Below are 245,095 nucleotides of genomic sequence, written 5' to 3' on the forward strand. Positions count from 1 at the left end.
TGGAGGAAAAAAATAAGAAAATTGCAGAAGCAAACCGTGACAATGTGATGCAGCTGGAAATTCAATTTACTATTACAAGCACTGGCTTGTCAATCCAGAGTTAAATTATGGAAAAAATACAACATATCTGATATGTCCTGATCCTAGTAAGAGAGTGCTAGCTTTCTTTAATACAGTTACAGACATGGCCTAGAATAGGAGATGAGTTCCAAAGCCCAATAGTAGCCTTATCAATTTTGACAGGGGGAACAAGATATATTAATTAGAGCATTTTGACATGGAATAATCTATTATTGCATAGATACCTTACCTTTCCTAGCAAATAAAGATAGATATTAACTTACCTCTCTCAAAGGAAAAAAAAATCTGTGTTGTATAGTCAGATCTTCAGAAGATACCCATTGTAGTAAAACTTAAAGCAAAAAAAAAAATATATAAGATATAAAATGGATACATTTGTGATACTTTAATTTTGCAGTAGTAGATTTCTATTTTTTAAGTTGATTTTTAAGTATTTAAACTTTTGTACTTCATTATGTAGTATAGGGGGCTCATAAACACTTTTCACAATTACTAAAGAAATAGCAGTGTGGTATTGGTAAAAAGGATTCAAGTGATAGGATGGGTGGGAAAGCAACAATTTAATGAAACAGAATAAATAGCTTGTTCCTACAATATGATTAGAAAACCAATTTTCACAGCAGCAGCCGAAGAGATGTAAAACATTCCCAATAGGGAAGGAAAAAAACCACATTTTCAGAGTGAAGTCAAAATGAGACCATATTTATTCATGATCATAGGACATCGATAGAAAAAAATATATTCAAAACTATTCTTTCTTTGCTGGTTCATTTTCTTAAAATTTCTAAACAAATTATCAATAGGAAACTCTAGGCAACCTGAAGGGTTTGTATAACTCCAGGCAGGTAATTACTTGCAATGATTGGATGTAGAATTGATTCACAAGGGACAGTGGTGCTTCAGTATTCTCACAGTGCCCTTTTATACCCTTTTAGCTGCATCCATTTTTCGGTAACTAAATAGTTGAATGTTTACACATGGAAAAAAGAAATTCTACTAAAGCTTGCCTTTCACAGGCAGAATGTCACGGCAGATTTTTAGCATATTTCATATTTATCATAGTTGGTATGGAACAGGCCTGCTTTCCTAGAATGCTTCCTGGTGAATTGTACAACTACTGTATTAATATCAATATCCAGAAGCATAAGTTGTGTAGTCTCTATGTGTGATGAATTATACATAAATCTCATTGCCTTTCTTCATCCACTCAAATTTAGTATACAAGAAGAAAATCTCGTTCAATTCTAAATGTAGAATATTCCAACACATCTGCTCCTATGGAGATTAATCATCCTTAGATCTGTCATTTATAACTCAACTGACAATCAGGAATAAGACATTTAAGTATATTTTGTCTGCACTTTGTATATAAAAATATCAGGTTTAAAAAGTTACAGCTAAATCGTAACGAATACTTTCAGCTTGAGACAGACATGAAAGGTCTACCATGTTTAGGGAGAAAAAATCATTATTTTAAATTTTCTATATCAATTAAAAAGTGTTGCATTCTATTCTTTGTAAAATTATAAAAGTGTGCAAAAGTGTAATTTTAAAGGCAGAATAGTGGTGGAATGAGGCATAATAAACTGCTATATCTCAATAGCAATAGTTGTTTAAACAATGAAAACAGTCATGGACAATTGATTGCAACATTCTGTTGATTAGATCCTTTCTAAAATATAAAGAATTATATCATTAGGAATGCATTATAATTAATTGAGCAAGTACAGATTTGGGCAGAGAATTAGAAACATAGGCAAAATATACTTTTGAGCAATTTGGAAGAAGAAAATGATTTTTTAAAAGTTTAAAATTTCCCAGGAGAGATTTGCTATATTTCTATGTTAAAAAGCGAAAAGATTAATATCTAAAATGATGATGGCAATAGATGATAAGGCTGGTGGAATTGGGGGTAAAATGAATAGGCTTGCTGGAAGAAGAAAAGACTGATAAATTTTATTTCTGTTTGAAAACCATTTTTGGTTTTACAAGACACTGAAAAAAATGAGTAACTGATTTGAGAATTTGATATTAGAATCAGATGGGATTATAGAAATAATGTAGATAAATTTTAATCACAGAATAAATGTTTTGTTTTTACTTATATCTGTATTAAATAAAGTTAGAAGTCATTCTTTTTTATTTCTCTTTCTTTTCCATTTCTTTCACTTTCACTTTTTTCTTTTCTGAGTTTTTTCTTCTTTCAAATACTTTTTTATATTTATATATATTAAGTGTGCAATGCATTGGTATTGTACTATGTACAAGGCATTCATGCCTTTTGAATAATTATTGCAGTGCTATGCTATTATGTTTCTGACCTGCTACCCTTTATGTTTTATAACAAAGACTACATTGCCTTCAATAGTGATTATACATGCTGCTGCTTTATTTTACACATGCAATACTAGTTGCTGGCATGAAAAAATTTGTTTAGCTTCCATAAGCCCAAAGCCCATCTAATAACTTTTTTCTCTCAGTAACACACTTTGCCTTTTTGAAATGTGTGCTGCCTATAATTGATCCGTATGCTTGATGATGCCTCTTAATAATTTTCTTGTTCAATCACTTTTTGTGTGATACAGTAGTTAGCCTCAAGTAGAAATTAAGGTACAATTGCATTTGAAAGATTTTACTTTTTTCCGTCTTACATTGAAGATTCAATGCTGAACTGAAAGTTTTCAGGTGAAAAATATTGGCTTAATTTTGTGGAATGGAGATACAGGAGCAAAGGTTGACACAATCAGACCTTCTGCCAGAGGCTGATGTTACAATTTTCCTTTGCAAAAAACTCCACCTCCATGTTATATTACCACAACATAATATTGCAGAAATCTCATAGAAACTTCTAGGGAGTTCAGCTAAAATAGAAATACAATAATGAAAAATCATGTTCACATTATATATATTTGCATTATATATATGTTTATATCAAATACATGTTTTCTATCTGCATGATCAATTACAATTTTGGAATCTCTAGGGCGGTGTAGGTTGTGTGGACTTCAGCTTTCAGAAAGCCTCAGCCAAATATGCCAAGGTATCTGCGAGATGAAGTCCACCCATCTTAAAGTTGTTGAGGCTGAAAACACTGCTCTAGAGAACAGAGCCAGCTTAGCTTGTGTGGTGTAGGTGGGGTGTAGATCAAAGAACCTGAAAACAAACAGCTACTGTATGCTGTCAGTACTTGCCTGGAATAAAGAACACAGGCCAGCTATACAATGTGGGGGGGGGGATGAATAAAAAGTCTTTGTCCTGAATAACAACAACAACAACAATTTTGTGCAAAACCTCCAAGTTTATCCATGATTTATGCATACGATTTATTGGTTTAATGTAAATTCAAAATAATTATTACTGAAATACAAAAAAATATTTTCATAATAGGGAAGACCAATGGTTATTTAAGCTGTTTCAGACATGATAAGATATCATTTGCTGAAAGGTGTCATCAACAACCCTATTTCTTTCATCTTTCAATGGAGTTAGCAGCCTTTAAATAGATATTTTTCAACAGAGAACCACCATTGTAAAACAGAAAAAAAAATATTTATTAGACAAAAGCTTTTTATGTTCTCTTGAAGTCTTCGTATTCCCAAGACTTCAGTTCTAAAAATTCCTCAGGCAGATGCATTACTGAAAAATCTAAAGGTTGAAGTTCACACTTCTAAGAACAAATGTCTGAGACAGCTTCCCACCTTAGACACACTTTCAATCATGGAGAGATTATTTAGTGAACAAGTCTACTTTTTAATGTAGCTTTTTAATGCATTTGCAATGAATATTATTTAAACTTCTGTTTACATATATAATAAACGCCATTAAATAATAGTCTAAATTGATGCAAGGGTTTAAAATGGAAAATTTTGCCTCCACCTGTATACTTCTTTTTGGATTAAGAAGATCATAATGCTAATGCATTAGTCCGACAAACCTCTATAGATTCAAATATTCTGTGCTATCAGGAGTTAGCTTAACTAATCATTCCCCATTATTAACTAAACTTCCCCATTATGATAAGAATTTTTTTGTATTTCAGTAATAACAATTATTTTGAATTTACATTAAACTAATAAACTGTATGCATAAATTGCATTGCATTGATTACTTTATCTTTCTAAAACAAACTCTGTATGAAAAAAAGAAATAAAGTAGGTTATTATGATTTTGAAAGCGCGGGTTCACATTAATGGTCCAGTGAAAACCTACTGCCATCCATAGCTCCATCCTAAGGATATACTGACTACTGGAGAGATAGCATACCTTTTCCCAAAGTTCCAGTAGGGACCTTTTATGAGAAAAACACTTCTGAGCTTATAAAAAAAGATGGCAATGGAGAGAACATAAATTATATAATAATAATTTAATAATAATTCTGGGAAGAAGTAGTCTGGGAAATCAACATGTAGCTAGAGAGGGTTATTTATTGCTTCTAGGGGAGCTCAGATGCAATGGATTTTGTGGGAAGCTGAGGAGAGATCACATCCTGAGAATGAGATTGAGAAAGAATGCAAACCAACACAATTATCCCTTACTTTTCTCTAAAATAGAATAGAATACAGGAATAACAGTATTCATATTTAGCCAATATCTAGGCTATCTTTCACAAGAATACTGTTCCATGAGCAGGAAGTTTTTTTCTTGCTGGTAAGAAAAAAAAATCACTTAAAATGCCTATGAAGTTGCTTCTGCCCCAAGCAGCTTCTGATTGCTTTATTGATGCTGTTATATGTGCCCAGAAGGAGAAAGAATGGGAAGCTGTAAAACGCCAAATTAAAGGCATGTGTAATTTTCTTTACTGTATAAAAAAGAGCAAAAAATAAAAATCACAAGTAGTATCAGATGTGTAGTATTTTAGATCAATGTCCCAGGAATTCACAAAAGTCTGTGTTATCTCTTGAGAAAAAAATTATAGTTCGCTGGTTTATTTTTTCCTGTGTTTTTCCATCAGGTGTCTTTTATATGTATTGCCACAGACATAGCTGTGAGCTATGGGATTTATATTCTCAACCCATCTGAAATTGGGAAAAATTCTTTTATATATTCTTTAAATCATGCAAAAACAGCATGTCATAATGTTACAATAGTCCTATTTGCAGTTATCATCAAGAACAAAGAAGAGAGCGGATTAATGTCCACCTGAAATTAACTGCCTGTCAGTTCAGCTCTTAACCTCCATTGCACAAATGAAACACAGAAAGAATTGATGAAATAATGGATCCTAAAACTGGGTTAAATAAATTCTTAAGTTCATTGTTCTAATATCTTTCTGAATTCAGCACAAGTAATTGTAGCTAACTGCAATTACAGATGTTGGTTTTATAATTTCTACATAATCTTTTCCAAATCTTGAAAAGAATTGTTGGAAGATGCACACTGTTGGACAGGCAGTCACAAAGATCTGAAAAGGGCTAAAGTCAACAAGATATTCTAATATTCTAAAATTATTTGAAGATATAAAAAGGGAATTCTCCCAAGAATTGAGTTTTAAGGATTGGGCAAATTCGCATTCAAATATGAACCTTACCTTTATTAACAATATTATTAATCCTCTTTTCCAGTTTGTAGTTTAATGTCAAATTTAATGGTGAATATATGCAGAATAATATTTATAATAATATAAGAAATTTTATACAGAATATTAATGACCCCACTTGATATAATCTGTTACTGGTAAGAAAAGAAAGGGACAGGTAGAGAACAATTCTCCTAAAGGAAGCATTATAAAATTATTAAGATACTATGAACAAATTGTTCAGTACAAGTTAGGAGCACTGAGGCAGACATGTGCTGGGAAAACAGGCAAAAGGTATTAGGCAATCATAATCTGTTCTCAACTCTTAATCACAAGAACACAATGAGATAGTCCATTATGTTTCCTAGAGCTCATAGAAAGTATAAATATTATAATTTATATGAAAGGGACAGGTGTGACCTAGAAGTGGTGAATTTTAAGTAACACAAATAGAAGGAACATAGAAAAATATAGCCAACAATATAAAGTATGTAACTGCTTTATTCATCAGGAGGAAAAGAATGTGATTTCTCAAAGCAAAAAAATTTCAGAATTCTACACCTTGAGATAGGAAAATGCTGAGAGGTAGAATCTGTAATAACTGCTGTATTGATAAATATAAACATGGAACCAAGCTGATTCCAAAGAACAGATAACTAATTGTTAATTCAGAAATTGCTTCAGGGTAAAAGTCACAAAAGTATATAAGACATTTTTTTCAGGGTTCTATTTACACAAATATCAAAATATGCTCTTTTACAGTTCCATTACAATTCTAAATTGCGATTGAAGAAAATATATATCTCAGGATTGAACTATGGAGTACTTGGTGTTCTCTGAGTTTGGTTACTTACTTGTAGATGTTTTGTTGTTTTGTGTGATGACAAAAGGTTGTAAACTATTGGTTGTTTCTAAGATATTTTTGATAGATGACAGTGTTAGTCTTTTCATAGCTTGGGTTGATTGTGCTATAGAAGGTTGAGCTGTCTGGCACTTTTTAATAAACTTGTATAAGTATTCATTTTGTTGGAAGATAAATGGTCCTTTTTCTGTTGTTCTGGGTTGCTGTGGTGCATTTGTGCTCATCTGAATATTGTTCTTATACAGAACCTGTTATGAGTTCGAGTTGTTACTTTGGTAATGGAGCATTTAGTGTGAGTGAGTTGTTTTTTGGCTTGTCTTCTAATTGTTTTCTCTGTTAAAGAAGGTATCTAGGAAGGAGGGTGTATTCTTGTTTTCTTCTTCCCTTGTGAATTCTTTTCCTTTGAAGATGTTGTAAATAATTTCCTGTGTCTTCCCTGGTTCTTCCATTTTGCTCTAGACAAAGTATCATCTAGATATTGGATTCATACTTTTGGTTGTATGTGAAGGTGTGTTATACTTTTTACATGCTACATTTAAGTCTCTGGTATGAGTTAAATGGTCATCCCATGGGTGTTTATCTGATTTGTTGGTATATTTGTCCATCAAACAGAATGTAGATAGTGAGGCAAAAGTTGATATTATCCATGTTTCTAGGTATTTGAATCTTAGTTTGTTTGGTTAGGTTAAGTGTATTTCAGCCATGGATTATTTTGCTTGTTCTGGATCTACAGGCAGAACGAATTCTGAGACATTGAATGAAACCATAATTTTGCATCTATGTTTAGATCTTTAATTTCTATACAAACAATTCTAAATTATTTAGAGAGAAACAAGACCAAGGTTGTGCTTATTCTGCTAGTGACAATCCTATGAGCATTACAGTGTTTCTCTGGAGCTGCCGTAGAGGGGATCTGCACAAGATTAAACCTTGTGTAAAATGGCAGGTTTTGTTAAAAAAGAAAAGACTGCAAGAAATCCTTTCAGTGATTAAAAAGGCTTCTTCTTCTACTTCGCTTTTGCAAATGGTTGCTGTGTGGGAGCAATAGGAAATTGTTGCTTGGAGGAGGGCGGTCAGCACTAGCTCATGCTTACAAGTTTGTTTATTCTCACAGTACCTCAGCAATTAGCATTTAGCAGCTGTTGTTTTCCTTTCACTGGAAAGCTAGATCTGTCATTTCTGCCTCTGAGAGAATGCATCCAAAACAGGAACCAGCAGTGGGCAAGGAATAGCTATTGAACAAATAAGACCATACATAATAGTCCGCCTGTTGGCTGCTGTTTGACTTTTTGTGTGTTACCTAACTGTTCTGCATAATTGAAGCACGGGATTATTATTAAACTGGAAAGTCTCAGTAGAGAGTGGAATGGATTTTATGCCATTTATATCAGGCACCGTTAAGTAAAATGAACTATCAGTGTTAGAGATATCAACTGAACAGGGGCTCCCTACAGAAACAGAGCCACAAGTTTAAAAGCCATTGTGAGTGGGACTATGTTCAATTCTACAAGTATTGTCAATATTATAACTTTTATGGATATTCTAAATTCTGAAGTTTCTAAAGTCTGAATTAGCCTTAGAAGCGTTGCAGGCTCCATCCATTAGACTATGACAAATTGTGCATCTTTCTGAGTAATTTTTTCACTGATGCATCAAGTGCATCAATTCCTGTAGCTATTTCTTCTTCTTCTTTGTTGGTTGGACAGTTGAGTCACCTTGCTCCTTTACTTTGCTGGCAGGCAAGATGGCCAAATAATCAGGTTGCTTTTCTCCTGTCAAGTGTTTTTCTTCAGATGAATAGATTCCTCATCTTCTAGATGGAGACATTTGGGAAATTAGCTAAAAGGGATTTGAACATTTTAGAACGTTTTCAAATCAAAGAGCAGGATTAAATAAGTTTAGGAAGCAGTTATATCTTTATATTTCTAACAGCATCTCTATAACACATGTTAACAACAACCCAGAAGAATTTGTTAATAGAATGACAATAGAAAAATATAAACATACTTCTCTTCTAAATAAATTACCTGACATACAAAATGACTTTAATTGAGGTAATAAAAGCTACAATTACCTAAGCAACATGCTGGGCAACTATCAAACAGTTTTTAATTGGTGCTTTATAGTTTGATGTGATTTTCTTTATGTGGTTTTATTTCATAATTGATTTGCTGGACACATTTGCTAGATTATATGGAACCTGGTCTTAGGTTTTTAAAGTGTCTTATTTTAGCAAAATCTGAACTAAATTATATTCTATGCTTTTCAACAGATTTAGGCTTGAAATGTATCAATTCCCATCCTGAATAATGGGAACAGTTCCCATCCTTGAAATAATGGCTTTTATGAACAAGAAAATATTCACAAGATGAATGAGTTTTGCAAACATTTTTTTCCAAAGAAGGCAATCCATACTTTCAGCCTCTACAATACAGAATATAATATGAAATAACTTTCAAGATTGTTGGAAAGATTACAACTAGATAATGCATGTAAAATGCTTTGAACATTTGAAATATCTCTGCAAGTGATATAATTGCTGCTGCCACTGTAATATTTTTTTAAAATGAAGGATGCATCCTCATAAAATAGGCTTCTGTAAAATACAGCTTGAATTTGATAAAGAAATATCTTTTTCATTTCCCCAATGAAAAATTAAATTTCCACCTTCAATATTACAATCAAAATGAATAATAGTTTAACAAATCAGTCTAATGTTACTTTTATCAAATGTAAGTGTCATAATGTTTGTGTACTGTGCGCTAAATTTAGAAAATTTAGATAATTTGTAAATCTAACTTTTTTCTTTTCCTGCTCCGCAAAAAATATCATTTTGCCCTGTAATTTTTATTTATTTATTTTATTTATTTATTTTTTCAAGCCTATATAAGATAACAGATAAAAGTATAAACATGATTTTGAAAACATGAAAAGTATATGAATAAAAAGGGACATTAGGACAGGGATGGTAGGCACGTTGGTGTGCTTATTAATTAATTAATTAATTAATAATTGCCAGAAATGGTATAAAATATGGTGACAAGAATACAGCTGATGGACATGCAGGTTTTTTTTTTAACTATTTTATTTTATTGAAAAGACAGTGCCATGTTAGGATAACAATGCAAATACAGCAAAGCCAGAGAGAGATCAATGGTAAATCTTAACATACATGCTAATAACTATAACTGTACTATGTTAACAGTAATTGCAACAATACAACCAAAAAAAAGGAAATAAAGGAAACTTCAACTAAGTTTCTACTTACATTAGTTTATTTACAAATTTTTCCATATTATATTCATAGTTTTATACATGTTTGTTATACTGACATTCATAAACTTTTCTCTCATTTCTATCTCTTGTCTCTATCTATTCATAAAATTTAATCCATGTCCTGACTTCCGGTTTGCTGTTTGTCGCTGCCAGACGTTCCTTTGGGATCGTCAGCTTCCATCGCCTGTCAGAGCCGCCTTCACAACGGAATGGCAGCTCGAAAAAACTCCGTTTCCATGAGGAAATGGAGATAGAGCCGGCAGGGGTGGGTAGAACTCTCTGCGGAGTCCCAAAAGTTTTTCCTTTACTTTTGGGACGGAGCGGATGAGATGCCCCGTATCCCCAGCCGCTGCTCCGGGCTTTGGGAGACCTCTGCTGATGCAGAGCCAGGCGTCAAAAGCAAGCCTGCAAATTTAACAGACTACTCAAAGAAAATGTGAGCTGGACCTGTAATACTGAACCGCAAGTATTTTACTGATTTTTTTAAAAATTACTTAAGAGAGAGGAGGAAAAGAAAGAGGAAAAAAAGCCTTTTAAAATGGCGTCGGCTGGAGGAGAGGCTGAAAGGGAAAGTCCTTCCGTTTTCTATTACTACAATGTAGCGGAATAAATACCACTGGCTACATTTGTAGACAAAACTTCGCTCCTGTGTCTTTTTCTCTTTTTTTTCCCTTGGAGACCTGATATTGTTGTTGATTGGAAAGAAGTCTTTTTTTTTTCTTGCTTGCTTTTTTTTAACAAAGCCTGCCTGGGCGGAAACATGGCACTGAGACTCATAAAGTCAGATAAACAAGAAGGGGGGGGATTCCCCCACCAACAACTTAAAGGAACAAGTCTTAACTGTTCAGTCTCAGAAACCTTATTTTAATATAATAGAATTTTTTATAGAGGAGATTGAAAGAAGGGAGGAGATTGTGAATCAGCAACTTTAAAAATTTAAGCAGGAAATTAAAGAATTGGTGAAATCTAAATTTGATTTTTTGGAGAAAAAACTCTCAAAAGTGGCTAATGGTTTTACAGGATTTATGATACAGTTGGACACAAATACTAATGTACTAGAGTCTAAAATGGAAGAAATTCAAGATAAATTGGACAATAGAATTCAAAAAATTGAAAATGATTTGACAAACACTCAGGATAATAGCTTAGAAGAAAAACCTAAAATGGATGCTGATCAAAAGTATGGTAATGCAGAAAATCTGCAACAGAAGATTGAAAAAGAGATTTTAATGGTACAATATAATTTCACAGAATATGCGATAAGATTAAGAGGTTTGCAGGAAAATAATAGAGATGATTTAAGGAAAATATCTTCTGAATTTCTAGCTGGGATTCTAAAGGTTCAACCTGACGAAGTGTTTTGTAGGATTGACAGAGTTTATCGAATCAACTCCTGGATTGCCAAGCAAAGGCAATTGCCTAGAGATGTGGTGATTTATTTTACAGATAAAGAAATTAGGAATAATATCGTGCAAAATTCCTTCAATTCTAATTTGCAATTGTATGGAAGAAAGATTTGGATTTACAAGGAACTCCCACCTAAGATATTGATGGAAAGGAAGAAATTTGGTTTTCTGGTGAATGAATTAAAAAAGAGAAAAATCCCATTCAGGTGGGACGCCCCAGTTGGTATTATATTTAGATACCAAGGAGAAAGATATCAGCTAAATACTGTTGAAAGAGCGGAAGAATTTTATCAAAATAGGTTGAAAATGAACTTAACATCTTCAGGTATAATACAGGATAAGCAGAAGGAACCGGAAATAAAGGTAAAATATCGAATTACAGAGACTGTACTAGATGAATTGCCTTTGGATTTATTGGATACCCCAGCTGGACTATCTACAAATTTGAGAGAAGTGGCATCTAACCTTAATGTGATGACTTATCAAGGCAAGGATAAGCATGGAAACCAATTATGTGTAAACACAGAAGAGGCGACGTATTGGTTAATATCATCCTGAGGATTGTGGCAGATCTCTGCATGGCCGTAATTTGGGGACGTGAAACGAGCCTTAAACTGATGGATTTGAATTATCCATTTTGGAATTTCTTTTTGTTTTGATAAACATATTATATTATCTTGAATCACAAGGCAAGAGAATTATGCTGGGGCATGCAGAAGATCGGATTGTTACCCACTACGATGATGGGAATTAATAATCCTGATGAAACCCACAATTATTACTAAATGGAATATAATTATAATGTCACTCGGGTGGTTGTTTTCACTTTTATACATATAAGAAGATATTTACTACTGATGGGGGCAGATATGATTGAAGATCCTGAATAAACTGTTGCACCAGCAAGCTATGTTACCCGATTATGGATGTTGGTTCTACCAATCCAGTGGAAAGACCTCAAAGAAGATACTATATGGATTATAAATTTAAAGTCATTGTCTTTTCTTTTTTTTTATTTAGATATAATGGAAAATATAGACATATATTTTTAAGTAGTGTGGGCAGTGAATCAAAGATATTAAGAAATGTTGTGTATGGTAATTTTGCATGATAGTGGGTGAATAAGCTAGTTAGTAGATTGATTAGTCTAAGAAAAGGGATTTTTAAGTGTTATATTTAGGGGAGTGGAGGAAATGGATAGAGTGGAATAAATGTTAAACTAGATTTTATGGGGAAGGCCGCTTTGAAATGTTATAGTAATATATATAGAAGATTAAATGTTAAAGTAGGACTTATTGTATAGTTTTAAAGTGGAGAAGTTATTCTATAATGTCATAGTATAATGTCTTTTTTTTCCCCCTTTCTTTTCTCTTTTCTGAAATGTATGGATAAAGGGGGATGTTATAATATTAATAATATTTTTAGTAAGTAAAGGTCAATATCTAGAGGAGGGAGTAAGTAATCTGTTATGAATTAGGTTTTTTTTTTGTTATGAAGAAGTCACGGGGGGGGATGGGTGGGGAGGGGGGGTTAGGGAGGGGGAGGGAGAGGGGGAAAAAAAGGGGGGGGGGAAATTTGTATTTGAAAACTTTTTCAATAAAAAAAAAAAATTAATCCATGTCCTGTAATATTTCGAGTCTTCTTTATCTTTAATTTTTAAAGTTAATCTGTCCATTTCAGCACAATCCCAATTTTTCCTAATTAGGTCATTATCCAATATTTTCCCAATATTTAGCATATATAATTCTAGCTGCCATCAATATATGTAACACTAAGTAAATGGTTGCTTTATCATAACTTTCCGACAATATACCTAAGAGGCATTGTTCCGGTTTGAACTCAGTATGTTGCTCAGTTATCAGGAAATGCAGTTTTATATAACTTTTAGCTCTATCCTAAAATATCAGAGAAGAACAAAGCTTCAAATAATGTATAGCAGATCAATTGTAGAAATCATGGTATGCAAGACCAAAAAATGTGACCTCTGAAATAAGCCTTTAGATCTCATAACCTAATTCTAATTCAATATCCTAAATCAAGAATTATCTATCAGGACCCAGTGTTTGCCACAGAAGACTCTCCATCTTTATTTTAGGAGATGAATTAAGATGATATCAGAATTCTTAGTCAGAACAGAATCTGTCTTGTGGTCAATGACCACAAGTCCATAAAATACTTGGATACATAACATTAATATTGATTAGTCATATTTCTTAATCAGCTGAGGTGAGCTATGTGATTATCCATCTATCTTTCTTTTCTGTAATGCCATACCATCCTGGAATACATTGCTCTTCTAGAAAAAAAGGTGTGTATATAATGCATGTTAAATCTCTGTTTAAATTAATTTCTTTTTCAGGAATTTGTTCTTGTTGATTTGTATCAATAATAAAGCACAGTCCCTTTTTCCTATGGATACTAAGCAAGTTGCCATTCTTTATTGCTTTGGAATTTGTTTCCAATACATGTTTTACAAGAAATAATCTGTGCAGGAGAGAAGAGAAAGAAAATAGCAAGGGAAAGGAAGAACAAAGTTAATACAAAGGCTGAGATGTAAGTACCTATAGAAGCTAGTACACAATATATAAACTTAATGATAGCATATGAATCTTTTGAAGTCTGAGTCACCAGGCCAAAATAAATAAATAAATAAAAGCACTGCATTTGTTTTATAGGATTATTATTGCTGCTATAGCTAATGCCTTTAAAGCTTTTATAGTTTTTTCAAGAAGAAATCATTACTTGTTCTGTTCCTTTGGAATTGTACATAGATGGCGCACTGGAAATATTAAAACCCTTTTTTTTTCAATATAAGGAAGAAACAAACTACAACTCTTGACTAGTTTATGTTTAGCCACAATAATTTTAATATCTTTGGGTTTCTGGTCTGAGTACAGACAGGACTTAGATAGACACTGTATTTGAAGATGATCATAGTAAAATAATTCATCATTTGGAATATTTAAAGACAAACCCATATTTCTACTGACCCATGACCAGTCAATTCTGATTTTTTGTTGTTGTTCTTAGAGAAAGGTTGATACAACTTCAAAATAAGGAATCAGCCTATGTGTTTTACTGTAGAAATTTTAAAAGAAGCTTGTAAGCTTAATATGCATAATACAAATGAAAACTGTAATCCTTTTTATAACTAGTTTTGTAAGTGATAAGTCCAGTCCATACAAATCTATGATAGCTATCCTACTTGCCAAGCCAAGGGAATTTGTGAGACTACATAAATTGTGTATGTTCAGAAACCCAAAGTTATTAAATTATTGTGGTCAAACATAAACTGGTTAAGAGTTATAGCTTGTTTCTCCACTATATTGAAAAAGAATTACAAATATTTCCAGCGTGTCATGTAAGTACAATTACTTCAAGTGGGATGGGTTTGCTTTTAATCAAGATCTACTCCAGGCTTTGCCAAGATATGTTAGCATTTTTAATGGTCCTGGATGAATAGTTGGTAATGAGAGCTGATAGTTACAGAGGCCTCAGCTGAATGATTGAAATGTGAAAATTACCAGACTTTGGGAGAAAGAATACTCATTAATTTTTGAAAAGAGAAAAACATGCTGAAAAGAAGATCCAGATTTTGATTTTTAATATTACCAAACATTCTGGAACTTAAAGTTAAATGAGTCCTGTAAAATACTAGTAACAACAAAAACTATTGATAAAATATTACCTAAAATGTTTAAAATCCTGCAAAATGATGCAGTTAAAGTGCTATTTATGGATTGTAGGTATGTATGGAAATGACAGTGATGGTCAAGGAACTGGAAAATACCAAGTAATATTCCAACATTTTAAAAATATTTCAACATTGAAATAAAGAATGCTCAAAATTCTGAATAATTGTACCTATTTTCATATGTTAGTAGGATAATGCAATATATGACAAGAAAACTGCCAGATGTGCATGCTATGGGGCCCCTGAAATCTCACTGCTGCTTACTTTTTCAAAGGTAGTTTCTCTAGTTCTCTGAATGTAGAATGGCTGAATGGTTCAAATTTGAGAAAGCATTGTGCAAAAGTTGTCCACTATCATCTTCTTTAATTTATCTGAAGATATATGATTATAAATGCTGAACTAGAAGAAGGAAGGAAGGAAAGAAGGAAGGAAGGAAGGAAGGAAGGAAGGAAGGAAGGAAGGAAGGAAGGAAGGAAGGAAAGAAAGAAAGAAAGAAGAAAGAAAGAGGGAAGGAAAGAAAGAGGGGAAAAAGAAAGAAAGAGAGAAAAAAGAAAGAAAGAAAGAAAGAAAGAAAGAAAGAAAGAAAGAAAGAAAGGGAAACTGAAATGAAAATTCATGGGATAAAAATCAACTCCTTTAAACATGATAATGATATGTGTGTGATGGATGGAAGTAAGAGTCCTTTGTTGAAAGTGAACTATAATAGTGACAAGCTTGCATCTTCCTGCTAGTCATGGTTCTCGTCTTTTATGAAGAAACCAAACAAACTCTGTGTTGATTTGCTTTAGGTTTCCTGACAAAGAGAGTAGAAATAATTTGGTTCTTATTTTTTTAAAAAAGCATTCTATTTATAGGAAATAGAATGAAAGGTTACAGATGTTGAGTTGACAACAGAAATAGTTTTAAAATTCATCAGAAAGAAATCTGGAAAAAATAAAAGGGGAGAAATGGAATATAGATGATGCATATAACTAAGGCTAATATAGCTCTGACTCTTGAAATTATTTGGTATTAATAAAGAATAACATAGGTTAATAAAACTGAATTAAATTTTAATCTGCAGAATTTTATCAAATTCTGTGAATCTAGAGGTCACTTCAATCACAAAATGGTAGGATCAATCAAACAGAATTTGATTGCTATGATAGTACAATTATTCTCTTAGTTTACAAAGACTCTGAAGCCTGAAGTAAAAAAGAAAGACCCTGTACTTATACTGTACAAGTACTTAATAGAAGTGCTACTTTACAGAAGTTAATAAAAGTGCTGATTTCAGTGAAGGGTAGAGATGGTGTCTCTTCTGTGTCTTGCCAGATTAATATTCAATTCTCTACAGGAGAAAAATGATATAAAAAACATTTTTGTGAAATGTGAAAGAGTTGCCATATAAGAACAGTAAATACTTCAATAGTAGATGAGGTAAAATTGTACCCTGAACTCAACTGTTTTATCAGTTCTCTTTGAGAAGATGATTGTTGACATGGGGGAGGATCAGTTGCAGGGAAAGGAATTTGGTAGGAATGCCAAATTATCTGGAGACCTTTCACTCAGTTAATATTGTGTTACATTTCTCAGCAATCTTCAATATCTACTGTTTGTGAGATTGTGGGAAGACAGAAAAACATGAACAAGAAGTAGGAAGGCGGTACATTGGTAGCTTATCTCATAAATAACAACTTAGTGTACGTAGCAAGAACCTGGAGAAGAAATTATCCACTATATCCTTGCCTTAATGAACATAAATTAGAAAATCATCATAACCCAAGATTCTGTATTTAATCCTAATATTCACATTTTATATTTAACAAGGACTATTCAATAGAAGTGCATTACACATGTTAAAGGCTGTGTAATTGTTTACCAGTAAGCTTCTAAGGGCAATTCAACATGTAATTCTTCGGAAACTACTAATAGTAAAAAATAATAGGGTTGAAAATCTGAGATGTTGCATCTTGGTAGTTTTTGGATTGTCTAATAGTTCATTTTGATTGGTCTTGGTTTGAATATACTACAGCATACACTTGATTTTGAATACACTATTAGATCCTGACCTTTTTGATCCTATGTGAGTTTTATATGTATTGCAACAATGTTTGCCAAGAAGTTTTTATTTTTATTATTTACCATCACTATTTGATATGGATAGTGCATTTACCACTGCTAGGAGTCCTGTAGGGATCAGCAGTATAAAAGATTAATGAATAAATAAATAAATAAAATTTCTTTTTAAAAACCATACTTATGATACCTAGGGTGATAGGTGAAGAGCTGACAGTTGAATCTATAATTTATTTATTTTGTGTCAGTTCAATGTGTGTAAGTTGAATATATAAATAAACATGACAAGATTACTGTTTTTCCTGAAGGTACAATAACTGGAGATTTGGGACATACTTCCATTCAGATGAATTGTATTGCTATTTATGAAGCACATAAAGCATCCAAAGTCAGGCCTGCCTTTGCATGGCAAAACCAGAACATAATGTTTAATGGATTATTTAAAATTATACTTTGCAACCTATTAAAATGTTCATTTCTTTAAAAAACAACACACTGGATTTAATTTAATGGCAAACTTATGTTTACTTTAATAAGGTTATTAGGAGCTGGCCCAGGAGGGGTTATTTGGGAATTAATTCACAATATTTTTTAGCTTTTTAAAGAGTATATTATGGTTCCATGACATTTATTTGTTGGTTTACTTAGTTGTGATTGCAGAAATTCTTCCATCATTTTGTAGATGGCTTCTTTTTCTTCTAGTATATAGCTGGGTCTGACTGCTGGGCATAAAGAAAAAGGGTTTATAAGAAATACCCAGATACAGTTGAATTATGACAAATGCAAAGTTTTGGTGCTTTTTGTGTTAAGTATGTATTTATCATGTCAGCACGAACCCTCATACTGAGGGAGCATGTTTGGTTTTTTTCAAGAGTAGATGGCATTGAATTTTAAATTGGAGAATTACACACACGATAATTTTTTACTGTTTACATTCACTTTTTGAATATGTTTTTTTAAAAAATCTTTATCTAAATACCCTTTATCAAGGTGTTGCTTTCACAAACAAAAGCACTTTTATAACATTTGCAGAAACAGTATTTCCATCAATTCATTTTAAAAATGTGGAAAATAATTCAGGATCAGTTCTACCATTAAGGTGAAGATGATGGTTATGTAAGACAGTTCCAGGAATTCTCATACAAAGGCAACAAATTGTTAATTGTTTACTATTAATACTATTGGTACTATTTAGCCTTATGTGGAAGATAAACCAAAACCAAAATCTTGCTCTAAGGAAGAAAAAGAGACACTTTGTTCTTGTGTAATTTAGATGAAAGGCATCTTTAGTAAACAGGAGACATAATTATCTTTTGTTCAAAATGTTCTCTGCCTCAATTAACAACACTATACTAGTGTAGATAAGGCAGGCCCGAAAAGTATTCACCCTCTTAACCATACCCATAGGCTCCGAGTTTATTGGCGTTGTCCACTTTTCTCTCCAAATTCAGACCTAACCCTAACCCTAATCCTAAATGGATTTTCCGCAAATGGGATTTTCCCATGTATTTTGCCAGACCCTCGTTTATAAAAAGCAAATGAAAATAATTACTGTCTTAATATAAGACAGTATAGATGGTGTGTTTATGACTAAATCAAAAGTCTGACTATTCAAAATATCAAAACTAACCAAAGCAGACAGGTTCAAAGTGGAACCAAGAAAAAAGTGTTATCAAACTTCTTGAACGGGACACTGTGTGTGAGAGGGGGAGGGATAAGAACCCTAAGAAACTATTAGGAATACTTAAGGAAAATCAACCCCAAGATCTAAAAGGGGCAACTGCTTGCCAAAAATAGAGAGAAGACTGAGGGACATAGAGCGAGAAAAGAACTAAAAGAACGAAAATGAGGCATTAAGAAACTTGTGGGCTCATGTGGTCTCCTCCTCTATAATAATAAAACACAATTCATTTGGAAAATACAGTATTAGCACTGGTGGGATTCAGCTGGTTCCTTCTGGTTCAGTAGAACCAGTAGCATCCATTTCAATCCCTCTGACCCTTGGTGCCTTGGCCTGGCCTGCAGGGCCTGTGCATAAGGTGGCAGCCCAGGGCCAAAGTGCCAGTGGAGTGCCAGAGGGTGAGGGAGGGTGCTGAAGCAAGTGAGCATCCTGCCTACAGCACTCATGCCAGCTGCCCCTTCCTGGCCAGAGCTAGAATGCCACCATGTTTAAGTGCCAGTAGATGCCGGCCTTTGCTTGAAAAAAGTTCAATCAATCAATTCCAACTTCTTGCAGAAAAAAAATCTCACGAAGATGGAATTTATTGATTGAACTTTTTTTTTTTTAGTTCCACAGTCTTTTGTTTTCCTGCACACGATGGCTAGAAATGTGACGGAGAAATACGACGGAGCTGGAAATCAGGTAGGCAAAGAAATGCTTGGGGGAAGCAAGGGCATTTGGGCGCTCGACGCTGAAATAGGCCCATCTCTCTCCTTCAGCTGCCCAGATCCTCAGGAGGAAAGGCTGGCATCTATTGGCACTTAAACGTGGTGGCATTCCATCTCTGGCCAGGAAGGGGCAGCCAACATGGGCAGCTCCAAGCAGTATGTGGTGAGAAACACAATGGAGAAATGCAATGGAGCTGGAAATCAGATAAGCAATGAAATGCTTGGGGGAAGTGAGGGCAGTGGTGGGTGGGACAAGCTCTACAGTGCAGCACTGCACTGCGCTGCAATGGAGCAGCCGGTGCGAGGGAAGGAAGCAGCCGCTTTCCCTCTTACTTTTCCCAGTTCCTCCTCCTTCCCTCATGCCAGCCGCTGCATTTCCCATTTCTCCATTGCAGTGCAGCACCCAAGATCCACTTTGATAATGGGGGGGAGGGGAGAATTTAACAACCAGTTCACCCAGGGTCAGGTTGGCCGTCGTGGGAGGTTCATCCTGCATGTGCAGCAGAACTGGAGGATGGGGATGGTCCATGTCTCCCACGATGGCCAACCTGACCCAGTTGTTAAATTATTTGAATCCCACCACTGAGTATTAGCAAATATTAGGCTGCAAGAATCTCTAGGATATTGTAGGTTTTCTTCTACCAAAAGCAAAGGAAAGTATCTGCTTTAAGGAAAACTATTCAGCAGCCTCTTGGAAAACCTCTTCTCCATTTTTATATATAGCAAATCTTTCAGGACTCAAGATGGCATATATAGCACTTCTTCCTTCAGGAAACTATCTATGAGATAGGTTGGGCTGAGAGAGAGAGTGAGTGATCAGCCAAAGTCACTCAGTGAGCTTCTCTGACTGAATACAGATTATAAACTGGATATCACCTACTCCATAACTTGACCATTATTCCAGGCTGAGTTAATCCTGGTATAAAAAGGTACCAAAAAAAATAGACTAGCAATTTTCCAGTTGATAGAACATCATATGATGGAACAGAATCAGCAGAATTTTTTGTTTCATTTTCCACAGTTTGAAATCTAATTATTATCTCCTACCATTAGCATTGGCATACATCAATAACAACAACATGCTATCTATGATTCATTCATTGTTCTATCTTATTTTTTTATAATATTTATTATATATATAATATTTATAAAATGGTATATTTTATAATCTTGAAATAATAAATACAGAATTTAATGGCAAAATTTAACAGAAAGAAATGAAATGTCTGTTTTCACACAGAAAACTCTACATCATGAAAATTTTGATGCAATATTAACTACCACAAAAAAAAAAATGTAGCTTATTGAATGCATCCTTGAAAGTTGTTTTTAAAAACCTAGAATCTTCTTAGGCTTGCAGGATATTCACTCTCCAGGCACTTCTAGCCAAAATTTAAACAAAGTTATTATCATACATTGTAAAATGAAAGGCATGCATAATAATATCTGCTCAAGGAAATATAACACACCATAAGTCAATTACTAACACATTTATGCAAGCCTTTATTGTTTATTATACATAGCCAGTATTCAAGTGTAAGTTGTACCCATGGGCAGGAAATAAATGTCAATAAGCAAGACTGCAACAGTATTACTGAGGCAGGTTGCTAGACAGCATTTATGTTCCCTGGCTAAATCAACTCCATGCTTTCAACTTGTATAACTCAAATCTAGAGCTTTAGTCATGTCTTTCATTTATTTTGGTTTAATCAGAGCTCTTTGACTTTCTTCTGCTTTGTTGCTAAGATACCAGCAGACAAGACTAAGAAGAACAGAGAATAAGTTATAAAGCTAATAACTGTCAAGGGGGGTTGTTTTTGTTTTTGAAGTTTTATTATATAACCCATAGAGTAACTTCAAAAATGACTTTGCTGAGGTTAATAGACCCATATTAGTAGGACTTAATTGAGATTTCCAGAGACAGCCCCCCCCCCGTCCCGTTCTCTCTCTCTCTCTCTCCTGCTTTTCCTATCCAAACTCAGCATGTAATAACATGGCCACCGTCCTTGGAATTTTTAAGTATTTTGATTATATACATTTCAAATAGCCTATTTACTTTGCATTTGGGGATGATTCAGCACACTTTTTAGTGTCTTGTATGAGATTTTTAGACTCTTGTATGAGAAAGGGTTATAATGCATGAATAAACTTATTCAGAACTTTAAAAAACATAAATTTCACATATACAGCTTCAGTCACTAGAGAGCCATGAATGGTAGCATTCATATGAATGAAAGTTGATCAGAGTTAATGGGAGGCTGAATTTTATTAGGGAACTGTCTACAAAATACATTCATTTGAAGCAGCTTTATTTTTTTACTTGGGAAGAAGTTCTGGGTACTTTGATGATGGGCACTTTGAATTCAGAAAATGTTTGCCAACAATCCCAGCATTATCTTTTCCTAAGATTCTGCCGTCAATCCTACTCTAGTTAGATTTATTTGATACTTGGAACAGATAATGCATTTTGTAATACAAACAGATCTCAAGCAAAAAAGTTCTCCAACTCCGAAACAGGATTAAATTGACATTAAAATTAAATCTCGTCTGAATTAAAGCAAAACTATCCCAAAATACAACAGGAATGCTTTCTTCAACTGCAACCATCTGCCAAGTTTCATGAAGTATGTATAAACAAAAATCATTCTTAGCTGTTCAAGAATCCTCAAGGCTATTTCTCAACAGTTTAGTTTAGTTTAGTTTAGTTTATTATATTTATATACCGCCCTTCTCCCAAAGGACTCAGGGCGGTGAACAGCCATGGTAAAAACAATATACAACAAAAATTTAAAAACTTAATTAAAATAATTCAATCATTGACCGAATTTAAAACACCCAACTAAAATCATTTTAAAACCCCTATCAAAACCCAATTTAAAATCCTTTATCCCGTCAGACCAGCTTACTGGAATAATAGGGTCTTCAGAGCATGACGGAAGGCGCGGAGGTCGGGGATCCTTCGTATGTCTGGGGGCAGTTCGTTCCATAGGGCTGGGGCCCCCACCAAAAAGGCTCTCCCCCTGGGGGTCGCCAGCCTACATTGTTTGGCCGATGGCATCCTGAGGAGGCCCTCTCTGTGGGAGTGTATTGGTCGGTGGGAGGCAATCAGTGGCAGAATGCGGTCCTGTAGATAACCAGGTCGTAAGCCATGGAGCACTTTAAAGGTGGTAACCAACACCTTGAAGTGCACCCAGAAGACCACCAGGAGCCAGTGCAGCTCATGCAAGAAGGGTGTTACATGGGAGCGACGAGATGCCCCCATTATTACTCGCACGGCTGCATTCTGGACCAGCTGGAGCCTCCGGGTGCTCCTCTAGGGGAGCCCCATGTAGAGAGCATTACAATAGTCCAGCCAGGAAGTGACAAGGGCGTGAGTGACTGTGCGCAGGGTGTCCCGACCCAGAAAGGGACGCAACTGGGAGATCAGGCGAACCTGATAAAAAGCCCCCCTGGCCACAGCCGTCATATGATCTTCCAAAGACAGCCGTGAGTCCAGGAGGACATCCAAGTTGCGAGCCCTCTCTGAGGGGGGTAAGATCTCATCCCCAATAGCCAGCAATGGTGTTAGCTGGCTATATCGGGCCGTCGGGAGCCACAGCCACTCAGTCTTGGAAGGGTTGAGTCTGAGCCTGTTCCTCCCCATCCATAAATAAATAAGTTACTATTTATTTGTACTTAAAATGATTGTCTGTAAATAAAAAAGAAAAGACAATAAGGAAAAGAAAAGAGCAAGAGGAGCAAACAGAGATGAAACAAATGAAAGAAGAAAAAATAAAAAGTGAGAGAAAATATAGAGCCAGTTTGGTTTGGTGGTTAAAGCACCAGGCTAAAAAGCAGGAGATCATATGTTCTAGTCTCGCCTTAGCCATGAAAGTCAGTTGGGTGACCTTGCTCAGTCATTCTCTCTCAGCCCAAATCAGATAATGGGGTTCTTGTTGTGGGGGAAAATATTAGGACGATGTGTTGGGTATGTGTTGAATTATTTGTAAAAATAATAAAGCTGGGATACAAATAAATAAACAGAGGAGAAGAAAAAAGGGGAACAGATAAAGAAAGAGAAAGTTCAGTAATACTGAGAGAAAAGAAAGGAAGAAAAGTTAGATGATTGTGATCTAAAGAAAATTGTAAGAACCACAGTCAGTTCTCTATAAATGGCAGCAGATAGATCAGTTAAGAGAGGTGTATAAACTGTTTTGGGATAAGAACAGCATTTAGTTGTTACATGAAGTACCAGGATACATTTTGAAAAGTTACCGTAGCCTCACTTCTCAGGAACCTCGAACTACTGAAGGAGAAACACATTGAAAACTGCTATAGCTCATATACTGTATGTATTACATTTAGGTTTTGGCCTGTGTGAGGTAGCTATGTTTGTTTCAGTGAAATACTATGTGCTCAGAAATGACATTCTTCTCTTCAAGATACTTCATATTACTCCATTTTCACTGGACATTCTGAAATCTTATCCAACTGTTGGGTATCTTTGAAACTTTGTACATACCAAGTAAATTTTGGACATTTCCTTTTCTTTTATATAGTTTGTCATTTTAATCCTAATATAATGGATATCATTAGATATTTTAAGAAGAATTGGAAAGATCCGCCAGGTGATCAACAGTTGCTACAAATAAAAGCAGTGATTTTCCTCTTGTTGTCAGATTCCAGTGCTTGTTTTTGGTTTTTGTTTAGCAGAGTCACAAATACTATATGCATAAGTGTCTCTACTGTGTGTGTGTTTTTTTAACCCACTTCTCTTAGAATGATTTCCCAGGACTGTTTATAATTCAGTAGGCATGGTCTTATTCATTTTTCTTTATATTGTTGGAAAAAGCTGCAAATGAAAAAAATATTTTACTGGCTTTTTTTTTTTAAAGGAGCTATAGTTGATACAAGTTGTACTATAGGGAGCCATAGAAATATTGTAAACAATCTGTCTTCCTCTTCTCTGAAATATCATTATGCACAGCATAAGCTTCCATATTGCACACTAATATGACAAGTGCTATGGACTCTCATTTTGATTCTAGCAGGAAAGTTTTCAATCATCAGAGACAAACTACAATGATTTATAGCCAGAAAGCATAATCAGTTCTGCCTAAAAATGAAATTATTGAATGCATCTCTCAGATAGTTGATGCTTTGTATTGTTGCCCAGAAGTAGCATCAGGGGAACAAAGACCATACTATACAAGCTACTACTCAAAGTTGATTAAAATATAGTCTGGTTTAGAAATGAGCAAATTCCCTTCAGGGTAAGTTTGGCATATATTATAATTTTCCTTTGCCAGCAAGCAGAAACGACTCATCTGTTTCAGAGACTGTTACTCACAATCTTTGTGAACATTGAAAACATGCCCCACCCAACCTAGAATTTTTCAGTTATATTGAGGTTGCTCTCCCAGAATTTCAAGCCAATATGATCTTTGAAAGATATTTGTCCAATATACCTGAAGAATGGAAGTTTAGAAAAAAAATGCTTTGTTTATGCTTCTGAACTGCTCCCCAAAAGAGAAAACAAAGGGGGTTGATCTGGGTGGAAGAAGCATTAACCATCAAGAAACTGAGACAAGAATGTCTTCTTGGTTTTATTTTATTCACTTGAATTGTCATCAAAAAGCCCCTGCATTTTCATTAAGTTTTAAATTGCCCTACAAAATGTCAACAGGTTTTCATCTCAGTTCTGCACATAAATCACAGTATTCAAAGTCAGCTATGTAAAAATCCTCAAGGGCTCATTTTTAAAATGCCAGAAAACTACAACTCTTGTGCTGGTGATAGAACAAATGGCTATAATATTTTTCCTTATTTCTACTAATTCCTGGAACACTTTGTCAGAACCCTTGTACAATATTGACAATATATTCACTCCAAATCTTTCCTCCAAATCCAGTTTTTCCATGAATCTTTTGTCTATCATATAATTTAGCCTCACTATGCCCTGATCAAAGTTGTATGTTCTTAAATTTCATTTAATTTAACAGGAATTACTCTTATGGGTATGGATCTATCATGGGTAGAAAGCCAACAATTCATAAAAGCTTTTCTGTAGCATGGTTATACCCTCTACCAGTTTCTCTTCTTGCTTTGCTACTTCTCATTATGCTTAATAGGATGCTGCAAATGACATATGAATCAACTATTTTGTGGAGTGTTAGGAGCCCAATTATATTGGGAAGAAGGACATGCTATTATGTTATTCCTCATGCAAGGTTAGGCTCCTGATAATACTAAGAGATGGGTTATGCTGAGAAGGATAATACATGCAGAAAATTATCCTTCCATATCTACTTCCTAAGATTAGCAGAGATTAGGGGTGGGTAGTGAAGCTTTCTGCTCTTGTTAATATTCAAGTGACTCTTTTGTGAATCCTGGTGGATTTGAGGGATATAGAGACTATTCTATAGAAACTTAGTACAGGTTGCAGAATGTGAGTGGAAAAAATGGATGTACATACCTCACTAATTTACTAATAGCAGAAAAAAAGGAACAGAACATAATGGTTGAATGTTGTGGTATAGTATTCACCAAGAAAAAGTCTCCCTTAGCAAATTGACAAGTATATAGAAAGTAAGTAAGTACAACATAGCAGTGATGAGCACTTTCCAAATTATAGTTCACCATTCATTGTTATTGGTCATCCTATCCAGGATTGCTGCCCTGTCCTTTTCTTAGTGTCAACCTGAGAATACAGGTAATGTTGCTTTAAAGTTCTCAGAAATTAATGTTTCCTTTTTTTTTTTGCAGCAGTTAAACAAATCAAAGCATTTTATGTTTTCTTAACTGCAAGTTGCACAACTTTGACATTAACTTGGGTTTATCTCCTACTGTCTATATTAACCACACCTATAAGAACATTACAAGTGAGGAAAAAGACCAGAGAAAATGAGAGTTGCTTAGCTATATGGAAAAAAAGCCACCAGAGTGATCCATTAACAGAAAGACAGCAAGAGGAGATTCAATGCAGCTTTTAAACTATATTATTCAATCAATGTGTCTGCTAAACCCATAACATTATAGACGAAAATTCAGGAAAGCTAAAAGCTAACTAGAAAAAATAAAAATACAATAATTTTTTTTTTTGCTATATACAAAGTATGACTGTTTACAAATTTATATTCTGAGCATTTATAATTGCTTATATTTTTAGATTGTAATGTCAAGCTAATTATAAGTCTTAGTTTTCGAAAGGCACCAAATCCATTTTTAAAATAACGAAAAATTACTGTTCCCTCCCATTGTATTGTTTCCATTCATTTGATAACTAGAGCCAGATAATGTGGATGTGCCACAGTTTTAATTCAAAGGTAAAAAAACATTTGTATGTGGAATGCTCACAGCACCCCATCTGCACTTTCCTAGATCACGCAGCTGCCCTCCAAAAATGCCAAGCAATCTCCTGGGGCTAATTTTTGTTTCAAAAATTGTTCCAGGCAATTCTACATTCCTGCACCACACAACCCACTCATCCACCCACCGGAGTACTCAGAAGCATCGTTTTGCCTCTGATTCTGAAGCACTAAAAGTCCTATCAAAAATCCTTTACTGAGCATCATAAAAACTTAAATTGTAAATCAAATTGTTCTTGGGCTATTGTAATCTGTCTGTGTAGTGCGATTATAGAAGTAACTCTGGTCCCAACTTATTGTTGTTGAGCCATTAAAAAAGTGGGGGGGAGAGAAGCTTGTGTTTTAAAACTCTGAGTTCTATGCTCCAGATCAATATTTTGTTCTCTCACTATCATCTATAAAATAAAACGCAGCAGCATTTTAGGGTCACATTTAGCTGAGATGTGACTTCCTTAACGTCAGAATAAAATATTCAATTCTTGATACTGTCTATTTGGTAAATAAATATATTTCCCTCATACTATTCCTTTTTTCAGGGAGGTAGTGGTAGAAAAAGAGTAATGAACAATGCAAGAAAAGGAGAATGAAATAGCCAGTCAAAGAAATTAGAGACATAAGGTAAGAAATATTGTCTAAATGAAAACTTAGCTCAAACTTGTTTATCCCACTACAGTTCAATATACATTGACTTCATTTTGCATTCTTGCAAATGGTTCTTGTTTTTATCACAGCCAGACATCATTTCAAATGTTACCCTTTGTTCATCTCTTCAGGGATTCCTTTTAAGATGAAGAGAAATCTCTAACAGGATAAAATTATCAAAATTATCATTAGTGGAAGGAATATGATTCACTTTGCAAAGACAAATCATTGCTGGCAAAATGTCCACAATGCCATTTCCTTAATGCAATACGACAGGGACTAAACAGACCAGCAAGCTCTAACAGCAAGGTAGTGGGGGGTGGGGAATGAAAGAGAATTGGTGGAGTTAAATGAAATGTTATTGGGACCAGAGTCCTACAGCACTCATGTATATTCCATACTTCAATCATAACGATTTTTCACTAGCATAAGGAATCCTACATTGCCCACAAATGTGGACAACAAACCTCTAAAATCAGGCAGGCTTCTTCTCTACATGGAAATGTATGTACAATGTATGGGAATTAACAGAATAGAAATCTGTGGCAAAGAACTGTGGCCTTTTCTTACTTCTACCTTTTCTTTGGTATTGCTTTTTTATGCCTTACTCTGTTCTACTGCTGAATATTAACTTTTAATATATACTTTAAATTTGGTAGATACTTTTTAAATTTACAAATTTATTGTAAACCTATTTTTTTTAAAAAAAGATATATGTTATTGTACCATCGAATGTAATAGAGTGTGTGGCTACACTACAAAAATACTATATCGAATATATACACATACAGTATGAAGTAGAAGAAATAGTTAAATGCACTGTAGAGGCAAATAAGTAGTTTAAGGAAATAGAAATAAAATTAATACAAACCTACCCATCTCATAGCTGCCTTTCCAAGGAAATCATTGTGCAAATGAAGAAAAGGAATGACATAAGCATATATTATTATTGTGATTAGGGTTATGGTTTTTTCTTTCTTTCTTTCTTTCTTTCTTTTCTTTTCTTTCTGTTTTTAATTGTTGTGAGCTGGCCAGAATCATATATGGGAAATGAGAAGCTATAAATATTTAATAAAACAAATACATAAATAAATGTAATTAAAGTCACAAAATAATAGAAAAGAAAAGGAAATCTAGCTAAATCTAAATATCTTGCTTTTAACACAACCAAAGCTATTTTATCCATTGTCTTTTGTTTTGAAACTTGTCCTCTTACTCTTTTCAAGAATTTCAATTTTATATACCGGTAAATATACCGGTAAATACAATATTGTAGGTTCTCTTTCTTCTTGATCCATTCATTCACATATCTTATTGTTTTAATTTTAAATATATTAATGCTAATTTTTACCAGAATATTATTAAATTAATGCTGTTTTAAGTCTTTTTTGTATCTGTCTATTTTTGCAATCCATCTTTTTTTTTTATTGAAAAAGTTTTCAAATACAAATTTTTCCCCCTTTTTTTCCCCTCTCCCTCCCCCTCCCTAACCCCCCCTCCCCACCCACCCCCCCCTGTGACTTCTTCATAACAAAAAAAACCTAATTCATAACAGATTACTTACTCCCTCCTCTAGATATTGACCTTTACTTACTAAAAATATTATTAATATTATAACATCTCCCTTTATCCATACATATCAGAAAAGAGAAAAGAAAGGAAAAAAAAAGACATTATACTATGACATTATAGAATAACTTCTCCACTTTAAAACTATACGATAAGTCCTACTTTAACATTTAATCTTCTATATATATTACTATAACATTTCAAAGCGGCCTTCCCCATAAAATCTAGTTTAACATTTATTCCACTCTATCCATTTCCTCCACTCCCCTAAATATAACACTTAAAAATCCCTTTTCTTAGACTAATCAATCTACTAACTAGCTTATTCACCCACTATCATGCAAAATTGCCATACACAACATTTCTCAACATCTTTGATTCACTGCCCACACTACTTAAAAATATATGTCTATATTTTCCATTATATCTAAATAAAAAAAAAGAAAAGACAATGACTTTAAATTTATAATCCATATAGTATCTTCTTTGAGGTCTTTCCACTGGATTGGTAGAACCAACATCCATAATCGGGTAACATAGCTTACTGGTGCAACAGTTTATTCAGGATCTTCAATCATATCTGCCCCCATCAGTAGTAAATATCTTCTTATATGTATAAAAGTAAAAACAACCACCCGAGTGACATTATAATTATATTCCATATAGTAATAATTGTGGGTTTCATCAGGATTATTAATTCCCATCATCGTAGTGGGTAACAACCCGATCTTCTGCATGCCCCAGCATAATTCTCTTGCCTTGTGATTCAAGATAATATAATATGTTTATCAACACAAAAAGAAATTCCAAAATGGATAAGTCAAATCCATCAGTTTAAGGCTCGTTTCACGTCCCCAGATTACGGCCATGCAGAGATCTGCCACAAACCTCAGGATGATATTAACCAATACGTCGCCTCTTCTGTGTTTACACATGATCGTTCATATTTTAAAATCACTGGCTTCACTGTTGCCTGATTTAGAAATTTCTGTTTTTATGCCACCTATTTCTTTTTTTCTTTTCTTTTTGTGGGTTTGGTTTCCATCCTGGTTCCCTTTCTACAAAATGTGTATCATCTGGTCGGTTTTTATTCTGCTTTGTAGATTGGTCTTGTTGGTTTTGCTTTTGTATCTCATGTTTCTTTTTTATCCCATGTATATCCCCTAATTGGTTTCCATGTTTATCCTTGCCTTGATAAGTCATCACATTAATATTAGATGCCTCTTCTCTCAAATTTGTAGATAGTCCAGCTGGGGTATCCAATAAATCCAAAGACAATTCATCTGGTACAGTCTCTGTAATTCGATATTTTACCTTTATTTCCGGCTCCTTCTGCTTATCCTGTATTATACCTGAAGATGTTAAGTTCATTTTCAACCTATTTTGATAAAATTCTTCCGCTCTTTCAACAGTATTTAGCTGATATCTTTCTCCTTGGTATCTAAATATAATACCAACTGGGGCGTCCCACCTGTATGAGATATTTCTCTTTTTTAATTCATTCACCAGAAAACCAAATTTCTTCCTTTCCATCAATATCTTAGGTGGGAGTTCCTTGTAAATCCAAATCTTTCTTCCATACAATTGCAAATTAGAATTGAAGGAATTTTGTACGATATTATTCCTAATTTCTTTATCTGTAAAATAAATCACCACATCTCTAGGCAATTGCCTTTGCTTGGCAATCCAGGAGTTGATTCGATAAACTCTGTCGATCCTACAAAACACTTCGTCAGGTTGAACCTTTAGAATCCCAGCTAGAAATTCAGAAGATATTTTCCTTAAATCATCTCTATTATTTTCCTGCAAACCTCTTAATCTTATCGCATATTCTGTGAAATTATATTGTACCATTAAAATCTCTTTTTCAATCTTCTGTTGCAGATTTTCTGCATTACCATACTTTTGATCAGCATCCATTTTAGGTTTTTCTTCTAAGCTATTATCCTGAGTGTTTGTCAAATCATTTTCAATTTTTTGAATTCTATTGTCCAATTTATCTTGAATTTCTTCCATTTTAGACTCTAGTACATTAGTATTTGTGTCCAACTGTATCATAAATCCTGTAAAACCATTAACCACTTTTGAGAATTTTTTCTCCAAAAAATCAAACTTAGATTTCACCAATTCTTTAATTTCCTGCTTAAATTTTTCAAGTTGCTGATTCACAATCTCCTCCCTTCTTTCAATCTCCTCTATAAAAAATTCTATTATATTAAAATCAGGTTTCTGAGACTGAAGAATTAAGACTTGTTCCTTTAAGTTGTTGGTGGGGGGATCCCCCCCCTTCTTGTTTATCTGACTTTATGAGTCTCAGTGCCATGTTTCCGCCCAGGCAGGCTTTGTTAAAAAAAAAGCAAGAAAGAAAAAAAAAAGGACTTCTTTCCAATCAACAACAATATCAGGTCTCCAAGGGAAAAAAAAGAGAAAAAGACACAGGAGCGAAGTTTTGTCTACAAATGTAGCCAGTGGTATTTATTCCGCTACATTGTAGTAATAGAAAACGGAAGGACTTTCCCTTTCAGCCTCTCCTCCAGCCGACGCCATTTTAAAAGGCTTTTTTTCCCCCTCTTTCTTTTCCTCCTCTCTCTTAAGTAATTTTTTTTAAAAAATCAGTAAAATACTTGCGGTTCAGTATTACAGGTCCAGCTCACATTTTCTTTGAGTAGTCTGTTAAATTTGCAGGCTTGCTTTTGACGCCTGGCTCTGCATCAGCAGAGGTCTCCCAAAGCCCGGAGCGGTGGCTGGGGATACGGGGCATCTCATCCGCTCCGTCCCAAAAGTAAAGGAAAAACTTTTGGGACTCCGCAGAGAGTTCTACCCACCCCTGCCGGCTCTATCTCCGTTTCCTCATGGAAACGGAGTTTTTTCGAGCCGCCATTCCGTTGTGAAGGCGGCTCTAACAGGCGATGGAAGCTGACGATCCCAAAGGAACGTCTGGCAGCAACAAACAGCAACCCGGAAGTCACTCTATTTTTTGCAATCCATCTTGATTGTCAGGTGGATTGAAAGGTGGGGTATAAATCTCATAACATAAATCATCTAAACCAGGGGTGTCAAACTCAAGCCCCGCAGGATGTTTAGATCTGGCCTGAGGGGCCGCCCTGGAAACAGCAAAGGACCGGTCCGCTGCCCTGCTATGTTTTCACTGGCAAAGGGTTGCAGGAGGCCATTGCTGCCAAAAATCAAGCTCAGAATTTTTGATATTTAACCCACATTTATTTAGCAATCATTCTTCCTATTTTACCACACGTACACTTCTTAAGTATTCAATTTCCACATAAGAACTTTTATGTTCTTATGCAATTTCCACATAAAAGAACTTTTATGTTCTTTTGTCATATAAGTTAGTGAGTAGAAGAACACTGTTAACATATCCATTCTTCCTTATTTGGACAAATATTAATTTCTCCCAAGAATCATATATATCTATTGTTCTATTTGCATTGTTACTGATTTTCCCATATGTAGTAAAACTTTCTACAAAAATACACAAATACATGTGTTTGCCTACTTTTTTGCCATTTATGTGTAACTTTTTTATTTATTTATTTTTCTCATGTCTTTATTATAATTCAAGGCATCAAACATACATGAAACCCCCATCTTCCTCCTATTTTCCCCAAAAATAATAACTCTGTGAGGTAGGTTGGACTAAAAGAGGGTGACTAGCCCAAGGTCATTCATGCCAGTTTTCATGCCTAAAATGGGACTAAAACTTCTGGGTTCCTAGTTTCTAGCCTTAATCACTACAATTCCCTTGGTTACTGATATATTAGTGTTGATATCCATACTAGTTATTATATCACATAGTATGTTTAGCATTTTCACTGCAAATCATTATGTTTTCAACCAACAATTCAATATTATATATGTACAAAATATATGCACATTGATACCTGTAACTAACATATTTCCCAAATCCACTCAAGCATTATCCATACACATGTCATAAACATGTGGTATTTTCATTTATAAAATGTGCTATTCATCAAGACTATTCTATAATAACCTTACCACAATGAGCAATCAGTTTCAGTTATTTATTTATTTATTTATTTATTTATTTATTTATTTATTTATTTATTTATTTATTTATTTATTTATTGGTTCGATTTATATGCCACCCTTTTCCGGAGACTCGGAGCAGCTTACAATGCGTTAAGCAATAGCCTTCATACTTTTGATTATACCTGCTTAGTAAGGCTTTCACTCCCCCCCCCCCAGCGGTGTTCTTTTTTTATACAAAGTCCTCTTATTGCCCCCACAAACCAGGTCCTCATTTTACCTACCTCGAAAGGATGGAAGGCTGAGTCAACCTTGAGCCCGGTGAGATTTGAACTTGCAGTAATTGCAGGCAGCTGGTGTTACTTAACGGTGCTTTAGTCTGCTGCGCCACCAAGGCAAAACATTCATTCAGAATCATTTCTAGGCTAAGACAAACTAGATACCAGCCTAGGGCTGTCAAATTTTATGAGCCACTAAAATTAAAAAGATTTAAAAAACACAATTAAAAAAGTGAAAAGCAGTAATGCCAGGGGTGAAATCCAGCAGGTTCTGACAGTTTTGGAGAAGTGGTAGCGGAAATTTTGAGCAGTTCGGAGAACTGGTAGCGGAAATTTTGAGTAGTTCGGAAAACCAGCAAATACCACCTCTGCCTGGCCCCAGGAGTGGGGAGGGAATGGATATTTTGCAGTATCCTTCCCCTGGTGTGGGGTGGGAATGGAGATTTTGCAGTATCCTTCCCCTGCCACGACCACCAAGCCATGCTCACCAAGCCACACCATGCCCACCAAGCCATGCCCACAGAACCAGTAGTAAAAAAAAATTGGATTTCACCACTGAGTAATGCCATTGTGCCTGCTACAGGATTAAATTTTCCTTTTTTTCCAATGTAAATAGGGAGAAAATATCCAAGAAAATAAAAAAAATTGCCTGGAACTGAAAATCATATATGTAAATTTCAAGGAAAAAAGAATAAAATGCACATCTTTGAAAATCCTTTCCAAAGATGAATCAAACCATAGGGGAGACCAGAATATGACTTTGCACAGGGCACCCAAATTTCTAGAGCTGGGCCTGCATTCATTAATTCATGCCTATTTACTTTTATCACATGTATTCTCTTCTGTACAATAAATCATGTCCTTACAATCAAAAATTTAATTGCTGCCTGATGTGAAGCTACAGTGCACTTTTTCATTCACCTATTTGCCCCTTTTCAACTGGAATTGTTCCATGCTATTCCCCCTGTACTGTTTCGTTCACACTTGGTACCTTTTCCTTTGCAGAAAGGAACAACAATAGCAGACTCCAATATCACATCTACATTAAACAAGGCAGGTAAGCTGCCTAGGAAGCAATATTTCTATTTTAACATTTTCCTAGCTTCATAATTTACACTTGCAATCAATGATTTTCAAAATTGTCACCATATTTGTTACTTCTTTAATCATTTTATAGACACAAACATTTCTTTAAAATTCAATCTTTGATATATCACCATCACTCTCATATATTTTTCTGAAATATTCCCTACAGCATCCTCACTTCAATTTTATCTCAAATTATTATCTTAGATTCATATTTTATTCCATTTATTCTTCTCAAGGCTCCAATTATAGCCCTTTCCACCCATTACCAAAATAATTTTTTATTTCTATCAAAATCCGTCACTCATCATTTTATCTGCTTCTCTTATCTTACTTTGGAAATATCTTTTCCTCTTGTTATTTATACAGTGTCTTTCTCTATTCTTTTTCCCCCTGTCGTCATTCTCATTTTGGTTCTCTAAAAAGAATCATAGTGCAGGTTAAAGTTCAGTTTTAAGAAAAATTCAGAATAGTTGTAGAGAAAAGTAATATGATGGTCAGGATGCTAGAAACTAGAGATGGATTTGACAGCCTTCTTCAAATGTCTGAGAGGATGTCATAGAGAAGATCAAAACCTCTTATCATTCCAAAATGCAGGACATGGAATAATGGATTTAATTTACAAGAAGACAGATTCCAATTTAACATTAGGAAAACTTCATAACAGTTAAAGGAGTTTAACAATGGAACCAACTGCCAGTTCTGAACTTCCATTTGCTGAATATATTTTAGACAGCAATTTGTTGGGGATGCTTGAATTTGGATTTGTACATTTAGAAGCAGGTTAGACTTAATGATCTAAGTATAACCTTCCATTTCTATTATTCTAAGTAGACATTCTTTCCTAGACTAGATTTGAAAGGTAAAATGAAATAGAATCCTATTATAGTCCATATTTGTGATAATTCAGTCACCATCTCTCCCCCTTTCTCGCCTCATGCACTCATCTTATTTTAGTTACTAAATGATCAATGGGTAAGTATGAAAACATACATCTATCAAGATTAAAAGTAACACTCAACAGTGAATATAAGATTGAATTCATTATTGGTAATCCCTTTTTAGTAGAATATCTAAATAACATTCATATACTGTTAAGTGGCTGAAACTATGGAACGGCTCGGCATACATAGATAATTCTTTTTTATGGCATCGTAGTTATGGATATATTACCAATAATGCATCATTCAGTAAAATATAAGGGTAACAATTATAATGAATAAAGCCCTGTTATATTCTAAATAATATTTTCAAGGTTAATCTTTATGTGGGACTCTCCTGAAATAAAATTAATGGAAAATCTGATCTCATATTTCCATAGTTATGAAACAAGCCTAGTCCATTTCAATTTGTTGCTGACATCTCTATGCATTATTTTTACCAGTGAAACCTTGGGTGTCAAGACCACTTCCACAATTTCCTCTAATTTTTAAAAATGCAAAACATGTACACACTCATGAAAATGAAGCATATTTTTTACAAAGGCCCACTTTTGTTAAACAATGTAATAATTTACATAAAGGTCACACATTTGCATAACTGGTTCAAATGAACATTTGCATGTATATGCTAGAAAATAAACACAGACATAAAAAAGCGTATATTTTTATTATGATAATCTGGTTCTTAGGAAGCAGCTTGTGATCAATTATTAAACTCTGCTGTTTTCCTTACCAAGCAGAAGTATTTGATAAAAGTTTTGAAATCAAAAGTTAAATATTATTTATTCAATACTTGCCTCAAAGATGCATTAATTTAAAACTGATGTTAAAACTGAGACATATAAATTATGGTATGCATTCTCCTCTTCAACCTATAACCTGCTTAAGATTTTATAATCACTGTTTGATCAATTTATTCATTCATTGATTTATTGAATTTCTGTTCCTTGTATTCACTAAAGACTAGCACTCAAAATAGTTAAAAACAGGACTTCTATCAAATCCTACTGACATGAATCTGCAAACCTTCACTTCTACACAGGCATTACCCTACTTACAAACAGGTTACATTTTAGAGGTGTTCATAAGAATTCTTAATTTACATAAAGAGCAGTATTGCAGTAAAATTGGTGGTGATGGCATTGATTCATCCTTCAGGGTTGATATAGCAAATTTCTCTACCTCCCTGAAGACGTAGCCCAATGAATTTTGGGTGGTGGTCTTTCTCTTTTCTTCAAAAATGACACCATAGTAGTGGATTGTAACAATGACAGCTACAGATACCTTTGTGAAGTACTCAACATTAGGGTCCTGTGTCTCATCAGGAGTGACAGTACTTTCTCAATCAAGCTGAATCCAGTGGTGGGATTCAATTTTTTTAACAACCGGTTCTGTGGGCGTGACTTAGTTGGGGGTGTGGCTTGGTGGTCATGTGACTGGGCGGGTGTGGCTAGCTGGTCATGTGACCATGTGGGTGTGCCTATGTGCATAGGGACTACTCAGAGGGCTGAAAAAAGTGATTTCTGACTGATCCTCGCACTTTTGACCTGTCCTCGCACTTATGACCATCCTCACATTTATACTCATTGCGGCATTCTTAACAACCGTATCAATCATTTCACCACTACTTCTCTTCACCACGGTGACAAGATAGGGCGCAAAACGTAAAATGTGAGGACAGTCGTAAGTTCAAGGACTGGTCAAAAGTGCGAGGACCGGTCAAAAATAACTTTTTCAGCCCTCTGAGTAGTCCATATGCACATAGGGACTATTCAGAGGGCTGAAAAAAGTGATTTCTGACAGGTCCTCGCACTTTTGACCGGTCATCATTTATCTTCTAGTCCAGAGATCTCCAACCTTGGCAACTTTAAGCCTGGCAGACTTCAACTCCCAGAATTCCCCAGCCAGCTATGCTGGCTAGAGAATTCTGGGAGTTGAAGTCCACAAGTCTTAAAGCTGTCAAGTTTGAAGACCTCTGAGCTAGGGCTTTGGGGCCAGCCTTTTGGAGAGGGGTTCCATTCAGAGAGACCCCCTGCCTCTCAGGAAGCATCAGGCACAGGCAGAGAAAATTGCCAAGGTTGGAGATCTCTGGACTAGAAGACCTCCAAAGGTCCCTTCCAACTCTGTAATTCTGGTATTGGCAAGCAAGCACAATTAAGCTACTTAAATTCTTCAGAGCAGGGGTCCCCAACGTTTTGGACCTCAGGGACCACCAAGTTCATAATTTTAAATTTCGCGGACCACTAATACAAATCCAGCGCGTCGCTTGCTGAAGCACCTGGCCTCCCAGTGACAGGATAGGATCCTTCAGGCACTCTCTCCCCCCTCTTTTTCTCTCTCTCCCCCCCTCTCATTCTCTCTTTCTCTCCCCCTCTTTCTCTCTCCCCCCTTTCTCTCTCTCTCCCCCTTTCTCTCCCACTCTTTCCCTCTCATTCTCTTTCTCTCTCCCCCTCTTTCTCTCTCTCTCTCCCTCTCTCTCCCACTCTTTCCCTCTCATTCTCTTTCTCTCCCCCTTTCTTTCCCTCTCTCCCCCACTCTCTCTCTCATTCTCTCTCCCCCTTTCTCTCCCTCTCTCCCCCCACTCTCTCTCTCATTCTCTTTCTCTCCCCCTTCTCTGTCTCCCCCACTCTTTCTCTCTCCCCCTTTCTCTTTCTCTCCCCCTTTCTCTCATTCTCTTTCTCTCTCCCCCCCGCTTTCTCTTTCTCTCTCTCTCCCTCACTCTCTCTCTCTCATTCTCTTGCAGGGGGCCGATCTGGTGTCTGCAATGGAGAACAAAAAAAACACCTCGGTATATTTGCGGCGCAAGGCAGCCCTCGTTTCCTGCCGACTCGGAGCGGTAAACAGCGTCTGGTTTGGGGAGCAGCCGGATTTTGCTCTCCATTACTCTCTCGGCCCCCTGCAAGCTCTCATCTCTCGAGAAATCCAACCAAAGTTTCCCCCGCCACTTCAGGGAGCGCTCCTCGAGAGACGAGAGCTTGCAGGGGGCTGAGAGAGCAATGGAGAGCAAAATCCGGCTGCTCCCCGAACCAAACGCTGTTTACCGCTCCGAGTCCCAAGCGACAGGAGATGAGGGCTGCCTTGTCCTGCAAATATGCCGGATTTTGCTCTCCATTGCACACACCAGATCGTAATGCACCACCTGCAAAAATGCGAAAATTTCCAAATGTAGCCCTGCTCTCCTGATGTTCAACTGTTGTCTTTCAAGGAGGATACTTGGCCAGCTTCATGCTTGATGTCTCCCACCTTGGCAGCTTTAAGACTTGTGGACTTCAACTCCCAGAATTCTCCACAATTCCCCAGAATGGGCTAGGCAGGAGTTGAAGTCCAAACATTGTAAAAGAGCCACAATTGCCCAGCCCTGGGTTAGGGTAGGCTGACGCCGCGTGGATGGGAGGTGGGGCAGGGTGAGGGGCGGGCAAGCCAGCAATTTAACAAATGGTTCGGTGTGCTGCGGAGCCAATAAATTACAATAAAACACCGAACCGTTTGTTAAATTGCTGGCTCGCCCACCCCATTTATTGGCAATAAATAGTAGTGCGGAGGGGTGGGGCAAGGGGCGGGGCGAGCCAGCAATTTAACAAAGGGTTCAGCCGAACCCCCTAGAACGCCCAGAATCCCACCACTGGCTGAATCCCTCTGCAATCAACTTGGTCTGGAACTGATATGGTGGTTCAATGTCCTCCTCTTGTTTCTGCTATCTTTACAACTCCAACAAAGTATTGCTTGGAGAGATCCTCCATGTGTGTAACTAACAGCTCATTAAAATCCTCCTCCTCTAATGACCTGAGCTCCTTGATAAGAGCAACCAATTGCTGACCTTAACCTGTGACTTCTTTTCCACCAGCTCAAATCATCAGAGGTCATGAACAAATTGAGGTCACAGATATTTCTATGCTCTATTCAAATTTGCAGACATAACCTTAAACCAGACTGCACTGATGTTCTTGACAATGTTGTAGATATCATAGATTTTGACCCAGGTCACCTAGGCAGATGAAGGCTTCAATAAAGTGCATTATTGCTCAAATGGCCCTACAATGGACGGTAAAGCTCCACCCCAAACTTTCCTGAAGGCAGCCATCCACAGTCAGTGAAATACAGTCCCACAAACTAAGACCCAATTCACAAGGAAGGGAGGAAGTTCATAGTCCAGAAACAAGATTCAAGGTCAACAAGGCAAGGTCAAAAGTCCACAAGCAAGGTTCAGAGTCCATAGGCAAAAACATGTTCCAAAGCAGGGTTTTTCCAAGCCCATGAAAGTGTGTGCCAAAGCAAATAATTGTCCCTGACAAAGACAGCCTTCCTGGGCCTCTGATTAAATGAGGTCAAGCCAGGTATTCCTTGTGAGGAGAGACAGGGTGGTCTCCTCACCGGCAGTTTCACAGACCTCCTTTGAATTTGCCTCCACTCCACTCCCTTTGCCCTTAGATTAAGTGGGGTAGGCAGCTATTTCTCATTAGAAGAAATCTGCTGCTTCTCATCACCACTGTCTGTCTGCGGCAGATCCTCCCCTATGTTTATGAGGGCAGGCAGCTCTCATATGTTTACAAAATCATTGAAACTTCACTGCATGAAAACTTAAAGGAAAAACCACTGGGAGAGATTATGACAACATACAATATATAGTCCATTATAGTTGTATATTCTACATATGCGGTCAATGATTCTGAAATTTCATTCTTTTTTTTTTTGATTCAATGAGTTTATTTATTTATTTATACATACTTTTACATAATGGTCAAGATTGACTGGTAATTCTTGAGTTTGATGGCACATTCCAGAAAGTATCTGGTCCTCCTTTTACTAAAATTTTTATTTTATTTTAAGAAATATGATTTGGCACTCTAGTTTTGCTAATTATTTACTGGAAATAATACTGTTCAATACTATTTTGAAAAAATAATAGAGTGGAAGAGTACAAATCTTTTTAAATACAGGTATCATTCATTGATTTTTTAAAAAAAATCTTCAGGGTCTTGTACCATTAAAAGTATAAATCAGACAAAATATTCATTTGCCTTTCATGTTTGGACTGCATTCATTTTTTAATTCATCTTTTATTCTGAGTCAGCATAGCACAAAAACTGTAGCAAAGTACGTAATATGTCCTTCCTAAAGTTGCACATTCAGAAATCACCAAGACCAAATTTCTGTTAATTAATAATTCATTATAATATTAACTTTCAGAAGATGTCAATTTGAAAAATAGTTTCTTCTCAATATTAAGCCTATGTCAAAAATTAGACCTTAAAGTATAAGCATGAATATAGACATATCACTTTTTTGGTTAATGTCAAATACGAATCAGTATCAGAAAGACCTCATTTATCAGCATGTTCAATAAATGCATAACCGGCAATAGAGCTAAATAGATAATATTATATAAGTTATGAATCTTGAACACATAATTATCTCAAAGAAATGCTACCTCAGATATGTTTCATTTTATGGATTTTATTTTAGAGGTACATGGATGTACAACTCTATAAATAGATTGAACAGAGCAGAAATTATTGATGACAGTTAATAATAACTTTGTTGTAAGACAGCTTTGTTCAAGTTTGAATCTGGATAACTATAGATGGTGGTAATTATGGCAATACTTGGTTAATATATGTCCTGCTTCTAAACAGATTTTGGATGAAGAAGAAGGGACCAGCTGTATATGGTATTTCACTAATTTGCTGTGAGTTATGATGGCACAGTAGTTAGAATTGCAGGCTAACTCTGCCCACTGCCAGGAGTTTAATCTTTAATCTCAAAGTTGATTCAGCCTTCCAGCTTTCTGAGATCGGTAAAATGAGGACCCAGAGTATTTTTTAACTATTACCATGCCGTAATCTAATATCCTGCCTTGGCACAACATTAGCATCAATATTGTTTAACCAAGTCAATATCTTATTTGTCTATAAAAGTATTTTATTGGAGTGGAATAGTTTTTCCTGACATGTTCATATAGTGCCCAGAACTTGAACAGACTTTCAAGAAAATTCTTTCTCAACTAGTAAAACAAAAATATTGTGTTCTAACAGCTGTTGACAGATGCATTATGTACTCCCTCGGGTAATTTTCCTTAAGATAGAAGGCTTTCTGAAGGCCTATTGACATGGAAGTATTATTCAATCCCAGCTAATTTTTGTAAATTGGTAGGAATATTTTTAGACATAGAATGTTTTTTATTATATGTTGTATAAGAGAATAATAAGATTAAACACAACTTGCTACCCCAGCAACAATTTTCATTCAAACCCAACACAAATCAAGGATTTATGATGGAAGTACAACTTATGTTATATAATAGAATCTGAAATCACATGGTGTACTTCTTTGTTACAAGAACTTTTGTACCAATCTGCCTTGGTTTTTAAAGAATATATAAGAAACAAAACCCCAAACAGATACAGTATATCGATCCTCACTAATTTTATCTCTAAAGTTTTAAACGAACTATTTGTGTAATTTGGTATCACAAGTAATGACATTATCTTAAATTAAAACACATAGCTGGCTTCTTAAAAAAACAATTAACGATTCTTCACAATCTAAACTATTTAATTGCACAGTATTGTGGTTTTTTTAAATAAAAGAGTCTGGTGGCGCAGCAGACTAATAGCCTGTTATTATCATTCAGCTGCCTGCAATTACTGCTAGTTCGAATCTCCTGAGGCTCAAGGTTGACTCAGCCTTCCATCCTGTCTAAGGTGGGTAAATTGAGGACCCAGTTTGTGGGGGCAATAAGCTGACTTTGTATAAATATACAAAAGTATGAAGGCTATTGCTTAATGCATTGTAAGCCGCCCTGAGTCTCCGGAGAAGGGCGGCATATAAATCAAACTTAAAAAAAAAAAACAATTTTTGCTTATAAAATGGAAGAAAATATTCAGGTCCAGGCAAATAAAAAAAAGGGTGGTAATACTAATGTTCAGTATTTTCATCATCAGTTGTAATGTAAATGGTGGTCAAAGAAAGCTTCTTTGATTCTCTCCATGAGGTCTTGCCCATTCATTTGTCTTGCAGCTATAACTGTACAAAGTGACTGGCCCTTTGTGGGCAGGCAGTTTCAGTTCTCCATTGCTTAATTTTGTCTTTTTTGTTATCACTTACAAGAAAGTTATTATATACTGTCTGAGCATTATTATGAGATCCTTGAAGTTCTTCCCAGGCATTTGACAAGCAACTAATACTTACAAATATTATCCAGTACTTCTAGAATAATAACTTCTGGGGATATGATGGCTCAGTGGTTAAAGACTCTGAGCTTGTCAGCTGGAAAACTGACAGACTGGGTTCTAGACCCAAGTATTGTGCAATGGATTGAGCTCCAGTTACTTGCCCCAGTTCTCACCTAGAGGTTTGAAAGCATGCAAATGTGAGTAAATAAATAGGTACCACTTTGGTGGGAAGGTATTAGCATTCTGTAAGCCTTATTGTAGAGTTTTGCTGGCCACACAATCACAAACATGTTTTCGGACAATGCTGGCTTCCTCAGCTAAGAAACAGAGATAAGCATTGCCCCCTAGAGTCAAACACAACTGGATAGGAAAAATTTTTACTTTTACCTTTAATCAGCAATAGTTAGATGTAACATCAATAATATTTCTCACACTGGGTATAGAGAAAAGGAGGCCTTTGCTGCATTAGAGTATCTTCTACCAGAAGGATTATGCCAACTGCATTAACTGCATTCTCTTCCAAACCATAGGTTGTCCGACCTCTACAACCATACATGCAATCTGCTTAAGGTGTCTTTGTAATAAAATATTAACAAGCTGCATGAAGTGGTTACAGGGGAAAGAATCTGACCGAAAGCAGTAGCCCAAGAAACCATATTGTTTATATTCATTGACAATATCTCAAAGATAGCATATCTATCATGCTAATCTAGTACGAAAGGATAAATAATAATATCATTCTGATGGGTTTATCAAAAGCATTCCAGTGTCACGGTTGTAATTTCCATTGTGCCTGCCTTCTTGTTCTTCTTTTTTGTCTTGTTTTTGAAATATAGTAGGCCAAAGATACATGAGCTATGGTTCTGTTTTTGCTCAGGGCTGCTCAGCAAGCTGTCAATACTTTGCTGGTAGCTCTGTGTACACTGTAGTTGTTTGCATGCTTAATAGATTTATGTTGTATCTTCAAAGTGATTTGGTTGCTTCAGGGTTTTGGCCCAGACAGGATGTGAAGACAAAAAAGGAAAGATGTCATAAAAGCTGCAGGAGTTACCAAGTAAGGGGCCTGAGTGAGACCCCAGGTATGTAGTTGTAATTGAATATTAAACACTTAGTACAGCAAAGAAGTTATTTTCCTTCAATGATAGCCACTTATATTACACTTATTTGTAATTCCAACCACATTTAATGTCAGCCAATAAAAGTTTACTCATTTCTGTCATTATACTCTTACTGACTGACACTTAGCAGGATCTTAGAGAATACATGGATTTTTTGTAAAAATCCTTACTATAAACCTTGGTGTGACCTATCTGAACACATTCAAATGTATTATTTGACATTGTCATAAGTAAATGTTAGATCAAACAGTATGTAGTCAGAAGGCAATTCAAATAGCTGAAGTCAGTTGAATAGGCAGTACGGTATCTAGAGGTTATTTTAGCTGAACAAAAATATCCAACTTACAATTCTTCTTCTGTCAAAATATTTGCCTTGGGCAAGTCACTGTCTCAGAACTTAATAAAAGGTGAGGAAAAAGTGAAGCTGAAGCAGTGAATAGGGGATAAAATTGAAATACATCAAAAACCCAGACAATGAATTTAAAACAACATTCTTGATGGCTATGTGAGAAAGATATAAGAGACAAGTATTTTGTAATCTTTCTGTTAGCTCAACAGATTTAGGAAGCCTAAGAGACCCTGATGATTACTGGATTTGTTATCTTGTGAAAAAGTTCAAATATTTTTCTAAGAAGTGGACCGTGAAGGATTGTCAGTCATGGAAATTAAGTCATAATTTACTAAAGACAGGCACTACAATCTCCACCTCTATTATCTGCAGGAATATTTAACTAACTTTTATTTTCTGTTAAATTTTAGAGATTATTATTTTTTAGAATGAAGATTACTGGAATATGACAAACTGACTTCTTTTAGCTTTTTGCTATTAAGCAATATATTATTAAATCTAAAGCATTATTCATTTGTCCATTAAAATTTGAACTTTGAAAATCTGACAAATGTATTTTGTATATTTTGGATCATGACATTTTATTCTAGACCTTTTCTTTTGTTTTCTATGGACATTCTCAATCATCCAGGTCATGGTTGTCCCAAAGGTGGTTTTTCAAGACTTTCTTGGAGTCTTGGAGCCATTAAGAAATGGACTTCCTTTGTTTTAAACTTGATGACGTTACGCTTCTCATCCAAGAAGCTTCTTCAGTTCTGACTGTCTTCTTTGGAAGACAGCAAAGTCTACATTCTGGACAAAAAGGATCGCTGGTTTGAAAGAGGTGTCAAAGAGGCCATCTACATTAAAATTGAACAATGTTCTCTCAATAGAGGGTGAGGGATACCATGCCACCTATCTCCTGCTTACAATACAGTCCTTTCAGCAGTTCCAAAAAGGTTACACACCCATTTTCACTATTCAGGTAACCCTGAGCGTAGAGATATCCCTCCAAGTAGCTTCAATGACTCTCAGAAAGAGTGCTAACAACCAGATGATTGCAAGGAATATAAATTCTTCCATTCCCCAGCATTCAGTCAGAACTGAAGAAACTTCTTAGATGAGAAACAAAATATCTTCAAGGAAAAACAAAAACATTGTTATATTTGTTTAGTGCTTAATATTAATAACTTACAATCCTAGTCATAAAAGCATGTTATGATGAAATCATGTAAACATTTCTTGGGAATAAATCCACTGATGTTAGTTATAATACAAACATCCATAATCTTTTGGATTTACTATGATTTCATAGAAGATAAATTATTAACAAATATATAAACTACCTTTCCATATTCAGATAATAGTTTCTTATGAAATGAAAATGACTGAGAGTAATTTAGCCCAAGTATAAGAAGCTTTATTTTCTTTTTGGCAATTTCTATGGTTTGTTCTGACAGACACTTATTTTTTTCTGTTTCTTCATCTTTGGCAGTGTCTTTTCAGCTTTATCCTTTACACCTTACAAAATTCATTCGACAGTTCTGCTTCATTATCAATGAGATTCAGGACTTCAAAGTGATTCCTGTTTGAAAATGGCAGGTATATGCTCAATATCATATTGTAGAAACTGATTGGCTTTCTCCTTCTTTAGCTTGACCTGGAATTTGCACAAGAGCCATTCATTACCTGTTCTGTACTCAGCAGTTGCTTATGTTTTTGATGCTATAACTGATCTCATCCATTTCCTGTAGGGTGACATCGGCAACTAGACTTCATGAAAACTTTAATCTACCCACATAATAAATGCCATTTATTACCATTAAATAACTTTTACCATTACCATTACCATTAAATATCCATTACCATTAAATATCCATTCCAAATACCATTAAATATCTTTAGCTTTTTCTCAGTAGCATATTGAGTGCTATCAAAACTGATGGGCCCATCATCCAACACAACATACGCAATCATTTTATATTTTCTATATTTTCATGTGGTTTTGTTAGTCAAAGTACAGGTGTAGTTTACTATTAATTTATCCCACATGATACAAACTTATGTTTTTTGCCATTGTCACACAAGAAGTCATCTGTCTCCCACATCTTCCTATATCACTTCCCGAAAAAGATGCCTGCTTGTTTAAGATATGAACTCTCTGGGAATGTATACCTTTGGCTCACACTCCCACTTATATTGGCATTCTTTATTCATTCCTCCCAGGAACTCCCTCTCTCTCCCCTTATGATGAGGCAGCATTGTACTAAACCAATTTTACAATTTAATAGGATGCTTTAATTCCTATTAATTCCTGTGTTTAAATTTGTATTTTGGTAGCTCAGAAGTTAAATACTTAACTTCCAACTCTATGATTCCATGATTTTGCTGATTCCCAGCATCAAATTTGGATCTTGCTACTGCTATAGGATAGCAATCAACTTCCCCAGATATTAAACTTTTTTATCTCATAACACTAAACTCTAGCTCCTTCCAAAAATCTGTTTTAATACAGTGATTTAACTATCCAGTTGAGATTTTTGCTTATTAGCTTATTAGCTATGAGGAAATGCTCATAGCATTTAATCCTATATATTATAGGATTATATATTATAATCCTATAATATTATAGGATTAATCCTATATATTATGGTACTAAATGTGAATTTTAGTTATTTTGTTCCAAAAAACTATTTTTTTAAAAGCTACTTCAAGAGCTATTTAAAAAGAAAGTGAAATAATCATACTCAACATTTTTTCTAAGTTCAGAATGTCACCCAAGCACTAAGTCATTAACTCTTCTCCTTTCTTCTCATGTTCAGCATGTTGTTTGAATGCTGAATTCATATCCACAACTGCTATTTTTACATAAAAGGGATTCCAATTAAGTCTATGAGCTACATACATAAAAATTCAATTTGTAAAATTGGTATTTGGCTTAATTGAAAAAAGTTCTAGTGAAAAAATGATTTTGCAGATCTCAAACATGAAAACGTAATAACACTGCAGTAAAATAAGCATTTTTTAATAACAAATGGGAAGGACGAAAGTCATGGGATAATTTGCAGTTTGTCGGGAGTTATTAAATATGGAAAAATTATGCATACTTGTAAAAATATATTAAATACAAATCCATCCTTGATGTTCTTTTAGATATATACTAATATAACAAAGCACAAAACTCGTTAATGCCTGACTTCAAAAAGGTGATGCCATCTTTATCCATTTCCCATTCCATTTAAACAAGCAATTGGAATGAATTGTCAATCTTGATTCAGCACTATCAATAGGACAGCACTCTCAACTACAGTCTAGGATGGAAGTGCTTAGAAGAATGTTTCTTAGTGATTACAGTATGTTAGCAATGGCAGTCATAGAAGTAATCTTCTGGAAGAATGTGATCTTATAAAATCAGAAAAGAGCTAGACAGAGAAGAGAAGCAGAAGGCTATTTCTCTCCTTTTCAATATTTGTGGAGAAATAAATTGGGTTCCTGTCCTGAACGCCAGCATTTCCTGGAGTTCAGGACAGGAATTACCTTTTAAAGTTTTGGGGTTTGGAGCTAATTAGTTTGTTCTCTTCAGTAGATTCAGGACTAAAGTAGTGTTTTCTGCTGTGGGAATATTCTCACAGTACTCTTGAACTAAAGCTCATTTATATTAATTTAGATGTATTGTATGGCTTGCTCATATAACTATTTTATAGTTACAACAATAACCATTAGTGTCAGAAGCATTATCGAATTTTTATATCCCTAACAATATTGATAAATATAAACTATAAAATATTTCAAGCTTACCTCTCTATCTTCTGGAAAACTGGTGTTTCTGTTTTTATTTTGGCATAATCCATTATTGAGAGAATAAGTGATGAGATGTGAGTGATGAAAGAAGCATTGTCTAAGGCAGGCCACATGGCACACAGAGTTCTATTTCCAGCACCTCATTGCTGTTTCTGCTCTTCCCTTCCTTCATATTCATCACCTGAGAGACTTATTTCAGTGAGAACCAGGTAAAGTAGAAACTGCTTCCACTGAACAGAAAGGTTTAGAAAGCTAAGAAAGCTAATTCAACTAAGTAGCTTTTACTATCAGGATGATTCATACAAGATTATATTTCTCAGTTAATTAAGTTAAGGCCCTAAATATAAATAATGATAAAGTATGTATTTTATTTTAGAATTTGGCCAGCAGGAGTCTTTAGGGTGGGATGACCGCTCATAGAAGTAATTGAGCAGAATGGCTTACTTAAACAAAATGAAAAGTGAAAAATATAGCAGGCTATGACATATGAAAAATAAAGATGCTGTCAATTTTGTTTTTACTTTTCAAAAATCAGAGCTCTTACTCTTTCACACCTTTGAAGTTGCTGCTCTGACACTTAAGCTTGCTACTCAAAGTAACTTTTCTCCCAGCTGATTTGCAGCAGAGAGAATCAGAATTCTCCATGAGAAGTATGAGTGCTGCAATAATAACCTTTTCAAATGACCCAATTCATTTTCAGAAAGAGTGCATGGTTTGTATCATTAAGAGTGAATTTCAGAAACTGTTGCTTTTCCCACTTCTGCATGATAATCTCTCCATTTTGAAATGATAATTTGGGCAGCGTGCAAAAATAGATTCTCTCTAGAGCAAAAAGACGCAATGTCAGTCAATATGCATTTTTTAGTGGCAAAGAGTAAAAGCAGAGCAGGTGACACTTGGTGACCCTGGATTCCCTCTTGCCCTCACAGGGTCCTAATAAGAACTTCACAAAATCTCACACCTCATATGTGGCCCATAGGAATCACAGCAGAAAGGAATGGGGAAAGAAAGAACAAGTGAAGGAAGAGCTGTTGTACTACTATATGTTGTCATTTCCTTTCTATCGTTGTTCTCCCAAGTTAGACACTACCTCAACAACCCATGACCATCAGTCATATCACCTAGAAGCAGAATAAGTAGCATGTTCTGTTCCTGTTTGGCTTTTTCTCTCTATCACAGACACTGTTTTTTAATATTCTGCAGAGAATAGAATAGAATAGAATAGAATAGAATAGAATAGAATAGAGTAGAGTAGAGTAGAGTAGAGTAGAGTAGAGTAGAGTAGAATAGAATAGAATAGAATAGAATAGAATAGAATAGAATAGAATAGAATAGAATAGAATAGAATAGAAATATTCTTTATTGGACAAGTGTGTGTGGTCGGATACACAAGGAATTTGTCTCTGACACATAAGTTCACAGTGTACATATAAATAGCAAGTAATAGGTCAAAGGTCATAATCATAGTTACAATCATTAATCATAAGTTACAAACAACAATTGATAAATCATAAGAAATCAATAGGAAAAGACAGTAGGAAAGATGAGAAAAGAGACTGTGCTATGGGAATTAAGTGTTCAGCATAGTTATGGCACGGGGAAGAAACCTGGTGTTTATCATGCAATGCTCTATAGCGGTGTCCTGAGGTGAAAAGTTGAAGTAGATTATGTCCAGGATGTGAGGGTTTATAGATATTTTCTCTGTCCTCTTTCTGGTTTGTGCAGTATATAGGTCTTCAATGGAAGGCAGGCTTGTTCCTATTGTTTTTTCTGCAATCCTAATTATCTGTTGAAGTCTGAATAATCTGATCTTAGTATTTCTCCAGACCACTGATAATTCTCTCTTGTGTGAAGACGATACCACTTTGGATCCATAAGAATCCACTTCTACCACATAAACTTGCTATAGGTTTATCATGATGAAGAAAATGTGGTTAAAGTGCTGAGCTAGAAAACGGGAGAATGTTTAGTTCTCCCTTAGGCATGAAAGCCAGCTGAATGTCTGGCTAGTGACCTTCTCTTGGCTCAACCTACCTTGCATGATGGTTGTTGTGGGGAAAATAGAATGTAGGAGCATTGTGTAATCCATCGTGAATTATACAAAATAAAGATAAGATATAAATTGATAAATAAAGTCTCCAAAGTTTATAGCCCCCCCCCCAAAGGGAAAGCATGTGGCTTCAATCAAGATCTACTGGGCAGGAAAAAATAACAACAAAGTGAAAGAAAGATTTTAAAATATATCATACTATGAAAATAGTTTTTATACATGGCTTAAGCACATTTACTGAATAATGACCTACCTTTTCAAAAAATGTATTAAATTCCCAGATAAGTTACAGTGAAGATATGGAAATTCATTACCATTCAAATACTGTGGTATTTCATTTCAATTTCTTAGCCTAAATAATTAAGTAAGAATGAAGCTAGGGAAGGAAGGGAGGGAGGGAGGGAGGATGATAAAATCAACCGTGATTATTATCAAATAAATAATAACTATCATCCATTTTAAAAAATGCATGGATACACACACAAACACACATACATATACTCATAAATGGTTGATATTTAAATCTTCACATAATATTGGCAACACAGTTGAGAAATAAATCAATACAACTCACCTGGTCATTCTAAAGTTAAAGCATAAGTAAAGTGAGACAAGTTGTTTCATAACATTTCTGCAGAGCTTTTCTTGTGGGCATTTCACATGGGACTGCAGAAAGAATTTGTTTAAAGATGAACTGTTCTTTTTAGAAATGTACAGCACCTTTTATGACTAATATATACATCATCCCAGTTTAAATCTTACATCAGTTTAGCCACTCCATGGATCTGATGAAGTGAGCTTATAGGTCACAAAAACTTATGAAGTCTTAGTCAGAAAATATGATATCTGCCTTCTAATGCAGAAAACAAAGACTCATTGATTTTCATTGCATCTATGTGATACATATTTCTATGGCTATTGGTTTCTACAATCAGAAGAAAAGTTAAACTGCTATCTGTTCAAACCTAGAGTCTTAATATTTTTCTTATTAGAATGGGGTTTGGTGTGTGTGTGTGGAGAGAACAATTCCTTAGAGATTGCTGTTGCTTGGGGAAATTTGGCAGCCAACGTTAAGTCAAACGCATTAGAGCTGGAGAGTGCCTACTTCTCCATTTCAGAACAGATTTCATATAAATCTAAATCTAAAATGGGATCTAACTTTGGAATAGAAAATTTTAAACTTCGTATGCCCTGATTTTCTTACATATTTTTTTTTGTTGTTGTTGTTATATTCATTGTATGAAAAGTTCTAATTCTTCCATTTGCTACTGGCCATTTTTGCTTCTTACTTAAGCTATACATAATATGAAATGGGTTTTTGGTTTAATTTTTAATATTTTATAACTAAGGTTTCTTTAAGAGAAGAACAGAATAGCAATGCCTTTAAGTACCGCAATGCTAACATAGTTATTACAACTGGGGGGAAAAAGAATGGAGAAAGAAAAAAGTCAAGTTGCCTGAAGAATTTACCAAGCAAAGTTTTCTGGGAAAGCTGATTTATTAATATAGCAAAAGAGTAGGTGATAATTAGATGCTCTGAATGTCAGCAGGTTAGCTAAGGTTACCAGCTCTGATTTGTGTTAATTACCCCATTCAGTCCGCGGGAGAAATGGCCCCTAAAATAATTCCCTCCGAAGTGCTTCAGGTGTTAAATTGGATTATAATTTTAAATATGATGCACAGGGAGAAAATGATTCAGAGGAAATTCAGAGTGTGCTTTCCAGAGAAGGCTTACGTTTCCAACATAGATGAGCAACTTGAGGTATTGATTATACCTATAAATGATTATAAAATCATTTTAAATGCCTAGTGACCACATAGAAATATTTTCTACAAGAAGACCTTGACTTACAAGCAGTCATTTAATGATCATTCAAAGTTATGACACATTTTGGGTGCTTGACAGTCGATTAGCATTTTCAACCAGTCACATGATGTTAATTTGTGACTTTTTAATGCTTTCTGGCAGAAAATGCCAAAAGAACCCAAACTATTGGAAATGCTGGATTCAGTAATAACAACCATATGATTCACTTAAAAATCACATGACTTGCTTTATGACCATTTCAAAAATGGTCATAAAATCAAAACTGGTCACGTAGTGCTTTCATTTACAATTGCAACAATTTACAGTCACAATTCTAGGCTCCATTGTTGTCATAGGTCAAAGACTAGCTGTATTCCTAAACAGTTTGTTCCAGTCTGCCAACAATGCCTCAAAACCACCATAACAGAGTCCATCCACTGTTGCTGGTCATCCCTTTTTTTCCTTTTTTTTCTCTTTTCCCAGCATTAAAGCCTTTCCACAGAACTAGTCTTTGTCCAAAGTAGAATAGTTTGAACCAGGTCATTTGTGCCTCAAATGAAAACATTGGATTTATTCATTCAGTGATCAATCGGTTTGTTTTCTTGGCTGTCCAAGTATCCTAAGGAATCTTCTTCAATGCAAAAGCATATTGTTGGTACCCAGCCCCAAAATAATATTTTAAGTTTTTTTTAAAAAGGACACTTTTTAGCCGTAGCCTCTTTAGCACAAATGTATTAGAGGAATATTGGATTCAGAGTGCCCAGAAATATTTTTAAAATATTTCATAGTTTCAATTATTAAACTATTTCATAGTTTTTTAAAAAATAGATCTTGCAACCTCTCCTTTTTGAAATAGTCCTGAACAGAATTGAGATACACTGAGCTTAATAAAATAAAACAATTTTTACTTGGATCCAGTATAGATTAAGTATCCTATTTTGATGCTTCTTACTTCTGAAATACTGCAGTTTATATTTATATTGGTTTTAAATACTGGAACTGAATTTGGTATAGGATAGATGGCTATATAAATGTTTTAATTAAATAAGTAGATATGAAGTATAACATTTTGGTGCTTTGTTTATCAAAAGCTTTGATTGGGAAAATTATAGTCCCTCAAATATTACCAAACATCAATTCTTAGGCCATGTGACAGTGGATGTTGCAAACTATATAGTTCAACAACATGGAGAGGTAATCCTTTCTCCCATTCATGATGCAAATTCCAGTTGTATGTGGCCACTAGGGATCTCTGAAATCTTATGACTTACTATCAGGCATTAAGTAAATAAGTATAGCATACTGTGCAGCTTCTTTTCTAGCATCCTTTTATGGATTTTATGATATTTTAACGGAAACTGAACAGGTCAAATATTTCCCCAAACTACACCTCCATATTATTTGCATAAACATAAAAAACATGGGAACCTTTCCAGGAAAAAAAAGTGGTGATTTTATATAGTTGTTTATATGAAAAGAATGGTTCAACTGTGATCATGCCTGATCTGGATATATCTATCATTTCTTCATTTGGGAGATAAATCGTCACTCTGCCTCCATGAGTCCCTCACTAATTAAAGCTACATCTGTTAAAGCCTGCAGTGAAGGGGTTTGGTAATTGTGTGCACAAGGAACTGTGTAAGTCTCATTATGTTTAATAGATTGTAATAAACAACTTAGTGCCTATATAGGGCTTGAATTGACATACACTAGTTAGCAAAAAAAAAGAAAGATTGAACAAGAGAAGCCAAACAAAGCCATGTACTAAAGAATACCACAGTGTTGAGTTTTGTTCAATTAGGCTTGTTCTCTTTGAACACTTCTATCACTTAAACATTTCTGGGCATGTACAGAGGGCCTCTTAGCTCAGTAAAATGGCTATATTAATATGAGGTCTGAAACCAGAAAGCTGGGTAGGAGACCAGATTCTAAAGAAAACACTGTGTCTATCCTTAATATCAAGAAATGGTTAAGAAAAAGCCCATTAGGAGGAAGCAATTTATCTGAGCCTTGTCTTTTAACCTACTGCTACTAAAGAATATAAGTATGTATTTTGTTCCTAAGCTTGACAGTGAGATGGAAGGCATATACATTATAAATAAATAGCCAATGCCAAGGCTGTGACACTTCAGGACGAAGAGCAACTAGTCCTGACTCTCAACTCCATAGGACGGAACTCTAGGATTAAATCAAAAGCTACTGACCCTCATGAAAAGCTATTAGCTATGCATCATGTCTCCACTGTTTTATCTTAGTACCAGAAATATGTACGAACTCAGATAGACTAGGTGTTGCAGAACAATAAATCAGCCAGCCCAGCAAGTGGAACAGAATTTGCTAGCAGCTCCTGAATACTCCCACCTATCCCAATACAGCAGTCATAGAAGCAGCAGCTGCAGCAGCTTCCCAGTGCCAAACACCTGCGTCTCTCCCTGACAAATAAGATGGAAATTCTATCTGATATACTACCATCCCATATATTTGTTTTACAACCTTTTAACAGAAAAGGCTGAAAAGCTGATAACCTCCTTCTGCCCAGAACGCTCTGTACGTCAACAAATTTTCTTACTTCGTGACCCTCTTGAAGTAGTAATTTTAATGCTCAATCGAACAGTGCTGGCTGGCTGTAAAATCTGTATGCGTGCTGGGTGAGAGAGCATGTTGCTGACTTTCAGTTGTTAGTCTGAGATGGGAGCTAAAATCAAAGGTCTAAATCAGTGTTTCTCAAATTTGGCAACTTTAAGATGTGTGGGTTCCCAGAATTCACCAGGTTCTACTTGGCATTGAATGGAAGACCTGGAGAACTGGGGCAGCATAATGGCAAAAGCATTTTTTTTCTTTCCCATTGGACCCACCTTCTTATTGGAGGGCGGGTCAAGATAGGAGTGGATACAAATGCAGATTACCAAATTTGAGAAGCACGTAAATAAAAGATCTTATTTGAGACACTATTAGAATCACCTCCTCTTGCTAAATGATGAACAATCTAAATTCTAACTATAACATTACATTATAGTTTAATGGTATAATGTATAGGAGACCAATATTTTGTGTTTCCAATTTACATAGAGTTCACACTGAATTTAAGTCTGTTACAGCAAAAGCAATAGGCTCTTTCTTGATACCCTCTTAAAGTCTAATATACATATTATGCCATAAACATTTGAGATTATAATCTACTTTACTAGATGTACATCACCTGAACTATGATTCCAAAACAATCAGTCCAAAGAAGAACACAGAATAATCTTTATATCATTTAATATATTCTGATGCTACATTTATACCTGGAAAGGACAAAAATTGAGAGAAATAATGAATTTTGGGGGCTAAAAGTATTTCCATCATGTATTTTAATACAATCATTTATAAATTCTGTACATTCTTTTTAATAGTTTGCATGAATCATTAACTAATGTGGTGCAGCCTAGTACTATGTTGGCTTGGAATAAATTACATATATAAATTACATTTAAATATCTTTTCTATTTATACACACACATGATTGTAATTAAAATTTATAAATTACATTTATATCTTGCATTTCCCCCCCATAAGAATTAAATGAAGTCGACACAGTGTACATACATTCAATTTTATACCCACTGCGATCATTCTATGAAATAAGTTGGGCTGAAAAATAATGACCAGTCACCCACTGACCTTCTGCAAATCACATAGAAAGTGGCCTTGAAGGAGAATGGGAAGTCCATTATTGGACTGACAATTGTTCAAACAAGCTCATTTTAAACTCATTCCAAGGAGCAAACAAGAAAACGCCCCCTTCATTCACATGAAGGTAAAGTGAAGGGAGAGAGAAGCACATTAGGACTTGCAAGATTCTGTTACTAGAGTTGTTTTAGTTTTAGAATACAAACATTTGTATGTATTTCATAAGACTAACAGTTTTCAAGGTTGAGAGAAGGTTGATATTCCTCACCCTAATTCAAGACCTTAAATTCTACATATCTATGTGAATCAGTGTAATGCTGACAATTGATTATGAAACATAATCAACCATCTTGATTATGTTTCGAACGTCATGTCTTTATAGAACATGAATGGCTTATTCTGCTCTTAATGGTGTGCTCTATCAGTATTGGATAGCTAAATGCATTTAATTTGGTATTTCAGAAACTGACTGTATATAAATTCAGTGAGAGAATCCATAAATATGGAAAGAATTCATTTAAATAAAGCACCTGCCCTGATAGATGATACATGAAGTAGATTAATACTGAACACTGTAATCTACTTTCTATTGTTTATAATATAGTGGATTTAAATAGAAGTATATATTTCATTTCCCAAACATTTTTATGACACATAAATTCTTTTTATTAAAAGCCTTGACTAAACATAAGAATTGGACATTACTTTGCTACTCTAAAGTATCCTCTCAAGTATTTCACCCATTTTCATTAATTTATTTTCATCTGTTCTTGGCAGAATTTGTTATTTTAATACAAAGAACAATTAAGAAATTCAATTTTCTTTTTAAAAGCATGGGATGAAAAATTATGATAAGTAATGGAAATTTGCAAATTAAAACAGGGATTGAATGCTTCTTATGGTGAATATGATCATTATAGAAATTATCTGTGTTCTCAAATATATAATGCAGAAGTATTACACAGAAAAACAATAACTTTTACTAGTGATAGAATTTGGAGTCCATTTCTAAGCTAAATGGCTCCCTAATTGGCTTCAGTTTGTAACTTGCTTTAGCTTTCCTTCAGTTTCATAACCATTCATACTATTAGGGTAGACTAAGATCACCAACTAATGCTGGGAAGAAATTGCAAAATAATGGAGAATTAAGTTTTGTGCAGACCCTGTGTTATTTTGATACTTTCAGTTGTTACAAAAGAAACTTAAAGAAAGTTTAGACCAGGGGTGTCAAACTCAAGGCCCGCGGGCCGCATCCAGCTTGCAACTTGGTCAGATCCAGCCTGCGTGGCCATCCTGGAAACAGTTAGGGTCTGGCCTGCATCACTTCAGCCCAGCCTAACCCATGCCTGTGGGTGCGTATGTGCACAGGAGGTGGTGGACACATGCACCCACACACAGGCTGGCCCATGCCACCCTGGCAGGTCCGTGTGACCACAGGAGGCAAGCACCGCACACTTGCCAGGATGGGGTGGGCCGGGTCTGTGTATGTATGCGCTCTCCTCCTTTGCACACGCATGTCTGCCGGGATGGCATGGGCTGGGCCAAACCAACACACATGCCCACCGGGATGGGACATGCAGGACTGAAGCGACACTGGCTGGCCCCTTACCAGTTCCAGGACGGCTGCCCTTACCAGCCTTTCAGGTGTGTGCATGCGCATGGGGTGTGTGTGTCCAGCAGCAGGCACTATGCTGCTAGCCCTCCAAGAAACAGGCATGGCAGCGGCACCACTGGTAGCAGAGTGGGGGGAGGCATGTGATGCAGACCACTGGATGCGCCTGCTCTATCCCAGGTGACTGGGACAAGACAGGTGGCTGCCCAGCACATACAGCAGGCCAGACTGCGTGTCTCTCCCCTGTGCCTCTGCCTTCAGCTACTGCTGCTGCTGCAGGCAAAGACAAGGTGAGGAGGATGTGGGGCGGCTGCTGCCTACTCCGTCCCATCTCTTTTGGCTTGCAGTTGGAGAGCAGGTTGCTGCTGGTAATCTCCTTGGCCCCCTCGCAGGTCTTGTCATTGGCCATGGGTGGAGCGCTTTCCCCTCATTCGTCCAACACACTTTGGCACCACTGAGGCTGCCAGCAGATCATGCAGGTCCATTAGGCCACTGCTGTCACCGCCCAGAACACCAGGTCCACCCAGCCTGAAGGAGGCAAAGTGGCCAGCTAGAAAGAACAAGTAGAAGTGGTAAAAGTATGCCCATTCCCAGCAGGCAAAATGTGGCCACTGTGAGTGGGGAAAGCTCAATCCGCATTGGTGCTATGGCCGCCCAAGCCCAGCCAGGATCATGTGTCTCCCCCCCATCTCTGCTGGGCCTAGGCAGTGAAGGCTCTGATGGGGATCTGGCTTTCCCCACTCGCGCTGGTCCTTTTTTGCCTGCTGGTCCTGGATTTGCTTTACCACCTCTACTCAGCTTTTCTAGCTGGCCGCTTTGCCTCCTTCAGGCTGGGTAGACCTGGTGCTCCGGGGCGGCAATGGCAGCAGCCTAATGAACCTGCGTGAGCTGCTGGCGGCCACAGTGGTGCCAAAGTGCAATGGTTGTGCAAGAGGAATGCACCTTTCTAGCTGGCCACTTTACCTCCTTCGGGCTGGGTGGGTCCGCTGAGCAAAGGGGTAGAGATCCTCAATGACATGCCTCCTTCACCGGGGCTGCTCAACAAGGAAAGCTGAGCTCCGCCCTGCCCTGTGAGGCAGCAGCTCCTTCAGATGGAGCCCTTGAGGCTGTGGTCCCTTCCCTGGACTGAGGGCAACCTTCTGTCTTGCAGCCCCCCTGCTGCATCTCCATTTTGAGCTGAAGATTGCAACCAAATTCTCTGGAAAGTGCAGCTCATGGGTAGCAGGGCTTCCCTCTGCATGAGCAGGCGAGTCAGCAGGACACTACTCGAACCAGTGATTGGGACTCAAAGGCCCCCTTAAACCACTCTTGGGATGGGCGCCACTTCCTATCCCACCCCAGGTCCCACTTCGGGGCAGCCTGGCTGGGCGCCTCATGTTGTGTCTGGTAGTGGACAGGGAAATGCCTCACCTCCCCCACTTCCTGCAGTGACTGATGGCAAAGCGCTCCTCTCGTGCACCCACCGCTGCAATCAGGTACATGAGGGGAACATGCTCCACATGCAGGCCAAGGGCAAGACCCATGATCAGGCTGAGGACAAGATGACCAGCAGTTACCTGCTTTCTAATGGCAAGACAAAACAGACAGTGGGGCAGAGTAAGCACATCCAGCGATCACCATCATGTTCCTTACCATCACCTCCACTTGCTGCTTGGATGGCCAACTTGGTGCTGTGCTGGCAGTGGGCTCTGGAGCCATAGCATGCATCAGCTGAGGGGCCGGCAGACTGCATCTACATCTGGAAATCATCCCATCCCCCCGCACACGAGGGTGGCGAGCGCACAATGGCTGATAGGTTTGTGCCTGTAGATGTCCTGCCCCCTGACTCACTTCATCTTATCCTGTGGGACAAGCCTCCTGCCAGCGCTCCACCTATTGGAGACCCCTGGATTCCGTCCCCAACCCCATCCAACCCCACAGGCACCACCCACACGAGCGATGTCAAGCGGGCCATGCCCCTGGCCACACCCAGTCTGTTGTGACCATTCTGGCCACACCCTTTTCTTGGCCAAATGCTGATCTGGCCCTCAATAAAATTAAGATTGACACTCCTGGCTTAGACTGTTAATCTAAACAGCTCTTGCAAATGGAATAAAAGGAGATATTTAACTTATCACCATTGGCCAAAAAATATTTCTGGTCATTAAGAAGTAGTGTCTAGGTTCACACAGTGAGGTAAATAAAAATGTAGTTTGCTTGTTGGAAGTTAAATGTTGATAACACAACACAGTTAATGATTAACATGTTCTAACTTCATGGTTAACTAAAACATGTTTATGAACTAAGCTTCATTTACAGAGACTCAGAAAAGAAATTGTCCTGAATAATTAATTATATCATTTAGGCTTGCCAAACATTAAACTAAAATTAATTAATTAGTTTATCACTCAGTATTTTGTATGTATACAGCCAATGGGCCGTATGAACACAGATATTGGGGTTTAGTCAGTAAACTTTGGTGAAGTAAATCATAGCTGAAAATATTATGATAATATAACTAGTAAATCCAAGGTAATATCAGATTGTAAAATATATTTCTTTCATGTCTCTCTCTCTCCCAAAATCACCAACCACATTTCTGGTATCCATTTAATTACAAACAAAATCATCTAGATGATGAATTAATGGGAACTCCTGCTGAAAACTTGGACAGTTGAGTAAAATCCATCATAATCTGCACAGTGGGCACTTCCACAAACAAGTCCACAACTTGTTGTTTGAACATGTTTTTCCAGGCAGAACTTGTATTTGAGGTGTAAATTTATACACCACAGACTACTTTAATCTCTTTTTCATGCACAGGAGTGCTAATAGATTTAGAAAAAAAACTATTTCACACTTTTCTGCAGATGATGGATGAGTTAGCTTAAGAAGTATAAATGTTGAATGTTGACTGGAGAAATTAAAACAAGGAAAGAATAATTTATTACAAAGATGAGTCCTAACTACTCTTTGAGTAAACAGAATTAACTAGATCTGATTCTACTGGCATTAAATATACTGCAATTAAATTTGAAATTAATTGGTCTAAACTACTTGTTTGAAGATTTCTAAGATTCACTAACTACATTATTTTATTGTAAATATATATTGCTATTTTTCAATAAATATGTTTATATTTATATATGATATTTTTTCTTATTTAACTAGTATACATGCACTATTTTACCCCCAAATTCCAATTTTAGATCATTGATTTTTTTTTCCAATGTGAAAGACAAATGAGAATCTCCATACACTTTGGAATGACATTGTATATGTGTGGTAAAAATCCAATTTTGCCATGTGCACCTGGCATTTATTTTTTGTGTGTACAAAAATGTAGCTGTCCATTTTTTGTATCTAATCCTTGTGGACTGTTGGTGTAGCTATAAGAACATGTGAATATTGTATAAGGCACAAAGCAATCCTCTGCAAATGATTGCAGAAATTCAAAAATTGCTTTCATTAAATCTGCTGCTGATTGCCCATTGTAGGGATTGGATAATTATTTCCTGCTGAGTAAGCACAGACTGGAATATAAAGCAGTCAATTTCCTCAGAACAAGCTCACTGCACAAGTAAATAGGATACTTAGGATGAGTGCCATTGAAGTTCAAGGCATAATCCTAACATTTTTCCCCCCACAGTACTTGGATAAGTGGGTAATTGTTGAAGATGGGCTCTTAGACCAGTGGCTAAGAATATGTTACAGTTGGCTCATGGACAAATAGAAGTGGGTAGAGAGCTAGGAGAGATTTTTTTTAAAGAAGGATTTGGTTGTTTAATTGGTAAGTATGGTCTTTGATATTGCCGAAAGGAGCTTTTGGAGCAGTGTACTAAGCAGTAAGAAAGGGTATGTGGTTCCTTGTTTAGGGACCTGTTGATGGGATTACTAGTAGTACTGGAATTATTGTAGTCACCATAGTAATTGGCAATAAGCAGTAAATGTCCTTGTGGTAGATCCAATCAAGCAGCTGTTTGGTAGCAGCTGTTTGGTACAGACTGGAAGTGCTACCACTTAGTTGCTATGAGTTGTGGTGATGCAGTGGTTAGAGTGTAGTACTGCAGGCTACTTCTGCTCCCTGCCAGCTGCCTGCAATTTTGCAGTTCAAATGTCACCAGGCTCAACGTTGACTCAGCCTTCCATCCTTCCGAAGTGGGTAAAATGAGAACCCAAATTGTTGGGGGCAATATGCTGACTCTGTAAACCACTTAGAGAGGGCTGTAAAGCACTGTGAAGCAGTATATATGTCCAAGTGCTATTGCTAAGTGGCTGATCTTTGAAGATCTTCCTCCTGACAGTTATAATGGCAGTAAGCTTGTGATCACTAGTTCTCTGGCTGTGCAGAGATGAGGCTGATAGCCAGATATGTGCTCTGCACAGGACTGCCATTGAAGAACATCCAGAATCTTCAGCTGCTTCGTAATGTGACAGCAGAAACATTTATGATGCACCTTGTTGAAACCATTGTTACGTCTCTGCTCTGCAAGCTACACTGACTTTTAATAGGCTTCTGGATAGAAGTCAAGCTTTCATGTTATGGGACAAGGTTATTTGCAGGACCATGTTTCTCTGACTGTTTCTATCGAGTCTATTTGTTCCAACAGAAGTGGCAGGCTGAGTTCCATCTATGAAGTGGGCCTTTTATGTTGTGACTTGTTTATTTTATTTATTTATATCCTGCTTTTATTATTTTTATAAATAACTCAAGGCAGAGAACATACGTACGGTAATATTCCTTCCTCCTATTTTCCCCACAACAACAGTTCGGTGAGGTGAGGTGAGTTAAGAAAGTTGACTGACCCAGTTAACCAGTCAATTTTTATGTCCAAGGCAGGACTAGAACTTGGTCTCCTGGCTTCTAGCCTGGTGCCTTGACTACTAGACCAAAGTGGCTTGCTTTCTAACATCACAATACTCTCCAAAATCCAGTTGACCCCAAACCTGCTCTCATTTCATAATGACCTGGGAAAATGTAGCTGTTTTTCCAGTCATGGAAAGGTGGGGGATTAGTTGGGTTTATGAGATGAATTTTTATGATGGATATAGTTGTCCTCACTGCAAATATAATAATAATTTTTAATATTGACTTTTAATCCAAAATTAGCTATCCAACTATCTGCATAATGGATAACATTTAAATTAATTCAAACAAATAATTGAAGAAATACAGTATGTCTTTCTTTTGTGTTTTAAACAGTTGGGGCACAAAGCAACAATAAAGACAACACTTATAAAATTTCCCTAGGATATAGAATTGGGTGGATGTCTAATCCTACAAAACAGTAATTAAATTTAAAACAATCTTGATAGGTTAGATGAAATTTAACAGACCCAAATGTGATGATTTTCACTTAGGAAACAAAGTTCAAATGCACGGGTAAAAGATAAATAACTGTATTTTTGAAAAAAAATTGGAATAGTTTGAATAATGAGTATGTACCAGCAATGTGGTATGATTGCAGATAGAGTCAAATGTAAAAGAGCAAGTGAAATTATTATAGAAGTATAATTTCTAAATCATAGAAAAGTAATTGTTCTATCTTATTCTGTTTTAATCAGATAACATACATTGGACTCCCTACTTTAAGAGAACTTCAGAAAAACTGAAAAAGATGCAGTAAAGATAATCAAGGACTAGAAATTAAATTCTGTGAAGAAGATTGAAGAGATATGATTAGCCTTGAGAAGAGTGAAGAGGGATAAGGTAACCTTCTTCAAAAAACTGAAGTATTACACAGAAAAAGTTAAGTCTTCTCTGTCATTTCAGAATAGGGGACCAACTAGCAGTTATGGTTTACAATGAAATATATTTCAATTAAATATTAGAAAAATGAATCCAAAAAGTAAGAGCATGTCAACGTTAGAACCAATTCCTCAAAGTGATGATAGGCTGTCCTTCACTGGATATGCTCAAATAGATGTGGTTTAATTTGCCTTAATTTGGATGCTGATATCACTTAGCTGTAACCCTGATCCATTTTAAGGACAGGGTGATATTTTTAGGGATAAATCTAAATCACTAGCTTGTTACCAATCTGCGAGAGGTGAGCACATGCATAGGGGTGGGACCTGTGGGGGAGGCAAGTGCGTGTGCGGGGGTGCATGCGCAGGTGTATGCATGTCCAGGAGGACACACACATTGCATTTTGGAGATTTGTGCATGTTTTGGGCACTCGGTCCGTAAAAGGTTAGCCATCACTGTTCTAGGGTGTAGCTATCCTGAACTTTCTCCTTTCCCCATCTAGTGTGGGGTTGCACAGTCTCTTAATCTGGCCTCTCTCTGGGATAGCTCTATGTTACCAAAAGCCTCCCCCCACTCACACACACACCTTCTGCTCTTGCAAGTCACATTCCATCACAAATAGGTTTTTTTTTTTTATTTTACAGTGCTGATGAAGAATAAGCTTTTTAAAGACTATATCCCTATATGATTGTAATGGAGAAACTACTTGTTATTGGTTTTTCATTGAATCTTCATAAAACAAGGAACTGAGATGTTCATGAGATAATCCATCTAATGGCTTATGTAAATAGGGAGCCTTTATTGTTCACAGCAAGGAGGCAATTAGTTTTTGATTTGACTGCATTATTGTTCACAAAGGCATTTTAATAGATTGGATCTTACAGTGTAATTGTTAAATGTTTGAAAATAATTTGCATTAATGATTAGATCTTCATCTTCAACTTTCAGACAGGTTATGTAGCTGGACCTGGTTTAAAATAATACATGTCTTTAATTGCCTGAGCATTTATACCACAGTGTTAGCATTATATATACAAATGTCTTATTTTGTCACAAAACCAATTCTCCCCAACCAGAATCATAAAATGCTAGAGATAAAAAAAAAATAGAACATATTAACCATCCCATCATAGTAATTAGCTTTACTCATCCCAATTGGCTAAATTAACTGAATTGTAATTTGTTTGGATTTTGCCTTATTGTATGTGAATCTATCCATTGTTATTTGCAAACAATAGCCTATAATTTACAATGTTGTCTAAACTCAGCCAACTGCAATTTATTCAATCAGCATAAGCCAACCTTAATTTCACATCATGTGAGAAATGAAGAACATATGCTCTCTCTAGCCACTATCTTGTAGTTTATCAAATAGCAGAACAGATCTAAGAAAATAAATGTAAAAATAACCATTGCTATTAAAATATGACAAATAAATCCACCATGTAAAGCAAGTAAACCATATCAAAGGAGAATAATGACATTTCACAGGAAGTTTGTCATCATACTTTCTTATCTCACTTTAGGAATTGCAATGGTACATGAGGATGACCTTGGATATAGGGGAGAACCACAGCTGGGCTGAATAGGAGGCAGCTTAGCCCAAAGAAGGAATATGGGCATGGCAAATGTCTCAGAAATGTCTCTCCTAGTTTCTTGGATTGTAAAGTGATGGGGGAATAATCAGGTACGGGTTTCAAAATCCGTCGCTACCGGTTTGCTTGCATGTGCAGAAGCACCTGAGTAGGTGGGCAGAGCTTCCCGCCGCCACTCCGGTTCACCCAATCCAGGGTGAACCAGTAGCAATCCACCACTGGGAATAATAACTTAGAGATATGCAAGACTCTGTAAATTTAACTACTGATCTCCAAGCAGATGACTTTTAGAGCAGTCATACTACTATCAATTACTCTTAATCTTCATGCCTTCCACGAATTGGTACAACCATTTTTGAAGCCAGCCAAGTTTCATGGTGTTTTTCTTCCCTCCCATTCTCATAGGTAAGATGAGGTAAGGCAATAAATGTGATGTCTTCTCTTCTCTTCTCTTCTCTTCTCTTCTCTTCTCTTCTCTTCTCTTCTCTTCTCTTCTCTTCTCTTCTCCTCTCCTCTCCTCTCCTCTCCTCTCCTCTCCTCTCCTCTTCTCCTGCCATTTCACCCAAATCACTTTAAGTTCGTCTACATATTAATGGCTTACTTCCCTAATTCTTTGCATTTTATAGATCAATATTTTCATTTACATTTCTAGCACAGATAAAACCCCTGAATAATTATGATTCAAAACAGACATTTAAAATCAGTAGGTCTAATAGTTCTTTGTATGCTAGAATCTACCAATGTAATTTGTTTTAGACAAAATGTTTTGTACTGACTCAGTATATTCAGGTTGTTTTGGACCTTTGCTTGAAAGATGTAAATTGTATAAGATAAATATCACAGTTTTGCTTTATGTTTCATCACCTGCCTTGAGCAAATTAAAGTGCCAAAACCAAATGTACATTATATATTGTGTGGAGTGGCAGAACATCTGTCTCATTTGCTGAGAACCTGCACAGAAGTCTATTGAGGGACTGAATAAATCAGCTGTGAAACGAAGAAAAATGTCCCTGGTCCCTGGTCTTACTTTTAGATATACAACAGTAGACTTTATTTATTCCATGCTAGTAAAAGATTATTCTCTGCTGCCAGAACAATGTTCTTCATCTTTATGTTTATTTTGAGAGGCTGTCTTAACTTATCAACATTACTTCCCAATTGTTGCCCTGAAATCATGATTGTAAATCTCTAAGCAGAATTGGTCAAGTGGCAGTAATTATGATAGCAGCCTTTATTATATGGTCATTCCATTTCAAAGAACAATTGGACCAAGATAGATTTCTGACACTTTCATAACAGAACAAAACAATTCATAACTGACAACAATGTGCACACAATCTATTAACCCCCTCTGGCTTTTACTTCCCTCTGTTACTCATAGGATTGCTGCTGATTGTCCATAAAATTGAGGGAACATATGTGATGTAGAAACACCTGATCCAACTGGCAACTCTCACAAAAATGAAATTGAAAACTTCAAAATCTCATTCTTCAAACAGGTACAGCAGCCACACTCCCTGGCAATTTATTATAATGAACTGTTTTCAGCATCCAGTTTATAGCATAATCTGAATTAGATATTAGGTATAAGATTCAGCTGAGCCCAAAAATAGTAATTTGAACTGATTTTTTAATTACTACGGGCAAAATGAAATTACTCTGTTTCGTTCTGATCCTCAACAAAGCCCCCAACCCAATGTATTTCTCTAGAAACCAATTGAAAAAGTGACGCCACAGAAAAAACAAATATTTACTATGACAGGTAAAAATGGCATTCAACCAAAAGCAAACTAAATTCTGATTAAACGAAAGTTGAATGGAGTTTGAGCCACTTCAATGACCTACTATTCATTCAGTGGCTATCTGAGTTTTTGCAGATTGTATTTTAATTAGATTTTACTTAGGTGATACAAGACAAAATTAGAGACTGGCAGAAATAAGTATCTTGGCTTGAGAAAGAAATGAAATTTATTTCCATCTATTTCAAGCATAAGATTGTCAGAATGACTCTTATCAAGTCAAAATGCAACAATGCCAGAAGCAGTAGAACAAAATTCACATTGTGTAAATGTATTCTCCCCAGAGGCATTCCAACAAATCAAACATTTTAAGAATTCAAGTTCAGCCCTCCCATGAAGGGTCCTTGAAATAGCCAGGTCTTTACAAACTTCCTAAATGTTATCAGCTAGCTTGCTCCAAGGGCCAATTATTCTATTGATTGAGACTCCAACAAAGGAAATTAAGTTGAACCTCACTTCCTAGATTTCCAGGCATGTGGTTTCTTTCATCATGCATTCCCTGCTTGAACATATTGAATACAGGATCTGGCTTAAACAATCAATATGGTAGCCATGATGATGTAATAAAAACTCCTCCCCTCTTTTTTTTTTCTTTTAATGTATGTCACATTGGGAATTTAGAATTGAAACAGAAGTATTCTGAATACCACTGTTCTGATTCTTATGAAAGAATCAGTTATGCCCTGATAAAGATTTACCATGCCTGAAAAATTTATTCTTCTGTTCTACCTGCATTTGTCACACGATACTCAATAAGAAAATGAAACTCCCATTTTCCAGATCTTGTCCTGGATCAGCACAAAAAACTATGTGAACATTGTCTTTTTGCTCATCATCAGTTCTGGCTTTATACCCTAGTCTGTACATGCTGTTTTTAAACTTGGGACAACAGTATAACACTTCCATACCATTTGCTGAAAGTGAATTGCCACAATGCCTAGGATCATCTATCCATTTTAACAGAACGTTATAAACAGAACTGCACTTAATTCTATACACATTTTCACATAATGATTGGATAAGTTTAAATTTTCATTGCCTATGAATGGGATGCTAAATGATATGCCACTCTTGACTGAACTATACAAAATTCTTCTTCCAGTATAAAATGCAATTGTGTTTCAGTCCTTTGTGAACCACAAAATCAATTAAAGCATTTTTTTTCCTATGAATTATTGTGATTTATTCAATATGCAATCCCCTATTCCTCCGGTGACTATACTTGTTATTCCTGGAGTCATTCCACTTTATTCTTCACGGTGTGTGTTCTTTCTGGCTTTTGTCAATCCTTGAATGCTTAACAATATGAAGAAGGCAAGAGAAGAGGAAAAACGCTGATGTGTCAATGGAAAAAGCTGGCCCTCCTTCTCATATAGATAGTTGAATTCAAATGGTTGAAATGAACAATATCTCATCACAAAAGAGTCAACAGATAATCTATCTTCAAATTTATATGAAGGGCATTTCTTTATAAGTAGAGTTCTAAAGCAATCCTTGGTGTTATTGACATTGTCAGTTATTGTTTAACTGACTTCATTTAAAAATCATTCAGTAAACACATTAAATTCCTTCTCCTTTTTGTGTGATTCCTTTCTGCCTTTCAATATCATTAACTCAGGCAGTTGAACCCCTTCTAGGAATTTCCTGTCAAGACAGGGACTAAACTTTACTATACTCTTACTGAATGTTCCAATCCCAATATGAGAAATTGTGGGTTTAAATGGACTATCTCTATCCAATGCATTGGAGTTAACTAGAAGCTAAACATTCTGTAGTTCGTAACAGTCTCTAGTAAGATTATTGTCTGTAGAGTAGCAAAATATTGAGTGGTGGTAGTCATTCTAATGCAGTATGCCATCCTCTGTGTGGAAGACTATGATGGAAGGTTGTCCAGAGTTGCAGGGGAGGGGCTCTCTCCCAAGTAGTAAAAAGACAACATAGCTTGGAATCTTCACAGAGTCTATGGTTATGTAGATAAGTGCTTTAGTCAGGCAAGATTTCTTATAATAGAATTTTAAAAAACTACTCTGAAATAACTCCTTGTGTCGTTCTTAGTTCCTTGAGCCTGCCAGTTATCTTCACATGAACAACTGCCTTCAGTTTGTTACTGCTTCATTTCTACCCCTGCAAGGCATTCACAAAGAGAAATGACTTGGGCTATTCTAGCATGACTTTTCCATGAACATCACCAACCTTCAAAATACTTCCAGTATGCATTGGGAAACCCAAATGTAGACCCATAAAACTATTCCTTTTCCCAGACATTTCTTGCCTTATTTCTTCAAATATTCTATCCCCTACTTGCTATACGTATTGTGTTTATGCTTCTTATGTAATGAAACAAATCAACAGAATTATTATTCAGAATTTGTGCTGCAAAATCTGCCTTCTGAACCCATAACTAGAATTATATGGGTAGATATGAAAATAAGAATACATAAACTGTATATGGGGTCTTCAGAAATAAAAATGGCATATTGTTAGCAGCAAAATGTAAACCAAATTTCATTAACTAATCTATAAATTATGTAATCTAAATAATTTAGTACACTTTGAAACATTTTGACAGATAATGTCTTGTGTCTTGAAAAGTCAATAAAGTTCAATCCAAATTAAAATTTATGGAAAATTTTGTACAAAATGTTATACAAATGGTAATAACCCAGTCAATTGCAAGTACCTAATGTATAATATCAAAACTGTACATGACTATATGCTGATAGCATTATTTATTTATTGTAATGTACTATAATGTGGAATGAAGACTAAGCTCCAAGGAGATTTGAGTGAGACACTTATCTACTACAATTATTACAGGTATTTCAGACCTGGTTATGAGTAGAGATTGTTATTATTGCCTTGGTAGATTATCTACAGTGGAAACTCAGTGGGTGGAGTGTGTTCATGTGGATTCTACCTTAAACCAAAAACCCAGTAGCCCAAGAAGAAAAAACAGGAATCATCTACAATATATAGTACAGTATACGGACTGTAACAATCACCATATAAAATAGGCAGAAGACTAGTAGAACATATCTATGAACACCAATTAAAAATCAGAAGGCATGCTGAAAACTTTTCAAATTCACAACACATGGTTTAGATATTGTTAGTGGCTCCAAACCATAATTAATTTAACATTAACTAAATGTTACATTTGGTTTGAGGCTTCCCCGGAGCTCTATGTTCCATGCTTGATTATCACAATCACCTCAAAGCAAGCAGCTCCCACTTAAAATGTTGTTCTCATCAAGTACATAATTGGATTTACAGGACAGGACATGATATATAGATCCATCCTTTGGCCTCAGCAAGTTTTCTTCTAAATGATGTTTTGCCTTTTTTATGTAAAAGGCAATCATATGTCGCCTGGTACATGAAATTTGAATTACATATTACTTTAGCTACAAGAATACTTCCTCCTACCAAAACCTGCACATTAACATTTTGCAGAGAGATATTCAAATATTAGGCTGTTTACTTCTGTCCTATAAAGGAAACCAAGTAAAAAAAAATTCGTGTTGAGGGAGGGGGTAGTGGGGAAATGTGGAGTGTGGCTCTGACTAATGCAGATGATTTAAAAGCATATAGTACAATTCAAACATCAGCCTAAGGTGTCCTCCTAGCACAGAAGGAATGATAATGCCACTGTGTCACATTTCTCTAACATTATTCAAAGCAGGTTTGTCAAGTGTGAGGTCAAGCTTCTTACAGTAGCCAAATTCCTGCTGTGCAGCTGTAATAAGTAGCACAGTCAATGTGAAGCAGTGGTTTGCAGAGAAGAGCTTGTCAGTTTGCCTTTTCTCTTTTCGCTCAAGAAAATATGCCTCATGAAAAAAAAACATCCTTTGATAGGGAGGGTAAAGTCTTATTTCACAATTCACAAGAGGCTGGTTCTTTGACAACCCTCATACTGAATGCTTAAGGTCAACCTTTAACCAGAGTGATTGTCTAGGAGACAAACTTTTATGATTCCAGCCTTGTTGCACATTACGGATTGTCACATAAATCTTCCAAAATAAGAACAAAGTTCCACACCAAGAACAATCAGAATAAAGCCAACTGTTTGGCAGAGTGAAATGGCTACTTCATCAGTAGAACCAGGAGCACAGCAATAAAGTGTTGAAGGAAACGGCTGAATCTCTGCTAGTCCGCTGCAGTTGCAGTGTTGAGGCAAGACACAACTGGATCCATTTCCATGGAATGGGGGAAGGCATTACTTTCTTCATTGCAAAAGACAGCAAAATGTTCAGCATCAGCTGTGATGAAAACTCTCTTGTAGTGTCATAAACTTACCATGTCGTTGGAAGATGTAGATGTCAGTCTTGTTTAATTTAGGCAAGGTATTGGGAGCGACTATGTCCTTGTGCAGGAAGGAAAAATATGTTATTGGGGTGGATGAGCTGAACAGTAATAGTACAACACATTTTGCTGTTAAAGCAAAATAGTGTCTCCATTTACCCAAATGAATATTCCTCATATCCAGGGCTTCAAGAATAAAAAAAAGTCACAAGTATATTAATAGAATTAAAATATAGCATAAAATAAAACAACAAAAAATGTGATAGCCCTTTATGGTATCTCATTTTACATATGAGAAGATCTGTCTTTGGAGTTGAAGCTGAATACAGGTAGTCCTCAACTTACAACCACAACTGAGTCCAAAATTTATGTTGCTAAGTGTGAAATTTGTTAAGTGTGTTTTGCTAAATTAATAATACAGTTGTTAAGCGAATCTGATTTCCCCATTGACTTTGCTTGTCATAAGGTGATCACATGACCCTTGGACACTGCAACCATCATAAATGTGAATCAGTTGTCAAGCATCTGAATGTAAATCACATAACCATGTGGGTGCTGCAATGGTCGTAAGTGTGAAAAATGGTCCTAACTCAATTTTTTCAGTGATGTAACTTTGAATGGTCACTAAGTGAACTGTTGTAAATTGAGGACTACCTGTAGACTCCATTCAATCCATCCTTGTGTTTTTTCACATTTATATGGTCCTGTCTTCCAAAATGATCTTTTTAAGGGAATTGCTGTCTATGAGGATCAGCACAAACCTAAATAATATTTATAAGCAGACTTAGATCCAAGTAGCAAATATAAGTAGCATGAGTACCACTGCTTTTTTGTTTCTTCAGATTTATTATCTAGTCCAGACCACTAGTTATTTGATCTGTCCGTAAGATCCTATAGATATATTGTACAAAGGAAGGAAACATAAAGGCAAAGAGAGAATTTTTGAAGGCTGTTTCTGAAGTATCGGTCTCACAGGAGACAATATCAATCAACCAGTATGTCCTATGACCATATAGGTCATATACTAGAATGCAAGGGAGTATTTCTAGTGGCCTCTACCAATTGATTAAAATAGATAAATAAACTCAAATTAAATTGGGAACCAAATATATTTTTCTGCATATTGGGATGAAAAACATAGCCTGACTTAAAGTTACATTGGAAGCCAGTTTGGTGTAATGGTTAAGGCACCAGGCTAGAAACTGGGCGATTGTGAGTTGTAGTCCCACCTTAGGCACAAAGTGAGCTATGTAACCTTGGGCCAGTCTCAGCCCTAGGAAGGACATAATGCCAAACCACTTCTGAAAAAAGCCTTCCAAGTAAACTCCAGAAACTTGTCCAGGCTTGCTCACTCGATATGATTGAACAGAAGGAAGGGGGAGTTACAAAAGTTTTATCCATAGAAATCATTTCCCCGCAAAAAAAACCCAATCTTAAATCCTTGCCAATCTTAAATCCTTATTCTAAATCTGTTTTCAGATTATGAATAATTGCAGATGTTCTATCATTAAAATGTTAAAAATATATATATTTTTGCATTGCTAAAATGATATCCTTCCAAAATAACATCGCGCTTCAGCAGAATTTATAAAGTATGCATATAGTCTTTTCTAGAAATATATTACATGGCACCCCACATGGTCTTACTTTGTAGCTGCTGAGAGACATCTGTGAATGAGCTATGCTTGCCAGCCAAGCAACTGGAGGAAAATACCGGGAGCTCAATGTAGATGTAGAGAGGTGATGGCAAAAAAAAAAAAAAAGTCAGTTATATTGGTGTGTAGGAGGGAAAGTCATAAACAGCCTCTATTCCTATAACATCACTTCAGTCCTATCTGAAGCAGTGGGCACAGGAACTTTCATGGGAAAGTAAGTCCAAATCCAATTATTTCATTCGTCAAACTTTGCTTCAGATTTGAAACAAACAGCCTCCTATCCCACAACTCCCACAATATATAAAATATAGTTTTGTATATAGCTGTGTCTTTGGGCTTTAAAGGAAGTACACAAAGTCTTGCCTGCTCATGCCAAATCTAATTTCATATTTGCCATTTTCCCCACAGATATTATCAGAATTGCTGTTCATTTGCTGCCAGAATTCTTCTCAAATATGCAACATGTAGACCGCTAAATTTTGCTCTAATGTGCTTTATCCTTAGAGTCTAATCTTGCTAAATTATAAAAATAATTTAAGTTGCACCAAAAATAATTTGCATGACTTTTTATAAAGGAAAAATCAGACAAAGAAAGTTCGATTCTTGCCTATGTAGGAAAGAACATTTAAGCAATAATTTATTTTTATTTTTTTTAACACAGCTGTTAACCAAACTTATTGTCTCAAACTTACTTTCATTACAGGAATTGGGAATGAACTCTACAGTGAAATTCCAGATCGATGATTATACTTTTTTGAAAAAAGGTGAACTAGGAAAAAATCTAACTACATTCAGGCAAAAAATTGCTAACTATCACAATCACAGTTAGTGAGCGAAAAGAAATCCTTTTCTAAAAGAAACAGTGAGGCCCAAATTTGAGAAAACTAGTTCAATGGAGAGGAAAAGATTAATTAAAGATTTCTTCACTTAGACCCCCAACCAAAATCCAGGAAACAGCCAATTTACTTTGCTTGAATATATAAAGTGCCTGAACACATGATACGTTATTATATAATCATTCCAGAAAATCCCAACGATATGAAGTCCATCTGGCCAGTAGCTCAGGAACTAGCAAGCACACCAGACTTTTTAAAAAGTTAGTTAAAGTTGAAAGGAACACTTGAGTATGGCATACATTTTTTTTTAAAGTACTGTAAGTGCAAGGTCCTAGTTTTCATCAGTTTTTGAAGCAGGATGAAAGGGAGATGGGAATAGAAAATAGATTCAACCATTCAGTCATGTCTGACTCTTGGCAACTATATAGGCAAGTGCTTTCCATCAGTAGTGGGTTACACTTACCTTCGCTACCGGTTCAGAACTGTGAGCGTGCTCGCGCGCAGCGCTTCTGCTGTTTTTTTTATCAGGTCTGATGATATCAAGTCGGTGAGATCTTTGCTTGTCCCTTCTTTCTTGATCCACTAAGCATTCCTAACATCATTGACTTCTCCAATGAATTTGCATGCATGATATGACCAAAGTAAATCAGATGTAGTCTTGTAATTTTGGCTTCTAGTGATGTTTCTGGATTTATACATTTCAACACCTATCTGTTAGTTGTTCTGGCATTGCCTTTCTTTACCAATGGGATGAAAACAGATCTTTTCCAGTTCTGAGGCTATTAATATATAGATCATATTTCCTAAATAGGGCAGTGATGATGTTAACTAGCTCTGGTCTTAATAATTCCACAGGTGTTCCATCAATACTTGGGACTTTCTGGTTTGGCAATTTCTCCACGGTCCATTCTACTTCTTTCAAGATGTTTGGTTCTTTATTAATTGTGCTGTCATCATTGTCATCTTGATGATAAGTCAAACTGCTATAGATTGCTTATTTTAGCCAACAATGCTGAAAAGGTTCAGTTATATCTGTTAAGACATTTCCTGATTGTAGCTCAGACCATCAGCTATTACTGGCTAAACTGAACTAAATTGTGGAATGTGAAAAAAGGTACTATCCCCTAAAAATTCAATGCGAACAACATCTCACCTATATACACCATAGAAATTAAGAATAGGTTTGAACCACTGAATCTAGAAGGAAAATATCGAAATAAACAGTAGCAAGAGATCCAAGGTAAATTGGAAATTGCTGGAAGGTATGTGTCATGTCAAAAACTAAAGAGAACAAGTGAGTATCTAGTGACATCATCAAAATAGCTGATCAGCATAGGGTAGCCAAAGCCAAAGGTAATAAGGACAAAGTTAAAAGGTTGAATGCAATTTTCCAAAGAGAAGCCAGGAAAGAAAAAAATAGACAATGGGAGAAGCAGTTGTCAACATCTGGAAAAAGCTAATAGGAAGGGACATGCTAAAGTCATGCTTGCCATAGTGAAAATGATATAATCCAGCTTTTCAGCATGGCAAGGAACTGTTAAAAATTACAACAGGAATGTACTAAGTAACCAGCAGAATATCAAGAACAGGTGAAAATAAAGTCTATCTGATTTCAGTGTTGTCCATTTGGTGTTGTCTATGTGCATAAACATCACTTGTGTTGAATAAACCACATAATCATTATGCTGTGATGATTTTTCTGGCAAAATTGCAGTAGGCCATCACCACCTTCATTCCATTCACCTAGCCCAAATTTACCTACTATTCTTGCAACTTTTCCTTGGCCTACTTTTAAATTGAAATCACCCATAATGTACAAAAGATCACTTTGGGGTATTTGCTTGAGGGCAAAAAAAGTTTAATTTCATCATCATTTGAGTCTACAGTTGGAATGTAGATTTGAAGCATGTTGAGTGGCTCTGTGATTCTCAACACATTTAGCCATTTGTCTGCTACACAGAATGCAAATCCCTTTCACCTGATGATATCATTTCCAGAAAAATAAATCATAAACCTGTCTGATTTGAATTGACCACCGCCTGCCCAATGTAACTAACTGAGGGTGTTCATAGAATAGAAAATACTTACTGTATTTATTTATCATTGTCTTAAAATAGATTTCTTCACAAGTAAATATTATACTCTGGTGAGCATTTTCCGTAAAACTGGTGAGGAATTTCCAAATATTGCAGGATTCATAACTCTCATAATTACTAACCAGTAACCAAACTAGAATATTGTCACATGCCAAGAAAGGATTGTTCTGAAACCGCCCTGAAGAAGAGACAAGGTTGCAAATAAATATACATATAAATTCTGTTTGCTTTTTCAGGATCTTTCACATTTTCTAAAAATGAGACTACAGCAAAAGCAATATTTATACAGAATGAGAAAAGCAAAATAAAAACAAAAACAATGGAGCCCAAGACATGCTCATCTGTGCTTTCAGTATAATGCATGTTTATACTTGATAATACTTCTCTATGGTGTTGTAATCCGATCATTAGTTAAGCAACACCAGTTTTTCTCTCTGAACTTGATACTGGTAGATTAGAGCATGCAGTCTGCTATCTGTGACTCATCATTTCCTCATCTTACACAACCTGTTCCTTTGACTGCTTCCCAGAGATGAGAAAAATTAGTTTCTGTGTGCCACCTCCTTGTCCATTCATAGCTGACCTAACTTATTGACGTCACTGGGTCTGTGGAGGCTCCAGAGCAGATTTTTCAATTCATGAGAGTCAATAGTAACCAGCAACTGATCTTTGTTCTTCAATTTGCTGCTGTTCAGTTAAGGTGAACAGCTGATATATTTAAAAAAAAACAGCTACTCTGGAGTATCTTAACTGTTTGCAAATATATATATATATATATATATATATATATATATATATATATATATATATATATATCCAAATTTTACCCAAGTAAAGATTTAAAGTATATAAAAAAATATTAATTAGAATTTCAAATACATATTTACAATAATATCTGATATTTATAGAAACAAACTCATACCTGTAATTTATAGAACTTCTGAAATATAAGACAATACAAAGGGATCTCCTTGTCTACGAAACAGTGTGTATGAGAGAGACAGAGAGAGAGAGAGGGAGGGAGAGATGGAGGGAGAGGATACAAATGCTTATATGTCATATACAATTCAAGATTAAAAGTGATTTTTAACAATTCAAAAAAGGAAGGTAAGCATGCACATTATATTAAAATCCTTTAAGGTATACTTGAATTGTTTGTTCTGTTTAGTTCTGTGGAAGGAAGGGAAAGGAGTCCCTGTGGATTTAACTCTACTAGTCATTGCCGACTATAGGGAGTGGCATTCATCTCCATTTTGATGCCATGAGCCAGTGCTGTCTGAAGATGTTACTGCAGTCATGTGCCAGCATGAAATTGTGGAGCACTGTTTCCTTCCCACCAAATTGGCACCTATTTATCTACTCACACTTACATCAGGGGTGGGTTCTACTTACCTTTACTACTGGTTTGCAATGGGCCATGCATGCTCAGAAGCGTTTTGGTGATGTCAGGGTCGGGACATCCCACCGGTTTTACTACCGGTTCTATAGAATCGGTGCGAACCGGGGGCAACCCACCACTGACTTACATGCTTTTGAACAGCCAGATGGGCAGGAGTTAGACAAAGATGGTTCTCCCCCATCACATGATGCTGAGGTCTCTAAACCAGGCTGTCTGCTTTCCAGCCAACAAACCCAGTGTCTTAATTGCTGAGCCATTGTGCTGTCCTTTAGTTCTATGGAGTACTTGCAAAATAGTGTCCATTGCTCCAAGATACAAGTTCTGTTTGGTTTTGAAATTGCTAGTAATATTCAAAAAGGGGATTACTAAAAAAAGAAAAAGAACATTATTAGAAATATAGTCTCTTTTTTCAAGTCATAACATTTTAATTAAATACTTTAATAAAACACTAGTGTACTATTTGTTTAAGATATAAATTAATCCCAACTGCAAAAATATATCTTGAAAGGTAAACATATACTTTTCTTTTGAAGTAATCAGTCTCATTTCTTCAAAGCCTTTCTATATTTTTTTGTGTTATATTTTGAGATATTTAAAATTATTTATATACAAGTAATCCATGAGGTACTATCAATCATTTAGTGACTGTTCAAAGTTACAACAGATCTTCAAAGAGCCATATACTACCCAGTTTCAAAGTTATGAATTCTACAGAAGCCACCCTATCATTTGCCTTATCTCTTCCCCCCCCCCATCCTTGCCCCGCTGGGTCCCCAAAGGCACTGGGCCTGCTTTGTCCCCCTCTTCCACCCCTTCACAATCCCTCACTTTCCTTCTGAAGACTTCCAGAACTCAGAATATGGGGGAGGGGAAAGGAAAGTACTGTCTTTGTTGCTGAGCCATGTGGTGGGCCATGTGGTACTGTCTTTCTTGCTGGGCCATGTGGTGTGTCCGTTTGAAATCTGACCTGCTGGACTGGCCAAAGCAGCTCTTCCCCGTCCCTCTGCATCACCTCTTTAACTCTTAACTCTTCATTGTCTGTTCTCCATGTCAACAGAGTCCGGTTTTTCCAAGTCCGGTTTCAAAACATGCTTTTGCCTCCAGGTAATATAGAAACTCCACAATGCACAAACTTTGCCTTATCATGCTCTAATGAATTAAAGAGAAAATGTAGATGGAATAGGAAGAGCTACTTTTCTCAGTCCAGCAGACCCAGGAAGATTAATTGTGCTGCAAACACCTATCTATACCAATGACGGCATCTCTGAGGATTCCTCTGTTAAAGTACTGAAGTTTGCAGATTATACAACAGTCATTGGTCTCATTTGAGACAGTGATGAGTCTGCATATGATTGGAAGTTGAGCAACTGGCCCTGTGGTGCAGCTGGAACCATCTGGAGCTGAACATGTTTAAAACATGTAGAGACGAGAGTGGATTTTAGGAAAGATCCTTCTATTCTGCCACCTCTTACTATATTTGACAGCACAGTATCAATCTTCCAAGTATGGGGGTTCTATAATCTCCCAGGATTTGAAATTGACATTAACATTAGAACCATCATTAAAAAGGCACAACAAAGAGTGTTCACATGCTCTAGGAGCTGTCAATACAGCTCTACAGAGAAATTATTGAGTCTGTCATTTGTACTTCTATAACTTGGTACAGCAACCAAACAGGACAGATACGAACTCCAACAGATAGTTAGGACTGCAGAAAAAACAATTGCACCAGTCTGCTCCCTATAGAAGATTTGTATATTGTGTGAGTCAGAAGGAGGGCTGAGAAAATATCTACAGACCCATCACAACCTGGACATAAACTGTTTCAACTCCGCCCTTCAGAACGCTGATATAGGGCATTGCATGCCAAGACAACCGGCATGCAACAGGAATTATTTTTTCCCTAATGCCATCACTCTGCTGATTACCTAATTCTCACAGTACTGTCTTATGTCTAAGTATATTTACCCATGCTGTATGGCTGTAGTATTATTATTATCTTCCCCATCTTCTTTACTAAGCCCTCATATTGATATCATTATTATGATTACTATTACTCTGTTGCTTTTCATGTACATTGAGAGCTTTTGCATCAAAGACAAATTCCTTGTGTATCTAATCATATTTGGCCAATAAACTCAACTCAACTCTTCTCTTCTCTTCTCTTCTCTTCTCTTCTCTTCTCTTCTCTTCTCTTCTCTTCTCTTCTCTTCTCTTCTCATCTGATAGTACAGGTCATTAGTAAAGACAAATAAGTCCATCTCTATTCCAAATCTAGGTCTAAATCCAGACTAGAAGATTATAGAAAAGCCAATTCCTCTATTTATTTCTATGTGGCTACATTGGACTCTTGAACCAGAAGAAAAAGAATCATTCTGAAATTAAAATTGTTCATACCTAGTTACAGGTTTGGGAAGAATTTGCATTGGTTTGCAATTGCATTTTATTTTTGTCTCTTATAAATGTAATAGCAAAAATAGTTACATCAGTGAATTAATGAATACAATTATACTAGGTTTTTTTTTTTTACTTTTCTTGAACCTAAGCCCAGCAATTCAGTTAATTGCTGGGCTTTCTATAATTTGTCAGATAAAGGATGCCAAACTACTTGGAAATAATCAATATCATTTAATGCATACCTGTAACTGTCTAACATCTATTTTATCCATGATCAGATAAAAGAGAAAGCGATAGACTTAACAGAGATCACAGGGTGTGAAAATATATATTTTAATATATTAATTCAGTGGTTAGTCTCAAGGTGTTTCATTATCTGGTCTTTTGTAATCTTTGCACAAAAATTTCAGCTTTCAGTTCTGGCAAAAGTGTATTCCAGAAATGTTTTCTCTGTGTCCAGGCCATATTTCAAACCTAGCATATTCACAACTACAATAAAAGCAAACACAACCCTTCTTTATAGATGACATTTTATTTATACTTAAGCAATATTTTCCCGTAAAAAATGTAAAAATACATTTTATAACCATGACAATAGCTTTAGGAAACATAATGTTGTTAATCTTGATTTAATCAAATGTGAACAGGGTTGCTTATCATTCAGTCTTTCCCAGTAACACATCAGTTCATTCCTTAGAGGTAACATATTTCTCATTTTGGTGTTCCAGCTTTATAAGAACAGGGATAGAGCAGCTTTACAAGAGCACATAGCACAGCATTAGTTATGACTGGACTGTTGGCAGCAATCTCAGTTGAGCTAGCAACCAGGAGCCGTAGGATAAGCCAGTAAACCAGCTCAAAGAGTAATTCATTGCAATCAATCAATAAGCAGGGTCAAGGAATAAATTAAAAACCAAAAATGAAACCACTGAAGGCAAAGAGCGAAGAAAAAGAGAAAAATAATTGGCATGATAGTGGAATAGTACAAACAATTCAAAAGAAATATATCACTAGTTACAAAAGCACATACTGTACAAAGCAACTAGTCATTTGTTATGAAGCACAGGTATGAACCTGGAAAAAGATGTAGCTGTTTCAATTATTTGAATTGAGGCACTTCATATGTATTCTTGCATAATGTGAAGCATCATCTCTTTCAAAGTCCTACTGTGTACTTACCATGCATTATCAAGTTCTCAGTATCTATGGTATCTATAGCATCATTATGATATTGTCATTCATGAGAAATTGTCCTTTGTTTCCATTCAACATAAGAACTCCAACCACAATCAAACCAGTTTACCACAAAGACCAACCCAATTAGTATGCAGCAGTATCCCAATTTTATCACCAGCATTAGATGTCTGGGTGAGCAGTGCATCTGAATATAAATATTTTTCATTAACTTGGTTTGCCACTTAAATAAAATAGTGACCAACATCACATGTTAAGTTAATGACTTCCAGAAATTTTGTTTTTTCTTTTTTGATATAAGTGTCTGTATCTGTTTAGCAACTTACTCAGGAGACAAGTCTTACTTGTTTGTTTATTATTCATTTTTATAGACTTTACAGGCAACATGACTCCAAGGACTTTGAGCAGCTTACATATTAAAAGTCATGAATCATTTTAAAAAACCCAAATAAAAATATCATGAACATCTGGAATTTCACAGCACAATACCCCCAAACAGAACTGTACAAAACTCAAACACTGTCAACAACCTACTGTTGTTACGATTCTTCCTGGTGTGACTTGCTTAAATAGTAGCCCAGGTATCATTGTTTCTTACTACCATGGGTAGCCCCAAATACCAAAGTCAAGAGACTCGATCAGAACAGAATTCTTTCTTCTTCTTCTTTTTTTGCAATTTTTTTTATTTTTTTTAAAACACACAAATAAATATACAATACATCTTTTCAGAACAGAACATTGATCTGGTCTTAAATTTATACAACTTTTTGTTCATCTTTGTCAGAATTTAACATATTCGATTTTTGCCATAACACTTATCACATATCTCAACTAGTATGATCTTATAGAAAGCTAACTCATATTAACTTGATCAAAGCAATTACCCTTCTATTAATCCACCTTCAATCTTGATTCAATTAATACTTCATAATATATTTCACAATTCTTACCCAAATACTCACTATTAAAAATACAATTCAAGCACATATTTCTAAATCTTATTTCCATTTCTAGAACTTCCTTACATTTTATTATTACTTCATATAATATTCATTAAGTCTTTATTTAATTATTACTTCATCAAATTTAAATCTTATCTCTAATCTTGAAAATATATCAATTAAACATTTAAACAAAGTTCTTAATTCAAATAACACAACATAATACAATTAATCATTATTTCTCTAAATTCTGTCTATTTAACAATACCATTTATGTAAAAGCCAATTTAATTAAGTCTTATTTAGTAAATCATAATCCTATATCATTTCACTTTTCTTTTCTTTTTGCTTAAATAAATGTATTATTAAAGATATTTAAATTATTACAATTGTTATAGGTATTTAAACAATATCCCAATTATTATAGCCATCAATTTTCTCAGATAGTACCATCGAACAGCTCAATAAAAATTAATTCATTATATCCATTGATATATTTTCTTTTTACATAATCTAATTTTCATATATTTTAGCTTCAATCCTTATTTCAAATCTAGGTATCTATAGCATATTCTTCTCTCATTTCTATCTTCCTTTTTCTATCCCCTATTTTGCCCACTGTTAATCCCAGTGTAATCATCTTTTTCACTGTTAATTCCAGTGTAATCATCTTTATCATCATATATATTAAAAAAAGAACAGCATTCTTTCTTAAAATTCCAAATCAAAGGTGAAGATTCCAAATCATGGAATCTCATTTAATGGGAACTAGAAAGTATTCCTTTGCTGCCACAATGTCTGTCTTCAGGAACCAGACTTTCTGAGATGACCAGAGTCAGAGATGAAAGAAGCTGCTTAGAATGTCCTGGACAAATAGTAGCCACAAGGTGAGACTAGCAGTCAGGCACTTATGGCTGAAATGATCAAGAAACATTTAAATCAACTAGAGTCATGAGTGACAAACAATTGAACTTTTCAACTTTATTGCTGATTACCCAATAGGCCATATCAAAATACAAAATATAAACACAGAACATTAATAAAACCTATGTAAAAATGGTATAAAGGAAACAGATTAAATAAAAAGAAAAAGAATATTTCCATGTCAGCTGTACAATTTATTCCATCGGGCCCATGTATACAATATCAACTAAACTGTTTTATTCAAACAAAGGTATGGGTTATATGTGATTTTTGAATCCCAATCATAAATTAAATATGTTGTTTTAATATAAGTGTTCCAATAGGTAGTTTGTCTAATATATGGACCAAGATACTTCTCTCTTCCTTGACATTAAAATAATATATTTCTGTGTTTGGACATGTGGCAATTTGAAAAGTATGTTTCTAGTAGCTCATCCATTACAATGTGCCAATCTTATTTTGTGCTCATTTTTTGTGCTCCTATATCCATGGTTCTTTATGCAGCAATCTTTTTAGCTTGTTCTCCAGTTGTATAAGAGACAGGAAGACCACAGCTCCTAATGTAATTTGTCAATTGTAAATCCAAGAGGTCTTTAATTGAGATTTTGTTTCTAAGAGACATAATTTTTGGAATTTGTTTGTTTCTACAGCATTAATTTTAGATCAATAATTATATGCTCTGATTTTAGACAAAGAACAAATTCTATAAATTCCCAATTCAGTTATAGCTGTGGCAGCTGAAGTCCTTTTATCCATATCCAAGATATATCTTGAATGGTATAATTGTCTTTGTTCTAGCATTGGTGTTTGTTTTAAGCTGCAAACGTCAGCTCCGTATAAAAGCTGATCTTGGTCGAGGAACTAGATCAGCCTTCCTGCCAGGGGTGGGTTCTACTTACCTTTACTACCGATTTGCAATGGGACTACGTGCACGCACTTCTGCGCATGCACAGATCACCCATAATGATGTCGTGGTGGGTGGGCGGAGCCTCCCACCGGTTTTACTACCGGTTCTATAGAACTGGACTGAACTGGGAGCAACCCATCACTGATTCCTGCTAGCCCTAGACCATGTGGACTGAAGGTACAGAAGAACAGAGGATATGCAAGGCCTCTTGCATGACAACAATGTTCTTCTTAGTGATTGACATACTTGGTGCAAATTCCATTTAAAAAACATCACTAGTTCAATAGTTCTCCATTGAGAACAACCACTCAAATTCCTGGAAATCTATATGTTTGTCTCCTGATGCTGCTTGTATTTACTAAATCCTAAATAAAGCTGCTTGCATCTAGTCCTCAGTGTCTTTGATCTTGAGATATAGCCCCGACTTGCTGACATTCTGGGAAGCCTTGAAAACCTTGTTGTTTTCCTGGATATTGGGATTGGAAAGTTAATGGAGTCCATTGGACAAGGAAAGGAAAGGAAAGGAAAGGAAAGGAAAGGAAAGGAAAGGAAAGGAAAGGAAAGGAAAGGAAAGGAAAGGAAAGGAAAGGAAAGGAAAGGAAAGGAAATTGAAAGGCAAGTTACTTGCGTAGGCATAGTTGAGTTTGAATTTCATGACTGCTCCTTCTTATATTGTTTATGGGTTTTTTTCTCCAAATACTTTCCTTATCTTCACAAAGCAAGAAATTCTCTATGTTCTTGTGGTCAGCATATAGTCTTACCTCCTTCTCAAGCTTAATACAGATAAATTCTAGGAAAAATATTATGAAAAACAGATGACCTTTGGTCCTCAACCATCCAAATGTGCCTGACTATTATTCACTATTACATTCAATTTTCTTTTTGGTTAGTTCACCTCCATTTGCCACTGTACAATAATTATTCAAATGAAAATTTGTGTGTGTGTGCCTGTGTTGTGTGTGTGCATGTGTGTGTACATGTACATTTATTTGTTTATCTTGGTGATGTATCCTGAAACATGGAGTTGGTGATGTATCCTGAAACAGTGGAGTTGGTACATTTTGCAACCTTATATATTGTAGTATAGCATAAGCTCTAGATTTAATCAATCAAAAACAAAAATCCATAGAAAATCTTTTTAATCCCTTTCCTCAAAACTGGAAAAATTCCAGCCGTAACTGGTACAGCAGTGGCTCTGAGCAAATATTAAATTTCAGTTCTTCTCTTCCCATAAGCACAAAGCTGCCTATTGACTTTGGGTCAGTCACTCACTTAGTGATTAAGTAAGAGTGATGGTTGTGGTTGTTATGGGCAAGGTTTGAAGAGACAGTACTGTGTAGGCTGCCTTGAATTTTACAAATAAAAGTGAAATATAGTTTAAAAACCAAAGAAAGAAATGTAGTCTCTGGCCTCCGAAACATTCTCAGGGCTCATCATGAACATGGAACTATTTCCTTTCTTTCTAGCTTAAGTTGCTTGTTCACATAGCTTTGAAACAGCTTTCCACTTTTATTGTCTATTTTCTGGCAAGGAGCAAAATAAGCAGCAGATAGAGAGCTCTGAGAATAAACTCTGTAGGGCAGCATATTTATTAAAATTGGAATGATAGAAATGTAACTATTATGTCTTTCAGAAATTAGAATAAACTCAATAGAGGCAATACTACAAGTCTGAATGCAGAAAACAGAGATTAAAATGTTCAGTGAAGAGCCTTGAACTTAAACATCTCATTAAAAACAAGGAAAAGAATCAAAATTTAGCTTTACCATGACATTTTCATTAACCGACTTGCCCAGTAAACCTAGTGCAATCTGACAGTTACATGCTTGTTACTGATAGTCTGTTTATTCCACAAATGTTAATGTTTCAAGAAGGTGGTTTGTTTTCTCTTGTCTTCCTCTTAATGACATATCTGCCAGAATTAATAAAAGCAAGAAAGGCAAGAAAAAAAGGGACACAATTTTTTAAAAAAGGAATTTTGCCAAAAGGATAATAATAAGTGGGACTTTTTTGTCCATGGCTGCTCCTGTTTTATGGAAGCTAGAATCATGGCTGAGCATGTACTTGCAGTGCCATCTTGTGGTGAAAATAAAACTGAGCTAAAAGTATCAGCAATGCGTTTCCAGAAACTTTCTTGGTTATAGGATCCAATCTAGATTGGTTATCAAAACCAGAGGTTCTTGATTGTCTTTATAACATTAAGGTGGTTTATTAAGTCATCAACCCCCCCCAATCCTAGGGATATTTTAATTTCTATGTGTAGATGATATCACTTATGTAATATTGAAAAGTCTTCTTACTCTTTCTAGTTTATGTCTGTTTATTCTTTAGTATAGGGCAGTGGTGGCTAACCTTTTTGCCATCATGTGCCAGGAAAGGGAAGGCGGGGGGTCGTGCACACATGTGCCCACACTCATAATGCCCCCGCGCATGCGCGCACAACTCTCCCCCCCACTCCCCGCTCTCGGCATGCAATGGACCGGTAGGCCCGTTTTTTTTCTCACCTGGGTCCAGGACCTTTCTAGGAGTCTGGGAAGGATGAAAATGGCCTTCCCACCACCCTGGAGGTTCTCCGGAGGCTGAAAATAGCCCATTTAACAACTTCCAGAAGGCCCGTTTTTTGCTGTCCCCAGTGCCTTTCTAGGAGTCTTGGAAGGGCAAAAACAGCCTTCCACACACACACACCTGGAGGTCCTGAAGTCAAAACAGCCCGTTTGACAACTTCCAGTCTATTCCCACTTTAAATTTCTCAATTCTAGTGAACAAACAACAGGATAAATTGTCACACAGAAAGTAAATGCAAATTAACAGAAATATTGACCTCCTGAAGCATTAGATAAAAACAATGAATTAAGTTACTTCAAGTGATATTAAGTGGAGATAGAAAAAGATTTAAAAGCTTCACAAAATTCTAGCTGATTATCTGATTAATTTTTGTAATCTACAAATATATTTGATTCCTGATGGAGTACAGAGAAATCCGAAATACAGTTCATTAAATTTAAGAACTAAATAATACAGTACTCTAGGTAGAAGGACATTTTGTTTATTAATTTAAAATGCTATAATTATTCAGTAAATGGTTTTATGCTGCCTGCACATTCTTCATTAAGAAACTTTGGGGACTATATTTCATTGCCAGCACTAAAGAGAACAACTTTTCAAAATGTCTCTTAAAGAATCTGGAATATTCTATAAGGTATAAGAAAATCATGTGCAGCATAAAACTGTATATGCTAAAATTTCAGGCAAGCAATGTGATTCGGTAAAGGTACAGCAACTCAATAAAAGTATGCATAGAAAAGTCATCCAGAGCATTCAGCATTGAACAGTTCCTTATTATTATTTTATTTATTAATAAATCTAATTATTATTTAAAAGTTCTCATAAATCAATAATTCAGCCATGTGCAATGTTTCCCAATTTTGAAACTTGGGATATTTCATAGAATCCCCCTCAATGAAGCCTTTCGGATCCATTAGATTTCAACTTCCATAATTCTTTAGCCCCTCCAGATTGGAGAAGGCTGCTTGAAATGCATGTATTGTGGTCAAAGCTGCTCATAGCTCCTCTGAGACTGTTTTTCTCCAGCAAGTCTGCTGTGGACTCACTCTTTTGGACTGTTCTAAATAAATAATTTAAAATAAATAAATAAAGAGCTATTGCTGCCTCAATAACAGCCTAGAGGACTTTTGTCCGGCATATAAGAAATTAATGTGATGGTATTCTAACAAAAATCTTGTATCTTCTCTACACCAGTGTTGTCAATCCAACTCCTTGTCTGCTTTCATCTAATAATAGAGTGCATGTTCCAGGAGGAAAGGATAATAGTTCCAATTTTTAAATCAGCCACTAAGCTTAATGAGAGATATTGAGTTATAATCTTCTCCTGTGACTTTGAAAAATGTCAGACATTGTCTTTCTACATGTTTTACAAAAGGTTGATGGTGATTCATAGAGTAAATGGCATATCTCCTGTTATAGAAAGATAACCCTATACATAGGTTATAGAGATGGGATACACCTTTAAACACTTCCATTTGTTTAAATCACTTGTATTTCAAGTTCCTTTCACCCACGTTGGCTTTAACTGCCTAAAGCTTATATTACAAGATTCTAACCTACTCCCTTCTAACCTTTGTATCTCTCCCCACTGATGTTTTCAAGAAAAATGGATGTTGGCCATTATAATACCAATTTTTTTTTTTTTTAAAAAAAGGATGATTGTACTATAATACCCTCTTTATTGCATCCCTTCAAAAAGCAATTTCTAGTATTTTCTGTATTCCAAAATATAAGTTCTTCCAAAAGTGGTAGGGAATACATTTGGAAAATAGGTGACAAATGTTAATCATTGATTTCCATCTGTGTGACGGAGAAAACAAAGCTCGGCAAGATGGGAAACTTGAAAGCTTTCTAGTTTCTTATGTAGTCCAACAGCAATGGAAGGAAGTTCTACCTCAATCCTTAAATAGGCAGTGTGGGAACTCTATTGGAAGTCGAAGCATTTCCTTACCAAGTAGTTTGGGACTACTTCCAATTAGGCAATGATATTCTCATACTTGCCTTTCATAGCTGGCAACTGGCTAGCAATGTCACTTACAGTGTTTAGTTGCTGGATCAACAATGAATGTTGATTTATTGGTTTTATATCCCATTTTAATTCTTGCCAGGATTATAACTACTTATTATATGTCCCTTAAAAGTTTGTCTTCAATGCTAGAGTAAGTTTCTGCTTACTGTTTTTGTTTACCTGTTTCTAACGTATCAATATAAAGAGCAAAAAAATGTAAGAGCTTTCAGGGAAATGTGCTTTCATAATTTCTCTGCAATTTTGGAATTTTAATAAAGCATGGTTCAGAATACTAGGAAAAATATTGGTATGAACATCTGGCCAAATTTTTACCTAATGAAATGTATTTACTTATTTACTTATTAAATTTATATTGCTGCATAATAATAATAATAATAATAATAATAATAATAATAATAATAATAACAACAACAACAACAACAACAACAATAATAATAATAATAATAATAATAATAATAATAATAATAATTTTATTTCTATACCCCTCTTCTCCCGAAGGACTCAGGGCGGTGTACAGCCTATTTAAAAACACAAGACAAAACAACGATTAAAAATTTAAAATGATTAAATAAATTTGGCTCAATTTAAAACCGCAGAAATTTAAAAAACCCCAATTTAAAATTATTATGTTGATAGCCCGGCCTGGCGGAACATTCGCCCATGACGACTCAAGGCAGCTTACAGAATATAAAAAACCACATTTAAAAAACAGTAAAACTCATAAAAATCAAATTAATGTAATAAAATTAAAGTAAAAAGAAACACCTCCTCATCCCACCTCCCATCCCAGTGACAGCCGATCCCACGAGCCGTTTAATGGGCTCCATCCCTCCATCCCACTCTGGGTTCCCCAGGCCCACTGGCAGAACCAGGACTTCAGCGCCTTCCAGAAGAGAATTAGTGTGGGGGCCATTCTAATCTCTGGGGCAATGATGTTCCAGAGAGAGGGAGCCACCACGGAAAAGGCCCTTCTTTTGGGTCCAGCCAGGTATATCTCCCTCGGGGATGGGACCTGCAGCATTCCCTGCCTCCCCGCTGTAATGGGTCAGATAGATGTGACTGGCAAGAGACGGTCCCTCAGATAACCTGCAGGCCACTGCATTTTGCACCAACTGGAGCTTCCGGATGCTCTTCAAGGGCAGCACCATGTACAGCGCATTGCAATAGTCAAGACGGGAAGTGACTAAGGCATGAATGACTGTGAGCAGGGATTGCTGATCCAGGAAAGGGCGTAACTGGCGCACAACTTGCAGTTGCACGAAGGCCCTCCTGGCTGCAATTGTCACCTGCTCTTCGACCAGAATTCATGAGTCCAGGAGAACCCCCAGATTACACACAAGGTCTGTTTGGGGTAGTGCCACCCCATCCAAGATCAAAGATAGCAATTCTCCCTGAGTCAATGAGCCCCAAATCCATAAATTGTAGGTTTATAATTTCCTGTTCTATCAAAATGGAAATAAGTGATAATTTTGTAAAGGCCAATTCCATAACTTGGGAGGCACATGTAGCTTTGGATCTGTAATTCAAAACTGAAATAGGCATTGAAGACTGTATATGTTCGCATCACATTCTTTCAAAGGGCCTCAGTGTTTCCATTAAGGAGCATGGTGGCTTGCGTGGTTAGGACACTGGATTGACAAGCAGCAAACCAGTGTTCGAGACCCAAATGTTGCCATGGGATGGGGTGAGCTGCTGTCATTCACTCCAGCTCCTGTTTGGAATATAAAAGGAGCCTCCAACTGGACATCACCTGGGCAAGTGATGTCACCAACTAATCCTTTCAACTCAGAAGTGCTTTGGCATTTCCGAAACGAGTGTGATGTGAATGTTTCCATTGGAAAAGCCTCCTTACACTTTGAGACCACTTACAACCTGAAAGTCTAATCGATGAACATGATTTCCACTCTGGCTCATACTTCAAGAGAAAGCATGAGAAGGTAAGAAATGCTCAGCTTAACCTTTGTTTAAATTAGAGTGAATAAAGTTGCATGTTTGCAGGCATGACCATATATTCAGCATTTTGCATATATCCCTCATGTGTTCTCAGTGGTTTAAATAACTTTAAAGGACAAATATAACCTTCCATGGATATAGACAGTCTAATAGCATTTATAGAGTATCTCTGAAGGCAATCTAAGCAGTCTATTTAGAATAATGAGCAATGATTTTTTTCATTGGAAATAGCATCTTTGAATCTTCAACTCCAGGCTGGCAACCATTTTTTAGACTGATTTGAAGGCAGACAATTCCCATGTGTTCCAATGATTATCATCTTGAGAGCTTTTCTCTGAAGCTACCACTCTATGGTGGTCCTTTATATGTCCAGCTTGACAACATATATTCAGATAAGAAAGACCTTTACATTTGGCAGGCCAGTAATGAGTCTATCAATTTCTACCACAACTTAAAAAAAAATGTTATCAGCTCTATTTATTTTTTTTATTATTTTGTAGTACTTTTGTGTTACTTTTACAAACTCTTCATGGAACTTTACTGGATGGTCAGTATAAAACATACCTCACCCAGCCTAATGTAGCCTGCATATAATCATATATTCAACATTTTCAATGTTGTGCAATTTTTGAGGCTTCCCAGAATAAAAGTTCCAGTATGATAATGCTATTACTACCATATTTCGTTCAATGAGAAACTGAACATAATCCTGGTTAATAGAATGGTGTTGTGAGACAAATTGCATTTCACAATGAAGAATTTTTTAAACTTGACTTCCAATGACTTTGCAAAATGCTACACATTTACATAGAAAGGAACCTAGTGGTACATCTACTATCAATAAAAATTAAGCTTGACACACACAGTCAGTAACAGTGTTTCATTACTGCTTAAGTCTCTCTTTTCCAATTAATTATAATATAACTTGACGGATGTAGCCAACTCCGTTATTGATGAACAATCACTTTTCCTGTTGGAACAGAAAGAAGAAAATTATGGTTTATGCTTAATCACAGGGCATTTCAGGACAGAAGATTTAACTAAGCAGTCTTTCTGTCAAATATTTTCTCATGGCTTATATGTGAACATGATACACACAAATGTAATATAAGAATCATCTAAAAATAGCCTGGTGAAAAGACACAAGGAATTTTTCCACAGCAAGCTACTTACAATTTTTGTACGGCATTCCAAATCTTGGATGCATCTTCAAACATTTTGCAAAAGCAATTACATAATATAAAGCTCAATCTGGGCATTAATTTCACTCTAAATAAGAACTTACCTTTAAAATAGGAGTATTATTATTTTTTTGCTTTTCCATGTTAGAATCACTGGACTGACAGTATCAATCTCCTTAATATAAGTCAGAGGAAACCTTGTAATCATCTCATTCGTCTTGCTCAAAATTCAGATTCCATTAAATACCCCATAGAAGTGACTATCTACCTTGTTTGAAAACCTCCAGGAAGAATGGTGGGCCAACGTTTCTTTCCCAGAAATACATAGCCATTAAGTCTATTTTCAACATGCTGACCAAACTGAAGGCCAAAGTTCTTTTCTAACTGGCCTTCTTTCTATACCTACACTGAAAAGGTGTGTCATGTTTCACTAAACTTTAAGTTTCTTATACTTTTGGTGTGACTTAGACTAATTCATTATTATTCGATTACCAGACAGACTAATTCATGAACTACCATCTAAACTAATTCATTGGCTTAAGATAGACAATTTAGTGCTAATTGGTCAGTGAAGCTCTACTCCTAGACAGATGGAAAACAATTCAAACAGGATCTGCTATTAAGTCATATTGTCAGCAATGACCTTAATCTGCCCTAAATTCTTAGTTATTTAGGGCTTATATACAAGTAATCCTCGATTTACAACCACAATTAAGCCCCAAATTTCTGTTGCCGAGACATTTGTTAAGTGAGTTTTGCCCCATTTTACAACCTTTCTTGCCACAGTTGTTAAGTTAGTAACACAATTGTTAAATGAATCTGAATTCATTGACTTTGCTTGTCAGAAGGACCGAAAAGTGGATCATCCGACCTCTGGACACTGCAACCATCATAAGTGTGAAAAACGGTCATAGGTCACTTTTTTTAGTGCTGTTGTAACTTTGGTCACTAAGTGAACTGTTGTAAGTAGAGAACTACCTGAACTTGAATATCAACTATCACTGAGCAGTGTTGTAGAAAGCATAGTGTCTTTAGGTAGACCAATGCTTTCCTACTGTAAAAGAGTGAATTGTGATTAACTATTTAGTGAATGGTATTTTTTTGTGCCTGCAGAACAATTTCTCCAACAGATTATCATCAGCTGTCTCAAATTTAGACAAGACACAGAAAACATCAGGAACTGGTAGGAAGCACTCACATTTTTTCTGCTCTCTAAAGACTTAGTCACATTACACCAAAACAGTTTCAATTATTTATTAAAATACAATAACTGTGCAGCTGTGCTTCTTACATAAGAGACAAAAGGAATGTTAAAGGGAAAAAGTAATATTAAAAATTTTTTTGAGACTTTATCAGGTTTCACAAGTAGAAATAAAGACCACCTACAGTTGTTGTTTTGCAATTCTACCCCAACCCTTTATTTATGAAAATATTATGTCAACGTTATTTTTTTTAAATATATATATATGTGTGTATATACAGGGAGACAATTGGGTAAATTATGTTTACTTAAGAATATATTAGTGTTGTTAACAATTGTGTAATCTTAGAACTTCATTGGAGACCTGAAAAGTAACTTTATTCATTCTACACAACAAACAAATATTCATAGAATGTTGTCCTTCAGATTACCATATTATTTTCAGTAAGTTGTCAACATAATGCATTTCAGATCTATTTTGGATGTTTTGGAACCAGAATTAGGAGCCATACATTTTTTTTAGGATTGAAAAATGCAGATTCTGTCTTAGAAGAAGAACATGAGGTTTGAAAATAATAACCTACAAAAAGCAGCATTCTATTTAGCAGCTTTCCAGCAAAGAGCCATATACTTTACCTTCATGGAAAAGCCAAGCTAGATGCATTGCTAAGTGCATGCTACATCCATGCCACAGATCTCTGCCCATGAACAACATTCCCAGTTTGACTTTTCTGCACATGCAAAATCTCTTTTTAATGACACTTAAACAGTATTTTCATATTCAGTAGTTACAATACATTGCATATCTCTTCAATTCAAATGAACACTACCCGCTAAAGAACATTTTAATAATGTTAATAAGTTACTCTGATGAAATGACAACTAGCAATTATTTTCTGTTGTCCAAACTAATTCCTAACCTCTCATTTCTTTAAATTAGACACATTTTAATTAAAATGAGCAAAATATCATTTATATTGCTTGGCTCTATTTTATTAATACACAACCTTAATTCTATTAATACAATGGATGTTTACTGAACTACAGTGAAACTACAGGAAGTTATTTATTTACAAGCACCTATTATCCGACCTTAATTGGAAGCCATCATCAGTACTTAGAAATTACTATTCAGAATACATTCTGGTTTAATGAACAGTTCAAACAAGCAACAATGGAAAATAATTGCCCCATACAGCTATAGAACATGTGAATTTCATTTCAGCTGCTATCCTGCCATAAAAACAACAAATTAAGTCAGGTTTCCTGACTATTGCGGTTTATTGATCAGATGCAACTTTGGTTCAAATATTTATCTTAATATGTTTTAAAGCACCTGTTTTATGGTGACAAATGTGCATAGTTGTTCCCGTCATTCAGAACTGCAGGATAATACTGAAAAACATTACGTATAATGTTTTAATTCATATATACATTTGTAGAAAATCCAAGCTTCACAAATGTCGAAAAAACTGAGCATTGAGTGGAAGCCCTAAATTAAAACTGTCCAGAAGCTCTGTATCCAAATGACAGTGGAATGCTAGTAATATTCAGGCATGTATTTTTTTTATAAAAAAAGAAGCAAACATGGATTTTCATAATCAAACTATTTCTCAAGTCCAGATAATAAATGAAAAAAAATGAAGTTGAGAAATACTATTAACACTGCAGTAGCAAAGTTTCTTCAAGGGATAAGGCAACAAGTTCTCTCTCTTAAAAACAAATGCCTTATTATTGCTTTTCCTGATATACCGTGTATGAGCCCGTAGAGCTCATTTTGTAATCCAGTTTGGAAGTTATTGCCTTCTATAAGATTACCAAGAATAAGTTGCTTGCAATTTATGTTCTCATCATAACCTCAGAGTTCAAATCACTTGTTTCAGCAGTATGGCTTGTAAAACTTTATGATAGCAAAGCATTTTCCATCCAAAATCAATCAAGACTAGAATGAGATAATGTATTTATTAGGTTATTTCATCAATTTACAGAGCTTAAGCCAGATGTCTATGGAGATTCTCAATCATCCAGGTCATGGTTGCCCCAAAGGCTCTTTTCCAAAAGGCAACTGGACTTTCTTGGTTTTTCCTTGAAAACATTTGCTCCTCATTCAAGAAACTTCTTCAGTTCTTCAGAAGTCAGCTGCCTTTTGGAAAAGCACCACAGGGATAGCTTAAGCCAGAGTCACTTCTGAGTTCCAAGTGCTTTGCAAGGAAAACATGAGTACTAAAATTTAAATGCTCATCAGGAAAAGCTTTTAGAACTTTGGGGGACAAATTTGTGTCATCTATTTCTTTAGTGCACCAATTTAATGAATTTTGAATTCTTATATGTTAAAGAGATTGATACATTTTTATACTCATATTTTGCTGCTTGGATCATACTTTGTGCAGGCTGTTTGCTGTTCAACTAATTTTAATGAGATCCTGGTGACTACTTTGCTATTTTTGTTTACTATGTTACCATACTATTAGTAGAATAAAATATTATATGCCCTTTCCGAACCCCTCCCATTCAATTTTTTTTCTAAAAACCATTCATTTACAGTATTGAATACAATGAAGTAGTTATGCTGACAGAGCTTTTGCAAAGTTCACACAGTAATCCAAATTATTTTATGCAGTTCAAATCTGGCAGATAGGTGCATTTGTCAGTCGTTAGTTTTGAAGTATGTGTAGAACTTGCAATATAGAAACCGTAATACTTGATACAGATTTATGGAAAAACTCAGGAGTTTGTGCAAACATTTACTGAATATGTTGGATGATAGCAATATAGTTGAATTCTAAATATTGTAGTTCCATATGTGCATATGTAAGAAGGCACTTGTCTTTTTATGGCTTGGGTCAGATAAGGCCTTGCCAAAAATGGCACTACTGATACTATGGAAGCAGAACCAAACCCTGAAGCTTTGCATCGCATTGTCCAAGTCTACTAGAAGTTGAGAGAGAGTCTAAAGTACAACAAAACTCAGAATAAATTCCAATAGTTTTTGCCGATTACAATGAGGTAGAAAAGTACTGCTTAGTTCCAAAATGTTCTCTCTCTTCTGTTTTGTCTCCTTAAATACCTGCAAGAAAAGCAGATTGTCCATAATAACTTCTAGGCACATTGCATATTTGTTAACAATCATAATATGCATTGATTCTATATAGGTAACATAGACAAACCATGATTTTGGAAAACTTTGTTCAGTTTTAGTGCCAAAATATCAGTTCTTGTCAAAGTAAATCAGATAAGTGTGATCTGCTCTTGGCCTTGCAAATGAGGGGAAAGATATATGTACCAGGATAATGTTGCGGGATCCAATCTGAGTCTGTCACTGGGACCAAAGGTTTATCCTTCCAAGCTTTTGAGTCATGCTGGAGCCCATCACCGGGGAACTTCTGTCTCTCCAGAATAGGTCATATGAGTATAACATTCTGGAGAGAGAGAAGTTCCCTGATGCTGAGCTCCAGCACAAGCCCAAAAGCTTGGAAGAATAAACCTTTGGTCCCAGTGACAGACTCAGATTGGATCCTGTTCTTCATGATTGAAATAGCAAAAGAAGTTGTAATCTGAGACAATACTGGATAAACAAATCCTTATTTTAACACAGTTATCAATGTATGTTACATTTGGCTATACATTTTATCATTTAAAAAAACATTTTTTTATCCTGTTAATTGCTGAATATTTTCCAAATACATGGCCACTTAATCTAACAAACATATTCAGAGACACAGTAATAATTTGACATAGTCTAATTTAGATGATTTGGGTTAATTTCTTGAATTGCCAGAGTCCAGAGGTTGGAACATGATGCTCAGTAACATATGTCTACATGGCTTCAAAATTAATTTTAAAAAATAAAATGGACAAAGTGTTACAAGATCATCACATTTAATGAGATGTTAAGTTTCCTGCATGAGCTCTCTAGACAGTAGGCGCTCCTATGCAAGATCATGCAAGAGCTCACGAAAATTTCCAATTTCTCATAAAATGCCAAAATTAGGGGTGGTTTATTTTAGGGGAATTCATACTACCTGAAAAGATTGCTACCCTTTGATATTTTGATCATTTTATACCAGGGGTGTCAAACTCACAGCGTAACCTTGTTATCACATGACATATCGCGACTTTTTCCCCTTGACTAACCCGGGGTGGGAGTGGCCAGCATGTGATGCATCCGGCCCACGGGCTGTGAGTTTGACACCCCTGTTTTATACTGTAATCTCAGATTAAAAATGAAGACATTAGAAAACTAAGCAACAAATATTGGACGTGTGTTTTTTTGTTTTTGCATTTTGCATTTTATTCTTGATAAAACTATATAAACTATATATACACACACACACACAAAATAACAAATATGTAAAGTTGATCACATATATTATATTACATGCTAAGGACTAATATTTAGGTTTGCTATAATTATCATGAAGCAATAAGTATCTAGACTTACCCCCATGTCTTTAAACACTTTAATTGCATTTTTTGCAAGACAATAGGTGGCACTCTCAGCTGTGAATATAACAGTAATATTATATTGTTAATTTATAGATTTAAAAAGCCAATCTAAAACAATATAATTAAATCATAAATCCAATACTTCTCTAGAAATAACTATTTGACATACCGTATACTGCAACATTCTTTTCTGTTCTTGATATTAAGTATTTGTGTAATTTTTGAAGACATTCTGTTTCCCTGACAGGTCCACTGAAATTATGGATGAAGATGGCGGCTGAACTATATGCCTCCAGTAATGGCCCTAGCAGCTTCTGCAGGAAGGAGATATATTGCTGGTGTTCCTGTGACTGGCTCATCTAGTAAGACAAGCAGTATAATAAAAACAACAATCACTAAGAGGATATTGCAACAATAATGCTAAATCCACACACTAAAATCCAGACATTATCAGATTGCAGGAGGACAGGACAGGGAATAAATTATGGCTGGTCTTAGGTGGTAAACTATTGTTTAAAATTAGAATTTGCTGTTGGCTTATTGATGTAACTGATTTAGCACAAGATATAAATAGAAAATATAGTTTGCTCTGTGACATCCTTGTTTATTTTTATGTCTTAGTTTTTGCTTGTGCTGTGCTAGCATCTAATCAAGCAATTTTTTTAAAGAAAGGAGAAAATCAATTAAAACTCCAATACTGCTTACTGTGTGTGGGGTTGTTGTTGTTTTTTAATTGTTCACCCAGCTATGGTTAGAATAATTGTAGCATTGCTAAAAGTTGTAATTCAGCAACACATGGCAATCACAATATCTCAAAATCTGCTGAAAAGAAATATGGGCTTATTTCTTAGAAATAATCTCAGTTGTTTTAAACAAGAACCAAAATTATTTGTTCCAGAAATATTCTTTGTTTTCCAATAAAAAAACTCAAAGTCAGTCTGATAGCTATGTTTTCAAATTGAAAACTTCTGAACAGCTGTGAGTGTGAAACCCTTAAGAGTTGCTCCTATAAGTTGAAATAAACACAATAACAGAATGTGATAACTAGTATTATTTATAGTGTGTCATAATTTAAGAGAAAAATTGTATAAAATTATGTATGACACGATGAAAATATAAATTTGTATATTTGTATTTTTTTATTTGTATTTTTCATTTCTTGCACTTTTTTATTCCTTTTTTTCTTTTAATCCATTTTATGTTATGTAAAAATTACACACACACACACACACACACACACACACAGAGGAATTGGTCTTACAAATCTACTTAGTACCTTCAAGAAGCAATCCCGTTGTTCTTCACCAAAGTCACTGTCTTCATCCTCCTCATCACTTCTCCAAGACAATGGCTCTGGAATACTCTTTTCCCACTTTTGCTCTGTAAGGCTAGAACTAATATCTTCCTGTTCTTCCTGCTTAGAATAGAAAAATAGAATTGTAAGAATCATGGTTTTTTTTTTCATTGTGAATACTGCTTTTGATTCTAGGGCAACCACCAAAGTTTTTCTGTAGTCATTTCAGGTGTTAGCATAGGAAGATCCAACTATTCATTTCCAAAGAAATGTGTCTCAAATCAAAGATGCTAGATTAACATTACACAATTAAAGACAAAGATTGTCTTGCATTATTGTCACTATTATGGTTTACACTGAAAATAAAGCTGGTTGCTAAGGACACTTCCCTTAAAATTAAAATCTAAGTGTTACCTATCATTGGAAACATCAAGTTTGCAGAAAGTCCCTGCCACTGAATTTAATAGAAATGGAACCAATTCAACTTTATTACTGTAGAAACATTCTCCTAGTTAGTATATTTCATGTGTTAGGATATAAAAATGCCTGAAGCGTTTTCAGACTTTTCAAAATTCCAGAGTTTTAAATAATTTCCTCTACAGCAATTTGCACAAATATAAACATTAGTGTTTGAGTTTCTTAGTTTGTTAGTTTCATCTTCTGAAGCATTCTGCACTGCACTCACAGGAATGATTTAAATTTGAGCCTATATAATTAATACTTGGAATAAGGAACACGGAGTTCATATAAGCTGTTCTTTTAACTTGTTATGGATTTACCCAGGTTAATTGTTTTTTGGCTAAGCTTTTTATCCTTTCCCAAAATTAGTTTAGTTGCTTCCAGTGTGCTGACGTGCTGACTAACTACTACATTTTTATTATTGTACTGTTAGTTGACTTATTAGGTCATAGATTAATCTATCTGTACACAGAAAGAAACATATATGCATGCATACACATACTTAATCTAATATATAATATTTCTTCATTTTGAAAATATAATTAAATACAGCTTGAAAAAAAAAGAAAATGGTACCTATGTGGAAGTTACTGAGATCTCTTTAAGAATAGGTTTTTAAAAAATCAGCAAGATACAAAACAAATTTCAGTTCCAAATTTCATCTAAACTAGGAATATTGGTAGATAATGTTCTGGGCTGAATAAAAGTATGAACCTTAGAAGATGCTGAGAAGGTTCATCAGGCAATCATCAGGATATACGCTGTGAAAACAAAAATAATCTTCCTCCTGTTTCAACGCTTGCTTACTGACCAAGCATTTGTAGAGGAAGAGGTCTTTCAACAGAATCTAACACTGCCACCAAAAATTATGTCATTCATAAAGTTGTCTTGCTAAGTAACTGTAGTTGATGCCACAGGAAGGGAAAGAAAATCTTTAAAGTTTAACTTTTATGTTTAACAAATTCTCCTTCATGCAAAAGTAATTTATGTCTAGTTTTTCTTCTATTAGAATAAGGAGTGTCCTTAAACTAATTTCTAGAAAATTTGACTGCTTTAATCTAAATGATTAATACCGGTAGTAATAATGAAGTTAATTAACTTTTTTCATTATGCATGATGAAGTTAATGAACAAATAAAAATATGCAATGCAACAATTCAACCAATAATCAATGAAAAAGCAAACATCTGATTTCAACTCCTGAGTTTAAAAGAACTGAGTCACAGAAGCATGTTGGAAAAAAAGTGACAGATTTAATAGCTAACTAAATTTTTAATTCATTGCAGATATATGATATTTATGTATCTATTAATAAATATTAATTAATGAGCAGTACATCTACTAAAATAGTAGAATGCTGAACATTCTATCTACTAAAAATTCTTTTTATTTTAGGTGCAGAGAAGGCCTTGACAATTTGAACTGTATTTTTTGTTTTGTTTTTTTGTTTAGACTTCTAGAACATATGGGACATTCAAGATTATTTTATTAAATGGCTTATGTCAATTTAAACTTCTCAGAAAGCACAAATAATTGTGAATGGACAAAACTTTGTAAGATTCAAAAAGGGAAATATAATTGTGCATTGAATATATACACATATATATATATATATGCCGCCTTTCTCCGGAAACTCAGGACGGCTTACAATGCGTTAAGCAATAGCCTTCATACTTTTTGTATATTTATACAAAGTCATCTTATTGCCCCCACAATCTGGGTCCTCATTTCACCTACCTTAGAAAGGATGGAAGGCTGAGTCAACCTTGAGCCTGGTGAGATTCGAACATATAGTAATTGCAGATAGCTCATATTAATCACAATGCTATCAGTCGGCTGAGCCACCAGGCCCCTTTTGAACCCGTATTGCCATGCGCTCAAAAGCCCGATTGGGCTTATTATCAGGGAATGTCTTATTTTGGGGAAAACAGGGTAATTGCTAAAATATACAATCTTTTTTGAAATTTGAAACTGAGGAAGAACGGGTTAAAGAATGTATAATAAAGTGGCCTAAGAAATTAGGTTAGAGATTTGATTATGGATCATTGGGGAAATATGCGGTTAGCATTGTGTTATGATTGCAAAGAGAATTTTTATAAAATAATGTATTATTGCTATATAATGGTAGAAAAAATATCTAGAATGTATAAAGGCACTTCACATGTATGTTAGAAATGTGAATAACATGAAGGGATATTTTATCATGTTTAGTAGACATGTAAAAAAGCTTTAAAAGTTTGGATCTGAATACATACTTTGATACAGAAGAATATTGATTAAAAATCAATATTCAATTGAAACCAGAACTTCTTTTCTTTTTTCTTTTCTTTTTTCTCTTCTCTTCTCTTCTTTCTTTTCTTCTTTTTTCTTTTCTTTTCTTTTCTTTTCTTATCCCATCCCATCCCATCCCATCTATTTTTTTATATTTATAACCAATCTGAAGAATATCAGAAGCCCTTTATATTTTCTTTTTCATTTTTCTTCAACTTTATTCCCTTGCATTTTTTGGTCTTTTTAGTTCTTCTTTTTATTCCTTTATATTACTTTGTTAGCACTGATTTTATTGATTACAATAAAATTATATATACAAAACTAAATATCAAAACTTATTTTGGTCTAAAGAAGAATTCTCAAAAGAGTTTCTGCAGTGAAATGAGTATAAAGAGTTATCAAATATTTATATAATTATCTAGACACATAAAAAAAATCATCAAAATCTTACCTCTGCTACTAAAAGAACTCCATATTGTATAAACTGTTCAATTGCTTCATGGCACACTTGACATAACAGCTGACAGGGCTGAATAGGAAAACAAATAAGATCAGTCATGACTATTCTCTTTCAATGTGCTATTTCTCTCTATTAGTTGCTGCTTTTGAATACTCTTGCATAAAATGAATAACAATTCCTTATTTTAAAAAAGGTTATTTCAAGAAAAGGAATTGTTAATTTTCTCTGCAGCTACTTCAAGTCAATAGTTGTTATTTGTCTGAAACAGGTAGTAAAGTAAATGTGTAGATCATATCTGCAGATGTATGTGAAAGAGTGCTTGTAAATTTTTCTGTATTTTCTTATTTCAGAGAAAACACAGGTAATACATTTATTTTAATTCCACCATAACTGAAAACTAAAAGCAGGAAAATAAACAATTACAGATCTAGAAACAACCTCCCTTTCTCCCATATTTGAGAATTCCTTTCTCAAAGTTTCATCCAAAAAGCTATTCTAGAAGTTTGAAAAATTATTAGTCATACATATTTCAATATGTGTCATTATATATTATATCAATTAGTGCTGTATATTGTTTTACACAGCTTGTTCCAGTCTGCCTTGTCTTATACTATCAGCTTTAATGCTTGACACTTCTAATTCCAACGTGGCTAAAAATTCTAATGCAGAATGGATTACTTTTTAACTTAGTAGACCATTGGCAGTGGTGGGATTCAGCCAGTTTGCACCACTTTGGGAGAACCGGTTGTTAACTTTCTGAGCAGTTTGGCAAACTGATTGTTGGAAGAAATCATTAGGGCAGAGAACCGGTTATTAAATTACTTGAATCACACCACTGACCATTGTCTAAATTGCCCAGGGTCTGCTGGAAGATCACTCATTAAACACTTCCTCTCTTAGGAATTAATAATCATAGTTTGCTGAACAGGTAAGGCATTACTTTTAAAAAAAAAATAAAATCCATTTGGTGCTTTTCCATATAATACAGGAAGCAATAATACTGGATTCAGAATATAAGAGAATCATTATCAAATCTAAAGATTATTATTTATTATTTTGAGCATTTTATTTTAAAGGATGTACATTTCATATATAATAACTGTATGTAAAAATGAGGAAAAATGCTTTGAAATATTTTCTAACTTCATTTTAAGTGCCATTTAAATGGCATTTAAAATGGTTTAAGCTGTAAAATAAATTGTTCTATATTTATCGCCTTTGTCAACAATGTTCCTTTTTCTGGTTACATTTTGGAGTGTGTGTGTGTGTGTGTGTGTGTGTGTGTGTGAGAGAGAGAGAGAGAGAGAGAGAGAGAGAGAGAGAGAGAGAGAGAGAGAGAGAGAGAGAGAGAGAGAGAGAGAGAGAGAGAGAGAGAGAACTTGTCTGCCACTTCTGTATGTAAAGGGAAACTGCTACTGCTTGCAGCTATTGTTTCTCTTCCCTTCTTCATTTCCTCTTTTTAAGAACTTCAGTACATCTCCATTTCACCCACAGTACTGTAGCATAATACAAATGATATGGTGGTAGCAACAGAATATGTGTCAAACAAATCTGCAGCCAAACACTTACCAATGAAACAGTTCCTTCATAACACAGCAAATAACAGAGACTGGCAGCTTTTCGGACCAGTTGTTCTTGACTAACCACACTGGGGAGAATCCCACTGATACCATTTCTGTGCCTTTTGTTCAATAAAGCATGAAGACTACACGCTGAAGCAAAAGGGAAGATATATTCAAATTTATTCCTAAATTACTGCATGATCCGTCAAACTCAACCTCTTAAATAGTAACAGCAACATTAGGCAGAAAGTATGCCAGGCATCACAGCAAGGACAGTTTTAGAACATACCGATGACAGCCTCTTTGAAGAAGACATGCAGTATCCCATTGCTATAAAAGCTGAGTTCAAAGACAGCAGGAACAGTTGTGCTGGGAGTGATGAAGAACTCATTATTTCGACTGGTGTTTGTGATGGTTATACAGTTTCCTAACAAATGGATAGCGTGCATGACAACATCTTCAGAATTTCCTGAAAATCCCAAGTCGTAGTCCCGAGCCAAGACCTCCTCCTTCATGGAAAAAAAATCTTCCACAAGCTTAGAAAGATCAATTCCCTAGACAAAGTTTTGAAGTAAATAAGTGACAGCTCTCCAATTATACAAGCCTTTCCAAAAAAAACTCTTGTTTGCCCACATTCTTCTTTCAGAAACCACTGAAGATGTTCCTATTTGCTAAGGCCAAAAGGGCAGGAAATATTCCTTGGTCAGACTGCCTTTAAAATTGCTTATTTGTTTTAATTTTGTTTTCCTAAAACAATCACAGTTTTTAGAATATTTATTTATTGTTTTTAACTGAGTGGCATGGTGGCCTAGAGATGGAGCTCTTGGCTCAACGTCAGGAAGCTGTGAGTTCGACCCCAGGTAGTGGCAGATATTTCTCTCTCTCTGGGCACAGAGAAAATATCTGTTGCAAGCTACTTGTAGGGGTTGGGAAGGGCATCCAGTCTGTAAATGCTCAGCTCCATTCAGTCTCCCCAACTATCCCAATGCAAGGAATTACAGGGTCATTAAACAAAAAAGTATTGTTTTAGCCATTGATTTTTTATGAGAGTTTTATTTAAGATCTCTCACTCCCACCCTATAACTTATTTTGTAAATCATTTGAGAAGAAAGAGTAATATACAGTAGACATTAAACAAACAAACAAACAAACATAGTTTTAGTATAATGGAAAAGCCTTAGTAAACACAAAGAAAGACTCAATAGTATGTATATATTGATTACATTGATATATTGATTACAACTTCGAATCACAGGTTAAGAAATGCTAAGTAGGGTTGGTTAGAGTAATTTCCAAGGAATGAGATTTATAATCCTAGGGAATACTGAAATCATGTTTCTCCCAAAATAAGACATTCCCTGATAATAAGCCCAATCGGGGTTTTGGGCACGTGGCAATAAGGCCAAGTTCTTATTTCAGGGTTCAATAAAATATAAGACAGGGTCTTATTTTCAGGGAAACATGGTATTTAAGAATCCTGTCCTGAAACAACATATTGGGACAACAGGATGTTATATTTTCTTGATTTTGTGTGAGAGATGGTGCCCACAGAGGGACGCTGGTGTGATGAACTACAATGAAACAGCAGTTTTCCCAGGAAAGTGATGGTACATTCTGGGGGGCGGGGGGGAAGGGGGGAATCAGACAAGATGCAGTACAGCTTGAGCTGGATAAAGGATGTCTTTAAATATGTGTACAGTAGATTCCTTTCTTATTTCTATGAATAAGAATAAACAGTAAGCAAAGTCAGTTTACACATAGCTTATGAATGCACCCTATCACTCAACAAAATAAATAAGATAAAGTAGGGGAAACGAAAGCATAGAATATGTTTTAAGTATTGCTGGCACTTTGCAAGTCTATTCAGTGAATGCAGAAGCATAGCATCCTTACCTGTCTGTGTCGATAGAGCAGCAAACAGGCAACAATGTGTGTTGACATCACAGCACATGATTTGTTAGCAGCTATAAGCAAAAGAAATAGAATAAAGCTATACTGGCACTTTGGATTGCAGTTGAAGGGCTCAGAAAGCAACAGTTATACAATTTCAGTCACGGTTGAATTAAGTATTATGGTTATATACAGAAAGATTTTCCATTTTCAATAAGGCAGCACAAAAAACCATCTATTGATCAAAAATAAACATTAAGTTTTAGTACACCAAAAATAATATTTTAATTCATTGTAATATTAAAATACGTGGCATTCTGAAAGAATGAAGAGTGGAAATGAAGAGTGGAGGTAAAAACAGACAGCAAAGTTTGGTTGTCAACTGTTTTAGGATGAAGACTGGAGAATTAAAGAGACGGAAGAGTGACGGAAGAGTGTTATGGAAAGCCCAATTCTAGAGTAAGACATATCTAAGTATATCTAAGTGTGACTGTTGAAGTGTTTTAACAGATATCTGCTTACTCAAGGGATATACAATGGTTGTTTTAGGTTAATAAGGTTATGATAGAATAGGGGAAGGGAGGAGTCAGAGGGAAAAGGGTGCATTATCTCAAACAGACATAGACCTAAAGATAGTATTTCTCCATAATAGCTTCCATGCTGCATCCCAGGAACTACACTTAGATATTTCTTATTTATGTTTTACTACGTGTTAAAAATTGTGCTATTTAACTAGGACACTTGTGATGATTTTAAAGATTTTCTAATAAATTTATAAGCGACCAGCAATTATCACTTGAATAGCAAATGATTTACTGTACTGTAGTTCCGTTGCTGATATGATTGTTTATGTCTGGACTTTGTAAACTGCCTGGAGTTGTTTGAGTTGGACAATGTATCAATTCCTATAAACAAATAACCAGAGTTTTTTAACCCGACAAAGTTGTCATTGCTAGAAGCTTCTTAACAACACTGAAGTACGAGCATTCGATCAAATCAACCACAAGACAGATTTTGGCTTCATTTTGATTTCGTTCTCAAAGATATACAATAGGTCTTGTCACATAAAAAGACACATTTATGAATTGTGGCATAATGGGGTGGGGGGGGGCGGATGGAAGCAAGCTGACAATACAGTCTTTGGTTTTCCTCAACCTTTGCCTAACAGTAGTCGGTTTATCCAGCTGGTTATCATGCAAATTATCACTTTAAGAACTGAGGCCTAGTTTTGTTTTTCTCCTTGTTTTTCCTCCTATACCTTTTATGAATAATATCTGACACCTAAGGAGAAGAATTGGATCCTGTCCTATTTTAAAAATCAACTTTAATTAAATTATTTAATCTTCGGTAAAATACTCAAAGACGGGAAGAGCCAAAATATTCTCAGCTAAATGGTTTGGGTTTGGCTCCATGAAAACAACAGAACTAAAGTATTACAATTTTAAGAATATATTAAATAAATAAATAAATAAATAAATAAATAATAAATAAATAAATAAATAAATAAATAAATAAATAAATAAATAAGTAAATAAATAAATAAATTTATTTCTATACCGCCCTTCTCCTGAAGGACTCAGGGCGGTGTACAGCCTATTAAAAAACACAAACACAAACATCAGTTAAAAATAATTAAAATTATTACATAATTTGGCTGAAATTTAAACCCCAAAAATTTAAAACCCAATTTAAAAATCATTAAATGGATAGCCCGGCTTGGCGGAACAGCAGGGTCTTGAGGGCACAGCGAAATACACGGAGGTCGGAGATCTTGCGCATTTCCGGGGGCAGTTCATTCCACAAGGCAGGGGCTCCCACAGAAAAGGCCCTCCCCCTGGGTGTTGCCAGCCGACATAACTTGGAAGATGACACCCTTTCCATATTAAATATGGAAAGTTAGTTAGCCAAAAGATTTAACTATTCAATGTGCTCCTTTTATATCATTCAAATCCTAGATAGTGTAGACTTTGAGTGAGTTGAACTCTGAAATATTAGATTAAATAGTTGAAGAAAAGTAAGATTACGCTATTCACACATTAACCTTTTATAGGTAGCTATGGCTTGCTACCTATATTGGTGCAATCCAGAAGGTATTACACCACTCTAGGAAAGGAAATTTTTAATTTTATATAAAATTCTAAAATACAATAAATACAATGAGTAATGAAGAGACTTATTCAAAATAACATCTCTCTGATTAAAAACTATGCAATTTTAAGACAAAAAAACAAGAAAAGATACAGAAAGAGGAAATTCCTGCTATTTAGTAAGTTGAATGTGAGAGAGAAAATGCAAAATGAACTCCACATTGAATACTTACTGAACATTATGTGTTCTGCCAAGTTAGCTATTAATTGTCTTCTCAGTGGCTCACAAGATAAATCCCTGGAATCAGGAAGGGCAGTTTCTGAACTTTCTCCCACTATGTAGTTAGGTCTGAAGATAAGTAAGAGAATGGATATAGTGTACTTACAAATTATGTTATCATAAGATCCCAAAATATTTAAGTGCTGCAGTTCTCTGTGCTAAAAACTATATTTGCGAGGGAGACACCACTGAACTTGTAGATAAACTGCTCTTTTGTCTTATAAGAACAGATTATGAAAATTACTGTAGGGCAAGTCTATTACTGTCCTTGTTGTGGCCCGTCAGCGGCCTGTGCAGATTGTAGCTGATTCCAACAATGAGGAGGCTGATGTGGTGCTGCGCCAGCAGCCTGTGTAGCTGACTCTCGAATCGGACAGTGAGGAGGCTGGAGAAGATGTGATGCCAGAGGAAAGAATTCACCAGGGCCTTCAGAACCTCCAGAAGCTCCTTTAAGTGAAGAGGACGAAGAGGAGGAGCCTCTTCTCAATGCACGGGCGCGCAGAGCTGCCAAAAGGCAGGAGTGGCTCCTCAGGAGGAAGTCTCCTCGAGAGTAAGGCTTGGGGCTAATTGGCTCCCTTAGCCTATTTAAGGAGCAACGCCACTTGCACCAAGCTGTAGGGAACAAGTTTAGTTCAATCTCCTTCGTGTCTGGATTCTCTGCAAAATTGTTTCTGGGCTTTCTGCCAACTCTAGTAAGACTTTGATTATCTTATCTTAGAATTCTGGTAGACTATTAAAACAGTTTATTAACAGCTTTTGGTTGATAAAGACTAAGTTATTTGAGTAAAATAAGCTTTGTATAGAGTTTGTGTGTGCTGCATTCTTTGGGGTCTGTAGCTGGGGCAGAAGAGTCCTTTGCCAAAACATGAAACCCACTTCCCTGATTAAATTATAGATCTAAGTCTGACAGATTTTTCCTACAACTGCTTGCTTCATGGAATCACACTGTATTAACAAAGAGACTGCCCGAATCCCCATAGTAGCATCCAGGTTGTATTGCAAAATAGTAAATCATGCTTTAAGATTTTCATATCCTAAACAAATAATTAATCTGAAGAAGAATAATGATATATTTTACATCTTTTCTATCATATAACAATTCTTCAAAATCTTTTTTTTTATCATATGCAAAAAAAAAAAAAAAAACCAACATAAAACCCCTCAAGTTTTAAGCTAATGAATAATTCCAGAAAAATCAATTACTTGTTTCCCCCAAAAAAATTTCAATAGGCTAGCTCAAACTTAGTCAAATCACAGATAAAACATCAAAAATTCAAAATATATTTACGCTATAATTGCTAAATAAATGTACAGCTAGAATTCTAAGCATTAATTAATTTGACTGCATGTTTTTGAAATGTACTACTTAATTATATGCATAATTAAGTATGATAATATTCAAAAAACTCTGATGGATTTGTTATCTTAGCAGAATTCTAATTTATTCAAATGACATTCAGAGAATGTCTGGGGATATGATTCAGTTTATCATATCCTTAAATATGATAAACTGAAATTTGGAAAAGAACTCCTTCAACATTTATAATTTAATCTGTAGATTTAACAGTATATTTGATTATTGTTTCTATCATTGATAGAAAATCATCAGTTCCATCTTACCTTGAAGGCAGTACAGCTGGTAATAGAGTATGCTCCAAAGAAAGAGGAACAGGCAAAGGTTTTTGATTTTGACAATCTAAATATTCCTGTAAAAACATAACATTTGTAACAACTACCTTACTGATTAGCAAAAGGATTTTCAGAGACCAGCATAGTAGTAAATACTGACAATTAGCCAATAATATAATATACTGAAAACATGTAATTTTGAAGTGCATTAATTACCTCTGGAATCTAAAGCAAGAGGTGTCAAACTCGTGGTGTTATGATGACGTCATGTGATGTATCACAACTTTTTTCCTTTTACTAAACTGGGCATGGGCCTGGCCCGCGCACAGCAAATTTGACAGCTCTGATTTAAAGTAAATAACAGCCAAACTGAAAAGGTAATGATGAATTTCTTAAATATTTCTAGGTGGGATTTCTTGCATCACTGCTTCAAAAGAAAAAGCTCTATTAGCTTTTTCCAACCTTGATATCTCAGTCTTTGATGGTGGTGGTTGAAGTCAGCCAGTTGTTTGCACTGAATTAGGCAATTTCGTTCACTTATTGAGACCTTCCCAAGGATCTGGGAATAGGCAGATATTGTTTGATGATATCGTGAAGGATGTAAAGTGATTCAAATAAAGCTGCCTTTTGCAATTGACTAACGGTAAGTTTGTCAATGCCAAAGGTGTTCATGGCGTTCAAGTGATGCTTCATTTGCTCCAGTTATTTTTAGTACTACTATTGTTTTATTTTTATTAATACCTTGAAGCCACGGCATCTCATATTCAGCACTCCATTTTCTAGCACGAGTTTTCACCTACAAAACTCTTTTGTTGAGCAATACCATTGTGCATGAAGTAAAAACTTTGAAATTTGTTTCTACTGAAATACGAATCGTTTAAAATATCTTTTTCACAGTTTCTCAATGGAATTTTGGTCATAAAATATAAACTTACTTTTAAAGAAAATGGTTGAGCGAAATCTACTCTAACACAGCCATAATTTTTTCGTAACATTCGAAAAACTCCTCGGGCTACACTCCATAGGCTTTCATTCTTCTTGGGCTTTCCCTGAAAGACATTGAAAAGACAAAGAAAGGGGTGAAATTCATATTACATTAATGCATACATCAAATAATGTTTGTTCTGTTCTTATTAAAAAATAAAACTAAATCAAATTCATTGATCTTTCAAATCGTGTGAAGTTGTTACAGAGTTGCTTTCACTAAATGGACTTAAACATTTTTTCCCTGAATGATTTTCTTTTCTGTATGATTTTATTTTGTAACACATTAAGTATAGAGGAAAGTTAACCTGTCTTAAAACTATAGTTTATTAGCAGAACTGCCAATAATAACTAAACTTTATAAATACGTTAAGCATACAATAGCACCTCTTACCAGCTGCTCAGCAGTATAGTGACCTTCAATTATTCTGTCATAGGAGATTCCCACAGGTATGATTAGTACGTCAGGAGCAGCATTTGAATATAGAGCATCGACCACCACTGATAAAAGACCTGCCCTTGCACAGGCTACTTTTCCACTCCTGGACCGTGTCCCCTCCAGAAATATCTCTAAGAATTGCTGTTGTCGAAGCAACTCTTCAACATGCTGAAAAGAGAATGGCAACAAGATTAGACACAAGTTCTTTGCATTGTTTCAAATCAGTAATTTAGGCGGGCAACCACAATGAGCACTGTTCAAATTTGTGTGGGGACAAGATTTATAATCATTTAACAACATGCCCACATCTGTAAAACATAACTCTGCTTTTCTTGGAACAACATGTAGTTGCATAGGATAATTATTACTGAAAGATCACAAGTAACTTTGGTATCTACTAACAATAGTGCCAACAATTAAGAGCATATAGTTGCATAGATATGAGAGATGCAGCTTCAACATTTAATTAAAGTATACAAATTTCTTCAAGGCACATGTATAGTCCATACCACCACTGACACACATACAACATTACAATGATCCATGAAGTCATCACTTGACATAAAAGTACAATACAGGTTTTCCACTTTTCTTGGCAGAAGCCTTTCTATCATAATGAATCTTTTATATTATCTGGGCTTAGCCCTGAAAGGAACTATACTTCATTTACCGTATAAAGTGAAATAAAACTTGATTTAAATTTTGAACTTTGCTACAAATTTAAATATGCATTGTGCGCTGAAATGGTACACAGGTTTTATTAGTAAATTTGCAGAAATAAACTGTTTTTTGGGTTTTTTAAAAATGTACTTACCACATGCAGTAATGTTCTGTACAAAATATCTTTTCGGCCATCAGGTCTCTCATCTAATTTTCTTCTAATAAAAAACCCTCCAAGTTTGTGAATTAAGGTGCTAAAGATAGGAAATAAAATATGCATACCTCTTTAATTAAAAGGGAAAGAATGCAAATTTAACAAAGGTTATATCAGATAAAAAAAATAAAAATGTGTATTATTTTCATAACATTAAAGGAAAAAACTAATAAATATTAGTTGAGCATGTGATTATAAACTCTTTAGATACATTCAAATCAATCGTTCCTAGCATTATACATCAAAAAACATTACGTTTTCACTTTGTTCTTGATATGCTTTTTCTTGTTTTTATTGAGGAAAATGTGGTTATATTATAAAAATATCATGTTAAAACATTTTTAAATACAGAAACATTCATATTTTATAAATATTAATATAATTTTTCATTAATGACATCAAGACATATAAATCATATAAAAAGTTGTTTCATAACTATAATTTTATAAATCAATATTGTTTTCCCCTAGAAATCTGTATCAATGTCTACCCTTACCAATGTTTTTTAAAACCATACATATATACACACATATATACACATATATACACACACACACATATATTTGTATTTTGAACTCTTTTACAGATTTTAAAAAAATCACTATAGTTCTACTTTTGTGTGCTGCAAAATTTCACACACTTAATGCATTTTTTTCATTCTATTTGGCACAATTTGTAAAAATAAACTCTTATTCCTTTCTGACACTGGTATTACATGTGCAGTAACACCTTGTCATGTGAATATGGACAATGTTAAAGTTCTGAATTTTTGGTATGTTAAAATGATATCAGAATTTTAGACAAGGCAATAAACTTTATTACGGTCACAGACCAGCAATATATCAAAACTTCAGAATAAGATCATTACAATTGAAATCTTAGTTCTGTTTATTTACCAAATTAATGTAAAAGTTGTTGACTATGTATAATATGTCACACACTTAATCCAGTCAACACATACTACACATTTAGGTAGCTTCTTTATGTTAGTTTACCTAGGTCAGGTAAGGGAACAAAATGTCTGACATTTACATAGTAAAAGAACTAATACTGTTTTACCTGAAAATAGGAATATTCAGATTATTTCCGGCTGCAATGTAGGGTGTTTTGATATTGTTGCAGAAAAGAATGAAGGTGAGAATTAGGTAGTCAATGTGAGATTTGTGAACTGGTAAGAATACAAGAGGTAAATTTAGCTGCATGAAGAAGAAAAAAAAGAGTTCAATATCAAAACATAATTTGAAAATATCAAACTACTACACTGTCACTATGTTTCTCTTTTTCTCTTGGTAACATTTGCATTGCCAATTGAAGAGGAAGGAGAAGGGAATGAATGAAATAGAAAGGATATATATTTCGCAGGCAATAGATTTTCAGCAACATTTTCAGCAATTAAATATAACTGCTTTATTTGTATGATACTATAGGTAATCTAAGGTGGACTTGAAACATATACTGTAATTTGTATTTAGATTATATAGCAACGTAAGCTTTGAACTTTGAGTATTGAATATCTGTTCAATATTTTTAAAACTGAATCATCTGGAAATTAATGGCAAAAATATATTGAACAAACCATAGATAACTACTTGATAGTAAACTATCATTTAAATAGTCCCCAATTACCGAAATTTCAAGTAAATGTTATTCCAAGCATACATCATTCATCATTGACAATTTACTACAATATATCTTCACCAGTAATGATTCTATTCAGATTCAACCCCAATAATAACTTCAAGAGCCTTCAGAAACCAAAATGATACTGGAAATTGGGGAAAAAAAGATTACAAAATCTAATTTTTGCATTTTTCCTTATAAACATTGCGCTTGCTATTGTGGCCTGGGTGAGGAAGACACAGAATGCACTAACACAATTTACTACACAAAAAAACTTTTGGCATTGTTTGTATTTATTAAACAAGCCATTCAACTGAAGTGATTATTTGCTGGAGTTTAATATCAACACTGTAAAACAGATTCTGTTAGATGAACTTTATTTTTTATAACCTTTTATCAAAGGTGTCTTTTCAGGAAAAAAAAATAAAGGTAATTTTTTCCTGAATAGTTCACAGATTGAAGCTGGAAATAACTAGATATTTAGTATGGTACAAAAATAAAAATGCTACCATTGCATATATTGCTTCTATTATTTTTATTACCTCAGTTGCTGCTTTCACCATCTCTAGTTGGCCTTTATGAATCTGGATATTCCAAAAAAAGCTGTTAAATAATTTCAATAAAACCCAACCTGTTAACCTGAAAGAAAAATATAAGATAAACCACCATATAATCAGTTTTGTACAAACAATAGATACAAATATACTAGTTGCTGTTCACGTTCAAAACAGAAACAATCACATCATTCATGATGGACCAAAAGTGTATTAATTGACTGTGAAAATTTTAAGATACAGTTTAAACAATAGTTGATAGACTACTATCAGCCACAGAAAATATAACAAAGAAATTTTAATTCCACATAATTCTGAACAGAGTGTAATGTTGGGCTGATAAAATGACACTTATTGAGAACATGTTGTCTTGTCCTACTGAAAAAATATTTTTGATACATTAATATATAAAGGAATTCTTCAAGCGTAGAGAATGAGTTTTATTTATTATGCAACGATGACAATAGAAAAACAATATGACGTAAGAAATAACAAATATTTCTGTGGCTATACACAGTATTGAGTATACGCAGACCTCACAAACAAAACTTAGTATCATTACCTAATCAGAGAAGGAGAGACATTTGCTACCATTTCTTGAAGGATCCTTCTAGCTTTCTTCTTGATTCTGTTAATATTTCTAGATTCCAGCTGATCAGGACCATTTACAGCTGATGATTCTGAAGCCTCCTGTATAATAGCATTCTGCACTCTAAATATTACAAATATAAAGTGAATTGAAGATTTATTGTAGCTTTCAACTGCTTCAGATCATTTATCTTCAATTTAAAAATAACCAAAACTCAGATAAAGTTTTGTATAAATCCCCCTTATTCTAAATATTCTAAATAACTATATACTGTAGTACTTTGTTATTGAAATATTCATTTTTTCATTCAAAAATACAAGTAGTCCTCGACTTACAACAGTTCATTTAATGACTGTTCAAAGTTGCAACAGCACCAAAAAAAGTGACTTATGACCTTTTTTCACAGTTACGTTTGCAGCATCTCCATGATCATGTGATCAAAATTCAGATGCTTGGCAATTGTTTCATATTTATGACTATTGCCCATGGTTGCATGATCACCTTTTGCAATCTTCGGACAAGCAAAATCAATGGGGAAGCCAGATTCATTTAACTGGGCTACTAACTTATCAGCTGCAGTGATTCACTTAATAACGGTGGCAAGAAAGGTCATAAAATGGGGCAAAACTCACTTAACAAATATGCCATTTAACAACAGAAATTTTGGGCTCAATTGTGGTCATAAGTTGAAGACTTCATCTATTATATAGCTGACATTTCAAGGTTATAAGGCATATATATTCACATACGCTGATACATGAACCCAGATAATCATACAGTCTTTACAGAACATTTGTAGAGCAGAATTATACAACCCATCTTCCCTTAGAGCCTTAGGTGCAGAAACCAGAAATGATTGTGTGTTATTACACAATTGCAATTTTTAATATTACTTAAGGGAAAATCAAACCATAATTTTGTGACTAAAGAGGAATACTAACTATACTTCATTTTAATTAAATGTATGTGTAAATAAAATGAATTTTAGCCTTTATTCTTGTTCCATTGAATCCTACCCATTTCTATACTTTTTGAAGTATAACCTGCAGAATACACACAAAAATATGGCTGCATCCTCCCAAAGTTGCATGCTACTGAAGATGCCTCTATATAATTGATGTCCCACAACCAGACACAAGGATATAATGAATATTATAATGATATAATGAAAATTCTTTGGAATCAGGATTTCAAGATGTTATAACTTGTACACATACACAGGAAGAAATTCAAAATAATTGCTTTTAAAATCCAGAGTTTCTGCAGTATAAGGAAAAACAATTTTGAGGACTTCCCATAAATTGAACATTTATTATTTATAAATAAGAACTTTTCAAGTTATTTTACAATAAACTCAAACAACAGATAGTGACAGATTTGCCAAATTGGGAAAATTTACAATTATCATTAATAGGGAGAATATCAACGATTAAGATGAATATATTACCTAGAATTCTATATTTCTTCAAGACAATTCCAATTAGGTTGGGGAAAGAACTTTTCAATTATAATAATCACTATTATCTACATCTTACCTGCTATTATTCAGTACATTTTCCATCACATTATTTGCAAACATGCTCTTACAAACATCCCGCTCTTGCACAAAAAGAGTATAACAAAACCGCCGAGCAAGCCAACCTCTGTACCTATAACATTATGGAGGAATTTAAAAAGACCCATTATTAGAAAGTTATCCTTCAAATGGCTGCCAAAATTTCATATCATATTATATAATATCATAATTCCCACTAATAAAATTAGTAGAAGTCACTGAGCTGATTTGGTTCTGGTTTAACAGTATCATGGCAGAAGTGATTAAAAAGAAACCAGAAATATAGTACATGAGGCTTGGCTGAAATATGTTCATCTTAAATCAAAAGAAGATATGAATTCCTTGTTAATACAGGTAGAACATACTAAACGAAGAGTTTTGTTTATTTTAGTTCTTCTCTTTCTCAACTGTGCCATCTTGCCTAGGACAAATCTGCAAGCAAAATGAAATTTAACCAAAGACTTTCACAATGTAAGAAACCAAAATAAATGTAAACAGAGAATAATACTTATTTATTATTTATTTATTACATGTATTTATATGCCGCCATTCTCCCGAAGGACTCAGGGCGGCGAACACAAGTTAAGAAACAAGTACAATAAAATCATAATTTAATCCAAATAATTAATTAGTAGTAAATAATAAAGCCCAGAATCAGTCTCAGCCTATTTGTTTGAAAAGCCAAGTCTTCAAGTCCCAACGGAAGGAGCGGAGATCAGGAGCCATCCGGAGCTCAGTAGGTAATTCATTCCAGAGGGTGGGAGCACCCACAGAGAACGCCCTACCTCTGGGCACAGCAAGGTGACATTGGCTCACCGTCGGAACCCTGAGGAGAGTGCCCTATGTGAGCGAACAGGACGGTGAGAGGCAGGCAGGAGAAGGTCATGCAAATATCCCGGACCTAAGACATGAAGGGCCTTATAGGTGAGAACTAGCACCTTGAAGCGGACCCGGAGAACCACTGGTAACCAGTGCAGCTCACGCAGGAGGGGTGTTATATGGGAGTAACGAGGGGCTCCCATAACAACCTGTGCAGCTGCATTCTGGATCAGCTGGAGTCTCCGGGTCCATCTCAGGGGCAGGCCCATGTAGAGGGAATTGCAGTAATCCAAGCAGGAAGTAACCAGGGCATGAGTGACTGTACGAAGGTCATCTCGATCCAGGAAAGGGCGCAACTGGCGCACCAGGCGAACCTGTGCGAAGGCCCCCCTGGTCACGGCCATTAGATGGTCTTCTAGGGATAGCCGAGCATCCAGGATGACACCCAAGTTGCGAGCCCTATCACGGGTGCAAGTTTTTCCCCATCTATCAAAAGTGATGGAGCCTCTGAAACCCGAGATGCCGGCATCCACAGCCACTCAGTCTTAGAGGAATTGAGTTTGAGTCTGTTTCTGCCCATTCAGGCTTGTACCTCCTCCAGGCAATGGGACATCATGGAAAGGGCATCTCTGGGGTGGTCTGGGGTGGAGATGTATAATTGGGTATCATTAGCATATTGACGATATCTCACCCCAAAGCCGCGAATGATTTCACCCAGTGGCTTCATATAGATGTTAAAGAGCAGGGGGGAGAGAACTGACCCCTGAGGCACCCCACAATTAAGGGGCCTCGGGATGGATCTCTGCCCTCCCGCCCATACAAACTGAAAGCAACCCAAGAGTTAGGAGGAAAACCACCGCAAGACAGTGCCTCCCACCCCAACCCCACAAGTCGCTGCAGTAGGATACCATGGTCAATGGTATCAAAAGCCGCTGAGAGGCAAGTAGGACCAGGATGGAGGAACAACCCCCATCCCGAGCCCGCCAGAGATCATTCACGAGAGCGACCAATGCCGTTTCCGTGCTGTGACCGTGTTGGAAGCCTGATTGGTACGGGTCAAGGTATTCCGTTTTCTCCAGGAATTGTGGGAACTGTTGAGCCACTACAGTCTCAACAACCTTCGCGAGTTTCTTTGCAACTCTAAATTCAAAACTATTTGGTACTGGGGCAGATAATAATAGAAACTGCTTAAGAGGTCTACAGAACCAAATAAAATTGATTCATCCCTTCATCTTGATCTAACATGGTTTGGTTGATTAATTCAAATGCACATGATGTAAATTTAATAAAGCTAGCAAATAATTTTCGATGAGCATTTGAAGGTGGAAGACACCAATGATGTAAACAATGAATTTATAGAGGAAATAGTAATTCTGAGATTAAATGAGAAGAGAATGACAATTTGCACCTTTATTTATCAGGGCAACTTTAACTGGCATATAAAGAATAAAGAAAAACAGTATACAATGCAATAGTATACAGTAGCAGATAAGTCAAGCTATGTCAGGAAAGAACAATACTAGAAAAATAAAGATCTCTTCTTTAGGTACACATGGTTTTCTATATCCATGTTTATGTCTGCTTCTAAGTTAAAAACATTGTTTAAAAGTATTCTACTAAACTGTGAGGTATTAAAGCACCAAAAGAAGTAACGAGAATAAACCAGTTGTTCTTTGGAGTTCCAACATTGCTGTTAGTATTTTAAAATGACAAATGTATTTTGTAATATAATTTAACAGAAATGAAAAGGTCGCATTGTGGCATTAAACTGTTAAAACTGTTGTGCAATCCATCACATGCCTGGTCAGAATTAAGCTGCATGAACAAATTAGATTATAGTCTTTGAAAGTTATAATCAGGAGTCAAAGCAGAATTGGAAGTTCTAGATATGGAATGCAGCATGAATCTTACTTTCTTTGGATAAGAAATAAAGAAGCTTTGATGGAAAGTTATTAAACTAGGTAAGATAAAACATATGAATGATTTGTTCTTTTTTGTCTTAATTTACTATGTGCATACATTTACATAAGACAATTAATGCAAAATAGTATCTTTTCTTTTATGTGCTGCCAAAGGAATACAGGTAGTCCTAGATGTACAGCAGCCACTTAGCAACTATTCAAAATTAAAAAATCTCCCTGGGGGTACTTACGACATGGTTCCGAAGTTCCGACAACCGCACCCCTTTGAGGTCATGTGACCACATATGGGGTACTGGACATCCGGCTAATTCACAACAATGTTACATCTCACTGTCACCTGATCATGTTTTATTACAGTTTTTACTTCTGGTTTTGGCAAAACCAGCCTCTACACTTCAATGACTATCCAATGTTCAATGTTCAATGAGTCTTGCAAAAAAAGGTTGTAAAATTGGTTGGGACATGTAGGTGATCGATTTTATGACCATCATGCTTTACAATCATAATTACAATCAAAAGGCTCCATTATAGTCATAAATTGAGGAGTATCTGTACACTAACCATCCTTTATCAATCTGAAGTTTATAAGTATCTGCTATTTAATATCTGCTTCCAACATGAATTATGTTCAAAAATAAACTTGAAATTAGCTTTACAAATGTGCATCTGACAAGTAAATTCTTGTTTATTCAAATTCATGCCCAATGTAATAGACTTAAAGGTGCCAAAGGACTTTCTATCCCTGACAAACTTGAAATTCTCCTTGAACTTTTGCATTTTTTATATCTAAAAATTAAGGTAGACAGCTGACAACACAAAATTCTGGCTTGTGCCAGAAAATGTTAGATAATATGTACATTTCTTTCGATCCTCATGCATATGTTTTATTAGGTGCAAGCAACTAGAACAACTCATTGAATAGGCCAAGGCAATTCTTTTATTGTCAAATATCTATTTACAAGAATCTCGCAAGATCAAATGTCTTCCCTTGGGAAATGACAGATATAGTCTTAAAGATTTTTCCTCCTCCAAATCAGTATTTCATTAATACTGTAAATTAATACAGAGGCATCAATTCCGTCCTTGGAATGTCTTTTTACTCCCCATCTCCTTTACCACTGATTCCCACAGTTTTACGGGAAAATATTCTGTAGCTTCATTCTGCCCAATGAAACTAGTACCTATTTTCATGAGCACTTATACAAATTGTTGCAACTACCACGTTGCAGAATTAGTTTTCAAAAAAAATAATACATTTTTTAAAAGGTGGCCTCCAAGCTCAGTCAGCTAGCCTCATTTAATTATTAATATTAATACTACTAGTAGCACTAGTTTTCTAAGAACAGAGTTGATGAATAATGAAGCCTTGAATCAAGTCCTTTTATATTTCTACATCATTTAGATATTTACTTCTTCTGTATGCACTGAAAGCCAAAATGTGATTACTCTGCAGGTTCAGTTCAGCAAAACAAACATTAATATTTAACCTTTTTTACTCAATTTTCCGGATAAGTACAACATCCTTTTTAATAAATCACAGTATTAACTATACTGAAAAAAGTATTTACCGTGTATGAGTCTCATTAATATAGATAACATTACGCAGACCCAAAGAAGGGATACTAGTATTAAAAAGCTTGTCCTAAAAGGGAAAGATATACACATACATTAATTTATTACTAATAGCCGTTCACAATAAATATTGAATTTTCCTATATATTACTTCTAAAGGAGAGGAATCTGTCCACCCCCATATAAATAATATATAGCTTGAAGTTTGCCAAAGTTTAGACTTGTCAAAAGTCTCACGTAAAATCTCTGTTATATGCAAAACCTATATATATTTGTTAAATTTATACACCAGCAATTCTGAAAAGTCCACAAAGAAAAATAACAGTAAAACTATAAAGAAAAATCTATGCATCCTAATATTACCTGAACAAATCACTGGGCCCTACTTTACAGTATTTCATTAATACTGTAAATTAATACAGAGGCATCAAATACTATTCTACTTCCACCAGGCAAAAGTAAGCTATACGAGATAAGTACATAGCTACTGACTTAATTTAATTGCCTTCTGACTATTTAATTACGATTACATGAAAATTACATTTAATTTTGTTACTAATATAATTCCATTCACCCAGCTTTGAGGTGTGCATACGTAACAACAGCGTCCCACAAACGGCCTATTCCTGCCCAGAAGAGTCTCTTTCCATTTTAAAGTGGCTGATCGGAAGACAGTAGGCCTAGAATTGCATTCTCCCTGGAAAATAGTGACAGTAAAGAAAATATAAAATATAGCACATAAAAACTGACAGCTCTGAATTTCTTTCAGGTTACTTCCTATATGTGAACTAGCTAAAGTTAAGAACAATTGATTTATTTGTTCTGCTTAAACAAATAACCAAATTCAGTTATTGCAGTAATTAAACACATTCATAGAGTCACATATATACAAATGTTTGCCTAAAGGAATCTAGATCAATATTTTGCCAAAACATTGTCAAAATACTGTCAAAATATTTTCCTCCTTTAAATTATATGAAATCTGTATATTTGATACTGAATCATTTCAAAATGATACCCCCCCTCCAAAAAAAATACTTATGACCCAATTCTGGACTTCTACAAACTGTACCCACCTGCAGTTACATGACTCTATTTTGGCTCTTTGGCAACCAGTTCGCATTTATGGCCATTTGCAGCATATTGTGATTATGTGACTGTAATTTTTGGTGTTTCTTTTTTCTGGTAAAAATACCCATTGGGTAAAATGGATGGTAAAATGGTAAAATAGATTCATTTAACAACCACTTTGGCTTAATGACAACATTCATTTAATTACTGCAGCATTCACTTAATGGCCACTGCAAAAAGGGTTATCTACTTTATTTATTTATTTATTTATTTATTTATTTATTTATTTATTTTATTTAAATTTGTATACCGCCCTTCTCCTAGTGGACTCAGGGCGGTGCACAGCCAAGTAAAAAACATCCAATACAAAATTTAAAAATTTAAAAGAATTTTGGCCAAACATTAAGAACCTTACCACTAAAACCCATTGAACAAATTAAAAATCTAATATCTCAAAAACCGGGGGGGGGGGGGTGTTTCACGCCAGCCCTGCTTGATGGAAGAAAAAAGTTTTTAGGGCATGACGAAAAGCCCGGAGATCTGATATCCTCCGTATTTCCGGGGGCAAATCGTTCCAGAGGGCAGATGCTGCCACAGAGAAGGCCCTCCCCCTGGGGGTCGCCAGCCGACACTGCCTAGCTGACGGCACCCTGAGGAGTCCCTCTCTGTGGGAGTGTACTGGCCGGTGGGAGGCTATTGGCAGGCAGAAGGCGGTCCCGCAAATACCCAGGTCCGATGCCATGGACCGCTTTAAAGGTGGTAACCAGTACCTTGAAGCGCACCCGGAAGTCCACCGGGAGCCAATGCAGCTCGCGCAGGAGAGGTGTCACATGGGAGCGCCCTCTCGCTCCCATAATCCCCTGCGCAGCTGCATTCTGCACCAGCTGGAGCCTCCGGGTGCACCTCAAGGGGAGCCTCATGTAGACAGCATTGCAGTAGTCCAGGCAGGAAATGACGAGTGCCTGAGTGACTGTGCGTAAGGAGTCCCAATCCAGAAAGGGGCGCAACTGGCGAACCTGATGAAAAGCCCCCCTGGCGACAGCCGTCATATGCTCTTCTAAAGACAGCCGTGCATCCAGGAGGACACCAAAGTTGCGAGCCCTCTCCGTGGGGGCCAATAACTCGCCCACAATAGCCAGCGATGGCGCCAGCTGGCTATATCAGGACGCCGGAAGCCACAGCCACTCGGTCTTGGAAGGGTTGAGTAGAAGCCTGTTACTCCCCATCCAGATCCGCATGGCCTCCAAGCACCGGGACATCACTTCAAGGGCATCGTTGGGATGGCCTGGGGTGGAGATGTACAGCTGAGTATCGTCAGCGTACTGATGGAATTCCACCGCAAAGCCACAGATGATCTCGCCCAGCGGCTTCACATAAATGTTGAACAGAAGGGGTGAGAGGACGATCCCTGCAGCACCCCACACACAAGGCGCCTCGGGGTCGACCTCTGCCCCCCTGCCAACACTGACTGTGTCCGGTCGGAGAGATAGGAGGAGAACCACCGTAGAACAGTGCCCCCCACTCCCAGCCCCTCCAACCGGCGCAGCATGATACCATGGTCGATGGTATCAAAAGCCGCTGAGAGATCTAATAGGACCAGGATAGAAGAGCAACCCCTATCCCGAGCCCTCCAGAGATCATCCACCAACGCGACCAATGCCGTTTCCGTGCTGTGCCCAGGCCTGAAGCCGGACTGGCGTGGATCCAGATAGACAGCTTCATCCAGGTACCCAGGCAGCTGTACTTAAGGCCTGCCATGACTTGTGACCATAAATCTGGGCATAATTACAGTAATAAATTGAGGATTACCTGTGCAATTCTGGAACTGCTGTAGGAATAAATCTGAAATAATATAATCCTGTACTGTATATTACAATATGAACTTTTTCTATAGATATATTTTGAATGAAAGTTACAGGTTACAGTACTGTATTATTTTTTTATCAATTGTATCTTGCTCTAAGAACTGTGTACAGAACTATCTAAATGTACTACAGATAGTCTTTACAAAGGCAATTGGGACCAGGATTGCTGCTGCTAAGAAGTACGGTCATAAAACACAATATCATGTGGCTGCATTGCTTAGCAATTGCAGTTCCAGCTGTCCTGATTGCCATTGTTACCTCAAGATATAGGGGTCATTCAGGCGGAAGTGGCAGAAATCCCAGGTAAGAAGCCTAGGGGTGCTCCGGGGCATCCCACAGGAGTGAGGGAAGCCTAGAAGGATTGGCGAGGCTGTAAATTGGGGAAGAACAAGGGATAATTTGTGAGACCTAGCACACGTCATACACAATCACAGGAAGTTGCAGGGCTGGATAGTGAAGTGAAGTGCAAGTGTAGGAAGGCTGCAAGATAGATGATACAAAAGGGTGAAAGCGCAGGGAGCCTTAAGGAATTTACTAGACTACTAGAGAAACTTGTGACCTTTTCTGCTGGTTTCCCCATTGACTTTGCTTAAGTGAAGCCAATTGGGAAAATCAGAAATACCAGTCAAGTGACTGCAGGATGCTGCAACTATCATGTTGCACAGTTGCAGCATTCTGCAGTCTGTTTGCCAAGCACTTGGAATAAAAATCATGTGAGTATTGGTGTGCTGAAGGGGTTAGAACTTTGAGGACCAGTCACAAATATCACTTGTTCAGCACTGCAGCAACTTTGAATAATCACTGAACAAGTGGACAGCAAGCAAAGACTATCTGTACTGAACATTCTTAATTTTTTAAAGCATAATCCTCTGTTACTTTTTCATCTTTCAATAAGTGTTTTATCTTAAGAAACTCAGGAGCACTGAACAAGCATGCATTTTGCTTACCCATTCTTCACTGGAATGTTTACATCTTGTGACAGTGCATTCTGCTGAAGATGACAAATAGGAAACATCTATTGTTCCAAGTGACAAAGCGGTATCATCCATGATCTGCAACATAAATTCAGGCTCATGAGCTAAAAGAAGAAAATAATTTCAGCATTAAAGAATTAAGTGTATTAATAAATAACCTAATTCACTTATCCTAAATGTTTTTCTAAAGCTGAAATCCTTGGCACATCAATAGATTTTATTTCCAAATTAAGAACGTGTATGTCACAACTACAATTGGCAATTAAAAAGATGCATCTATATAACTATATAGTACAGTATATAGTATTATTACTGGATCTCTTTCAGTTGTCCATTCAGGATACTATAACTCATTAAAGAACAGTTTGTCATTATATTTCAAGCTTATTTACAGGTTGCTATAATTACCAGAATTGATTATAATCAGAGGAAATTAAATTTGTGCTTCATTCATACACAGAAAGTAAATGCATACTTAAAATATTATAAGATAAGACTGAGAGGAATTTAAACCAGTTTTTTTCTAATATATACTTCTCTGTTGCATAAGCTTCTAGGCAAATACAGTGAAGTCAATCAGGCTTCCGAAAGCTAGAACACTTTCTCACACTACGTTCTCAAACCAAGCAAGGATAAAATGTCCGGTTAGCCATTCAGTGTGTTTTGCACATCTAAATTATTTCAGCACATTGTGTGAATCTATAATCAGAAGGAATATGGTAGCACCTTTTTTGATTACTAAACTTTTTGAAAGGCAAAAGCTTTCATGAGCAGTTCTCTTTATAAGAGGCATTGAGTAGGTAAACTGATGTAAGACTTAAATTGGAATAAACCGTAGGAAGAGTGGGAAAGAAGAGAAGGCAGATTAATTATACAGATGCAGATGACATGTGAGAGACTACAAGTCCTTAAATCAATTAACAACTGCAGTATGTTTAAAAATCATTGTAATGATTGAAATTTTTTGAGATTGTATGGATCTAGGCAAGTAAATTAGTTAAACATGGATTAGTACCTATACAAACAGTCAGCAAATCAAGTACAGAAAAACATACAGGTTTCTTTCACCCTGCTAACATAAGCATTTCTATTGTTAAAAACTAAGGAGCCTCTCCTCTACATTATTCATACGTAAAAAATACAAAGACATAAACAAATATATTTGTTCAGACTGGGAAAGCTCAATAACATGTATTTTCCCAAGATACAGTCAGAAGTTTCTTTAGGGACCCAGGAAATTATAGGGAACAGTTTTCAGCAGAGAATGATTTTGTTCCTTGCTGTTCTAATTACACTGAATATACTATTATAGCTGAAAGCAACTGTAAAATACAAAAATACAAACCCAAGGATTTTAAAGCTTCACAAATCAGAGGTATTTTAAAAGATGTGATGAATCCCGGTTGCTTTTCAAAGAGCTTTAAGCATAATTTCCTAAGAAAGCTAATGTGGCTAAGAATGAAGAGACGCAGTCTTGTTATTCCATAGCTCGGGACTGGTGAGAAATAAAGTCCTCTCCTCTTTGTTTAATATAAAAACCTGTAATTCCCAAACTGTGATATTGTCTTTTTTAACAAACTTACAGGGTACTATGAAATACTTAATATTTGGAAGTAAAACATTATGCAAAAACTCAAAAACTTTGAGAATTTTTGATACAGACTACAGAAAACAGTATATCATATTTATTGTAAATAAAAGCATTCTAACAGGTTTTTAGCAGAAGACATAGTCTCTCTGATAATCATGTTGTACAGTATGTAGAGTTTTGAAGACTAATATCATTACCACCTTAAATTTTGCTGAGAAAACAACTGACAACTAATGAAGATATTTCAACAGTCACATTTACATCAATTGGTGCTTCAAGATGTTTTCAAAAGTAGTCCCAAATAGAATAAATTTAAATTGTCAAGAAAGGGTGTGACCAAAGTACGGACAAATGCTGCCAAATCTGATTGGCTAAGGAGATTCATAGCTGTTACTTAAACATGTTCTTTCTTACCTGGGAATACAGCAACAACTGAGAATCAAAGAACCATCCCAGGCTGTATATCTGTACTTTTATGAGAAATTTCATCCAGAATAGGATGAACTCATGGTAATTTCCTACTGAACAACACCATCTTTACTTTCTCTACAGCAAGTATTACCTTGTCACCTTTGGGACAAATCATAACTAACACCTACCAAATCTCTGATGGTGAATTGACCAAGTCTAACTGCCATAGAATGTAAACTTGAGTCTTAAATAAAATCTTATTTGGAACTTGATATAGGAAAAAGAAGAAGAAACAAATATAGAAACGAATGTGTGAAAAGTCTACGGTAAGTACTTCAGTACTTACACTGGAAGCCCTAAACATTTTTGTGTATGTAATTGCCAGATTTTGTAACTGAATGCTTCAATTATTTGGGGCATCCAAGTATTCTGGCAATGAAATATTATCATGCATGTGAAGTTCTACCAATTTAAGCATATTCAATCCCATGCTCTTTAGATATCATGGATTAAAATTTCCAAACCATTCAGCCAGCATATTCATTGCTTATCTGATAACATACATTCATACCTCAACACTCTAAGTACTGAAAGATAAACTAGAACAAAGAGTCCATAGAAGCAATAGGCTAGTCTTATAAGATTGGATCTTTGGATAAACTTACCTGGGAGTAAATGTCACTGAATTAATTAGATTTACTTCCAATTATATGAACATGAGACTGGGCTGCAAATTGCTAAAACTTCAATTTTTACAAAATACTGGAAGCAAAAAAGGCATCTCCTTCAGAATTTGCTTGATAATTTATATGCAATAGCATGAACAAGCAGTGCTAAGAAAGTATAGTCACTTTAAACTTTCTTCTATAAATAACAGATCAAGTACTGAATTAAACACCAGTATCAAATGTTGGGCGTCCCTATACAGCAGAAGGCTACTGCCAAAGAAATTCTGCTCAAACTAATCACCAAGGGAACATTAGCAATCTAAGCCAAATTGGCTGAATGACAGAAAGGACTTTCACACAGTTAGTTAAGTACACCAATGGAATGCAAGTGAAAGACTGAAAGAAAAAGAGGAAAATAAGCAGCCTATGTAAAAAAGGAAAATGGGTATTTATTCAGGACCTACTTTGAATTTAATCCAGACTCATCAGCCAGATTGCCATAGTTGAGAGAATGATAAAATATTTCCATATACTAGCTTGCTTCACACAAAACAACAGATACAAATAACTGCACAATCCCTTTCCACCATGTAGGAACTTTCCTCCATGCAATGACTTCTAATTGTCCATGGGCTCAGGGATAAATCTGAAAAATACTTTTTGTAGTTCCATGTTGTTTCTCTACATTCTCTTCACAACATTTTGCAAAAGAAAGGAGGGGGGTGAGGCACAGAGGTTGTCAATCAGATTATTCTGCATTTATTTCATGCTGTGTTCATTTCACTTGCTAGCTCATTCAAGCATGGGCCTAGAGCCAAGTTCGGTATGCTATGTGCTCCTTTTTTCAAAAACTAAATACTTTAGTTTTAGGAAAATACTTTAGGAAAGTAATTGGTGCGCACACAGTTTTGTCTCACATTAATCTTTCGGTTTATTTATGTATAGGCCAGCCAAGAGTGCAGCAGTAAAAATACTGCTAGTTACGGACGATGACCCTCTGCAACATCTTTTTTTTTTTTTAACCTCAAAATAATTTCCCAGGAAACCATTTCATAGGCAAACATTTCATAGTTTTTCTACAGTAGACCCGCCATCAACACAGTGGTCCCAATTCCCCACTCCCCCCCATTACCTTCTTTTTTTTCCAGCGACGATACCAGCGAAGGATCACCCTCGGGAAAGGCTTTTAAGTTCTGCTCCCGAACTATCCAGCAGAAATCTCTCCAAAAACTCCCGATGCGCCTGATCCTCTGTCCCTTGACCTTCCGATCTGCGACCCTTTGGGGGGAGGAAATAGGCGGACGCGGCGCGGGCAAACGCACACCCTACATCAACGCGCCTCCGATTCGACCTGCAGCCCAGCAAGACCTTGCCGGCAGGCTAGCGGGCAGGCTGACTCTTTCACGCCGCCCCAACAAGGAGGGCAGATGCTGACGCGATTTCCTGAGCGCCAGGCGCCGGCGAGCTGGGAAGAGGCCGGGCTGCGCTCTCGTCAGCAGCCGCTGGAGCACCTCAGCACGCTGCGAAAAGGTGCTCCGTGGCCACTGACCTGATGTCTTCCAGGTGTTTTGGGTTGCCATCAGCCCTGCCCTGGCCGGTGAAATAAGGCGGGTTGGGCAGATTGGGAGATGAGCCCTACTTCAGGGGAAACTCGGGGATCATCCGATTATTCTAGGTGTAAAAGGAATTGGAGACCTTGCTTTATTCCAGGACAAAGGCAGTTTCCGAATATTCTGCAAAGTTGTCTTAGAAGAGCACCATAGTGAGTGCTGAAGCAAAAAAAAAAAAAGTGTGTACGTGTATGCACATTTTTTAGGATGGTTTTATTTTTTTTACTGTGCCTAATGTGTCTAATGTCCTTAATGATAATACTAACATAGCTGTGTCAAATGATAATATTAAGGTAGCTGTCATTTGGCAGCTCTTGGTTTGAAGAAAGAAAGTCGGGTAATAATCCAATCTTTCTCTGTCCTGCAACAAAATCTGAAAGGCTCAGGTTGAAAAAGGTCATCAAACCAGGATGCTCTGGACAATCCCAGGCACCTCCAATAACAACTAATATCAACCAAAGTGTGGGAAAAGAGAGAGACAAGCAAAAGAAGACAAAGGCTGCTTTGATCTCTCTTTACCTGGACTCATCCTACTACTTATACTGTTAACTTCTCTCATTTGTGTACCCAAGTTGTTTAGGAAAGGACAAAAACTTTGCCCTATTATTTGCTTGGGTGGAAGTTTGGTGCTCTTTTGCTGAGAATGCAATAAATGCACAAAAGTGATCATGATTCATTATATTAATTTTCATTTTCAGCTGTTATTGAATACACCACTAAGCCACGAACTGCTTATCAACAGTTATAGTTGGGCACCATATCATGCTAAGCTATAAGCAGACAAATCACACTTCGCTTTTCACCTTCGTTTGTAAATTCTATCAAATAGCTCTTGTTGCTGGATTCGGAGATACTAGTTCTGGATTATTTTAACTTCCCCTACTTGAGAATCAGCCTCATAATCACCATTTCAATTTTTGGTTCCCTTCAGATCATGTTGGACTTGGCATTTATGTAAGAGCAGTTTATATATAATCTGATATTAGGGAATATTTCCATGTGTTCCTTGTCATGGGCTGATCAGCTCCTCATTGTGATGGTGTTGACCATCATCCAGACTTCATAAGAATGATAGGCCCATTCAGAGGTCCATCCTAGGCACCTAGTATGTCATGATACTTGAGGAATTTCTGAAAAGCCAGGCAGCATTTTTGTTGAAAATCAAGTTGGCCTGAAATATAAGCAAGCCAGGCATTACAGACTCCATACCCACCCGGTCCAAGTTTAAGTGTGGATAAATTCATTATTTCACCCAATTACACATTTTACTGTTTCCTCTTGTAATCTTATAAAGCAGAGATTTGTCTTCTTTCATTTCCAGTTTCAGTGAATCCTGGTGATGTTACATAAATAACAAAGACAGAAATTTGAGTTCTTCCAAAATTGTTGGCCATTAATAAGAGGCAGAATAATAGGCTTTAGAAAAAGATATAGACGTATTAGAGTATGATTCAAATTACATATTAGAGAGTAAATGAATCATTATGCAAAAACAAATAAACTTCATTGGGCTCATCTAAATTAGGAATCAACGAAGTTCCACAAATACTACTTTCTCAAAGGCAGCTCCTTAGAGACTGACAGACTTTCTGCTCCACCGGATTTTAAAGTTCATAGTTTATATTCATATTTATTGTTCTTATGAAAAAAAAATGATATTCTGCTAATTTTGAGGACTCTAAATGATTGCTTTCTTTATGTTTTCCAGGACTGTGGTTTTGTTATGTTGAATTCCTTTTGGTAGCTTAAAAAAAATCTTGGGAGAATGTATTTACTTTGAAGTGGTTTGCTAGAAATGCTGTACTTCAAAACCAAATGAAATCAACGAAAGCATTGGACAAGTGATTCCTTATTGTATATAGAAAGCTCTTAATTTTGTATTCTAAGATTGTTTCTTGTATGCAATGTTGCTATGGTATCAAACAAATGAGTACGGTTTTAAGAGTATTCCTAAAGGGAAGTCTGCTTCAACTGTATAATTTCTTTTTTAAGAAATTCAGCTGCATTGTCCTTTGATGCTATTTAGCACAAGCTATAATCTGTTTGTATTGGAATTAATAGCAAGGTTTCCATTACTTGCACAGTAAGCAATAGAAGCAATTCTTATATGTGTTAAAGCATAAACATGTAGCCCACAAAATATTATAAAGATTATTTTTGTAGAATGTTTTCAGTGAAAATTTTTACTCATATCTTTCCTGTCTCTCTATTAAAGTATTCTCTCCTCCAAATTAGCAATTTGTGTTCAGAATTGCAACAGAACTGTTGCTACATGGGAAGAAAAAGTATGGATTTATAGAACTATGGGATATAACAGAAATTTTTAAAAAAACATACAGTGAAGAAAAATGAAAAAGGCTGAGCTAAAAAACAAAGGCATTTTTGTTCTTATTGGTTACGTTTATCCTTGCCAAAGCACAAACAGTCCCATTTATGCAACCAAAAGTTCAACATTGTGATTGTTTGTGGACCTTTGTGGATTGTCAAATGTTATTTTATTGCTTGATAAGGCTGTTCGGTACTTCTTTGATTATTGGTATGTGTTATAACGGTTCAATTATTTCATTAGCCTTCCTGTAACTGCAAAATGAAACAAAACAAAGAAGAGAAGATAACTTCTACTAAGTTCTAGATGATTTACTTATTAGTAATTTGCTCCACAGTCAGAACCTGTGTTAACAGAAAGTACTACTAAATTGTACTATGAAATTGTCATTCACTTACTTAAGTACAGCATCTTTTTTGTGTATTTATTCAAACTCTATTTTTTATGAATTTAGTACTTTAAAGTTTTGTATTCTGAGCTTCAATACAATTTATTCAATTGTATTGAATAAAAAGCTTTGCTTTTATAAACATAGATAGAAGTGGACAGCAGAACAATAATATAAATTTAACAGCAATTTTATTAATCATGCTTTAATTATGATATCTCTATTATTTCATAATATTGAATAATATTGAATAGCATTGGGCTGAGGATAGATGCCATTGCACAAACATTTACAAACACTTACAGTAGGTACATTTATATAGGTCTAGAATTTAAATTCCAAGGTGACTCAGTGGCTAAGATGCTGAGCTTGTCAATCAGAAGGTCAGCAGTTTAGCGGTTCAAATCCCTAGCGCAGCGTAGCAGAGTGAGATCCCGTTACTTGTCCCAGCTTCTGCCAACCCAGCAATTCAAAAACATGTAAAAAATGCAAGTAGAAAAATAGGGACCACTTTGGTGGGACAGCGCTGGCTCTTTGGCTTAGAAACAGAGATGAGTACCACCCCTAGAGCCAAAAACGACTAGCGGGGGAACCTTTACCGTTACCTTAGAATTTAAATACTATTATTGTCAAAAACCAAACAAAAATTCTGTGATAAATTCATTTACACAGATACACAAAATTGCTACACAAAAACAAATCAACTTCATTCTTTGCCATTGAGCTCATCTGAAATAGGAGTCAACAAAATATCCACAAACCTTACTGTCTTAAAAAGCAATTCCTTGGAGCCTGCCAGACTTCCTGCTGCACTTGATTTTAATGTTTGTTTATTATTTTTTTTCAGATCACGTGAATCCAGGGCCAATTCCCAAAACAGATTTTAAAAAGAAAAAACACAAGTTCCTCGTGATTCTTATCCTGTTTTCCCTACAATAACACTGATAATAAGTCCAATCAAGCTTTTGAGCAAATGGCAATAAGGCCAAGCGCTTATTTCAGGGTTCAAAAAAATATAAGATGGTCTTGTTTTTGGGGAAACACAGTATATTCTATAGCAGTATTTTTTAATTTTAAATTTTAAGATGTTTAAACTTCCAGGATTTGTCATGCTGTCCAGGGAATTCTGGGAGTTGGAGTCCATATCTTAAAGTTGCCAAGTTTGAAAAACATTATTCTATAGCAAGGATGTCAAACTCACATCACGGCAGCATCACATGATGTATCGGAACTTCCCCCCCCCTCACTTAACTGGGCATGGGTTAGTGGTGGGTTTCAAAAATTTTTACTACCAGTTCTGTGGGTGTGGCTTGGTGGTCATGGCATGGCTTGGTGGGCCTGGCATGGGGAAGATACTGTAAAATCTCCATTCTGTTCCCAATCCTGAGAAGGTTACTGCAAAATCTCCATTTCCTCTCGATCAGCTAAAACTTAGGGGGCAGAGAATAGAGGGGGCGTGGCCAGTCAGAATTTTTACTACCGGTAAATTTCCGCTACCGGTTCTCCAGAACTGGTCAGAACCTGCTGAAACCCACCTCTGGTGTGGGCATGCCCATTGCGTGACGCATCCGACCTGTGGGCTGGGAGTTTGACAGCCCTGTTCTATAGTCTCTGCTCTATTTTTTGTCTAACCCACCTTTCTGTGCCATAGTTAACCATTATGTGATTCTTTCTTCCCCATTTTCTTTCCTAAAGCTGTCCAATAAAGCATCTGCTGAATTAATACCTGATTCATGATGATTAGAGATCAGTCAGGGTCAGCAGGAACCATAAATTCATAAGACATTACTTAAATTCTCAAGCTAATTGTGGCTACTAAAGAAGGCTTGTTTGTTTCCTTTAAAGTATGACTTGGCTTCTATTTAATATTTACTTTAATATTTTTTCTATTTAATATTAAAATTGTATTGAATATTTCTATCATTGTAGAAGGTATATAAATTCTACCCTCATCATTGAACTTGACTTGAGAAACTGAGAATAAACAAGGAAAGACAATTATTGCAGAGTTGAAGGCCAAATTCAAAAAGTAGATAGATAGAAGAAAAACATTACTGTACTAAACAAACAAATTTGTAAGTTTGAATAAGAAGTTCTAAAAATAATTCAGCACACTATTACACTGTATTGTGAGATGAAATAAGAAGCTTACTAATTATGAATTACTTCAGTCTTATTGTGGGAGAGACCATTGTAGGCTCAAAGATACCTGAAATCTTTACATAAGTGACCTTGCAACAATCAACATTTATTTAATCTTAATATGTCTTAGCTTCAACATTTCCTTTTAACCCTTTTTTAAATGAAAAACCTACTTTGTATGAATTTTCATTTCCTATCCAACATTTTTATGTTTAATGATACATCAGATACAGATAAAATAAATTAATTTCATTAAAATGTTAGTGTTATTGCTACTATTAGTGCTTTATATTATTTATATATATCATGTCTCTCTGGGATCAGGACCAAAGTACAATTGTTCTGTACCAAAGGAAAAAATTACTATGAGAATTCTTTCTATATTGTCTCTCTTATATTAATTCTCATAACTTCCAGGATGCTATAGAACATAAGAATACAAATAAAGAAGAAAATAAGATTTGAGGGAAGTAGTCTTATTTTTAATGATATCACCACAGAATACATCTAAAAGACAAATAAATGACAAGTATTTTTTTCTAATCTGAAAAAAAAATCTTCAAAACTTTTTTTCTGATTGCAGAATGAAAAAGATTGTTTTAGATAATTTTAATATAAGTTAAATGATTAATATTGGTTGTATATAGTATCTATCTATCTATCTATCTATCTATCTATCTATCTATTTATTTTTTTATTCCAACGATCCAGAGCAGACCAGAATAAAAGCCAGATTTATTCCCACTGTGGAATAAATCTCCTCTTTCACTTTTCTAATTGTATGCCTACCTACCTCTGTCTGATAAAATATTTTAGGATGTGTGTCAGAAGATTTGTATATGGTAGTTAGTATGCTTCAGGCTCTGGTTTCAAAGAGTTAAAGTAATTGCTTGTATGTTTCTTGAAATTCCATTAAAGTGAACAATCAAAATTATTACACCTCTTAATCTTGTCGAACTACTAAATTTCACGGTAGTAAAACAAGAAAAATTATGGATACTTGTTTGAACCTCAATAAAACAGGCAAGCGAAATGCACCTGTGGTTTTGAATCTTATAAAAGGACTGAACATAGAATATATAGTATGGAAGGTATCTACTGTATACCACAAGAGTCCCAATAAGGACAAAACCAGTAATATAGTGCTTCCTAGTGCTTAGTAGCTGACATAACATTTCCTCCTTCCATTATCCCTTTATTCATATTTTAAAAAATGAACAAACCAGCTCAGAAACAACTTTATTTAATGTCATTTTGCTTGAAATACATGACCTTCTCAAACATAGCTTCTGTATTATATCATTGACATACTTCATTGTATGTTGCTCTGAAATAATCTGTAGCTTTAGTGTAATTTATTTCCAAACAATGTAGAATGTAAATAATTTTATATTTTATGAGATAGTTTACAGTTGTGACTATTGTGCTTTTTCATCAAGCTTTATGTAAACCTACATGACAATAACAAAAGGAATCCAAATCAGATGGAGTTGCTGTACCCTGCTGCTTGTCCTTTTAAGATTTTCTCTCTGCTCCAATGTTGTACCTCGAGGCATTGTCTTTGGAGAAACAGTTTGGGATTATCTGTATTTCCAGTACTGCTTGACAGGTAGAATTTTCTGAATAAAAATCTATCTCCTGCAGCAGAAAAAGAAAACCATCTTTCTTTGCAATGGATTTTCTTGTTGTTTCTTCAACACTTTGTCACTAAAACACAATGTGATTTGTTTGGCTATGATTTAACATGATGTAGGAATCCGGCTACTATATTTTTTAGGCCAAACTCATTTTAATAGGTAGCTCCTTTTAAGATAGATGAGGATGGGAAGAAAGAGTTTCCAAAACTGTTTGAATATATACAGGCATTGCTTGATATTTCAAATAATTTGATCCTAAATCATGTAGTATTTTATTGGCTGTAACCAGCATTTGACTTGTGTCAAAAACTAACTGGCAATCTATGGAACTATGAATTATGAATTATTTAAAATTATGAAAATAAGACATGCATGTCCACAATGTTTGCAATTGACTAAATTGTCTGGCACAGTTAAGTATTATTTCACAGAAAAAGATAATGCAAATGTATAGATCCTAATCTCTAAAAGAAATAGTCCTTAAACTCATTCATTTGATGACCAGTTGGAGTTAAAAACAACACTGAAAAAATGTGATTTATGACTAATATTTATGACAGTTGCACTATACAGGGCCATGTGATCACCATTTGTAACCTCAGCTAACTTCCAACAAGTAAAATCAATGGGGGATGCCAGATTCACTTAACACTTGCAGTGATTCATTTAACAACTTTTGGGGCAAAGTCTTCAAGTATTGTTTTTGTTGATAACGTAGCTTTTGCCTTTCAATTTTTATGGCTTAGGAACCTTATAGACTGCTGGCCAGATTTCCTGACTCAGGTGGCTACAATAACACTTCTGTAGTATTCACCTGATTTAACCTGTGTTTCCAGATGAAGCTTGGGTGCAGTTTGAATATATTCTGCAAGTTTATAGCCAGCATTTTTATTACCAGCAGTTTTGATATATCCTTACTAAAGCTTCTATTTACATTGAGTAGAAATAAATAAATTGGAAGATGCCATTTTAGTAGTAGTATCATTTACTCGGATTTATCATTTACTCTAAGTTTTAGATCTGTAATGATGAACTGTTTTGAAGTAGACCTTCAACATTTAAGTTGTAAAGATCAGCATCTAGCGGTCATTTGGAGTTTTTCAGGCCAGTACGGTAAATTTTCTTTTAGTGTTTAAAGTATATCGATTTACACTATTCAGTCCTAAGCATCCAAAGTAAATCTTATCAAATTCAGTAAGACTTGCAACCTGTACTGCCAACTGACTTTCATATTTAAAGCAGAACTAGAACTCCCAGTATCCTGGTTTCTAAACTTTTCTAACCCAGCTGTTATATCAACTGGGGAAAGGGCAGTTGTAAAGATTATTGTTTACCCATATCTGAAAAAAAAGAAGCCCAAAGTCCTACTACATTTCCAGGTTCCCCTCCCCCCAAAAAGATATAATAATAAAACCTCCACTGGATATAATTAACAATGAATAAATCACTAATTAACTTGGATTTCAAAGAATATATCGATCTCCCTTTCCCCTCCATTCTCTTTATTTCACATCTTGTGTATTTTTAAATTGCAAGACAGAGCACAGACTCTTTTGCCCAAGCTGCTTTGAGTGATCATAATTATTTGAAAAACAGGATTAAAATAGCAAGTAAATAAATAAAAACAAATAATTAAAATACTTCTGAATTCTTCTAACCTAATAAAATGTTTAATGTGTATTGTGTATCACAGTCACTCCAAACTATTCAGGAAAAGGGAAAACTTTAAATCATGGTGACTAATCAAATTAACAGTAAATAATTGGCATTTTTATCATGGCCTCACTAATTTCTTTGCCTGGTCCTCATCTACTTTTTATTGATTTTAATGCATTGACCTTTCTTGGAAGCCACTGAGAACCAGTATGAAATGGAACAGCATAGAAATCTTAATAAGAAATCAATAAATCCAAAATTATTTTAAGTAATGACAATAACAATGAAGTATGGTGGAAAAAATAATATATTTTGGAAGAAATGAAAATAAGGAAGTATCTGGTCTTCATGTGGTAATATCAGATATCAGATATATATTGCTGTAGCATTCTAGTAAATAATATTTGATAAGTATCTCTAGTCTTGGCAATATGCAACTCTTTTATAATCTATATCATTCCTGCTATCTTTCTAAAGTGCCAATTTTCAGTTAAAAGGAATTTTTACTGGATAATAGGAAGAAAAATGGACCCTTTGTGCTAGTCATTCATTTGACAGATTTTCTCAGACTGGCAGCCAGGCTTAACATTAAAGCCTTTTAGCTCTTGTTGAATGTCTTTGCTGGACACAGTTCCTGTAGGACTGGAAAGCTGCCATAGATATGGAGTTAGCAAGCAGCAGCAGCTTCTTAACAGCTTATCTTTACAGTATGGCAGAGTCTTTCTCTGCTGGTAATTGCGCCTGAATAAATTAGCTTTACTCAATGGCTTTCAGGTAAATAAGTGGTTTATGTCTGTTCTATGGAAAGGCTATCTGGCAATCTGATCACTACATAATTATTAAAGTAGTGAATATTTATTGCATAGGAGAAACAAAAGTGTAATAATGCACCATCAACTGTCTTTTTTTACCCAAAATACAGTGTACAAATGCATTAAATAATTGTCTTAATAATGTTGCTGTCTTCAACACATAATAGCAATCACTTCATGCAGATATTCAAACAAGTACCATAGTTTGTACTGAAACTCGCAATCTGTGTAACATTCATGAATTAAACATATGCATGGAGAGTTTTCTTCAGGAAATTGTTGTCTGCCAGTCTGGTGCCTTTTAATATTATTTCCTCTCCATTATATTTATTACATAATTCAAAACATCTGAAAGTCCTACTGCAGACCCCCAATGCAGACCATCTCTTAAGTATCCTGTTAGATTAAAAAAAAAAAAATCAATGTCTAGCACGAAAAAATTGTGTGAAAGATTTAGAACAATGAGAGATATTTTGTGTGCCTTATCATGATTGTGGAAAGAGTAATAAATTGTCTTCAAAATGGGAGGATTGTCTTAGATTCAATGAGAACATGGGAATAGAAGAGAACAAATAATACCCTAGGAGTTTTTTGCTGATGTGCAAAATAGTGTCTAAAATTCGGGATTGCTTTCTTTATGAAAAACTAATTTCTTGCTTTAGAATGTTATCCTGCAAAAATGTTACAACATAATTTGTCTTTTCCCTGGACAAACTGCCAGATCGTAACACATGAACAGCAAATACTGTAATAAAACAATGCTTTTGATAACAGTAGACAGAACAAGGAGAAACTGAAGAGCTATTTCTCAAAAAAGCTTTTGAGGCGGGGATGACAAGAAGCCATTGATTCACTTTTTGTAGAGGCCAGTACAGATACTCCCATCATTAAGGCTGTGTGATCTACTTAATCAAAAGGGGGCTCTCTTAGGAAGTGCAATTAGCATTTGAAGTATAATTTGCTATTTAATGAATACTCTTTTTTATCTGCAATTACTCAGAGCAATACAAGCCTCCCTTGGGCCCTCACCTTTTATCACTACAGAGATCAAATACTGTTCACCCAACTATATTTTGTGGAGTCTTTTTTTCTTATGCAAATAAATACATCATCAGATAACTAGGCACTGTAGCACAAACTGTACTTTGGATTACTCTGCTGAAGGCCTAAAAAGGGACATTTGTGTCCCAAAAATTTCCTACATGTTATAAAAGGCTGGCATATTTCTTTCTCTAATTGATTGTACTACACTAGTTCTACCTTAAAATGGATGACAGTAATTTCAAAGAAATACTAAAGTATTTGGCAGCTTGAAATTAAGAATAATTTAAAAATAGGTAGGAATACATCATGGAAACATCTTAACCAATCATTCAAAATATAAATGTTTAGATTTGCTATAAGATTATCTGATATTTCATATATAATGTTTAATATTATGGCTGTAGCCAGACAGGCTACTAGCTAGTTTCAAAAAAGTAATGGCTCTACTTCGAGCTATGTGGTAGAGATAGATGTTCCATATTCCTTAAGGTTTTCTTGAGAAGAGGAGTTCTGCCAGTATCAAAACTCACAATGTGATATGGAAAATAATACATGATTAGTAAAACTGTGCCTCTGGTCCAATCATCATAATTTTTCTTAAACATAAGAAAAAATATGCTTTCTTTTTTTAAAAGTAAAATCCATTCATCTCAACATTAGGAAAGTGAAGTTAAATTCATGAACTGAAAATTGAAATTAATTTCTTGTAATGGAAAATAAATGATTTAACCTTTTATCTATCTAACCTACTTTTTCCACATGGAGTAATGAAGACTGAAAAGCAGAGGCTCCATTTACAAGATGGCATATATAAAGCAAAGGAAAGCCAGACAGTGTTATTTGAAAAAGAAACCTGGTGGAAAACAGACTTAACGTTTTGAACAAGAAGAACTAATAGTCTGGTCTGCAAACTGTTTCTTATGCTGTACGTATGATTATTTTAAAAAGATCTTTTGGAATATGATATAGATTTAAGCATAAATGTATGGCTAATGAAAAAATATTATAAATTATTTTAGAATAACTATCTGCTATATATTCAGAATTAAATGCTGAAGTGGCTCTCATAGATCAGAAATTTATGGAATTTGTGGAATTTATATAACAACTGTAATTAACATCTGATATAAAACAATAGCCGTGCAAGTAATATAAAGTCATTTACATAATTTGCAGCAAGTGACAATTATTTTGGTAGAAAAGTACTGGAGCTATTTCTTTTTAATGAGAATTATACTTTGTCAATAGAATAGAATAGAAGCAGAACAAAAAATTCATGGAGACAAAATGAGAAATCATAGCATACCTTGGTTGTCAGTGATATAAGTATGTTAAAGTAAAGCATATAGTGAATAAGGAAATTAATTTTAGAAATTGAAATTACACTGTGAATGCATGAGATTTTTTAAAAATCTTGCTGATTTACTTCATCTCTTCCTTCTCCTCCTCCTCTTCCTCCTCTTCCTCCTCCTCCTCCTCCTTCTATATTGCATCTGGGAGATTGTGGCTAGGATCTACTTTAAAAGGAAAAGTTCATTTTTTTAAAAAAAGTTTAAACATGAACATTACATTTTTGCTTTTTATTAGGAATCAAAATAAAGTTTCACAGTAGAAGATTTCATTTTTTTGGATATTGTGCCGGGTTACTTACAGGCACTTGATACATATGCAAAAGTCAATTCCTGAGATCTACAGCATTATAGAAAAGCAAATTCTTTTATTATTATTTACATATCTTTGGGAGAATGATGATGCTGGTTTTTCTACTGTGGGTCATCCTGACTCGAGGTTTTGCAGTTCCTTGTAGCCCAAATAAAGCAGGTAAAATAATTGATTAAAAAAAATAATCTAGCTATATCTGCAACACGCCTGTTCATATTTGATCTGATAGCAAAAATGGTTAACAGAAACATATACCATATCTTACATTTGGAGCTATTCATGCAGAATGATAATGATGTATGGGATTTAATAGCATTTTATAAAGGATACAAACCACCCCAAATTTAAGGTCAGTTAATTTTATTGTTTAAATGTCCCACTGAATATTAATATAGTATAGTATAGTATAGTATAGTATAGTATAGTATAGTATAGTATAGTATAGTATAGTATAGTATAGTATAGTATAATAATATACCTGGAACTCGTATTTTTAGAATAGTTTGTTTTATATATAAATAAATATTTATATATTTATATATAAATTTATATATAAATAAATTATATATATATATATATGTATTAATGTGTACATTAAATTATATATATGTATAATTTAATGTATTGTATTTATATTTATTTATATATTTGTATTTATAGTACGTGATATAGTAAACAGAATTTTGTGCATAAAGGAATCGTTACTTTTTCCTTTTCAAGGACATGTGAAAACAAGTCCTATCCATTGCAAAAAAGCCAAGAATAATTTCCAGAGCAATGAATGGGGTGAATTTTGTGACACCTAAACATTTATTGTGTTATGAGTCTGTACATCATGTAAAAAGAGAACACACAATTGATCTTGGCCCAAATGTGTCATGTTTTGTGTCCATATGGCTGTAAGGCTAAAGTAGAATGTGAACAGTAACCTGGAAAAAGTACTACTGATTTTTTCCACTTGTTGTATATTGTGTTCTTACCATTAAGATTCCCACAGAAGGAATAGCAACATAATAATCCCCTAAATGAGGCAAAGATAGATGATACATTCATTCTGTTCTTTTTCTGCTGATGGAAATTAGTTGTATATTAACACTTGCTTTTGCATAGTGTGCTGTGCAGTTCACACATATATTCATGCTTGTAAAATTAAGGTAACTGTAAAATGTGGCTAATATTTTGCCATAAAAAGAAATCATAAATTGTAGATAATACTAATCCTATTTGCATGTTTACGTTTCTTTAATTTCTAAGCATGAGAGAAGACTAGTTAAGATATGCAGACTCTGTTGCTGCCTTTAGCTCCTATTTTTGCAATAATATTGTCTTATTCAATGCCCAAAGGCATTAGAATACAGTTTGAATTGCTTATTGTGGTATTAATTTTGGAAGCTAATAGTGGAAGATACTGAAAACTTAATTTGAATTAAAGCTTGTAATCATGGAAAGAGCATTACTTCCCTTGATTTTGTAAGTAGAACTTTGCTGCATAAATGTATTATCTTCCTTTTTGCTTTTTGCTTTAGATGTGATTTTGGTATATTGTTACCCTAAAACAATTATTACCAAAATCCCAGAATGTCCATATGGATGGGAAGTTAATCAACTGGCACTCGGAGGGATTTGTTATAATGGAATTCATGATGCAGGATACTATCAATTTACTATCCCAGATTTGTCACCCCAAAACAAATCATACTGTGGAACACAATCAGATGTAAGTAGCTTATGTGTTACCATTCCATTTTCCATACATGTTTATAGTTGTGCGAGGTATGTTTGAAGTGGGATATATTTCACAAGATTGTATCAAAGTAATATACATTTATACATTTGAAAAAGAATTGATACAAATTTTCCAGCATTTTTATATTTTCAGCATTGTTAAAGATAACTAATTCATTTGCATTTATATTAAAGTCAAAGTCACTCCTTGTCATTCCTTGCTGGGACATTTTAGCCATGCTCAGGATTTGAATATCCAATGCCTGGTAAAAGAAGGAAAGGACTAAACAGACTGTATATTGTAGATATGAACAAATTCTTTCTTTATCTGACAAGTACCAAAAAGATATATCAACTTCACAACTAGTTTATTGCATTGCTGTTAGCAATACCATTGTTACAGCACTGTTATTTAATAGCACTAATGAACATGTTTGATGAAAAAAATTTTTCCCTATTGTGCATATATTAATAACACTGTTTTATTTTATTTATTTCAAATGTACACTTAAGATGTCACAGGCCTGGTGCTTACACATGTGTAATGTACACCCATACCAGAATTAAGGCTAGAATATATTCTTAATTCTCCATCTATGTTTCCATACCATCTATCAACAATTGAGAGCCAAGGAAAAGTGTCGCATATCCTGTTCTATATTACAGTATTTTATCTGGATATGTTTAAGGTTGCAATATCTGAGAATTGGAAATCTAACTTACAGAGTTGGATTCACAATGAATGTTCATACTTTATTGACACAAAGAAATACTATTCATTATGAGCTAAATTTATCGCTATGCTTACAAATGTGCTTTTGTCTTTTTTTTTTAATTCACATTTTTTTCCAGTGTTTTGGTTTAATTTTCTTTTGTCTCTCTTTAATTATTTTTTCTATTGGATTTTGGATTTTAATCTATTGAATAAAATAAAATAGTTAAAAAAGAAATTTAACAAAATTTTCTGTGGATTTAATAATGATTTTTTTAAACTTTTCTTTATTATTGTTCTTTGTATTTCTTTATTTTATGTGGACTTTGTTTTTCATGAAAGTGAAGAAATATGTATCAAACAAAATAGAGCATATAAAAGTCCAGACAACCAATATAGGCAGCAAAGTATTAGTTTTCTGTGTCCCTTTGCTGCCATCTGGCAGACACCAGGCACGTATGATAACTATATAAAGTGGCCTCTCACTCAACAGTCCTGGGAAGCTTACAAAACAAATAAAACATCATTAAAATAGGAAAGACAAAATAATAAACACATGTGATTGCAACAATACATTGTTAAAAAAAAATGGCTGAATAAGTTGTTGTTGTTTTTTAAATTTGATTTATATGCCGCCCTTCTCCGGACACTCAGGGCAATTTACAATGTGTTAAGCAATAGCCTTCATACTTTTGTATATTTTATACAAAGTCAGTTTATTGCCCCCACAATCTGGATCCTCATTTTACCTACCTTAGAAAGGATGGAAGGCTGAGTCAACCTTGAGCCTGGTGAGATTTGAACTAGCAGTAATTGCAGGCAGCAGATGTTAATCACAATGCTATCAGTCTGCTGATCCACCAGGCAAGTTCTTCTTGCCTTGTGTTCTGTATTTTCTCATCTTTTGTATCACCCCGAACAGTGGTGTTAATTGAGCCTAAGAGACAGAGGATCCTTTTACTGTCATTACTGGTTTATTGTTTATTTTATTTTCATATTTAGTATAAAGCTTTACTGTATAATTTTTGTTAGTCGTGTTTAACTTACTGCTTGCTTTGTACTAGTTTTATTACTAGTTTTATTATCAAGATGGAAATTGATACAAATGTTTTAAAATAAATGCATTTATTTAAAATAAATTTTAAATTTTAAAATATATTTTAAATGTGAATTTATGAGGCATGGTCTTTAGAAAGCAAACTTGTTCTTATTTCTTGTATCTTTATGGGCTTGGGAAGTGCCATGATTCTGTATAGTTGGAAACTCAACAGATTTAGAACTGAATGAATGATAGAACCATTTAAACTAAAATCATATTTGCATCTTTTTCTTCCCATGCAGTTTAAAAACCCTGTTTATCATTTCTATAACTCTATCAGTTCCAATGATAGCACTATCATTGTGAAAAGCCAACCTGTCAACTATTCATTTACCTGCACCTATCAGGCGAACTATCTAGTGAACCATGCTGCCTTTGACCAAAGGTAACACTGCCCCAATTCACTAGAATTTCATCTTCTAGCATATGTTTCACTCTATTTTCAATAGCATAGGAATCAGTTCTGTGTCATTTTCTGCCTATTTTAGGGTAGCAACTGTTCATGTGAAGAATGGCAGTGCCGGTTCCTTTGAAAGCCAGTTGTCTCTCAACTTCTATTCTGTAAGTAAGTGCTGATTGCTCAGTAAATTTCTCAGTAGAATAGTGAATAAGACAAGGATTTGATAGTAACTTGAAAAAATTAAGTTTTTTGTGTAGTTGCTCCAATTCAGTGAATATTTATAAAATATTAATGTAGACTAGACTGCTAAAAATACTGCTTTGAAATACCATCTAGCAAATTTTATTTTTCAGATCTTTGTAGATTCACAAATGATGCTTTAAATGATATGCATTATTAATCATCTTCATATATTGGACTCTCAACTGGTGTTATTACCAAATTATAGCTAAAATGTATTTATTTCTATTGAGGGTTCTATAAGGGTATTAATTCATAGGACTTGGTTCCATCTTGTAAGCATCTGCAGACCCAAATCTCCCAATATTTTGGGGATCATGTATAATTGGTAGGGATATCATGGAAGGTTATTTTGCAAGACCATTAGGAAAACATTTTTCCTCCTTACTTTCATTTATGAAAATCAGATTCATTCACATAAGTCATCATTTGATATTCTATAGAAATTGTCTGTGGAGACTATCAGTTATCTAGGTTATGGTTGTCCCAAAGGTGTTTTTTCAAAAGGCAACTGAACTTCCTTTGTTTTACCTCGAAGATGTTTCACTTCTCATCCAAGAAGCTTCTTCAGTTGAATAGAAATCCTGAATATACGTGTTTTTTATTTTCATGGTAGAGAAGAAAGTATTCTGTTTTTGTTTCATGAAGCAGACTGAAGGGAAGAAACAAATTCGGTAGTATCAGTATTCAAGAAAGGCAAAACATAAAAAAGATGCTCAAAGAGGCAGTCTCTACAATAGTATTGCTGTTTCTAATTATTCCTTAGTAATCCCCAAGATTAAACAGTTCAAATTTATGAACTCCAATCTCTACCAAATTCACTATTTGAGGAAGGTGAAAATGAATCCTACACCAAGTGTCTTGTCAGTGCGATAGCTAATGCAGTCTTATTCTTTGAAACATTATTGGTGGTTTATACATCGCTGTGTAATAATAATATGCTATGCAGTGTGCATCACAGTTTGTATATTTGCATTTCCAAACTATATACCAGCCACTGTTCTTTATTTTAATGTTCTCCACTAGTGGTTCAAGAAGCCATTAAAAAAGGCAGTAACCAAGTTAGAAGGGTTGGATTGAATATCCTTTTCCATTTATATGAATTATGTTTCTCCTCAGAATTTGGTATATCTCAACCAGGGGTAGGTTTCACTTACCTTTGCTACCGGTTTAATCATGTGGGTGTGCGAGCAAAGTGAGCGCAAGCGCCACTTCTGTGCATGCACAGATTGTATTTGATAATGTCCAGGTGGGTGGGCAGAGCCTTCCACCGCCGCCACTACTGGTTCGCACGAACCGGGACGAACCAGTAGCAACCCACCACTGATCTCAGTGCATGTTACCTAAATGTTCTCACAACCCCATGTTTCATCTCTAACAGAGAATAGCCTAGATTTTCTTCTGAATTATTTAAGAAGTTAGATGCCATTATAGTTTTGAGAATTTTATTGAGGAGGTAAACAGGTGAGATAATGGATATTTTCTTGTGTACTCCAGGGTAATATTTCTAATGTTGATATTCTAATTTCTAACACATATCTAAAGTAAAAGCTTGTTAAATTATTATGTAAGTATCTGTTGGTCTTGAGGTCTGCAGGAGTCTGGGTTGATCCTTGATGACCAGGACCATCCATTAAGCAGAGTGAACTGACAAAGGAACACAAAATAAAACTTAAAGGAATTCAAAACGGCAGCAAATGGCTGATTGTTTAACTTATTTTGAATCAATGTTGTTTATACAACAAGAACATACTACTTCAAGAGGGAAGCAGTTGTATCATTTTCTAAGGTATAAAAATGACTTGCTCAGTTTCAATTATGGTGCAATGTGTGTTTTCATAATAATCAATTGTTTCAGGTCAAGCAGCAAGCAAGATCTTATCATTTGGCTGTATACTGTAGAAAGCAATACTATAATTAGGCATATTATAATCTATCACAAAATATATCAGAAAAGAGCAGCAGATAGTTAATTATTTAATATATTTTTAGTGCGTGTTTACTGTTATGAAACTTTGGCTACCAAAATAATTTGGCTAACCTCAGATACTCTAAGAAAGTATGACCTTCATTTGCTGCTCCTGCAGATCTCCTGCAGCAAAATAATAATAATAATAATAATAATAATAATAATAATAATAATAATAATTCACATTACCCTGTTTTTTTATCTCAGAATGCCAAGTTTTCAAGCAAGAAGGAAGCCCCTTTCATTATTGATACATCAGAAATTGGCTCTGATGTATTTGCTGGAGTGGAAGCCAAAGGCTTAAGTCATAGGTATGATTTTTTTATATCCATGGCTTTCAGTATGATATTATTGTTCTGTCAGTGTTCATGTCTCTTTGTCCTTTTGCAGATTTAAAGTAGTGTTGAGCAATTGCTGGGCAACCCCTTCCTCAGAATATTTCTACCAAATCCAGTGGCCTCTGGTAACTAAGGGGTATGTAATTCATTCACTCTCTCCACCCAATCAGGTTTAGTCACATGAGATGGTACTCCACTGGCTAAGTATATTTTAATTCTATTTATTTATTTATTAGGTTTATATCTCATCTGTTTCTTCCTCATTTTAATAATATCTGTTATTTGTTTGGAATAGGTGTGCAACAGATGACTCCATTTTAGTACATGAAAATGGCAAAAATAATCGAGCCACCTTCCAATTTAATGCATTTCGGTTCCAGAATATTCCCAAACTTTCCAAAGTGTGGCTACATTGTGAAACATATGTGTGTGATAGTGAAAAGTTCTTTTGCCCTGTGGTAAGTTCTTTAGATAATAGCTCACAATAAAATCTAGATTCCCAAAACAGGATGCATGAACCTGAAAAGACAATCCAGTGTAAATATGGATTTTTGGTCCAAAATTTCAGTACAGTATTAAATCAGTTTTAAAGCCATTTCTGTTTTTCTTATGACTTACATTAAAAGTGTAAACCTTTCGGCTTTGTGATTACAGATATGTTATATTTCAAGTTCTACACTCCATCTTGCAATTTTGCTGGCAGATTACGGACTTGATATTAGGAATGGTGCAGTGGCATAGTGGTGGAGCTCTTGCCTCACAATCAGGAGGCTGTGAGTTCGATCCTAGTTAGAAGCAGATATTTCTTTCTCTGGGCACAATGAGAATATATCTCCTGAACAAAACTCTGCATTGGTGACAGGAAGGGCATCCGGCCATTAAAGACTTGATATTGAATACACCAAAATGACATTGGTTAGTGGATCTGAGGATTTGCTTTAATGCTTCTGCAGGCAGTAAAACTTGGATTTAGGCACAGAAGTATCATGGTGACATGTCTTTGCTAAGTATGATGGCTGCTGGAATAAAAGCTATATCTCAGACTAACACACTTTACAATGTTATTGTAAGACAATATGAACTTCATGTTTGTAAATATAAGCTTCATCTATGAGTAAGAATGGAAAGGAATGATTTGTGATATTCACTAGAGGGTGCTAATGCATCGTTTGTTATAGTGTTGTCCTATACTGTTTAGAAGCTTTCTGGATATGATAAATGTTCTGTGTCTCATCAAGAATTACGATTTATTTGGAATCCAATAAAAGAGTTCTATAATTTACTGTAAGTAATTACTGTAAGTAAATTTAGCGTATGTGACAGTTCTACATCTACGGCCTTGCCTATAATTTCTGAAGTTTGGATTTGAGATTCCCTTTATAAAAATCATATGCAGAAGGCATTGTGTTCATTGACTAATATGTCAATGCATGTGACTGAATGCAGGGCATATATATATCTGTAACCAGTAAAATTTTAGAGAAATCCATACTGTGTTATTGATAACAGTGGAGAAATGGTTTGGCTTTGCTTTCTCCTAGGTAGGCTGGCTTCCTTCATCCTTGTTTCATTTCAGTCCTTATTATGGATTGTTTGTAGCTTTGCCTCACCCTTCTTGACCTTATGAGGAACTTCTACCCATGATAATGTTGCTCTCAGGGTTGCTGAGTCCTTCCAATAGCTCAGATAATTCACAGGAAGGGATAGTGTACTTTTTTTTTTCTTCTGTTCAGTTGTGTCTGATTCTTAATATTGCCTAGACAACTCCCTGCAGTTATCTTGGCATAGTTTTTCAAAAGTGGTTTCCTATTGCTTTTTTTCTAGGACTGAGAGAAAGTGATTGGCCCAATATCACCTAGCTGGTTTTGTGCCTAATATGGGACTAGAACTTGCAGTCTCTCAGTTTCTATTAACCACTATACCAAACTGGCTCTCTAATGGTAGATAATTATCACCTAATGTACCAAGAGTGAGGTTACTATCTTAACTTTATTCCATGGTACTGTTGCTAAAGATCTGCAAAAATGCTCTCAAAATGTTTAAGGGAAGGAAATCTGTGTTTTTTTGGCTGGTTAAAAAAAATAATTTGTCTTTTTGTTGTTATTGTTTTTCTTGGGTTCTATAGTTACTTAAGATAGATACTTTTTATAAACTAGGATTAACTATTTTAATTGTTTTTTTAATTTATTTATTTATTTATTTTTGCTATTTTTAAGGCATGTGCAAAACGGAGAGAACATATGGAGCAAACAGGTGGTGTTTTAATTGCAGAATTCATTGTGAATAGTAAGTTATAATGTTTCTAATGAAAATGGAAATGCTTTACTAGAAGAGGTTTGTTTCATCAGATGAAAAGAATTGCCACACTCATTCACACCCACACAGGGACACCTTGCTACACACTTCACACTACCCTTGTTCCCTAATCTACTCTTACTATATCCTCCCTCTCACTTTTCACTCAACCTTCTATGAAACAGTTGGATGATTACCAGCTCTGTTCTCCTGAGACTTTCCCACCATTATATGCATTGAAGTCAATTTCATTTTTCCTTTCCTGGGTAGAATATTTCATAGCAAACAATGCTTACTCTGGGCCAGAGTAGTCTGGAAAGAGCAAATGGAAGATTTCACTGCTGAATTTTTCTGAGAAGGAAAAATAAATATAAGGAATAAACTATAAATATCAGCAGTGAGATGCAGCCTAGCCTTATTCTGACTACATCATTCTGACTACATCATTCTGACTACATCTCAATTGATTTTCTGATTAAGGCAGAAAAGGAGAACATTTAAACTGAATGTGGACCTTTATGATCAACTTTCAGACGCATTCCAAGATATGGAGAAATCCTGCAAGATGAAATTAAGATAGACCTTATGGCATTAAAAAAATGAACAGTGGATTAGTACACTTGATCAAGTCAAATTAGCTAAAGAAAAGTTTTGTTGTAATGACTCTAGTCAGAGCTACAGTATTTTTTTTTTAATTCAGAAAGTTGTTTGTAGGGAGTAGCTGAGATGAGCTGTTTGAAATATTTTGTTTACTCTGAACTAGGAAGTATAATGATCAGCCACCCTGAACATTGTTTAAAATGAAATTGAAAATTCAACTATTCAAATTTTCTGAATAGGCCATCCTTTTTAGAATTGATATAGCTTGCATTGATAATATCATATAACTTGCTAATAATCTAAGACTTTTTTCTTATTTCACACAGGTAAAGGGTTATCCAGGAGTTACACATTTTCAGGTAGAATTTAGAAATACTATAATTAAAAGATTAATTGTAATCCAACTAATACTATACAAATAATAGGGCTGTGTAATGCTTCAGTTTGAAACTGAAAAGTTGCTTCAGCATACGTGGGTGCCTATAGTCATCACCTGCCAACTTCTTGGGTTATATACTTTTTCACTGAGTCACTGACATATGTTGATAGATCTTGGGAAAAAGTGCAGTTCCTTTAATCAGATGGTGGATTCATATTCCCGCATATTGTGAAGCAACTTTTCAAAACCAAACCTAAAATATTAAACAGTCCTAATAGATAACAAATGAAGACTGTTGCTTTATATTAAGAGCACAAGGGCCATTGCTTTGTTGTATATACTTTCTACGTTTCATAATATTTTTCACAGCTGGAGAAATATTCAGGTAAAACTTATTAACATTAGAAAGGATTTTATATGTACTACTTCTTTCTTACCCCTGTTAACATCAGAATCTTGGTAGGGAGATGTCTGCAAGACATGACATGTCATGAGACATAATTCAAAATTCCTGATCAGATTCTGATTTTTCTGTCTCATCGGAAGAGTTCCTGACAGCAAAGTAGGGCAGCCATTATCCATATTCATAAGATCTCTGGTGGCGCAATGGTTAGAATGCAGTATTTCAGGCTTACTCTGCCCACAGCTAGGAGTTTAACCCTGATGGGCTTGAGATTGACTCAACATTCCATCCTTTCGAGGTTGGTAAAATAAGGACCTAGATTGCTTGGGGCAATACATTGACATTGTAAACCACTGAGAGAGTGCTGTAAAGCACTATAGAGTGTATATAAATTCTTAAATTTGCTATATGCCACTCAAGAGATTGCATCACAAAATGTGGAAATAAAATGGACAATGTTTTGTTTGCTGGTTGTTTGTTTCAAAATTTGCACAGGGAATGGCAGTAGGTGTCCACCGGCTTGCAAATGACTTCAATTCCTATATGTAACCTCTCACCTAGAGATTCTGAAAAATTGGCTGAAATTACACTACCAAAAAACATCCATTCCAGTGCTGAAAATTAGTACTGTAATGGAATCAGAGTTATTTTACAAAGTTTTTGAGGAGAAGATTAAGTATGGAACTGGAAAATGTTTGCTTCCCAAAGCCATCTATTTTTTGTAGAAAATGTTTTAAAAATACAAATAAAAAAAAAATTCATTCTGGCAATCTTTTCATGTCATTTAAAAATGGCCTCTTTTTTTACAGTCCGTCAGAGAGTGAGCGAGAAGCAACCCCCAGATATTGTCCAGAAAACAGGCTTACTACATTTCCCATAGCCTTCCACATAGAACCTAAATACCACTGGATATATTTTTTTAATTAAAATAAATAAACTCAATAATAAATAATGAATATCTTCACTATGAAAACCAGTTTGGAACAGTGATTAAGGCACTGAGCTAGAAACTGAGAGACTATGAGTTTTATTTCCACCTTAGATACAAAGTGACTTTGGGCCGTTCACTCTCTCTCAACCCTAGTAAGGAGGAAACAAGGAAGAAGTGGCAAACCACTTCCAAAAATCTTGCCTCAGAAGCTTCCGAGAGCAGACCAGACATTTACCTGGACTCTGTATTGAAATGAATGAGAAATATATCTTTACAATACTTTGGAAAGTACAAGAACGTAAACAGATGTGAATGGTAGAGACTGTGCAGTGACAGTTGCTAATGACTTATATTTTTTCTGTTTGTCTTTCTTTTGCAGTTATTTCCCATTTATTCCTGTTATTTGGAATTTGTGTAGTTTCAGTATAATACCTGATCCAACTTCAACTGTTAATTATTATACTCTGATTCTCTGTTGCTACAAAAAGGTATTTTGCCCACTTCAAAATTTTGCATAAAAATAATTCTATGAGATCTAAGAATAATGGTGATTTGTATTCAATTATGTGCTTTCTTGATATACATTTCTTGTTTTCTGAACAAAAGAATAAAGATACTTAATATAATTTACAACTGTTTTTTTCCAAATGTTAGTCCAAAGAAAAAAGGCAACCTTTTATTTAATTTTGACTACATAAACCAAGCATCTATCCCTTGAATAATGGGGCTAGCAAATCACTTTGCAGAAATAAGCTAGTTATTGCTAGTACAGTTAAAGAATACAATAGAGAATAATTGGAGTAGCAGAATAATGCTTGGAATATAGCTGTTCTTACCTCAAGGTATCTAGTAATTTTCAGTATAAATCAATGTACACCAGTTTTATACTGTGATTAGGTCTTGGCTTCTGTATATTATGTTAGAGAGTCCTTGTGTGCAACCAAGGACCACTGTCCATTATTGAGTAAAGCATATTTGTACTGAGGACTCTGACTGGATTGACATATCTTATTATATCTTATTACTATAAACCATGGTTTATAGACCATAATTACTAGGTTCATACAACAACTGACAACAAAATGTAAATACATGGTTCCTATCTACCTTCAGATTAATGAAGCCGTGATGCCCATAGAAGCTTCATAGAAAATACAAAATGTTTGCATTGTAGTCTTCCTGAGGGTACCAGTAATAATTGAATATATAACATTTGGTGAATAAGTAGGTCGTCTGTTCCAAGTTGCATTTCCATTTAGGACCACCATCATCAGCTTTTAGAAATAATCACCTAAGAAAATAATTGAAGTTTAACATTTAAAGTTGAATAAAAGCTTGCCATACCTAGAATATTCCTTAACCTTTATACTCAGTGAGCATTTTATTGGGCTGTAAGTTGAAAGATATACATTAAACCCATTTATTAAAACTTAACAATATTAGTCAAGAGAATAAACATATTCTTGAGAAATAAAAAGGAAATAATTGCACAAACCCATTATAAATTCTTATTATTTTCAATATGGCTTTTCTGAACCAATATACAAACTACAATATAAACTTTTTAAAGATGAGTAAATGAAAATAAAAAGTTTAAGAAAACCATCACTTTGATTCATGTGCTTTATCCACATTTAATAATTATATTAGGCAAATGAATATGTCATTTTTAAAATAATAGATTACAACTGGCTGGTATATTTTTTTAGAATACCAGAAACACAACACCTGAAACAATTTATATTCTTATGGCAAGATAACAAGAAGAATGAAATTTGAATGAGGGCAGGAGGAATGTATATTAATATACTGAAATGACCATGCTTTTCTTTAAACAAAACTTCAGTGACATATTTTAAAAGAATCCAGAAATAATATTTATATTTTTGGTTAAAAAAGTAAAGATTTATGTCTATGGAGATTCTCAATCACCCATGTCATGATTGTCCATAAGGTGTCCCAAAGATGCTTCTTAGATGACAAGTGAAATGTTTTCAAGCAAACCAAGAAAGTCCTGTTGTCTTTTGGAGAAAGCATCTTTGTGGAATAATTAGCTTTAGATTTTTCTACTTCATCTTACATTGCTTTATTTCTAGTTCAAATTCTATTCTGAAATGATATCTATACTATGCAATAAAACACACAATTCAATAAATTTATTTCTAAGTAGATATTGTTAACATTCTTATGTTCCAATAAATTACATTGTGTCTGATGAGATTCACTAGACTATTTCTTTAGTTGTGCATTTTGCTAGTGATATTTTTTTTAAAAAAATACAAAAACATCTTCACAGACAATATGCAGGGCATTACATCATTTCTTATACTAATGTAAAAAGTGAACTTTTTTGTTCACCTAAATACTATGATATGCACTGAAATTACACATACATATGCATAAAGCAAAAAAAAAAAAAACAACCCACAAGAAATATGTTGTGCATATACACATATTATATATTATTATTTTATATACTATTCAATAAGTAATAAGAGGCTTTGTGACAGTTCCCTTGTGATGCACTTATACAGAAATGGTAAATGGATGAAAAGAAGAATTTAAGGTAAGGAAAAAATATCCTACTAATTGCCCATGGGTATTTTTCTTTAATTTAAATATGATTTATGGGTCTATTCTTTTATAATGTAAACTTTAGGTTTGGAACAAATGTAAATTCTAGAAGATGGTAAGCTTATAAATATCTAAAAAAGCTCTTGCCTCATGGAAGAAAAGGAGCCTTATTCTTGCTTTGGATTGTCTGTCCAAAAGGTAGCAATATGACTATGAAAATCAGTTAATATGATATTACTATTTAGAAGGACTGTGCTGTGTTTCAGATACTATTCCCCAATGATACTTTAAAGTTTGACCAAATGTAGGTCATAAAGCTTACAAGTGTTTAAATCAGCCATGGTTTTGTTGTTTTTTAAACAAGTGTAAAGCAACTGCAGAAGGCATCTGCGTGATCACCGAAAAAGGCACAGCTACTTTACAGAGCTCCAGATAGGTATTGTGCTTATGCTCCCATCTACATCAAAGCACTTTATTTGAATGAAATCTATTAGATATATTTCTCTCCTTTCACAATTAAGATAGTTTACAATATAAAGTGTCCAAACTATAGGTTGAACAGCAATGCAAATTAAATACAGATAAATGTCAAACATTAAAATTAAATTAACAATTAACAACATGAAGAAAGACAAGTGTTTTCCAGAGCGCTGCATCTATACTCCATAGCTGGGTTTAATCCTCAGCTATGGAGTGTATCCGCAGCACTCCGAAAATGGACGTTCAGGTAAGTCAACGTCCGTTTTTACTAAATCTCTAAGTACTAGGAGATCACATTCAGTTGATAACGTTTAGGTCAGATAAAGTCCTTAGATACAGATTCTGCCTCCTCATTTCCCTTCATCTGTGGTTGAAACTTGTTGTTGAAATCTGGTAGTGGCATGTCAAATCCAGCTTTTCCTTTCAGCCAAAAAGTCCTTTGCTGTCCTTTACCCTAGCAATCAATAAAAACAAAGCTCTTTTACATAACATCAAAAGCAAAGTTATTCATATGTGTATTTATATCAATACCCATAATTGCAGAATGTTGGAAAAGAACAGCGAATTTCAAATTTTGTGGCTTGGCCTAGCTGGGGGAGGAGAGGGGAACTGGGCTGCATGAGCAGCAGGCTAGTACGCATGCACGTGAGTGACTGCTGGCCCACTGCTCACATAAGTTGAGTTGCACATGTGCATACATTCTTTGGCCAGCCACTCGCATGGCCCAATTCCAGATAGGCCACAGCCGGTAGTGGGCCATGGCCTGGGGATTGGGGATCCCTGGCCTAGAAGACTGCCAGCTTTTTAGAAAGGATTAGCATTTAGCATTTAGCATGATTAAAAGCATTCCTTTAAGGAAAGGTAATGAAGAAGAAATGGAAAAAATGGAATCCTGGGTCTGCCACTTTTCACTATCCCAATCTTTCTTCATAGGAAAACTGCTTCTGAAAAGCTATCCAATATTTCAGATTTACAATCATTTCTCTAACATTTATTTTGGATCTTCCTTGCTTAAATGGTCCACCAAAGTGTCAATATCTGGCGATCTTTGTCTGATTTCATAAAAATACTAAAGTGGGTCAAAACTAGTTTGCAGTTGAGTGAGAACCAGGTTTCTAAGCTATATTCAAGAACCAAAGAACCAAGCTAGAGTTAATGAAAACTTTACTATCTCTCAAACAAAGCTCATCAATTTGGATGCATGCATGTTTTTGTACTGAAAGGCATAATTGTAATGTAATGATTGTTCAAAGTATCGATCAATCAACAAATGGTTGTAATGTCAAAGCTCTGAGAAAGGGATGGGCAATAAGACATATTTTCAGTATTGCTGCAGTTCCCATTATCTTTCATAGTTTTAGCAATGCTGACTAGCTCTAATGGAAGCTGGAGTTTAATGGTATTGCAAAATTACACACTGTCAAAAGCTTTCTACATAACATTTAACTATAGGGGGGATAAGCTAAAATATATTGCATTCTGGCTTGCTAAATCTCCTTTTAATAATTTATTCTTCTAACCCATTCCCCTCTTTTCAGCTAGAATATTCTTTGATTCTATGGAAGGCATACCTTTATTCTTATAGTTCCTCTTTCTTGCAAATTATAACCACCAATTCTTTGAAGAGCATTTGCTGTGGTATTAGAAACATGGATTTGCAGAGCTAAGAAATGGAGAAGGAAATATCTATTATGTATTTTTATTAAAGTTTATAAATACAAAAAAGAAAAACAATACATAGAAAAAGAAAAAACAATAAAGAAAAAAATGTATATAAAGAAATTATTCCCTCTCCTTTAAGACAAATACAAACTTCAGTAATTTATCCCTATCTTCAGTCTGCCATAGCTTCCCTGGAAGCGCACTGATGAAAAGTGTTTGAAAGTATTCTACTTTAAACAGTTTTGTCTAATAACATTTCCCCCTATCTATTAACTCTTAATTACAAATTAGGGTCAAGCTGATTGCAATTCAGGTGATCTTCATATTTAAGAATTAATCTGAAATCTTTCCCTTTTTTTCTAATAATGAGCAACCAGATGTTTTCTCCACCTGTCATAGCTATCACTCTGCTGCTTGCCTCGATTGCATCTTTTGCCAGCTTGACATAAGCAACGGCAGGAGGGGTAGACATTGGAATGTGGATGTTTGGGGGGGTGGGGGGTGGGTTGAAGCAAAGTCAGCCCTGATTCTGAGGAACAAGCACAAGGTCAGCAAAAGGAATATGGAGATGGGAAAGGCGCAAATTCAGGGTCCATTTCCAAAAGAACCTGAGAACGTTTAATTGGACTGATGGGGGGGGGAGTGGCCAGGGGGAAAGGGAAAGTTAATTGCATTGCTTTCACACCAAGCCGACAGACTCTGCCTGCTCTAATCTGTAATCGCTTTGTTCTCTTGAGAAAAAAATGAAGCAGGAATCTTTCTTTTCAAATTAAATAAATGGGATGGATGACACTACCTGAGCATAAAAATAATATTCTTTCTCTGCAACTTCTCAGGAGTATAAGAATCCTACAATTAGCTATTATTGCCATTCATTTATACACCTGTAGACCATTTTGCACTGTCTAACAACAGGATGCAATAATAAAATGGTATATATATGGTTTACATCAGCCTTTTATTTTGTCTCTAAGAAATGATAACATACGTAAGCTGGTGCTTTCCATCCGTGAAGCTGTGTTCACAGAGTCTCCAAAAAGACAATAGCGTGGCCTTGTAATGCCTACTACTCCTGCAACAACAGGGCCTGGAACAACAAATATTAAAAATTACTTTAAGCCAGACATAAAAGGCATAGGAGATTCTATCATGCTTTATGTCTTACTGAAATGTAGAAATAAAATTTGGATTTTAGGGCATCTGATATGAATATTGGAATAAGTAGTTTTTACATATATTTTATTTTACCGACTATAGTGGCTTTCCTATTCTGCAGAATGCTCTTATTTCTAAAGTATTTATTGAAGAAATATTTTTTTCTAAATATAAGAGCCAAAGTTGTATATGCTTAAGAACGTGGATCGGGTTAACCATCTTTCCACTATGGTCAGCTACTACATAGCTAGTAGGAGGGGCTAAAATATGAGTGAATTGAAATCCAATTAAAAATCCATTTAATCTAATATCTTGTTTTCCCAGGAGAGGATAACATTTATTTTGTTCAGAAGCTAACTCTTTTCTGAAAAAAATATATGAATGGTTCAGGCAAGTATAATGCAAAGAATGTCCTGATGCATACTCTATATAATACTAGTAAAGTTGTTTTAGTAACATAGCACATGGATGAAATACTGCATATAAATAATTATAAATAATTATATCCTTAATACTACAGCATCAGATAGACATAATCACAACATTATGGTTATGTATCATGGAGATTTTTCCTATGAGATTTGTATACAGATTTGAACATGTAGAGCTCCATTTGTCAAGGTTCTGAGCCTAACACCATTCTTCCCCTGAATATATAGAGTAGGGATGTCACACTCACGGCCCTTGGGCCAGATGTGTCATGCGCTGGCCACGCCCACCCCCACTCCCCGGTTTAGCAAAGGGGGAGAAGTTGAGATACGTCACATGATGACAATGTGACGTCGTGAGTTTGACACCCCTGATATAGAGGATACCAGCAGATATCTGGAAGTAGGATGGCAAGAACTACCATCCCTCACTACCATCCCTCAGCCAGTGACTGGCTGACACATCATACAAAGAGATATTATAGCTTGTTTGATTTTTGGTTTGTTATGTGAATACAATAATTGCAGTTAATAAAGCATGGATTATAGCCAATTTCAGTTCATTATAAAGTAGTTAAACTGTTACTTAATATGATATATATGATTTCCATACTAAAATAGAATAGAACAGAATATAATAGAATCAGAAACAAGTGACCAGATTAATTCTCAAGCATCAAATACAATGTTCTAACTCATTTAGAAGTTAGAACATTAGAGGTTAGAACAAGCTAGCAGGAATAGCCAACACTCCGGAAGATAGACTCAAGATACAGAAGGATCTTGACAGACTTGAACATTGGGAGCTATCTAACAAAATGAAATTCAACAGTGAAAAAAGTAAGGTTCTACATTTAGGCAAGAAAAACAAAATGCACAGGTACCGTATATGTGGTACCTTGCTCAATAGTAGTAACTGTGAGAGGGATCTTGGAGTCCTAGTGGACAACCATTTAGATATGAGCCAGCAGTGTGCAGCAGCTGCCAAAAAAGCCAACACAGTTCTGGGCTGCATAAACAGAGGGATAGAATCAAGATCACGTGAAGTGTTAATACCACTTTATAATGCCTTGGAAAGGCCACACTTGGAATATTGCATTCAGTTTTGGTCGCCATGAGGTAAAAAATATGTTGAGACTCTAGAAAGAGTGCAGAGAAGAGCAACAAAGATGATTAGGGGCCTGGAGGCTAAAACATATGAAGAACGGTTGCAGGAACTGGGTATGTCTAGTTTAATGAAAAGAAGGACTAGGGGAGACATGATATCAGTGTTCTAATATCTCAGGGGTTGCCACAAAGAAGAAGGAGTCAAACTATTCTTCAAAGCACCTGAGAGTAGAACAAGAAGCAATGGGTGGAAATTAATCCAGGAGAGAAGCAACTTAGAACTAAGGGGAAATTTCCTGACAGAACAATTAATAAGTGGAACAACTTGCCTGCAGAAGTTGTGAATGATCCAACACTGGAAATTTTTAAGAAGATGTTGGATAACCATTTGTCGGAAGTGGTGTAGGATTTCCTGCCTGGGCACGGGGTTAGACTAGAAGACCTCCAAGGTCCCTTTCAACTCTGTTATTCTATTCTATTCTATTTTATATTGTGACCACTTGGAACACAAGCACATATCTCAGGATGGGATCTAGGATTGACTTAAAAGTTGTAATATCTTTCTCAAACACAGACAGAAAAAATAAAGGCAATGAATTTTTATACTGTATCATTTCATATCCTATAAAACAAACATTCTGAGATCAATAATGAATTATAACCAATAAAAGAAGCAATTCTTCTTAGTTCATCAAAGAACCCTATCTTAAAGGAAATTTTGCAATGGGGGGATATAACAGTATAGGCTTAAGTCTAAAGGACACTTCCAACTCAGTTATCTGAAATAAATCAGGAAGAATAATAAATTGCAAGTGTTTGCTGATTCTGTGCCAATGAGCAGTATGTGATATGATAAATTCATTTCCACAAAAGGTCAATTCAGTTAAGATCTGAAAGTCCAAAGAGATTTATGCTATTCACCTGTATGAATTCCAATTCGCACCCTCAATTTTTCATTAGGCAAGTGCCTGATTTTGAATGATATAATTGCACTGAGAAAGTGCAAAGACATAGTAGCAATTTCTTCGACATGTTTTGCCCCGTTGGGAATGGGGAGGCCACTAGCCACCATGTAGGCATCTCCAATAGTTTCAACCTAGAAACAAAAAAAGTCATCATTTGCACTTGTAGATAGATAGAACTCAGATAAAGTTTTCAGGTAAAGATAATGATAAATGGAAAATTGTGGATATTTTTTCATGGTTACTGAGAGGAATGGTGCAAATATCCTTTATTGGGGAAATTTTTCCCTACCTTGTAGACATCATATATCTGAATGATATTATCAAATAGACTATAAAGATCATTGAGGAGAGTGACGACTTGCAGGGGGGAGCTGAAGGAGCATAATTTAGTGAAGCCGACAATATCTGAGAAGAAAATGGAGACTGATTCAAAGCTTTCAGGTTCCACTGATCTTCCAGCAACAAGTTGTTCTCCTATAAAACTGGAACATAAATGGACGAGATAAATTCTGCCTCTATTCAACATTCTTATAATCATAAAACCATGCAAGTTATATACAATTTATCATTCCTATAACAAGATTCTTCAAGATTAGAGTTATTTACCACAGTATGTGATTGAGACATAGCTTTACAATACAGCAATAATGTTATCTGTTCCAAAATGTGTGTACTGCAAAAATCAGGATTTCCACCTGTAAATCTGATAAATTAACCTAAATGAGGTTTATTGGAAAGAAACAATCAGGTTCCAGCACAGGAATACTAGCTACCAATTGACTTTCAAAGGAAGGCTCTTTGTAGGCTCCATTGTGGTGGCAATGTTTTTTTTTTAATCATTCTAGTGTTTTTGTAATGCAACCATCTTAAGAGTATGAGGAGGTTGAGGGGAGGTTGGTACATTAATGTAGCAGGGTCACAGTACACATGGTCTTAGTTTGCTTAACTGCCAATGCTGTTCCCAGGCTGGGAAATACTTTTCAGAACTAGGTAAACATTAACTGAGCAAAACGAAGCCGAACTAAATGTGGGTGGGTCTATCTTCTTGCTCTTTGTGCATTTCTTTTCTTTTTCTCTCTTCTCTTTGTTCTCATTCATTAGATTTTGAGAGCAGCAAATCAAAATAATTGTAGGAGACATTGAAATTAGACCAAGGACTACATGAAAGGAAATTGTGTGCTTCGAGTTGCTCATCCTTTTCTAGAAAAAGGTACAAATCACAATTCACTCGAGATCTCGGCGGAAAGTTTATTAGCAAGATTTTAAATAAACTGGCGTTTACTATATAGAAGATCAAACTGCTGAACAGCAGCATGGATGAAGGACCTTTGATAGGTTCAGATTCAGATTTAATGAGATTAATTTTGAGCCATGAATATCTAAATTCTTTGTAAAAAGGATGAACTATTAGAATTACCATTTTACTTTTGCAAATCAGTTGCCACTATCATTGCCTTACTCCAACATATTTTGAGACTTCATTCGAGGGTCATTTAATTCTTAATAATCAAAGCTATGGGAGCTCCATTCTGACATAATGCCAAACAAAAACAACCTATGCATTGAAACATTTTGCATATTTCTGTCTCTTTTTTCCTAGGAATGATGTGAAAGTTTCATTTCTAATATGTAAGTAAGCATTGTCTGATTCTGTTGCAATGTATTTTGCACAAAACAGACTTTCATTACAAAAATGTAACCAAATTGTTTCCTGTTCTAGTGGAATTGATGTGATTTCATGTGTTCAGGTGACTGAACTAATTATCTTACTTTAGGTGGACCATAAATACAACCAATTTAATTTAGATCCAGCTCTACTATTCCAAAACATAGTTTGTTCTTACTTTGCAATTTTATTTGTGGAAAATTCTAGTACTGTTCCTGCAAATTAGAATGCTTTAATTTAAATGGAAAAGCCAAATAAAAGTTTATAGCAAATGAATGTACTAAGAATAGGATTGTCTAGGGTAAAGATGGTGTCTACCAATGCATTTGTTCTGACATTCATCCTCATGCTCCTCAGACCTCTGGGTAAAGATTACTCTGTGATCTATACTTTTTAATTATTAAAGAGAAAAGAACTGGAATTGTAACAAAAACACTTTATGATACATGTCAATTTAGCTTGGGGCTAGACCTATTGTGCAGGATGAAAACAGGTAGACAATCTACTCAGAAATAAAGGAGAAAAAAAATGAAAGATTTCCCTTACCTAGGTAGCATGGTTGATAAAAGCGTTTCAGTTTTCTTTTTTTCTACCAATAATAGGGTCGTTCTTGCTTCAACTACATCTTCCAGATGATTTGCATATTTTTCCAGTTTATTAACCATGTTGTCTAAGATACTGAAATGGCTTTTAGAAGTGTTCAAAAAGCAAATATTGAATGAAACTTACTTTACCATTCTATGAAAGTATCATGTAGTAGAATGTGCTATTGCTTCTGAATTCATTAAAAATCTCTTTATTCTGTATGATTATTAAAGATTGAAAATGCCCTGATAACCACAACAATAACTAATTAAGACTACTGCAATTCTCCAGTAGTTTTAACTAAACGTATTGCTGATACTTTTTTTCATTAGCTTACCAACCGAAAGATCAGATAATAGCTTATAAAATTGCCCAGATTCATGTTCATTGTGTATACCTTCTGACCTAAGAGCCCCATCTTCCAGCATCATATTGTTTAGCCTTTTGGTACTGTCCATGGAATTTTCTTAGCAAGGATACTGGAGTGGGTTGCCATATCAAAAGAGTGTGTCTAAATATGACTATATATCCATGATTAAATATATAATAATAATAATAATAATCATCATCATCATCATCATCATCATCATCATCATCATCTCTGAAATTTTGGAAGAATTTGTGAGAAAACAACAAGAAGCACAACAGAAATGCAAAATGGATCAAACAGGTTAAGGACTCTATTAAAGTGCATAAAATGGAAGACGTGAAAATAACAAAAGCAATGGTGCAAAGACAGTCAAGAAAAGTGAAGAACTGGAGTGCACCTGGACCGGATGAGCTGCATGGCTTCTGGTTAAAGGCACTTACAAGTCTGCACAAAAGATTGGCAACCCAGATGAACCAGATCCTAAAAACACCTGAAAATGATGGATGGATGACAACTGGAAGGACATTTTTGATCCAAAAAGATAAAGGAAAAGGAAAGGACCCTGGAAACTATAGGCCAATCAACTGCTTGCCAACAACATGCAAGCTTCTTACTGGTATCATTGCAAACCAAATCTATGGATACCTGGAAAGAAATAACTTGCTTCCTGTAGAACAGAAAGGATGCTGCAAAAACTCAAGAGGAACAAAAGATCAATTGCTGATCGACAAGCTAATCCTAAAGAACTCAAAGAAAAGACGAACCAACCTGTTCATGGCTTGGATAGACTATAAGAAAGCATTTGATTCAGTTCCCCATAGCTGGATCAAGAAATGCCTGGAAATATTAGGCATCAGCAGCAACATACAAAAATTCATGGAATCTTCAATGAACCTCTGGAAAACAAAACTTATGGCTAATGAAGAAGAACTGGGTGAAGTTGAAATTAAACGAGGCATTTTCCAGGGCGATTCCCTTTCACCCCTACTTTTTATACTCTCAATGCTACCACTGATAATCATTTTGAAGAAGATGAACTGTGGATACGAACTTGCAAAGAAAGGACTGAAAATCTCGCACTTGATGTACATGGATGATTTGAAGTTGTTTGGTAAAACAAAAGCTGAACTGAATTTATTAATTGAAAACACAAAAGAATTCAGCCAAAACATTGGTATGCAGTTTGGAATTGACAAATGTGCAACAATAGCAACCAAAGCAGGCAAGATCATAGAAGAGGATGGAATAGAACTAGAGAATGAAGAAATGATAAAGGCAGTAAAATCAGAAGAAGGCTACAAGTACTTGGGGATTTTAGAAGCCTCTGACTTAATGCATAATAAAGTCAAGGAATTAACTTCAGCCAAGTACATTCGGCGAATTCGTAAGATATTAATGTCCAAATTGAGTGGAGGAAACATCATAAAAGCCATAAATACCTGGGCTATACCTGTGATTAGATACTCTGCAGGAATAATTGACTGGACCCAGATGGAGTTAGACAATTTGGACAGAAAAACAAGGAAGCTTATGACAATGAATCATGCCTTGCACCCTAAAAGTGATGTTGACCGATTATATTTACCAAGAACAGAAGGTGGTCGAGGACTCCTACAAGTAAAGCAGACTGTGGAAGAAGAAAAATGCAGCTTGAATGATTACATCCAGAAAAGTGAAGAACCAATGATTAAGGAAGTAAATAAAGGAGGCCTTTTAAAGACAACTAAAACAAAAGCAGAATATAAGAAAGAAGTAATTGAGCAGCGAGCTGAAAATTGGAAACACAAAGCTCTGCATGGCCAATACTTGAAAAGTATTGAAGGCAAAGCTGACCAGAAACTAACTTGGAACTGGTTAAGATCAGGAGTACTGAAAAAAGAAACAGAAAGCTTTATTTTGGCAGCTCAAGAACAAGCCCTAGCCACAAACTGTATGAAGGCAAAAATTCAACATGTTACCACCAACAGCAAATGCCGCCTCTGCAATGAGAAAGAGGAGACAGTCGACCACCTGATCAGTGGGTGCAGCAAAATTTCACAAACTGACTACCTACAACGCCATGATCGTGTTGCTAAAATCATTCACTGGAAATTGTGCCAGAAGTTTGGATTTGAGTACAGCAAAAACCATTGGGAACATCAGGTTGAGAAAGTTTTAGAGAATGAGAAACTCAAGATCTTGTGGGACTTTAGGATTCAGACTGACAGGCACTTGGTCCACAACACACCTGACATAACAATAGTTGAAGAGAAAAAAGTATGGTTCATTGACATTGCAATACCTGGTGATGCACGAATTGAAGATAAGCAGCAAGAAAAAAATCACAAAGTACCGGGACTTACAAATTGAAGTTGAGCGACTGTGGAAAAAGAAATCGTGTGTTGTCCCGATTGTAATTGGAGCCCTCGGAGCAATACCCAAAGGGCTACCCCGCTATTTAGAAATTCTAAATTTGCCGGACTTGAACATTTTGACTCTACAAAAAACCACCTTACTCGGAACAGCTTACATCCTCCGACGATACCTTAACAGTTCCTAGGTCCTTGGTTAGGACTCGAGCTGCTGAGCTATTAACCAGCCTCAAAGGCTGTGAATCTCACTAAAGATTAACCAATAAATAATAATAATAATAGTTTCATGTTTAATGAATAAAGTAAATACTAATTTACTTAAGGATGTACCAGTTATGGAAACAAGAATACCCAGACTCAAGGATAACTGAATTACGATTAGCCGATCAGCGATGATTCATCACTCAGAACAAAGTGCTCAGTGAAGTTGAACTTGAAGAAATACGGAAAAATTGTGAAATGGGAACACAGACTGCTGAACAGCACACTGCTAGAGTGGCAGCAGAAAATACTCCAATAACATCTGGAGCAACTAACAGCCTGAATTTGGGGAAAATGCAGATATTTTGCAAGAACACAATCAGCAAGAGCCTGAAGTCATCACTGAAACACCAGGAGTACTCAATGCCAGGCAGCAAGAACTGAAAGCTAAAGTCTTGGCATATGCTCAATACATGCAGAAAGAAGACGGCTTCCAACATTGAAGACTGTCCCTAGAAGACATTTGGTGCCATTGCTAATAGATGCGAACTATGCACTTGCAGCAGTCCATATAATATCAATTGAATAAACAAATCAGCTTGTCTATAGTACAGCAGCCATAGTAACGGAAGAACTGGGGATTCAACAGCTGCGGGCCCCTAAAAAATCGACTGGAAAACCAGAATGAAAAATCAGGTTGGAGTTGAAAATCAAGAACCTGTGAGCAGATGCAAGCAACCCAAAGAATTTTCAGGAGAAAAAGTTGAAGAACAGCAAGATCAAGAAACACCTGATAAAAAAAATACGGGCTCAACACAAAAAGAAATGACAAAGTATTGGAAATTGCGAAGCAGCAGATAACAGCAACAGCAAGAAAAATGGAAAGATACAAAGCCAGAGTCATTCCAGTACAAACAAAATCAGTTGTTCCAATCAGATCAAAGATGGTTCTATCAGAGACTGAATCAGATGGGGAATACGAAAACTGAAAAACCTGAGAAAATGGCAACTACTCAGTTTTGGAAAGACCAGTGGGAGACTGAGAAATGTTACAACAAAAATGCTGGGTGGATCAGAGACTTTGAGATGAAATTCTCCAAGAACAAAATGGACCAACTGAAAATAACTACTGAAATGATAAGCAACAGAGTGAAAAAAGTCAAGAACTGGACATTACCGGGCAATGATCAACTGCATGGCTTTTGGCTCAAATACCTGACCAGCCTACATGGAAAAATGGCTGAATAATTCAATGAGATGCTGCAAACAGGAAACATCAATGAATGGTTAACAGCTGGGAAAACTTATTTGATTCAGAAGGATCCAGCAAAAGGGCAACACCTGCGAATTACAGGCGAATAACATGCCTGCCAACCATGTTCAAGCTGCCGGCTGGCATTATAGCTGACAGGATCCAAGACTACTTAGAAGCAAATAACATCTTGCCAGTAGAGCAGAAAGGAAACACGCGAGGGAGCAGAGGCACGAAAGATCAGCTCCTGATTGACAAAATGATTCTAGAGAACAGAAAAAGCCGAACAAATCTGGATACAACTTGGATTGACTACAAGAAAGCATTCGACTCACTACCGCACAGCTGGATCATCAAGTGCCTGGATGTCATTGGAATATGCAAGTGCACTGGTACTTTCATTGCAAATGCGATGAAGCACTGGAAAACGGAACTGTTTATTGGAAGTGAAAGTTACAGACTGGTCAACATCAAAAGAGGGATTTTCCAGGGTGATTCTTTGTCACCTTTGCTATTCATTATCGCCATGACCCCTCTGTAAATAATTTTAGAGAAAACTAATCTGGATTATCAAACTGCAAAAAAATTCACAGAAAATCTCACCTGCTGTACATGTATGACCTGAAGTTATACAGAAAATCAGAAATTGAAATCTAGTCACTGACCAATACAGTTTGAATTTTCAGCACTGACATCAGCATGGACTTTGGCCTGGACAAATGCGCCACAGTGGCACTGAAGAAAGGGAAGATCGTAGAAAGTGATGGAATTGAAATGCCCAATGGACAAACCATCAAGTGCCACCAACCCAAAACTTACAAATACCTGGGCATACTGCAGCTGACAATATCAAGCACAGGCAAGTGAAAAATGTGGTCAGCAAAGAATATACACAAAGGGTCAGGAAACTTCTAAAAAGCAAACTGAATGGCGATAACACTATCAAGCCTATAAATACCTGGGCCATACCCATCATCAGATATACTGCTGGGATTGTAAATTGGACACAAGCAGAGCTGGATAGCCTGGATAGGAAAACAAGAAAACTGATGACCATACACTATGTGCTGCACCCGCGTAGTGACGTCAACAGGTTATATTTGCCCAGAAAAGTAAGCGGCAGAGGACTTCTGCAAGTGAAGCAGAAAGTCGAAGAACAGAAGCATGCTCTGGCAGATTATGTGAAAGATAGTGTTGAACCAGCTCTGCTGGAGGTTTACAAGTGGAAGCTGCTCAAAGTACAGCAAACCAAGACTCAATATAGGGAAACAGCGATGCAAACTCGGTCTGACAGCTGGTGTAACAAAGCACTGCATGGACAGTTCCTTGATAAGATCCAGGGGAAAGTAGATAAGGAAAAGATCTAGTTATGGTTGACCAACAGAACACTGAAGAAAGAGACAGAAGGCTTGATTCTTGTAGCCCAGGAACAAACTATCAGAACGAATGTAATCAAAGTCAGAATAGAAAAATCTGCTGATGACGCCAAATGCAGACTCTGCAAAGAAGCGGATGAAACCATTGACCACATACTGAGCTGTTGCAAGACAACAGCTCAGACTGACTACAAACAATGTCATAACACAGTTGCTCAGTTGGTCCACTGGAACTTGTGTCACAACTACCATCTGCCAGTAGCAAAGAACTGGTGGGATCATAAGCCTGAAAAAGTGGTTGAAAATGAGCATGTGAAACTACTGTGGGACTTCCGAATACAGACTGACAAAGTTCTGGAGCACAGTACCTCGGATATTACAATTGTGGAAAAGAAAAAAGTGTGGATCGTCGACATTGCCATACCTGGTGACAGCAGAATCGAAAAGAAACAACTTGAAAAAGTCACCAGATATCAGGACTTGAGAATCGAACTGCAGAGACTCTGGCATAAACCAGTGCAGGTGGTTCCAGTGGTACTCGGCACTGGGTGCTGTGCCTAAGGATCTAGGCAAGCACTTAAAAACAATTGGCGCTGACAAGATTACCATTGGTCTACTGCAGAAGGCCACCTTACTGGGATCTGCTCACATAATCCACCGACATATCACGCCGTCCTAAATGCTTGGGAAGTGTTCGACTAGTGATTTGTGATACGAAATCCAGCATGGTCATCTCGTTTGCTGTGTATACTGTCATCATCATCATCATCATCATCATCATCATCATCATCATCATAGTTTCATGTTTAATGAATAAAGTAAATAATTTACTGATTAATAATTATTAATAATGGATATTTACATATATAGCAATATTTGTACAGCCTCTTTCAATATTATAACACTACTGGTTAAAAAACATCTGATAAAACAAAAATAATAAACTTTTGTATTCTTCTTTACAAATAATTCCATTTCTTGGTTTGGGGCTGGCAAGCATGTAAGAATGCTGAGCTATATATCTTTCTTTTATTATGTATTTGGTGTCTTTATTAAGAAACCCAACACTTTAAGATTTGAAACATCTTTATCCTCAGTATCAAATAAAGAATAATGGTGAACAGAGGTACTTTTGCTTCAAGAGAAAATTTACCCATCAGGGCTGGCGTCTCTTAGTGCTGTCTTTATCTCAGAGAATGTTGGCCTCTTTTCTGGATTTTCATCCCAACATGCCTTCAAAAGTTCATTTACCTTGCGATTGCATTTGTCTACTGAAAGAGAGGGTCTCAGTGGAACAGAAGACTTAGGGTCCTTGATTCTTTTTATTATTTCTGGAATTAATTAACACAGCAAGATTTCAAAATATTATGCATTTCGCTTTTCATCTAATATCAAACCATAAATCATAAACTGACTTAAACTGTAATAACTTGTTGTATATTGCCCAGAGACACTTGTTTGTGAGATAGGTGGGTATTTTAATATGACAAATAAATGAATAACACATTGCACTAAATCAAAATCAACCAAATTGCATTTATAATTTAGCACAGGTTTAGGAAGTAATAAATTTGACGACTGTCATCTAAATCTCAGATCTGACAGTTTCTAAACCCATGCTAAGCCATAATACTATTTTGTTGGCTTTGGCTAACTATAATTTGTGGGTCAAGTTTTGTAGACCAGATGAAGCCATTAGATATGCATCTATTCATTGGAACGATGCAGATTCAACAACAAAGCAACTAATTTTCATTAATGCAATTTGAGTTTTTCTCTTTCAAAAACTAACCAGGAAATGGGAATAGAATACTTAGGTAGAATCTGTAAACAAAAAAGAAAAGAACATGAATGTCCTATAATTTTCAATATAATATGTATATCTCATTTTAAATGGTTTTTATTATTTTAAAAAAATCAAGCTCACTTTAACCTAGCTCCCAATTTTGTTACTGAAATTCAAAACCACAATGGCCAGATTTGAGCAAGCACATTTTCAGACTGTTATGAAGGGGGGAGGGGGTTGTTTGACTTTCAAAAACAATCTCCCTCTTTTTACATACAAAAATATAATGGAAAAATATATATCAGCACTGGATGATGTCATAGCATCCCTGGGAAAAAACATTGTATATGTTGTATTTGTGAACAACACCTCCCACAGCTTAGAAAAGAAACACCTGTAAATAAGAACCATGTCAATGTGGGACAGACTTTTATTTAATTGATAGTTAGTTGCACCCACGGCAGACAAAGATTTATTGAAGAGATTAAGTTGACAAGCAGTGACTTGATAAACAAATTCTAAGACATAATGTAGAGGAGCAAAAGGAATGGTACAGGACAATAATTTATCATTAAAAAAAATATGTAAGGAAAAAGATAAAAGAGAAACTAGCTCATTTGGAATACTTGGTGTATGAATACTTGGCTTTAAAATATGATTGTCCTTACAGAAAAATAGAATTATGTCATCTGAACTGACAGGTTCAGGTAGAATTATCTCAAAATCTGATACAAGCTTCAGTATAGGAATAGAATAGAATAGAATAACAGAGTTGGAAGGTACCTTGGAGGTCTTCTAGTCCAACCCCCTGCCCAGGCAGGAAACCCTACACCACTTCCGACAAATGGTTATCCAACATCTTCTTAAAAATTTCCAGTGTTGGAGTATTCACAACTTCTGCAGGCAAGTTGTTCCACTTATTAATTGTTCTGTCAGGAAATTTCTCCTTAGTTCTAAGTTGCTTCTCTCCTGGATTAGTTTCCACCCATTGCTTCTTGTTCTACTCTCAGGTGCTTTGAAGAATAGTTTGACTTCCTCTTCTTTGTGACAACCCCTGAGATATTAGAACACTGATATAATGTCTCCCCTAGTCCTTCTTTTCATTAAACTAGACATACCCAGTTCCTGCAACCATTCTTCATATGTTTTAGCCTCCAGGCCCCTAATCATCTTTGTTGCTCTTCTCTGCACTCTTTCTAGAGTCTCAACATATTTTTTACATCATGGCGACCAAAACTGAATGCAATATTCCAAGTGTGGCCTTTCCAAGGCATTATAAAGTGGTATTAACACTTCACGTGATCTTGATTCTATCCCTCTGTTTATGCAGCCCAGAACTGTATTGGCTTTTTTGGCAGCTGCTGCACACTGCTGGCTCATATTTAAATGGTTGTCCACTAGGACTCCAAGATCCCTCTCACAGTTACTACTATTGAGCAAGGTACTATATATACTGTACCTGTGCATTTTGTTTTTCTTGCCTAAATGTAGAACCTTACTTTTTTCACTGTTGAATTTCATTTTGTTAGATAGCTCCCATTGTTCAAGTCTGTCAAAATCCTTCTGTATCTTGAGCCTGTCTTCTGTATCCTTCTGTATCTTGAGCCTATCTTAGGGATGCATACTATTCTTTTAAAAATGTTAAACATATTGTGTAAATTAGCTAGCAGACATATATGAGTACATAATACTTCCCAAGGACTTTTGGATTACATATTCTGCAAATTGTCCTTCTCTGTCTATGCATACATACTTATAAACAGATTATAAATGTTTGTGTGTGTATATATGTGTCTAAATTTTTCTACCTATCAATATTGCAGAATAAATTATACATTTTCTCACAATAAGGAGAAAAAAGAGAACCTTCTGCACTCCTATTTTGATCTTGAAATGGACCATCTTCATGATTGTATATCAATTCTCTCATAATAATAGCAAAACTGTAAACATCACCCTTCTGGGTGCCATGAAATGGATACTCCTCCATTCTAAGCAATTCAGGAGCTGTCCAGTATAAATCTACAAACAAACAAAATAGGACAGATTAATAAAATGTGGACATTTAGAATTCTCGTTTCAAATACTATTTATATCTAAAGCAGTATTTTAATGTTTTAGGATTTACCCCAAGTCTGAAAAATTATGAGATAGTTTTGGTGGCCTTTAGGAATAACTCTTCATATTTGATTATTGCTTATTTCTGCAATAATTTAATTATACAACAATTGTAAGATTATTGAATACTGTTTTGCAATGTTTCATAAAGTAAAAATATATGGGTACATAAGCTGCACTTTAGTCCATAGAATGGATTTGGGAATTTCACATTGTAATTTATCAGGCATTCAGTTTATCTTTTGCCATTTTTTTCATGCTTGTATGAAAGAACATTGGGTTCAGTGATGGGTTGCTCCTGGTTCAGTCCGGTTCTTGCAAACCGGTAGTAATGGTGGCGGGAGGCTCTGCTCACTTTGCCGGACATCATCATGGATGATCTGCGCATGCGCGCGTGCTGCTGTTCTGAACCGGTAGCAGAGGTAAGTAGAATCCACTCCTGATTGGGTTGTGTCATTCACAGCAAGCAGGATCTGCTTTCATTACATTTTATAGTCCTAATGATAAGGATAAAGTATAATATTTTATACCCATGGAAGACTGGGAGGGTAAAAGTAATGCATAGTAGCAGCAGTGCCTCAGATAGAAAGTCCATGCAGACTGGTAAGGACAGCCGAGAAGATATTATAGGAAGCTCACTTCTTGTTATTCAGAATATTGCTTATAAGCGCTATGTGCTTAGAGGTCAAAGCATTGTAAGAGACCCCACACACCTACTTTAGAGTCTGTTTCTGTTGCTCCCCACTGGGAGACGGTTTCAAAGTATTTCTAGCAGGACTACCAGATTCTGTAACAGTTTTGTTCCATATGCTGTCTGTCTGATAAACTTGCAAGTTCATTTTTCTCGCCATGTTCATGTATGCATCCAAACTAGACTATGTTGTTTCTCTGTATCATATAATATATGTGCATATATCCATAATTTTGTATTTATTTATGTATTTGTTTTGTCATGTTTATGTAGTGTATATTGGAGGTGGTGACCCTTTGAGAGCTGCATGCAATGAAATTTCATTTTAATGTATGCCAATTAGTGTACATTCAAAGTGACAATAAAGTTATCCTATCTGTCTGTCTGTCTGTCTGTCTGTCTGTCTGTCTGTCTGTCTGTCTGTCTGTCTATCTATCTATCTATCTATCTATCTATCTATCTATCTATCTATCTATCCCATATAGAACAGAATAGTGAGATTATGCAACAAAGTGATCAGACAAGGCAGGTATCTGCTTACTGCACATGATAATCTCAATATGTTTTTTCCCTCAAAATATTTAAATACTGAGATGTTACAAACTAAGTGCTTAGATGGTTGATGTTCTTTGCACTAATTATATAGGGCTCTTACCAGCATAGTTCGTCTCTTCCTCTGTTATTATTCTAGATTTTCTTCTGTATTTAAGTTCCCATAAGCCAAAATCACACAGCTTGATTTGCATGCGACTATCTACCAGGCAGTTTGTAGGCTTTAAATTTCCATGAGATTTCAGAGGGCTGTTGTGGATGAACAACATACCCTGAAAATAAACATACGGAGTGTATGTTTGCGTAATACAAATATATTAGTATGATAGGGAAAATAATCTACCAATAGCTGCATGATTCTTACATCAATCAGTAGATTACTTTAAACAATGAAAGTTAGTATGATATAATATTTACCATGAACAGCAACAGCAATATTTCAATTTTTGATTAATTTTAATCATAATATAGTCTATTATAGCTTTGGTTCTAGAGCAGCGGTTCTCAACCTGGGGGTCGCGACCCCTTTGGGGGTCGAATGGCCATTTCCCAGGGATCGCCAAAGCCCTCTCTCGCCCCCCCACGCCTTCACTCACCCTCACCCTCTGCCGGATCGCCCGGTCGCCGTTCGTTTATCCCGCCCACTCCCAATCTATTGCTGCCTCCGGAGTCCCAGCTGATGGCTAGAGGGGAAAAAAACTTTAAATTCTTGCCGCGGGGCTTCAAAGAGCCGCCCTACTCTCAACTGTTTTGCGGAGGGCTCTGTTGCTAGCTAGCTGCAAAGAGGTAAATTCCTGGAGCAGATCTTTTCCCCCCTAGCTATGCTGAGAAAGGGAAATTGAAAGTAAGCAGGGTCTTGGCTGCAACGACAAAATGAGGCAGAGAGATTTCTTTTTCCTCACCAAAAAAGGTAGGTGCAAACTGCAAACAATGGGAAATTTAGGGCAAGAGGAGGTTCAAGATTTTAAAACACAGAAGAAAAAAAGCTCTATTTAACTAGGGAATTGTAATAATTGAGATACTATTAATTGTATATTGTGTTGAAAGCAGAAATGGTTAAGTTGTGGTTTGGAGGAATATATGGGGGAAATAATTTGGTTTATTATTATTGGTAAATATAATTAATTGATTTGTAAGAAATTGGATTGCATGGAAATAATTGGAATATTCATGTTCATATTGATTAATATACAAAAAAGGTAGCTATATAACTAATTGATTTATATTAAAATGTTGAATTTGTATTAAACAACTGTATTACATAATTAACCAATGTGAGGATGGATATAAAAATAGATGACAATGGGAAGGGGTATAATATAGGATAGAAGGGAAAAATTGAATTTGATTAAGATTAGAGATGAGGATGAAGGGTAATATTGGTTTTTTAAGAAATAGATGAGGAATAAATATGGTAAAAAGGAAATATAAAAATTGTAAATTTAATTGAAATGACTAAATACTGTGTTGGAAGAAATATCCTTCTGGGTTCTGCTCCAAGTGGGGAAAAAGACACTGGAAACATGGAGACTGCTTGGAAAGATGGTTTAATGGTGGACAGGATCACATGGCTTGATGGGGCCCATTGTGTTAGTTTCTGTTGCTATTGTGTTGCAAATGTCCTTTGACAAAGGATTGAGTTTCTGCCTCTGGCCCATTAACAAAGGGTGGGGGGCAGGAAGGTGGGAGTTGCTTTGTCTGTAAAATATGCTTCTCCATTTCTCATCCAGGTAGGGAAATATAATATTCTGCCTTTTTAATATTTCCCAAAATATTTCATTCTTCTAGGAAAGGGGTGCATGCTAACCTCCTACAACTGTTTAAATTTGTGAACCGGCCAAATACTCTGTTCAAAGAAAATACGTTGTATGTTTGTATGTGTGTTTCTAATTATTGCTATTTATTGCTATTTGTTCTCTTTTATTCTTTAAAGTTTAACAATTCATTCTTTATCTTAATATCTTAATATTTGTTTGGGGTTGGCTTTCTTTCCTTTCATCTTTTTTATTGTACAGCAATCTTTCTCCTCAAACCTACCACCTCTCTCTTTTCTTTTCTTTTCTTCTTACTTTCTCTTCCTCCCCTTCTTCTTCTCCTCCCTACTTCCTCTTCCTTTCTCCTTCTCCTCCTCTCTTCCTCCCTCTCTTACCCTCACTCCTACTCTAATTTCCCTTCCCTTCCTTCATCCCTCTCTATTGCTGTATCCTTTTATGCATATGGACTACTCAAAGGGGTGAAAAAGTTATTTTTGACTGGTCCTCGCACTTTTGACCAGTCCTCGAATTTACGACTGTCCTCACATTTTATGTTTTTTGCCCTATCTTATACCATGTTGAAGAGAAGCAGTTGTGAAATGAGTGACATGGTTGTTAAGAATGCTGCACAGGCATAAATGTGAGGATGGTCATAAGTATGAGGACCAGTCAAAAGTGTGAGGACCTGTCAAAAATGACTTTTTTCAGCCCTCTGAGTAGTCCCTATACATATAGCTATGGCCACCCGGTCACATGACCAGCTAGCCACGCCCACCCAGTCACATGACCCCCCAAGCCACACCCACAAAGTAAGCCACGCCCACAGAACCGGTAGTAAAAAAATTTAGAACCCACCCCTAGTTGGGGGTCACCACAACATGAGGAACTGTATTAAAGGGTCGCGGCATTAGGAAGGTTGAGAACTACTGTTCTAGAGCATTATTTTTCCAGTACTGCCATCCTAATCTTTCTCTGAGATCAAAATTAGAAATAATTATGGTCTCTAGCAGATCCCAGATCCCAGATTTATATATTAAATATCCAAATTCAGACCAAGAATTACAATCTCATTTATTAAAAATATAATTCAACCCAATAATAGTTAGCCCAAGGGGAATAACCTTTTTATTTTATTTTCTTTGTTCTTAGAATTAGGATCTAAAGTAAAGTATTCAATTAAGACCCACAGCCATTTTTACATCTTCTAGACATGTGAACACATACATATATACATACGCCCTCACAAAGAGAGAGAGAGAGTAATACTACTTAAAGAGCTGCCACACAACCATGACAAGAACAGAGATAATGTGTCCTCTGGTTTTACTCAGTTGCTATACTAATCAGCAGTTTTCAAATTGTCCTTGTAGTACAAAATAATTCTTATATGCCATACTTACATTGACTATGTCATAGGCAAAAGAGATTTTGAAAATCCAATCGAGTTCAATAGCAGAATGTAACAAAACATCCTAGAAAAAGAATCAGCACAGGAATCTTATGGTTTGGATTGGGGGGGGGGTGGATTTCTGATTTATTAATACAATTTATCCTTAATCTATTCCATGTGTTTCTATATACTGTAAGCTCAATGTTTTTAAGCATGCTCTACATGATTTATTTATGTCAGTTCATTATAATGTGGTTTACTTATGAGAATTTCAAAATGTTTATAATACATTTGAAAACTAAGAGCATAGTCTAAATTATAGGTTTATGCTTGCACATACCACTTTGCTGTTGCTCAACTTAGGACATTTCCATCAATTTTTGATGTCTCATGATGGCAACAGAAAATAATCTTATAATCTCTTTTAAGGACTCAGAGCACTAGACTGAGAACAGGATAAGAATATGAGCCTACTCCTAGTTATCCATACAGGGAATGAATTAAAAGATTGGAGTATAAAGTTTAGCCATACAGTATATATATTAATGCCTCAATTTGTCCTACTCAGCAATGGCAGTTCTATTCTGGTTGAGTTTATTATCATATTTTCCTTGCAGAAATTCCAAGGATAAGACACTCTAGCAGGCTACAGAGAAGGCTCTCTGATATGATACATAACGAAAAATCTTGCAAGCACCTTGCAGGAGTCAATTTTTTTGTTTATTCCTAATATACAGTGTCTGGAGGTTTAGTTTTTTATTTCTATTCTTGTTCATCAAATGCCAGTATTGTAAAATGTGGCTTGAAAAACTGTATTGTTGAAGATCTTTTTGAAATACTTTCTCCTGGATGAGATGCAATTATTGTAGCTTGGAAAATCAATGCTGGTAAAAGGTCATAAGTGAGACACAGCTTAAATCAGAAACTGAACTTGTGCCTCCACAGCATTCCTGCTTCCAAAGAGAGGAGCACATATGATTTACACCCCAAAATCTAGATATTTTATTTATTATATCAAACTATATATTTATGTATCAATTTATGTTCTGTATTTTCATCATGACAAATACCAGCAATTGCTTTGTTTCATTTCTAATTACATTTAATTTCATTTCAGTTGAGTCTTTGCTTCAATTTCATTTCTGATTTATCATTTCATTTCTTTGTGTTCTAAACCAGATCCAAATGGGCAGACCAACGGTAAGACTTTTTTTTAACTGCTTTTTTGAAAGAATTAGAATTGACAATTTCCCAGTAATAGAACACAAGTACCATTACTGTTTCCAATCCTTGGTACTTTCCAGATCTACCATTAAAATAAAGAATCAGTCTTTTTGCATTTGGACCTGTTGTAGTCTGCCAATTAGTTTGATGTTTAATTCCTTCTTCCAAAACAGGAGTTCATGCCTGAGCAGAATTTATGTGGCTACATATTCAGCTTTATTGCACAAACATGGTTAGTATGTAACCATGTCATTTCTGGATAAGCTATTAAGACTATGTGCTTTACCTATATTTTATTATTATCTAAGTATTAATTGGGAAAGAAGATTAAAATTCTCAATTCTATAATACTGTGTAGAATAAGATTTTGAATCTTGCTTAATCTTCTGTCCCAACTAATATTTAGATAATAATAATAATAATAATAATATACAGGTAAAGCACACACTATTATTAGTTCATCCAGAAGTGACATGGTTACAACTGATTATATTTGTGCAATAAAGCTGTATATGTACCAGTTGCTTTTCCAAGAAAAAGTATGATCATCAGCTACTAAGAAATCACTTCCATTGTCCCAGAGGAAAAGTGATCATTTTCAGTGTCTTTCCAATCACTTTATGCCACTACAGAAAGCATGAGGGACTGGCTTTTCTACATCTTTCCTTATTTTATAGTTTAGGGATAAGCCAAAAAGTAAAAATGGGAAAAAGACTGAGTGTTTAAAGACTGACTGTTTAGGGCAATCCCATTTTTGAAGTAGCACACAATTTTCTCCTTACTCTGGCAGCTAGACAAGAGGTTTAATTTTCTGTTAATCTCATTTCTGTTCATATGACACAGTTGACATCTATTACCTCACTTTGACCCAATTATATATGTCATACAAAAAGGCCACAATGTTATATTTGGAAAGAGTTATAGACTTTATGTTACTCAAAAGGTAAGTATTTCATAATATGGAATATATAAAATGGAACTATTTTTAACAGTACTGTATAATTAATCTTTAGCCATTCTTTTGCATAATGCTTACTTTTAGGCTTCCCTTCTTACAGTAATGCATTACAATGCAGATATTTGGAATTTCTGGACATATCCCATAGAAGACCACCAGATTTTCATGTCTCAATTCTCTCATCTGAAATAAATAAAGTTTGATTCATGCTTATTAATTCTTAATTTCTTCTGGACAGACCCCAGCCTATATCGATATCAAACTCTACAGGAAGTCAATTAATCTTGATAAGACATATGGCTCTGGTTCTGAATGGGATTGTGTTTCTTGAAGGACCAGATTCACAGCACTGGTTACCAAGAACACTTACCAAATAAGGCCTTACCAAGAACACTTACCAAGTAAGACACTTTTCAATATACCAGTTTATCAGTGGTCTTGTCTTATCAATGTTTTACCATAATTGTCACTGACACTGTAAAATAATTTTTATCCATTGTAATGGAGAAAATGTGTATTTTAATTGTTTTTTCCACCGGAGAAGAATATAATTTGGATATGAAGATTTTAAAATTAAAGAAATCATTGTAACTGTGAATAACTAGGCTCAGCAATAGAAGAAGTTACTAGAGGAAATCTTGCTAACAGAATGCTCCCTTCCCAAGAGGCTGCTGAGCTGAAGGAGACCAGAACTGGTCATTTGAGTAAGAGGAAAAGATAGTAATGTAGACAAACTACTAATAAAGTCATGTAATGCTGCCATTCTTTCTTTCAATTAATCTTCCATCACAAAAGTGCTTAGCACCTCTAATAAGTCAAGGTGCAGTATTTAATTTTGTGTGACTTCATTAAAACAATTCAGGTTTTAGGAGTAAATTTCAAAATTAAATCATAGAGCAATGATCTAGGTACTAATACTTAATTATAGTAGCAAGTTGGATATTACTAACCCAGCTTATTAACCTGGGTTCAAGTTTGAAATTCAACTGAAGATTTAAAGAAGACACAGATTTTCAACAGAGGATTTTAAAAAGCTGATCAAATAGACATACCATTTGAATCTCTTGAAGAACTGATGGTTTCCAAACTAAGGCATCTGTTTGGTTATCAATGAACTTGACAGCAACAAGAATACCCTGAAACAAGACCAAAATGATCAAACAAAAGGTTAAAAAAGGGAAAGCTTTTATTTTGTTTGCTTTAACATAGAACCCATCTTGGAATAGTGGTCCACTGACTTGGAACTGAAACATCACTTCCAGAAGGCTGATGAGCAAATAGAAGTGCCTACTTAATTGAGTGAATAATGGATATCTCCTCTATCAATTTCTTTTCAACATCTATATGAAGCTACTAGGGGAGTCCTATGTTGGCACAAACAATTTGCTGATGATGCTCTGCTAGGCATCTCACTCCCAGGCTGAACAGGTGATATTATGGAAGTGCTCACCCAATGCCTGGTGACCTTCATGAACTGGATAGGAAAGAAACCTTGACCTAATCCCTGCAAGACAAAATGATTTGGGATTTGGGGGTCCAAGAATTTTAGGGACATTAAATATATTTGGCAGCTTTTGCACAATTACATTTAGATTTCTAGATATATCAAGCTTTCCTGGTCAGGAGGCCCTGCTCAGTCTCATTCACTAGTCACCTCTTGGTTGGATTTACTGCAATGTACTCTATGTGCTTGAAGAATATCCAGAAATCACAGACGGTGCTGAATGCAGAATTGGTTATCTTGTTTTGCTTAGACACCCTGTTACTTCAGGAGCTGCAATTGTTGTCAATTGCCTTCTGTATGTGATTTAAGATATTGGTGGTTACCCAGAAGGTCCTACATAATTCCAGACCTGCTGAGGGGGCCACCTTTTCCTGAATTCTGCTGCCCATTCAGCTAGATAAAATAGGGTCAATTCCTGTAGAGGAATTCAGAGTCAACCTTGATAAAGGTATGTGAGACGAATTAAGTGAAACTTCTGTCATGGAAAAGTAGAAAAAAGATTAAAATATATTTAATATATCTAAGAAATATATTTGGTATAAGAGATAGCAGAGAGAAACTGTGACAGGCTACTATGATTCCATTATTTTACATTACAACAATAAATCAGCACAAATCAGTTGTCATGTAATCATGACCTGGTCTACTTCAAAAGTCTGACAATTCTCTCTAGGTCCTATCTCTCCCAAATCTCACATAATGGATCCTTAGAGGTAAGCATTTCTGGTGGCTGCCACCCAGTAAAAAATTAATCCATTTAATCCCTCCTAGTGATCAGGATAATCTTGAATAACTTTCTGTTTCATCTTGCACTGGAGAAATGTCTTGTCTGCTTAGAAAGTCAGGACTGTGAATTGTATTCATTGGTGGGTTTTAATTTTCTTTTTGTGTTTATATGTATATGGGGTTTGGCAAAGTATTTTATCTGTTTATATTGTTAGCTGCCTAGAGTTTACGGGAATGGGCACATACATACATACATACATAAATCCCCCTCCAAAAAACTTGCCTAGATATTTAATTTTGAAATGCATTCTGGTTACTTATTTGATATATCTTTAGTTTGAAATTGCTCTCACTTAAATCGATTTAAAATAAAAATTATTGCTTTATAAATGTACGCTTAAAATTATAACCAAGCCAAAAAGTAAAATAGTTACTTAAGACCCTATTTCAAAATTATGACGCCACCAGGTCTGTGGTCATTTGTCCTTACAAACCCCTTCAGGGTCCTGCAGTGGACTTCTGCCTTTCTCCTCCCAACCGCTAGAAGCCTACAGCATTTGAGCCTCCTCCCCACCCACCCATCATGGGCCATGTTTATCTTCTGAAGTTCTCTGGACCTCATGTTATGGAAGGAGGACATGGGTCATGCTGCAGTGATCCAAATGCAGCTGCCATTTTGTCTCCACTCCATCCACAAATGGCTGTGGACAAACTGCTTCCTTTTGCTGCCTTAGAGAGGTATCAACAGTGCTTGTGAAAGCTTCTGCAGCACTGTGCAGAACTTATTAAAGCAGCAAAATTAAGCCATTTGTCTCCAGGCCACACAGCAATGACCCAAATGCAGCTACCATTTTGCTGGCAGGGCAAAAAGGCTTTCAGGACTGTGTCATTCAACCACGCAAAGAAAGAAGTCGTTCCAGAGCTCTGGAAGGCCTTGGAGCTTTGAGAGATAAGGATAAATGGTGAGAAGGGTGTTTTGCCAGGTGGGATGGAAATCAGACTTAAGACCTGGGAGGACTCGAAGACAGTGAGAAAAGGCCTGTAGGGAGCCAAGGCATGGAAATTAGATCAAGGGGTGTCTTGAGAGAATCAGGGCAGACAGGCCTTGGCTTGTCCTAAGTCTCCAATGGCCTCCACTTAACAGCCCATACATTTGTTTTACATTTAATTGGGAGTGGAGGGTTGGAGGTAGTTAGGTGACATGTTTCATCTAATGACTGCTGTGATATCTGATCATAATGGGTAGGCTCCGTTAGGGTTATATTTTGAGCATTACTTCACAAGTTATTATCATAATATTCTAAACACAGCAAAATTATGTGTTAATATTTTGGAATCTCATGACTTTCTCAAGTTCCATCTCAATGCAATAAAAACTTTTACTTTTGTAAGTGTTAACTTGCTGTTGTTTTAAATGTTAGTGTGCAATAACTTGGAACTGAACTGTATTTTACACAATGTAATAAAGAGTCCAGGTTTTATAAAAAAAAATCTGTTCTATGACATCTCCAATTAACTTCATAGAACTGTGTTTAAAAAAACTACTATATTTTGTCGAAATATAAAATTGTAATCAGAAGTGAGCAGAAAATATATTTTTATATAAAAGCATAGTAAAAATGAGTAGCAAAATTATTGCTTAGTAATTATTGTAAAGTATGATCACCTTTCTCAAGAGAAAGTCACATTTATGAGAATTAAAGAGAAGGTAAATATCCCTAAAGAATTAATAGAAATTGAAGACAGCATTTAATACTTGCTTAACAACTGTTCAAAGTTATGATAGCCTTGGAAAGGATGCCTGTAAACTACTTCCTAATATCATAAAATATTGTGCTGCCCCCTGCCAATGGTCACATGACCACATTTCAAGAACTCGGCAATTAGTTTCATTTAGGACCAATTGCAGTGACCACAGTCACTATGGTCACAGTTATGTGACCAAAAAATTCTTCAACTGAAAACAGCAAAAAACAGCCATTGGATTTTCTGGATGCATTTAACGACCAGTTTTTCTTAGTAACCACATGGCTCACTTAACAACAACTTTAAGACCATGGTAAAAATGGTTGTAAAATTGAGTTAGTGCCCACTTTGGTCCCAACTTATGACCAAAATCCTAAGCCGAATTGTGGTTGTAAATTGAGGACTACCCATATTCAGGTACTTGGAAACTGCAGGAAAATCCTAGAAAAATGGTAAAATGCAGGGACAGAACAAAACGAATTTAAACTTTTCTAAAGTTCTTAAAAATATATTTTACAGGTCTATTAGTTGTAAAATGTTTCATGGAATGAAATATGTCCTGGGAAAAATCAGCAAGGCTAAGACAGTCATTCAGAAAAGATGTTTCATATCCAGTGGTGGGCTGCTGCTGGTTCGGACCATTTCAGGCGAACCAGTAGTTCCAACGATCAGCTGGCTCCACCCATCCATCCCCGCCCTATCCTTTCCTATATTTCCTTCTTTCTGGCTCAACTGATTCGCGCGGCACAGCTGATTTCCATGCCTCCATTGTTCTTACCAGGGCTGCCTTAGAAGATAAGCAGCTGAGCTTCAAATTATTGTGGCGCAAAGCGCGCGCTCACAGAACCGGTTGTTAAATTGGTTGCAGCCCACCACTGTTCATATTTCTAGGTTCGTGATGGCAAACCTATGGCACACGTGCCACAGGTGGCACGTGGAGCCATATTGGTGGGCACGTGAGCGTTGTCCTAGTTCACCTGTGCGCGCTGGCCAGCTGATTTTTGGGCCTTCTGGGCCCACCGGAAGTTGGGAAACAGGCTGTTTCCAGCCTCTGGAGGGCCTCTGGGGGGTTAGGGAAGACTGTTTTCGCTCTCCCCAGGCTCCAAGAAAGCCTCTGGAGCCTGGGGAGGGTGAAAAACAGGCCTACTGGACCCATCTGGCCATCATGTGCCAAAGGTGGGGGGAGCAAGTGCATGTACGGGTGTGTGTGGAGCGCATTGCATTATGGGTGTGGGCACACATGTGCACGACCCCCGTCACGTTCCCCCCACTTTTGGCACACAGTGGCAAAAAGGTTAGCCATCACTGCTCTAGGTAGTTCTTGACTTGCAACTACAATTGGGACCATAACTGTTGCTAAGTAATGTAGTTATTAAGTGAGTCATGCCCAACTTTACAAGTTTTGTTTGCCATGGTTAAACAAATCAAAAGCTTATTAAGCAAATCTGGCTTTGTCCATTGATTTTGCTTGCTGAAGCTTCCTGGGAAGGTCCCAAATAGTGATCATGTGATCCTGGGATGATGCAACCATATAAATACATGCTGGTTTCCAAAGACTCAAATTCTGATCATTTTACCACAGAGGCACTGCATCAGTTGTAAGTGCGAGAACCAGTCTTAAGTCACCTTTTTTATCATAACTTTGTATGAGCATTAAACAAATGATTGTACATCAAGGACTCTATGTACAATAATAAAAATGAAAGAAGTTTCTTCAATTCATAAAAGCAGTTGTATCTTTTCTTGGGGCTTGTACAACTGTTTTGAAAGAAATTCCAGGTCATTTCCTTTCACTGTATTTATAAACTGCCTAGGGAGATTTAAGTGAAAGGGGCAGGGTAGAAATACAATAAAATAAATAAATAATCTGTCTATGTAGAGCCACTTATAATACTTTGCAGAAATATATTACCCAATAATTTTGATTTGGATGGTATACAGTTCTACACTGCATTTACATTAGTCTAAGAACTTTATTTAATTCCAATTTCTACAAAGCTAATCAAATAAAGATGTCACCTTCCCATTCCTATCTAGTATCCCATATTCTGTATTTTATACTGCTGGGCAGCTTGTGCTCTATAAATAATAGAAATACTATTAAACACAACAGAAATTACTTAGATGCACTCTTATTTCATAATACATCTACTGTAGTTGGGATAGCTATATATCCCATTTCTGATATCTATCTATCTATCTATCTATCTATCTATCTATCTATCTATCTATCTATCTATTATCTTTCTAACTATCTATCATCTACATACCTGATACAATCCTACTTTAGTGAAAAAATCTTCTTTTCCTTGCTTGTCTTTCAGTGAGGAATAATTACTGCTGGAGATAAACAAATGAGCCCCAACATTTTCAGTTTCTTCAGGTTCTGATGTGCTTGCTTGAGGCAGATCATATTTTTCCTTTCAAAGTGAATGTAAAATGTTATATTAGGGATTCTAATGTCAAAACAAATCTTCTATTAGCATCAAAAAATACTTACTCTTCCAGACAATATCAAGGGCTTTGTGATCACAGGAAAAAAAATCTAACCTATCCTATCAAGATAAAAAGTCTTGATTTTGGAACCCCAAAATTACTGTTACTGAGTCTTCCATCCAATCATATCAGAAACTTCTGTTGTTGTTTTTTACCATATCTTTGAACTAGAAAAAAGAAGTAAGACTACTATTGATTTCTCTAAATACGTTTCCTTCCAATGCATTTAATGGAATGGATGGCATCAATAAGAATAATTAGAATGGACCTTTTTTCTGTTTCAGTTTTAGTTTAATATGTACTAATTTTCCCTTAGTGTCCAATAGTTGAGTTAGACAAGTATGACTTCCTCAGCATTCATCATTATGGAATGTAATAGTTTACCTTATTATTATTAAGAAAAATGATATCCTCATAGTTAATTCTCCATCCAGTAACACTGATTTGCTTTTGAAAGTTGCCTTTATAGATCTTCATAAATATTGTCACACCTATGGTCCCCAATATGGTGATTATCAGGAGAACGATCATAACAATCAGAGCTGTACCTTCTAATGATAAAAAATAGTAGAGGTCATTATGGAATCAGCAGAATGAGCTCAGTCTTAGTGAAGCCCACCATCTGATACAAAAACTGAATTATGTTTTAGAAATCTCAGGACAACAAATCTATCAAACAATTCTTCCTTGTTATAAACATAGATTTTAGACTCTATAATTTATCAAGGCAATGAAAATTATGGATAAAATATTTCTCTGTTGATTAGGAATAGCTAAAATAATTATTAGACAATTTTGGAAGAACAAAACTGATTTGCAGCAACAATATGCATGTTAGTCAACATTTTCCAGATGTTACTGGATTCCGGTTCCTACCAGCTTCAATTAGTATAGTCAATTGCCAAAATTCAACATTACTGGATGCTATCCCCAATCAGATGCAGTTTAATTTTTAATATTAGCCATCTTTTTTTTAAAAAAAAAAAGATAGGAATTTAATTCAATGGTCTGATCTACAATAAAATCTAGAATAGGATTCAGATACATAGTATAAGGTGCAAGTAAACATCACACTCACTGGTAGCTTGAATTTTACAGTGCTCATTGTGAAATCCACAAACTGGTTTGTCTTTAGGTATTTCTCCGAACGACCAATCAATATAGTTAATTTCTACAGTGGGACTGAAGATAATAAGACAAGATAAAGGTTAACATTAAAGTTCAGTTATATTTTTACAGAAATACCTTGTTTTTATTTACTGTTAACCTATTAATATATTAAACTTGTTGTGAATCAACCCATACTTTAAAAAATAACTTATTTATATATTATCTATATATATTATCTTATATATTATCTTTTTTGTCACAATATTTTTTCTTTTTTGTGTGTTTAATAAAATGTGTATGAATCATAATTCAAATAGAATGGGATTCATCAGCATACTGATGACATTACATTCCAGGAAATGCTCCAGTAATTACTAAACATATAGAAGACATATGGAGAAAGAGAGGAAGAAGGAGACAGAGAGGGACAGGGGAAAGAGAGGCGGCGAGGAGGTGAGGGGGAGGGAGAGGGAGAGAGAGGGGAGGGAGAAGGGGGGAGAGATCTAGTTGTTAAGGCACTAGGCTAGAAAGTGAGAGACAGTCCCATCTTAGCCATAAAAGCTAGCTAGGTAAATTTGGGCCAGTCACTCTCTCTCAGTCCAACTTACCTATCCAACCAGTTTGGGTGAGAGCCATTTAATGCTTGAGAGAACACCAGAAAACAATAGGGTACAGAATGGACTGGATAGTTGAGAAAATATCTCAGAAACGCAATGTCAAGCAACTTTCTTATTATTACCAAGAAAACTATATGGACATGTTCATGAACTCAGTTTGGAAGAAACTTGAATAGATTCTGTACACATGGACTCATAGAAAAAGCAATCCATGAAAAGCAAGGGTCAGATGATTGCTCTAACTATAAAAAGAACTATGCTTCTTTCTGAAGTTGGCCTAAATTCATGCTCCATAAAATAAAGACAATAAGCTATTCCTTCAATAGATGAATAAAGAAACTATATATTGTTCTTGACAAACTAAATCTTTATGTGTAATATTTTCATGCTATGTGAAATATTATATTATAGAGTACTTATGAAATATATACAGGCAGAAATACCTTAATGTTCTTCTGTAGGTATCAAAATTAAGAACAGGAATGAAGTGAGTAGAATTTCCAGATTCCTGAAGATCATACACAGAATAATCCATTTTTCTTTCACCCAGTTCATCAATGTGCACAGGACCAGTGATGCCTAAATAACGAAGACATTTAAGATACAAATGCTTAAACATTTCTTAAATACCCTATTTTCCTGGGACAATTCTTCTGTATCTTCAAAATCTGCAGAGATTTTCAAGAATAGTATTAATCAACAAAGCAATCAGAAAAATGAATTGCTTTATTACTTCTACATTTAAAACAGTCTGATTCAAACAGCATGTGAATAGTGAGAAAAAGATCTGTCAGATCAGATCCTTCCCATTTTACCTATGGTCCTGCTCACATTTGATATTCAATATCTCAGTTCGGCAATATGGCTATAAAAATATTCCCATTCTTGTTTATATGGAGATCTCTTAGAAATTATTCTACTTTCAGATATGATCTTCACATGACACAGTTACCCATTATTTGCTTACACTGAGTTTACTCAGCCTACTTTCTGGGTTTGAATAAGATACTATAAACTAACCACATAGACAAGTTTAGACACCATCCCAGCTTCTTTGTATTTTGTGTTTGGGTAACCTATAGCCAAAGTTGTTGTTGTATTATTGGCCCTGTCAATTTACAATGACTGTAGTCTTTACTCACAAGCTTACCATACAGAAGGGTTTTATTATAGCCTTTTAAAGTGTTGATTAATGTCCTTCCATCAAGAAAATCCTTTTTGTCTTCAGACATTTCTTTTACAGTTGATGCATAAAGCAAAACAGCATCATGAAGGTATGCAGCATAAGAATTTAACTGAAAAAAGATACAATATATGAAACAGTTTGGATTTCTGGGGGAAAATATCCCCCTTAAAACTGAAAGGGGATATAAATTATAAATCTGATTATAAATTAGACTGGAGATCAGGGTTTCTGCTTCTTTAAAGTATGGTAGAAGATGAATTTTTAGCAGTAGCCTTAATTTGCAGAAACCATACTATTGCAATTTTAGCAGTTTATTCCAAATTCTTTCCCCAGCTTTAGATACATATCCAAATTTATAATTACCCAAATAACAAATATTTGGGCTTCAGATGACCCAATGAAATAATTTAGCTTAAAAAAATGCAAATAGTGCAAGTGGGTAAGATTCTGGGATATGTTAGTTAACTGACATTGCTTACCATGTCATTCTAAGATAGAGCCACTGCTCTTGTTTTAAAACTGGGAGAGTAGGGAAAGAACAATAGCTACCATGTTGTTATTTGCAAAGAATATTGAATATTGATTATTTCAACAGAGCATGATCTTTACTTTCACAAAATCCTTAGTTCATCCTCTTCCAACTTGGTGCCCACTAAATTTAGGGGCAATTCAAGCCTACATTGCTACAAAGGGTTTGAGAAACTGAAGTGCTAAAAACCATCAGATTGGAGATGAATTAGATAACCAATTTCCAATTAACCAATTAACCAATTTCGTTGTATACATGATTTAAAATGACAATACTATGGCTAGTTAAATATTGGGTATGTAACAGATTTGGCAGCACTGGCACCAAATCAAGTCATGGGAATGACAAAAAATCCCTTTAAGCTATATTTCTAATAAGGACATATTCAATTAATACAGTAAATATAACCTCTTCCTGTAAAGAAAATAAATTGTAAGAGGGCTGCTTTTCCTTTAGTTTGTCATGGAGCTCCTTAATGAAATCAGAGTAGTTCTTATATTCCCTGTAAGATCTTAGAGCTATTAAAAAAACAGACTGATAAACATCTAAAATGCTGATGTTTTCATGATTCCAAGTCTCTTCCAAAAAGTAGGCCTGGAAGACAAGAGAGAGAAATTGTGAGTTCTAGTAATAAATATGCATAATTCAATTGTATATCTCAGTGTGTGAATGTGAAGGTCAGTAAGATATACTTCACAGGTAAGCTGCCAGTATTGCCAGTGAGGTTTTCAACACAGTTTTTTTTCCCACATTAAATGGTAATATAAAAATCCCAGACACAGAGAAGTGTGATAAAGAGGTCCTAAGGGAATAAAAATTCTGGATTGTATTGTTTTTGTTAGTTGTGAAGTCGTGTCTGACCTATCGCAACCCCATGGACAACTTTCCTCCAGGCCTTCCTGTCGTCCACCATCTCCCAGAGACCATTTAAGCTCATACCAACTGCTTCAGTGACTCCATCCAGCCACCTCATTCTCTGCCATCCCGTTCTTCTTTTGCCCTCAATCGTTCCCAGCATTAGGCTCTTCTCCAGTGAGTCCTTCCTTCTCATTAAGTGGCCAAAGTATTTCAGTTCTAGATTGTATTATGTATGTCCAAAACAATTAGCCTTTACAAATAGGCACCCCTACATATATTCAATCCTATTTCTCTATGGAATACATTAATTTATTAGGGGTAAAGATTTAACAGTTTCTATTCCTAAAACCTGGAGGAGGAACAATTATTCAGTGGAAAAAGCTAATAATTACCAATAGCCACAATACCTATGGAGTCAAAATATCATGTATGAGGAGTAATATGAAGTCTCCAAAAGACCAATGTAGCTTCATAAATTACAAATAATGATAACATGGTGAATAATTGTAATAATCAAGCATAAATAAGAACTTTTTTATTCCTATTATATTATTTAATTCCATTCATTTATTTATTTAAAACATTTATGTGGCCACCCATCTTATAATCAACTCTGAGCAACTCTCAAACAAAAGTTAAAACAACATATAAATCATATTAAAATTATAAAACCAAACACATTAAACATTAAACATTAAAAACAACAAAGACTTGGCATCAAGTCAAACTTCTAATGTGCAATGATGCAATCTTATCCCAGCACTTCGTTTTTGAAGATTTATGGAAGGGTAGGAGGGAAGAGACCTGCTAAATTTTAGGAGGCAGAATGTTCCATAGGGCAGGAGCCGGTATGGAAAAGTCATGCTTCCTAGCTCCCATTGGATGACAATGTTTAGGGGAAGGGACTAGGAGTGTGCCTACTTTATTTGATCTGGTAGGATGGGTATATCTCTTAGAGAAAGGCAGTCCTGCAGATAACCTGGCCCTTTGCCATTTAGAGAACTGATACGTAGGAAGAGATCCAGAAAAGATCCTCTTAATTCTTCATGGGATTTATCTGATAGTTATGCAGAATGTGCTTTAGTCTGGCAAAATTTGTATAAATGAGCAGCAATAAAGAAACTACTTTGTTATATTCATCCTGTTCAGGGGTGGTATTCATTTACCTTTGCTACCGGTTCGCAAATGTGAGTGTGCGTGCACGCTTTGCTCGCACAGGACATCTGTGTGCATACACAGGACCTTCTGCACATGCGCAGAGTGTCAAAAACGGGATGTGATGACATCCGGGCAAGTGGGCGGAGCCTCCCACAGTCACCGCTACCAGTTCTCCCGAACCAGATAGAACCGGCTGAATACCACCACTGATCCTGTTGTTCTTGGTTTCTCCACACCTGACAGAGATTGCACAATGTGGGAGTTCTCCTGGACCATACCACTCTTCAGCAAACAGAACAGGTACGGACAGGTCACTCTTTGCACATCTTCATCTTGAATGCTTATTACACAAAATAAGCACATAATATTATTGGATCAAAAGATCCTGCTTTCTGTCTAGTAACGTGTCTGAACTATTACAATGTGTTCTACATGGGACTACCCTTGAAGACCATCCAAAATTGGTCCAGAATGCAAGGACGAAAAAGGAAACTTATGTTATTTTTTAAAATTTTGACTTAACTATTTAAATTAATCGTTGCCATTTGTCAAGTTTACACCACTTATAGGTCTTTCAAAAATATCACTTACATAAAACGGATACACTTGAACCTGAAATGGTTTTGATGGGTAAACCTAGGGGATTTTTGTCTTCACTTGCTTAAAACAGTTATTTAACATGTTATTTAAATCCTCACATGATGAATCGGGTTGTCATGTTTCCCTTTTTGATTATATATTCTAATTTAGGTATTTCATTTCTGTGTTATGAGTTAAAGTAAGCATTATAACCATAGTTGCTCTTGCCCAGTTATGCTATCTAAAAATGTTTTAAACATGATAATAAAAGACTTATTGCTACTTACTGACCTCAAACTGTTGCAGAATAAAGAACACATATGGTCCGTTTGTCATACCTAATTCTTTGGCCTGTAACAAAATTGATCTTGCATCCAAAGGATTGCAGATTAAAACAATAACTGCAAAGAAATTGAAACAATTAGTTGTTTCTTATCTAAAGTTAATACAGAAGAGAATGGAAACTTGAAGCAACCAGATATCAACCCAACAGCATTACAAAAAGTCAAAGCAATTTATTCATTACAAAAACGTAGATTTGATTGTATGTATCTTATTAAATAATGCAAAGATATTTGCAATATTAAATATAAAAGTGTTTAAATATGTGTCATGAAGCAGCTTGGAAGAGAAAGATGCTGGGAATAAGAGTCTGTAGTCAGCATGAAAATGGCAGAGAAAATAGACAGCAATGAATCTGTGGCTTTTGGCAGAAGTGGGACTGAGATGGCAGGAATGAATCTGCTACTGGATGAAAGCCATCAGTTTAGGGATTACAGGTCAGAGATTTCTCTTTTATTCTTTTATGGGTACTTACAATACAGCCATTATTACAACAAGTCTCAAAGTTTAAATGAATTACTGTTATGTATACCAGAGGTGGGTTGCAGCAGGTTCTGACCAGTTCTAGAGAACCGGTAGTGGAAATTTTGAGTAGTTCAGAGAACCAGTAGTAAAAATTCTGACTGGCCCCACACCCATGTATTCTTTGCCTCCCAAGTCTCAGATGCTAAGGGAGGAATTGGGGATTTTGCAGCATCCTTCCCCTGCCACGCCCACCAAGGCACACCCACCAAGGCATACCATGCCCACCAAGCCAGCCCACAGAACCGATAGTAAAAATTTTTGAAACCCACCACTGATGTATACAGTATGTATATCTACATCATCTATATCTATCTATATATCATCTATATCCATAAATCTATATCTACCATGTTTCCTCAAAAATACGACCTACTCAGAATGAGTCCTAGCTTGATTTTTACATGTGCACCCAATATAAGCCCTGCCCCCAAAATAAGCCCTAATTAAGACCCCACCCACTTCAGGGTGCACAGGTAATAATTAAGCTAGGGTGGGGATGGGGGTGATGGAGCTGCCCTACTACTTACTTCGGACAGTTGCAGCCTCACATACCTCGGCTCATTTCTTCTGCAGTTGGCAAGGCTTTCCTGAAGGCCCCTTTAGCTGATAACAGAGTTCCAGATCGATCCAGAAGTCTGTTATCGGCTGCAAAGGCCTTCAGAAAAGGCCTTTAGGAAAGGTGTCTGTAGGCAATAACAGAGCTCCAGATCAACCTGGAGCTGTTATTGGCTGCAGAGGCCTTCAGGAAAGCCTTGTTGGCCTTGCCAGATGAAGAAGGCCTCGGATAGCGAAAAAGAGCTTGGGGGTGACACGCACAAGTGAGGTGAGTCAGTGGACAACATACCCCCTGAAAATAAGACCTGGTGCCTTTTTTGGTGGCAAAAAAATATAAGACAGGGTCTTATTTTGGGGAAAACACAGTATATTATATCTATGTATGCCTATGCTATTCAAAATCCTGAATTTGTACTCTTTTAAACATTTTTTAGCATTCTAATGCATTTCCAGGGATGCAGATATATAATTTATGTTGATGTACCAAGTGGTTAAGTCCATTAAAATCAAAGTAATTGCTCATCTAAAGAATTAAATGTTAAATGAATAATATGATTCATTGTAATTATGAGATTTATTCCTTACACTCCAAGGCAAATACTTCAGGTCTTTAAAGATTTCTAACTAATTAGAAAAACATCATCTACTATATGTGTTCTTTAATAGGAGTAATATTAAGAGCCAAAATGTAAATATCTCTATTCTATGATATGATTCAAAGACATTTTGAAATTCTGCTTCCCAATACTATGCATTATATTAATAATTCTGATTACAAAATACATGTAACTCCCTCCAACTCTTTAGAAAATGATAATCAGGAAGATTAAATATTCTTATTTTATTCCAAAGAGCTCAGGAATTTTTGTAACTTATACTAATTAAATTTTCTTTTCTTCAGAAACTTACTTCTGGCAAAAGATGATATATAGTTCAGTTTCTCTTCATGGAGGCTTTGATTTTTTGTGTTGTATCTCACCTTCGCCGTGATGGTTATATTGAATTTGAGTTCGTTTTCTATGCTTGTCCATAATTCCTCTGTTTCACCCCATGTAAATGCATCATATGAACTTCCAAAGAGACCAACATAGTTCCACCCAAAATATTGAAGTGTTTTATGCAATACTTCTCCTATCAGGTACACTGGTGAAACAAGGTTGATGTAAGTGTCATAAAAAAATGAGTTGCTCAGCTTATTTGTTTGGCCAACAAACCCAAACATGGGAATATTCCATTCAGAAGCAAGCAATCCTGTAACCTAAGTAAGAAAAAATAGTAATAATTGCATTAGTTAATAACACTTAATAACTATATATAATTTGTTTACTCTGGATTACTAGCTATATCAGGGTGTTAAACTCGATTTCATTGAGGGTTGTGTTTGAATTCAGGAGGCCGGGTGAATGTGGCTGAGGTGGGCATGGCCAGCTTGACATTACTCATATTGGGGGCACCTGTGATGGCCTGGGTGGGGCTGGAGGGACGCATTGTCTCCAGCGGATGAAGGCGAGACCAGGGACAGCACGAAACCCTCGCCGTCCCTCTCAGGACAAGCGGAGGACCCCCAGACAGCAGTTCAGGCTGTCCAGAGTTGTAGGCAGTGGATGGCAAGCACCCAGCCTGGTCCTCGAGCTCCCAGAGTACCAGGACCCCACAGCCCAGCTCTTTCGGCAGTTCTGGGAGTGCGCTTCCCGCTCTATGGTTCCAACTCCATGTGGCTGCCCCAGCTCATGGAAGACTCAACAGCAGGCAGCTGGCCCAACCAGCTTCTTCTCCGCTTCCAGCAGCTTGCAGCCGGGGTTTGGAAGCCACAGAGGAAGCCATCCTCAATGCTGGGTGGGCACCACATGGCAAGAAGTGCCAGGTGGCTGCTCTCTTGTGAACGGGACAGGAGTTTGCAGGTAAGGGGGATGGATGGGTGGATGAATGGATGGGAAGTGGGTGGGTGCTAAGAATGCTGGGGGGGGAGAGAGAACGAGAGGCAGCTCCCGATCAGCTCAGCTGATCTGCAGGTCGCGATAAAGGGGCCCAACTGCCATTAGCTGACCAGGGAAGGGAAGGGCTGCCTCCAGTGCTGGCCACGCCCACCGTTCACTAGGGTTTATTTTCGGGGGAGGGCGTATATACGCCCACCCAAAAATCAGGCTTGGCCTTATTTTCAGGACATGTCTTTTTTCGGGGAAACACGGTATCTATCTATCTATCTATCTATCTATTTATCTATCTATCTATCTACATACACATTCACATACATGCATACGCGCGCCGAGACACAAACACAGTCACACATACATTATACATATATGTGGATTAATTTATATATACATATATAAATTAAGTAAATTAAGTAAAATCTAGATTTCAGAAATATATCTAATGCCAATCTTGGGGTAAATATAATAATAGCAATAAGACTTATATATTGTCCCAAAACACTTTAGAGTACTCTGTGGCTGGTTTATAACATAGAAGCATTATTTGGATATTAGCTCCAATAATCTGGGTGTTCATTTTCCTGATCTCTGAAGGGTGGAAGGCTGGGGCAACCTTGAGCCTGATCTGAATCCAACTCTAGACTGTGGTCAGAGTTAGCCTGCAATATTGCATTTTAACCATTGTGACACCAGGGCTCTTGGAATATATAATTTTGGAAATTGAAAGAAGAATTTCCAACATTATAATAATTTATAATGATTTTATTAAAGGCAATTATTTGCCTTTAATTTATTTTCCCAGTTTCATGACACCTGGACTAAGTTGTCATATTTATAACAATTGCAATCTTTCTATTTTTTTACCCATTCCCTAGTCCCTAATAAAACTTCTGAATGCAATCATTCCTGGTCCTGCAGACTTCAAAATGCTGGGAAAAGATAGGGAATATCATCTGTCAATCATAGGTCACTTTAGTTGATGGACAAGAGATTACAAAATCCATTATCCAGCCAGTGGGTCACTTCTGCAAAACTTGGAAGAACTAAAGTTGTCTCACCTCCACTCTGGGTCAAAACAGAAATAAATTAAACTGCAAATGAGAAAAGAGAACCTCGATGCTTTTAAAGAAAGAAGGTGCTCCTATTCCCATTCCTTTTTGTTTGTTTGTTTGTTTGTTTTAATTGCAAAGCATCATTCCCATCTTCTTGTGATATGTTTCTATGTTTGTAGAGAAAGGAGATCAGGACTCCAAACCTAGAAACACAACCCACCCCTGCTGCAGCAGTTTGAGAAAGAGACAGAGATACATTCTAAAAAATGCTTATAGGCTGGAATCAGGAAAAGAAATTTGGGTGAGTGGAAAATGTAGAATCAGCCTAAAAATTCTATACAGCCACAGCATTCAAGGAAAACTAGCCTTACTCCATTTTTCAAATAAACCGGAGGCAGAACCTCAGTTTCTCTGAATTATAAAAAGAAAAAAGATCTGGAAAGTAGAGTTGGCCAAAGACTAACAATAGTATTAGTTTATTAATATGCGAGCTGACTGATGTGTGGGGATGGGTGTATTCATTTGCAGCCTTCAACTTCCTCTAGAACTGCTCTATTTGAGAGGATACATAAGGAATTTAAATCAGACATTTCCCAAAAACAAACCCATCCAGTGAAATTATAATAGAAACAGTTTAACAAAATTACTGGTTCTCAGGAATAATCCAGTACAAAACATATTGTTATAAATTTTTCATATTAAGAAGCTTTGATCAGCAGGTGTCATGGTGAAGGTGAACTGACTCGCTATATTGCCCAGAAACTTCTCCAGGACATGCCAGCTAAGATCACTATTTTCCCACTCACTCCAGAAGCTTCTCACCAGGAACTTTGACCTCTATACAATCATTGAATGCAAAGGGGACACGGTTAGTTACGAAGCAACAATAGAGAGGTGCTGAATGAATATGGATTAAATACAAGCATTGATGTCCAGTACAAGAAAAATATATTGAAGTGGTTTGGTCATGTAGAGAGAATTGAATGAGGATAAAATTGTGAAGGAAATGCATAAAGTAATAATGAATGGATTGAGAGTGCATAGAAGGCCAATAAACCTATGTGGAACAAAGGGCAAGATTCTCAAAAAAAAAGACTATGATTAAGTTTAGAAAACAAAACAATGTAGGCATTCGTTCTAATTCCAACAATACTACAATAACAAAATTTCTTCCCACAGAAGAATGTTGATGAGAGTTTTCATAATGAAGTACATTTTTCTATTTATACCTCTCTTGTACCCCTCCCACTCCCCTGGACACCTATGAATATGCAGAGGTATGACAAATAACATAAATCTAAATTTGATTTAGTTAAACATTATTTGCTTTTTGTCCCAATTTTCTGTTTTTAAATTTTGTTTATCATTTCTTACTCCTTTCCTAGAAAAGAGTTATATGATAGAAATATATGCATATATGAAAAGAAAAAAATATACTAATGAAAGTTGTTTCACAAGTCTTAAATGAGTCAAGAACATTAATCAGTAATGTTCTCATATGGTATGAAAAGGAAGAACAAAAAGCTACAAGATCTACTGGAAAAACAAGTCTTAGAATTAAGATAATCAAATTACATTAATGAACCACCAACGTGGTTGCAAGATTAATGTACATGAGATAATTAAGCAAAAAAATGGGCACATAGTATTTAGAGTGAAATTGGCTAGGAAAATTAGTTTCTATAGAATGGAATGTTGCCTTTTGTATGCCTCACATGAAGTGCTGAGGATTGGTGGATTATTATTTTACTTAAGTCAATTTCCTACATTGACAAATCATATAAAAAAGCATCCAAAAACAGAACTTCAGCAAACAGCATTCACACGGATGTCTTACTGTCATAGAAACATCTACCTTCAAGGGAACACCTGAACTTGCAGGTGAGATTTGCTGGAAAAAAATACACAGAAAGCATACCACAAACTGGATGTTTTCCTCAAAAACCCCACCCTCAGTTTAACCAGGAACTATCAATATTTGTTAAACATTTCTCTGCACTAAAATAATGAAGTCAGTGATCCAAGGAAGCTTAAACTTAATAAAAATAATGAAGTCAGTGATCCAAGGAAGCTTAAACTTAATAAAAATAATGAAGTCAGTGATCCAAGGAAGCTTAAACCTATATTGTTCACTTCTGTGATAAAGAGTTAATGACAGTTTGTTATTTCACCTCACATTACCCTGGTCCCGTAATCACACTTTCACAGTCAGCAGATATTGTAGGATCAATATTTCACAATTTAATTTCTTTTGAGTGGGAAGTGCAGTTGTGGTTTTGATGCGTTCTAACTTGGACTCTTTGTATCTTCCAACTAACTCAATTAGCTTCATTGAGAGCTGGCAGCTCTCAATGAAGCTAATAGACTGATACATCCTAATATTGAGATTATAGATACAAAATAAATGCAATAGCCCAATTAGAGATGAAAATATTATAAAAAGTGGAAAGAATGATAAAGAAACTAAAAATAATAATTTTTTGTCATAATAATGTTCAATGTAAGATAGGCCAGACAGAAACTCTATTCATGGATCTTGCCTGTTTCTTGATTTTGCCTAACCCTCAAAGTTGGCAATTCTTGGATACAGACTGAACTCCATTTTCTCCAAAGTTGTAGTTACATGGGACACACTATATTTAAATGACTTAGCTGGCATCTCGTGCAAAATCTAATGTAACCGACATATAATTTTCTGGATAGTTGTAGTTCTAGACAATAAAGGCCATTCATTTCCTAGAATATTAGTAATTTCTGTTTGTACTCATATTTTCGGTTAGCTTTTACTGTATAGATTGGAATATCACCTGAAACTTATAAAAGAGTGAAAATTCTCTGGAATATCTTATGATGTATCATGGGAAAACTATGCCTTAAGATAGCTGTCTATTTGTTGACAGCTGTCTATGCATGTAGGAGGATCAGATAAAAGAAAAAAAGTCTCAGAAGAGTCACTTTTTTAAACTTTAGAACACTTGCTATTACAGTTGAAACTTCGGCATTGCCAGGAGAAGGTGATGTGAACTGTCTTCTCAGGAGAAAGAAGAATTTTTTTTCTCAGAAACTGGTGAGTGACTGAGGGGGCTTTTCATGAAAGAGTATGATTTCTTTCTTTGGTGGAAATCCATATGTCCAACACAAAAACTGCTAATGAAAAGGAAACACAGTAGGTGAATCTTTGTGCATATTAAAACTATAAAGATATGGTGTGGTGTGAAAATTTTAGAGCTTGTTTTAAAGCAAAACTTCAGTCCTGCATAGGAATACATTTCAAACAACCGTGATATCTATCTATCTATCTATCTATCTATCTATCTATCTATCTATCTATCTATCTGTATTTGTATTTGTATTTGTATTTGTATTTGTATTTGCACTTGTATTATTTGTCTGTCTGTCCATCCATCCTTCTATATAAGAGCTGTGGTGGCACAGTGGTTAGACTGCATTACTGCAGGCTACTTCTGCTGACTGCCGGGTGCCAGCAGTTCAGCAGTTCAATTCTGACCAGCTCAATGTTGACTCAGTCTTCCATCCTTCTGAGATTGGAAAAATTAGGATGCAGATTGTTGGGGGAAATATGCTGACTCTGTAAACCACTTAGAGAGGCCTGTAAAGCACTGTGAAATGGTATATAAGTCTAAGTATTATTGCTGTTGCTATTGGACTACATTCTGATGTGAAATAATCTGAGAATTGGATCTTAATAACAGGAATCAACTTTCTTTTCCATGTTGGATAGTGGAAAGTTCTAAGATCCATGCTTGTTTTCATTTGTTAAGAAGCTTTGTATCGTTTCAATACCAAATGATGTTATCTGCTAGAACTCTGAGTTTTGTAATGCATCTAATTCATGTTTGTGTTATCAGTGACATATGATATAGACCTGAGATATAATTATTATTATTGCTATTCTTCCTGATTATCTATTCACATTCTTCAAAAAGATCTTTACTTTTTTATATGTAATTGTATTGAAGATTTTGATTACAGTAGTACAAGCAAATGCAAACTAAACTCAGAAGAAGGAATAGAAATAATAAAAGTAAGTACAAAGTAAGAAAAAGAAAAGGGGTGTGGGTGTGGGTGTGTGGGTGTGTGTGACTTCTGATCTTCATTACAAGTATGAATAGCTTTTTCCCATAGCCCAATCCTTATCTATACACAAATCCATTAATCATCAATTTTCAATTCCTGTAAAAAGTCTGTATAGAGTTATCAGAGGTTTATACAAACATATCTTATTTTTAACCTTAATCAAAGAAACCAACTTTATATTTGTTTTATTCTAACATTCTTTTTAATTCATTAAGATGTTATTACAGGATTTGGTCTCTCCTCAAATTTCTTTTCCCCATCCCAAAGGCTTCTTTGCAGCTTTAGCAAACCTCTTTGATTTTTCAAAGCTTTAACCAACTTCTTTAGTATATCCAATGGAAATCTCTGTTATACTGCTCATTTTTTTCCTTGTCATTTCTGTTTTCACTATAGACCCTTCTCTGTTTTATAATCCATACCTTTACCCCGAATATGGACCACAGAATCATAAACAGTAATGTTTTTTTTTAATTTCTGGTCCTAATATTCCTGCATCAAGCAAAACTTGTTTTACATCTGTCATTCCTTCAATAACATTTTTTGGACATTTTAGAAGCAGACATCACTGCTGATCTTATAAGAACTAATTACTGCATCATCCTTCAAAAATCTCCTGTAATATTTTAAATGTTATAATGTTTTGTATTATCCCCCTTTTCACTTCACCCCAAGGTTCTGCCATCCCTTCACCTTCATTTAGCTTTTTGCCATTTATTTTCAGTTCTTTAAATTCATACATTTATGGTAAATTTTCTTTTGCACAAAGATGAAAGTAAGCTCATCAAATGACTTTTCAAACTTGTTCTGAAGATTTATAATATCCTTAAGATAGTTAAATAAGTAATTTCTAAAAATTATTAGAAAATGAGGTTAGAGAACAAGTTTGAAAAGTCATATCTTTTAAAAGGCTCTAGTACAATTGTGATCATAATGGCTGGTTCCATTTCCCAGTACTCAAACCCCCAGGAAGCCTCTGTCCTGAGGTTTCATTGTGAGAAGCAATTGTCTGGAACACATGTGGGTAATTTCCTGTCCTTTCTTTATCTGTAGAGGTTTTGAACAACTGGTCACTGATTCTTCAGAATTTGCCATAGTTCTTATCTCTCTTTCCTGTTTTGGAGACATCATTCAAAAAGATTTTTTACAATCCAGTGTAGAGTACTTTTTTTCTCTCCTGTTGTGATTCATTAACAAATGTAGAATGTACACTATACTGATGAGATGTCCATCCACTGGGTGAACTTTCCCCTCTACAGCAGACAGATAATAATAGAGAACCTGAGAAAGCTAGGCCTGTAACACGTAGCCAAACAGCCAGGATGAGGAAGCAGGAAGAAAAACTGCTGTCCTCCAATCAGGACACAGAGTTACAGGCTAACCAGCACACGTCAGCAGCAGCAAACATAGAAAAGCGACAGGTCCGACCTCACAACACACCTATAGCTTCTAAACTAAACAAGAGCCTGAAGATGACAGGGTTGTGAGCCTGTCGAAACGTTGCTAGAAAAAACTTTTAAGGTACTGGTAGGATTTTAGCTAAGGTTTTAAAGGACCTTGCAGAGTGTTCTGTAAGGATTTTTGGAAGATTTTAAGCTAGGATTTTAACCAGAATTTTAAACATTTTAACTAACTTATTTAACATGATGCGGGAAAACACCCGAGATTTTAATTTTTTGTATATATTTCAATTAACTATGGTGAAATAGATAGGCAGAACATCGTTTTGTATTTAAAATGATTTTAAAATTGTTTTCTTTAAAAACAAGCTTTAAAATGTTGCAATATTAATATCAGGTAAACAAGGAACAAATTCTACTCGTAGGTGGCTATGAGAACATAATGGTTCATGCAACACATGCATCAGCTGTAATTGCTTAAGAATTAGCTTGCCTAACCAAGTACACAACAAAAACCCAAAGCACATTATAACTTAGTGCCACATCTGAACCAACATAATGTCTTAGCATTACTATGGCCTGCGATCATAAATATGAGATAGAAATAAAAGCAGGAGAGGAAGAAATAGATTGGTAGATATATATGTGATGGTTGGTTCTATCTCTGAGTCATTACACTGTTTGTGTGGTGTTATTATTGCTATTGTTGTTGTTACTATTAACACTACCACTCCCAAAGATAAAAAACCAACTGTGAATAAAAATTAAAATTAGGAAAACAATGTAATATAAAAAAGCACAATCTCTCCAAGGAAACAATGAGAGAAAAAGAAAAAAAAACCCTGGTATTATATATGTCAATTGGGAGTGGGGACTTGAACACCTAACCCAAGGCCTGAAGGAAGAGCCATGTTTTTTCACCATGCTTGAAGATGGGCAGATGGGAGGTCAGCACATTTCTGGGGAAGCTGTCAAGAGTGCATGTACTGTACAGTGGGGACTTGTTTTTTAGGCCTAGATGACATTGCATGTTCAGTGGGACCCAGAACAAGCCAACTCTGTCTGATCTAAGAAAATGAGCAGATGCTATAGTGGCAGAAGAATGGCTATTGATATTCTTTTTATTTTGTTTTTATCTGTTTTTGCTTAAGATATCTATGTTGCCACTGAGTTCAATTGGACATCCTAAATACAAAGGGACTCAAAATGCTTACCACCCCATCTTAAAAGATGTGAAGCACATGGGAAAAGCACTGAGCATCCTGCAACACCTAATTTAGCTATATTATGGTTCTGTACTTGATCTTGATCTAGGCTTGTGGGAGTGGAAGAATCTAAAACCATATTTAATTACAATCATATATAAAATATGAATTTGATATGGTTTCCATTTAAGTATACATGCACAAGACTGTGCCCATAATTCATTAGATTCCCATGCAAATTAAAACTCTGTGATTTTAAAAAAGTCTGATGAGATTGCTTTGATGGTATATATAAATAACAAATGTCAAAAATGTTTAAGTAATGTCTAGTAGCTGACACAATTTTAAGGGCAAAATTAACTGTTTCTTTTAAGGGTTGCTGAAAATGAACATATAGAATTGCTCACAAAGAATCTGACTTTGCTTTTTTTCCCCTGTCATTACCCATCATGGTTAATTTAGAAAGCTAATCAGGATTAGCCTTAGATAACACTTGAAAGAAGGATTCTCTAGAGAGGTATCCAACCTTGGCAACTTTTAAGACTTGCGGATTTCATCTCCCAGAATTCCCAAGCCACCCTGGTCTAGAAAATTTATGGCTAAAGAATATGCTAGCAAGACAGTAGAAAAACAAAAAAAAGGCAATGGCAAACAACTTTTATAACCGTTGTGTCCATGTAAGTTACTAAGAGATGAGTTTGGTTAAAAAGTAACTTTAATTTTATTTTAAACCTTAGATTTACAGAATGTGGCTCTTCCAAATTACAACTCCTGGCAACCTAAGCCAGAGTGGCCAAGAGTGAGGGATGCTGGGAAATGTAATGCTACAGATAATTTATTATTAAACCTTACGCTAGAACTTAACCAAACATTGACCATGCCATGTTATTACAATTCAACATAAATTAGGAAGGAGATACCAATTCTGATTGATTGAAATCTCCTTCCTAATTTATGGATGGTAATGACATGGCATGGTCAATCCCACAAATATACAGTATAAATGATGTAAACAATGGAAATGGAAAATCAAAATATGAAATCCAGCCCGGCAGTGCTGAAAAAAAAATCTCTGACATTGTTCAGTTTAGGGCTTGTCTGCTACTTCGTTTTGCCATCTTGTTTTTGAAATGTGGATGTTTATTGTACCTTTGTCTTTGGCCACACTAGCATAGCATATAATCAGATGAAGTGTATCTCAGCCCATTTTGCATGCTGAATAAGAGGCATTCTATTTGTAGTCTATGTGATACATGGGATGGTATTAGGAGCATCAATTTTTGAAACATTGAATATTTTATTCATTTAAATATAACAATATATATATCATCTTGTATAGTCAAAGCTATTTCATGTTTCAACGAAGTTTTAGCTTCACTGAATTTGGCCTTAAATTAAGACTATAATTATAAGAATATAATTTAAAAGATAAACATATACGGGAGTAAAGCTTGTGTATATTGTGCCAGGAGAAGAACAGACAATTGCATTTAAAATAATTGGGAAAATAAAAAGAAGTCCATTCATCTGAAACATTGTTGTTTATCAATGCAAACAAACAGACCAGAAAAATGATAAGGAGTTAAAATATATATACCAGCATGCCTAAACAAAGAGATTTATTTTACCAAATGATGAGTCTGACTTTCATTGTATCCTGAAAAAAACTGTTGGAAGAAATACAAAATTATTGGCTCTTGGAGGCACAATTGAACCTCTTGACCTTCTGGAGGACAAGTAGTAACATGATGACATCCAGAAGACTGAATTTTTTTAGCCCTTTTTGCTTTGGGTGAGGGTTAGAAAAGGAATACTGATAGATAATTTTCCCGCTAAATTTTTTTCACCATGATCTGAGATTTCTGCATGATCAGAAATTGGGTTGCTAGGATTCATCTTTAGTCCTGTGTAGTTTACATAGAACTTTGCTATATCCAACCAATATTTTGCTTAGGTATATATATACAACTTTGCAGATCTGGTTATTGTAGGTACAACCAAGTTTAGGCCCAAAGTACAGTTTGAGCTTTTGCAATCTGAAAGAGGCTGTCAAAATATGCTTTGCTGCTGTGTATATTCACACTTTCTTTGCAAAGAAAGACATTCTCTGCCCCATTGTGGATTTATTATTCTGCAAATGACTAATCATGTTCCAGACAAAACAAGACTATTTTGTAGGTATAGCTGCAACACTATGAACTATTTTAATGGGAAAGGATTCAGTTTCAAAAATCTTCTAACCAACATTGGTAGATTGTCCAAATGCAAGAAAAAAACACAACTACAGTATTTCTATTTCATAGACATTATGTTATATCACGATATTTACAAGTTTAAAAAAACCTACACAATGCATGTTTTGATTAGGGGTAGCCTTCTGTGGCCTGTGATATCCAAGAAAAACTAATGTGACATATACATGTGGTATTTGCACATGGACAAAGTTATCTGTCCATGTACAAATATCTGTCTTCCCAAGACAATACCTTCAAAATGTGTTGGGTTTTAATTTTTAGAATCTCCACCCAGTAAACCATTAGTTGACATTGGTTGAAATCCGGCTAATGCATGGGATGTTTGGGGAAAAAAGCCCAATGTGTTAATAAATAATAATGTTTGCTTGTGGATATTCTTTGAAGTATTTGGCAGGGCTCTTGAAAAATATAGTGCTTGAAAATACTGTATAGCAGGGGTGAAATCCAGCAGGTTCTGACAGATTCTGGAGAACTGGTAGCAGAAATTTTGAGCAGTTCGGAGAACTGGTAGTGGAAATTTTGAGTAGTTCAGAGAACTGGCAAATACCACCCCTGGCTGGCCCCAGAGTAGAGTGGGAATGGAGATTTTGCAATATCCTTCCCCTAGGAGTGGGAAGGGAATGGAGATTTTGTAGTATCCTTCCCCTGTCACGCCAACCAAGCCATGCCCACCAAGCCACACCCACAGAACGGGTAGTAAAAAAAATTGGATTTCACTACTGCTGTATAGTGCTTCTGAATACAATGCATGATAGGAATCATCCTCTTACAGAAATCCATGATTGCATAACTTTGTGTTTGCACAACACAATAATAGAAGAGGTAACTTATTAAACTTACAGGTTTATGTTGCACTTAATTCCCTCTGAAATCAATTAGGAGTTAAGACATGCCACTTTTGCTTTATATTTCAAAGCAGCCTAAATCCAACTAACATAACTTACACTTTGCCTGAAATAAGATTTTTGTACTCTTGAATAAACTGAAGTAAAACATAAGGAAGTTGGCTCTATTTTATTTGTCTGTTTCAAGAGGGAGCAAGAAATTTTAAAAAGTGGATAGAATGAGACTAGAAAGTACAATATAGTGCCCATATAATTTACCAGTTTTTCACAGCAAAAGATTTTGAATATTTCAGAATCTCTCCTCTTTTCCTTTCTCTATCTGTTACGATGGTTATTGTGTAACACTGGTTCTTGCATTATCCCAGAAGTACACCCATTGATTTCCAAATAAAGTATATCTTACATCAGACTTATTGAATGGCTGTGCTAACAAATAATCACATTGATGCTGACAGTTACACTGCTTGTAGTTTCATTTGATCCTTAAATTCAACTGCCAATGGTAAAGCTAAGCAATAAGTTTCCAGTTAGATGGCTATATGAAATACAAAATCTGTGGATTAGACTGGGGACTTGAAAAGGCATTCTGGAAAAAGTGACAAATTATGTTAATAGTGTAGCCAAAATAACAACATTGATATGTGCACAGTCATTAGGAATCAAGATTAATTCAAAGGTGATTTCACTTTTGAGCAATAGATATCTAATGCAGGATTTACATGGATAGTAGAGTGAATTTTTATTTCAGTATAGATTTCTTATTGTGAACCTGAGATTAGACACAAATAAATCCAATTACTTGCCAAATATATATTTCTTAAAATTTACAGTTGCCCTACAAAGCCATGGCTTTGCAATTGTGTGCACCATCTCCAAATATATGGTCAATGGCAAAGGATGATAGGAACTGTCCAATAACATACAGAGAACCAGTGTTTTTCTGACCTGAATTTAAAGTTTTACAATTGTATGCATGCAAGATTTGAAAGTTTGATTAGTGCACTTCTGTAACCATTTCTTAAAACATCAAAGTTACAATATAATTGTTATAATTTATAATATTAAGAATCAGGTGTTTTAAAGGTTCTCATAGTTTTGGCATGCCCATGAAATGATTATAGACTGTTCAATGGTCTATAGCTGTATGGCAAACCTATGGTACGTGTGCCACAGGTGGCAGACGGAGCCCTCTCTGCAGGCACGCGAGCTGTTGGCCAGCTTAGCTCCACCGCACATGCATGCACACTTCCCACCAGCTAGCTGATTTTTGGGTCTCTGCCCTGTAAGTGGGAGATGAGAGTGCATGCGCGGGGGGGGGCTACCTTTCTCCTCACTTTCTGCTGCTTGTGCCTTCCCAGATATCCGGAGATTCCCCTCCCAGTGCTGTTTTGGAAGGCGAGGCTTTTTTCCCCCTCCCAGCCATTTTGGGAGGTGAGACTTTTCTCCTCTCCCAGTTGTTTTGGGAGGCAAGGTTTTTTTCGCCCCAGCACTATTTTGGGATGTGACGCCAAAGGGGGGGGTCACGCTCGCATGCGCAGGGGGAAGGGGAGCATGGTTGCATATGCGCAGGGGGAGTTGTGTGTGCCTGTGCAGGGGTGTGGGGTGCGCAGAAGGGGCATTACATTATGGGTGTGGGCATGCACGTACGAACGAACTTTTGGCACGCAAGGAAAAAAAGGTTAGCCATCACTGGTATATAATGATTTAGTGCATAATCTGGGACTATGGATAGTTCTGAAATACAATAACATGTGTTTAGAATACAAGATTGTGAGGAGGAGACAAATGTAAGCCGCTAAAAATGTGACACTTTTTAGAAAAACAGCACATCCCTCAATTTGGGCACTTTGCTGCTGAAAATTTGGAAATCAGTAGTATTATAGAACTTTATATTTAAAATTTGAAACATCTTGTTAAAAATAACTGCTAAGTAAAGTAAACTTAATTTTCAACAGACTGACTAGACTGATGGACTGGAGATTTTTTTACTAGAAAGTTCTAGGGAGAAGTATGCATCAAACTTGACCAATCCGTAGTACAATTTGATCTTTCTTCAGACAATCCATGCCTATAGGAGATAAAACAAGTCACTATACAGAACTTGGTATCTTTGTAATTTATTTCAAAGTATTTGAAAATCTTCCCAGATTATATTTCTACATAAATAAATATGATTGACAAAGGGAATGGAGAGAGAAATGGAGTCAAACAAATAGCAAATCTAGCTTCTACTGTAGGAGAAGGAAATGTTCATTAATCATGATGATTGGAATAAATCTTTTATCAAAAATAAAAGATAAGTTTTTTAAGAGGAGGACATGGTTTTGCGTTTTGGAAAGATCTGCAGTATTTCCAGTATTCAACAAACAATAAAAAGATAGAATAAACAATATTTTCAAACTCCACATCTGTAAAGACTGCCTTTGAATAAAACACTTCAAACAAATACACATATTTACTGGTACTGCCTCACATTTGGAAGACTGCAAACTCTAAGTAGCAAATATCTTTACATATATCCAATTCTGACCAAAAGATAACATTAAAACATTCCAAAACATTCCTTATTTTCAACTGAAATTGATAACCTACAATACCTGAAAATGCCATCCCATGCTGATCATTATATAAATAAAATGGCACACCTATACACAATGGTATACAATTAAAGTTTGATGGATAAGCCTATAGATAGCTCAAAGAAAATTTAAACAGGTAGTAGAATGGAATGGAATATACCGAAATGGACATGTTAGAAATATGAACAGGAAGTCCCATAACATTTTGGTTACAATATAGATTTCTAGAAATATTAAAATGAAACCCAGGATAACAGGTTGCTATGAAATAAAAATCAAGTAAAAGCCAGCATAATTACTGAATAGGATGATCACATACTATACCTCGGCAGCCTCTGAGCAAACTGGCCCAAACAAGGCAGAAATATTTTCTTTTTGAACTTGATTGATGAAAGCTTGGAGGGACTTCTTAGCATCACAACTGCAGTCACCATATACATACTCCAGTTTGTAGTAGTATAGATAAGATGGATCTGCATTGACTTTATTGATGGCAGTCTCAAAAGCTGAGGTTAACCTTTGCGCACTCAAAGGATGAGAGATATTGCAAGGAGCCTGAAAAGCTACTATGAGCTTGGACCTTTCGGTACCAAGGATTGTATTACAGGTACTCAAATATATAGTCAAAAGAACAAAAATGACTGAGCCATAGTAAATGGAAAATGAATACTGTGAGTATTTGCTAAGGTACTGCTGCATCATGGCAAGAAATATTAAGACTCCTTCGCAGACCTCCATTGCTCTTTCTTTTATGTTGTTTATATTTATGCTTTAAATTATGATATCAACACCTTTGTCATGCATCAAATGGTGCTAATTAACTGGATCCTTGATCACCATGGTAGCTAGTTTCCTTGCAATAGCACCCTTGTGTTTGGAGGAATAATTTACTGGAAAGTCCTGAATTTGTTGATATATACCAACAATTAATTTTTATCACTGCTGCTTTTCTTTTGCCTGAATTAGGTTGTGTTGAATTCACTTAGGTCTGCTTGCTTAAGCAAGCTTAATTATGACTTAGTATGATACAAAAAACAAGTCATTTTAAGTGACTTATGTACAATATCATTTCACTTTTATGTATAGTTATTATTTCATAAATATTAGGGAAAACATGTGTTTGAAATCTCAGGTATAACATAAACAAAAGGTTTTCAGATACATGAATGATCCTCATACTGTCGCTAATAAATTTCTGATAGTAATACACCATTCAGCTATCTGCCTTGAAATCAAATTCAAATCAAACTCTGTGTGTGTGTGTGTGTGTGTGTGTGTGTGTGTGTGTGTGTGTGTGTGTGTGAGAGAGAGAGAGAGAGAGAGAGAGAGAGAGAGAGAGAGATGGGAAGGGGGGAGGGAGAGAGTCTTAGATAGGTTTGTCTTGCTTCTTGAATGAACTCTAACTTGAAATTTAATTTGTAATCAATATTACTGCTTACAACATCTTGTCTTTTTCTGTGATCTTTTGCTGGATATTTTTCATATTAAACAAACTGAAAGAATGGGAAGTATAACATGACTATAGTTAGGTTAGCAAATTAAAATTGTTTGCTTTCCTTGATCACATACAATTTCTTAGGTGTGACATTTTATTTATAGCAGGAATAGGCAAACATAGGCAGACTGATCTGAAAAATTGAAAGTTTAGAGAAGTAGAAATAGTTTTTTAAAAAACTACTCAAAGGTAGCTCCATGTGTCATTTTGGTTCTTTGGGTCAACAATATGTCTAAGATTGAATTTAAGAACCTAGTCAGGTTTATAAATCAGAAGGAAGAAAAAAAAAGGCCAGAAACTAAAAGCTAGAAAAACCTCACTTCGAAGAGATTTTACATTTGTTTGTTTGTTTGTTTATTGAATTTGTATAGCCATACATTTCACAGAAAGAAAGTCTGGGCTGCCTACATCAAACTAATAAAACAGCACATATATAAAACAGTCACTGTTAAAACACATAAATCAATATAAAAGATAAGTGTTCTAAAAACCAAATTTACAAAACTAGACAAAGAGAGAAAATCCAATTCCTTCCCTGGGAGCCCCAGGCCTTGTGATATAACCAGATATTGAGAGACTTCAAGAATGTCAGCAGGAATGGAATTAATTTAATTGGAGGGGGGACGAGAATGTTCTATAAGGCAGGCACTCTGGCAGAGAAGACCTGTAGCCTGAGACCCACGAAATGTATGTTCTTAGCTAAAGTGCCTAGTCTCCTTTGCCAAATCTAATGGAGCAGGCTGATGTAACTGAGAAGAGACATACCCTCAGATAACCTGATCTTGTGCCTTGAAGGGCTTTAGAGATTAAAACTAGCACTTGAATTGGATCTGGAAGCAAACTGGCAACTAACAGCAGATCATGAAGCACACATAATTGCTCAATGCTTCTGAATATTCCTCCAGGGCAGTCCCACGTAGAGCATATCACAGTAGTCCAATCTGGAGTTGACTAGAGCAGGACAGACTGTGAGCAGGACCTGCTGATCCAGGAATAGATGAAGTGGTGGGATTCTGCCGGTTTTAGGCGGTTCGACCGAACCGTTTGTTAAATTGCTGGCTTCAGCAAGTGGCGCGCTGGATTCATATTAGTGGTCCGCGAAATTTAAAATTATGAACTTGGTGGTCCCTGAGGTCCAAAAGGTTGGGGACCCCTGCTCTGGAGGATTTAAGTAGCTTAACTGTGCTTGCTTGCCAATACCAGAATTACAGAGTTGGAAGGGACCTTTGGAGGTCTTCTAGTCCAGGGATCTCCAACCTTGGAAACTTTCTCTGCCTGGACCTGATGCTTCCTGAGAGGCAGGGGGTCTCTCCGAATGGAACCTCCTCCCCAAAAGGCTGGCCCCAAAGCCCTAGCTCAGAGGTCTTCAAACTTGACAGCTTTAAGACTTGTGGACTTCAACTCTCAGAATTCTCTAGCCAGCATAGCTGGCTGGGGAATTCTGGGAGTTGAAGTCTGCCAGGCTTAAAGTTGCCAAGGTTGGAAATCTCTGGACTAGAAGATAAATGATGGCATAAATGATGACCGGTCAAAAGTGCGAGGACCTGTCAGAAATCACTTTTTTCAGCCCTCTGGGTAGTCCCTATGTGCCTATGGATTACTCAGAGGGCTGAAAAAGTTATTTTTGACCGGTCCTTGTACTTTTGACCAGTCCTTGAACTTACGACTGTACTCACATTTTACGTTTTGCGCCCTATCTTATCACCGTGGTGAAGAGAAGTAGTGGTGAAATGATTGTCACGGTTGTTAAGAATGCCGCAATGAGTATAAATGTGAGGATGGTCATAAGTGCGAGGACCGGTCATAAGTGCGAGGCTCAGTCAGAAATGACTTTTTTCAGCCCTCTGAGTAGTCCCTATGCACATAGCCACACCCACCCGGTCACATGATCAGCTAGCCATGCCTACCCAGTCACATGACCACCAAGCCACACCCCCAACTAAGCCACACCCACAGAACTGATTGTTAAAAAAATTGAATCCCACCACTGAACAGATGCAACTGGCACACAAAACAAAGCTGTGCAAAGGCTTCCTGGTATCTGGAACTGCTATCTGTTCATCTCTTCAGATTGCATATTGCAGTACAACCCTATCCAGCACTAAAGTTGGCATAGTGCTAGAATCAGTGGGCCCCTAAACCCAGAGCCAGGCACTCTTGCCAGGGTTCAACTGAAGCCTATTGTTTCCTATCAAGACTCTCACAGCCTCCAGGCACAGGTATAAGATATACACTTAATTCCTCAGAGGTAGAAATATAACATGTATCATGAGCATATTGATAGCTTTGCTTATTGGTGGCTTTGCTTATCTATGTATGCATGTATCATGTTCAAGGAAGAGGAAGTTCAAGTCCCCCATTCAGTTAAGATTTCATTAATTGTTTGCAAAATATTTGAATGGTCTTTAGAAAACTAACGAAAAACAGAAAAATCAAAACCACCCAGGTAGATTGCCAATAGGATTCTACATGCAAAGATTGCTGTAATATTTTTCTCTGAAACTTTTAGATTTCCCTGAAATTTTTAGATTTTGTACATATTGCAGGAAGGGTTATTCAATTGCTCCATGTCTTGCATCTCTGACCCCAGTTTCTAATGAAAAATATACAAAACTTGCCCAGAAAAATGTGTATAATTCTGTTATTTTGTGAATATATTGCTGAATAAAAGGGGAAAAAGTCTTTCAAGTCAAATGAGAAGTGAATTAAAATATGACATTTGCTGTATTTTCAAACCCTTTGTTGGTTTTGCAACTATGCAGTCTATGAATTTAGCAAGTGTTTGCGCAAACTTTGCCTGTTTGCCAAGTGACACTTCATAGTAACTCATACTTCTCTCACTTTGATAGGCTAGATCCTACCTTTGAACTTAACATGCTGCTTCAAAACAGCTATCATTTGCATTAAAGCAGATGGAACAATGATAACAAGGTAAGATTGGATATAAGAATCATTTATGAATTATTAGACTTTAAACTTTGGTGCTGTGCTAGATACGTTAAACTCAAATTTTCTCTTGATTCCGCAAGTGAAAAAGAGGTAAGCCAAGCAATTAAATTTCTTCTGTTTATAGAAATTATTAAATTAAATTATTGAAATAGTTATTTCTACTTAAAGGTTATATGTGTGTGTGTGTGTGTACATATGTGTGTATACTCTGCTTTGCTCTGCTCTACTCTATTCTACTCTACCATCATAGTACATTATAGTATATTATCGTATCATATTGTATATTAAAAAAACCAAAGTATAACATACAGTTTTTGTTTTGATTTTGTTTTGTGCCTTTGAGTTAGTTTTTAGTCCTGGTGTCTCCTGGGACTAATCTTTGCAGTTTTCTTGGCAAGTTTTTTTCAGAAATAGTTTGTCTTGTACATGGTTTATTACTGATCTCGATTTAAATTTATTTTTCTTTATAAATTTAAAAAGAATTCAAGGGAGTCTTTGATGAGCGATTTGTTTATACATACCATTGGTTGTAAATAGCTGTAGTTAGCACTGAAAGTACCAATGTATTCAAAGGATTTGCATATATACAAGTCCAAGAAGAGTCTTAAACTATTCTAATACTACAGTGGATTTTAACATGAGCATTGAGCCACAGCTCTGCAAACTTATTGCTCATCAGATGTGTAAGTAATCATGTATGTATCTATGTATGATGCCATACAATAAGAATATAGGCAAAATACATCTCTCAGCATCTCTTGCCATTGGTCTCACCATTGGCTGGGCTGCTAGAATAGCAATAGCACGTACACTTATATACTGCTTCTTAGTGCTTTACAGCTCTCTCTAAGCAGCATATTACTCCCAACAATCTGAGCCCTCATTTTACCAATCTCGGAAGGATGGAAAGCTGAGACAACCTTGAGCCGATGAGAATCAAACCGCTGGCAGTTGACAGAATTAGCCTGCAATACTGCATTCTAATCACTGCCCTACCACCACTGTAGAAACTGTAGTTTAGCAGTTACAATTTTAAGGATCAAGGCCTTAAGCATGTTAGGACTACTTTATCAGGATAGCATAAGTCCAGATGACTAATAGATAGCAACAAAAAGATTTTTCTGTAGCATGATATCACACTATGGTCATCTGGATTTTGATACCCAACTATGGTAACTTTGAATCTAACCATAATAAATGTTGATTTGTTTACATGGGTTCATGAATGGGCAAAAAATAGCTAGAGATAAGAATAACAGAAAAGAACAATTTCCTTGTAAGTGATGCAGTGTTAAGAGTTTGTTGTTTGACCAACCTAACAGCAGGAGATAGAAAAGGTAGACAAGAAAGCCATATAAGAAAAGACTTTAATAAAGTGGCAATGCAAATAATTATTCTTTTAGCTGAAGGTAATTATCATCATCATAATTTCCTTTCTTCCTTTTTCATGTTACTGTTAAGTAACATGAAAACATGCAGACTCTATTTTAGGCCTTATGTTTACAGTGGTCGAAGCTAATTCAATTTTATAGTACTGTTTAAATAGCATAAAACTAGGTTGCTGCTTTCAACAATTGAAATCATGACAGAAGGGTAAAAATAGGTAAAATAATCCTAATACACTCCAAAGTATCTTTTCTAGGTTGTGAATTGTTGTTTAATTTATTGTTAGTATTAGTGTGCTGCTGTCAAAAGTACAGTAATTTACTATGACCATAATTATGGTTCCCAATCCTTGTAGAAAACAGAATTGTGCTTTTAACCAAAGTGTAAAAATAGGAAAATCTGAATATGGATATGTTTTTCTAAAACCATTTCCATGATGCCATAATTTGCCCTTTTAAAATATAACGAGGCCTCTAATTAAACAATTATCCATTTCTACTTTTTGATTTTGCTCATCAAGTTTTGTGTATTTTGGATTTTCCAGCACTGATTATCCTTTCTCGTATTTTTAATAGCTTGGTAGGTAAATGTTGGATTTGCACTTCACTCTGTGCTAAAATATAATTTCATTTTGATTTTGCATGATGTACGAACATATTGTGATTTATAACAGTAGCGCACAGCTTAGTTTGATGTGATGACCATATTGGTTAAGCCAAAATGCTGTGGTGAACAAATAATAACTTAACTTGAATGCAGCTTTTAGGAGATAATGACAGGATAAATTTTATTTTCAATATGTGCATATGTTCCTATCTCAGATACAAGAGTAGAGTTATTGGAAAATGAGATCAAATGAAGATCTTATGTTCACCTTAACATAACTTTAATTAAATAGTTCTGCAGCATAAATGGAAATAAATTATGTTATGTAAAATTAAAACTATGACAGCTCACTGTTAAACACAATATGATTAACTTCTGAGTAAGTACTAATAAAATAGTGTTTACCATAGCTAAAATAAAATTTTAGGATTTTTAAGTACCAAATTCAGAACAGTTCATATTCAGCATTGTTTTCCTTATAAAGACTGAAATTTTTAATAAAAAAAAATGGGGATAAAAAAATAAATTTTTACAGGGAAAAATCTGACCTATCAGCAATTCACTTCATTTTCTGACACTTTTTATCTAAATATAGGTACTAGAATTCTTCACTTTCTAGTACATTACAGAGAACAGAAGACAACTTAATATTACATATTTGCAGAAATCAGCCCTACAAAATTATTGCTCATCAGATGTGTAAATAGTGTAACCTTGAGAACAGTTAGTCACTTCCTCATAGAGCGGCTGACTTTTACTGCAGCTGTTTTCAACACTTCCTTGATGTAACTATTATTTAAGGGTATGAGATACAGTCTGCAGTCAGCTTATAGTGAATAGTGTCAGTTTGGTAAGTGGAATTTAATTTGATATTTATGAATAGGCAGACAATTTTTTTCTCAAACATGTATGCATGAAGTGACATTTCTGGAGGATTATGTAGTGTCAGAAGCAGCTAGTTTATAATTGTATATATCTAGTAACTTTTATGAGAATGTAATTTAAAACTCGCTGTTGCTTTTTATCACAGCTTTCTTTAATTTGGGCTATATTTAAATATTAAGCAAGGTTTGTTTTAACCTTATGTTCAATAAGCCATTATTATTAGGTTTATATCCAAAGCAGTTAAACTGGATATACAGATACAGTTAATGGACTGGATGGTTAACTCATCATACTAACTCCACCCCAAACATTGTGAAAGCTTATTGTGATTTTTTGAACTCAATATAGTATCTGGTTGGATTAATTGCAAAATTCTCTCTTCATACTAAGCAATAATTTTGTTTGGTTTTGACTTTAATTTAGTTCTTCAAGGTATAACTGTATGAGGTCTTGACTGGGGGGAAAAGTCCTACAAACTACGAAAGAAGAGGGGGTTTATTTATATGAAATTTACACCTTTCCACCTTTTCAGTGGTTCCTATTGGGTTTGTCTAGTCTGAGAGAGAATCACATGTTAAAGTTTTTTCTGCTTTTAATGACTATTACTCAACAGTTAAGTATAGCATAGTGAAGCTTTAATGCTTCTTTAGTTCCAGCTTGAAAGGAAGGTAATTCAAACAAAATCGAGAGTAGTACAAGCTCATGTAAGTACTACCATATATCTGGTTTAGTATGAATTATCTTTAATTTTGGAGGGTATCTGGGATTCATTGCTTTTAGTGAATTAAAAATCTTCTAGCCTTTATTTGCATATTGTGCTGAAGCCTGATGCAGTTGACTTAGTTTTGGCTTAACATATATTTGAATCCAATAATTCTGCCTTTAATAAGCCATGATTAAAACAAACTGTGATTTAGCACTCTGTAATTCAAAGTGATGATGGATGATTCTCAGGATTGAGAAAATGCTTGACGTTCTAGTTCTTGATGAAATACCATTCCACCTAAAATAAGATAAGATAACCTTTATTGTCATTTTTTACTGGGGACACACTGGCAGATGTTAAAAATGACATTTTGTTGCCTGCTCTCAAAAGTGTACACATACATAATGTAGATATAGAAATGCTGCATACATATATATGTATATACCTACACCCTTACATATAAATACATATAAATAAAATAGCATATGTGTAGTTACAGGTACTAAATTCATTCTTCTCGAAAGTGCTTGTTTAGCTTTAGTAACATAATCCAAATTTTATCATTAAGAAATCCATTTGTAGAAGAACTTCTTGGTATGCCCTATGTAAATTACAAAATCCTAACTTTTCCACAGGGCTCTTTTGCAAGTAAAATTTGCTAAATTACTTTGAACAGCAATAGTTACCTTATTATTTTACTGCTTCCAGTCAGGTCTTAAGACACTCTTAATATATCGGTAGACATTGTTCCCATATTTCATTTTCCAGTCATTGAGATTAGAACATATTAAATACCATACTTGAAATATGGCTAATTACTAATTTATTTTCAAATCTAACAGAACTCTATTAGTTTATTTGCCAACAAATAGTTTTAATAAGAATTATTTTTCTTAAAAGATGAAAAATCCTTTGAATGAGCCTTAGTTAATAATAATTATTCTTTTACTTTAAGACTTAAATGATAAGAGTAGTTGTAAATTTACAACACTATGAACTTCAGAATTCCTCTTGCAATAATCGCCTTTCTGTTTACTGATAAATGGGCTTCGTGTACTAATGAGATGTGAGCACTTTTCAACATGTTAATAAATTAGTAACACTAAAGGGCAAAAGTCACAGTTTACAGAATCTTATGCAATGATTAAACTTCTTCTTTATCACTTGAAACTGTTTAAACTTAGGGCATTCCTTGTCATGCAAGTGATGGATGATCTTGAAAGTATTAACTTATGATCATTTAAACTCTCAACAATTCCAAAGCAGCATTCTGATCTGGTTTTGTATTAGAGGATATTATATAAGTGGTTCAGACTAATTCCCTTATAATATCACTATTATTACTACTTAGACAGCTTATATAGTACAGTGTAAGGAACTGGTCTCTCATTTTGTCTTACCCAGTGCAGAATTTTAGTTTTCTTTCACTTAATTCTATCTTATTAATATTAGCCTACTATTCAAGCCTTTCTGGATCTTTTTAAATATTTGTATTTAATCTAAATTATCAGCCCACTCCTTACTTTACTATCATTTGCAAACTTTAACCTCTACTTCTTCACACAAGTCACCAATAAAAATGGTCAATAGGTTCAGGTCCATTCAGTGTTTTCCTCTGCATGGATGTGGAAACCTTAATCAATGCTCTTTGGATGTAGTAATTTGGTTCAAACTAATAGTAATATCATCTAGCCCATATCTTTTTATTTCATAAATGAGAACATTATGAACACTATCTTGAAGATTTTGCTGAGGCCTATCACCTTAACATAGTTTGGGTAATGAAACATCTGCAAGAAAACAATTAAGCTCAGAGAGCACCAAGGACCCCTCATTTCAATCCTGAGCTACAAATATTCTCCTTTATTGGACTTTTTTCCTATTTTATTTTTAAATTGGAGGTGGGGGGGTTGAATTAGGCATATTAAACATTCTATTAAAGAACATGTGAACTTTTACAGTTCCTGATGAATAGCTACCAAATCTTTCTCCCATATATCTTATTAAGAAAATATACATGAAGAATGGACTATATTTCACAATATCAATTTTTATCCTGAAGGTTATCTGTGTAAATGCCCATGTTGGGATGTAATTACTGGGATCAAAAGAAATTAGAGTGCAGAAGTTATCTTTGGTGATAACTAATTGATATGCTTTATCAAATTAGTCAGGTTAGAAGTTGTTAGGCTTTTGTTTTTTAATGTGGCTGGGATTCTTTTTTTGAATGGGGAAAGAGATCAAATACCTTTCTATATTGTTTCCACCATTAAAAGTTTTTTGTCATTTGGATTTCCACTATTATTGCAAGTTGTGTCATAACTATTAAATTGAAAGCTAGTTTGTCTAAGCCAATAAAGGTAAAGGTTCCCCTTGCACATATGTGCTAGTCGTTCCCGACTCTAGGGGGCGGTCTTTCTCTGTTTCAAAGCTGAAGAGTCAGCGCTGTCCGAAGACGTCTCTGTGGTCATGTGGCTGGCATGACTAAATGCCAAAGGTGCATGGAACGCTGTTACCTCTCCACCAAAGGTGGTCTCTATTTTTCTACTTGCATTTTTTATGTGCTTTTGAACTGCTAGGTTGGCAGAAGCTGGGACAAGTAATGGGAGCTCACCCCGTTACGTGGCACTAGGGATTCAAACCACTGAACTACTGATCTTTTGATCGACAAGCTCAGCATCTTAGTCACTGAGCCACCGTGTCATAGCTAATTATTATTCCATCTACTTCAAGAGAGAAAGCTTCTTGTATAATTGATTTTAACATGCTTTACTGCTAGGATACGATCTAACACATGTTGCTATTCTGGAAAATATTTGACTTTTTTCTCTTTCATTAAATCTGATTTTTGGACACTGCCTGGAAAAAAATCCCAGCAATTTTCTTGGCAAGGTTTTTCAGAAGTGGTTTGTCATTGCCTCCTTCCAATGACAGAGGGAAAGTGACTGGTCCAATGTCACCCATCTGGCTTTGTACCTAAGGCAGGTCTAGATTTCCCAGTTTTTAGCTTGATGCCTTAAAAGAGCCAATTGGTTCTATTTCGATTGAGCTTTCAGTTTTGGTGATGCCAGTTCCGTACATTTATTGCCAATAATTTCCAAGGATTGAGCTATATTGATATGCTAGCTATTTGGCTGTCGAGTTCATCTTCATATTTATTCACAATAAAATTGTTTCACTTTAGGAACAGGAATAGGAGGGTTTTCTCCATGAAAAACATGCTTGTAATCTTTTATGCTCAATTTTGCCTGATGAATTGCCCACTTTTATTAATAAAGCAAAATTGTTCTGAATCAGAATTCTAAAAACTTAAGGATTTGGGCATTGCAATTTTGAGCATGGGTCTGTATCTGCATACAAGCCATCTACTTAAGTATAAGGCAGAATGTAGGTCAGAGGAAAGTAAACCACAGAAATGACACATTTGAGTATGAAATAGCTGAATTACAATCCATCAAGCAATTTGACTCCATTTCCTGTGTCGTGAACTAGAACAAAGGGCTTTTTTATTGCTAAATGTCATAATCAATTGATCATGTAAGAATGTTTGGGTAATCCTAAACTAGTTTTTGAACAGTCATTATTAAAACTGATTATCACTGTACTTTATTTTTTTGTCTTCTTTGACTTTACTATTGATTGCATGTTTTCACACAAACACACACTGCACATTCTAAGCCTGCAAACAACTGAATCTGAAAAACATCCTGACTGAACTTTGTCTTTGTGAAATAAAAACATCATTTGGTTAATACAGTTGAGGTAGTAACAAGACTGTATTGTTAAGTCAATTTAATTTCTGCAAGTCTTAATAAAAATACCTGTACTGTCTCATTACACTTTTGGAATGAAAAGACATGAAATATTGTAAGCCTAGCCAATTAAAATTCCTCACTTAAGTGAATAATTAGACTTAATCTTAAAATTCTTAGTGTAATGTTAGCTTAAAATGAGCTAATTTTAAAACTTCTGAAATATGTTTACTCATATTTATATGTGAACAGTTCTCCAAATGGGTATGAAGTATATCCTGAGGCATAACTAAAAATGAATTGTTCAAGTTGGAAAATCAGCTGCCTGCAAGAATAAAAGCCAGTTTCTAGTTTACAACATGTATTTTAGTTGTCTTAAAGTAAGCAATGATGAAGTATAAACACCTTTATTTTTAGGGTCTCTAGCTTCTCACAATTATTCTGGAATACATGTTTTTTTCATCTAGAAGTTAAAATGCAAGTGTTTCCAATGTATTGATTTGTGAAATGCCTTTTGCATCCCTGTAATTTTTTTTTTTGCAAATTATTTTGTGTTTGATCAGTAATAATTGAAGACTTGGGATCACAAATAGAAATGTTATTAATTTCTTTTGAGACCTGAAAATTGAGAATTTTCTAAATTCCCCCTGAAAAGCTTTTATGGACTTTAAAAACGAATCTTTTGAAATCCATAACATATCAAATTTACTTTGTCTGGCATGAGTGAAAATGTAAGGGTGGAAACGACAAATTTTTGAAGGGATGGATGTCTTGCAGAAGAAACTGTAAGCTTAATGAGAAAGCTTTAAACACTAGCTCAGTTTATTATCTTCCGCATTTATTGATAGCTGGATTTTCATATTCACTTTAATTTAGTTTAGCAGTGGTATATGTGTATTTGTGAAGTAGAATGCAAGAGCTTACAGTAAGTATCAGGTCCTGAAGTACCATAGTTATCATGTTTAACCTGCCTTCTAAGTAAAAGGCATTAACAGTATAGTCTGATTCTTAATTGTCCCCTTAAACGTTTTATTATTTTAATGGGATATAGGTAGGCCAAGATAGGTGAAAATAACATGACCAATGAGCTACATAATAACATTTGTATTACATGTATTTTTTATCGTTCGCTGTTCACCGCCCTGAGTCCCTCAGGGCGGTATATAAATTTAATAAATAAATAAATAAATAAATAAATAAATAAATAAATAAATAAATAAATAAATAAATAAATAATAGTTTCAGACTGTTAATAAATAAATTGTTTGGCTTAATTAAAAATGCACAGGGACCAATTTAAATGATTATGGCTATTATTGCCTCTATTTTGTAATGAATTTCTGTTTTCTGATCCCTCTTGTTTTAGGATTTAGCAGTCTGGCAGAAATAATTCATTACAATGATTTGGATACTTCAGCTCTTGTTTTCACCGCTCCCCACTCCAGCTTTGATTGGTCTTATTACTTTTGGAACAACAATTTTTCTATGGTTGATAACAAAACCCAAACCAATTGTAATGTCTGTTGACCTAAGCAACCAATCTGTTGGCACTGAGGTAAAAGAAATGCTGTGTCTCTTTATAAGTGAATTTTGTGTTTCCTCCCATCAAATGTGGCCTTTCCATTAAAACTCTCAGGCTTTTTCCAAGGAAGTGATCACAGTGGGGACTTAGTCTGGTACTGGCTATATTTGTCAACTAAGTCAGAAAAACATGAACTCAGATTGGTTATGGGGTTTTGAAATGCATTTTCTATGGAGGTACAAATTAACAGTAATGATTCCTTGATGTAGGGAGGAGGTAGAAGAAGTTTACTTGTTCCTGAAGGAGAGCTTCTGTCTTATTACTTTGAGGATGCAAAGACTTTATATGAAGGATTCAGAAGAGGACGTTTTGCATCAGGTGAGTGGGGAATTAGTCCAGGGAACATTGATACATCAAAATCAAATGATCTTTGATGTCTAGATACTTTCTATCCTGGTATTAATTTGAAGGGTTGGCCTTGCATCCTACCACAATTGAAATGGGTTCTGCAGCACTTTTCATTTTGTGGCATTTAGCAAAAGCTTAACAATAAAATGCTATGGAAGGACTCTTTTGCCATGTAAGTTTCTAGTTGCATGTGGGAAAAACAATTGATCCTGATCTTTCTAGGATATTTAGGGTTAGGGTTCAATATTTTTTTGCGTTTGATTCTGAAACACAACTATGATCTGATGGAGGATTAGTTAATTAAACATTTCCCTGATTTTAGCTGTCCATGCACATAGCGTAAGATGCTTTTTTGATTTATAGTAGTACTACGGAGAAGAACAAACATAGCGTCTTCCCTGTTAATGTATCCTTTATTTATTTATTTGTATTCCACCTTTATTATTTTTTATAAATAACTCAACATAAAGAACATATCCAGCACATCTTACTCCTCAGATTTTCCCCACAACAACCCTACCCTGTGAGGAGGTGGGGTGGGCTGAGAAAGAGTGACTGGCTTAGCCATGAAAGCCTTCAACAGATAATTTATTTCTTTGGTTCCATTTCATTGACCAAAGAGTACTTAGTGTTGACCTGCTGTGCTTAAATATATCAAAATACCAAGGTTCAGTGACTTCATGCTTTTTATTCTCTCTTAATTAAGGCTTTTCATTATTTAACTATAGAACAGAAAAGCTATTGAAATATTTCTAATAAGTAATGGCTCTTGAAATGTCTTTATATTTTAAAAAAAAGTCTCTAATCAACATTCAAACAGGGTAAAATAGAATTCCTTGAATGGAAATATATTCCTGTACATTTAAACTAAAATGTTTAATACTACAGATAAACCACTGTTAATCCTTGCACTTTAAAAGAACTGCTTAGCAGCTACTATATATGAAATTTTATTGAAAATTCCATTAAATTAAGCACACTGACATTCCTTAAGCACACATTTTTCTTTTTGCAGAAAATGGTCCTTGCTTAGGATATCGAAAACCAAAGCAACCGTACCAGTGGCTATCTTATCAACAGGTTGGTTCTAGAGAAATGTGTATGAAGTATCCAAACATTTTGCAAATATGAAGAACAATCACTTTTCACTTCTGTCTATAGGTCCTGGACAGAGCTGAATATTTGGGATCAGGCCTTTTGTACAAAGGATGTAAACCTTCATCGGATCAATTCATTGGCATCTTTGCTCAGAATAGGCCAGAGGTACCTTGTTGAACTATAATAGTTATCTGAACTAGTTAATTTAATTACAAGTAGTCCTCAATTTAACAGCTACAATTGGGACTGGAATTTCAGTTGGTAAGTGATGTGGTCACTAAGCAAGTTCATCACCATGACTGGGCCCAACCATGGTCATTACCTGGCTAATACAGTCAATAAGAGAATGAGGCTTCCCCGATTTATTTTGTTTGTTGGAAAATATCTAGGAAGGCCACAAATTACAATCATATGACTGTGCAATGCTGTAACCATCATAAATGTTAGCCACTTGCCAAGTACTCACAATGGGTAGTACAACAGTTGTAATATTGAGGATAGGTGATAAATTACTTTTTCTCAGGTTGTCATAACTTTGAACTGTTGCTAAATGAATGGTTGTAAGTTGAGGACTACCTGTACAATATATGAACACAACTGACTGAATTCTTGGCATTCTCATAGTATATCAGCTTTCCCTCCTAGGTAAAAACTGGACAGGAAACACAGCTAGATGAAGTAATTCTACTATATTGTAAGGCTACATTAACAGAATCTTGGCAAGACAAAAAGTACAGACTTCCTGCTATCAATTTTAACTGCTTGATCCATTATTGTGGATCCTTCTTAAGCTTCTTCCTCTAACCACTGGGGACTCCAGCCACTGTTGACTGATTATTTTCTAAGGAGGGTGTCTTCCCCTCATTCCCCTGGGTCATCAGCACAATAAATGATATCCAATATATAGGATTTTCGTTCTCTACTATGCAGGGGTGGGTTTCAAAAACCGTTGCTACCGGTTCGCTTGTGGGTGCGTGCGCATGATCCTTCTGTGCATGCACAGAAGCGTCCGGGCGGATGGGCAGAGCCTCCTGCCGCCACCACTACCGGTTCGCCCGATCCAGGGTGAACTGGTAACAACCCACCACTGCTACTATGTTTGAATTGTTATTGTTTAGTGTTGGATAAAATAATCCAAGTGAAATTGGAATTCTGACTATTTTGATAGAATTAATATGTGCTGTATAAAAGATTTTCTAAAGAGCCTTTATTATGTTCTGTTTAAAACAAGTGCTGCAGTTATAGGTATACTTTAATTATTAGCAGTTAGTTAAAACATAAAACCATAATGTAAACATTACTTATTAGTAAGACAGGAGAATGATCAGCCTACATGTAGAATGATATGTTATTTTTTTTCTGTTTTCCTGCATAGTGGGTCATCTCAGAGCTTGCCTGCTACACTTACTCAATGGTAGTAGTTCCCCTTTATGATACTTTGGGTGCAGAAGCAATTGTGTACATTGTCAATAAAGGTAAGACTTTTCCTCTTAATGGGGATTCATTCATTCATTCTTGGAGAAAATCCAGAAATGGAAACATTTGATTGCTGATTTTGATTGCAAATTTCTCAAATGTTTTTAATACCAACTATTTATTGGAGTAATAATAATAATAATAATAATAATAATAATAATAATAATATAATATACAAAAATGACAGTATACACAGAAAACGAGATAACCATGCTGGATTTCGTATCACAAATCACTAGTCGAACACTTCCCAAGCATTTAGGACTGTGTGATGTATTGGCGGATTATGCGAGCAGATCCCAGTAAGGTGGCCTTCTGCAGCTGACCAATGGTGATCTTGTCAGCGCCAATTATTTTTAAGTGTTTGCCTAGGTCTTTAGGCACAATACCCAGTGTGCTGAGTACCACTGGGACCACCTGCACTGGTTTATGCCAAAGTCTCAGCAGTTCGATTCTCAAATCCTGATATCTGGTGACTTTTTCAAGTTGTTTCTCGTCGATTCTGCTGTCACCAGGTATGGCAATGTCGATGATCCACACTTTTTTCTTCTCCACAATTGGGATATCCGGAGTATTGTGTTCTAAAACTTTGTCAGTCTGTATTCGGAAGCCCCACAGCAGTTTTACATGCTCATTTTTGACCACTTTTTCAGGCTTATGATCCCACCAGTTCTTTGCTACAGGCAGATGGTAGTTGTGACACAAGTTCCAGTGGACCATCTGAGCGACTGTGTTGTGACGTTGTTTGTAGTCAGTTATTGTCTTGCAACAATGGTTTCATCCGCTTCTTTGCAGAGTCTGCATTTGGCGTCATCAGCAGATTTTTCTATTCTACTTTGATTACATTTGTTCTGATGGCTTGTTCTTGGGCTGCAAGAATCAGGCCTTCTGTCTCTTTCTTCAATGTTCTGTTGGTCAGCCATAACCAGGTCTTTTCCTTATCTACTTTTCCTTGGATCTTTTCAAGAAACTGTCCATGCAGTGCTTTATTACACCAGCTGTCAGCCCGAGTTTGCATCACTGTTTTCTTATATTGATTCTTGGTTTGCTGCACTTTGAACAGCTTCCTCTTGTTGACCTCCATCTAAGCTAGTTCAACACTGTCTTTCACATAATCTGCCAGAGCATGCTTCTCTTCTTCAACTGTGTGCTTCACTTGCAAAAGTCCTCTCCTCCTGCATTTATGGGCAAATATAGCCTGTCAACATCACTACGCGGGTGCAATGCATAGTGTATAGTCATCAGTTTTCTTGTTTTCCTATCCAGGCTGTCCAGCTCTGCCTGTATCTAGTTCACAATCCCAGCAGAATATCTGATGACGGGTATGGCCCAAGTATTTATAGCCCAGTTTGCTTTTTAGAAGTTTCCTGACCCTTTGTGTGTATTCACACAAAGGCCTGTGGCCTGTAGCTCACTTGTCGATGGATGCCCAGGTTCCCCAACACCCGACGTGGTCCTTGTTAACCCGGGCAATGACCGAGCCGGTATAGGCTTCATTCGGTTGTATTTCACCATGATTCATTGCATGGGTCGTTGGGTGCACTCAGTTCTGCTCCTCGGCTTAGACCTCTCTGGCATGGTTGGACCTTCTGGTAGTTTACACTACCGTCAGCACAGCTCTCGGCTTCATTGGAGCAGTTAAGCCCCCTGCCACGTCAAGGCGGCACCCTTGGGATTGCCTGTTGAATGGCAGAATCAGGAATGGGGGCATGATGATGATGATGATGATGATGATGATTAATTTATTTTCATTTATTGGATTTATACCCTACCTCTCTACAAGAGGTGTCCATGTGCTGCCATCTTCCTTTCTTCCCACAACAATACTATAAAGAAGATTGAGCTGAGAAACACTTAGAGTTACCTAATGAAATTCCATAGCTGATGATGGATGGCAACCTTGGTTTTCATGATTTTATGCCTTAACCAGTACACCCCAGAACCTAACCAGTATTTCCTAGAACCTAACTTTTTGCATAAGTAAATCTTGGCTCTGGAAAATTACTCCAGATTCATTCGTTTATTTATAACTTCGACAATGATATCTTTTAATATCAGTCCTGTTCAGCATGTTAGAAATAAGGCCAGGTTCAAGGCTTTTAGTAACTGAATCTGTGGAATAACAGCAAAAATAATAGATTCTGGAACTTCATTGAGCTTAATAAAGTCAGCATCACAATAGGATGAAATGAAAATTCAGTCTGACGTAAAACTAATTGTTTTTTTAATTTCAGTGATTAGATGACTAATAATGCTTTACTTGTAAAAAAAACAATCACAATAATGAATCACAACTTAGCAACAAAGCTTGTTAAGGTTAATTGTACGGAAGGGGTCTCTCTTGGGATAAGTATATTCATAATGGGCTTCCTTTGCCAGTCTCGACAAGCTGGCTTGTCCCTTAATACATGCTGCAAGCTTCAGAAGATCACATAGTCCTTTCATAAAGCTATATAGAAGGAATATATTATAATAATAATTATTAATATTATTAATGAGGACCGAGATTGTTGGGGGCAATATGCTGACTCTGTAAACCTCTTAAAGAGGGCCGTAAAGCACTGTGAAGTGGTATATAAATCTAAGTGCTATTGCTATTAATACCTCTGTTAAGTTGGGTGAATGAGGACGCAGCAAGCCAGGCAGTGAGTGACAACAACTCTTTATTGTAGGGTGAGAACCCAGCGACTGACCAGGGGAAACAGCTCCCTTTATATACCTTGCAGCTGTGGTGGTCAGCCAATCAGCTGACGGTCAGTTAATTCAAACTGCCCACCCAAAATCTACATACATAACACCCTCCCTCTGCTATTTTCCTACATTAGACCAATTTGGAGGGAATCTTAATAATGTTTATTTGAGAAGATAGAAAGATTTCCCTCTGCAACTAGCACAGAGCTCTTAAAACAACATTTTGGGGCACTTGAATACATGTTTTCCTTCCTATATTTGGAAGGGATGATGAAATGAATATAGATTAGGACTAGGCAAAACCAAAGTTGTATCATCAAGTCATATGGCCTTTTTGATGTCCTCTGATGCTATCAAAAGTAGGCTGCCAAATCCTGACAGCACAAGCTACAAAATAAAGTCTATCCAAAGTAGTTATTCAAACTGTTACAGAGACAAATAGCTTTATTACTTAATAAGGTGCTATTAACAAAAACATGAAGGGGAGGCATTCTGTAAGCAAAAGCTCTCCTTGTGTTATGTATTTCCTCATCTCCCACCTGGAAATTAGATGAAACTTTCTAATTGTCTATATTCTTTCAGCTGACATCTCAATAGTGATTTGTGATAAACCTGAAAAAGCAGAGACAATACTGGAGAACTGCAAGCAAGAAAAAATGCCAGTACTAAAGACAATTATTCTGATGGATCCTTTTGATGACAGCCTAAAAGAAAAAGGAATTGCATTGGGAATTGAAATACTTTCTTTTCAAGCAGTTGAGGTATTGGATGAATTTTTCTAAAAAAAACCATTGCTTTGACTGAAATTGAGAATTAACCTTAAATCTAGAAGAATAAATATGTTCACTACAGTTTCCCTTTGTAATTTAATCTTGAGTCATAGAACAAGTAATACTAAATGTTATGTTCAAAGACCACTAATGTATTCTAATGCTTTTGGAAGAAGTTGAACTATTTGAGCAATAAGATATAAAAACATGATATGTATGTTCTTTTTTTCTAGTTTTTTTTAAAAAATAAAAACACTTGTTCTATGTATTCTTTTTAGTTTTTTTAACCAAAGAGTATAGTATTTGACCTATATAGTTCTGACTGGACATCATGCTGGACACATACCCATCCTCCCCCAAATCTTATGCTCATTTTTACAAACATTAATTATCAGGCAGATTTACAATGTTGTCTCTATTTTTTTAATCTAATCATTAATATCATGCAGTAATTCCTCTCCATATTGCCTTGCAATATCAAATACAGTACATTATATTGTATTGATTCTTAATAGCTATGATTCTCCCAGAATAGAAGCTTCATAGAAGGATAAATTATGAAAGATAAATTGTCACCTTGATATCAATTCTACATGACTTTAATATTTTTTAAAAAATCTAACTCTTTACACTTTTATATAAGCAGGGTTCCTTATTAGGCCAACAGTCTTTTAGTCCACGATTTTGTGTCACACAATAGAACAACAGAGGACTTTGGGAGAAACTGGCAAAAGTAGATAGAGTGAGATCTCTCTTCTACTATTTCTAGTGTCTTACATTTAGGAAGCATGCCATTGAGAATATAGTTGTTAATTATTGTCTCTAGTTGTTTTACAATAGTCTATATTGGTAGGCCACCATATTCCCAGCAGTGTAATTCAAGCTTGCATTGTGTAATAAACTGTGGGTAATCTTCAATTTATGATGACAAGCAGTTGTTAAGTGACCTGTGCCTTATTTTATGACCTTTTTTGTCATTATTAAGAAAATAACTACAGTTGTTAAATGCAGTCATTAAGTGAATCTGGCTTCCCCGATTGGCTTTGTTTGTCAGAAGCTTCCTAGGAAGGTTGCAAATGACAATCCAGGACAATACATTGCCAAGCATCCAAAGTTTGATCATGTGACTGCAGTCATACTGCAACAGTCATAAATATGAGAAGTGGTCATACGTTATTTCTTCAGTGCTGTTGTAGCCGTGAGTACTATCAATACTTTTATTGGTTCTGAGTCTCCCCACATTTAGATATAACGAGCTATCAGTTTGGACTTTTATTTATTTAGGAACATATCATTGAAAATATCTTTCTGAAGTTGCTTCAAGTGCAGTTTTTCTTCCTTCCCCATACAGGCACTAGGAAGAGGCAATTATAGCAAACCAGTTGTAAGTACTAATTTTTCCCTTTGCATATCAAATTTTGTCTATTTATGACTAGGTGTAATATTAAATACGCATTTGGATTAAATTGTTATCTCATTTCAGCCTCCCAAACCAGAGGATCTTTGTGTTGTTTGTTTCACAAGTGGCACAACAGGTGGGTAATTTCAAGGAATGTTAGGCCATGTGTCTTATTTATTTAAAGAATATTTGACCTAGGCATACTAATATATTTACTGATTGAACAAAAATGCTTCTGAAATAGCTTTTATGGCTGCGCTGAGTTCGAGATTCAGAGGGCAAAAATGAATTTTGTCTCTACGGATAGCCCCAGTCAGATGTATCTTAAACCAAGTTTTACACCATGATTGTATGTCAATTACTGGAATTCAGAAAAGATGCAGGTCTTTTAAAGGTTTCTTAACAAAAGTGACGTGCATACTCTTAATCTGTTGCTCAGTTTGGACTTTCAATCTGGATCAGCCTTGATAGCTGTTGGTGCTATTTATTTAGAAGATTTTGAAAGGTGGCGCAAGAGCCGTGGTTAGAGTGCAGCACTGCAGGCTACTTCAGCTGACTGCTAGCTGCAGTTCGGCGGTTCAAATCTCACCGGCTCAAGGTTAACTCAGTCTTCCATCCTTTCAAAGTTGGTAAACTGAGGATCTAGATTGTTGGGGGTCAATATGCTGTAAACCCTTGGAGAAGGCTGTAAAGCTTGTGAAGCAATATATAAGTGTTATTGCTATTAATGCAGACATGACTTAATAGCAATAGCACTTATTTTGCATTCTTTAAAAAGTCATTTTGTTGTGACTTTGCTATTAGAATCATGCAAATTATTATATAATTTAAAAGTCCTGATTAATTTACTTGCAGTCACAATTTTTAAAAGTATGTTAAACCTGTGGAGAAAAGACAATAATATGATCTGAGGGGCAGATATGGCGGGAGCAGGGGACCACATCATGTTCGGGGAGTGCACACTCGCTATCTCCAAGGGATTGCGCACTCCGGCCCCCAAGGCTCCTCTTGTTCCCTGGGTAGTCCAGATCCTCAGGGCCCGGGTTTTCGGTTAATGTTCTGCAATGCCAGGTCCGTGGTAAATAAAGCCCCCCTCATTTGCGATCTCATACAGGAAGGGGAGGGGACCTGACGGGTGTTGGGACAGGAGGGGGGTCCCCCTCATTGAACTGTGTCCACCAGGTTTCTGCACGTTCCATCAGCCGAGGGCTCAGGGTAGGGGCGGTGGGGTGGGGTGGCGGTTATTATTAAAGAAGATCTGAGTCCGAGGGAGGCCACTGTTCCTCAGATAGCCGGATGTGAGTCCTTCCTTGTGAAGTGGGGTTGTGGGGTTCAGATGGGCCTGCTGACTGCGTACCTGGCTCCGTGCCACGTAGCAGCAGCCCTGCCCAAGCTTCTCGATGTGATAGCCGGGGTGGCGGTGGAGACCCCCAGACTTATGGTCATGGGGGATTTTAACCTGCCGTCTGTTGGCGAGACATCGGAAGCAGCTCGGGAGTTCATGGCTTCCATGATGGCTATGGACCTGACCCAAGTAGTTCATAGCCCGACGCACACGGGGGGACACACTCTGGACTTGATTTTCGTCTCAGGTCAGTGGCTGAATGATCTAGATAAAGGGATGTAGTCATTGAACCCTTGTCATGGTCTGATCATTCGCTCCTCCAACTGGACTTCTGTACCGCTGCCCCCCGCCACAGGGAGGTGGAACCGGTTAGGTGGTTCCGCCCCAGGCGCCCGATGGATCCTGATGGATTCCAGAGGGAGCTTGGGCCACTTCCTGAGGTTCTGGCTCACGATTCGGCTGAGGACCTGGTAGCCACCTGGGATAGGGCGGCTGTCGGAGCCTTGGATCATGTTGTGCCTTTGCGGCCTCTGACCCAGTGCCGATCCCATGGCTCCCTGGTTCTTCGAAGAGCTCAGGGAAATGAAGTGCCAGAAAAGACGCCTAGGGAGCGGTTGGAGAGCCAGCTGATCCGAATCCGACCGGACACTGATGAGGTCTTATATTAAGACCTACCTAGTGGTGATAAAAATGGCGAAATCTGAGTATTTTTCTGCTCTTATTGCATCATCAGATAATTGCCCAGCCACACTGTTTAGGGTGACCCATTCCCTACTCCATCAGGGAGTGAGGGAAGACCCCTTACAGGGAAGAGCTGAGGACTTTGTGCAATATCTGTATGACAAAATCGCTCAGATTTGGGAAGGATTGGACTCTGACTGGGTAGCTTCAGGCGGGATAACGGAGGCAGGCCTTGAGAATGTCATTTGGGAGGAGTTTGACCCTGTGGCTTCCGAGGACATGGACAGGATTCTGGGCAGGCTTAGCACAGCCACATGTTTACTGGACCCGTGTCCCTCTTGGTTGATACTGGCCTCCCTGGAGGTTACACGAGGCTGGCTCCAGGGGATTATAAATGCTTCTTTGAGTGAGGGTAACTTCCCCGCTGCCTTGAAGGAGGCGGTGTTGAGGCCCCTCCTTAAGAAGCCTTCCCTGGACCCGGCTGTATTAGCAAATTATCGTCCTGTTTCCAACCTTCGCTTTGTGGTGAAGGTTGTTGAGAGTGTGGTGGTGCGACAGTTTCCCCGGTGCCTGGAGGAAATGGTTTATCTGGATCCGTTCTAGTCGGGTTTCAGGCCTGGGCACAGCATGGAAAGGGCATTGGTCGTGTTGGTGGATGATCTCTGGAGGGCTCAGGACAGGGGTTGTTCCTCTGTCCTGGTCCTGTTAGATCTCTTGACGGCTTTTGATACCATCGACCATGGTATCATGCTGCGCCGACTGGACGGGTTGCGGTGGTTCTCCTCCTTCCTTTCGACTGGTCGCAGTTCGTGTTGACAGGGGGACAGAGATCGACCTTGAGGTGCCTTGTGTGTGGAGTGCCGCAAGGGTCGGTTCTCTCGCCTCTTCTGTTCAACATTTATGTGAAGCTGCTGGGTGAGGTCATCCATGGTTTCAGGGTGAAGTGTCATCTGTACGCTGATGATACTCAGCTGTACATTTCCACCCTGGACCACCCCAACGATGCCCTTGATGTGATGTCCCGGTGCCTGGAGGCCGTGCGGATCTGGATGGGGAGAAACAGGCTCAGGCTCAACCCATCCAAGACCGAGTGGCTGTGGCTGCCGGCATCCCGATATAGTCAGTTGGTACCATCGCTGACTTTTGGGGGCGAGTCGTTATCCCCCACAGAGAGGGCTCGCAACTTGGGTGTCCTCCTGGATACACTGCTGTCTTTGGAAGAGCATATGACGGCTGTGGCCAGGCGGGCTTTTTATCAGGTTCACCTGATCCACCAGTTGCGTCCCTTTCTGGATTGGGATGGCTTATGCACGGTCACTCATGCCCTCGTCATGTCCCGCTTGGACTACTGTAATCCTCTCTACATGGGGCTCCCCTTGAGGAGCACCTGGAGGCTCCAACTGGTCCAGAATGCAGCCGCGCGGGTGGTGATGGGGGCGACTCGGCACTCCCATGTAACACCTCTCCTGTGCGAGCTGCACTGGCTCCCAGTGGTCTTCCGGGTGCGCTTCAAGGTATTGGTTACCACCTTTAGAGCGCTCCATGGCTTAGGACCTGGGTATTTACGAGACTGCCTTCTGCCGCCAGTAGCCTCCCACCGACCAGTACACTCCCACAGAGAGGGGCTCCTCAGGGTGCCATCGGCCAAACAATGTTGGCTGGCGGCCCCCAGGGGGAGAGCCTTCTCTGTGGGGGCACCTACCCTCTGGAACGAGTTCCCTTGGAGATACGGCGGATCCCAGATCTGCACACTTTCCACCGTGCCTTAAAGACGTTTTTGTTTCATCAAGCCGGGCTGACCTGACCTAACTTTTTAAATTGTTTTAATTTTAAATTGTTAAATTATGGGTTTTAATATAGGGGTGTTTTAACTGTGGGCCAAATTAATTTAATCAGATTTTAATATTGTTTTAATTTTTGTATTTTCTGTATTTTATCTGCTGGGAGAAGGGCGGTATACAAATATAATAAACATAAACAAACATAAACATAAACATCTTGATTCCAAGTGTGTTCTTATCCAGATTGCAGATGTTGCACCCAATTCTCATCAATCTATCCCAGGCACCTGCTATTCTTTTGTAATACTTTAAAATTTCAAGAACAAGAAATAGTGGGAGAGAGATGAGGGGCACCACACTTAATTATATAACTAATGCTAATAATAGCTAATCATGCAGAGAATAGTGGATGCTTCAGAGTAAAATTTGGCAACATTTGAAAAAGCACAACTGATATGCTTTTAATCTAGATTGAGTTTAGTCCTCTAGTTTCTGAGAGCCAAGAATATATTTGTTCCAAATATCTTTTTAGGTAACCCTAAAGGAGCTTTGCTAACACATGGAAATATTGTTGCAAATTCTGCTGCCTTCCTGAAGATCATAGAAGTAAGTTGTAATATGTTTTTAACTCTTGTTAGTTCATGAATTTTAGAAGGGCAACTTTTGTTGTCATTTTAGAACAACTGAAGTAGCCAGCACTATGATCCCAACTATTGATGCTTTTCTTTCCCCAGAAAACTGCTAGTTATGATACATCAGATGTAACCATATCATACCTTCCTCTAGCTCATATGTTTGAAAGAGTTGTGCAGGTAAATGCCTTTCTAAATTGTATTTTCTAAGTTGTGTTTTTCCGTAAAACAAAGCTCTGTGCATTTTTACAGCATGTGTACTGTATATCTGGCACACATAAATTGCAGAATTTCAACTGCATTTTTGTGGCTCTCGTATTGACTCCATTAAATTTTTGGACCATTCCTTGCAGAACCATTATATATCATTGTCAGTCCTAGAAGCCATCTTTTACTTTGAATCTTCAGGGCTGCCACATTTAGTGCTGTGGATAACTGGGAGGGGGAATTGTATGGAGTTGGAGTCCTTTCGTTGGGGGTGTTACTTGGAACACTGACAATTATTCTTTTTCTTGATTTTCAAAAACTCTTTTGAGGGTTAATTTAGGCAATACATGCCATTTATAACTTAGACTTAGAATAACTTTATTGTTACTTTAAATATATGCTAATTGGCATACATTAAAATGAAATTTTGTTGCATACAGTTCTCAAAGGGTCACCACTTCCAATATACGATCAAACAAACAAATAAACAAACAAAATGCATATACCCACCTGCCCCCACATATATTATATGACACAGAAAAACAATACAGTCTAGTTTGGATGTATACATGTACATGTCAGGGGTGGGTTTCTACCGGTTCGCCCTGGTTTGGGCGAACCGGTAGTGGCGGCAGCGGGAGACTCTGCCCACCTGCCCAGACGTGATCAAAAATGCTTTGCACATGCGCAGAAGCGCTGTGCACTCACAAAGCAAGCACGCGCACCCATGCACTAACGATATCGAACCAGTAGCAACAGGATTTGAATCCCACTACTGGTACATGACAAGAAAAACAAATCTTGTGAGTTTATCAGGCGGATGGCATGGGGAACAAAGCTGTTGCAGAATTGGGTAGTCCTGCTAGAAATACTTCGAAATCTCCTCCCTTTCAATTTCTGATTTGCCTTTAATACCAAACATGTGAAGGCTTTATGTAGATTAGGTCCCTTGGTTACAAAAAGGGCAAAACTAGTTCTTCCCAATGATTGAACTGTTAGAGTTACATCTTTAATCTATATGATCTGAAAGTGGTTTCCTAATAATACTCTTTGTTGTTATAATCAATAATCTCCTTTTCTCTCTAATCATGACATCTCTATCTAATTTGATTTCTGGATATCAACTAACTCTTATCAAATGGAAATGCATAGGTTTGTAGAAGGTTGAACTCAAATCTCTCATTGGCTTCTAGTCTATATTATACAGCATTGGAGGACGAGTGGGATTCTTCCAAGGTGATATTAAACTTCTTGTAGAAGACATGAAAGTACTGAAGCCAACACTATTTCCAGTAGTGCCCCGGCTGCTCAATAGGATCTATGACAAGGTAAAACAATGTTCCTATGCGAAACCGTCTTGCCTTGAACAGCTACAGTTGCTAACAAATATGGTTAGGTTTATATGCCATGTATTGACAGAAATAGAAACATATTTTTTCTGTTGTTACCCCCATAAATCTGTACAGAATTAAGGATTTAGAAGAGAATATATGTAGCTCAGGTCTTAGCTACGGAATCCTCAGTAATCTCTGATCTTGGTTGTTTGCTTATAGACATTTTATTACTGGACTAGGTAACATTATCAATGCTACTGAGTGTGAGGTTTGCTTTCTGTTTAAATACAGGAGCTTGCCCTGCCAATATTGGTGGGGATGATTTTCTCCTTGCTAGTTCTTTGGTTAGGATATTATTTTTTGATTGATTGCTTGCTTGCCTGGTGTTAATACCCACCCATCTGGGAGTTGGTTGCTGGAAAGAATGTGTTCATCAACCTTTGCCTCTGTACCTACTTTCAGTTTATGGACAAATACACTAACAAATCAGAGGAATATCCATGGGATCATTAGTCTTAATATTTATAGGAGATATTGTAAGCTTCTAGAAACCATAGCACTCTCATGCATACAACCCAAAATATTACTCTGAAATATTCATCATAATAAAAAAGAACAACTAGAGCGTATACATGAAATATCAACTAGCAGTCAGAAAACACAATGAAAACTCCTTCATCTTGTAATACATTGCCAGACTGAGCTAAAATATCAATTGGGAAACTGTGAGCAGCCTAGACTAAAGTAGACTAACTAAATTCAAAAATGTTAGGGAATGCCTGGAAGCTTGCTATTGGACAAATTATCCATTAGACATATAGTGATAAATCATATTTACACATCATTAGAAGAAATAGTAAAAAAGTAAGAAGGAAACAAAAAAGACAGAACACATCCTCCCCAGCAACCAATGCCCAGATAAGCAGGGATAATCACCAGGCACACAATCAAGCAGAAAACAATGCCCTAATCATGGAACTATCAACAAGAAAGCCATACTCTACCAACACTGGCTGGCAAGTAACTTTGTACAAACAAGGAGCAAACTTGCATTGATGATGTTACTTGGGTAATGAGACACCTGAAAGCAAACAACCAAGCTCAGACAGCACCAGTGACTCCACAATTAAGGAGTTCTTGGGGAATGGTGTGAGAAAGGAAGAATTATAAGATTCATTGCTTAATTGAGTTCATACCACAAATTAAGCTATATTTTACTAATGATTTGTTAAATCACAACTAGTTTGCTTTAAATAATATAAATGGTTATTTGCAAACTACAGTGGTTGGATTTGTAAATACAGTAAATCAATCAAAGCACATTATACTTTAGGGCAGTGATGGCGAATCTTTTCAGTTTCAGTTTCAGTTTTATTAAATTTTTATACCGCCCTTCTCCTGGGGGACTCAGGGCGGTGTACAGCCAGGATAAAACCCACAATATAAAAGTTAAAAACAATTTAAAATTATTAAATAGTTTTGGCCGAACATCTAAAATACAATAACCCATTAAAAAATATTTAGGCCAGCCCTGCTTGATGGAATAATAATATTTTAAGGGCGCGGCGAAAGGTATTGAGGTCGGAAATCCGAAGAATCTCTGGGGGCAGCTCGTTCCAAAGGGCGGATGCCCCCACAGAGAAGACTCTCCCCCTGGGGGTCACCAGTTGACACTGTCTAACCGACGGCACCGTAAGGAGACCCACTCTGTGGGAGCGTACTGGTTGGTGGAAGGCTATCAGAGGCAGAAGGCGGTCTCGTAGATATCCAGGTCCTATGCCATGGAGTGCTTTAAAGGTGGTGACCAACACCTTGAATCACACCCGGAAGACCACTAGGAGCCAATGCAGCTCGCGCAGGAATGGTGTTACATGGGAGCACCGAGTTGCCCCCATAATCACCCGCGTGGCCGCATTCTGGACCAGTTGGAGCCTCCGGATGCTCTTCAAGGGGAGCCCCATGTAGAGAGTGTTACAGTAGTCCAGACAGGAAGTGATGAGGGTGTGAGTGACCGTGCGCAAGGCATCCCGGTCCAGAAAGGGATGCAACTGGTGAATCAGGCAAACCTGATAAAAAGCTCCCCTGGCCACAGCCGTCAAATGCTCTTCTAAAGATAGCCGTGAGTCCAGGAGGACACCCAAGTTGTGAGCCCTCTCTGAGGGGGCCAAGATCTCACCCCCTATAATCAGTGATGGAACCAACTGACTATGACGGGACACCGGGAACCACAGCCACTTAGTCTTGGAGGGGTTGAGCCTGAGCTTGTTTCTCCCCATCCAGATCCGTACGGCCTCCAGGCACCGGGTCATCACTTCAAGGGCATCATTGGGTGGCCTTGAAGTCCACCCCGAAGCCACGGATGATCTCACCCAGCGGCTTCACATAAATGTTGAACAGGAGGGGCGAGAGAACCGACCCCTGTGGCACCCCACAAACTAGGCGCCTCGGGGGTCGATCTCTGCCCCCCTGTCAACACAGACTGCGTACGGTCAGAAAGGAAGGAGGAGAACCACCGCAACCCAGTGCCCCCCACCCCTAACCCCTCCAACTGACGCAGCATGATACTATGGTAGATGGTATCAGAAGCCGCTGAGAAATCTAATAGGACCAGGACAGAGGAGCAACCCCTGTCCCGAGCCCTCCAGAGATCATCAACCAATGCGACCTATGCCGTTTCCATGCTGTACCCAGATCTGAAGCCCAACTGGAATGGATCTAAATTTAGACACTGAGCGCCCAAACCGCGCGCATGCATGCCCAAACTGAAAGGTGTGTATGCGTGCAAACGTGTGCAGCCACAGACATGCACGTTCGTGATTGATTTACTGTATTTACAAATACAGACATGCACAAACGTGCATACATGCACATATGCACAGACATGTACGAACGTGCACACATGCAGACATGCATAAATGTGTGCATGCACGGACATGTGCGAACGCGGACATGCATGCATGTGCAGCAGAGACCTGAAGACCAGCTGGCCGGCAGGAGGTGGGGCATCCCAATACCAGCAGCGTGGCAAGCGGTAAGATCTTTTTCTTTCATGAGTTTCTGTTTCATCGTTTGCAGGGAAACAGAAGTTCATGAAGGAAACACCATGGAGATCTGACCTGGGGCGAAAGCGCATGTGCCAGGAGAAAGGGCCCTCCATGCCACCTCTGGCACACGTGCCATAGGTTAGCCATCTTGGCTTTCGGATATTCATTCAAATAACACTGGCTGTATTGTAGTCAGATTCAGATTTTCTCTAATCACTTATAATTAACCACTTGATACAGTAAGACAGTTTTAAATGAATGACAAATTCACCAATTCTCTGGTCAGCTGTATCAACATTCCATTCCGATTAGAAAAATAATTGGATATAGGGAAGCACTGGTATCAATGCATACCATAAAGTAAGAACTAAGTTTATTTTTGTGAAAATCAAGTAGCTTTTCTCATTATGTGAACTAATCTTTTGCAGATTCAAACTGGTACCCAAACAAGATTCAAGCGACTGTTGCTAAATGTTGCTATAAACAGAAAACTTGCTGAAGTGAAGCAGGGCATTATCCGAAACAATAGCATATGGGACAAAGTAGCATTCGGCAAAGTTCAGGTATATGTTCCTCTTTACATTTTATTTAATTATTTGCTATTAAATTTATAAGTTGCCCATCTTTCCAGAGGCAAGTCTAGGCAACTTACAATCACTCAAATAAAATGCAATATAAAATATTAAAGCAATAAATAGGGATATTAAATTTAAATTTTAAATTCAGTTAAAATAAAATTGACCAGGATGAAGAAGGAAGAAGCAAAGTATGCACTGGGAGGAGGGGGGCGTTATATCTAATCTACTTTTGTCAAAGTTAATCAATTCAAGGCATGCTATAAAAAAACTTACCGGTATGCTATTATTTCTTTCGAAGGTGCTTGACATCCTGATTCTTTTTTTATTGCTTGACAGCAAATCACAGGTGGAAAGCTGAAACTAATAGTAACTGGTGCTGCTCCAATATCTCCATCTGTCCTACAGTTCTTCAGAGCGGTCTTTGGCTGTCATGTAAGTGCAGAATTCTGAAAGGATGGGTCGGCTTTCCAGTTCCGTTAATGCTGATCTATGGCTAAGAGGTGCACAAGGCAGTAAAGCAATGATTGACCCGAAATGGTGATGGTGATCAGGACTATTCAAGATTATATGCTTCAGTTTTAATGGAATTGTCACAGAACTGGCACTGTAAAAATATGTGAATTTATAACATTGTGGATTGAGTTTGGTTGAGCAACTGCATTATTAAGTTATTGGTTTTTTTTAAACAGGCCTATCAACCAAAGCTCTGACAACCATGGGATCACTAGTATTGTTGAAAAGCTGATATTGCAGTCAATGAAAAGCCACCAATCCCTTGACTTTTCTCTCTAAAAATAAGTGGGCAGTAGGCACAAGCCAATTGGTTTTCCCTTTTCCCATATTTCCAAAATGGTGATAAAAGGTTGTAGTTTGATGAATATTTACATTTTTTTAACCTAAGATGTTTTTCTTACTGCTGCTTCTACTGCCATGGAAGTACTGTTATGTTTGTTTCATTGATTTGATTTGTATGGCCATCCATCTCAGCAAATGACTCTCGGCAGTGAACAATCTCAAAATAAATTGAAAGCAAACAGTCATCAAAGCCTCAAAAATTAAAATACACAGCAGCAGACAAAGATAACACTATTAATGGTTAATAACACAACCAGAAGATGGGACCCTGTGCTGTTTCAGATAGTGAGTTATAGTGAATTAGTTACCTTAAGGATTAAGAGCTGTCTCCTTAAGAGATTGCATTGTGGGAGAGGTAGAGACAGATTGCATTATGGGAAATGTAGTCCATGACATGTGACCAAATCTGTGTGTCTGAGTGGCCACTGAGGCTCTCTGCCTGGGTGCAGAACAAAGACCCGGCCATTTTGAACTACCACAGAAGAGAGAAGCGTGCTTTCTGAACAGGGGGACACAACTACCATCATTTTACATTAAGAAATGGGATAGATTATGAAATCCTTGGACGAACCTCACCTTGACTCACCTTGATTGTAAATCTATGTGTTTGAGGATACCCAAAATAAATATAACCTGCATGAAAACCTGTTTGCTAGAGTTTATCTGCCTGTTCCCAGTGGAGCCAGATACCTGGGGAACAGAACAGACCCTTTATTTTGACAGTATAGGGTTAGATTGTAATTTCTGCTAAAGATTTAATATTAAAACAATCTTGTCTTGACCTATTTTAAAAACACAGAATTGCAGGTGGATCTCAAGAACTGTATAAATCAAGCTTTTGTCTTCCTAATCAGATTGCAGAGGCATATGGTCAAACAGAATGCTCAGCTGGCTGCACAGTCACAATGCCTGGAGATTGGAAAGCAGGTGGGTTTCTTAAATTTTCATGTTAGGACCATTTAGAACTGAGGAAATTATTTTGGAAATATATGAGTTATGCTGGTTTTCAAATGAGGGTCAGAAGATAATATTAAAGTGTGCTTGTAGTTTAAGTGTGTGTAGGATTTTCCATTGGGAACTGCAGCTTTTAATTCTATTCTAATAAATTTTACAAAATTTATACAAAAAACCCATCAATCACATAGATTGTCACACTCTGTTCTGGATTGTGTTCTTTAGGTCATGTTGGACCTCCTCTACCCTGCAACATCATAAAACTTGAAGATGTCCCAGAAATGAATTATTTTGCATCAGATAATGAAGGGGAGGTAAGTATATTTTTTCTAATATAACATTATCTGAATTTAGCTTTTTGAACCAAAAACAATTGAACAGTAACACCGTGTGCATTTCATAGGTGTGTATTAAAGGACCAAATGTATTCAAAGGTTATCTGAAAGACCCTGAGAAAACAGCAGAAGCAATCGATAGCAATGGATGGCTTCATACTGGAGATATTGGAAAATGGATGCCGGTAAGCAATTAATAATGGAATGTTTTGGTTTCTACATTGTACTGTTAATAATTGTAGCAAGTAAGTTATAGAAAATATCTTAAACTGTTTTCAGGTGCTTAAAAGTATTACTTTGCAAAGAGAATTACTATTATACTTGGAATATTTAAGATAAAATGAGATAATATCAAAGGTAGGCTTAGTCTTCATATTTCCTCCTGTTTGTACAATAATATGGATTATCTTAAATAGGAGCGACATTTACTGTAATGAAATATGAAATCTGACTTTTAAGTTTTAAGTTTGGTAATGATAGTTCTCTGAAATGCTTTATAAATTGTCTTTTACTTATAATCACTGTTTTCCATTGCTTCCATCTTTCCTCGCTACCAGTACATATATACATTACATATCCCCAACCAACCAACCAACCAAAGAAAAACTTAGAAAGATATAACATCTGTATAATGTCTCTGGATTGGAAACATCTAGAATATTATTATTTTTTGTTAAGACCTGAAGTGGTATAAAGGCAGAATATATTTCAAGAATATCTACCTTATTTAGTGCCCAAAGTTCATTAGATTTTTGACTGGTAAACTTTTTTCTTCATTTTCTGTCAGTTGAGACAAGGGCCTAGTAATCCGTATGTCAGTAGGGGTAAAACGAACTCCTTAACACAACCTTATTTATAATGGTTAATTTATAGACTTGTATGGCAACTAAAGATTGATATGAAAATTTCAAATATTAAATCATGTCACAACATAATTATGACCACCTTAATGTTAATTGTAGGTAATCAGGGCCCAATGTATTACTGATTCTGACAAAAATAAAGGGCATCTTAACTAGGTGTTTGGAAGTCTGGCTCAGAAGTCTGTGTGTGGCAAAGCAGTAACTGCAAGTTGAAATGAAGTTCTCTGTAACTATATATGTTACAAACATAGATTGATCTTGGAGATTAATGCTTCTTTTGCATGCTAAGTGATTTATTGCGTTAACTATTAAGCAGTAACTATTTGGAAGCCATTTAAAGTATGCAAAAAACCCCAGTGCCTAAAATATCAATTCCTGGGGTCTCTTTAGCAAAAGAAATTGACATCAGTTTCTAATATTGAATGGGAATGCTTTTGGGAACCTTAAAAGCTAAATATTGTAATTATCTTCTAAACCTTAAATATTGTAATTTTCTTCTAAACCTTGCATCTTACAAAACCTGAAATTCAACTGTTAAGTATCATTATTAAAATAAGCTCCTCACAAGTGTTACAGGGCACAGTAAGAACATCTCTAATTGATTCCATTTTTCTGTTGTATGAATTATCAATTCCCATTTTATGACATTCTTTTGTAGAATAATGTATTGAAGATAATTGACAGAAAAAAGAATATCTTCAAATTATCCCAAGGAGAATATATTGCACCCGAAAAGATTGAAAACATCTATATCAGAAGTTCTTCTGTAGCACAAGTCTTTGTGCATGGAGATAGCCTTCAGGTAACAACATGTTCTTTTGGGAGTTCTACCTTGACTCCCAAAGGCTGTTCTCTCCATTGCAAGATTACTTTTCAGTTTTTAATTATGGCTTTCAAATGACATGCTCAAACAAATTTTCGCCAACATATGAGATCTCTTTCCAAAAAAGGAGGGATTTTGTATGTTTCAGAGAATATCTTGAGGAGAAATACTTTCTTTTCTAAGGTGACTAAAATTTGAATATGTTCTTTGCTTCCTAAACAGTCTTTCTTGGTGGGTATAGTAGTTCCTGATGAAGAAACTCTTCCAGCATTTGCAGAAAACCTGGGAGTAAAAGGTTCATTTGAAGATCTTTGCAAAAATTCAGTAAGTGGACATACATTTTACTTTATAAAAAATTAAAAATTCCTTAATTTGTAAGATAAAAATGTTTGAGCTAAATTTTATAATAAAATGTTATATAAAGTGTTAGTTATTTAGGTTCACAAGTCACACAAGCTACAGTATGTTTATTTGATTTTGGATGAACACATTATAAAGACATCCACTGTAGCTTGGCAAATATAGTTCAGTGGTTTCAATAGGGACACTATCATGCTTTAGCATAATGTATAAAATGTGTCAGTATACTCAGTAGGAGAAAATGCATGTCCTGAAATATCATTACTTATCAAATCATCAGAGCAGGAACCACTTACGACTTTTGCATTTATTTATGCCATAAAAATTGTATAGTTGCCAGATTGAATTTAAACAAAATAACTAGAAATTGGAGAAAAAAGGTTGTCCAACAGAACAGTGATCCTAAACCAAGATTTAGCATTCCAAAGTGACATTATAGAATAGACCAGAGGTACCTTGAGGAAATTATAGTTTAGGACTATAATAACCAGTAACCTGAAGTGATTATTTAATTACAGGTAGTCCTTGATTTAAGATTACAACTGGGATTAGAATTTCTGTTGCTAAACAAGGCACTTGTTAAGTGAATTGTGCCTGATTTTATGACCTTTTTTGCCACAGTTGTTAAGTGAATCATGTGGCTGTTAAGTGAGTCCGGCTTCCCTCATTGACTTTGCTTGTCAGAAGCCAGTGTGAAGGTGGCAATCACATGGCCCTGAGATGTCATAAATTACATACTGGTTGCCAAGTGCCCAAAGTTTGGTCACATAGTTGTAGGATGTAGCAATGCTTATAAGTGCAAGAACTGGTCATAAGTCACTTTTTCAATGCCGTTGTTATTTGAACAGTCCTAAATGAATGATTGTAAATTGAGGATTACTTATATGTTTTGTGTGTCTCTGTAACACGAGTTGATAGTTCTTGATATCTCTAATATGAAAAAATAAAATGATGTCTTTTAATTGACAAAAGCAAATCTGTACAAGGAAAAATATGAAATATTGGTGTAAACCAAGTTCATCTTAATGGACTAAAGTATGAAAGAAACAATTGCCATGAATATGCTGACTAGGAAGAATTAATTTATAGAAGTAATTTTAATGACATTTCTTAGCATTTATCCTAGAAACATTTCAAGTGGAAAGTTTAAATTCCTTTAATTGTTATACCATGCAGAAAGATTAATCAGGTTTACTACTTGTTTTTTGTTTCTTTGTTTGTTTGTTTCGAATGTCATTATTTTCAGTCTTTATTTGACTCTTAATTTGACCTAAAAAAGCAATTTTATATACATTTAGGTTAGTATTATTTTTTAATATTTAAAGTGATAAACAGTTAACAGTTAAACTCATTTTTGTTTCAAGGTAGTGAAAAATGCTATATTGATGGAAATGAACAATTTGGGAAAAGAAGCTGGCCTTAAGACCTTTGAACAAGTAAGTAATTACCTAGGAAATTGCTGAAGATGATGGGTTTTGTGAGGAATTCAAAGAAGAATCAATGGAGAAACTATTGTTTTCTCCGTATCATATTTCAGCTCCTGCTATGATGAACACCTAAAAGTTGTGTTGTCCCTAAATTCCCCTTCTATTTTGCTCCCGAGATTTGATATGCAAGATGAAGAATTGTATAATCCTTTGTGTTGAAAAGATGCTTGATTTCATAAACAGAAAAGTGCTACAATATCTAATTTAGAACAGACTCTAATACCAGGATATGTTTGTGATCATAATCCTTCGCACATATTATGATTCCTAGATGTTCTAATGAGGTCAAATTGATCTTATCTTTTGCAATGGGTTTCCAAAAGACTTCAGAATATTTAATGGCATATTTCTGGTATTCTAAAATACAGAATTTGAACCTCCATTCTTGGCCTTTGACAAATGGCACACAATTAATACAATAACTATGTTTTGGAGGAATTATTGGATTGTAATGCTTCATTTCCCATATTATTCCAAATTGAGATAGCCCTTGGACTCCAGTTATGATTATAAATTCAGTGCAAGATAAGTAAGAAAATGAAATAATGTTATAGACCAGGCTTGTTAAACTGGCGGCCTGCAGGCTGGGTGCATCACACGCAGGCCATGCCCAACCCACAATGACAAAAAAATTGCGATACGCCACGTGATGTGATTTTGACACTTGTACTATAGACTGTCCCCTCTGTTACGCTATTCTTTGATTTAACATTTGTCAGTAAAATGCTAATGCCCTTCATGGTACTTATATGTGTCAAACATTTTTAATTATGACAAAATATTTTCTCCACCAGGTGAAATACATCTACCTTCATCCAGAACTGTTTACAGTCGAAAACGGACTCTTAACTCCAACACTGAAATCAAGAAGATCAGATCTCGTCAAACACTTCAGGAGTCAAATTGATGCTCTTTATGCTTCTGACATGTAAAGGAATGAAGGCCACCTTGATTTGAACATATAGACAGGGGATTATGAAAGTGCCTAACTGGCAAAGGAAACTCCTAAAAGAAACCAATAAACATACTTTATGTGTATTGTTAGGAGGTTAGAGAGTCCCATTTAGTGTTACATGCCCAGGAAGACAAAGCAGACTGAACTGGTTTCAATTATTTAAAACCCCTGGGGAAACTACATTTTATTTTATTGTATAATCCTAATTGAAATGGAAAAGTATTGAATTGTTTAAAAAACTGAACTTACGGGAAAACATTGAACTCTATCACACTATTAAGAGAACATCATGACATTGTACTTGTTTGATTGAGTTGCAATACACTAGATATTAACTGCATAACAAAGATAATGTATTATATAATGTTTGGGGGATTCTGTCATATCTTAAAAACTGTAAAATGCACTTCATTTACCTATAGGATGTACCACTCATAGATAAGCACTTACATTTATTGTATGTATGTTTTAAATTGGTATATCCAATTCTGCTAAAGCACAAAATGACTATATTTGCTAACTGAAATTTGCATATGAAAAATAAAAACCTAGTAAAAGAAAATATCCTAAAAATATTTGTCAATTTATCTATATACAAAGACATTTGGAATATCCCAAAAGTTGAACTCATGGTTAATTTTAATTTTACAGTGGGTTTACACTGTAGCCAAACAAACCACATGATATAATGATCTAAAATATAAATAAGATAAACAATTTTTTTCTTTGAACATAACTAATTTATTTCATTGGTGTCTAGATAGAATAAGTAAATATACTGTTTGCTTGCAATAATTAAACAATTCTTCATTTAAACTTATTTAAATTTTGACAGGTTCATAATTATTTTCAATTTCTCAATGTCTTAGTTCTAATTTATAATTGCAATCTAAATTAAAATTTAATAACCATTTAGTTAAATAGAATATATTTTGTATATCTCACTTGAGATATTACCAAGCATTGCAAAATAGTCCATTTCACAGTCACAAATTGATGATTTTAAGTATTTTCTATACTATTACAGACCTGAGATGATTTTCATGAAGTACATCAGGCATCTTTGCCAATCACAGATGCTAAAATAAGGTTCAGTACAATTTCAGGGACAGGATTAATGGAAAAAATAGGTATTTTGGGGTTGTTTTAGTAAAGGGAATTACATTTAACAAGATAACATTCCATTTTTTTAGTAGCAAAAAAATTAAACAAATTTAGACAATCAACAATGTAAACAGAACGAAAGGTCCAATGTCAATGTCATGATTGTGTCATTATACATAGTTGACTTCAAATAGGCTTGTAGGGTGGCTGCTTCATACTGATCATTTGCATTTAGGCTAAAGCAATATTTTGTTATCATCTTGAACCCATACTTTTCGCTACCCTGAAAATCATGTTCTGAATCTCAAAAACCAGCAATAGCTTCTACTAGCCTTTGGAAATTGAACATTGGAACATATTATCTTTTTTGAACAAGCAGCTTAAACTTTTTCTATATATTTTCCACCCAACTTAGTTCTGAAGCAATTCATAAAAGTTGTTCCTATAATCTTTCACATTGTTGGTACAGTTTTGTTTAATGTCACTGTTGACAAGTATTTATCCTTTTCTGTTATTAACAGCACTTTCTCCCATCTGCTCTTCTCTGAAAGACAAGTACTAAACTTTCATTCTTGCATGATGTTATAGACTAATAGCCTCTTTATAAGTGTAAATTAGATGCAGCTATAGTAGTATGTGCCACCAAAAGCAAGATCCTAGAAATGTGTCAGACAAGTGAAATGTACTAATGTCAAAATCCTTACTGAATTGGTAATTTGCTTCTCTATGAATTGTCTTCTGCAATAGGAGTTACGCTTCACCACAGCTTTCTTGACTTTCTGCCATTTTTTAATACTTCAGAGATAGTTGAGGATTTATTTTTTGAGCACAAATTCATATACTTAAAATGACATCTTCAACATACATTTAACACTGACTAGGCATTTCTGCATATTCTGCCATAGAGTAATATTTTCACAACTAGGTAATTTTAAGATGTGTGGGCTTCAATTCTTAGAATTCCCCAGCCACTATGCTTATTGGGGAATTCTGGGAGTTGTAGTCCCT

The 245,095-nt window shown here is 35.8% G+C and overlaps 4 protein-coding genes and 1 pseudogene across 9 annotated transcripts; 3 read left to right on the forward strand and 2 right to left on the reverse strand.

Moving 5' to 3' along the window:
• Positions 1-91,451: 91,451 nt before the first annotated feature.
• On the reverse strand, positions 91,452-127,086 carry GPAM (glycerol-3-phosphate acyltransferase, mitochondrial). 3 transcript variants are annotated; one of them, XM_087872894.1, is made up of 21 exons: positions 126,430-127,086; positions 122,601-122,705; positions 119,292-119,414; positions 118,714-118,787; positions 114,385-114,498; positions 112,823-112,972; positions 112,249-112,345; positions 111,146-111,282; positions 110,027-110,126; positions 109,168-109,380; positions 108,725-108,838; positions 107,781-107,866; positions 106,114-106,229; positions 103,797-103,867; positions 102,193-102,457; positions 101,911-102,053; positions 100,333-100,410; positions 97,135-97,272; positions 96,028-96,217; positions 95,854-95,912; positions 91,452-94,479 (listed from the first exon to the last, which is right to left on the reverse strand). In XM_087872894.1, exons 2-21 carry the CDS (start codon positions 122,700-122,702, stop codon positions 94,363-94,365), a joined length of 2,487 nt encoding a protein of 828 aa, XP_087729020.1. In that variant the 5' UTR covers positions 122,703-122,705; positions 126,430-127,086; the 3' UTR covers positions 91,452-94,362. The 3 variants fall into 3 exon arrangements, with proteins under 3 accessions (XP_087729020.1, XP_034295990.1, XP_034295991.1); XM_034440099.3 differs by having other exon boundaries at positions 97,135-97,275; positions 126,430-126,867; XM_034440100.3 differs by lacking the exon at positions 126,430-127,086 and adding an exon at positions 125,295-125,574 and having other exon boundaries at positions 97,135-97,275.
• Positions 127,087-136,855: 9,769 nt separating this feature from the next.
• On the forward strand, positions 136,856-150,293 carry TECTB (tectorin beta). Its single transcript, XM_034440102.3, has 11 exons — positions 136,856-137,837; positions 138,500-138,733; positions 140,101-140,291; positions 142,353-142,495; positions 142,599-142,671; positions 144,927-145,030; positions 145,110-145,193; positions 145,353-145,515; positions 147,274-147,343; positions 148,279-148,311; positions 150,045-150,293. Exons 2-11 carry the CDS (start codon positions 138,658-138,660, stop codon positions 150,092-150,094), a joined length of 987 nt encoding a protein of 328 aa, XP_034295993.2. The 5' UTR covers positions 136,856-137,837; positions 138,500-138,657; the 3' UTR covers positions 150,095-150,293.
• Positions 150,294-152,587: 2,294 nt separating this feature from the next.
• LOC117678787 (guanylate cyclase 2G-like) lies at positions 152,588-206,344 on the reverse strand. Its single transcript, XM_087872359.1, has 20 exons — positions 205,931-206,344; positions 191,151-191,499; positions 189,111-189,220; positions 185,660-185,804; positions 184,953-185,088; positions 183,861-183,964; positions 183,167-183,333; positions 182,557-182,706; positions 177,363-177,446; positions 176,389-176,493; positions 174,139-174,210; positions 171,088-171,256; positions 169,490-169,645; positions 166,991-167,168; positions 160,249-160,389; positions 158,326-158,518; positions 157,993-158,167; positions 155,370-155,468; positions 154,291-154,382; positions 152,588-153,173 (listed from the first exon to the last, which is right to left on the reverse strand). The coding sequence occupies exons 1-20, from the start codon at positions 206,342-206,344 to the stop codon at positions 153,036-153,038; spliced, it is 3,177 nt and encodes a 1,058-aa protein (XP_087728485.1). The 3' UTR covers positions 152,588-153,035.
• On the forward strand, positions 165,511-166,516 carry LOC148113115 (uncharacterized; annotated as a pseudogene).
• On the forward strand, positions 196,214-243,545 carry ACSL5 (acyl-CoA synthetase long chain family member 5). 4 transcript variants are annotated; one of them, XM_034440107.2, is made up of 21 exons: positions 196,214-196,294; positions 218,752-218,940; positions 219,177-219,285; positions 220,331-220,395; positions 220,477-220,578; positions 221,789-221,888; positions 225,163-225,341; positions 226,702-226,734; positions 226,834-226,885; positions 231,089-231,162; positions 231,291-231,368; positions 232,589-232,723; positions 236,202-236,336; positions 236,688-236,783; positions 238,061-238,133; positions 238,386-238,474; positions 238,564-238,680; positions 240,017-240,160; positions 240,404-240,505; positions 241,906-241,977; positions 242,823-243,545. In XM_034440107.2, exons 2-21 carry the CDS (start codon positions 218,785-218,787, stop codon positions 242,958-242,960), a joined length of 2,049 nt encoding a protein of 682 aa, XP_034295998.2. In that variant the 5' UTR covers positions 196,214-196,294; positions 218,752-218,784; the 3' UTR covers positions 242,961-243,545. The 4 variants fall into 4 exon arrangements, with proteins under 4 accessions (XP_034295998.2, XP_087729021.1, XP_034296000.2 ...); XM_087872895.1 differs by lacking the exon at positions 196,214-196,294 and adding an exon at positions 209,951-210,032; XM_034440109.2 differs by lacking the exon at positions 196,214-196,294 and adding an exon at positions 210,065-210,140.
• Positions 243,546-245,095: the final 1,550 nt, after the last annotated feature.

Source organism: Pantherophis guttatus, chromosome 6 (assembly GCF_059756535.1).
Source record: "Pantherophis guttatus breed Tessera chromosome 6, ASM5975653v1, whole genome shotgun sequence".
NCBI lineage: Eukaryota > Metazoa > Chordata > Lepidosauria > Squamata > Colubridae > Pantherophis > Pantherophis guttatus.

Excerpts from the sequence above, each read along its gene's own strand:
- ACSL5 (XM_034440107.2), top strand. The coding sequence starts at position 218,785 with ATGATTTGGATACTTCAGCTCTTGTTTTCACCGCTCCCCACTCCAGCT. Across the intron at positions 226,886-231,088 it reads TTTCACAAGTGGCACAACAG|GTAACCCTAAAGGAGCTTTG; the intron begins GTGGGTAATTTC and ends ATATCTTTTTAG. Across the intron at positions 238,681-240,016 it reads ATATTGGAAAATGGATGCCG|AATAATGTATTGAAGATAAT; the intron begins GTAAGCAATTAA and ends ATTCTTTTGTAG.
- LOC117678787 (XM_087872359.1), bottom strand. The coding sequence starts at position 206,344 with ATGGAGGTCTGCGAAGGAGTCTTAATATTTCTTGCCATGATGCAGCAG. Across the intron at positions 176,494-177,362 it reads TTCTTCAAGAGATTCAAATG|ATGAGAGAATTGAGACATGA; the intron begins GTATGTCTATTT and ends TATTTATTTCAG. Across the intron at positions 169,646-171,087 it reads GGAAGAGACGAACTATGCTG|ATTTATACTGGACAGCTCCT; the intron begins GTAAGAGCCCTA and ends GTTTGTTTGTAG.
- GPAM (XM_034440099.3), bottom strand. The coding sequence starts at position 122,702 with ATGGATGATACCGCTTTGTCACTTGGAACAATAGATGTTTCCTATTTG. Across the intron at positions 111,283-112,248 it reads TGGTGAAAGCAGCAACTGAG|CTAAATTTACCTCTTGTATT; the intron begins GTAATAAAAATA and ends TTCTTCATGCAG. Across the intron at positions 97,276-100,332 it reads GAGTTCTTTTAGTAGCAGAG|CAGGAAGAACAGGAAGATAT; the intron begins GTAAGATTTTGA and ends TTCTATTCTAAG.
- TECTB (XM_034440102.3), top strand. The coding sequence starts at position 138,658 with ATGATGATGCTGGTTTTTCTACTGTGGGTCATCCTGACTCGAGGTTTT. Across the intron at positions 138,734-140,100 it reads TTGTAGCCCAAATAAAGCAG|ATGTGATTTTGGTATATTGT; the intron begins GTAAAATAATTG and ends TTTTTGCTTTAG. Across the intron at positions 142,672-144,926 it reads TGTCTCTCAACTTCTATTCT|AATGCCAAGTTTTCAAGCAA; the intron begins GTAAGTAAGTGC and ends TTTTTATCTCAG.